The sequence below is a fragment of the Perca flavescens genome, chromosome 6, assembly GCF_004354835.1.
Source record: "Perca flavescens isolate YP-PL-M2 chromosome 6, PFLA_1.0, whole genome shotgun sequence".
Lineage (NCBI taxonomy): Eukaryota > Metazoa > Chordata > Actinopteri > Perciformes > Percidae > Perca > Perca flavescens.
The window spans coordinates 33,859,740-34,148,097 of record NC_041336.1 but is presented as its reverse complement, the minus strand read 5'-3'; the positions used below and the strand labels follow the sequence as shown (position 1 = coordinate 34,148,097).

The following is a 288,358-nucleotide window of genomic DNA, read 5'->3' as shown; positions in this document are numbered from 1 at the left end:
TCCAACCAGCTGAATGTGTACCTGAACAAGCAGATAGATTATTGTATTGGTAGTCCCGAACTGCATACTACAAAAATCTAACCGCGGTCTAAGCTACCACAAGCTAATTTTAGCTAACGTTAGTTAGCATGTCAAACGGGGCTATAGTCTTTAAACGGCTCTGGAGCTGGTACATCAGCACCTTGGAGAATGTCAAGTCGCACGTCAGCGTTAAAATAGCAAGGTGACCAGTAAAACTACAGCAGACGACTACCCTTGGCTAATTAAAAAAATAACTTACTTTAAGATGCTTCTTCAGGTTGGAGGTGGAGTAATTTGGACGCTGAAAGGAGGTTGGTTGCTGGCAAGCAGAGGCTGCACGGCACAGTTAGTTGTATTTCATTCTCCCTGTTCGTTCTTTAATGTGAAATGCTGTTTGAATTTCCAAGATAGAAACTTATTCCTGCCCTGGCTCTGTCGTGCCGGTTCCGACTCCATTGTGACTGATCACGCAAATAGCTATTTTTTCTATTTCATATCGGGCTTCTGGAAAATGGATTAAGTTGCCTTAATTTATTCAGAGTGAATAAACTCGTGAAACAGAAGTATCGTCATGTAATCCATTGATTTTAACAATGTAACTGTATTCAAAATACCAACTATTTAAATTGTAACTGTAACGGAATACAGTTACTCATAATTTGTATTCTGAATACGTAACGCCGTTACATGTATTCCGTTACTCCCCAACACTGAACGCATTTTAACAGACATTTAGGGGTGTTTTGTTTTTCAAGAACAACACCGCAAAACATATCGGCAAAGAAAAAAAGACTGCTTTAATATTATTTCCTGTAGCTGGAGTCTATGGTTAAGATGACTGCAGAGACAGATACATTTGTGAGATTGAAATTATTTTCAGGAGTTATTACTCTGCGTTGAAGCGAACTGTAAAGCAACTGTTCCTGTGGTCAGAGCCAGAACCAGAGATGGTACGGACATCTGTGTCCCAGTCTATGGTCCCAACAGGTAATGGTACGTCAGCGCGGACAGCCGTGTGTTCGAGCAGTTTTTAAACATGTTGGGAATTAATGTTTAGGTTTGCTACATGTAGTATCATTACATTTTATCAGCGATGGAAAGTAACTATACTGTACTTCAATACAATTGTAAGGTAGCCTACTTTTTAATTATTTTCATTTTCTCCTACTTTATACCTCTACTTCACCACAATTCACTATTTATTTTATAGCTTAAGTTACTTTGCATGAATAAACTAAGTTGCAATAAAGTGGATAAAGATGAGACTTAAGTGATCCCGCGGTGAAATTCACAAGCTAATGTTACTTGCCAAGTCATAGCCTACTTTCGCTGTTATTTTGGTGAAAGTAACTCAAAAGTAGTGTAAAGCATTACAATTCAGAGACAGTAATATTGTAATATAACTAAATACTGTCAAATTACAGTAACTAGTAACCAACACTGTCCATTACCAACCAGACACAGGCAGAAACTGTAATCACTTGCAGTGACCAGCAGCAGCAATGGACACCTGTGCTGAGTAAATGTCTTTTCAGACAGCCAGTATTTGTTATAAATCGACCTGTGATTAGGTATATATGACACCACAGTCAATTTATGTCATTCAGTTGTAGCAGGTATACAGTAGTGCACAAAAGTTCCATGGTTACAATGCATTGAGCACCTGCCGTTTACTTGTGGAGTGTTGTCTGCCGGTCTATTCACACGAGGAGTGCAGTGAGACCCCACGGATCCAAAGGAGTAGGCAGGCGAAGTGTCCCTTACAGAGTGAAAAGACCTTAAGTCATTATCAATTAATTGAGAAATTATTGATTGTTTGATTTTAATTGTTTTGGAGAAAAATGTCCAGGACAATTTCATAAAGCCCAAGGTTGTGTCTTCAAATGTCTTGTTTTAGCCAACCAACAATCCAAAACCCAAAGATAGGCAATGTATTAGAACGTAAGACGTTAAACCTCAAACATGGGATGCAGGAACGAGAGAATGTGTTGAATGTATGCAAGAAAAACTTAATTGAAAAAATTAATTGATCATCAGTAAATTTGTTGAATAATTTACTATGAATTGACTAAGTGATAATTTTTTTCAGCTCTAAAGTCTATAATGATGTCTTTATTAAAAAAAATAACAAATGTACTTCATGGTCAATTGCATACTGAGAAATCCAGAGAGAGTTGTGTGGAGCCGATAGTCTTAATTAGCTTTGTAGCAACTTATTTGGCAATGGCTTGAATGTAACGGACGATCATTATTATCAAAAAGTTACGCACTAAAGCTTTAAATAGCCTCGAATGTACCAATACAGCGTTTGTGGTGCGTGTGTGTGTTTAGCCTGGCTGTGCATATGCTATAAACCCAGAAGTCTTGAGTTTTTGCACTGTTCATTCTCCAGTGCTTAAATTGAGACCGAAACATTTTTGGATGGGGTCGAAGAATTGCACAGTATAATGTTTCAATATGAATTCATTAAAGTGAACTTGACTGGCAAAACAGTCAAAGTGCTTCCTGTATTTCACAATAAATAAAAGTCAAAATGATTTAGTAGTACAAAAAATGTTCATCTATATTGATTGAAAACCTTTTAGGCTTTTCAAATAGACGTTGTCTAAACACCGGGGCAAGGCCATGTGTGTTTAAATAGCTGGCATGCTGATTTGAAACAGACATCTTCGTCAAGGCAGTTTTGTCTGCAGATAGCTTTTCACACAGATCGACCAGTGGCTCAGCAATCGTGAACGACAAATCATGTTCCGCATTTTTTTATCATAAACACTGTTGGTCCTTGAAGGCACAGTGGTAGCCGGCGTTGCCAGGAACGTTCCTCAGTGTGCACAGTCCGAGGCTTTGTGATCTAAGTCATGATGAGAAAGTACTTTCTTACCGCTGCTTATACAGTATACGCTGCAGAAGCAAGCACCTGGCTCCCTCAAATTGGCGTCACCAAGTGCTTAGTCTATATCGACAGTGTTTCATTTCCGGGATTGTGGAGCCGGTGTGAATTCTGCCGGATGTCCCTCCTTTCAGCCGGATGTCCCTCACCTTCCTCTTTCTTTGTGTTGGCATTCTAAACTCCGGTGGATTTATGAGGACTATGGTTAACTGCGCTAGCGACCTCAGAGCTGTTTCTGGTTAAACAGAAAGGTCTTAAAGAGGTTTTAAATTTCTATCTCTGTAGGGATCCTTTCCATAATGTTGTCTTTACACTTAATCTGAACCTTTTAGTGGCAAAAACAGCCCTTTTAGTCGCCCAAATTGACGATGCACATTTGCTCCACATAGCAGCCCGGTCTGTGGCTGCCAGTTACAGCAGTCACGCTTAATACTGGACCAATTTCATCAATCACTTACACATAAAAACATGGGAAAATAGGGTCCAGGTTGAAAAAAACGGAAGTTACCATTTAAGTTTTTGTATGTGTCTAGTCCACTACACGTTCCACTTCCGGGATTGCTCCGTTAACTCATTTAGGCCGGAAGTCCGTTGCCTTGGATTTTCTTTGTGGTGGCGTTCTAAACTCCGGTGGATTTATGAGGACTATGGTTAACTGCTCCTCAGATCTCTGCAGGGTAAATCCAGAAGAAATGAGGAAAATATGCAATAACGTTGTTGAATATCGCGGTAACGATATTACTTGCGATAAATAAATGGATATTAGAGTGTTTAAGGTTCTGCATTTCTGCTAAAATACAACAAATTGCTTGTTCAATTTAAAACAAATGAAGAAAATAATTCCCAACATTCTGTTATAGTAGGGTGACCAAACATCCTCTTTTGCCCGGACACTTTTTACCTACTGTCCGGTGGCGTCCAGGTTTTTTTTTTTTATAAATTCCTGAAAATGTCCGGTTTTCACTGTTTTTCATGGGACCATTAAGCGTGAACTTAAATTGACTGGTGCTTTGCACACAATACTATGGTACTTTGTTGTGTGACGTAATTCCCGAGAGGCTGCTTTGTGGGCGGCTCTGTGACGAGCACATACAGGGACCAGAGCAGACAGGGACCAGAGCAGACAGACAGGGACCAGAGCAGACATACACAGGGACCAGAGCAGACAGACAGGGACCAGAGCAGACAGACAGGGACCAGAGCAGACATACACAGGGACCAGAACAGACAGGGACCAGAGCAGACATACAGGGACCAGAGCAGACAGGGACCAGAGCAGACATACACAGGGACCAGAGCAGACAGGGACCAGAGCAGACAGACAGGGACCAGAGCAGACATACACAGGGACCAGAGCAGACAGACAGGGACCAGAGCAGACAGACAGGGACCAGAGCAGACATACACAGGGACCAGAACAGACAGGGACCAGAGCAGACATACAGGGACCAGAGCAGACAGGGACCAGAGCAGACAGACACAGGGACCAGAGCAGACAGGGACCAGAGCAGACATACACAGGGACCAGAGCAGACAGACAGGGACCAGAGCAGACAGACAGGGACCAGAGCAGACATACACAGGGACCAGAACAGACAGGGACCAGAGCAGACATACAGGGACCAGAGCAGACAGGGACCAGAGCAGACATACACAGGGACCAGAGACTATCCACTGTCCAATCTGAATTGTCTGTTGCACGACTAAAACAACTTTTGAATGTACACGTTCCAACAAAACAAGTTCCTTCCCGAGGCTAATTTGCAGCAGCACCGTTGCTCCGTCCGGCACATAGCACCGCCCAAGACAATTGTAATTGGTTTAAAGAAATGCCAATAAACCAGAGCAAGTTTTTCTCCCATCCTATGTTGAATGTTGTGTGGACTAGCCAGACCTTCCTCCGCAGCGCTGTAGAGGAAGGTCTGGCAATGCGAGACTTCCATGTGGTGAACGGTTTCCCTTCTCTATCCTTTTTCCTCTATCCATGCCTAGCACCATTTGTTTTTTACTCCTTTCTCAACTAAAGCTGTATCTTCGCCAGATTTGATAAACTTTGCTTCCATTTTATGTGCACGTTGCTGGGATACCATGGTTACCACACCGCACTCATGTTTCCCACCTTACTTTGCCTCTGAAGGGCTAGAACGCGTTGGCCAGCCTCATACCATTGGTAGATGGAAGAACGATGATTGGTTAAACCCAGTGCATCAAAAACATCAATCCAAATGTGGACTTTTTATTAAATTAATTAATATTTAAAATAGTCATGCCAGAAATCCGGAAAGCCCTCATTCACTTTGGTATGGATTTTACTTGGTTCGTGGTGGTTTGGTCATTCATTCTCATATGGGGATGAGGTGGTTGCTCTGGATGTACCAATGATGAATTTATGTTTAAGATTTCTCCAAGGAAAAAAAATGGCAAGTGTCATGGAATCCCAAAACCATGACACACTTTATGCGTCGAATTTGTAATCTATCTGAAGGCTATAATATGGAAAAGGATTAGGGCCACATGTGAAAAATGTTTTTGAGTTGAGTCAGTATTGATTAATATCAATCTCAGAATTCAGAGGAAAAAGTAAAGTCAGAATAAAGTAAAAAAATAAATCAGAATTCTGATTTTAAACTCAGAACTGAAATACATGTTTCACTTTGGCGCTAATCAACTTCTGTACTGTACTGTTACTACTCTTTTACACTACAGTGTTTACAAAATCAGTCTGAAGGAGGAACGACTGTGTGTGCTGTGGGTTTATGGGATTCTGTGTCACTAGGGTCTGTTCACTAGCACAAACATGAAGCTGTTTAAATGCAGAAAGTGCATTCATGAGATCTTTGTGACTGCATTAAACATTATGAAATCAATGCTTCTTAATAGGTACTGATACCAAATCAGTAGAGTATTGAGTTGTGTATCGAGGTATAGATTACTGTGGTATTGATCTGGGTAGCTGTACCTGACAGGAGGCACTGCTCCAACAGCAGGAAACCCTCTCCTCTCTTGGCTCTTAAAGCTCACTGCTTTTTTTCTGTTCCAGCGAGTTCTGAAGTGGTCTTTCTTTTCCTCATTCTCTTTCCATCCTCTGCCTTCATTTTTATGCACTCCCACTAATCTGCAGGATTAACTTATTCTGCATCTACCTGAATTCTTTGATTATTTGCCGAAAGCCTGAGCACTGAAAAACGGGCTGGGATTATCTCCCAGCGGAGTGTTTGATGTTCCCCTCTTAATGAGGATGGCGCTTAAAACCTTCCCTTTTATGTTGATGTAATGTTGCAGCCATCTTAAACGCCCTTATTACAGAACCAAAGCATTCATTCAGGCATGTCCACTCCTGCATCAATTTAGGGTCACACACGGGTCAAATGGTCTTTGTGCTCAGCAGCATCACAAATAGTTTTGATAGCGTAAGGCAGTGCTGAATGTCAGAGAGGCGTTTTGAATTGCATACATCAAGTCAATGCAAGATAACATACCCTCACACACATACTGGCTCAGCACATATGGGAAATGTTTAGTGGATGATACACGGAGCTTAGTTTATCAACTGATTCCATTGTGCTGGTGTCTGGCTAAAAGACTAAAATGATCTTACAGAGGGACCCAAAAACTGGAAAACTTGCACTGATTTGTCACAGACATGAAGAATCAATTCTGTTTGAAGGTACTGTAAAATCATGTCAAATCTGCCTGTTAGTCTGACATTTGTGAGTAGCATAAATTGCACTTTTAGTTTTCCAAAAGACAAAATTAAGATATTTTAAAAATGGATCTGGATTATTCAGTTTCTTTAGGTTCATGTTTCTTGGCACAAAAACTAACATTGTGGTGCTAAATTAGAAAACATCATGTGGAGGACAATAGTAAACTGTTTTAATTTTGGCTCAGCTTCATCGACTATTACTGGAAAAATTAAGTGGTCAAATGTTGCCTTTATCTTTGATTAAAAGAACAATTGCATGACACCTCCAATCATTCCCATTCAATGCAAACAAAGCCAGAGAAGCCTGTCTATGGTGGATTAGAATGATTTGTAACGACAATAACCCATCAAATGGAAGTTTACACTACAGTTCCAGCACCAAACAGCAGGCAGACAGTTAGCAATTAGCGGGTGAGCATGGTGGAGCATTTAGCAGCAAAAGAGCAAGATATTCTTCTCAGGAGCTGGTGGATACAGAAGAGGATTAGGGCCACATGTGAAAAATTTATTGAGTTCTGACTTCTTTTTTTTTACTGTAAAAAAAAAATTTCTTTAGCTACCAGCTACCACGAGTTCCTTCCCGAGGCTATTTCGCTGCGGCACCATGCTCCGTCCGGCGCTTAGCAGCGCCCAAGACGATTGTAATTGTGTTAAAGAAATGCAAATAAACCAGAGCACGTTTTTAGTAAGTAATTAAAGTTTTGAGAAAGGCGATCATCAATGATGGAAATTTGCCAATGGCTTCACCACTACATCTTTCACATTACACATTATGAAAAACCATTCAATTCTATTCCCATTAAAATCTTGATTTCATCTTGTCTTAAATTTTATTTGCTCTGGGGATCATGGCTTAATGAGGGTTGTTGAAGGTGATGTTTGGAAATAATGGTATACTGCGGGGACATTACTGTGTGGTACATTTAAGTAATGTGCGATCATCATTATTGCAGGTGTGTTTTAAAATGATATCAGTTGCTGAAAACCAGCAGCTGCAGATCTTGAGAGCCTGATGGCTTCCTCCCTGAAAAGCGATCTAATCCAAGTCAGCCCAGCTGCTCTGGAAGGACCAATAAGTCACGGTTCACTAACTGACCCTCCAAAGGACCAGCCATGCAAGGCAGGGGAGTGTGTGAACGCCATGACATAAGTAAGCTGGAAGAACACTGTACATGCAAGCAGAGACCACTCACACGTTCTCCTCCCTCAAAGTTTCCGCTTCACTTCCCCTTCATGTCTTTTCAAACATGCAAAATAAAGCTTGAACATGAACTGCTGTTTTATGACATAGAAAATGAAAATTTGCTCTGGCGGAACCATACTAATGCAGGGCAGGACACTTTTTTCCCTTTCCATTTTTTTTTTGTGTTTAAATGCTTCTCTCATCAGATTCTAATGCCAAGTCGAGCACTCATCAAATCACCAATTTATTCCACTTTGATTACTTAAATGTGAATAAATTATGGCAGCAAGATTATTGTGGTCGATTCACATTTCTGGGCCTTACACAGCTGGCTTACCCTGTGGAAAAAAAAAAAAATAATCAAAAAAAAAAATAAAGCACTGGCAGGCAGAGTTCCCCCTTATTTTGGAGCAGTGATAGATCCTGTCATGTCTGAGTCGACGTCCAATAAACGTGTCTGCTAATTTATCACCTTTTGCGATGCTGAAAATCAAAACACATGTTGTGAGAAAAAGTGGCTCAGCCCTCTTCATAAAGCCCAGGAGTGACAGGAAATCCATTTCTGTCGCATGCAATTACCAGCATGCTGATTCGGGGAAAACATTCCTGCTTTATATTTCATCAAGGCCATAGAGGAGCTGAGGTGGCGCTCAATACTGGCCTCTAAAGCAGCACGCACACACGCACGCACACACGCACGCACACACGCACGCACGCACACACACACACACACACACACACACACACACACACACACACACACACACACACACACACACACATACAGTATAGATCACTATGCTAAATGTACGGACATGCGTAGAAATGCTGTACAAGGCTAAAAGTTAAAATGAACATCCAAGTGTAGTCAGGTCAATTTCATTTATATAGTAAGTATATAATAAGTTCAAGAATGGGAACGTTTCAGTGTTTTTTGGTGACACCTGTGTTGCTTGTTACATGTTACATTTTCCATCGGCAGTCTAGAATGTTCTTGTTACACCAAAATAAAAAGACTCAACATCTAAAATGTGACGTTGCACTTCAGCTTTATGTGACTTAAGTGAAATTGTGATACATAAAGTAAATAATATGGCCCAATTTGATCCTACAGTGTTGCACTTGCTTTTTGATTATTACAAATAATCAAAAAGCAAAATGATCATCTTAAAATAGAAGATATACTGCCTCTCACATCACATCAATTATGAACAGGTAGGTAAGTGGTCTTGAAGAGGATTCTTTTTTTTCTGTCTCAGTCTTGACTGACTTGAACCGGACTTGAACCTCTTTGGACTTGGTCTTGACTCAGTCTCGACTAGTCCTGGTCTTGTCTTGGACTCGACAAAGGTGAACTTGACTACAGCCTTGTTCAAAAGCCCAGTCCACAAGTCAATGGGTAACAGACATACATCACTACATAGGCTTTATCCCAGCAATGTGCAAGGTAATGTAGTTGAGCCAGACTAGGGACTCACAGACCTCGTCTTCAATCCTGGACAGCATCCTGGAGGACCTGATGTCGTGTGAGCTCCGTGAGATGGCTCAGTTTGAGAGCCTAGATCTTCTAGAGTTTATCAGAATATAGCATAGAAAATCTGCTTAGAAATATAGGAGAGATTGGATAGGCTAGAACAACACAATGCAATTCTGCTAAATAAAACATCACATTCATTATTAGTTTCACTTATTTTCCTTTTAAACAAATTGTATATCTGAATACAATACACATTTTCTATTCTATAGGCTCAGTCTGCAAAGTTCTTTTTAAAAACAATTCCAGTTCTGGTTGCATGGTGTTAGAATTTTGGATATTCGTCATGGAAACATGAATTGGTCATGTCATGTCATGGTCAATCATATTTCAGGAGGGGCCTGTGCCACCCCTCCCCCACTTTACAGCCCCGCCCCTGTCAGGTCTGCCTCCTGTGAACACGAGAGAAGAAACGAGAAGAGACTTGAGTTTCTTTTTATTATTATTATAATGTATTAGCCTCAGTGGTGGGATTTGTGAATACTTGAGATCACACAATCTCTAACAATCAACTGTGCTTAAGGACAGTAGTGGTCGACTCCTGTCTAATTCTCTCCAGATGAGGTGTGTGCTTCCATTTTTTAATCATTCCAGTAATCCCAATTAACAGTTAAAAGGGCTTTGTAAAATATTTTCTAAGTCAATCATAAATGTATAAAATAACAAGTGAAACATTTAAAGTAGCTGAGAATGTTTTTCCCAAAACCGTGGTTGTGTCTAAATGATCACCCATAAAGAAGTCAGTTTGTTGTGTAATGCAGAACTCACTGTGACATGCTGCACAACTTTCTGAAAGAATGTAGGCGTGTACATACTGCTGCCATGTTTTGAGTCTAACTGTCAAACAAGTAACTAAAGTAACAAGTAAAAAGTAAAAAGAAAAGTACCTCAGTATAATACGTTTTATTATTGTGTATCAAATGCAAATTCTAGAGATTGCCCAAACCTTATAGACCTGTAAACATAGTTGATGGGATTCTAGTTCTAATTATTGATTTGTTAGATTAGAATTTTTTTTTTTAAAGTTTAGTTTATTTTGGCCATTTGCAATTAACAAGATTCAATGCACTGGTAATAAACAAAAAATAAACATAACATTAATGAATGAAATAGAGCTTCCTCCACAGCGCTGTGGAGGAGGGTCTGGCTAGGCCTCACAGCATTCTGGGATGGGAGAGAAACGTGCTCTGGTTTATTGGCATTCCTTTAAACCAATCACAATTGTCTTGGGCGGTGCTAAGTGCCGGACAGAGCCATGGTGCCTCTGCTAAATAACTTCGAGAAGGAACTTCCAGCTGCTATTTACTAACCAAACCAACAACAACCCTGCTGGCTGTGTTGACAGAGAGAGAGACATAGAGAGAGAGAAAACTGCATCTCCAGCACTCTGAAGTAAGAAGAGGAGTGCAATCAGGAAGAGTGGACTCAGGTGTGGCTCATCTTTCTGCCACTCGGACTGCCTTCTCCACAGATCACAGGGAAGAATACAACAGTTTTATCTAGATTCAAGATTTTTATTTGCCATTTGTGCATACGCCAAACAGTCCAGGCACATAGGAATTATTGTGCTAACTCTTTGAGTCAAGTAAAAACAGTAAAAAGAGTTAAAGAGTTACCAATATCTGAATGAAATCATGAGAGTCTTTCTGGAGTCGGGCCGTGCTCGTTTGGTGTAAGGTGGTCCTAAAACTCAGTCCCGGTCAGTCTTTTTCACGTCTGGACGTTCAGACAAAATCAAACGTGTTTGATATTATTGGAAGTTTTAAGACTTGACAGTTAAATCATGTGAAAGTTGTCAACAACCAATGGGTGCGCTTCCTCCAGCACCGAAAAAGGAAGCAGCCAACGCTGGAGCAGTGTTGTTTATGGTTGCTATGGCGCCGTGCTAAGCTAAACGCTAAATAGGGAAAGTTGCTGTTTTCTACCCTTCTGAAGCGAGTCCAACAGGAGTTTTACCGGCAGATAAACACAGACCTCCGGGTACTGGAGACATTCATCTGCACGTACAGCAGAACAGAAAATCGGCAAACTTTCCCTTAAGTTACCAGCTAACGCTAGCGGTAGCTAGCTAGCTTGGTAGAATATTTCAAAACAAATCTAGTTGTAGCCAATGGCAATGTGTGACCCTGCAAGATCCCCAGTCTTTACTTATTATTATTCTGACTTTGACATTAGATTTGAGATGACTGTCTTTAGATGAGTGAGATGGTGTCAGACACTAGTGTTTTCAAAGTCTGTTCAAAGTCATCCAGCACGTCAGGGGTTGATAAGTTTTTGTCACGAGGGTCCAACGAGTCTACAAATAAATACATATATTGTGCAGCCCTATTTCACTATAGTTTATTCTGGTCTGAAAGGGTTTTATGTTGAAATGTTAACTTTATGTTAGTGCCCAACTTGTATACCTTGTATTTATCTGTTCTTTTGTTGAATTGTAAATGTTACACTTGTACCCTTTATGTACATACTGTATTTAGTTTTGTGTTTATTTAAAATGTGTCTGAATAATCCTATAATGGATAAGCCGTGTAAGCGGCCAGACACGAAAACAAACAATTAAGTAATAAATCATTCACTGATTCATATATTCATTCACCAAGAGCCACCCAAAGAGTGGGAGGGGTCATCACACCATCAACGTCATTGATCCATCTTTAAATCCACAATCCTGTTCAAATTTCAGTGCGGAACTGAAGTGTGGAATTCTTCATCTTTTTCTCGTAGTCTTCATCAAACTGTTGACTCTGGGCCACAGTGAAATGGTTCTTCCAGTCACCAACCTTCCCTGCAGAACCACAGACACAATCCCACAGCTATTTTAGCAAAAAGAGATCCGAGTTTGTTTTTCTTGTTACACACATTTAACTTTTAATTATTCATTAAGTTACCTTTTCTCATAAATGGAGAACTTCTGTCATCACATGGCTATGTGTCACACTGTAAAGCGAATGAATGCCCCTTGAAGCTAAAAAAGTGTAGACTTGTATGCATTATACAGCTTCTTGATCATCCTAATGGCCAATTTATGAAGATGGATATGTTCTATGCAAGTGTTTTTATCCACTTAGTGTTTTTTGGCTTAACTTTAGAGCTTTTTACATAATGTCGTTGGATTCTACTGAGACGCATTCATGGGCAGTCGGAATTTTGAGAATCCGACAAACAATTCAGGGTTTTTCAGTATCTTTCAAGGCTAAGTGTTTTTTCTTTGGCGATCTTATAAACAAAACATGCTTTTTCAATCCCGCCGGCAGGTTTTGGGGTTAGGAGGGTTAAGTTACCTTTTCTCATGAATGGAGAAATTTTTAAATCCATAGCACAGTGCGTAGAATAGTTGGTTGTGTCGTCATTTTTCATTTTATCAAACTGCACTCCACTTGCAACTAGTTTCTTCTCCTCGTCCGAACGGGACAAACCGAGAAAAGAGCAGAGGTTGTCTATTTCCCGTCCAGTATCCTGGAAACACAGCCGTCTCAATTAATGCATTATTACCAAGCTAAAGGAGAAAAGTACCTAGAGTAGAAAGAGACCCACGGTAACTAAATTACCTCACTCAGATCTTCGTAGAACATGTAATGGAGTTTGGAGTAAGTCTGTTTCTTCTTCCACCATCCGTTCACATGGTCATACCAGGATCCAAACACCACTGAAGCAACAGAACAACGTTACATAACATATACCCTGCAAATCATCTGGTTGCTAGATTTGCCGACATTTACTCTTCTGTACATTTTGTAAACAGAATATTGAGACAATTTCTCACATTTATTTTTTTTTATTGTGAAATATCCAAAAGATTTTAGACAGATTTGGAGTCTTACTTTTTTGAACCCACTCACTTTAGCCCTATTCGCACGGGACTAGTATGACCTGGTGATCGCTAGTCATTTGTAATAATTAAGGAGGTTGTCTGTGATCTTAATCCCATGCCAATTGGCCATGTCTCCCCAAATGACCTGCCACATTTCGTTGAACACCGAGGTCCTGTGATAATATTAGTCTTGAATCGACATGTCTGTGATTTGGCGGGGTCCATCATTTTTCAAGGTTTTTGTTTCCTATGCGTCTTTTTAATGTTGTTGTATGCTTCAGCGCAGTCAGGACAATGCGGATATGCAGATATGTCAGTTAATTTGAATAAAAGCTGGCTTCGCTTATCCCAGATGATACTAATCCCGTGCAAACAGGGCTTATGTCTGCTCTTCTAACCTTAAAGACATTATCTGTTTTTATTGATAATTCGGAAAATGGCGTTCTTGAATTTTTCATTAATTTCATTATTCTAGATGCCAAATTTTATATTCACAAGCAGAAATTAACTCACTTCCTAATTGTTTACCTATTTTCATAGAACCAAAATCTCTACTTGAGTCACTTAGATTGTTGAACAACAACAAAAGTATTAAACTATAGAGCTTTTTCCCTGAAACCTCTGACTAAATGTGATATATCCTATTGTATGTTATTTTATATTTTTTTATTATTTCATTTTTATATATATTTGTAAGAATTAGTCTTGATGTTTATGTGCTGTTGCTGTTTACCTGATTCTTTGTATGATGCATTTTGTTAATACAAAAAAACACAAGCGAGCACTTAGTGTTCACTTCAGCTATGCAACAATAAAAATACTTGTATTATTAGAGTTTTTCATACATACTCTTTCCCTCCATGAATCTGTGGAAGTAGCTACTCCATTCTCCAGGCTCTGGCTGAGTCCTGATCATGCGGTCAAAATGAAAATAAGACACCATGTTGTCTTTGGCATTGCGGGCCACGTAGACTATCTACAGAAAAAGAAAACACTTAAATGATCTGAAGACCAATGTTACATGAGACATAATCAGTGGGGTACATCCAGTACTGTACTTAAGTCCAAATGTTGAGGTACTTCAACTCCGCTACATTTCAGAGATAACGATTGTACCTTTTTCTCCACTAGATTCATCTGACAGCTTTAGTTACTAGTTACTTTACACATTAAGATTGCTGCACACAAGACACATGTAGTTTATAAAATCTGATGTTTGATTCTAAATTAAACTAGCCAACAATATAACGGCTACAAGTCCAGCTGAAATGATTAGACCATTAAACACACAACTGTTTGGATCCTTTACACTTTCTAAAATAGGAGGATTTTTCTGCATTGAGTACTTGTGAAATAGTATTATGTAAGGGTGTGACGAGATCTCGTTTTACAAGATCTCGCGAGATCTCGCGTGACGAGATAGTAGAGAGCTGTGGTGGTGCTGTAAGTGTTTTTGCATAGTGCTCGTGTTAGCCGCGGTATACGGCATTTTTTCTTACAATGTTTACATATTGTGTTCGTCTTGTCGGTCACTCTTTCGCTGTTTATTATTTCCGCAGGAAAACCAAAATGTTGCCACACAAATGATTTAAAAGTGGCAGGGGGATCTTCAATAGTAATTCCACGCTCCATCACGCTGACATCACATCGCCTCACGAGACAACTTTTCACCTCGACGAGAAATCTCGTCTCGTTCTCGTGAACCCAATCTCGTGATGTGTCTCGTCTTGTGGAGTAAGCGTCTCGTCACACCCCTAGCTTGTAACCTTGGTTCTCTGAGTAAAGACTATTTGTCCCAGTCATATTTCTTAACTGAAGTTTTCTTTAAATTAGTGTTAAGATCGCGTCTCGTTCTCGTGACCCCAATCTCGTGTCTCGTCTTGTCTCGTGAGCGAGTGTCTCGTCACACCCCTAGTATTATGATATGATCTGCTCGTGCGCTTTCACTTCATGCACGAGCAGATCAGTTTCTTCTCCTGAAAATCTCTCCTTTCTGCTCAGCAAATCCTCCATCAAAATAGCAATGTGCCAAGCTACAAACGCGCCTTGGCTTTTAAAGGGAATGGGAGATGACATTCTGATTGGTTTATTGCATGTTACGCCCAAAACACACCTATGATTAATTAAGACACTAAGGTCAACCCCTTTGAATCAATGGCCTGGCGCACTGCCCCTTTTTTCTGTTTCACATTCTTTTTGATCTTTCTTCTTTTATAATAAGTTTTTGAGCATGCTAGGTGTGCGTATGTGGTGTATGAGCCTGTGAGCATGTGTGGAATGATCATGTACCTTCTCAGGAAAACTAACAGAAAATGTTGTTTTTGCTGTTTTTTGTTTTTTTACTGCATTATAATGTGAGAGTTGTGTGTGCTTTTTCACATATGAATTGTGCACCTCCCTTCCAATATTACAATTAATACGACTTAGAGTTCTGCCCTTTGCACATGATAAAAGTGGCATATGGCAACAGTCTCAGGAGGCAGGTTTGGATTTGTTCTAATACCGGCGCTAAAACAATACTTTTAATTGTGCCTAATTGCAAAAGGGTTCTCAACTGTTGTACAAAGAAGTGGCTGATCTTTAATGCAATATCTACATTGCCCATTATCAGCAACCATTCATCCAATGTTCCAAAAGGCACATTCTGTTTACTAACCTGATATCATTTTAAAAGGCTAACTGAGAAAACAATGGAGAACCCTTTTGCAATTATGTAAGAACATTATGGAATCTGAAAACTGCTGCCCTGGTTAAAAAAAAAAACAATGCAACTGATCTCAGCTGGTATTCTGTCTATAATGGAATGGAAATTTCTAAGTGACCCCAAACTTTTGACCGGTAGTGTATATATAGCCTATATACTGTATTTAAAAAAAGAAAAGGCACAAAATTATTTTTTTAACAATTATTGCTAAGGGCATATGGTCAAAATGTAATTATTTATTAAAAATGTAATCACAATTTATAACAATAATTATATTGTATATATAATATTTATATAATATTTCATCAGTAAATTGCTGGCAAACGACAAAAACAACCACTAGATGGGAAAAATGTATTTTACCATAATGCACCACGAGGCTGGCGAGGCGAGTTTCAAGTAAACATACCGCCGGTGTTATTTTTCCGACAGCGGCAGCTGCAGACTGTTGTACGTCTCGGTGTTGGAATCCTTTACAGTGAAATACAGTCACAATTTTACACTGTTTAGTCAGCATTTTAACTGTTAGCTAACGGTAGGCTAACGCTACCTGCTGCCAAGTGCTTCTGTTGCCTGTGACAACTGTTTCAGAGCATCAGAGAGCAGTGAAGGCCTTTCACTGAAACCAAAATGAGGCACCTAAATCTGTGTTGCTATTCGGTCCGGTAGATACCGGTCGTTAAGGCACAGGTGCTGTAATAGCACCGGGTCTCGGTACCCAACTCTTGTCAGGTGAGGCTCAGGGAAAAGGGGGAGCCCAAAAGGGGCTTACTTCTAGTTGATATAATGCAAATACATAATACTGACCCTGGAGTTTTGCTCCCAAAAGGACTTTGGCACAAACTGGACTGGCAAGTGAGTTTTAATGAGTCGAGGAGAGGTGGGGAGGTTGTCCGCCAAGTCTTTTCCTGTATGAAAAGGTAAATACAGAGTAAGTAAAGTGTCACATGGCAGAAGTAATGGGTTCATTTGTTGTTTTTTTTAAATATTTGTTTGCTGTGGTTTTTTATGTTCCATGATTTTATGTATTGTGTTTTATTATTCTGATCGGCTGTTTGGAGCTCACTCAAATCCAAACCCCTTTCTCCACTTACACAAGCCCTGATCTTGTAAAGTGCTTGGTTTAATAATAAACTAATACAAGGCATACAAACCTTTTAAGTACAATGTTAATGTTTAATGAAAGGTAGAACATTACCACACAGTATACTGAAGGTAACTAAAGGGCAACTACCGTTTTTTTTTCAACCCGTTATTTCAACCTTTTGGCTGATGGGAACAACAGTCTTTGACATCGGTCCATTATTAAGCGAGATCGCTGCAGTCAGCAGCGGCGAAACAAGCTGCAATGTGAGTTAATAGGGCAATTGTGCAGCTTCTATTTACGTTCACAAAAGTGCTTGTTTGCCGCTGACAGGCTCAGATTAATATTCTAAGTGTTTGACAACATTATGGAAAGGATATTTAAGGAGCTCGACATTTCTGTTAAAGAGTAAGATCCTTTTTTAAAACAAAAACATCCGCGAAATTGCGTTTGCTAAAGCCACCAGACTTTATGTAAATAAACAGTCATTTTAGCATCATAAAATACACTTCATTGCAAGTCGACAAACAATATAAAAACTATGAAAAGCTGTTTTAGGTCGTCTTTCCACTTTTCCAACAATCACAACTCTAGTTTTGGTTGAAATACACACATAGTTTACCGATTTATATGTGACAATATGTTGGCTGTATACACGCTAAAAGTAAAGTTTTTTTTTTTTTTTTTTGGAGTCTGGTGGGTTTAGAGCTAGAGACCTCAGAGCTGTTTCTGGTTAAACAGAAAGGTCTTAAAGAGGTTTTAAAGGTCTATCTCTGAATGGATCCTTTCCATAATGTTGTCAGACACTTAGTGGCAAAAACCGAACTTTTAGTGGACCAAATTGACGATGCACATTTGCCCCATAGTGTCACATAGCAGCCCGATCTGTGGCTGCCGGTTACAGTGGTCATGCTTAATACTGGACCAATTTCATCAATCACTTACACACAAAAACATGGGAAAATAGGGTCCAGGGTGAAAAAAACGGAAGTTACCATTTAAGTGTTTGTATGTGCGTAGTCTATATCCACAACATTCCACTTCTGGGATTACTCCGTTTTACTGGATTTCACTCATTTCATCAACTCATTTTCATCTGAGTTTTCTGTTGCACAACTAAAACTACTGGGGTCCATTCCAGGTAGGAGGTTTAACAAACTCTGAGTCCAACCCTGATGTCTGAGTTGATTTACCCTGAGATGGGAAACTCAGAGTTTTCGGTTCCAGAACAGCTGATATGAGTTGGTTCAATCAACTCGGAGTAGATTCACTCAGGGTTACGCGCGTGCACAAAAGGCAGTATGAATGGAGCCATGATTCTATGATTCACCATGGTAACAACCACAAACAAACGGGTTGGCGCACAAACAGCGAGTTTGAACATGTATTTCGTTAAAAAAGCAAGACAGCGGCTATGTCAATGGGCTGATGCTGCAAAAGAGAATTTGTGTGGGAGAAAATTACTGCTTGAGTCAATGCGTACGCATTAACAGTGTATTAATTTCATATTTAATCACTGTAAACTTATAATATTACTGGTGAAAACTGGAATTGTATTATAATTTCATTCAGGTGCAATCCTGTGGGCGAAACAGTAAACTATACTAATCCCATTCTGAGGCTGCAGCACCATGATCATTAACAGAACTATAATGTATAATCATTTATTTCTTTTTAATGGCTCTCACTGGTTTGTGTCCAGGGAACACTACAAAGACGTTTAAAAAACTTTTCAGAGCGAGTCACACTTTTCTGACGCCTCTACAGTGGCTTTACTTTAGGCTACAGTATGATCCGCTACACTGTTATAAAGAAAACTGCCGTTTGCAAAAAACGTAATGGACACAAAGAATCTGCTGGGATGTTAAAGCCTGTCCACGATGGTTGATGTTAGTGATATGAGGACGGATAAGGTATCTACATATCTAATGGACTGTGATAAAAAATACCTCTCAAATCGGTTATGTGGAAATGAAAATACATCTATAGTCGGGACTCAATACCCACGTAAACTCTCTGTGAATTAATACAGCTTTTTCATCAACGGGATCGTCAACAAAAGGACATGACACGTTTTATAGTCTGCCTAATATAAACCAATAGGCTACGTCTTTTTATTCATGCAGATAACAAACTGCATTAAAATGCGCCTGATAGGCCTACAGACTGAATGAATGAATGAGGAAATGAATTCCTCTGAGAGGGAGGAGAATGAGAGAAACTCAAGTTTTTTTTCCCTGTTTCTTGAAGAAAACCTGCTCCCGACCAGGTTAGGTTCACAGGCTCAGTTACCATAATAACTGACTCCGAGGTTAAGTTACCTCTCTTTCTGGAACGGAAAACCCAGAGTTTCCCTCATCTCAGGGTTAACCAACTCTGAGTTTTCACTAAACCTGCCTTCTGGAACGGGCCTCTGAACGTACGCATGTTCCACCTAAACAAAAGACGATTGTGATTGGTTTAAATAAATGCCAATAAACCAGAGCACGTTTTTCTCCCATCCCAGAATGTTGTGTGGCCAGTCCTGCCTCCGCAGGGCAGTGGAGGAAGGTCTGGCAATGCGAGTCTAATATGTGTGTGATGCAGGTATGTAACATCTGGCGAGTATGTTTGATTGTTAAACCTGGACCCAAAGGCGAGATGGTGCTCTCCAAGAAAGCCACTCTATCAAAGATTGGGGTGGATGTCTGACGCTCTGTCTGACCAAAATACAGCAGGTCGAGGATGTAGGAGACCCATGTGGTTCCTGAAAGACAGACAGAAGTTGCGTTTCAATAGTGGTTCAAACATAGAGCTGTAATCGGGCCTTAAAAGTTCGGCCCGAAAACGACAGAGCCTAACATTATTCGGCCCGAGCCCGACAAGTACATTTTGATTGACAGCTTTTTAAAAGCCCGAACCCGTTTACCCGACTGTACAAAAGGCAGTCTGTCAGCAGTACACCGGCCGGAGCCAGTGTAAAATGATAGAAATTAAGACCTGTTGGGTTTGGGCAAAGATCTTCAGCTCTAGTTCAACAGCCCTCGTTCACTTTCCCCTCAGCACTTTCTAAGGATCACAAATAATCTACCACTGCTGCTGATCACCCATTTGACTTGAAAAAGGTGGACTTGAGTACAGCCCTGCATTTTAATCCCCCACTCCTGCCCCGCCCACTATCACTCTGCTCTCCAAGTGGCCTCCCCGCAACATATGCTGGAGGAAGTGAATGGGGGCATGTTGAACCATTAATGAAACACAGCAAGAGAAGGAAAGAGAGGAATATGAAAATGATCCCAACCCTTACCTCTATACACACATTAACACTGGCTGTTAATGTTACCTGCTTTGGGGTATGTTGCAATAAGTATATCATCTGGCCTGGCCTGAAAGTTTTGGACGTTCTCCCAGTTGTCTGTGTAAAAGTGAGTCATTGAGACGCCATGGAAATCAAACAGTTCTGCTCGAGAGATCTTTTTAAAAAGAAGAAGAAAAAAAAGAAAAGGATTCATGACATACAAAGCATATGATCATCATGTGAGAGTAATTAAATGGCAAATACTTGATTGTGTGAAAAAGATTGCAATTTCAGTTTCAAGTTCATTGTCAGTTGCAGACACAAAAAGCAGAAGGTTTTTTAAAAGTAGCTAAGTTTCCATCCACTTGTCAATCGAATTATCTGAAGTTCGGTAAAAAAAACTCATGCAAATAAAGCTGCTGAAAAAAAACATCAAAAACATGGCCAAAGGTGACACAAACTTGTTAAAAGAAAAGTGACAAAACAATAGCAGAAAAAGACCACCTTTTCCGTTACATTAAAGGACATTTGTGTTAATATGAAGGCTGATTTGTGCCGCTAACGGAGCACCGGGGTCGGACCAGCTGATCAGACTGATGTCATCAAGTGGCGTACGTACGACGCGACAATTCGTACGCCATTATTGGCGTGTTATCGAGACGCATAATCCCTTTTTAGCGTGTTTTATCAACGCCGTTCGGCCTCCGTTGACTTGGGTCACACGGGCCAAATCCGGCGGCAGATTTAGACACACACACACACACACACACACACACACACACACACAGTACTCTAAAGTACCCCTAGGGGGACACATACCCCCATTGGAGAACCACTGACGTAGACTCCACCACTGCTAGCTGGCCTCCAGCGTTTCCTTCTCTCATATTTTTTTCGGTCTCTATGTTTCCATCTTGCCCGAATAAAAACGAATAAAAACCTATGCGTAATGACATCACATGCTGTTTTGCGATTAAATTGGTATATCGAATTGATTTGAGACATTTTAAGGTGTTTCCATTCATTTTTTGCACTGAATCGCACAAGATTCAAGCGAACTTTTTTGAACAAAGTTTTGCTAGACAGAAGTAGTTGTTGTTGTTGTTAATATTAGAAGCCAAGCTATAAGCTCCGATGGGCCTTTGGCTGAGGATCTGATCCAGCTCATCAAAAAGGTGGAACTTGCCTTATATTTTGCCTCCGGCACCGCTGCGAGACAACTCTCTTTTTTGAGCCGTGTATCGCTGGACGTCCCACAGCTTGTCGTAAGGGACATTCTAAAACGCTTAACGTGAAAAAGCTTAAAGTGGTTTAATATCTAAACAACGATCAATCATCACCAGATGTATCATGGTCATATTTTGTCATAGCCTGTCAAAAAAAAACTAAATCGAAATTCAAAGATTATAAAAGTTATCTTACGTTAATGTGTCAGATAACATCCATAATATTTGGACATTGGGTTAGATTTGACCGTTTTAAGTGGTTATGATGAGCAATATAGAAGAGGATATTTTTGGTGATGATTGATCGTTGTTTAGGTACATTGAACCACGTTAAGCTTTTTCACATTAGGAATTATAAAGCCAATGAGAACCGTGGAGAGTCAACCCCCAGCCGCTCTGCCCTGAAGCAGAAACGCTTTATGTCGATAACGTCCATAATAATTGGACATTGGGTTAGATTATTTGACAGTTTTCCATGGTTATGATGGGTAATAAGAGAAATTTGGTGATGATTGATCATTGTTATTAAATTAAACCACGTTAAGCTTTTTGCTCGCCATACGGCCACTGATGAAGAAAACTCATTTTCTTTGAGTCGATATTCATGAAATTCAATCGGATTTTACTGAGGCATTTTTCATTTGATATCACTTAATTCGGAAAAAAACGGGTCGATGGAAACATAACTAGTACCTTCCACACATCATCTTAAAAGGAGAGAAACTAAAAGTAGTTTACCAAAAGGACAATTTTGTGCTCAAAGATTGAGTATAAGGTTGTATTCTCTATTCTTTGTTCCTAAGCATTAGGCTACATGCTTAAGAAGAAATGAGTAAAGCACAATGTAACTATTTAAAAAAAATTAATTAAGAGACATACCTTGTGCGGATCAAATGACATGATAAATGCTGCTGGTTTCTCTCCTGTAGTTTTTCTCACACAAGCAAACCGGTTCTGTTTTATACAATGTAATTGGAGACTCAGTCAGAAGTACTATACTCCAGCCACTCCCCTTTTCCAGATGTCCTGGGCATTAACATTTTATTCCCCTGTTTGCTCAGAAATAGAGATATATGTTACTGTATACTTATTGGTCAAGAATCAACTTTTTGGGGGTATGTTTAAAAACATGCAGGGGCATCAAGAATTTGAACAGGAAAATACAAAGACTTAGCAATCCCATATAATACTTAAAACAGGTTTAACTACCATGTTTCATACCATGATGTGTTCTTTTTAACCATTACAAAGTCAAAATAGTCTTCTTCTTTTTTTCAAAAGCTTTGGGCTTTAACATACGCACATTTAAAAAAAATGTCAGCCACTTGGGAATTATCTCCACAGTGTGAATGAGTTCAACTCAAAACACATTGCAGTCCTTTGGGGAAAAGTTAAAGAGCCTTAATTTAGATGGTTATTACATGTTAAAATTAGGAGTACATGTTAAAATAGAGCTTAGTAACAACCCAGGTCTGGCACGAGCAGCTTTCTTCCAGTGAGCTTGGGGAAGAAGTAAAAAAAAAAACTTATGTAACTGGCAGGTAAAGTCCACCTTTGCAAATCCTTATGTAACTGGCAGGTAAAGTCCACCTTTGCAAATCCTTATGTAACTGGCAGGTAAAGTCCACCTTTGCTACTCCTTATGTGACTGGCAGGTAAAGTCCACCTTTGCTACTCCTTATGTGAATGGCAGCTCCATGACGCTGAGCAGCAGTTGCTAGTTGTTTTAGCCGCTACAGAGCTTTGTGAAGCTGGCTACGGTGTTCCGCATGGTGTTCCGTATGGTGCTCCGCATGGTGTTCCGCATGGTGCTCCGCATGGTGCTCCGTATCAGTGGCAGCTGGTGGTTCAGTTAGCCGGGACAGTACATGGACAACTGTTGCTTGATTATCAATAATGTTTACTAAACCTTCTCTGGTCAAAACATGCACACAGCGGGTATCGTACTACTTCTGCGACTAACAACTTACTACATTACTGCGCATGACCGCAGACAGTCACTCTACACGGCACTGCCCACACACTGGTGTTATACACAGTACACACTGTAAACACTACAGTGGTCTTTGCCCAGTTGGTAATCCTGCCTACAGTAACAGTATGACAACAAGGCTAATCAAGAACACATCCAGCCCATCTGTTATGTCAACCATACAACGGCAGGTTTACTAGTAGTATTACTGGAATGTTCCATGTTGCAAGCTCTTTACATGCAATCTTTCTAAGTTAAAGTTGATAATCATCAGCAAAGTGTTTGGTGTATACTGCTCAGTGTCCATAAAATACTGACGGTAGGGTTATAATCTTACACACATTCAAATTAAATATACAAGCTGTCATAGTTTGCTTTAACATCATCAGACTGGTTAGACAGGATTTACTATAGTTTCATATGGAGTTTTATTAGTGAAGACTCGTTGACACTACAGTATTAATGCTTGCCTGAGGCTACAGCCAATGAATCTTTTAAAGTGCAAAACTCCTCTAAACTCTGCTCCGAGCATTTGATGTGCACCCTGTATTGCTTGTCAAACCTGCTAATACATTGTCAGACACTGTTAGAGCTCACTGCCTGAACCAGGTTGACAGTTATTCGGAGGTGAGACATTTTCCTCTGCTGTGTCATCCAACATCTATTTTTTAACCCCTGTAAACGGTGCTGTTAGGAAATGGCTCTCACAGGGCTGCAGAAGCCATTAATTAGCACCGCTGTAACTGTGACTGCAGCTTGTGCAGTCTGGCTCCAGGTTACAATGATGCATGTGTTTATCATCTTTAAAGGGGCTGTACTGACAATTTTTCTTTGACTGGGATTGCTTCCACACGGCTCTCACAGTCGTTCCCCAACTCGTGAAATATGCACGCGTGTGTAAGAAAACAAAGAACAGAGAAGCTTGGATTACAAGACAGATGGAGAGATTGTATCTTCAACTATATCTTTACACAGCAAATAGTTGAACTTCTCTGTATTCATGTTGTGAAGGTACAGAAGCGTTAGGACAAAATCTATAGATCTGGTTTCCATGTTTCATGGTTATTAATTCTTCTACTTGCCATTTCCCAGAAGTGTATGTTTGTGTACTCTGTTTAAGTGTTCTGCCCCTTTAAAATATGTGCGTGGTTGTTTTTAAGTGAACGACGCACGTTACGTTTTTCCCTGTGCATATTATTTTGAGAATTTGTTAATTTTTCTATTATTATATTCTATTATTCATTATATTGATGTACGTATTTTGTATGTACCTAGAGGAGGTTGACTATGGGCAAAGATCAAGTGCAATTGTCGATTTACATGTTCATTTCTGTTCTAAGAACGACATGTAGGCTATGTTGCTAGCTAAATTAGCCACCTACTAGAGATGGGGACTCCAGTCTGAGACTTGGACTCGAGTCGCACTTAAGTCGCACAAACTGCATACAAATAGTTGTATCCATATGATGTGACAGACTTAGATTAATATTTCACCTGGTCCGAGGGCTATAGGGATGTGTTAAGTAGACCCCATAAAGTTATCCTACAACTGATTTTGATACTGTACTGTATGGATGGTAGCTACAGGACATGCTTTGAATTCTTAAGATTTAACAATACAGTGTTAGTGTTGTTACACAGCATTCCTGGATGGGAGAAAAACGTACTCTGGTTTATTGGCATTTCTTTAAACCAATCACAATCGTCTTGGGCAATGCTAAGTGCCGGGCACATGTTGGTGGAACATGTGTATGTTCAAAGGTTGTTTTAGTCGTGCAACAGAAAACTCAGATTGGACAGATAAGTCTAGCTAGCTGTCTGGATTTACCCTGCAGAGATCTGAGGAGCAGTTAACCATAGTCCTCAGAAATCTACCAGAGTTTAGAACGCCAACACAAAGACAGAGGAAGATGGCGGACATCCGGTGGAACTTCCGGCGGCATCTGAACAATCCCAGAAATGAAACGTTGTGGCTATTGACTAGTTTTGCATAGAGGTAATGGACATCCGGCCGAAAACAGCGGAATTTCTGGCGGCACCGTCGCAATCCCGGAAGTGGAACGACGTGGCTATAGACTATGGTGTGTGTGACATCACGGTGAGGCAACTGTTTTTTCAAAACAACAATGGCGGCTCCTAACGTAGCCTAGTGTAAAACAGAAGCGGGGAGTATTTAATCATTGTAAAAAGAGCAAAACATGGCACTGAAGGCTTTCATTAATGGAAAGTATGTTTTCACTCTTCTCCCGACTGGCTAGTTTGAGAGACAGATGGTTTATCCAATCACCTGCCAAGTGTTTTTTGAAAGTGCTCTTTTCCAATTTCTCCGATGGTTCTGTGTAACAAACCACCTAGCGTCCGGTTAACGAAGCACCTTCTCCCGCAACATATCGTATCCACTGCTGCAACCTCTACACCTTTACTTTTTGCATGCCATAAATGCTACTTCCTTCACTGGCACTGAACATTAGCCAGTGGCCATAAATTGTGACTCGGCAAGTACTTTGCAATTTCTTAAAAGAATGCTGACATCATTAAGAAACTGGACAGGAGGAAATTAGATTTAATTAATTAATTAACTTTTAAAAATGCAAATGGTTTAGTCTGTGGTAGTAAGGGTGCCAGCAGTAACACTGTGATTTACCTGATTGTACCGCTTAAGGGATCTGTGTGTGTGTGTGTGTGTGTGTGTGTGTGTGTGTGTGTGTGTGTGTGTGTGTGTGTGTGTGTGTGTGTGAAAATGACCAATACTTGGGGGTCTGGCCATCCTGTAGAGATAGCTTGGAGCAGACAGAGCCACGATAAGAGCACTACTAACTGTGTTCCTGTAGGAGTGTGATAATGGATGAGGACCAAGGAAAGGAGAAGCTGGAATATCTTGCTAGGGCACGAGGTGATGTGGCAAAAATATAGTGTGTGTGTGTGTGTGTGTGTGTGTGTGTGTGTGTGTGTGTGTACAGGGCATGTGCGCGTGTGTTTGGCTGTGTGTATGCACATGTGAGTTAAATGTGAGTGTGGGAGATGTAGTGGAAAAGGTGAACGTCTGCATGCATATGTGCATAAGTGCTTTTGTCTGTGTTTTAATGTGGAGGTGCCTTGTGCTTTGAATTGTTTTAAATAGGGAACTCTGTCTTGATTAATAATGAAGAAGCTCCTGCTTTTCAAACTTTTGTTAAATGTACAAAAATGAAAACTTTATGAGTGTTTCAGGCATGAGAAGCCTGCTAATAATAAATAAGTTAAATGTGAACGTCATGTGGCCTGTTGTTTTACTCCTGTCTAAGAGAAGAAACTTCTTAAACAAAGCGAGTGGTTATCCTAATGTCTGGAAGCAGTGGTTCCTCCAGGTTTTTCCACTCGAGTGGAAAAAAAGCTGCACTAATATTTTTATAAAATTACTAGATACTTATACTGTACACAACCTCGATGTAATAAATGGCACACAGACAAAGTTAGCTGGTTAACATTGTAGAACACTTAGCAACTAAAGGGCCAGATCCAGTGAAAGCTCAGAGAAGTGTTAAGTGTTAACTTACATTTGTCAGGCAGAGATACAAGTCTCAAATTGCCAGACCTATCTCTACAGCACTGTGGAGTAAGGCCTGGCGATACCACAGGTAAAAAACGCTGTGGGTTATTTGCATTTCTTTAAGTCAATCACAATTGTCTTGGGTGTTGAGACACACGTCATTCTTGGCACATAGATTGCAGTGTGCCACTAGATTGGTATCATTGGGGTGCACGGCAATTCACCTAGATACCAAACCAGCACAGTCGGGGAAATACAGTCATTCATATATCACTCAGAGTCTGATTTATACAACATTTTATACCTAAAAATGGGGCGAAAATAGATTTTTTTTTATGGCTGTTGACAGTATTTTCTGATTAATGGAGTGTTAAAAAGAGATATCCAAAATCACCTCTGTAAAAAGCTTTGACTCTAATATGTCAACAAAATTAAACAACAATTTTGAATCTGGCTTGTTCAGATTTCTCTTCTGGAAATATATGGAAATTAGCGCATATTTAATAGATAATACCTTATTTGCATATTTAAAAATAACAATTCTAAAAACTTGTAATACAAAAGATATTGTCTTAATGTCAGTAATCAACTGGGGTTTTATGCTGGTATCGATAAGTCATTTTCTTTTCCTGTTCACCTGGGGTGTCTCCCCTTACATGAACAAATGCTCTTAGGTTTATGTGTATATTGTATTCAAGCAAATGAAAAAGTGTTAATTTTGAAAAATGTGCATTTTGATCATTGGTTGTGAGTTTTGTGTCTAGTGTTTTGAAAAATGACATCAAGGTTCTGAAATTAGTGCCAAAGTGATTGTAAAAAAAAATATATACATAAAGTATAAGAAATAGAAAAAAATTGAATAAGTTATTAGAATAATAATAGTAATAATACAAACACAATAAACACCCTTATATAAACAGACAGTATAGATATACAGATGAGTAATGTGCGGATGAATAGAAATGACATATTGCACAGTTGGAGGTAACACAGAGTAATAAATAAATAAATATGCGTAGTGCAGAATATTGTCCAGTGATGGCTCATATTGTAGAAACAGCTAGCAGTGCTACATTATGATGTTGAATTAAAGAGTCTGACTGCTGCTGGAATGAAGGACCTACGGTAGCACTGAGGGTGCAGCAGTCTGCTGCTGAAGGAGCTGCTCAGCGAACTCACTACATATACATACGTGCACACAAACACAGAGTCAGAGATGAACCCATATTAGGAGACAGCTTTGAGCAAAAAATTCGGTAACACTTTACTTGAAGGTATCTACATAAGAGTGACATGACACTGTCATGACACAGTCATGACACATGAACCCTAACCCTAACCAAAACTTGTCATGACAAAAACCAAATGACACTTACTAAAAGAAGCATTATGTCATAAACATTCATGACTTGTTTATAATGTTTGGTCTCATGTCACTCTTATGTAGATACCTTCAAGTAAAGTGTAACCAAAACTTCTAATATGAACAGCATAAACCCAGTGTAATCCAATCAGCTGTGTTCTTCGCACTGTTGATCTGCATGGCTCTGTTTAGTCCCATCTTTGCCACTCAACACATTGCAGTTTACCTCCAGAACAGCAACAATGAACTGAATTACCATGAGGTCGTGGCCTTTTTAGTGGTTGTTGCAGTAATGTTAAGCCGAGAAAGGTTGGCTGTCAGCCATGTACAGAGCTCTGCAAGGTTGTGGTCTTTTTAGTGGTTGTTGTTGTTACGTTTAGCTGATAAAAGGTGACTGTCAGCTGGGTACAAAGCTCCGCAAAAACATGGGCTTTTATGACTGTCAACATAGCCAGCATCTAGCTACTCCACTGCACTGTGGAGTAATGTCTGGCAATGTAATGTTAGATAGACTAGCATCTATCTAACAATGACATTGTGGGACATTGGGTTTAGCGTTCTCAACATAGCAACCCATGTGAACTTCAAGTCCGGGGAAGCCTGAATTTGGACTGCAGTAACCATTTTTAAACGTAAGCTGTCAGTATTACATATTGGACCTCTAAGTTGTAAAAATTCAGTTTGATCGTATTATAAACCACTGTAGAAACTCTGAAGTATTCCTTCTTCTCAGCTGTGTTAGCAAGTATCTCACTATTCTGGTGACCTTTCTGTAAGTATGCTGCCATTATTGAGCATGATGACATTGGTCAGCCAATGAGAACCAAGAGAGACCATGATGCAGTAGCATGAGAGCCTCCCTTTTTTATCTCTTTATCATTATCGAGTTTGTTTGATTGTTGGAGCGGTGGATTTGGTGAGTTTTATTTATTTTCTGTCCCAATAAATGAAGTGTTTTATGATGAGTTAACAAGGCTCATCTTGTCTTGGTTCGGTGAGAGAGAGACAAACTTGATTTTGAATTTTGCTGTTTAGGTATAAGAATATTTCCTTTCTTGACATTTTATAATGAATAAGTTTATAACGCAATCCATCCTGGTATATCACTCATAGTGCCAGATGTATTAAAGGCATTTTACATACATACACACAAGATGAGTGCCGTGGATTTTTTCTTGATGCTCACTGGATGATTCTTGATGATGTTCTTCTCATTTGGCCTGTTCCAAAAGCTTTGGAAAGTGGAGCAGTATGTCCTGTAGGTAAAAAAATAAAAAGGAATAAGGAGCACTGCTCTAAAGGGAATGATGAAGTATCAAAAAGGTGTTCATTGGATTTCAGAGAATGCATATGGTAGAAAAGATTAAGAAGGATTACCTGTAGGTCATATTTGAAACCTCCAGGGTTTTTTTTCTTTCTCCAAAAAGCATGCACAGATGACTTCAGCTCACACACTGTTATTATTGCCCTGTAGCTTGAAATTTAGGTCATTAAGTTGAAATGTAAAATCAGCCAACAATGCAACAGCTTCAGCCTTTTCTTCATTTTGCGTGAATTCTACGAAATGAATCCTAATGATCCAAAAACGCTCCAGGAATTTGCCTTTGCTCAGCCATCTGAAAATGTTGTGCACGAGCAAATCATCTTAAGTTGCATTGACCTCTGTCAGTAGTGTGGGCAGCGAGCGATGCTGCGGTGTAGATGATGCTGTCAAAATGTTTGATTCTCATCACTGTTGCCATGATTTTAGGGAGTTTTCACACCTATAGTTTGTTTGCATTGGTCCAAATCAGTTGAGGAGTTTATATACTTGGAGCGGTTTTCCCTTGGTTCAGCTTTGTTTCACAACTTTGCTTATTGTTTACTTGTTGTCTGGGGGGGGGAGCAAGAAAGTAAATATAGGAAGAAGGTCCTGTGTTCTGGACTAGTGCATATCAAACAGGTCTTGGTACGCTTGTTTGGTCCACTTTTGCGCGTCCGAATGCGATTGCTGCATTCCCACCTGCCCACACAAACCGCACCAAGGGGGGAAACAAACTTTAGTGCGAGACAACCGACCATTTTGCCCTTGGGTCATTCCTCTTGACTATATACAATCTTTGTTTCATCCGCAATGCCGCACGTCAGCCCAGCCTTCCATTGGTTGAAAAGACGTAAACAAGCTTTTGATTGGTCGGAATTCTCTTCCAGAGCATCATGGGAAAGTAAAATGGTGTTTAGCATCAAAGCTAGTTTTGGATTTATTGCACAAAGACCTCGAAAAACACCAGAGACATCAGTGGAACAGTGCCAGTATTACCTTTTAGCTACAGAAAACAGTATGTTTCTACTCTTTATAGTTTTAAAATGATTAAGTCATTTTTTGTAGTATACAACAAGCTCAGGCTCAGAGAGTTAAGGCAGGTGTCAAAGCCCCTTTACAGTACACTTCTCCAAGACTTGAAAAAAAGGTCAGACTGTGGATTATACAGTAATATGTCAGGTCTGAGTGGTGATCTTTCAGGCGCTGAATCAGTCCTCTCTCTCTCTCCCTAGCACTGCTGGAGCTCTATGAGTAACAATTTACACCACTTTCTTTAAATCTATCCCTTATATATCAAGCAATAGTATTGGTTCATAAATGTCTGTGTGTAGCGAGTGAATCACGACTAAAACAGGTTTACTGAGGATAGTCAAGCCCAACACATGTTCAACAAACTTTCTGTTTGCCTCATTATAAAACCTCACAAATACCAGCATCAGAGCATTGTCAGTGGTGTCAGCGGACTCATCCACAGCTGATAAAATGCACTGTGCATTTTTTGATTCCAGCTGTATATACATAAATGTATATACAGTAGCCAGTATTTCAGTTCTTCTGGTTGCTGTGGAATCTGAGAGGGGGGGATTTGCTTGTCTTTTTGTTTGCCTTCAAATAATGGTCTCATCACTACATTCTTTTATTATTTCTGTGTCAGAGAATGGCTTCTTGTGTTCACCCAATGCCCATGCCACTGTGAGTAAGGACTCTGTTGCTTTTTCTCGTTGTGACATACGTAGATGCAACAAGAATCTTGCTTGCGGCTCGATATGATGATTTCATCCCATAGCCTTTTGTGGTTCTTAGCTCTGAATTGTGAGGAAAGGTCGCTTCAAAATGACCATTTGGTTTCATAGTGGCATTTCAAATTGCCGCCCTAGGCACATCCGTGGCCGTATATACGCAGGTTATTAGAGGTGGGTAGGGTAGCCAAAAATTGTTCTCAAGTAAAAGTACTGTTACTTCAGAATAATATGACTCAAGTAAAAGTCAAAAGTAGTCATCCAAATAATTACTTGAGTAAGAGTAAAAAAGTGCCTGGTGAAAAAACTACTCAAGTACTGAGTAACTGTTGAGTAACGTCTGATTTAGTTTTTTTAACACAAGCATTCAATCAGTCAGACAAAAATACAAAATAATCATCTTTAGGCAAATTATAGTTCATCCAAACAATTCAATAAATTAAAATTAATTAATTAATTACAAAATTGCTTGAATTAAAAATAATCCAGGTAAATTCAAGTTCTTAAAAAATGAAATCAATAAAATAATAATAAATTAAAAAAAAATAAGCACAAGTAACACAAATGTCCAAACCTTTATACTTTTTTACCAGGCTCTGCAGGCAGAACTAGAACAAGGTAATGGAGCTGCTGTTTCCAACTTTTACTAAGGTAACCATGCTTTCAATATGAGGCCGGGGTGTTCCTCCTCATCTGTGTCTGCATTGCCGACGGTTGATTCTGACATTTTTGTTTTGCTATGACTATAAAGCTAACGCGTCCCGCCTCTGAGATTGAGTATGGTCACGTGACGAGACTGCACAACTGCGTTTGATTGGTAAAACACAGTCACATGGTAGAGCCTTTAGCGGAAGTCTCTCTCTCTGTCAAAATAAAACTTTAAAATGAGGCATACACGGGAGGATAAAAACAATGACACATAGAATACCAAAGAGGTAAAAAGAAAAGTAACAAGCTCATTTTAGCCTAATGTAGCGGAGTAAAAGTACAGTTTCTTCTTCACAAATCTACTCAAGTAAAAGTAAAAAGTACAGTGATTTAAAACTACTCCTAGAAGTATAATTTTTTCAAAAACGTACTCAAGTAAATGTAACTCGTTACTAACCACCTCTGCAGGTTATTAGAAATTCCGAGGTTTAAAAACTAGCCTACTAGTGAGGTTCAGGGGCATTTCCCTGATCTAAATATGTGCATTTTAAAATTTTTGCAGAGCAACACTTTGACATAGACATATCAGCGGGCATGCTAATAAATAAGAATTAGGTTAAATGTTGCAATGAATAATCAACACTACAATCCGGTGTCATAACCCTGGCTCTATGCCACGACAAAAAGTGGGAAGAGACACAAAATGCCCATATTGTATTTATTACCACAATAGAATACCCTGTAACACCCCTTGTTGTAAAATTACAACATTACCTTTAGCCATCCTTAAAAACAATCTGTTATATATATTTATATATATTTGTCATATATTTGTTGCGATTATACAACACTGGGGGAGTGTGGTAGTCAAAATAGCAGGCTTGTTGCAGTGGGCTCAAACAGGTTGTATTCCCTCCACTACACCACTGCCTGAAACAGAGTATTTTCTTTACACATGGAGAGAGTATACATTCTACCCTTGTGTTGTGTTCTGGTCAAATTTTACTGATTTAAAAGTTTTATCTCTAAAAAATTTAGTTAATTTGATGAGACTGACCTAAAATTCCAGAGGATATCAACAGACAATTCAGTTCTGGGAAAGGTGAAAATGTTCCTGAATGTGGGGTGTGGATGTAAGTGGGGGTATGCATGTTTTCCTTTTAGTATGATAATTAGAGAGCATAACAAGCAGTATTGTTATGTCAAGGCAGTATTGTGTGACTAAATGGCTGGTGATTGGGATGCATGTTTCATTTAGCATGATAAGTAGAGAGCATAGGCTAAGCCATTTACATTTAGGGCATTTAGCAGACGCTTTTGTCCAAAGCAACTTACAATAAGCAGACAGTATTGTCTGCCTGGAAAACATTTCTACCCAGAGCCCTTAGTCCACCACCCTATCTATTCCTTCAGGTTATGTACTACAATATAAAAAGCATATTTATACATGTTAATTAATTGATATTTTATTTTCAGAATGCCACCAGCAAGGAGAGAGCAGCAATACAGTGTGCAGGATGTGATTGATATCATCCAAAATGGTGAGAGGGAAGTTGAGATGGAACTCAATGACACTGATGAGAGTGATGAAGACTCAGATGAAGATGTCTGTCAACAAGTGGACAAAGAAAACCAACCACCCATGGACTGTGTCAAAGATTGAATCAGTCCCAACACTGATTTTTTCGGGTCTGGATATCACAGGAGATGACATTTCCCTCCACACACCATTGGAATACTTCCAGAAGTTTGTGTCCGAAGACATGATTGAGGCTCTGACGTAAAACACAAATGAGTACAGCTTTCAGACACATGGAACATCTGTAAACACCACTGCAAAGGAAATTGAAATTTTTTTTGGCATGTACCTGAAGATGGGCCTAGTACAAATGGCTGGAACCCGTATGTATTGGGAGACAGAGAAACAGTACTCCCCTGTTGCTGATGTGATGCCACGCAACAGATTCCAATCCCCGTTGACGTCATTACATTTTGTAAACAACATGACAGTATCTGAGAAGGAAAAGAGAGACAAACTATGGAAACTCAGACCATGGCTTGATTCATTCAGAGAGAAATCCTTGCAGGTGGTACCAGCACAACTCTGTGTGTGAGATGATGATTCCTTTCAAGGGGAAATTCAGCAGCATCAAGCTCTGTGGAGGCAAGCCAAGCCCATGGGGTTTCAAAGTGTGGGCGAGAACTGGAATCTCTGGCATGATGTGTGACTTTGATGTCTACCAAGGCAGTGTCAACGGAATACGAGCCAAATCTGAACTTGGAATGCCAGGTGATGTTGTGATGAAACTTCCACACTTCCAGAAGGTCAGAACTACAAAATGTATGCAGACAACTACTTCACCTGTGTTCCATTATTAGTGAAGCTCCTTGATCGGGGAATTCATTATGTGGGAACAGCCAGGCAGGTGTGCCTACCCTACTGTAACCTTGAAGACGAGAACAGCTTGAAGAAAAAGGGGAGAGGAAGCTATCACGTCAGAGTGGAGGGGAATCACAACATCTGTGCTATCAAATTTTATGACAACAGGGCCGTCGCACTAGTGTCATCCTTTGCTGGACCTGAACCTGTGCAGAAGATTTGACACTGGGACAAAGCCAACAGAACCTACATTGAAGTTGAGAGGCCTTACATTGTTGGTGCAATTTTTTCTTTTAAAACTCTTTAATTTCTGCATCAACATCTGAAAGGTAAATCTTTTTTTTTAGGTTTTTCTATATTTTGGTCTTACAGGATTAAACTAAATACAGGTATGAGGTGTGGAAATCAGTACTGGGCTTTTGATGTCGGCAGGGAGGAGAGAGAACGAAGTCCAGGAAGCTGGGGCTATTATTTTCCTGTGGATCACCGGGCCAAGGTGCTCCAAATTCAGGCGCCATCACCTTGAAAACAGTTTGGCATTAGTCTCCCATTGCCAGACCTATCTCTACAGTGATTTACTCTGCAGAGTTCTGATTTAAGAAAAATGATGGACTCTTCAGAAGAGGTAATTATCGTCACTTGAGTTTCTGCGCGCGTAAGTCGCCGGACGACATAGTTATAAGCCTCTTTCTGGCCAAGAGAGTTTTTGCATGTTTCCATTTCATTGTTTTCAAAGTGCTGTAATTAATGCCACTTTGACCCAGGTGGCATCAATCTCCCCTCGTTTGACGCTAATTATACTGAACGGTACTTTGAGAAGTACCGTTGAGTGATTACTCACATTTATCCATTTAAGAGGCATAATCAAAACATACATGTATTGTAAGTAAAGTCAATGAATGCATTCCCCTAACATTACTGCAGAAAAATTATCCACAGACACTTTAAAAGGGAGATGCAATCCTTATTCTTTATAGGGTCAGGCAGGTAAGGGAACAGCCCATTCTCACTCAAATACGCTTGGTCAGTGTCTGTCAGCGTCAGATACCGATGCCAAATCTCCCTTTAGCGTCTGTATGGAACGCACTGAGCCGAACAAAACAGGGACTGTGCCCTGGATACAGACGTACCCTTTTTAGCGGCTGTTGCAGTGACGTTGTGAAAAGGTGGCTGTCAGTCGGGCACAAAGCTCCACAAGGTGGCTGTCTTTTTAGCGGTGGTTGTTGTTACAGTTAGTCGATAAAAGGTGACTGTCAACCGGGCACAGAGCTCCGCGAGAGCACAGGCTTTTGTAACCGTCAACATAGCAGCATCTAGCAACTCCACTGCAATGTGGAGAAATGTCTGGCAATGCGAGACTAGCATCTAGCTAACATTGACATTGTGTGACGTTGGGTTTAGCGTTCTCAACACCTGGCAACTCCCGTGAACCTCAATGCTGGGGAGGAGGGGCCGAGGGAGACGACTCTTTTCAGTATTTTGAGTTTAGACTGCAGTAAGCATTTTAAACGCTAGCTATCAGTATTACATATTGGACCTTTGAACGTACATTTTTTAGGTAATATTCATGTAATTGATTACTGCAAGAGGACATAATGACTCCCATCAGACTGGAGACTCCTGTTGGGTTATATTCAAAAGAGAACTCTTCATTCTAGCAAAGGACTGACTTTACATAACACCTCTCATCCCAAAAAAGCATGTAAGTGCTGCTGAAGGAATGTGACTCAGTCCAAGGTTGCCTGATGTTACAATCTGCGACTTTACCAGCTGTAACTTCTCTCTCACTCTGTCCTCCTGTTTTAAATGCCACTTGCAAATGCTTCACAGGGTGACTTAAAAATCCATTCCCCACTTCACATCTTTGTTCGCAGTCCATTCGTCTTGCCAGGATTCCTGTGTTTTCTGTATCGATTTGCTGCCAGCTGTTATGCTCCAGACTAGAGCAGACCTTGAGAGGAGGGGAGGCCAGTAATGGAGTCGTATCCACCTTGTTATCCCCGTTGTCTGAGTGGGACAGGAAGCAGCCGGGAGTCCTATCTGACCTTGACCTTCTCCCCAAAAATAAGAGATGGCGGGCCTTCCTATTGGCCAACCATGAAAATTAACTGTAGAGTGGAGGGACATGTGCTTTGTTCTCTGTTTACTTCCACCTTTCTCGCATTGCCAGACCCATTACCAAAGCGCTGTGGAGTAAGGTTTGGCTACACCACACACACATTCTGGGATAGGAGAAAAAACGCTCTGGGTTGCATTTCTTTAAACCAATCACAATCGTCTTCGGCGGCGCTAAGCTCCAGATGCAGCCATGGTGGCTCCGCAAAATAGTTTCGGGAAGGAACTTGTTTTGGAAGAACATTTGCACCCCGCAAAAGAACACACCACATCCAATATTAAATTAACTGTTGACACAATAGTAAGTAATGTGTAGTAATAGTAATGTGAGCTATTTAAATTAGCTGGATACATGGTTAAACGTCATTAGCTCTGTGTGTACTTCCACAGCAATCCCACCAATCTGTCCCAAAACCTCCCAGTTAGAGAGGAAATGCCCTAACCATATTATTTGTAAATCTTTACAGTCATTCCCCGAAAGAACCAAGCAGGCCTGTCCTATTACCCAATCTAAAAAAATAATCTAAATTTGCTATTTTCTGCGTGTCCATTGCTTGCTCAAAGGCTGTTGTGGTTTCCCTTAGCAAAGGGATTTGATAACAGCAACACACAGAGAGCGGAAGGTAAGGGGCTTTATCCTGGAAATGTACTTCAGACTCCAGACTAACTTCCACCTGTCACTCTCTACTGACAGCTGTCTAATAAAGGCAAAATGTCATGGGAATAAAAAAGAACAGATGGAGGAGCATTGTCATACAGTTTATCAGAGAAGATAACATCAGTAGAGGCAAAATCATGATTCACTGTCAACACAAGACCTTTGAATCATAATTTTTAAGAGTTCCATTCTAGCTGCATTAAATATGAACTGAAGGCTACATGTGCTCCCATACACAAATTGACTGTGCCTGTACTATAAATTGCGAGCAGCACTATATAGACAAACTATGAATAAATAGAGTACGTCCATCAAATGACATTGCTGTGCTTTGATGGAGTATCTAAATCAACACTGTGAAACCTTTTTACTTTATAGCATTCATTCTGTAGAGTCGGAGGGATGTGAGTGCACCTTTCATTCACTCGATAATTCGGGTCTTATTAGGCTGACTGAGTGGTTCACTTAGCGCTTGGTTTACATTTCCCGTCTTGCACTGGTTCTCCAGATGTCTCCAGGATGATTACTGTGTGAGTGATTTCTCCAGTCGCTACCATCTGGGTAGGAGGACCCAGCCATCACACTGTTTGTCCGTCTGCAGCATATATATATATTGGAAAACATTTCGCCGTAATATACTGGCAGCAGCTTTGCCAGCAAACTACTATTTATTTACAGGAAGTACACTGTTTTTTTAATTTTAAAGTATTTTACTGTGCATAGACATACAGTTTTATTTGAATTTACAGTAATATACTGGCTGCAGTGTAATTCTCGCCTTTTCCTTTATTTTCCCAAGATGCATTGGTATTAACAGTCAATACCTGTAATCTCTATCATTCGCAGATAGTGCTGTAATATTATTATTTTCTCCCAGAATGCTTTGCCATTTATAGTATGATCCTGTATAACATTAAAACAGTAAGATACTGTGAGATTTCAGGTGTACATTTACATCAAAGGTTTACAGTGTACGAGCATGTTAAATACAGAGTGTTGGCATGCTATCAGACTTCAAAAGACACAATAGTAGTAATCTTTTTATTATTATTATTATTATATTATTATTAATGCTTGTCTGCATGCAAGGACACTTCTGTCCCAACCTGTTCTCATTCCCAACTCGTCAAAAACTGACGCTTGGTCAGGTCTGGGCGCTGCTCACGTTGCGACCTGCAGCAGGTCTGTTAGTGTCTCCAGCGTAGGTGGAACTATGGATTCTATGGATCTATCATGCGCAGAGTCTCCAACCTAAACCACGGCACCCGGTAAGGAGTTTCTGACGCAATGGGACGACCCAAACCGAGTGGACATGCATATGGATCCACTCCTTATTCAACATGTAAACACGGAGATCGCTAAGCCCAGGTCTCATGAATGGGATTTTAAAAAAGTTAGGCGACGAGGGAAAAGAGGAGATGCCCGTATGAGATTGAAATGTCAGAAACTGCAGCGCATCACGCTCCCCTCTATAATCCTCGCAAATGTTCAGTCTCTCAGACTGACGGGTTGCAGGCAAACACTAAGTATTTACACGAGTACAGAGATGCTTGCATTATGGTCTTCAGTGAGAAGTGGCTCACATCTACAGACTCAGACCAGGAAATGACAATCAGCAACTTTGGAGCGCCTTTCATTCTGGACAGGGATATGAATGCCATGGGAAAATCTCAAGGAGGCAGAGTCTGTTTATATATAAATCAGCAGTGGTGCAATAATGTTACAATCAGGGAGTCCATATGCAAATCTGACATCGAATTATTATCTGTCTTTGTCCATCCATTTTATCTCCCTAGGGAGTTCCCCCAGTTGTTTGTGACAGTTGTGTATATACACCCAAAAGCAAGTGCACAAATTGCTGATGAGGCTCCAGTCCCTTTCACCTGATGCCCCGTGTTAAGTAATGGGGTATTTTAACAATTGTAAACTGAGCAAATCCTTGAATGTTTACCAGTACATCACAAAGACACACAAAAAATAAGACTCTGGACTTGTGTTACGGTTATATAAAAGAAGCATATAAGACCTAGTTTAGGCCCCCACTTGGTTCCTCTGACCACAGCACAGATTTTTTAACATGTAGGTCTCAGAGGGTTAGGGTGAATGGTTCTCTGTCGGAACGGTGCTCCTCTTCCACTGGCTCTCCTCAGGGCTGTGTCCTGTCCCCGTTGCTATACATTCTTTACACCTATGACTGTAGAAGCCAGCATGGGGACAGGCACATCCTGAAATTAGCTGATGACAAAGTCATCATCAGCCTGCAACGTACAGATGAATCTGAGCATGGGACAATGGTAGATGAGTTTGTCCAATGGTGTGATAGGGCCTTTCTCCAATGAATCGCCACAAAGCCGAAGGATATTGACATTGATTTTAGGAAATCATATCTCCTGCCATCTCAGACTTTCATTAAAGAAACTGGAATTGAGTTTGTGGAAAACTATCTGGGAATAGTCATCGATAAAAACTTGAAGTTTGATGCCAATTGTGATGCGGTCTGTTAGAAGGGATAGTAACGTTTGTACTTCCTCAGAAAGTTAAATACTTTTAATGTAGATAGGAAAAGTATGTCTGTATTATAAGTCCTTTATTTAATCTGTTCTTACTTTTGCATGATGGCTTGGTATGGTAACCTAAATATCAGGGTCAAAAACCACCTAAACCATATTGTACAGGTGGCTGGCAAGGTGATAAGAATCCCACAATCCCACTTGATGTCCATCTTTGACCTGCAAGTACTCCGCAAGGCCCGGTCTATATTAGATTGCACAAACCACCCCTTCGCTCTGAGTTTGTAACTCCCCTGTCAGGCCGTAGATTTAGAGTACCCGAGTAAAAAGTCCTTTGTTCCATGTGCAATACCTCGGCTTGATCTGCACATGTACCGTACAATTTTAGAGATTGCTCCTGTGGTGTAAAATTGTGTTGTGTATATATAGGCTATTGTACGCACAGGAAACATTTTTGTACTTCATGTCTTTGTATTGTTGTTTTTCGGTTATGTACATTGTTTGTATCTGTTTTTTATCTTGAACTCCTGACTGCAGATCAAATTTATAAAGTGACTGAAATGAACTGAACTGGCTCTCAGCGTCAGATACCGAAAAGGCACCATTAAGCGTCTGTATTACGGAGGCAGGTTGGGGTGGTTGATGGGTCAAACAACACAGGAGTTTCACCCAGGAGACCGGGGTTCATTACCCGTTCTTGTCCCGCGTGTCACTTAAATGTACATTTTGTAACCCCACCCACAATGTTTTGTTAACTGTAATTGTCCCGTTTTTGTCCTGCGTGTCAGTTAAACATAATTTATTTAACCCCAACCACGATCTTTCTTTAACCCTAACTAAGTTGTTCTACCCTGCACACCAAGGGGTCCCGAACCCAGAGCGTCAAAAACTGATGCCATTGAAAAATTATGCCAAAGGGGTATGCAGAGCTTCAAATATGGCTGCAGATGGGCTTACATTGGAATAAGTTGAAAGCTCCCTGCATCTGGCTGAGACGCTAAAGGAGACTTTTGGGGTCAATAATTCCAAAGGCCCATTCAGTCGGTTTTTGACGCGCTGGGAGTGAGACTGTTTGCGTTAACTGTTAATCAGACCACAAATCAGCAAGAATTAGCTTGCTAGTGCAGCCAGCGATCTCTCTGCCTCACTCCCCGCTGCAGATTACTTTGCTGCAAGGAGCGTGGAAAACAGATTCAGAAAAGTAGTCTCCTAGCGGTGGGGATTAAGCCACTGAGCTCAGTTTCTGTAACCAGTGTAACATGAAAGGATGGTGGAATTAGCAGGCTAGTTAACTTGCTAGTTAGCTGGCTTGCTAACTCCGCCATGCTTTCAAGTTATAATGATTAACGTTGACGACCGTTAACGTAACGTGTAAAGACTGTGACATGTAACATGTATAAACTGTATAAAAATATAAATTTATTTAACTTTTTCAGCAACCCTTAAGTCATAAGCCTGCCTTTTTAACGCTGTTAAAAGACAAAGAAAATGCCCAAAATATCAGCCACATTTAGCTTTTAAATATCTGATTATTACCATAGTGACACAGAAGTGAAATGTACTGTATGTGGATAACAACAGTCCTGCTGGGAATACTGATGCATGCTTCATGTTTGCCCTTAAATCAGCCAATTTCACGAGGATGAACAGTGCAGCAGAGTGAAGCGAATGGCACAGTTAACCTGAGGGATTGTGTTGGTTATAGACGCAGTGGGCTGATAAACTATAGATTAGTGTTAGTAAAGTGAGCTGTGTATGTATGTGTGTGTGTTGACACTGAGGAGGCCTGACAGACTTGTCCTCTGTCAGCAGATGGAGGCATGCATAATTCAATCTGGAGGCAGTTTCATGCTGTTTCTCTTCCTGTCTCATCACTGTTCCCAAAGACAGACAAAGCAGGATTTGGCTACAGACGAATGGGCTACAAGTTGTCTTCACTTACTGCCACCCAAACTGATATCCCTCGAATTCACCTACAACTAGAACAGATGTAGGGAGGACGCCAACTCTACGGTGCTACACTCAGCCCTCTCCCACCTTGACACAACACCTTTGTGAGAATAATGTTCATCTCAAAACTCAGTGACCTGGGCATCAACCCTGTAACTGGATTCTGGACATTCTAAGAAACATACCCCACACACCTACTCAACCCTAACCCTGAACACAGGTATCCCATAGGGCTGTGTACTCCGCTGTACTCCCTCTTCCCCTATGGGTGAACACCGGTGCACGGTTCCAATTTATACAACAAGCAGATTCAACCGGCAATCTGAATGGTCAACTAGAAATTTAGCACACCCAGAGCCATTTGAGCACACCATGCTCATCATTAAAACTTTTTTACACGATTAAGCTAACACAGCAGTGCGGTATGTATTCAGTTTGGGAAATCCTACAATCTCTACAAAGCTAACATTAGCTCAAGTTGGCAGGCTAACTAAATATGGACCATAAATCGTCTCTGTTGCTCGAAGTTTGCAGACATATATCTGCTAAATCTATCTATGGAAAACAAACGATTTTCAGCATATATCTTAGTTACAACACGATCGAGCTAAGCGGTTTTGTATTTGTGCGGTATTTATTCAGTTTGGAAAATCCCACAATCTCTAGAAAACTAACGTTGGCTCAAATTGGCTGGCTGACTAAACAGGGACGGACTAGAGATTTTCTCTGTTTTTTATTTTGAAAGTGAATCGCTCCACAATTTGAATTCAGTTTGATTATAACTTTTACTTTGTTGGTAACTTACGTTGTATAATCGCAATATTACAAGTGAGGGTGGGATTTGACGTCATTATTGGCACAACCAGTAGCGTTTTTTTGCAAGGGGGTCAGCTTCTCCTCGGGAAGGCATAGATCCTAAGGCGCCATTTTGATTCTAACAAGCCATCACCTCCCGTTAGCATTCCATTGACTGTCATTCATTTTGGCACCACTTTGACAGTGAATAACTTTACATTTGAAGTGTTTAAAGACTCTATTTGTCCATTGTTTATTTCTAAAGAAATGTATAAAAGGCTCCATTACCTTGTACCTCACGTTATGGCTCCGTAGTAGACATTTTTGTAAAAATAGGCTAACGATTGTGTCATAACAACGCGATTTACTGTCGCACAGTAGAGAAATTATCGTACAGTACAGGAGAAGCTCGCAGGCAGTTTCGACTCACATTAAGTGTTTAAGTTTAATTACTAATGTTAACTAGCATTTTAGTTAGCAATAATTAGCCTGTGCCCATGTTATCTCCTTACATATACCTACACTCTCCGTCTCTGCAAGATTGGGAATGATTGAGATTTCTCTTGGCACAGCTACCAGAAGACTTACAACTTTCAGACACGTTGCTCACGTCACATCTACGTCTACGAGCTCAGTTGGAGGCTGCGCAGTAATGCTCAGCCATCACCGGAAAAGTGCTTCTAATATCCTTCACTGGTCTCAGTCCAGAGCAAAGGGATCTGTTGGTCCATTTTATATATGTCAATGGGTTTTTGGAAGGGGCGAAGTGGACAGCCGCCCGGCGCGGCATTTTGTCATGACACATGGGGGGCGGCACGAGTACTTCTCTAATCCAATCTAATCTAATCCTCAAAGCAGTTTTCTACTTTATTATCTATCATTTCACCATGTGGGGAATTGGCAAATTGGCGCCCCTGATTGCTGAGAAGGTACTGTGCACACTGCACAGAGAAGCTGTGAGAAGGGGAAAGGGGAGGGGGGAAGGGGGAGGGGGGAGCGGGGGACAGTTCACCTCTGGGTCGAACGGGTTGCTGGGCATAGGCGCCGATACCGTTGGTGCTCCACTAATAGTTAACACCCACAAAGCTGATCGCGGTTATGTGTCAGTTAAACTTTTCATCTCCATTCCTATCCTGAGTTGAAAGAGCGTACTTTACGGCTTTATTATCGAGTGTGTTTGTGTTGGTCGTCTGAAATGCAAACATTTTTTGAAGGGCGTGCGCCTGTGAGCACCCACGGAGGAAAACATAAATCGGCGCATATGTTGCTTGGTCTCCCAAATGGAACAGTCCGGAAAAGGGGGGGAACGGGGGATGATAAGGATCTATCGGAGATCTACCCCAACTTTTGGAATGCTCTCAGGATTGCACTTACTCTGCCAGTCACTGTGGCTCAAGCAGAGAGGAGCTTTTCAAAACGCCCGGGGTGTAATTCAATGTAGAAACGCCACTGGGTACAACAGTGATGCGGCCGAGGTCCGTAAGTATCACTGAACTAATTAATCATTAGTCTTACATCATTATCAAGTTCACAGACGCCCCAACAATGATTGGCCTCATTAACAACAATAATGAGTCGGCCTACAGGAATGAGGTCCAGTACCTGATGGTGGGTACGCCTAAAACAACCTGGTCTTGGACCAAGAAGTGTAAAGAGCTCATTGTAGACTTCAGAAAGACCCGAGGCAGCACACAGACCCTCCATCTATATCAACATGATGGAGATTGAGCAATGTTTACATCTCCAACTCTAAATCACACACACAATGATCAAGGGGTACGGAGTGCTCAATTTTAATTTGAACAGTTGTTTGTTTCAGAACCTTTTCCTTCATTCCTCCTTCCTGGAGCTTCTTGGCTGCCCTGTGCAGTACTGAACTGTAGTAATGTCTGAAGCATCTGTCCGGTTAAATGTCCGTCTGTTCATGTCTGTGCTGCCACTCCCCGCCGCTGCTCCTCTCTGCTCATGCACTTTGTGTTTGGCATATGCTGCCATGATTCTCCACAGTTCTGCTTTCCACCTTAAATAACTGTAGTTTGTTTGAGTATTGACCCTGTTCGGCTGTCTTTCTACAAATGCCTATTACTTATTTTTATGTGATGTCTTTTCAGGCTCACTGGACTGTATAAATTCCTTTATATGTGTTGTTGTCTTTAAGGTAAGGCTTGCATGGGAAGTTTACAATTACTCAGTCTGGATACTATGGAAAGACGCTGTTGCCCAGGAGGAGTGGCTGCTGCATGAATGCACTCCTAAACACATTTAAAAGCATACATGCTTTCTCCGCACAAACACGCAGATCCACATGTATCTCCCCATTAGAGATGTTTGTTCAGTAGAAAGTGCTTATATTCAAAACATTTTTGAATAGGTTTTGTGGATAATCCTGAGTTAACATAGATATTGTTTCTGGAACGTCAAGTCAAGCCAATTTTATTTATATATCACAAACTTTTCTCAGGGGGCTTTAAAATCTGTACAGAATACCACACCCTCTGTCCTTTGACCCTCGCTTTGGATGAGGAAAAATGGGGAAAAAAGCTCAGGAAGAGCAACTGATGAGGGATCTGTCTTTCAGGACAGACATATGTGCAATAGATGTTGTGGGTGCAGAATAAACGATCATAATAAAATTACAATACAGACGATCAATATGACAAAATGATACATAGAATGTGAACAGTTTATAAAAAAGGTTTCAGGAGGACGTAAAGCAATTTTTCAATTACTCTGAGTTAATAAGTTGCTACTTTATTGCTTATTCAGAAACGTTATGACTGCATAGCATGATTGTACAGAGAGAATAAAAAAAGGAGTGTTCCTGGTTTTGAGATCAGTCAGAGGCTGACAGAAAATTACAAAAATGAAGACTGAAAAAAGGAGATTAAAAAAAATCTCAAATCTCATTTTAAATCTCATTGAAAAACACATCAGAATGCAAAAAAAAAAAAAAAAAAAATACACTGATGACAAAAAGTGTGAAATTCAAAATAAACATGTCCCAAAATCTTAGAATTACAGTCACAGGCCAAAGTGTTTTAAGGCGGAGTGGGGCAGCTTGTTCCACACATTGACAGCATGAAGATTGAGTAAAGAGAAGAGAATTGTCCATCATCACAGACACGTACGGTGTAACACTGACTGGCTGAGATCCAAAGGATGTCATTAACAGCTCGATTACTAGATGCATCAGTCTGACTGTGGACAGGACAGCTGGCCACAGTCTCTGCAGTTTTTCTTGCCATATGCACCATACTGATCAGAGAGCGGTATGGTGTGAAGGTCACTGTGGTGTCAGTGAGGCAGATGTCTCTATGGACACCATACCCTTGGAGAGATCCCAGTTTGTGGTCAGAGCAGGGTTCAACTGCACAAAACAAAACAGAGCAGCACGGACCTGAGCGGAATTTTAATATCAGAGTTAAACCAGACAGAAGCTTCCGCTTAAACATTTCAAAGTACATCTTTGAGGAAATACTAGGACTCTGTCATGAATAGAAAAAAAACCACCCCAAAATATCTGCAACAAACAGGCTCAAACCTAAGTTTAAGTCCAAAGGACTAATGTTTTGAAGCCAGGAGTTTCTATTCCAGGAGAAGCCATTTTGGACGTTGCAATCTTGGTATTTTTGAGAAATAAGTGACCATATTTGGACAAAATGGCAGAGCTGGGGAGGATGTCGCATCTAAGCCAATGTTGTGTATGATTCAAATGGCCCTGCGCTAAGCTAAATTCTAAAGGTGTTTTTCTTCTGACTTGAGGCATCCATCAGAGTTTTACTGTCAGGTAAATGCAGACCTCGGGTACTGCCGACATTCATCTGCATGGTCAGCAGTACACAGAACTGGTTGAAAATCGTCAGACTTTCTCTTAAGTTACCAGCTAACGCTAGCTAGCTAGCTTGGTTGGTTGGTTGGCAGAACGCTGAACAAGACATTTTTAGGCTTAAAATGATCCAGTTTACTTTGATGAAGTGAAAACACACAGCGAAAGGATCAAAGTTTAAGACAAAAGACATGGACAACACCCAAAAACAAGTTCAGGTCTATTTTAATTAAACACAGTGACATGGTTAGCATTGCTAAGCCGCCGTCCTGATTGACAAGTCCGCGTGTAGCCATGCCCTAAAGCATCCCCTGCTTTATCGTCTATTTAACAATAAATGGGACCACAATTTACAAAATGAACATCCTCCTGTATTGAGACCATTTATTACATGCATATATGCTCCGTATAAATAGGGGGGGTAAAGTCAGGTGTTACGGATACATAAAGGCAAATAATGTCAATAAAAAAATATTTCACAATCAGATTTTCGCAATATAATTATGATATGTGAATATACATAATATTTAGTCCACATCATGCAGGACACTCATATCCAAAAAGAGACAAGCTTCTCCCGGAACTAATATGAATTTGTCTTTCCTAAATAAGTCTTATTTTATTGGTTTAAATTATTGAAATTCAGAATCAGGGATTATATTTGTTCCCTAATTTTAATTTACCACCAGGCAGCTTCAACACTGTAGTCATCTTATCTTAATCCTTACATCTGTTCACATCACATCAGTTTATGCTGATACTCAGTCAAGACCCTGAGTATTTTCACTTAGTATTTTACACAGTAACATATCTGTAATAGACTCATTCAGGTGATGCTGTAGCAAATGGTTTTGCATGTTTGATTTTTTTTTTTTAAATAGTAACCTGCCACCTCTGCTGAAAGCGGATACATGATCAAAGCAGCTGAAGTCAGGAGGGTTCCACACATGCATTATTATTTACAATGTACATTATTTGATTTGATTGCATGAAAAAAAAAAAAAAACTACAACATGATTCTGATGGGTAAGACAGTTGCTCTAAACCAGGCAGGGTAAAAAAGGGAGTGGCTCCGATCTGGAATGAGACTGGTCAGATTTGGCTCAGACCTGCTGTCCAGCTGGGCTCACTGTCAGTCTTAAGCTCCAGTGTCTGTGCCCAGTGGTGTGGTCTTAAGCCAAACTGGCCTTTTTTGCATTTGCACCCCTACACCACTTCTGTTGTCTGCAAACGTGTAATAATAATAATAATAATAATAATAATAATAATAATAATGTATGAGGTGCTACATGGTCTGGGTGGAGAGGGCAGACAAATTAAACCATTCACATAAAACTATAAAATATATGTGTATTGTTAAATATGCAGCTACAAACAAGCACAGCACAAGGCAAAACACATGATATACTGTATGTGCTGTCATGAAAAACACTGCCTAATGTTGAATATTCTAAATGGTGTGTCTCCCCCATGGCTTAGTGCTTTTATAAAGCAGAAAAGATCAAACGGGGTGCTGTATATTCCCTCTTTCAGCCAATCTTGCTATTTAATATAAAAATACATACATTTCAAGACAATTTATATTGAATTAATATTACATTATTTTGTCATTCCTCCACTTTTTTTCACACATTACATTACATTTAATGACATTTTATTAAAATATCTTGAATTATTGGTCAATGATCCCTAGATCTAAGCTATATTTCAGGAATTAATACCTCACTTACTTTCAGGGATTTTTTTAACCACCATAAAGGGTCTTAGAAAAAAGATTCCATAATTTCCACCCCCTCAACTACAAATCCCAGAGATCCTTGCAAGGGCCTAATGTGGTCATATGACCCGGCAGCGGGAGCAGGTGGTTCTTGGTCACATGATGTTGTTAGCCGAGGCTGAGGAGCAGCAACATCTAAGCTGAATCACAGCCCACATCACTCCCTACATTGAAAGGTAAAGCTGGAGGAATCCCTTCTTTTCACTGTGTGATTATCTGCCTTTAGCGATGGATGCTGCCATCTCATCCAGAAACAGAGGAGGAAGAAGAGGAGGAGGAGAGAGGGGAGTAGATGGGAGGCAGGGATGAGGGGGAGGGGAGGCCATCAGGGATGGCTCTCCGTTGCTCCTTTTAGACACCAAGGAAGCACAGATGTGTGTAGTGTGTAAATATATCTGCTGTTCACATATTGAGCCTTAGGTTGTGCATGGGAAGTGTGTGTCTTTAGAAGGTTGTCATATTGTTGACAACGTGCAGAAATAGGACAGAAGGGATGGCTATGTGAGTTTGTTGCAACCAGTTCCTCTTTAAACATGAGAGCTATCTTTTGTTCTTCTGGCAGAAAGCCAACTAAGAATTTTATTCCCCTTCTCCTTTTCATTCCAAATAGATAGATAGATAGTTTATTGTCATTGCATATCAACAAAATTAAGATGACATCAATCAATCACTTAGCAGCATAAAGATAGAAAGATAAAAAGTGACAGTGTCAGCAACAATAAATAGATAAAAATGGAGTAAAGTATTAAAACCAGAATAAGAAAACCAGTGCATTATCAACACAGTATGGTTCAAGTCCATCTTAGCTTAGCCTTTCAGCAGTTCATTTATGGCCGTGGGAAAAAATGCTATTTCTCATGCGGTTTGTCCACGTCCTCATGACCCTAAGCCTGCCTGAGGGTAGGGTGTCAAAAAGGATATGGCCAGGGTGTGTAGGGTCCGCTCTGATGCTTGCTGCTATATGTCCTCAAGGCTTGGTAGAGGGGCACTAATGATTCTCTGGGCTGTTTTAATTACCCGCTGCAGGTCTTTCCTCTCCTCAGTGGTGTAGCTGGAGAAGCACACTGTACAGCTGTATGCCAGCACACTCTCTATTGTGCACCTGTAAAAATTAGTGAGGAGTTCCTGCGGGAGCCCTGTGCATCTAAAAGGCGCTGACACACTAACCCGATAATCGGCCGTTGGACAGTCTGGCGAGGTCAGTGACTCGAGTCTGTTCCGTGTGTCCCGTGCCGTCATCCGTCGGCGTTCATTTTGGCCGACCTGACCTGTTCAGTCGCCGGCAGGGCCGTCGGGACTCACCCGGAAATGGCGAGCGGAATGAGGTGACTAGAGTCTCTCAAAATCTGACGAAAATCTTTTAAACTGACCTTTGTTGAGCTGAAATGAAGACAGATTCAGCAACTGCGTGGCCTATTTCTCGCTTAAAATGTTTTCAGAAACATGTTTCAGTGAACTATTTTAGTACAATATGAGATCGTATTCTGAACGAGCCGCCATGACAGTCTGGCTTTGAATTTCCGGAGAAAACAAACCCACGTGACGCGTTCGTCCAATCAGCTGCCGGTTTTCATTTTTGGGCAACAATACAGATTAGCGCCGCCTGCTGTTATGGAGACGTATTACATCTCGTCTCTTCGGTGTGTTCTGAGGCACTTTTTGGTCCAACTCGGGGAGACTGATCAGTCCGACTGGCTTTTCTGCCGACGGTTGGCCGTCTGGTTGGTGTGTAACCGTCTTCAGGATTTGCAGGAAAAAGAGTCTCTGCTGAGGCTTTATCCCTATCTCCTTAGTGTTCACTCCCCAGGTCAGATCCTCCGCTAGATGCACACATAGCTATCTGAAGCTTGGGACCTGTTCCACCTCCTCTCCATGTATCACAAGACTGTTGTGGCTTTTGTTTTTCCGTTTCCTAAAGTCAATTATGATTTCTTTTGTTTTCTTTGTGTTGAGGATTAAGTTGTTTGTGCTGCACCATGATACCAATTAAGTCTAAATCTAAATTTGGTTAATGTTTTTAGAACCACTATTTTTCTAATGCCAGTTTAGTATCTTTTTATGAAAGGTTTAAAAACCAGGTAGGCCTTTTAATTGATGCAAACATGTCATTGAAGGGAGGGCCGGGAGGATTTCTATTGACATTTAAGTTGGGTATGTGATACCTAAACTTAAAACCATAAAACATATTACCATAATAATAGATGTTAAAACATGTTCAGCACGGAATTTCTTAATTTGTAAGACCAATATTATCATGGTCTTTCAAAAGTAGGATACATTGCACAGTAAGTGGCATCCCCATCTTGTTACTCTAGTACCACTGTTTTCAGCAAATAACCATTGCTATACCCATTAATAATTAAGGGACACAGGGGAGACTGACTGATCACCGCTGGCGCTAGAGCTAACTAGCCATGTTAAGCTACTGTCAGACTCTCGCTGCGTCTCTGCTGGAAAGACAGCGGGTCTGGTGGAGTTTTAACGGTAACTGGCAGCACATTTGTGAGCTTCAAAAGAGTCATTGGCTTTGCCAAAATTCCTTACTAACATGCTATATAGCAGCAAAAACAGTATGTGAGATTTGTTAGTATGTCCGAAACCTTCGTATGAAACCAATATTGTATACTATTTCCGGTAAAATATTACAGTATGCAGTAGACCTTTTTCACGGCAGACATGTTGACATGTCATAGTAGGAAAAGCACACGTGTATTCAAAACCATTATATACCATACCTGATGGCTGCATTCCACTTAGGAGAGGCCCTGGTATTGTGCATGCTGACTCACTGAAATAGCTCACTGGGACACTTGATGGAATTGAGCCATCGTTAAGGTTATCAATTTCAGCTGTGATTTTCCTACTATGACAAGTCAAAATGTCTGCTGTGAAAAAGGTCCATACTGGACACTACGCCGGCATAAATATCCCACAATGCAATGCAGTAGTAATGACAACGTTCATAACAGACAAACGGATAGAAACTTCGGAGCTCTGTAACGCCAAAACGCTCTAATTTACATTTCTACATATTTAAACGACTGTTGGTCTAGTTATTGACCTCTCTCAGTTATTTAAGTGCTATCTGGCGATGCCACTAGATCTCCAGCCAATCTGAGCAGACTGGGCTTGAATAGCCCATCAAATTGTAAGGAGTGCGCTAAGTAGTTGTTGCTGAGGGTGGAGTAGTGTATATAAATGTACAGCTAGGGGTCGGCTGACATGGCTGGTTGTATCATACAAACACAATTCTTAACATAATAAGGTCACTTTAGACTGAGACTTTAAATGTTCTTCAGTGACAATAATTCCTCATGTAGGCCTATGGAAATAGTTACACATGCGTCATGTTTGCATGATCCTTGATTTCTGTAGGGAAATAATACAACATAAAATCACCAGAATACAGCAAGCACAGAAGGACAAACTACAACAAAAAGATGAAATTGAATAAATCAGTTTTCTGAGTATAAACTAAGAAGCTGAAATCTATACAGAGGGCTATTTAGTGTAGGTGTACAGTTTGGTGTTGCATATAAGACTCACCTTGTTCCATATAACGTAACTTAGAAAAGTCAGAGAAGCGGATGAGTGTTCGCTTAAGTTTATTTATATAATCTGAACTCTCCATATTTTCTGGCATGTAAAATTAATTCTTCCTCCGTGGTATGTTAGCCAGAGAATATGTAACAGGATGTTGAATGGTGGGTGTTCTCTGCATGACTCATTGCTCATCTAGCTGATCTGGACAGCAGATTATTACCACTTAGTTTTTCTTTTGTCTTCCTATTTGCTATTCTAGTTACTATTTGAGTATGTGCTGTTTGTCATGATTATTCAGTGATGATTCAGTGTACCACAGTATGAGTGAACACACTTATATAATAGACAATAGTTTGGGGAGTTGGGACCTAATGTGTTTTTCTGTCTCACACCGTTCGTTTAATGACGTATAAGAGAAGCCATTTAAAAATCAGTAACAGGTATTTTAGTGTGCAGGTAGAACTGTCCCAGCCTTAGAACTCCCCTCATGCTCCAGAATTTATTCAATACTGAAAGTGACAACAATTTGAAAAAACAATCAACAATTAGGGTCAGGAAGATTTCGGCATTAAAATGGGGTCACGGACCACAAAATGTTTTGCTAAAATGTGTTAATTCTTTCATTGTTCAAGTTCCATAGCAAGAGGTGGCTCGATACCACTTTTTCATACCCGATACGGATGCCGATAATTCAACTTTGAATACCTGGTGATACCGATACCTGTCCAATACACTCATTTTCCCTCTCTTAAAGGAACACGCCGACTTATTGGGAATTTAGCTTATTCACCGTAACCCCCAGAGTAAGACAAGTCGATACATACCCTTCTCATCTCCGTGCGTGCTGTAACGCTGTCTGACGGCTCCAGCATTAGCTTAGCCTAGCACAGATCCTGCAGGTAACTGGTTCCAACTAGCCTACTGCTCCAAATTGTGACAAAAGTGACAAAATAACGCCAACATGTTCATATTTACATGTTGTGATTTGTAGAGTCACAGCGTGTATAAAAAACAACGTAACATGAGACACAGCCGTCTTCTAACTGTAAACAAACCGGGAACTATATTCTCAGACAGGCTTGCTGCGAGCATATCACTCCGCCCAAGTACTATATTCTTCCGCCTGAGAATATAGTTCCCAGTTTGTTTACAGTTAGAAGACGGCTGTGTCTCATGTTACGTTGTTTTTTGTACACGCTGTGACTCTATAAATCACAACATGTAAATAGGAACATGTTGGCGTTATTTTGTCACTTATTGGGAGCAGTAGGATTACTGGAACCATTCACCTGCATGTTCTGTGCTTGCCTGATGCCGCTGGAGCCGTCAGACAGCGTTACAGCACACACGGAGATGAGAAGGGTATGTATCGACTTGTCTAACTCTGGGGGTTACGGTGAATAAGCTAAAGTCCCAATAAATCGGCGTGTTCCTTTAAACAGCTAAGCTTTTAATAATAGATTTGTATGGATGCTCAAACTTTGATACCAATATTCTACTTACCTAGAGGAAAAAATACATAGTCCACAACGTGACTCAGTTATGCAATATTGCTGCTTCTTTTTATATTTACTTTTTCACAAAACATTTAGCAGCATTTCATTGTTCAGCCCCATTCAAAACATTGAAAGTGAAATTTAAAGTGCAACTTTGTGCAAAGGTTTAAATCTGAGTGTTTAGAATAACACAGTGCAGCTTGTACTTCCATGGCATAGTAAAGACAATTGCAATGTGGACCATAACTTAAGTAACGTAAAAATAATAGCATCACAAGTATATCATGTGCAGTGTAACACAGTACGGTAGACATGGCATCTTAAGGCATATGAAAGCACGCACCGCCAGACTAACAAACAGCTTTTTCCCCTGGGCCATACGTTCACTGAACAAACTATAACCCTGTGCAATAATTGCCACCCCAACCCATCTCCCATCCCCTGCCATGACGAACCACACTACCTCTGGACATTCTCTCATCTGTGAACTTTCTTCTTATGCTGAAACCTGCTGCTATCTTATACATAGTATGTGTGCGGGAGGGTGTGTGTTGTCTGGGAGGGATGAGAGGGTGTCAGTCAATAGCCTGTATCCCAAAATACATGTGCGGTATATGTGAGTGGGTGAGTGTGTGTGGGAGAGAGAAAAGAGAGAGTGAAATATATGTAGGGGATATTTTACATATTTTATTATTTATCTTTTTAAAAGCACTGATCTGGAGCGGCACCTTAAATTTTGTTTTTTTAATAGACTGTATTCACGCAATAACAAATAAAGCTTGATTGAGCACTCTGTTTCTGTCTGAAATAATATATCTAAGGATAGAAACAGTGCACAAACAGTTGGTGGGGACTGCGTTGTCATTCCTAAAAGATATTTTTTTGGCCGATTGTGGGCATTTTGGGTTTGTAATAATGCAGTATGGGCTTCACCAAATGGTGGGTCGCTAGGGAAAACAACAATGTCAGAGATTTGAGAGAGAAGACATCATAGAGAGCAACTGACCTGCTACTTTGTGGCTACATCTCTACCGTGGCTCCGTGCCCTAATATCTCGCAATGCCTTGTGTTGCTCACTCCTGTTAACTTTATCGTTGCTCATAAGACGTGACAAAGCAGTTGGGTTGGGAACTGGAGGGTTGCTGGTTCAAGTCCCCATACGGACCAAAGTATGGTGGTGGACTGGTAGCTGGAGAGGTGCCAGTTCACCTCCCAGGAGCCCAGGCACCAAACCCACAACTGCTCGGGGCGCCTGTCCATGGGCAGCTCCCTCACTCGGACATTTCTCCATTAGTGTATGTATAGGTACTGAGCATGTGTGTGTAATTCAGGCCTTTGTGTAATGTGTATAATAATAATAACAACAGAGTGAAAACATTATAATTTCCCCTCGCGGAATTAATAAAGTATATATTTTATTATTATTACTATTTTGTTTTAACATGCAGATAGGCCAGGGCAAGGAAAGCAAGATTTGCTAACGTTTGCCAACGTGTTTTATAAAAAAAATCCACATTTGAATAGTAATTTCAGCATTTGATTACTATTGCTTTTTTTATTACTGTTAGAGTTAAATTCGACTTCTGGGAATTCCTTCTAACAGCCCTAAAAAGTGCAGACCTGTACACACTGGTGGCTGTCACTAATGGCTCTTATGATCATGTGTACTTTAGCATATGTGATAGAATGTAAGCTACAAACTTGAAAATGCCCCTCACATTGTGTTACAGCTTGTATTGCTTTGCTCAAACTATGTAATAAACCTCGAACCTCAACAGCAGATAGTATACTCAGGTTTTTCAAACTTCTTGAGCCTCTGACACCTTTTTAACGGTTCCCAAATTGGTGTTTGTCTGGTTGGTGTGGTATTGAAATCTCCACAGAGACAGTGGACTCAGTTGTTCTCATGGAGATAACTCAGTTATCATCACGTAATTCAAGTATGAGTGTCTAAGTAGAGGCATCCCCATGACAACTACAGTATGTAAACTCCATTCGCAGAGGAAGACTGTTAGATGCAGACAATCTCATAAGTGAATGTTGAGGTAAGATTATCTTTTTTAAACTGCACATTGTCATTGTCATGTGTATACCTTTTCATGTACTAAGGATAGCCTACCTGGCCTAACCTGTTGCCACAGACATCCAGACGTGGATAAGTGTATCGTCATATTCCCCTTCTAAAATGTCAGTCAATCTGAACCTTTTTCACATTTGACTTATCTAAAAGACTGGATACATATTCTGTGTGAAATGTAGACACACTGAGGTGTTGTGGAATGTCTGTACTGAATGTGTATACAACAATGATGTTGGCAGGCCAGTTTGACCTGGATGCTTTCATGTTCATAAACAGTTGCAGAGACGCTAAGTAAAAAGGCGTCTGATGATGCTAATCTTTCACTTTCTGGGGTCTTATTATGATGATTATTTTCTTGTTGGTGACTGTATTTAAACAATCTAGGTCACTTTGACACTTGACATAATGCATATATTCTTTTTCCAACATGATTGTGTTGGAATTTCCAGAAACACCATGTTGTGGTATGATGAGACTAAAGGAAAGCCTAGACAACATCAGGTCATTCATAAGTCACAGGTCAGGGGATGAGAATATTCGGTCTTTAATAACCAAACCTGTTCATGTATAATTATTGTGGCCCAATGGTTAGCACTGTGGCCTCACAGCAAGAAGGTTCTGTGTTCGAATCCAGGTCGTTCCGGGCCTTTCTGTGTGGAGTTTGCATGTTCTCCCCATGTTTGCGTTGGTTTCCTCCAGGTGCTCCAGTTTCCCCCACCGTCAAAAACATGGACTAGGTTCTCCAGTCAGTGCCCTTGATCTAGGCACTGGCTCAGATCTGGAGTTGGTCCCCGGGCGCTGTCATTGGCTGCCCACTGCTCCCTTGAGGGATGGGTTAAATGCAGAGAATGAATTTCGCTACATGTACGTGTATGTGACAAATAAAGTACCTTTACCTTTTATGTTTGTCTCTCAACAGATTCAAGGAGTGTAGACAGCTGGATGATAAGGGAGTGTTTTGTTTAAGGACTGTCTCCTTTTGGAGGTCGGTGGGCCAGCCACACTTCCCAGAGAGTGAGAGAGAGCCTCAACTAGGCTTTAGCATCTGTTTAGGCGCCTGCAATTACTGATGGTCAAATGAAGCTTCGCGGACCACTGTCTTTATTTTCTGAGCTCACTAGATGGCGCTCTCTGTTCAACAAAGGGTTGAAAACACACTGAATTGCCAGTTTAAATACACCCTTCAGGGGGATAGGAACAGCAAAGAGTTGGGATGGCACTAGTCTCGCATTGACAGACCTTCCTCCACAGCGCTGCAAAGGAAGGTCCCCCTAGTCCACACAGCATTCTGGGATGGGAGTAAAACGTGCTCTGGTTTATTGGCATTTCTTTAAACCAATCACAATTGTTATGGGCGAGGCTAAGTGCCGGACGGAGCAACGGTTCCTCTGCAAAAAAGCCTCGGGAAGGGACTTGTTTTGGTGGAACGTGTATGTTCAAAAGTTGTTTTAGTCGTGTAACCAAAAACTGGATTTACCCTGCAGAGATCTGAGGAGCAGTTAACCATAGTTCTCATAAATACACTGCAGTTTAGAACGCCAACACAAAGAAAGCGGAAGGTAATGGACAGCCGGCCGAAAAGAGTGAAATCTGGCAGAATTTCCGACTGCACCGGAGCAATCCCAAAAGTGGAACGTCATGAATATAGACAAGGACGGCACTGCACAATAACACATCATGGTTAATCCGTACTGCCTGCTTAATTGTCTCCTCAATTGAGTGTTCATTAAATGCTCCTGTGGAAATACATCAAAATGTAATGACTGTTCATGCTTTGTGAATTGAAAGAATTTAGTGAACACAATTAAGGAGCATAGACCTATTTTAGACACTCCATGAGTTTACTTCTAAGTCCAAAATATCTCAGAGATTGCCATGAAACTTCTGGAGCAAATTCAGTCTTGTAATGTTACGAAGTACAAATACTTATTTACTGTACTTAGGTAGAATCTTCACGCATATGTACTTTATTTCGTTATTTATATTATTGGAAACATTCAGTTTTACTCCACTACATTTCCTCTCAGTGTCTACTTCTAATAGTTAACTTAACTTACTTTTGATACTCAAGTACAGTAAATATGAGATACTTGACTTTAACTTCTACCAAAGTCATTTTCTGGTAAGATACTTGTACTTTTACTCAAGTATTGCTTTCAAGTACTTTATACAAGACTGATCAAATTCATGTTAGCTGTAAAATAAAGCCTTCTCTAATGGCCTTTCCTGCAGCACCAGCATGTTGTTCTTTATGTAAAACACTTATATTGCATGGTTTAATACATATTGTAGCCTCTAGCAGGGCTTTACATCTTTATTCTTGTTATGACACAAAAGATGCTATGGAAATGCATTTTTCTTCATCATTTTCTTCCTGCATATCAGATGATTATGCTGAAAATGAGTATTGTAGCTCAGCGAATAGCTTATGTTAGTGACTTAAATGCTGGATGACAACTGAGACCCTTTTATTCAGAACATTTTTCTGGATTAAATATGTGGATTCAGGAAAACCTTGCTACCGGAGATAACAAGGCCCGGCTCTGTGATGTGTGAATAATGGCCGGACAGAGGTTTAGACATCATTAGAATAATAGTCCTGACATGGCCTGAGATGCACGTCAATACAGGGGAGGCCTACTGATTTTTGATAGTACACTAATTAAGAATCTGCTGGTTTTCTTCTTTGACAACGCAGAGTAGTACTGTGGTCCAACCTCTGCTGGAGCGTTTTGTTGAATATGTGTCTGCCCATTAGACTTCATTCATCTTTTAGTTCTGTATTCATTAGACTTCCATTTTTTCCTGTGTGGCTTGTGCTCTTCCAGGGTTTAATCCTTTATTCTCCCTGTGCATGCTTCTCTCCCTGGTTTTTTAATTAGTCTATTTAAGTGTATGCTTTCTCACTGTTTTGCGGATGATAAGCAGTTATATCTTTTAAATTAAATGACCTCCGTAAACGATCTACCTAACAGGAGCTATCAAGTACTGGATGTCAGATAACTTCCTCCAACTTAACCCCGACAAAACAGAAGCTCTCATCAGAGCATTTCTGATAAAATACAGCAGCATGTTGGTCCCTTTGCAGTAAATGTTAAGCGAGCCTCAAAGAGTTTTCTTTGACCAACATATGAACTTTGAGTGATATATTGACAAAGAAAGTGGTCCAATCTTGTTTCTTCCACCAAAAAAAAAATCATTCACGTCTTAGTTTCGTCCAGTCTTGATTATTGTAATTTACCTAATTAACCTATTTGCTCTGTCTGAGCTCCAGTTGGTTCAAAATGCAACCGCTAGACTTTTAACTATTACTCGATGTAGGGAACACTGGCCACACTTTTTTCTGAATTATTTGGCCACTGTGAGGTCACTGAGATCTACTGACCAAGGTCTAGATGGAAAACCAAAGGTAGTCTATATCCACGGCGTTCCACTTCCGGGATTGCTCTGGTGCCGCCGGAAATTCCGCCGGATGTCCCTCTTTTCGGTCGGATGTCTGTTACCTTCCGCTTTCTTTGTGTTGGAATTTTAAACTCCGGTGGATTTATGAGGACTATGGTTAACTGCTCCTCAGATCTCTGCAGTGTAAATCTAGTGTCCAGAGGTTTCTGTTGCACGACTAAAACAACTTTTGAACGTACACATGTTCCACTAAAACAAGTTCTTTACCGAGGCTTTGCAGCGGCGCCGTGGCTCCGTCCGGTGCTTAGCGGCACCCAAGATGATTTTGATTGGTTTTAAAAAATTACAATAAACCAGAACACGTTTTTCTCCCATCAGGTCTGGCAATGACAGACTAAACCAAAGGTGACTGCATCTTTGAGTGGTGACTCCCACCCTCTGGAAATGTCTTCACCTAGGCTTAGTTATAAAAAATGCAGAGTCAGTCGATGGCTTTAAGAAGATGAAGATGGCTTTTTGTAGTTTTTGTTTGTGTTTTTATATTCTACTTTTATTCAATGTTGCATTGTTCTTTACCTTGTAACCCTGGTAGGCATTTTATAATATTATTTACTTATATTTGGTGGTTCTCTGTTAGACAGTTTTGCTGTTTGAAAACAGCAAAACCTAAAATGATGAGGTTTCATCATAAGGATGATGCAAAACAGTTGAGCTTCTGGGAACACTTTAGCTGAAGCTCATAGCTACTGAAGAGGTTTCAGCATGTTTGAGGTTTTCTCGTATTCCGCTACTCATCGTGCTGTCTCCTGGATTAGAAACCCCATTGATCATATCAGATTGGTTAAGTAATTGATTGTTACTGGTTATTAACCTCCCAGAACTTTGGACCTGCTTGCCAGCCACTGAGAACAGCCTGTAATCAGTCACAAATGGCAGCCGCTAATGAAATTAGTTCCTGGTTCTGCCTCACAACTTTGTTTGTTCCATGAAGTATTGGCAAGGGCATAGTAATGCCATGGTTTACTCTCCCCAGAGAATGGAGTGATAGAACAACAGAATGCAGATAATGAGCTGCTGTGTCTGTGGTGTCTCTTTGTAATTACTCATGTGTCTGACCGAAATATTAAGATGGGGACATGAAAACTTCTACTTGCAACAGTTTGTGTAATGTCCACAGTGTCACTATGGATACGAGGCCTGGAAATTTGACCCAGTTTTATCTCTATCTTCGGATCCATCTAATTTTTCTCACCATATTAGCAAAAAGTGGTTGGTAGAACTCTTCAAGCATGGGACATGTACTTTTGGGCTGTTTTACCCATAGTCGGAATAAACTGTTAGGGGCTGTTAGGATAAAAGTTGCTTTTAGGCCCCACTTGCACAAATTACCAATAATAATAATAATAATAATAATAATAATAATAACAATAATAATAATAATAATAATAATAATAATAATAATGAAGGTCTAAAAATAACCCACAACCAAGGACATGCTGTAACAACCCGTTCTCACTCCCAACTCTCTCGCAACTCGTAAAATACGGACGCTTGGTCAGTGACTCTCAACTCCTAATTTCCACTGGTTGTTGAACGGCTGCGGCCATGACTGACAGCTGAAGTCATGGGGACCCATGAGATCTCTCAAATTCACGTAGAATAGAACCACAAAACCAACAGTTTGTTTCCATCCAGAGGAGTAGAGAGGAAACAACTCAGTGCTGTGTTTTCAAGGTGTAGTGCAGGGAAATATGATGCGCCGTGAGCATGGTGTATTTAATTTAGAAAATTAACCGGATATTGTGCTGAATTGCTGCGGAGCTCTCCAGCGTCCGGCAGAAATAGAAGCTAATAGAAGGGAGATTTTTTGCGTCAATAACAAATGCCAAAAGCACCTGACCAGGCGTTGCTTTTTGACGCAGTAGGAGTGAGAATGTGTTGGCTGTGAACCTTTTGGCTTTTGGGCCCAGCTGAGGACTGGGGCATTAGTCCTTTTTGCCTAGTTGGTTATCCAGCCTTGGTTTTCCCCAGAGCCAGATGAGCTGATCAATAATATTGTCATCTCTATATTGTCAGCTCCTTTGCTTTGTATGATATACACTGTATGTGGTCTGTTTTTGTTCTCTGGCATCCTCAACGGATACATGGCATGTGGTGAACTTTGAACCTGAGCTGCAGAGCTGACCTTTGTTAGTGCAGGCAATGGATGAAGCCTCAAAGATGGAGGATAATTTGTTCAGAGCGACATAAGCACTGTGTGAAAAAACTCAATCCTGTCATTTATTTCAGTAAGGCCAGTGCATTGGTATGGCAGGTGTGCTGATGATACCAAAGTATGGTCATCTGGCAAAAGAGTCAAACCTGGCTCAACTATGGCTGCAATGCAATGCGATGTTTGCCAATTAAATAAGCATTCCTGGTAGATGAGATTGTAAATTGATCAGGTTAATTCTTTGTTTGAAACAGAGCATAAAGCCCAATACAACTGGTCTGCATATAGCTGCCTTTGTAATTGTGATTACAGTTCTTCAAAGTTCTCTCTCATCTGTGCTTTCCACCATTTTGTCCACCTGCCTGTATACCTCATCTGCCACGCTCTGCGGAGCCAATTTGATTACAATTCAATCAATTGTGTTTGCTTTCAAAGAATTCCACAGATTAGCTTGAGTTTATCAGTCAGCCAAGGCAGCCCGATTGTTTCCCAAAGCATGACCAGATGACTGCTCGGCATTGTGTTTGGTAATGCCTCTGATTATCTTGTCATAATCAGAGGTTGAAATCAATTAACTCAAGAGTCAGCTTTTGTTGAAGCTTGACTGAGTAGCATCTTATCATCTAGGACCAACGATTCGGCTTCATGACATGTGAAATCTGAATATTAAGGAATATGAGGAATATAAGAGAAAGTAACAGTGTTCCAGCATTACCAGTATGTTAGGCTGATAAAATAATATCCAACAGTGGCTTCGGAGTGCCTTACATGTGGGGATTTAGGGCTTGAAGAGGTTTTTAATACTTGGGTGTATGCGTGCATGTTTGTGCACACTGAGGTTTGTTCCCCACAACTGGGATTGTGTAGCCACGGTGATGGCTGTGAGGGACTGTGAGAAAGCAATCTCCAGGAAGTCATAGCCGCGGGATGAAGCATATGTGGCATGAGGATGGCACCAGAAGGCCGCGTCGTGGATGTCCATTTGGCCATCTGTTGTGGAGTTGCAGCCCGAGCCAGGAAGCAAACCCCCCCCTCCGCCCCCCCCGCAACCACACAGAAAGAACGGCATTTTCAAATGCCAGGGCCCGGGACAGCGCTCGTTTCCCCTGGGAGCTCCTCGGGCACATCCCAGACACTGAGCTTCAGATGCTCTCACTGGGATGTCCAGAAAACATCCTCAACCGGAGCGATGACTCCGTGCGGTGCATTTGTTTGGTGTGCAGCATGAGACTGCTAGAGTGAAAGCGGCCACAGTATGGCTCACTCATCGGCCAAAGATCATTACTCTTCCTTATCTCGGGCCAAGTCCTCGGGCCACTCCACTCCGCTCCAAACAGGGAGCCCATTACCAGGCTGCTCACTGGAGGCCTGTCCACACGGCCTGAGGAGACCTATTGGTATTCCACGGCTGGTTAGGGACAATATCTGTACTTCCGTTAGCCCTACTGTACTGTCAACCGAATGAAATGCTCAGTGCACTGTTGGATTTCTTACAACATGGAAATCATTTTATCGAAATTATTATTGGTGATTTATTTAATTAAAACTCTTTGTGTTAATATTTTGTTAAAGCACCAATAGACCTTTTTCACGGCAGACATGTTGACATTGTCATAGTAGGAAAAGCACAGGTGCATTCACAACCCTTACTGATGGCTGTATTCCACTTAGGAGAGACCCTGGTATTGTGCATGCTGACTCACTGAAATAGCTTATAACTTGATGGAACTGAGCCATCATTAAGGTTATCAATTTCAGCTGTGCTTTTTCTACTATGACAAGTCAAAATTTCGGCTGTGAAAAAGGTCTATAGTCGACCCTGCAATATCGCCATTGATGTATTCGGTCAAAAGTATCATGATATTTGATTTTTTTTTTTTCATATCACCCAGCTCTAGAAGTGTATATACAACAGGACAGCAGGCTTCCCATTATACTAGGGTGCAGGATGAATAAAAAATGAATTCAGAATACCTTTGAGACAATAATTATGTGTGGTTATTTAATTTGTTCTTGTAAATGGCTAAACTGCTATTGCTATTCATATTTCTCTCTTCTCTTTAATATTTACAAACCAGGGAGGTCAAATATAATAGCCTATTTATTCACCAAAATGCGTCCATTTTAAAATCCCCACCTCTCTTCTTCAATTGTTCAGTTGTTGTTTATGACTTTGAGCTTGGAAAATCCGACTTCTGAGTACAAATGGAATGCACTGCAATGTTATTTCGGAGTACAGTGGTTCTGGAGATAGCTACAAGCAGCAATGCAGGAGGCCAAGCAATCGGTGTAAACATTTGAACTGAGAAACACATTTGCCCAAATCTTTAAAAAAATATAATTTTTTCTTCCAGTACAATCAATTTTCACTGGATACAGTTTTTTAGGGTGGTAATGCCACAGCTCTGAAAACATGCAGTTTAAGGAGGAAAAATGCAGTTGTTGTGAAATAGCTTCACATGCTGTGTCTGAGGTCTTTGTGCTTTGGTTGAACCAAAAATATGTCCTTCTGACATATGGGCTGTGTTGTTATGTCCAGCCTTTCACTTTAATTCAACATGTGCCTTCTGGTTATTTTTTCCTTTGCTTTTTTCTCTCTCTTTCAAGGGCCGCCATTCTAAAAATACAATCAGCTGAGATAGCCTGACTTAAGATATTACTGTAGGTATGTGGGTGCGTGTCACACAACCCCGAAGTAACACAATAGCTATTTTTTTTCAAAGGTCAGATGAAAAGAAGGCCAGATACAGTGTGCGGCACGCTCCACTGTCCTTTAGAGAAAGGCCACAAACCAGAATGTGTGAGAGAGAGAGAGAGAGAGAGAGAGAGAAAGCTGAGGAAAAGAGAGCAGAGCAGTTCTTATGCACAGATTATTGCGGGGAGTTGGTTGAATAATGAACAGTCTCCCCCTCAGGATCATCACCTGCTCCACGCCACATTCGTATGCATGCAAGGCAGTGGCGTGCGGCAGAAAACTCATCCTGCCATTGACAATCCAATCAAATAAGTGCAGAGAGGACAACCTTTTTTGGTCCTTTCAAACAAATGAAAGCAGCATAGCGTTTTAGACCTCTGACTCAAGGGCACCTTTCACCAAAGCATTCCTGTCTCGCTGTGGGACATGTAGGCTCACCGTCTGTACACTGATATTGATAATTGTCTGGCTGAAGTGTTTGTGTTGTGCCCGGACACCTGCCTCACTAATAAAGATACAGCAGGTTCCTTTCAGACACCACAGCGTATGGATTGTTTTAATAGAGCTTAACAGTGTGGTTCTGGAAGTACAAATGCCATTCGTTTTCTCCATAAGGATTTTGATTACTACCTAACTGTTCCTTCCTGAGGCTATTTTGCAGCGGCACCGTGGCTCCGTCCGGCGCTTGGCCTTGGATTTTTCCTACCCGTGATAATTATATTGTAGTCACCAAGCTAATGGCTGTGATCTGGGAGCATGACAACATGCTAAAAACCATTCTGACAGGCCATGAAACACAAGCAGTCAGACATGTTAACAAATCCCCACGCTATTGTGGCAAGGTTCCAAAGTGTGAGGCGTTTAGATGTTAAAAGTCTGGCACTAAAACACAATACAGGAGGACAATGTCAACAAAAAGTTAAAAGATTCACCTCGGTGTTCTGTGAAATATGGCAGGTCATTTAGGGGAGAATTTTTACTTTACAAATTACAGACATGACCGATTGGCATGGGATTAAGATCACAGACAACCTCCGTAATTATTACAAATGACTAGAGATCACCAGGTAATAGTCCATATCCCGTGCGAATAGGGCTAAAGACCGCTTTTTGCATTGCCTCTCCTACCAACAATGAATGAATGAATGATTGAATGAATTTGTTTGTTGTCGTAACCAAAGGGTAGGGTCAGAAGCTTCAGCTTATATAAAGCCCCCCCCCTTTCTCACATTTTGTAAGAGTGACAAACAAATTGGCAAGGAAAAATTTACAAGACAAAAAAGTTAAAAAAATTAGAACATATTTACCCAGATAACTTTCTACATACATACAGTGTGTTTGCATATACATGCATACAGTTACACACACATATATATATATATATATACACATATATACACATCCATCCATACATACATTCACGCCTACATATACCCATAAAGGTCAGTACTTATATACAGCACATTGCCACCATATGTTGAATAATTATGACAACCATTATGACAATAATGATCTTCATCATCATCATCACCATTATCAACATTCTCACAGAATAATACTAATCCAGATCAATCAGTATATTTTAACCACAACAATTTCCCTAACCTGAACCATGTGGTTATACATATATAATCTTACCCACAGAGGTAGTAGACCAGAAAATCTACAGTCATTTGTAATAGTTTTAAAAGGCACTGACAAACAATGTTGACCAATTTATTTCCAACATGCTTAATTATCTTTTTTTTATTTCTTTTTTTTAAACTCCATCTTTGGTTTCGAGGCACTTCTTGCACCTGTACTTTCCTCCTGGATCAGATTATATGACAAACGTCAAACTATGCAATATCAGTCTGACATAATTGCCCTCCCAGCCCCATGCAGTCATGCTATGCAGATGGCATTTATCTCTGCACCCGTTTTTTCTGCACCGAGTTTTGTTATATTCCATTGCCTCTGCAGTTTCTTCTAGTGAAAGTTTTACACACCCTCCTTCCATACACAAGGAAGGAGGCTGTTTTCTAGTATGTGCCATATAAGTTGAACCATTTTGACATTCTGAATTCTTTAAATTGATATTACTTTAATCTCTGACTGTTCCGAGTGACTGTGTGCCTCAAGTGCCTCCGGCAATCATAGACAAAATGATTATTGTCTCTTTTTTTTCAGTCCACCTTTCTCTTTTGGAACATGGGAAGATTTCTTCTGTTCTAAAAACAGTTTTGGTTCTTTGATTGCCAGAGTAAAGGCAATTTTTGGAGATATTTTCTTTAATCATGTCCTAGTATATGCAGGTGGCATGGATTGTGCCTGGTTTGGAGTTTAATCATATGGCAACCAGCAGGCTAAAATACAGCTGATGCACTTCTGCACAAAGTCTAATGTTTTTTAGTGACATCACTTCAAGACCCTAATAGATGGACGACAATATCTCAATCACTAGTAGATGTTCAGATCAGTGCATAGCGCCCTCATGAGACCTCTTAATACAAACATGTCTCCCCTTTGGGTACTGATATTCAGTGGTGGAATAATTACTCAGATAATTTACTTACTATATGTTTAATTCAATTTCATTCATAGCATCAACTCATAACAAGTTATCTAAAGACATTTTACAGATAGAGTAGGTCTAGACCACACTATATAATTTACAAAGACCCAACAATTTCAACAACCCCCCAAGAGCAAGCATTTAGTGCAAAAGTGGTGAAGAAAACTTCCTTTTAGGCAGAAACCTCGGACAGACCCAGGCTCTTGGTGGGCAGCCATCTGCCGATGCTGGTTGGGACACAGAGACACTGATATACAGAAATATGATTAATAATAATTAAAGCCGTTGGTATGATGAACAATGGCAATTATACTAACAATAAAGAACTATGACTAGAAATAATAGTTGTAGAAGTTCAAGGAATAGCAGGGCGTAGAGCAGGACCACGGCGGCCGCTGGAACCATGATTTAGGTGCAACCCCAATGAAAAACAGCCCAAAAAGGAAAACTATAAGACGAGAAAACATAAGGACTCCGGGGAAATGTTTGCTTATAACACCCAGAAATCTGAAACATTGTTGGGTCTCCGTAAATTATAGTGTGACCTAGACATACTCTATCTGTAAAGTTTTTTTTTTTTTTTGAACATGTCACTGCTTGTATGTTAGAGGACACAAAATGGTAGGGAACTACTGGTTGAATCTTTTAACAATGTGCTATATTTTATAAGCTCATCATATGTTTTAATATAGAATTTTCAGAGGTGGAAAGAGTAAAGAAATATACTATACTATATACTATTTATTTGATGAACCATTACTTACCTTACAAGTAAAATTACTGGTATAAAAATGTACTCAAGTAAATGTAAAAAGTAGCTACAAGTTATTTAGTGACTTTTTAACAGCGGGGGGAGATATACTTTTTATATTCATACTTATTTCATCTTATTTATACTTATTATATTAATTTAATTAAATTGCAGTCTTTTGTGATTTGATAAGGGCACAAAGCTGTTTTTGATTTGAGTTTGTTGACAGATACAAAACAATGTTGGAGAGCCTTTTAATTTACTTTGTTTACTCAGTAACATATTTGATTTAAAATGTAGCAAAGTACAATGCTTCAAACAAAAACATACTTTAGTAAAAGTTAAAGTACAGATTTCAGTCCCTCCAGAAAAACGTGATTATGCGATCGCATAATTCAATGCATAATCAGCCAAAGTCCGCATATTTATGCGGGGGCTGCATTTCTTTCAAATACGCCGCACTTTTGCCGCATAAATTGCAGATTTCCACGCAAAATATGCATAATATAATTTTTTGTTGCAAAAAAGTCACATATATCTTAGCAGAAACTTGAAAAATGTTGCGTTTACTTCACACAAGAGCAGCCATTTTCCCCTGTTGCCATGGGAACGTTATGAAGTGACGTAATTACTCGACGTGAACCTCATCAAAAAGCAGGGTGTTGGGGGAATCACTTTTTTTCCTCTTTTTCATCACACCGCAGTTCCCGCAATTTTTGCAAGTTTCTGTAATTTTTGCAAGTTCCCGCAATTTCATTGCATAAAATTGCATAAATAGGCCGCATATTCCATCGCATTTCTTAAGAAAACGTGCCGCATAATCAAGGATTTTTGCCCGCAACAATCACAAAAAACTCAGCAAAAAACAACAAAAAAACGACTCAATTACAGTTACATAATAATATATAATTTTAATTCGTCACTTTCCAACTCTGACAATTTTAATCTAAAAAGTAACTGTAGCTGCTATGAATTTAGTGGAGCGAATGACGACACATGAAGTAAACCTTTACATAGAGGCGTTCTTTCCTGCTGCAACCAAAATACAGCATGTTTTTGTTTTTTCCATTTAGCCTTTTCAGGGGATATAGCTGTTCAGTTTTTTTTTTTTTTACTTGGAAACAGTCCAAAGTCAAGGTGGGTCAATACCAAAAAAATTAAACCCATAAAGCCTTAACTTGACCATCTATTACTTGCAACTGCACATAGATGGGCACTGAATTGATCCACTACTGCCACATGGAACAAAATAATCCTTCTCTCCACAGTCCAAGTTGAGTTTTACTCAATGATGAAACTGCTGTTTTGATACATCTTGCTTGCTGTCACTTTCTTTTAGACTTGTGGTATTGACCGGCTGTAGCACAGGAATGTGTGGGAGGGCAAGGCAGCTTTATTTGTATAGCACATTTCAGCAGTGTTGGGCAAGTTACTTCCAAAATGTAATACATTCTAGATTACTAGTTACTGTCATTTGAGAGTAATAGTTATGTTACAATATTACTGTCTCTCAATTGTAATGCTTTACACTACTTTTGTGTTACATTTGAGTTACTTTCATCGAAATAACCGTGAAAGTATGACTTAGCAGGTAGCTTGTGACTTCACCACGGGATCGACAAAGTCTCATCTTTATCCATCATTTTTTCACATTATTTTGTATAATTAATCTGAATCACTAAGTGTCTGGGAATTTATTCCAGGTATGTGGTGCATAAAAAACTGAACGCTGCTCCTCCATGTTTAGTTCTGACTGTGGGGTTTAGAAAAGCAGAGTTTTTGTTGATGCAACACTCCCATGTCAGTCACACACGCTTCAGTTCTTTCTAACGGCTGAGGCATCTCAGTCACTGCAAAGGCCACCTCACTCAGCGTCATCTCCTCGAAGGTGTCTCTCTCAGCTTATCAGCTCCCAGATGGAGCAGCCGTCTCCATGGTTTCCACACCCAATTAAAGAGGTTGTTCCAATTAGTGAGAGGTAGGAGCATGAAGACACTGGCCTCAGCCAGTGCTAGCAACAACCTCCAGTCACTAAACTGTCAGAGTCATCCACTTTTGTCTCTTACTTCATAATAGTCTAGACAGTCATTTTAACAGCAGAGGCTGTGGTATGAGTTTAACAGTGTTTCATTCTGCCCACATGTTGGAGTTGCTGCCAAATTGGCATTGCAGAGGTGCAGACAGTGTCAGAAAAATGTGACAAATGCTTGTAGTTGTTTATGGGTGTTTTATAGTGGTGACAGTCTCGTATTGCCAGACCTTCCTCCACAGCGCTGCGGAGGAGGGTCTGGCAAGTCCACACAGCATTCCGGGATGAGAGAAAACCGTGCTCTGGTTATTGTGCTTTAAACCAATCACTATCGTCTTGGGTGCGGACGGAGCAACAGTGCAGCTGCAAAATAGTCTCGGGAAGAAACTTGTTTTGGTGGAACATGTGCACTTTCAAAAGTTGTTTTAGTCGTCCAACAGAAAACTCAGATTGGACAGATAGTCTAGCTAGCTGTCTGGATTAGAGCTCAACAATATATCTTTTTTTTTTTTTTTTTTTATCGTCATTGCGATATCAACTGCCGCGAAAAACATTGAGGTTTTTTTGTTAGTTAAAAGAAAAAATCTGTAGAAAACTTGGGTGACCATATTTTGATTTCCAAAAAAAAAAGGACACTCGGCCCGGCCTTGAGACACAAATTCCGACAGGCTTCTCAGAGGTTAATGAACATGCTTTATTATGCCTCAATTGTGCAAAAATAACTTCTGTAATAAAATAAAATAGAATCTGTAACAACCAATAATAACTCTCTTTTAAAATAAATAAATAATATGATAATATTTTCTAAATATGACCTCTAACTGTGTTAAAATCCAGCTTCAACAAAATATCTCTTAATACCTTTTCAATGTAATAAGATAAATAATAAAGACACTGAAACATATGTGCCAGCTTTGCACATGGTGCATTCCGCCTCCCACTTGTGGGACACTTTTTTTGCAGTTCAACTGTGAAGCTGCACTAGTCTTGTTTTATGGTTCTGCGGAGGCTCCACGCAGAGCTTTCGCTGTAGCAGGCATGTGTGTGTGTGTGTGTGGGGAGTGGGTGATATAACAGAGCGAGGGAGAAAGAGTGATGGTGATTATCTTCAGAGTGAGTAGTGACGGCGAGCGAGTACGACTCTAGAGTCACAGTGAGAGAAACAAAGCGTCTCCCCTGTGTTTTCTGACCACGGTGGGAAATCTGGAGCAGGAAACAATTCGGCATTTTGTGTGCATTGCTGCTCCGCTGTCGGCTCTGGTCCCTGTGTATGTCTGCTCTGGTCCCTGTGTATGTCTGCTCTGGTCCCTGTCTGTCTGCTCTGGTCCCTGTCTGTCTGCTCTGGTCCCTGTGTATGTCTGCTCTGGTCCCTGTCTGTCTGCTCTGGTCCCTGTCTGTCTGCTCTGGTCCCTGTGTATGTCTGCTCTGGTCCCTGTCTGTCTGCTCTGGTCCCTGTCTGCTCTGGTCCCTGTGTATGTCTGCTCTGGTCCCTGTCTGCTCTGGTCCCTGTATGTCTGCTCTGGTCCCTGTCTGTTCTGGTCCCTGTGTATGTCTGCTCTGGTCCCTGTCTGTCTGCTCTGGTCCCTGTCTGTCTGCTCTGGTCCCTGTGTATGTCTGCTCTGGTCCCTGTCTGCTCTGGTCCCTGTGTCTGTCTGCTCTGGTCCCTGTCTGCTCTGGTCCCTGTATGTCTGCTCTGGTCCCTGTCTGTTCTGGTCCCTGTGTATGTCTGCTCTGGTCCCTGTCTGTCTGCTCTGGTCCCTGTCTGTCTGCTCTGGTCCCTGTGTATGTCTGCTCTGGTCCCTGTCTGTCTGCTCTGGTCCCTGTCTGCTCTGGTCCCTGTGTATGTCTGCTCTGGTCCCTGTATGTCTGCTCTGGTCCCTGTCTGTTCTGGTCCCTGTGTATGTCTGCTCTGGTCCCTGTCTGTCTGCTCTGGTCCCTGTCTGTCTGCTCTGGTCCCTGTGTATGTCTGCTCTGGTCCCTGTCTGTCTGCTCTGGTCCCTGTCTGCTCTGGTCCCTGTGTATGTCTGCTCTGGTCCCTGTCTGCTCTGGTCCCTGTATGTGCTCGTCACAGAGCCGCCCACAAAGCAGCCTCTCGGGAATTACGTCACACAACAAAGTACCATAGTATTGTGTGCAAAGCACCAGTCAATTTAAGTTCACGCTTAATGGTCCCATGAAAAACAGTGAAAACCGGACATTTTCAGGAATTTATAAAAAAAAAAAAAAAAAAAAAAAAAACTGACGCCACCGGACAGTAGGTAAAAAGTGTCCGGGCAAAAGAGGATGTTTGGTCACCCTACTATAACAGAATGTTGGGAATTATTTTCTTCATTTGTTTTAAATTGAACAAGCAATTTGTTGTATTTTAGCAGAAATGCAGAACCTTAAACACTCTAATATCCATTTATTTATCGCAAGTAATATCGTTACCGCGATATTCAACAACGTTATTGCATATTTTCCTCATTTCTTCTGGATTTACCCTGCAGAGATCTGAGGAGCAGTTAACCATAGTCCTCATAAATCCACCGGAGTTTAGAACACCAACACAAAGACAGAGGAAGGTAACGGACATCCGGCGGAACTATCCCAGAAATGAAACGTTGTCGATATAGACTATTGTGGTGGTGATGGCATGACAATGTTACATGTATTAATTTTACTAATACCCGGGCTGAAATCCAAATGCAATCAATATAACATCAGTAACAAATCCTCATAGAAGCTCCCATCAACATGTGTGAGCTAATGAAAGTGGAGCAGTGTGTCCCACGTCTCTCCTTACACACTCATATGTATTGAGCCAGACTGCTGCTAGTGTTTCCTAGGGCCAAAGCTGTGACAGAGAACAAACACAGATAACACATCCTTTGTTTTCAATCAAACCCACGCCTCGGAAGGCGCTGACACACCAACCCGATTAGTGGCCGTCAGACAGTCTGGTGAGGTCAGTGGCTCGAGTCTGTTCGGTGTGTTCCGTGCCGTCGTCAGTCGGAGGAGCCGTCGGCATCCATTTGGGCCGATTTGACTTGTTGAATCGGACTCAATGACCAATCTAATTGGTGGAGTGCTAACCCGGAAATGACGAGCGGTATGAGCGTGACGAACGCCTCTCAAAATCTGCCGAAAATCTTTTTAACTGACCTTTGTCGATGTGAAAACAAGACAGATTCAGCAACTGCACGGCCGATTTCTCGCAGAAAATGTTTTCAGAAACAGGTTTCGATGAACTATTTTTCGTAAAATACGAGATTGTATTTTGAACGAGCCGCCATTAAGGTCGGTTTTGAAATCCGGGAGAAACCAGACCCACGTGACGCGTTCGTCCAATCAGCTGCCGGTTTACATTTTTTTTTGGCCGACAATACAGATTAGCGCCACCTGCTCTTATGGAGACGTATTACGTCTTGCGCACGAGAATATTCTGTCGGCAACTTTGGCCGCGAGGTGCTAAAGTAGGTAACCCTTACCGACACTGATAGACGTTCAGTGATAGAGATCGTTTTCTCTTATTTATCCCATGTCAATGAATTAAAAACTTTTCAAACGTTCATGTTTGTACTTTGTAGTTGTCATAACACTTACCGGTAAGGAGAATTGCATTAATTAATCTAATTTACATTAAGCTTACAGTAGCTAACAGTTTACATTAGCTAGCTTGTAGTTTACTGCATGTATGGAACATTAGCTCATTGTCCAGTATCTTCTAGCTTTCAAACAAAAGCAGTGCAAAATATGATCAGCAACTACAACAAGGTAAACGCTACCAGCTAATGCAGGTTGCCAAAGACAGTATGATATGCAGTAAACTGCAAGTGAGAAAGGTTAAATAGTACTGTAAACGCACAATCTAAAATGCTACAACCAACATGTTGTTAAGTGTGTTAAATGGTCAACAGTTGCCAGTTAAGACCATGATGAATAAACTACACCACTACACAGTTAGTGAAGTACCTTAATGTTACAGTATGCTTAAATATACTTGTGATATAATTCTAATCTTACCAGGACAGGTTGGATAACTACTGGACTAACCTAAAGCTTTCTCCTTCTGTCTGCAGTCTGAAAGCAACCCCATCATCGGCAGCTGAGTCTGATCGTTGCTTCATGTTAAATATACTTGTGTACAGTATATAGCTAGTCATGTTTGAATACATGTTATAATAAAGATACATGTTTGGTTAATGTCATTTAAAAGCTTGTATACCTAACTAGTTATTAAAACCGGTAGCATCTGAGTATAATTATTCAGATGGAAGTTTCCTGTCTCCAGGTCACAATTTGATGGAAAGATAGACATTGAAAAACTGTTTACAATATATATATATATATGCCCAAAAACGTAATATATGGCCGAGTAAACAGAGCAGGCAACAGAATGAATGCATGGCTGCAGTTGTGACACCTGCAGCACTAACTGTTTAAAACAAGACTGTAAAATATTTACTGTCTCGTTTTAAACAGTTAGTGTTTTAGCTTTTGGCCTTACCTGTTCAATGACATTTTTTCGTATAGATCACTCAGCCAAACCAAACCAACCAGAGGCAGTACTGAATCCTCCTGGCAGACAGAGTTTCAGTCCGGAGAGTACATGTGATATCTCAGCCTGGATGGCAGGTGCCACGGGAAGGCAGAGTTTAGTTTTGGAATAGAATGGGGTGATTTATCTCAATAATGACTCCTTTTTGTGTGACAAGGCAATTTCACTGCCCAGAGGTGTTTTTTCTCTCCTCCCCGAGGCTGAAGGTTGTTTTCAAAGGGAAGCAGTGCTGATGGAATGGCCTGAGATCAGACTGGGGATTGGGTAGGAGGCTTTAGTAAACACGCATGGAGCAATTCCTAAGTTTGGCTGTGTCAGCTGGAGAGGTGACAATAAAGAGAGGGGATGACGCCGAGCCACTCTCCCATTGGAGAGAAAGATGCTGGTTTTGAGTTCATCTTTCTTTTCTTTTTTGAAGAGGTTACTGTCGAGGGCTGAGCCTCAAAACACACAGCCTTTTGATTTGCATGCTTCCCTTTGATCCTGTCGTACAAATCTGCCATGTGGCTGTGCATCTGTATGTCTGAGAATGCACATCAAAAAGCCTGCAATCAAACCAGCAGTAACTTGGTTCTCTTTGGAAAACATCCTTTCACTTTAATCTCAAATTACAAGCAGGCATGTGGCTTACATATAATGTGTAGCTATCAGACTTTTGGAATCAATGTCACAGAAAGCTACACTCAGGGTATTTTAGGCAGATATGTTCATAATATGCCACATCTGGAGGATACTAGTGTTATTAATGTGCTACTTGTGGAGCAAACTTTGATGTTGGACTACAAAATCTACAAGGAGCAATCAAAGAAGGGGGTAAAATTCTAGGACAAACTGAATTGGGATTGGGTAGTTGAATTACAGGAGGAGACATTAGCAAAAATGGGGAACAAAATATAAAGCCGAATGATTTTTAAAATAACGAATAATAGTGATACTGTATGCTGAATATACAAGAGGAAATATCAGCCCACTGACACTCACCCACAGATGGTGATCGGTTAGTCTATATCCACAACGTCCCACTCACGGGATTGCTCTTGTTCTGCCGGATATTCTGCCGGATTTCACTCTTTTCGGATGTCTGTTTTCAGATTACCCGTTTCCTTCCACTTTCTTTGTGTTGTAATTTTAAACTCTGGTGGATTTATGAGGACTATGTTTAACTGCTCCTCAGATCTCTGCAGGGTAAATCCAGACAGCTAGCTAGACTATCTGTCCAATCTGAGTTTTCTGTTGCACGACTAAAACTACTTTTACACGTTCCACCAAAACAAGTTCTTTCCCGAGGCTATTTAGCAGCGGCACCGTGGCTCAGCTTGGCGCTTAGCACCGCCCAAGATGATTGTGATTGGTTTAAAGAAATGGCAATATAAAGTGTGAGACTAGTGATCGGTTGAAAGCTCTGCCCCTCTCTTCACCCGAGTGTCCTTAACATGCGGCCTCAGATCAGACGATACCATTACAAAATCAATCATCGACCTTTGGCTTAGGGTGCTCTGGTACCAGGTACAGCTATTTTTTTTAAAGAATATGTTTTGGGCATTTTGGCCTTTAATTGATAGCACAGTTGTAGATAGTGCTGGGCTGTATGAACAAAAATTTGTGTCACGCTACTTTTTAAGATTCTGGCGGTTTCACGTTATATCACGGTATTTTCTTTCTTTTGCTTGACTGGGTCTTTATATAGGTTTATTGGCTTATTTTACTGTAAGTATTCAGTACTGTCAGAATATAAAAATAAATGTTTCAATGTCATCATGTTTACTAAAAGTTTTGATTACTAAAGGGTTTGCTTGGCTCCACAACGTTATATAATGATGTTATATGAAGGAGAATGCATGAAACAATTAAAGTGATGGTTCGGAGTAATTTACCCTAGGGTCCTTTGCACCGTGACCTCGAGCCAAACACCCCCCAGAAGCTTTTTTCACCTGGGTCTAACATTGGGCGAGTTAGCGTAGAGTAGCGTTAGCAGCTGAATAGCTTAGCGCAGGGGCTAATGGACCCACGTTTGTATCTCGTAAATGACCCCACTAATAATTCCCGAAATGATACCAAACTTCTACACTAGTACATATAGGTTATGTACTCATAAAACGATGGATTGGAAAGTTTGTAAGTACACCAGAAGTTTATGAACACTTGCCTCCTCTCTTCTGCTCTCTGTTGCTGCTGCTGCCTGCAGTTAGACGAGTGCTTAGGGCCGTCTACAAATTACTACACCAAAAAGAGATACAACAAAAATATTTATTAATTTAATGATTAAATAAGGTAATGTCTCCAAACTTACCTCAATTATTACTTGTCTCCTGCTAGTTATATTACAGCACTTACTTTAAAAAAAAAAGTTAAATTAAAAAATATTTTTGTTGCAACTCTTTTCGGTGTTGTAATTTGTAGACGGCCCTAAGCACTGGTCTCACAGCAGCAACAACAACCGCAGAGAGCAGAAGCCAGCAGGCAAGTGTTATTTACATAAACTTCTGGTGTACTTACAAACTTTATAATCCATCGTTTTATGATTACATAACCTATATGTACTAGTGTAGACCTTTGGTATCATTTCGGGCATTATTAGGGTAAATTACTCCAAACCATCACTTTAACAGAATCTAAACTATTTTTTTATTGTGCAAAATACAAATTAGTAAAATAAACTTAAATACACATACCAACAACTTTAACATGCTTCCTTTTCAAAACAAAATAGTTGTAAGATTGCTGTTTAAACACAACCTTGACCACAGGTAACATTAGGTTGCTGTAGAAAAGTGGGTGTTTCTCCGCCGTTGGCTTGCTTTGGTGTTGTTTGAATAACGTTAGTGGTTTGGTGGAAGTATTTTGAGGCAAGACATCTTAAATCCAGTGTTTTAATCATTGCTCTGAACCTGTCTTTCTCAATGGTCTGTAGTGGGACCATAGGATTGTTATTGCGTTCATAATGTTGCTCCGCTGCATGCTTGAGTCGACGGATCTTAACGTTAGCGCAACGAATACAGTTTTTTTATTTCATATTTTTTTAAAACCAAAAAACCTCCAAACAACAGACACGGCTTCTATTTTTGGCACAAGTTCTTCTGTGTCATCATGTTCTACTAGTTTTGAAGCTTCAATTTCATAACTTTCAACGTCTATCCTATCCATCTTCACCGTAACGTAACACCAGAGCACTACGGTTTACCCTCACCATGCCTCCAGTCGCACCATGCGTGTTTAGAAGCGCTACATTGAAAAGGGTCCCGTCTGAAACAGTGCCACGCAGCGTAGCGTTCCAAACATTGTGTAATCAAATATACTGGTATGGCGGTATATTAAAAATTCATATCATAATGAAAATATACACCGGTATTCAGTGTGAACCGGTATACCGCCCAGCACTAGTTGTAGACAGGAAAGGGTGTTGAGTAGGGTTTAATCCCAGGAAACGGGAAATAAAATAAAAAAGGAGTGCGTGTCTATTGTTCTCATACGGTAACATTGATGCAGGCGACGGTAGTTACGGTAATACAGGCTCCCTAAATCATAACACAGGCTCAAGACATTCATTCATTAAAGATAGGCCTGTCTTTTTGCAGTGCACACTGCACGCCATTGTACATTTCTGAGGATCATTTTCTTTAATTTTGTTTGGCCCTGCCCTAATAAAGAAATATTTGGTTAAGTTCGAGTGATTATTCCCGTTTGCAGCCGTTTACACATCCTCAACAGCCACAGAATGGATTTCGATAACTTAATGGTTTAAGAATCATTCAGTGGTTTACTTAACCATATTTCGTTAGTTTTTATAATAGATTTCTATAAAACATTGATTATATAAGGGTTGCCTAGATTTTCAGAAGACAAGTCCCAGACATTCCACCTAGCATTTTATAATTAGCGCTGCAGCAGATGTCACGCTGCAGCGCGCAGCTCACTTGATCACGCAGCAGAATTGATCATTGCAAACTATGTTGATGATGGACATAAACTGTGTTCTTTAGTCCTAAAAATGATACAAATAATATAAAAAATGTCAGTTTGGGATTATGGGAACGCATATTTGAATGTTATCAATACATTACTTGGGCTAAAAACAAATCAAAAAAACACAGCCATTTCCCGGGATTCCCGGAATCTGGGCTGTCTATTTCCCGGGATCTGATTAATCTCATTTTCGGGAAAAATATTAAACCCTAGTGTTGAGAGAGGGGGGAAGACATGCAGCAAAGCATCAAAACCTGGCCTACGGCAGTAAGGACTGAGCACACGCTCTACCAGGTGAGTTGTTGTAACTTTAGCCCTATTGCTTAATCATAGCATAACACAGACACACAATTAATATTTTGCCGTGCATCTGCTGAATAAATAGGATGAATTTCAGGTTGATCAAAAGAAAGTCTGGTGAGTTTTATTCACTTCAAATGTAACAACGCAGCTATCTTATTTTGTCTGAAGTTTTAACAAAAGTTACTCACTTTAAGTCATAAACTTTGAAACGGTTCTGCAGTTGCTTCACTTCCTGTGGAGTCACATTTACACGTTTGCATATTTATTGTAGCAGTTATGTGTCGTGAGAAGACACTATTTTGAAAACTTGAAATGTGTCAAAATCACAGGTTTCAGAATTACTGGCTACAGAACAGCAACTTTTGGAAGGGTTTTACAGTAGAAAAAACAGATTGTATGAAAATGGAAGAGGTCAGGTTGGAGAAGTACATAAGAAGCAGTTCATTCCTAAAATATTTCACTTGAGAAGAACTGCAAAAATGATGAACTCATAATTGGATAAACTTGACACAACATGACCCTGTCAATTTCTATGCAAGTATAATTTCCAGGTTTTCTTTGAAACAGGGTAATTATCAAATGTGCCAACTGTTCTTTTTTCACTGTAATTACAGCATGATGTCTCATTTCTCTGCAGGAAACTTGAAAAATACCAAAATATTCTCAAGCTATTTCCTGTCTTGGAAATGATAGGAAACTGATGCACCTGCAAGTTGATTTTCTTTGCATAATAAATGCATAGAAACCAACGGCTGCCAGTAGGGATGCTAATCATCTAAATGCTACAGTATTCTTTGGAGAATTGTCAGCAATATTGTAAAGCATGTGCAATTAATAGGTCATCTATAGGACAAAAACTAAATAAAAACATAAAGTACACCTAAAGATCGTTTAAGTATGGTTCCTCCGGTGAGCAGCCATGTAATCGCACAGGATGTGCTGTGTCTTGTTTGCTGTGGGATTGACCTTTCTCTCTGCTGACTCTGCAGGTGGATTGTTGGCGTAACCTGGAACCTGCAATACTCGCCAATTATATTGTTTCTACAATACTTTGCAGAGCAATCACGTATTTATTAGCTAGCATCTACCTTCCACTTCAAGCACTCCTGCAGTTAAACTCCATGCCTCACTTGAAAATAGACTTGGCGCGTATCTTTGGCGGAGCAGAGAGCAGCTTCAAGCACACACTATGAATAATATATTTTATTTACATTAAGACAATAAGTTTTTATATTACAATTCTTCTGAACTTTTACTTGAATTATGCAAATTAGATATCTTCAGGGCTCTCAAGTTTTGAACAGAGTTCAGAGTGAGATTTTGGCGGCAGGGGTTTGGGTGGGGACGGAGTCTGATCTGATAAATGACATAAATGTAGGCCTGTGTTCGATTGAAGAAATTCATAGTCGACTAACACTCATTCAATTGTATCGACTAATCGATTAGTTGATTTAATCGACAGATCTGTAAATCTGAGTTTCTCTGCAAAGAGTCATGCAAAATGATGCATATATTGAATAAGATAACGCCTCCTTTGCATATTTAAACACAACATTTCAGAAAACGTGTAATACAACAAAAAATTGCCTTAATGAAAGTAATCAAAGTAGGTTTCACGGTGATATCTCTTAGGTAAAATGTCAACCCTTAATTCTTGTGTTTACTAGAGATGTGCTCGTACGTTTCTTGGAAATAAGTCATTCAGCATGAAAAAAGCATCAAACATGACTAATGGACTAAAGAGATCTAAGTTGACTAAGACCAAAACCACTGATTAGTCGACTAATCCACTATGAGGGAGCAGCCCTACATAAATTCGTACAAATAATATTTTCTTAATTCAGTATGTCTTTGTGTTTGTGTGTGTGTGTGTGTGTGTGTGTGTGTGTGTGTGTGTGTGTGTGTGTGTGTGTGTGTGTGTGTGTGTGTGCGTGCGCAATAATTAATACTATCAATTGTCTGGATACAATATAATGAAATAGCCTAGGCCAAAGGTTTTCACAATGGAGCCCGGGAGGTTGTGCAGTAAAAATAAAAGGAAAGAAAAAAGTAAAAATATTCCAAATTATTATGGGTACTGTTATAAAAGTATTATTGGTAGGCCTAAAATGGGTATTTTTATAAAAATATAAAACTGTCAGAGTAGCCATGCAGCCGATTCAACATGTAGCTATAATAATAATAATAATAATAATAATAATAAAAGCTACCTAGTGTTTCCTCTATGTTGATTTCTGCCGCCACAGTATCAGAAATAGGGCAGACACACAACAGGGTTTCCTGTTCCTATGTACATGTAGTATATAAAGTCATAATTCCACGACTCTACAAAGCCGTGTGCTCTACTGAACTCAAGCCAACTGTCATCCGCTCTCTCTCCCCTTAACTGGAACAAAGGGGGTAAGCTTCGCTTCAGAACTCGAGCCATCTATGGCGCCATTTTGTTGCTAACTGGCCATCACCTCCTGTTAGCATTACACTGACCGCCATTTTTTTTTTACGTCACTTGACTGCGAATAACTTTACATCAGAAATGTTTGAAGACTCTATTTGTCCGTTGTTTAGTTCCAAAGAAACACGACAATGTATAAAAGGCTCCATTACCTTGTACCTCACGTTATGGTTCCGTAGCAGACGTTTTTGTAAAAATAGGCTAACGATTGTGTCATAACCAAGCGACTTACTGTCGCATAGTAGAGGAATTACTGTATAATACAGGAGAAGCTTGCAGGCAGTTTCGACTTACGTTAGCTGTTTAGGTTTAATTACTAATGTTAACTAGCATGTTAGTTAGCAATAATTAGCCTGTGCCCATGTTATCTCCTTACATACACCTACAGTCTCCGTATCTGTAAGATTGGGAATGATTGAGATTTCTCTCGGCACAGCTACCAGAAGACTTCCAACTTTCAGACACGTTGCTCACGTCTCAGTTGGAGGCTGCGCAGTAAAGCTGGCCATCACCGGAAAAGTGCTTCTAATAGCCTTCACTGGTCTCCGTCCAGAGCAACGGGGTCTATTGGTCCATTATATACTGTCTATGACTGGAACAGTGACAGGACGTCATCACCCGCCAAGTCATGGCAACCAGATAAACAACAGGGCGAGTACACCGAGTACACTTGTCACTCAATCTCAGGCAAAGTCACAAACAGCGACGAAAGCCGCAACTTGAAATCCGCACTCACTCAGCTTGTGCGTGGCAGGCACTAGCGGCGCCAGGATTTTGATTGTAGGTGGGCCTCCAGAAAACTGGACGGGCCAATTAAAATAAGCCAAATGATTTCAGATTCCCCCTTCATTCAGACAGCCACACACTAATAACGTTAAGACACTACTTGCCTTGCTGGTGTGACGGTGTGGCTACGGGAGGACTTGATGGGGAGAGGGCGGCCGAGCAGGATGGTAAATCGTCACTTGTAACCGCGATCCTTAAAATGTTTTAAGTAACGCCATTAATTAAAATTAATTAATGTATGATTTACATGAATAAGTGCCACATGCACATTTAAAGAGATTTAGCCTACTTCCCCAACAAAAGATGCAAAAGAGGAGGGAAGAGTAATTTGTTGACTCAGAGAGAGGACGCTAAATTAGAAAAAGTTCGTCTACTAGACTAGAGAATAGTTGAAAGTAATAAAGAATGCCTGAGGGCCGTATTTTTCTATATTTTCAATTGTTTCCAGCATAGGTTAAATCGATGTAAAAAAGGGTAGAAATAGGTAAAATAAAAATCAAGTGGGGGGGAATACTGGGAATCTTTGGGTAACTATTGTGCATCTCTAACCTCTGTGCATCTCTAAATAATTCATTAAATGTTTCATAAAATGGACGCATGGGCACAGAGGACGAGGGCCAAACATTCCTGGGCCTCGGCACAAAAAAAGTTTGAGAAAGGCTGTGATATGACACATGCACAAAATGAGCCATGATGTGTCTTTTGTCTTGCTGTTGGTATTTTTCAGTCTATTTTCTGCCGGACCTTGTGGTGGGGAAAGACCTTGATTGAAGAATGAATTTCCCTCCCTGCCTAATCTAATGAGATTTGGTCTTTGGCCACCAGTCCCCCTGGTGTCCAAAACATTGTTATTTCTATTTATTTAGTTTTAAAGGATTAGAATGTATGTAAATCAGTGGTTTTCAGTCTTTAGAATTTCAGTGGTCCTAGTAGATCCCTTTGGTAGACCAATGTTAATTTAACTTTGGGTCCCTGGTGCCTACACTGAGAACCACTAGAGTGTGTGTGTGTGTGTGTTGTAGTAGTACTAGTAATGAGAGCGAATGGGAGAAAGAAGTTTGTGTGAGGTTAGGTTATATTTGGCGGTCCAAATCAGCGAACAGAGGGAGTGGTTGAGAACGATGATGTTGAGGATGTCTGCTAGAAAGAGGCCAGCAAAGCCATTCGGTCCGTTGTGGCAACGCTGCCGAATATCCAGAAGTTAAAGCCTGAGCAAGAACAATATTTGCTGAATTGAATTGATGTTGGGAAAAGTTAGATTTTCCAGCTCACTCTGTTAGTGGTGAAGGAGTTGGCTAAAGCTAGCGATGCTAATGCTAATTATAAGCCGATAGTTGTCGGTCTCCTATCTTGTTGCACATGCGCATGACATACATCGCGACCAAACGTTAGCGATTGGTTATGGCAGATCCAGAGTGGCTCTGGGCAGATCCAATAGTTTTAAACTTCAACAGAGTACCCGCCTTCAAGTTAACACTTGTCAATGGAGAGTGGCCAGACAAATGAAATGTACAGAGTCTGGTAGGACCAGGCTACAGCAGAACTGCTTGCACCTGACAAAGTGAAATTGTTCCAAAGCGTGAGTTTATCGCGAAGAACTGTAGCCGATCGGATTACAGATATGGCAGTGGATATTGCTAGCCTGTGATGAAACAACAGACATTACAAATATTTCCCAATTAACCATTTTTGTGTGTGGGATTACTTCGTAGTTCGATACAACGGAGGACTTGCTTTCACTGCAAGCCGTGCATGGCACTACTAAAAGTGAGGATTTGTTTGGGCAAGTTATGTCAGCTATGAACCAGTTTGAACTTCCATTTGAAAAGTTAAGTAACTTTGCGACGGATGGAACCCCAGCCATGGTCGGTGGTCAAAGCGGATTAACCGCATTTATCCGAAGAGAATTGAGCCGTCAAAATATTGATCCGATTGAGTTAATTGTGTGCCACTGTATCATACATCAAGATAATTTGTGTGCACATTACCTGAATCTCAGTAATGTAATGTTGACCGTCGTTTCCACAATCAGTTTTATCAAAAGTATTGGGCTGAATAGCCGCCAGTTCAAGAAACTTTTGAGTGAGCTTGGGTCGGAATATCGAGATCTGGTGTACCATTGTGAGGTTTGATGGCTGAGTTGTGGAGAGATGGTCGCACGGTTTCACAAATTGAGGGAAGAAGTAAAACAATGAATGGATATGAAGGGCAAGCCTGTTAAGGAACTCAGTGATGGCAAGTGGCTTTGTGATTTGGCATTCATTGTGGACATTACCAAACACATTTCTGAGCTGAATGTCAAGCTCCAAGGTCCCAACCAGCTAGTCAGCGCTCTGGTCTCCAATGTGAAATCATTTGAAGCTAAATTAAAACTGTGGCAAATGCAACTGGTAAATGGCAACAGCGTGCATTTTCCTACTTTGCAAGAACAGAAGCCTGCTGTAACATCTGAATATGCAGCTGAGTGCGCCAAACTCCGTCATGCTTTCGGTGAGAGGTTTCAGGACATTAAAATTAAGGTAAAGGAACTCAACATTTTCGCAACGCCATTTAATGTGGAACCAGCTGACGTGCCTGACAACCTGCAACACGAAATCATTGAGCTGCAAAGCAATGACCAGCTCAAAGCAAAGTACAACAACCTCCCTCTGCTTGAGTTTTATAAACTGTATGTGCGTGCTGAAGAATGTCCTGGTCTCAGGAGACATGAACTGAGATTTTAGTATTGAATAAAGACAATATTAATGGTTACTTCCGTCTAGAAATATTGAATTCAGCCTTCAAAAAATACATATTAGTTGACACCGCCCACACGCAGTCCCGCCACAGGTTGGCCCCTTGCTTGTTTGTGATAAATGCAGCATTTGTGTTCAGGCTATAGGCTTATTTCTGCTCAGCTGCTTGCTCTGGCTAAGCTAAGCCCTGTGTTGCTGATAATGACAGCTGTGAAAGGAGTGGTGGACTGAATGAAAACCAGTGGGGGTGCGGAGTAGCTGTGGTTTCAGTCACTTTGCCCTGCCAAGCCTGTATTCACAAGCGTTCTGTGTCCCACAGGGGTGCACACCGCTCCACCTCGCTTCTACTCTGTTTACCAGTGTAAGGGCCTTTTTTCCTCTAGAAGTTTTTTTTGGTGTGCTGTAAAATGTAAGCTTCAACTCCATTCTGACAGTTGGCCATCTTTTGGCTTTTTAGGAGCTGTAGCAAGCACAGATTTGGAGATATTCTTAACATATACAGATATTCTGATTACCAGTGTCGAAAAAGCCTCCTATACAACCTAAAATGCTGGTATCGGTATCAGAAAGTACTGGTGTTTATGCACCAATCCAATACCACATAATTTAGCCCAGATGAAAATCTACGTTTAAATAGTTTATTTATGTTCTTTTGGCCGTCATGACTCACTGTCAAATTGGATAATAAAAGAAAGATGGCGTTCATTATTTGTTTGTTTATGTTTCACAAAGAGTTTAACCTAACCACAAATATATAAATCATATCTCATCCATACAGGGATAGTAGTATACAGCTGTTAAATCATAATAAAATATATGACACACTGGTATCGGATCAGTACTCGGTATTAGCCAATACACAAGTTCAGGTATCGGAATCGGTATCGGGAATCAAAAAATTATATGATCTAAAGAATCCACTGCTACCAACCGTGTTGTATAGCTTGTCGGGAAGGTAGCTTAAAAAATAATCCAAAGTTAGTCAAAATGTTGGCGAGGGAAAAACTAGCATGGACTTTTTCAGTGGTGTGTGACGGCCGCAATTGCTTGCTCAAAACAAAAGCGGAGGGCGTGATAGACGATGGTTCATCCAATCACTAGATTTAATTTGTTTCTGATGAATTGACGAGTCTTTTCATTTCAAAAAGTTCATTTATTAATGACATTTTTATTATTATTATACTTGTAAATTTTTCTCATATTTTTCTTGTCATTCTGACATTATTTTGTCTGTGAAGGTTGTGGCTGCAGATGTAGTTGATGTGCTGGTTGTGGGTATTATAATAACACCATCTGTGTAGTATTGTTTGACATTTTCTGAGAAACATGCTAAAGAAGGGTGTCTTGCCCTTAATGTCTGTGTGGCAATACAAAATTGTGCTGTCCAAATTACCTTTTTATATATTATCCAATCATCTGCCAGGTATATTTTTGAAAGTCCAATGACTGCTTGTCAGATAGTTCTGTGTGACAAACTGTCTGGCTCGTCAGGTCAGTTAAGACTAAAACAGTGACTTCCAGCAGACCTTTTGGTCTAGCACACCTGTCTATTTCATTGTTCATTTATCGTGTAAATCTTACAACATTTCACCATGTAAAAAGCAGTCATGTGTTTAAACATGAAACATGGAAAATAAGCAATACATATCAAAATCACTGCATTAAAACCGCGTTAACATGTAGGCTAGATATAACCCGCTAATGGGTAAATGCTAGATCGGATCTGCTGGATGTGGTTAGGTTTAGCCATGAGGAGTGGGGATTGGTTAGGGTAAGAATAGTGTCGCTTTGCCAGACCTTCCTCCACAGTGCTGAAGAGGAGGGTCTGGCTAGTCCACACAACATTCCGGGATGGAAGAAAAACATGCTCTGGTTTATTGGCATTTCTTTAAACCAATCCCAATCCTCATGGCCGGTGCTAAGCTCCGCATGGAGCCACTGCAAAATAGCATCGGGAAGGAACTTGTTTTGGTGAAAGTGTACTTTCAAAAGTTGTTTTAGTCGTGCAACAGAAAACTCAGATTGGACAGATAGTCTAGCTAGCTGTCTGGATTTACCCTGCAGAGATCTGAGGAGCAGTTAACCATAGTCCTCAGAAATCCACCGGAGTTTAAAATTCCAACACAAAGAAAGCCGAAGGAAACCGACATCGGCAAAAAAGACATGCATCTGGCGGAATATCCTGCGACACCGGAGCATTCCCGGAAGTGGAACATCGTGGATATAGACTAGGTTTAGTAGGTTAGTCAGAGGCAGAACAAGGCGGGACTTTTTTATGTTTCTTATGTTTCATCACCCTTAAATGACCTAAGTGAACAAACAGGGACATTTATAATTCTGCACAGTGGTGAAGGGTAAGGTTATCCGTGTGCGCGTGTGTGTGTGTGTGTGTGTGTGTGTGTGTGTGTGTGTGTGTGTGTGTGTGTGTGTGTGTGTGTGTGTGTGTGTGTGTGTGTGTGCGCGCGTGTGCGCAGACTTGTGCATCCATGGGTGTTCGTCTTGTATGCAGATGGCGGCGGTGCGTGTCCACACTTCAGAAGGATGTGAGGTGCGGTCACTGGGCTTGAATTTAAGCAGAGGGAAGATTGTTTATGGACTGCCAAAAGTAATTAGTCTCTCCTCTCCAGAAAAATTAATCGGATTAAACCTTCTCGTGGCCCAGTGAATCTGTCCCCCCTGTAATGGGTGGACGCTGAATCTCTGGCTGCTCCTCTGTCCCGCTTCTTACCCATAATGCCAGTCCTATGGGCCAGATTCACTGGCTTCACCACAACAATGGGCTGTACAATGACTCTGGAGTGTAATCACATTCTCCTGCTTGTCTGAATGCTTGTCTTTCACGGTTGGGAAAGAGCATTGGCCACTTGACCACTTACATATTTTGTCCTTTAATAGAGATGCTGAAGCGCTGAGAGCGGTTTGTTGATTAGAGTTTCATCTGTGTGTCTCTGGCCGCGGGTGAAACACATGTTCACATGATGATTTGACCTTTTCGGCAGTATTCAGATGGGTGTTCTGTATCCTCCTTGCCTCTCCTCATGTAAGTGGGTTATGGGTTAACATCCTAAAGAGGATGACTCCGAAATATGGTCACTGGTTACTTTAGCTCCTGCATGCTTGATGCCTCCAACCAAGGCTGCAGTCAAGTCTGCCTTTGTTGAATCCAAGACCAGGACTAGTCAAGACTGAGTCAAGACCGAGTCCAAATGAGAGACAGTCAAGACTGAGACAGAAAAAAAAAGAATCCTCTTCAAGACCACTTACCTACCTGTTCATAATTTATGTGATGTGAGAGACAGTATATCTTCTATTTTAAGATGATTATTTTGCTTTTTTATTATTTGTGATAATCAAAAAGCAAGTGCAACACTGTAGGATCAAATTGGGCCATATTATTTACCTTAAGTATAACCATTTCATTTAAGTCACATAAAGCTTAAGGGCAACTTCACATTTTAGATGTCTTTTTATTCTGCTATAACAAGAACTTCTAGACTTCAGATGGAAAATGTAACAAATAATAGGCAACACAGGTGTCACTGAAAACATGGACATTCCCATTCTTGAACTTATCACTTGTCTTGAAGAACCCATAGTACAAAGTGCTCACTGAGATTATATTTGTCTTCAAAATGAAAATGATTGATGCTTGATGATTGACGCAGCTAGGCATATACCAGGTGACCAATGTCAACGCCTGTTCTAGATGGATTATGAATTAAACCAATATCTATTTTCTGAACAAGCGCACTTCATCAATGGTTTTGTTTTGTTATTTTAGAAAAAAAGCATATAGTGCTGGACTCGGTTAATACCAACTAGAATATTTGGTGAGTCCGTGACAAGTCAGAGTCCAAATGCCGAGTCCAAGACAAGTCAGAGACAACAGAAAAACGTAGTAAGTACTACAGCCCTGCCTCCAACCGTTTCAATGTGTTTCTTCTACTGACACATCCACGCACACCTCGAGTACATAACCGTGCCTTCCCAGAAATACAACTATGTGTTAGATTGTAAGACTTTGACATTGCTCCTAATACATTTGTCATGTCTAATTCTGCCCTAGTCATGCTCAACCCTTTAAAATTACTACAAGTTTAGGCCCCTGTAGCACTGCCTACACCGAATGGGTGGCGCATGTAGCATGTTATCAGAGCAGCAGTTTCAGACCATTAGTGTCTACACAGGATGCATCCAGTTACATCATATAAATAAAGTAAAAGAAAGTTACCTCAAATAGTCAAAATGCACCCTGGCTTTCAAAGAACCAAGTTAGCTTCATGAGAAGAAACTGGATTATTTTAACCTGATAACAGGATGTTAGCCTGCATTAGTTCAACCAAAATTGAAGAACAGGGCCCCAGAAACAGGCAGGTAAAAGATGACTCAGCTTACAGATACACCACTATCATATCAGCTGCATATAATAGGTCCTGCACACCCAATGGTACACCCACGCCTTCTTTTGGCAGATTAGACCTAGTCTCCGGGCTGTGTGTGTGTGTGTGTGTGTGTGTGTGTGTGTGTGTGTACAGACTGGGCTTGTTCAACATCTCCCTCACTCTCCTGTTAGTTTTGTTGCACTTGCTAGGACAAATTACAAATGTATTTGTCTAACTGGTAAATTGAGTCAATTGGTAGAGATGAAGACAGGTCTACAGTTTTTATAGTGCCCATATTATGCTCATTTTCAGGTTCATAATTGTATTTAAAGGTTGTACCAGAATAGGTTTACATGGTTTAATTTTCAAAAAACACCATATATTTGTTGTACTACACATTGCTGCAGCTCCTCTTTTCACCCTGTTTGTTGAGCTCTCTGTTTTAGCTACAGAGTGAGGCATCACTTCTATTCCATCTTTGTTGGGAGTCGCACATGCGCAGTAGCTAGGTAAGGACAACTACCCCGTCAGAAGCAGAAGTATGAGGGAGTGCCACACTAATGGCTAGGCGAGCATTAGCATTAGCATTAGCAAGCGTTTGCCAATTGTATCGGGGACATTGCCTTCAAAAATGTATTCAACCCATGCCGCTCTTCTGTCCTCTGCGGCTGGGACACGATGGAGTGTTTTGTGCTCATCTTTACAGCCAACAACAGAACACTTTCCGTGGTGCTTCAACATGGTGTCTCCTAAACCGGTGCTTGTACCTGGTGGGTGGAGACATAGACACTGTACGTTTGCTCTGATGGGAGGGGGAGGTGGGTGGTAATATTCAAATGTTTTGACCAGTTCACCCGGAGACGGAAGGCAGGATACATTCAGAAACCTGTATCTCACTCAAAACAGCATGGATGTTGTTTTTTTTTTTCTTCAAGTTTGTATGCGTGTGGAAGCAACAGAGACACAAAATAACAACCCAAATCCCAGAAAAAGTGTTCTTTTCATAATATGGGCACTTTAAAATAAGTTTTACTGTAGGACATTATTGTATTAGTTAATTGTGTTATGTGTAGGTATGTAGATCTTTTAAAAGACATGTTTATGTTGAAATAAATAGTATTATACAAATAATTATGTACCTTGTATGTTTGCCCTCTCATGGGCATAATGTGCAAAAATAGATATTCCAATAGTTTTAACCGAAGGAACATTTAAACTGCATTTTGGCCAGTTTTGACAGCCCCTATCTTGTATTAGATCCGTCAGATGAGATGAAGATGAAAATGGAGAAGAACCTACGGTGTGGGCCCTTAGTCTGGCATTGCCAGCTCTACCTCCACAGCGCTGTAGAGTAAGGTCTGGCTACAGCACAGATACATTCTGGGATAGGAGAAAAAACGCTTTGGGTTGTTTGCATTCATTCACAATGATTTGTTCGCAATTGACCAATCACAATCGTCTTGGGCGGCGTTAAACTCCAGACGCAGCAACGGTGGATCTGCAGAATAGTCTCGGGAAGGAACTTGTTTTGGTGGAACATTTCCAACCCGCAAAAGAAAACGCCTCATACAATATTAAATTAACTGTTGACACAATTCTGCAACGTGACCGATTTTAAATCAGCTGGATACATGGTTAAACGTCATTACTCTTACCAGTGTATCGGCGTGTGTATTTTGTCCATAGCAAACAAAAAATCCCAATCAATCCCAAAACGTCCCAGTTAGAGAGGAAATGCCATATACCTATTCTTTGTAAATCTTTACAGTCATTTCATGAAAAAAACACAAGCAGGTCTGCCTTGTTGCCCAATCCAAATTTTCAGCGTCTAGATGGCTTAAGCTGAACAGCCAATCAGAGTGATCCAACGGCCGTTCTGAAAAGAGAGCTTGATGTGTCAGCACCTTTTTATAGATGCTAACTCAAACAACCCTGGATTGAATTGAAGTCTACTGAAATATTATTATTTCTATTTTTCAAAATATGATACACTGGCTTAAGGTTTATGTGCTCTGTCTCTCTGCGATTTTTACAGTCATCGTTTTAAAGGCTTAAAGAGAAGTATATTTTGTGGCATGTTTGCTTGTTTTTCACCAAATAAAAGTTGTGGTGGCTGCTCCTAAAAATATCTTTAGCTAGAAATTCAAGCTACCCAGATTTAAGCGTTGGGTGATATTATAGATTTTACATACATATATTTTGGCATGCTGCAATTGGTAACAAGTGGACCAACCCTCCTCTATTAATGCTATCTGTACAGGGATTATGTCTACAAAGGCATTGCACGAATCACACTTACTTTCTTCACTTAGTTCAGTGCTGTGAGTGCATTCATTTTAAGATGGAGCAAAGTGGAAATAAATAGTTTTGTTGATTGGATTCTTGTTATTGTTCCTTCTCTAGGCGCCTACAGCTGACACGCCACCAACCATCAGGCAGAATGTCGTATGGGTCCATTGACGGAGGTTCTTTTGGCAGTCGCAACCCATTTGGAGGTCCTACGAGGCAGGGCTACCAGCCAGTAGGTAAGGACAAATATTGATTCCTTTATGATTTCATGAAAATGTCATTTTATGATGCCTTTTAAAAAGATCCTACATGCAAAATGTTACAACAATCAAAGGTTATCACTTTTAAATGAAAGACCTTGGCCTATTAACTATAAAAAAAAAAATAAGACATTTGCCAAGATGATTTTTCTTTACCACCCTCTACAGTGCATTCAGTTGTGGTGTAAGGTTTACATACACTTGTGAGGGAGAATCATGGCAGTTTAGGGGTTTTAATATCTGCAACTGCTCTTTTTTTGTAACAGAATGATTTGGACACATTTATTTAGTTTCTTTAAAACATTTGTTAAGTTGTCTTCTGAAATATGAAAAGAGCTAATGGGTCAAAAATATTTTTTATTTATATGTATAATTGTTGGGTCTGTGTAAATTATAGTATAGAGCATGGTCTAGACCTACTCTATCTGTAAAGTGTCCCGAGATAAGATCTGTTATGATTTGACACTACAAATAAAATTGAATTGAATTAAATATTGGGGGCATAGAAAGTCATAAAAAGTAATTTAACTTTATAAGATTACCTCTTAATTTCCTGTCAGTGATTATCGCCAATGGTGGTAACTTCTCAGTGTAGATTTCTTTTGGTACAATGTACTGGGAACAGTGCTTTCTGCCAAGGTCTGGAATAAAACCGAAAATGTCAAACTCTGCTGAGAATCTATTGGTCATGACAGTCCAAAAATCACCAGAAACAGCCATGATTTAGAAGCTACTGGAACACGAGTCTGTCTTCAGTTAAGTGAGTTCTACATCGCTATGGGATGAAGGGTAGCCTCCCGTTCAACAAAGTTTATAGTGTACTAGGGGTGGTACGGTTCACAAAACCCACGGTTCGGTTCGTATCACGGTTTTAGGGTCACGGTTTTCGGTTCTGTACGGTTCTTGTTATTTTTTCTTTTAATCTTTAACACTCCAGAAATATACTTCAGCATACGGTATATAGCTTAATTATCCACAATGTAGGATACAGTATTAAATAATGATATAGTTATATCATGTAGCCTAATCATGCACAAACTGAATTTGACTTGACTTTAAGCACATTATTAAGACCATCTCTGAGGAAAGCTAGCTGAGATTTTGATACAGCAAGAGGGAATACATTGTCGTGATTTCAACAAGCTTTTCGTTTATTTGGCAAAAAAAAGGAGAATGTGTATTGCCATCTACAGGAACTTATGTGCCTTTTTTTTTTTGCACATGAAGATTGAAATATTACAGAATATCAATTGAAATAACTTGCATTTATCAAACTGCCAACTTCAGTGTAGCTCTTACAAAAATGTATCCTTTAAAAGAAAAAGAGAGGAACTCTTAAAGCTTCGTCTTTGAATAAATATGTTAAACATAAAAACAGTTTACATTGTTAGTTCATTTCCTATCCTGGGCTGGGACACACATACGGTTTGATAAAGTACTTAATGGACTTATCATGGCACTTACAATAACGACCGTAGCTATAAGGCCTACGTATATGTAGGCTACGTCTCCTCTCCGTTTTTTCCTGCATCCACCGTGTGTGTTTGTGTGTATGCGCGCGTCAGTTGCGGGGAGAACTAAGCAGCCCCGCCTGCTGCAGAGACCCGACAGGATCTAAACTGCAGCCGCTTCAGCGAGTGAAAAAACGTTACAGTGTACATTGATGTTAAAATGTTTACAGATTGGCATGACGGCCTGAAATGTTTTGCACGGTCTTGCGCTGTACGTTTTTGTTCACACCTCTTCTTTCGCGCGAAAGGGAAACACACTGAGGTCACATACGGAGCACATGACGGGCACGAGGCCACATTGCGCATGTGTCAAACCGTGCGGCACACACACGTTCCGACCGAGACAAGCGGACCGAACGGTTCGGATGTTTTTTCATGAACCGTACCACCCCAAAGTGTACAGAAACTGGATCAAAACATTCTTATTCCCATCCCGTCCAAAAGCGACGCTTGGTCAGGTGCCTTTTAGCATTTGTTATTGATGCAAAAAGTCTCCTTTAGAGTCATATTTAGACACGCTTGTTTGGGACTCTTGGCGTCACTTTTTGACGCACAAGAATAGGACAGTTAGGTTTAGGAAAAGATGGTGGGTGGGGTTATAAAATGTACGTTTCAGTGACATGCGGGACAAGAATGGGACATGAACCCCGGTGTCCTGGGTGAAAGTCCTGTGTTGTTTGACCCATCCACCCCCCCCAACCTGCCTCCTCACAAGGATTATCGGTCTTTCATAATACACGCTACCGTTGTCACCCTTATTACTACGTCATCTTACAGCCCAGTGTGTTCCATACAGACGCTAAAGAGGGATTTTTCCATTTATATCTGATGCTGAGAGCCACTGACCAAGGATTTGGCAGGATATCTGAATAAAATGCAACCCGTAGCTCCCACCTCACTGATGACATATTCTCCGTAACAATAACAACAGTGTTACCAGCTATCATTTTAAAGTAAAAGAAATGTTGGTACTTTCTTATAACAATTCGAAAAGCGTGATGAATGCACTTGAATCTCGTTCTTGTACAGCTTGTGTTTTTCTTGACAGTAGTACAATCTGAGGCATATTTTTGTTAAGTAACTGTTTATAACAGGCATTTGCCCGACATGCTCTGCATTTGCAAATGCAGGATCTGGGCAGGGTGCATCAAAATCACCCTTCATGCTAGAGAATGTGTAAATCACACTTTGAGGGAGAGTGCAGATAAGACATATTAGAAATTCATTAGTTAAAGAATAAAAAGGAAATATTAGAGGAAAGAAACATTTTGTATTGAACTTTTGCTAGAGCTTCAAATAATCACTGTAAATAACAGAAGCACTCAAGTGCTTTAAATAATATCAGTTGCATGTCAACACGGCAGTTCTATGAAAGCTTGCATGAATTTGAGTAGTCACCCACGTACCTACTTATCAGCAGTTCATCAGAGTCAAATGTTCCAGTCATCACAACACATTTATCATTCATACATGACTATTCAAGCAATCGTCACTACATGCACATAGAAATACACACAAATACAACAATTACATGGAAAGAAAAGCACAAATAAGTGCTCTACAAACATCTGTTTGTTCATCTTCACGTTTATGAACTCACCGTTTCCTACCATTATATAAAATGACCTTGTGTGTGTGTGTGTGTGTGTGTGTGTGTGTGTGTGTGTGTGTGTGTGTGTGTGTGTGTGTGTGCGCGCTCTTGTCACAGGTTTTCATAAGGGTTAAGCAGTGTAAAAAGACGCTTTATTGAATTTGATCCTGTCACTGCTTTCATTAGCCTAGTAATGGGGTAGGAGCAAGACAGCCCTGAGGCAAAACTTGTTCCCAGCCAAAAACTGGAGATGTGTGTGTGTGTGTGTGTGTGTGTGTGTGTGTGTGTGTGTGTGTGTGTGTGTGTGTGTGTGTGTGTTTGAGAGAGAAAGATTGACAGATGGGGAGAGACTCAGTACGTGGATTTTGAGATGAATAGATTACAAGGACAAGTCTTGCATGTCCAGACCTTCCTCCACAGCGCTGCAAAGGAGGGTCTGGATAGTCCGCACAGCATTCCGTGATGGGAGAAATACGTGTTCTGGTTTATTGGCATGTCTTTAAACCAATCACCATCGTCTCAGGTGGTGCTAAGCACCGGACAAAGCAACGGTGCCGCTGCAAAATAGCCTCGGAAGGAACTTGTTTTGGTGAAGTTGTTTTAGTCGTGCAACAGAAAACTCCGATTGGACAGATAGTCTAGCTAGGTGTCTAGACTGAAGTTTTCAATTTGCCCAATACCTTTGTGTATGACTGAATAACTACAAAACTGACATTTCATCAGCCTCAGCTGAACTTTGTGTTTATTTCAATTTCGCAAATGTTAGTATGCTAACACGCTAAATTAAGTCAGTGAACATGGCGAACATTATACCTGCTTAACATCATTATGTTAGCATTGCCGTTGTGAGCATGTTAGTGTGCTAATGTTAGTATTTAGCTCAACCCCCCACTGTGCCTACACGAACAGCCCACAAAGCTGCTAGCATGACTTAAAATTCAGGGTGTATTCCTCTTTATGTTTAGGATTTGAATATTTCCAACTTTGGTGGTCTATTCTATCGATCTATTTTTCTACAAATAAACAATGCCATCAGAAACAATGCAAAATGAAACTGTTATAAAATCTACACATGCATGCTTCAGTGCAGTTTAATGAAAAGATTCCTATGGTTATTGTAACATGAGGTTTATTGTTGTTCCAGCTAGAATGCAGTTTCCATGTTAGTTTGAAAGCAAAATTGCCCTCCCTCGCCCTTACTGTAACTACTAATGCATAATCATTGTTAACTATGTAAAACTTGATTAACATGTTGATTTTTATTCTGTGTCTGAGAGTATTACTGAGAGTTACACTCTCAGTCAATTTGTGAAAAAGCTCAAATTACCAAGAATAAAATTTAGTGCAATCCACTGCTGTTAGTGATGAGCTTCATAAATAAAGCCTCAGGTCCCATACATATAGTAGGTCCTACTTCGGCACCCCGCCCAGGTAGATTGAGACCTGCCCAGGTAGATAAAATCCGAATTACTTTTTTTTCCAAATCAGAAACCTCTAGCCCCTCTTGCTCGTGAAGTCACGCGTTGCATGCATGACAGCGTCAACGTTGCACTTCAGGCTCAGAGGCTATCGTTAGTAGTAGCATGCTGCTGGTGGTCTTGCTGTGGGATTAACTGTACTAATAAAACCGTAGAAACGCCGCGGCCACACCGCTGCGAAAGATCCCCGAACGTCATTTATCAGATTCTGATTGTTACCCCTCTCCGCTACAGTCTTCTCCACGAGCGTATCTTATAACAGAGCTAACCGGAGGTCCCGGTGACCTGAAGAACAAAACAAGGGTTAATACAGCACCTTAGTGCTTGTTTGTACAGCATCTTGGTCAGCTTAAACTGTGTTTAAATGTGCTCTAGAAATGTGCTCTTACTTACTTAACAAGAAACAGGGTTTAGAGAGCAATTCTCAACAAAGTAAATGGAAGTACATAACCCTTGTTTTGTCCTTTGGGTCACTGGGACCCAAAGGACAACACACTCTATTGATACGTGTTCACGGAGACGTTTTTCTCGTTTTTTACGTGTAAATGTCACGTTATTTTTCTCGTGTTCACGGAGACGTTTTTCTAATTTTTTACGTGTCAATGTCACGTTATTTTTCTCGTTTTTTACGTGTAAATGTCACGTTATTTTTCTCGTTTTTTACGTGTAAATGTCACGTTATTTTCTCGGGGAAAGGACGCCGAGAGGCGGCCGAAAAGGATGCTCCATAAGCCGGGAGGTGCCCGTGAGGCGGCCCGCTGGGGACGCGCTGGATGAGGCGGCCGAAAAGGACGCTCCATAAGCCGGGAGGCACCCGTGAGGCGGCCCGCTGGGGACGAGCCACAATAACGGGATGGCGGAGGTTGAGTTTAGGAAAAACCTTATGGGGAAAGGGCGCCTTAAATTCCGGGAGACGCGCCACAGTGACACACGGGACAAAACGCCAAACAAAGCACCACACGCGGGACGCGATCCCTGCTCGCCCCGGGTGAAAGTCCTGTGTTGTTTGACCCATCCACCACCCCGACCAACCTCCCTACGCGGATTTTCGGCTTTTTATATTACTCCCTACCATTTTCTTCCCATTGAAATACATTACTTCACATTTTCGTGTTGTCCGCCACGTAAAAACCGACAAAAACGTCTCCGTGAACACCTATCAATAGATTACAATAACGTCACATTTACACGAACTGCCATGAGACCGGGCTGAAATGAGACATAAGACACTGGTAATGGACAATTCCGCTTACAACCTGTAGGGGAACCAAAGAGGAAAAGTGCTTTGGTGTTGCTTTAATGAGTGCAACAGGGCATGTATAGTACAAAACAGTAGTGAAGGCCAAATTAAGCTTCATGAAGCATTTTCTTTATTTTCTGAGCCCACTAGATAGATAAGGGTTGAGAATACACTGAATTGCAATGCCTTAGGCCTTTCTCTTAAAACCAAGAGTGCCATCTAGTGGGCTCAGAAATAAAGAAAATTGTTCACAAAGCTTCATTTGGCCATCACTACACAGCATGTTTAGGATCCCCAAAACACAGATTAAAACCCTTAAAAAAATGAACAATGATCTAACCAACAAAATGAACAAGAATTTACTTTAGATAGCCCTAGTATACATATAACATTTGGGCTCCAGGTAATCCGGTATTTTATCTGCTGAACCATTAACATTTGGCAAAAATCATCATGGCTACACTTTCCTTTCATTTGTTTAAAATTCAACAAGCAATTTGTTGTATTTTAGCAGAATACTGAAAGCCGCAGAAAGGCAAGGCAGCTTTATTTGTATAGCACATTTCAGCAACAAGGCAATTCAAAGTGCTTTACATGAAATATGAAACATTAAAAACAGTTAGAAAACAATTAAAAACAATTTCAAAGCATTAAAACAATTAACAATTTAAGATCATTAAAAGACAAGAATAAAATGCACAGTGCAGCATAAGAATTTTAAAGAAAGAGCAGTTAAAAATAGGTTATTTAAAGAAAGGCAACATTAAAAAGATATGTCTTCAGCCTGGATTTAAAAGAACTGAGAGTTGCAGCGGACCTGCAGTTTTCTGAGAGTTTGTTCCAGATATGTGGAGCATTAAAACTGAACGCTGCTTCCCCCTGTTTAGTTCTGACTCTGGGAACAACAAGTAGACCTGTCCCAGACGACCTGAGAGGTCTGGGTGGGTCATAGTGTAGTAGCAGATCAGAAATGTATTTTGGCCCTAAACCATTTAGTAATTTGTAAACCAGCAAAAGTATTTTAAAATCAATTCTTTGAGGCACTGGAAGCCAGTGTAAAGACTTCAGTACTGAAGTGATGTGATCCACTTTCTTGGTCTGCAGTTGTCTGATTGATTTTTTAGGGAGATTTGTAAAGACACCGTTACAGTAGTCAAGTCTACTGAAGATAAAAGCATGGACAAGTTTTTCCAAATCCTGCTGAGACATAAGTCTTTTAACCCTTGATATATTTTTAAGGTGATAATAGGCTGATTTTGTAATTGTCTTAATGTGACTTTTAAAATTCAGGTCTGAGTCCATGACTACACCAACATTTCTGGCTTTGTCTGTTGTTTTTAACATTGTCGTTTGAAGCTGAGTGCTGACCTTTAATCGTTCCTCTTTTGCTCCAAAAACAACCACCTCAGTTTTTTCTTCATTTAATTTAAGAAAGTTATGGCACATCCAGTCGTTAATTTGTTCAATGCACATATTCAGTTGTTGTATTGGGCTATAATTCCCTGGCGATAAGGTTATGTAAATTTGTGTGTCATCCGCATAACTATGGTAACTTATTTTGTTGTTTTCCATAATCTGAGCCAGTGGAAGCATGTAGATGTTGAACAGAAGAGGCCCCAGAACTGAGCCTTGGGGAACTCCGCATGTCATATTTGTATGCTCAGATGTATAATTACCTATAGACACAAAGTAGTCCCTATTCTTTAAATAGGATTCAAACCACTTTAGTACTGAGCCAGAAAGACCAACCCAGTTTTCTAATTGGTCAAGTAATATGTTGTGGTCGACTGTATCAAATGCAGCACTGAGATCAAGTAAGTAATTTTGCCACTATCTGTGTTTAAGTGGATGTCATTAAAGACTTTGACAAGAGCCGTCTCAGTGCTGTGGTGTGGTTGAAAACCTGACTGGAAGGCATCAAAACTATTGTTGAGTGATAAGAAAAGGTTGAGTTGTTGAAAAAAACGCTTTTTCTATGATTTTGCTTAAAAATAGAAGGTTTGATATTGGCCTATAGTTGCTCATTAGTGACGTGTCTAGATTGTTCTTTTTTAGGAGTGGCTTGATGACTGCAATTTTTAGGGCCTGTGGAAAGATACCTGAGAGCAGAGATGTATTTACAATATTTAGAAGATCAGAAGCCAAACAATTCAAAACACTTTTTAAAACACCCGTTGGTAGAATATCAAGGCAGCAGGAGGAGGTTTTCAGATGTTGTATAATGTCTTCCAGGTTGTCATGGCTGATCGCATGAAATTGTGTCATATTTGATTTTGTTTTGTGTGAACACTGTGACAACACATATCCTGTACTTGATATGGAAGCACTGACTTTTTGTCTAATTTTCTGAATTTTGTCTGTGAAGAAGGTGGCAAAGTCATTGCAAGCCTTGGTAGACAACAGTTCAGATGCTACTGGTACTGGAGGGTTGGTTAATCTATCGACAGTAGCAAACAAAGCACGTGAATTATTATTGTTTCTGGCGATAATGTCAGAAAAAAAAGGACCGCCTTGCATTCCTTAGTTCCAAATTATAAATGCGAAGTCTCTCTTTATAGATGTTATAGTGGACCTGGAGATTAGATTTTCGGCAACTACGTTCAGCTTTTCGACACTCTCTTTTTTTCTGTTCTCACCACTATAAAATTTCTCCATGGAGATCTTTTCTTACCAGAGACAGCTTTGACCTTAGTGGGAGCAATAGCATCAATAACATTCGTAATTTTACAGTTGAAATTATCTACAAGCTCAGTGACTGAGACCCCTGAGAGGGTGGGTGTAGAGGAGAAAAGCTGAATGAATGATTCACTTGTGTTTTCAGTGAAATACCGTTTTCTGATTAAATTAGTTTGAACACTTTTGGGCACTGAGATAGTGCCGTTAAAGAAAACACAGGAATGATCAGAGAGAGCAACATCAGTCACCACAACCTTGGAAATGTTTAGACCCTTGGAGATAATCGAGGGGGGCTGACTCAATGAGAACAGCAGCACTGTTATTATGGTCCAACCAGGTTTCAGTTAAAAACATAAAATCAAGATTGTGCTTAATAATAAAATTATTGATTAAAAATGATTTTCCTACCAAGGACCTGACATTTAGTAGGCCTAGTGATAGTGTGTTTTCATTTTTTGTGACTGACTGTGGCTGACGAGGAATGGATGCTAAGTTTGCAAAGTTTGCCGTTAAGTGCTTATTCGTTATTCTTTTTCTATTACCTATCACAACATAAATTGTGGAAGAATCTGATACGCAGGGCCCAGGCTGGTCTTGGAAAGAGTCATGAGTGCTACTAGGCATGCAGCCTGGACCTGGTCCATATCAGTTAACGGTTGCTGCATTTTGCAAACAAGCATCGTTATCAGTTTGGGGAAAATGAGTTAGCTGCCGCTCTTGAGGGGGCAGACGTGCCTGGCATTTTACTTTTGGCCGGGGGCGAACGATGGGAGAAGGAAGGGGGGCATACTTGGTTCCAGCATTCACCAGCTGCTTCATCTGGTCAGTGAACTCCAACATGGGGATGGGGGAAAGAGGAGAGAGCGACTCATCCTCAAAGACGTCCTCAAAGGCGTCATGGTTGTTAAAGGAGTTTGAGTAGTGTTGGACGGGTGAGAATGGGGAAGGGAGATTTCTCATCTCCGCTCTTTGGTCTCCTATGGAATGGGGAGGGCGATGAGTTCTCGTCGGGTTTGGTAAGGGGGTTTGAGGAGGGTTGGATAGGTGAACAGGGGAGTTGAGATTTCTTGTCCCCGCTCTGTAGTCTCCCATGGTCAAATCCTTGCTCAGGTGGGGGCTGTGGTGGATCACTGCCGCACTTTGTTGTGTCTTCCTCTTGTTTTGTTTGTGTTGATGTATCTTGTCTCGTGCCCTTGGCCAAGGGGGCAGATGGGTGGTGCATAGAGTAAAGTAGGCTAGAGGTGAACAGCTTTACTCCTGACTTGTTAAGTAGGAGTCTGTCTGCTTTAAAAAGATGTCTGTGGTCCCAGAAAATGTTAAAAAAAATTTCAGCCAGAAAGGCAGAACTGAGTGCATTTTGATATCGGTTTATTTATTGGAAATACTATTGAGATATCCAACAACGTTATGGCATATGGCATATTTTCCTTATTGTGCAGCACTAATAACTACCCTGAAATTGTATCTGATGCAGAATAGTGTCTCAATAATTTTATCTGTATCATTAAGTCTAATTTGTTTAATATGTTAATAGGTATTATTTCTAAATTATTGTAATGTAGTCATTGTTTTAAAGAAATAGTTCATAAACCTTCCTTGACTAGGTTATTACTGAACCCAGCCATCATGTGCCGCGCCGTCACATCCTGTACATAGACTGTTAATATTAGTGGACAGAGCATGTGTGACGTCACCCATTGGTTTGTGGAGAGCTTGAGTTTGCGTTTATGGGCGCAGCCATCGTGGTTGCGGATGTGACGTTTTTAGACGAGAAGGAGGAGTGAGGGAGGAGTCAGAGACAGTTGGGCGGTATCTGACTGTATTTCTTTTTTTTTTTGAGTTAGCAACGCTGCTTACACCCTTCGTTACGTTCAAGGGGGTAAGCTTCGCTTCAGAACTCGAGCCATCATGGCGCCATTTTGTTGCTAACTGGCCATCACCTCCTGTTAGCATTCCGCTGACCGCCATTTTTTTTTTACGTCACTTGACTGCGAATAACTTTACATCTGAAGCGTTTAAAGACTCTATTTGTCTGTTGTTTAGTTCCAAAGAAACACGACAATGTATAAAAAGCTTCATTACCTTGTACCTCACGTTATGGCTCCGTAGCAGACGTTTTTGTAAAAATAAGCTAACGATTGTGTCATAACCAAGTGACTTTCTGTCGCATAGTAGAGGAATTACCGTATAGTACAGGAGAAGCTCGCAGGCAGTTTCGACTTACATGAAATGTTTAGGTTTAATTACTAATGTTAACTAGCATGTTAGTGATCAATAATTAGCCTGTGCCCATGTTATCTCCTTACATACACCTACAGTCGCCGTATCTGTAAGATTGGGAATGATTGAGATTTCTCTTGGCACAGCTACCAGAAGACTTACAACTTTCAGACACGTTGCTCACGTCACATTCTCTCAGTTGGAGGCTGCGCAGTAAAGCTGGCCATCACCGGAAAAGTGCTTCTAATAGCCTTCACTGGTCTCCGTCCAGAGCAACGGGGTCTATTGGTCCATTATATACTGTCTATGGTTACGTTACACACGTTCACTGGCAATCTGGATGCAACTTCTGCTGAAAGCTAGCATACATAATTCAAGGTAAGATTTAGCTTTGCTAGGTTTTAAATATATCTTTGTCCCATAGTCATATAAGAGGAGTCACATTGTAAAGTAAATGTATCTGATGTTACCATGTAAATTGTCTGTAACGTTAGCTAGCCACTTATTGTAAAACATGCTAACGTTAATTTTCTGCAAATTGAAGTTTAGCTACGTTTTTCTAATTTAAACGTAGTGTCAGCGAAATGCAAAACGGTGATTGTCAATGCTTATCATTATCTAACGCTAACTATAAGCAAATGTTTAACCAAGTTTCTTAGAACGTTTGGCTAACCGTAATAACCATAAAGCACCGATAAAGTCTTGCTACTGTTAGCAAGTATCATCAGTCTATGGTTGGCGCATTTAGCCTTTACATGCTTTTAAGAGCTGACGTTAGCAGAAATAAGATCATTTAACTGACTTAAAGTTACACTAAAGAACAATACACTGTTGTTAATTCATCTGTATTCTCCTAGATAATTAATGAAGTACAGTTACATGCTAGTGTGCATATATATTTAACTATGAGGGGCTCAAATGGAAATTGATGACTCTTTTTCTTTCTTTCAGAAATAGGAGTGTGGAGAGCCACGATGGCATGTGCACCCAACCCAATTCCTCAGAATTAAGTAATAGTTACTTTTCTTTTTCCACTGCGCATTACAGACAACCAACAGACTGTCACACTATACTCACTGTAATTGTAAAGGCAGCTTTTATTTCTTTACCCAGGCATTTGGACTTGACTGAACAGTGCTTTAAGCTTTATATGTTAAGCTATATTTTTATATTGTGGTTTGTAATGTCAACCATTTCTACTGTAATTAACAATGTGGCACTAGTGATTCAACTACCTCTTTTTATTATGCAAAATTCACTTGTGACAGTGAAGTTTGCTTTTACCTTGACCCACAGCAGTGATTTATGTGTGGAATTTACACTGGATTGTAAAAGATGAACTACATTATTTAATTCATCACTTAAACATAATGTTAAAAATATTGCCAGTGTTTGTGGTTTATGTAGTTTTTGAAGTTAATGCCCATTTCAATGTGAAATAAAGGTCTTTCTAAATCTACATTTGTTGTTTTTCTGAAGTAACTATAGGAACATATAGTATTGTAGTCATACAAGACATTGGTAATTTGATAGAATTTATAATTGATTAGAAGTGTGTATTTGGGCTTTAATCAACATAAATGATTTCTTAAATGTTACCATACTTACTTGAATGTTGACAAAGGATCAGCAAAATTTAGTTTGTGCTTTTGTGTGTTTTTATGTACTTGTCAATTTTAATCACAATGAAAACACTTGAAACAAGTGTTTAGTAGGTAATTGAAAATGCACTAAGTGCTGTTTAATCTGTGTAGGGTTATTGTAAATTCATTATAACAAAAGTATGATCACAAATTGCAAAGAAAAAATAAACATCTTATTCAATGTAATAATTAAATCAATGTACCTTATATTTACTGCACTGACATTTTTAAAGTATGAAAACTAAAAACCATACAAGGACATGCAATGTCAATATCTAATTCTAACAGTTTAATCCTATACATAAAATATCTCAATTATATGCCTTATACATATTTCTTAAGTGCTAACTTTTAGGTTTGAATGGTGAACAGAACGCAGAGCCAGGAGTGTGAATTAACAGGTTTTATTTAAAGTATCGAGTCCAGGTTTCTGAGGGGGGAAAAGCACGTCAAAGTTTCCAGGATGGAGAACGGGTCGGTGGTTTCTGGGAAGGAGCGGGTCCGTCAGAGGAAGATAGTAGGCCGGCTAGTGGTGGGGTCCAGTGGTGGTGGGTGTCTGCTCCGGTGGATGGCAGGAGTGAAGCGGTAGCAGGAGTCAGGTTCCAATGGCAGCTGAGGCACAAGAGAAAGGATAAGGACAGGCAAATGTTTGTAATAGACAAACATGTAGTTAAGGCATGGTAGATCACAATGAATTATATTAATATATGCGCTTGTACATGAATCTATGCTTCAGTTGAGGACATGCAGTATTAAGGAAACATACTGCTACATGTCAAATTTATCTTAGACAATGTGTATTGTACGCAACACTTTTTTAATGATATGTAAATTTTGGTAATAAACAGCACTTGTAAATTTAGATTGTAACATTTATGTGACTCAACTTAAAAATGAAGTGGAAGAAAGACATCAGTGTAACAGCATCAACGCATATTCTGGCCCACTGCCCCGCCCGGAGACCTCCGTCTCCGAGTCTTCGCGTTCCCCCCGCGGCTTTGTCCGAGGGTGAGGGTGACGGTGATGCTGTGTGGGTGCCGCCGCGGCGGGGATGATATTATGTGCCTGTCCTTCGGGCACCTCTGGGTAACGTTGCCCAACTCTCGGGCAGGAACATATATTTCAGTATATTCAAGTAAAAGCAGTCTCTGCTTGTCCTGTGCGAATGCGCAACACGAAACTCAGATGTGAGGGGGTAATTTCTAAATCACACGCAGTCCCAAAATTATTCTAATCCCGTGCAAATATAGGGTTTAATATGATTTTGCATCATAGCATTAACTATATCAGGCTTTGATTTTAAGCTAACATTAGCTACCATTACATGTAATGGTAGTGTTAGGGGTTAGGGAGGCATGCGCATCGATTAGCAATAACACCAGATAGGGTTAAAAATAGATCACCGGCGAGACCGTTGTGCATACCTACTGTATATGACTGTAACGTTAAATATATATTTGAATCCGTTTATACGGTCTGCGTAATGTTAGCCCGCAAGCTTGGTTAGCAAGGTGCAGTCTAGCTAGAAAACTGATATTAATTGGGATGCTAACGTTCGCTAACGAAAAACAATATTTAAAAAAAATGTAACGTTACTTACCAGAAAAACTGAACTGCTGACTCCTTTGAGTGTCTTGTCGTCCAACCGAACGCTGAACAAGACATTATTAGGCAACCAACGTGTCACAGTCACTACAAAGAAAGCTGGTCAAACTCCAAAATGAAGTGGACGTGCCTTGGCTAAGCTTTGCTAAACCTCTTGTCATGATTGACAGGCCGCGAACTGTCAATCACATCATAGCCACGCCCTAAAACACCCTCTGCTTTATCGCTGATTTTAAAATCAACGAGACCATAATTCAAAAAATGAACATCATTTTGTGTTGCAGAAGACTTAAAACTAGCGACTGAGACCATAAACTCATTATGAAGAGGTTTACTGAGGTAATAAATCAAGTGAGAAGTGGGTCACTTTCTCATAGACTTCTACAGAAACCGACCTCCTTTTGCAACCGCATGTGTCGCCCCCTGCTGGAATTCAGATAGAATGCAGGTTTAAGGCACTTCCGCATTTGCAGCACTTTGCGAAACCGGATGAGCTGTCCACTAATAATATACAGTCTATGATCCTGCACCACCCACCACCACAAGTAAATTCTCAACCTGTGTGGAACACCAAATGAATAGGCCCCTTATCTGTCTGCTTTGTACTGTGCATTTATAGCAGTGTATACAGAATCTATGTTCATACCAATCCCTTTTGACCGTTTTGGGAGTTGCTGGCACAAGCCATTATGCTGCAATACAGATACACAGTGAAGGAGGATGGGAGGATGTGTCAGAGGGAAAAATAAACATCACATATGCTATTTGTCTGTGGACTCCAACATACTGTACTCATATGTGTGCCCTGAAATACTCCCTTTCACTCAGCCTGACAGCAGCCACCTTCTCTCTCCCAGTCTTCTCTATTGTGGGCCGACAGATGGGAGCCTCAGCCACCAGAAAGGGGGGTCTTTGATCACAGTGAAGCCTGGGTACAGTATGAAGGATATGGGTGGTGGGGATGGGGATGGGGATTGGGGGGTAGAGCAGGAGCCTGTCAGATTTGCTGTCTGTTGCTCAGGCTGATCTAAAGGGGAGCTCAGGAAATGATCAAAGCCCAGGTTAAGTCTCTAATAGAGCTGTCTTTTAGGCTAATCTCTCTCCTCCTTCCCCTGGCAAAAAACTCTCAACCCTCCACTCTGAGAGGCGGGGTGTCATTTCCCGCACAGTGGAGTGTCTCATTCAGGATGACAGCACAACACAGCTTTAATATCAACACATATTGATGCGCCATATGCTGTTTTTAATAAATGCTGTATTGAACATGAAAGGATGCAAAAGCTCACTATTTCATGCTTGACAGTTTACACTAGCGGCCACAGTTGTCATAGTATGATCGTATTACCATATGTGCAGTGCTCGAAGTGGGCCAGTACTCACAGTACCGGCACTTCTACATTTTACTCTTAAGCGTACCTGCACATTTTCTTACGTACCGCTACTTCTCGCACGTAGCCGGTACTCTATCACTGACAGAGAAAGCGTCAGAGAGACGTTAACGTTACCTTAGTCAATGACACCGATGTCAACAATAACGTGAGTAACAACACATGGATGGCCAGACTATTGGTCAAGGGACCAAATTATGTATTTTTGCTCCACAAACAGCTGGCTCGCTGACAAACTCACACACACACACACACACACACAACTTGTTTAAATAAATACATACATTTATGTTGTTAATAAATAACAATAAATTGTTGTTGTACCAGCAATATCTCCAAGTTTTGTTTTTCACTGTAGAAATCTCAAATATAATGATTTGCCAATGCAAGAGAGTACCGGCACCTTTTTTTTTTTTCCACTTCAAGCACTGCATATGTGTATATATTTTTGTATGTTTTTAAACTTTAGAACCTTCGTTACATACATGAGATACACCGCCTTGCTTTTGGCACCCAATTATTCAAATCCAATAATTCCCCCCTAGCTTGACAAGTCAATTTTATTTATATAGCCTAATATCGCAAATCACAAAAATTTCCTCTAAGGGTTTTTTGGAGCGTGAAGTACTGTAGATGTTCTGAAACTCAACAGTAAAGTGTGTTGAGTTTTTCAAACAGTAAGTTATGAGAATGAGTTGTATTTGTTTGGCAGTTGAGTTCAAAAATCAAGAATCTTTGCACAGAATCGCTTCCTGCAACTTCAACCCTTGTGTTGTCTTCCCATCGACAATGAAGTTTTTTTTGCGCATTTTCCTAAAGTTTTTAAATGTTTATAGTGTTTTTTTTTTTAAAAAGCAGAAATTATAAATAATTTCGACTATTAGTTAAGATTTGAGGATGTTGAGTGGATCACAGACTGTCAAATTTTAGTCAGGATACGGTTTTGAAACCATTTAAACATTTTTGTGAATGCTATGAAATTGAATAAAACACCCAAAATTGTATGGAAATAATCATAATCTTTTTTTAAATGTTGTATGGGTTCCATACAACGTACTTCCATATTATTTTTGGGCAATTTGGTTGAAAGAAACCCAGGGCAGTGGTTGAAAGAAACCCTTGTCTTGCCCAGGGCAAGATGATAACATTAACTTGAGCCCCACCTGGTTCTCTGAGAAGAGTGTTGGACCTGGCCCATGATGCGTCCATATTAGTTCCCTGTGAGGAGCTCCGTTAAGACATAGCCCTGCTTATTAATTTCAAATGAAGCAAGACAATGGATTGGGTGTGACAGGGCTGTGATGAGCGCTTGATCAGTAATGTGGATATAATGACTAAGTGGGTAAAGGCAAATAATAGAACAGCTAGAACAGTCTGAGTTCAAAAAATTAAACCACTTTACTGTAATGCAGCCTTTAACACTTGGTTCATATCATGATAGTAGGATATCCAAAATTGAAAGCGCCCATATTATGCTCATTTTCAGGTTCATAACTGTATTTTAAGGTTGTACCAGAATAGGTTTACATGGTTTAATTTTCAAAAAACACCATATTTTTGTTATACTGCACAGCTCTCTCTCACTGATGCAGCTCCTCTTTTCACCTGGTTTCTGTTTTAGCTACAGAGTGAGACCTCTTTTATTCTTCTTCTTCTGTACTATCTTTGATTGCACTCGCACATGAGATCAGATGTAGATCATGTCAGTTAGCTAGCTCCATAGACAGTAAAAGAAAGGCTGTTTCTCCGACTTCGGTCAGTTACAAGGCAGGATTAGCTGGGAGACTTCTAAATGAGGGCACACATGTAAGTAGTTCTTTTGTAGATTATGGTGAATTTGTGTGTGTTGTAGTAGTGCTTTGCTATTGAGAACGAGGTAGTATGCTAGCATTAGCATTAGCGTTAGCATGCTAACGCTACGAGCTAACGGTTGCGGTTAGCCAGCTCGTTTCGGCTTGCGACATCACAAGCCGTGCCGATTTTGAACAGCTCACCCGGAGACTGAAGGCAGGACACATTCAGAAACCGTATCTCACTCTAAACAGCATGGATGGATTTTTTTCAAAGTTTGTATGTGTGTGGAAGCACCAGAGACACAAAAGAACACCCCAAATTCCAGAAAAAGTGTTTTTTTCATAATATGGGCACTTTAAGACAACATCTAGCGTATCAATATCGATCTATTATCAATATATTGTCCAGCCCTAGTTTCAGCCCTACTTGACAACAGCCAACCCATCCCTCTCACGCCTTCACAGTTTAAAGGAACACCCGACTTATTGAGACTATAGCTTATTAACCGTAACCCCCAGAGTTAGACAAGTCCATACATACCCTTCTCATCTCCGTGCGTGTCGTAACTCTGTCTGGTGCACCCACCGCTACCCTAGCTTAGCACAGGTCCTGGAGGTAACTGGCTCCAACTAGCCTACTGCTCCCAATAAGTGACCAAATAACGCCAGCATGATCCTATTTACGTGTTGTGATTTGTATAGTCACAGCGTGTACAAATAACAAGGTCACGAGACACAGCCATCTTCTAATCGTATACAAACTGGGAACGATATTTTCTGGGCTAAACTAGGCTAGCGGTGGGTGCGCCAGAAAGAGTTAGGACACGCACAGAGATGAGAAGGGTATGTATGGACTCGTCTAACTCTGGGGGATACGGTAAATAAGCTAAAGTCACAATAAGACAGCGTGTTCCTTTAAGGAGTCCCACCTGACGGCAGAGTGCACGGTGTAGGACCTGACCCATGATGTGTCCACATTAGTTCCCTGTGAGGAGCTCCATAAGACATAGCCCTGCTTATTAAGCTTGATTGAAGCAAGATGGTGGACTGGGTGTGACAGGGCTGTGATGAGCACTTGCTTCTGCAGCTCCATGCACTGCTGATGGGCAGTAAGCAGCCAAAGTGGGACATGTGTGAGACAGCCACGCACGGATTGATGGACCAACTGGAGACGGCATTGATCTCAAGTCCAGCCTTATATGAGCACTTTTATTGACTTTGGCTTCACTGTGCCCTCTGCACCTTCTCTCTGAATGGCTCTGGAAACTATTAATACCACTAGGTGGCAGCACACGTAATGCTTTGTAAAGCTGATCTTTGGTGGATTTTGATTGTAAAATTGTTAAATTGTTGGCAGTGAAAATCTAACCTTCTGTTACTCACAGTAAACGCAAGAAAGTGTGGATTCCTGGAAATCTGAAATGAATGTTTTTATTCAACTTTGAGAATACCTGTCTCTGGAAAACACCTGTAATCAATATTCTACAACATAGAGTTGCACCATTGTATTGGATTAGAAGACAACAAAAGCACAAGGCTTTTCTATGCAGGTCCTTTCTTGAATTTCTATATGCAAAGGTGATCACATCATGGAATTACAGTGGGATGTTTGATGTGTTACAAAAAAAATTTATCATGAATTTACTGCATGGTGCATATAACAAGAAACAAAAAATAGCACTTGAAAGTGCAAAGTTTTAATGAATACAGTTATGCATGTCATGGTATTGTGGGATTCAGTCAGATTTAGAGATTCTGCTGAAAAACTGACACTATAAAATGAATTGCAAAATAAAGACAATGTTCAAAGTACTGTTTACATTTGATGGTAACATTTGATGAAACGTTTTGTGAACATTTTTACAGTGGCAACGATTGGTTAATGAATTGGAATTTGACAAAAGACCAACCACAAGCAAATGAATGAAAGGAGATATTAAACAATATACGTGCACCGTAGCCCAGGTCTCCGCCTAATAAGAGTCTCTAAGTTAAGCACTAGACTGTCTTAATGTAGTATATGTATATGATGTCACATTGTAATGGAAAATCTATTTTATTCAGTTTGTGTGTCACATCGAGGAATTGACATCATCTAGTTTTTAGAAGGCCAGTAAAAAAGTCATTGTCAAAGCTGCTCACCGTTTGAATTTACACATTAAAACATGGAATCTGAATAACTAATGTGAATCAGACCAGGTTAAATGTTCCCTATAGATACAGCATATTGATTTATTTAGCCAATTAGCCAATCTACAATATGTTCTGTCAAACTGGGGTTGGACCACACTAACAACAACACTTGCAGTATGCATTGGTGGAAGTAACTACGTATTTACTCAAGTACTGTACTTAAGTATAGATTTGAGGTACTTGTTCTTCACTTCACTCTCTACTTCTACTCCACTATATTTCAGAGAGAAATATTGTACTTTTTACTCCACTACATTCATCTGACAGCTTTAGTTACTAGTTACTTTACACATTAAGATTATTAATTAAGATTACACACAAGACACATGTAGTTTATAAAATCTGATGTTTTATTATAAATGAAAATAGCCAACAATATAACGGCCTACAAGTTCAGCTGAAATGATTAGAACATTAAACACACAACTGTCTGATGCATGCCCAAAAGAAAAGGAGAAACACACTTACTTTCAAACATTATGAAAGACAGGTCTTTTAAAAGGGCAAAAACCGGAATATGTGCACGTAAACGTAGTCATTGAGGGAGATAGATGTGTTTCCAGTCCCTTGTTTAGAGTTTAGCTTTTACGTTTTATGTAGGAATACTATATTAAAAGAAATATGAATCATAACTATTTTTTTTTACAGAGGCTACTTCCCTGAAATCTGAGATGCAAACATATTGCGGGCAAGCTTGATTAGGTACTTTACTAATGCATAAACCAATCACAGTCTAATATGGGAAACACTATTCGTTGAGGGGAATCTTCGAACTAAAACCGGCAAAGAAACCTGAAACCTCCAGCGCAGAACGGACTGTCAATACAGAGAGCAAAAACACACTCGTCATTGTCCCCGGGTACAAGCTAACAAGCAGCAGCAAAGCAAAAAAAGCTGCGTATAGGCAGATTAGGCAACAGCCTTGACCGGCACTTTGGCAAGGCAGCAAAATGTGGGCTTATAAACACTGAAAACACTGTCTGGTTGTGAGTAGTCTCGCATTGCCAGACCTTCCTTCACAGCGCTGTGGAGGAGGGTCTGGCTAGTTCACACAGCATTCCGGGATGGGAGAAAAACGTGCTCTGGTTTATTAGCATTTCCGCATAGTTTTTTACTTTTTATGTAGGAAAACTATATTAAACAAAATATGAATCTTTTTTACACAGTCTACTTCCCTGAAGTCTGAGATACAAACGTATTGCGGGCAAGCTTGATTAGGTACTTTACTTTTTTTGAAACTTGTCTTTAAGATTTAATTAGATGAAACAAATCAATAATACAAAAATATGAGTGACAGTTAGATCATTAAATTGAAATTCATAATCTAATTTGATGGGTCTTGATCTGTAGCATAATTAGCAGTTTAAATTGAAATTTCAACTTTGGTCTTCATGTTTCTCTTTACTTTCTGTCAGATTATCCTGAGCTGCCTTCTGCACCAGAAATGAAAGTTCAGTTCCATTAAAACTGTGAGAAACTTTTTGTACGTTTCAACTGAGCTACTCCTTGATGAAGATGAGTAAAATTGAAAAGAACGAACCACATAAAAATCCAGATTTGGCGACAAAGTGCTCTCCCGCTTTTGCTTGATTTAGTTGCTGATGTTAAAGAATGTATTATATCAAATGTATTTTATCTTTTTCTCATGAAAGCCCTCATTTATTTGACCCTCATGCAGCTACAGAAAAAGAAGAAGAACAAGAAAAAGATTTGTGAAAAGGTCATGTTTTGCATCAAATTATGCACTGGACAGTATTTTTAGATCCATTAAAGATGACGATTATAAAAGTAATTGCACTGAGCTGCCAGCATAATGACGAGGATCAGGTTTAGACCGAAAGAAAATGTCAGTGAAAATATTTATTTTTCTCTGTACGTGGCCCATTTAATTCCTTTCTCTTTCTGTTTATCATTTAGAGTCTAAATTTGCATTAAGAATGACAAGAAAGTTAAAATCAAAGTTTGTGCTCAACTAACCTTTTTTTTTGTTGTTTTTTTTTTTTTTAAATTGGACTCACGTAATTGATGCGTTTCTTTAAATGTTCAAGCTAGATCAATTTGGTGACTTAAGGTTTGTTATCTTTGCAAACCGTCCCTCGCACTTTGCAATTGTTTGTCTCCCACTGAGCAGAGGAGTGAGACAAAATTACGAGGAAGCTTTCATCAAAGGAACAAAAATATTCACCCAAATTGCAGCATATGAACAGCACGGTGTTCAGTCAGACCAGAACAAAGCTCTTTGTGGTGATGATTTAATGTTGGTCTGCATGTTCTGGCCATGAGCGACATGGTAACACAGACAGAGCAGAACGCCCCTATAAGGCTGCATGTGGGGTCGATGCTGTACTGTGTGTGTGTGTGTGTGTGTGTGTGTGTGTGTGTGTGTGTGTGTGTGTGTGTGTGTGTGTGTGTGTGTGTGTGTGTGTGTATGTGTGTGTGAGGGTGGGGTGTATGCACGCCTCCTTCCAGTGATGTCAAGGTGAATCTTTTATGTATTCCTGTGGTTTCCTGTGTTCTCCAAGCTTGATTCCGTCATTGCTTAAAATAACCCTGTTTGTCCATAATGATGTTGCTGTACCAGTTTCTGTACATCACTGATGTATGAAATTAGAAACTTGATGTATATTCACATCTGAATTTAAGCAAAATATATAGCTTCACTTATAGCATATCAACAGTGTGACAGCCTTCTTGAAGCTGTATTGGCAGTGGCGTTCAGTATTTTGGCGGCCAGGTGGGCTTTACCTCGGACGCACCTGCATATAAATAGCGATGAGACCGAACAATCAGTTCCCAAAATAACAGCTTTTTCTTTAGCCTTTAAAGGAGCCAGTGAAGCTGGCCATCTAATCCATCGCTAGTGGGATAACACTTCATCACTGAGTGTTATATAAGACTCGTATACATCACAATAATGCACTAAGTTCAATTCAATTCAATTTTATTTATAGTATCAAATGCAACTTGCACAAACATAGGTTTTACTTACACATTTATAAATACTATTTAAGTAGGTGTACATCTTTATTTTCCACTTGTTTAAACGTTTGTACATTCTTTCCTTTGTATTTTTGTATCTTTATTTTTGAATAGTTTTTGTATATTCTGTATGTGTGCTGTGTGTCTGATATTTCGCTGCTGTAGCACTGACATTTCACAATTTGGGATCAATAAAGTATGTCTAAATCTAATCTAATCTAATTTGTTTGGGTCTTGAGTTCCAATATCAATCTTTCTCCAGAATCGCAGACTCCGCCTCTGTGCTGTGCAAGAGATTTTCTGTTTTGGCCATCATTTTCAAAATTGAGGTTGTAATGTCAGTGTTATTCCTTTTATGTTATCCAGAAAATAACTGAAAAGGTTAAAATACTTTCAATAAAATAGGTATTCAATGTATGTCAATTTTCTCTGATCTACTACAAAGGAGTTTAGTTTACAGACTGGATATGTGTATTGGTCAAAAACTACTGAGAACAAAAACCAAACCTCCTCAGCTCCACCTGCAGAGCCGGCATTTGGGATCAGGCCAGGTTCTCGTTCCCCCAGTCAGCTGTTCATTGGCTAAATTGCAGATTTTTGGGAAGAGCAAAATCTGTCCCTCATCACTGAATAGAGACAGCTGCTGACCTCAGGCATAATGAGACAGGAGCTCTTGATTAAGTCCCTCTCTGATTTGAGAGTATAATTGAACATGTTGCAGATACCACATTTGTGCTATCGACAAGCTACTCCGTGAAGGCATGATGGTAATTTATCCCTGGCATGCTCAGGACTCACACTCATTACAGTTGGAGAAATAGGGGCACTTGGTATTGATTATTCAATGCTTAAAAAGGAGAAAAAGCTAATCAACCACACTGCCAAAGTGATCATCATCTAGCTACAATCAGCTCACTGGAGTTCATCATTAGCAACTGGGAATATGCAAAGTGCCTTAAAACTTTATTTTCCCTCATTCCCCTTCAGACACTAGTCGGTAATACTTTACTTGAAGGTATCTACATAAGAGTGACATGACACTGTCATGAACACATGACACTGTCATGACACAGTCATGACACATGAACCCTAACCCTAACTATAACCCTAACTCTAACTTGTCATGACAAAAACCAAATGACACTTACTAAAAGAAGTGTTATGTCAAACGTTTGACTTGTTTATAATGTTTATGACACATTCATGACAGTGTCATGTCACTCTTATGTAGATACCTTCAAGTAAAGTGTAACCCACTAGTCTCTTATTTTGACATCTACGATACTGTATGTAGAACAAATACTGAAAATGTAATCCCATAAAGAACATATCAAGCAAAGCAAATATTGTCTCTGCATTTCCATGATTCTGAATGACAAGTGGAAACTAAAAAGATCTGAAAAATCAAAAAAAGTGAAATCGAACATTAATCAACTGATTTGATACATCTTTACAAAATAATGATGGTTATTATTTTGGTAGCACTTTATTTGAAGGGGTGTGCATAAAACTGACATGACACTGTCATAACCATGTCATGACACTGTTTATGAATCTGTATGACTGTTTTCATTACTGCGCAAAGTTAGCACTGTTTACGATGTTTGTGTTATGACAACTTGACATTAAGCAAAACAACATGACCTGTCAATATCTTTGTTATGACATGTTGACAATAAGCAAGACAACATAACCTGTCAAATATGTTATGGCAGGCCTAATTATCAAACTTAAAGAAACTTTTTAGCTTTAGTTGTTAACATTACATTAAACTGTCATAAGTGATTGGTTTCTACATTGGCTGTCATGAGAACTTCATGATTGTGTTATGGATATTTTTCCTTGACCTCAAGTAAAGTGAAACAATTTGGACTTGTGTCATGAATTTTGATCACACTGTCAAATGCTTGTAAAACAGTGTCATGAATAATTCACTTGACCTCAAGTGAAGGGGAATCATTTGAAATTGTCATTGAGATGTCATAAAAGTTATTATACCAGTTTGTCGCCGCAAATACAGCACCCAGGTGATTTAGGAGTTTAAGTCCAGGGTGTCCCCCAGAAAAGATTTTAAGCCCGGTGGCAAGTGTCTTTTTTGACAAGGGCCCGGCTCGGACCAGTCACAGACTGATGGCAGCATTAATGTAGAGCCAAATCTTTTCTGTGATAATAACAGAATCATGGACAGAATTGCAAAATTGAGAAAAAAGAAAAGCTAAACAAAGATTCCTTAGGGCCCTACATTAAGGTAGTGCTAAAAGCTAACTTGAGTTTTGAAGTTACGCTATGGCTAAGTTTCCAACCGAGCTGCCCAAGTGTAACTGTAGTTTAAAAAAACATCTTAAAAATAAATTAAAACATATTTCCCAGATACTTAGGCCTGATAGGCACACGTTCTGTTGTAGTCAGGTTAAGTTAGGTAAAGTGCAGAAAGACTGAGGAGAGAAGGCAGGTCTTCCCGTGCCTGCAATGGTCTAATGGCTTTGACGGGCATTTTGAGAAAGTTCTTCATCCCCAAGCTGTTGTGTTATCGACCGAAAGGGGACACTATACCTGCTAAACATCAGCATGTGGATACGTACGTAGGTACGTGGAGATACATTGTATTTGTTAAGTCCAATTTATGCTTCTGCGTTAAATGGACGCCGTGGATACCTACGTAGATACGTGGAGATACATTGTATTTGTATAGTCCAATGTATGCTTCTGTGTTAAATGGATGCCGTGGATACGTACGTAGGTATGTGGAGATACGGACCCTATGCCAAACCCTACGGCGTAGCCTGATGTGAACCTTTTAAAAGAAATGTAACTACACGTCGTGGTAGCATCGCATTTCCCCCCCGACTCATTTGCGGATTCTCCGTCTCCATAAACAACATGAAATGAAGGAGAGGGTTAACTTTTCCTGCTAACGATTTCCCACCGTTGTCAGAAAGCACAGCACTTTGTTTTTCCCACTATGCCTCAAGAGTCTGTACTCGCTCCGAAGCTTATCACTGTCACTCTCTCACTCGCTCTATCACACTCTCCACACACACACACACACACATGCCGACACACATGCTGTTCTCTTAAAGTGATGGACGCACACACCAACGCACAACTTCAGGCCACTTACGTAGGCTACAGCGAAAGCTCTGCATGGAGCCATATATCCCGCTTAAGCATGGTAGGATGTTGGCATTAGAATTTAGCATTCTGTGATGTCTACTAACTACAGGGACAAAGAGCTGTTATTACTCTTGGTCATAACGTTTTATTATATCATTTCTTACACCCTTCATAAGCATTTCAGAAATTCCTCTGCATGGATATAATATAGGACAAAATCTAAGTTATGACTGAATCAGACACATTGCTTAAACCACAGAGAGACAGAATGTATCCAAGAGTGATTTTGTAAAGGCTGTGCATATCAGCAGAGCTTTGAAGTGGCAAGCTGATGCTGAGTGACATGTTAATGTGAGGGAGAAGTTTAAAGTGTTAAAAGCTACTGAAACAAGCCAAACCATTTACCAAACACGGATGGAACACATGGATCCCTCAACATACCAGAGAACAAAGCGTCAGTGCAGTTTGTGAAATGAGCATGAAATCATAATTGCAGATTATTTGTTGTAGGCTCTAATGTGAAAATGATGTTACTCCCTTGTGAAAGGATTGTGCAACAATAACATGAACTGGGCACACAGTTTTCACACATTTGACAAAAGGATAAAAGGTAAAACAGGGTATATTTGGTTAAAGTTAGACATAAAGTCAGTAGATTGTAAATACGTTTGGTTTTAACTAATGCATTTTTCTCCTACTCTTTTATCAAACAAGCACAGCAGTTGACGAGATACATTTTCCATAGATATTTCACATACTAACTTTTTAGTAAAGTTTTCCGAAAGTGTATTCTGTGAAGAAGGCAAGAGTGGGTAAGAGTAGAAGTATCGTAGCACTGCAAGAGATCACTGGAGATGTGACTGTGCCTTTGGGAATGTTGGGTGTACGAGCGCTGGAGTCTCATGCAAAAAGTGAGCAACATCTAACTGCTGTGAACGGTCTCCAGCAAACGACAGCCATCAGCCAGTTCTGGCGAGTATCTAGCCCCGGCACCAGCACTACCTCCACACTGCCTAGGCCAGACCCACACAGCACCTCCGCAACTCCGTGTCGCTTTTGGATCAGAGCCAACACTATGGTTGCTTTCACCTTGTTTGGTCTGTTCAAAACCAACTATGGAGCGTTTGGTCGGATAGTCCGGTTCGTTTGGGCTGATGTGAAAGCTCATTTAAACTCTGATGCGGACCAAACAAACTCTGGTCCGCTTAAAAACAGGGGTCTCGGTTCGCTTCCAAGTGCTCTAGAGTTTGGTTCACTTTAGGTGAGAACGTGATCCGACCAAAATATAGGAAGTGAACCAAATACCGAGCATTTACTAGCCTGCAGTTTCAATCTTGCACACAATCTACAAACTTCTTTATGATTTAAGTGATGATAACTTTTAGATCCATAAGCTGTTCTCATTATACGAGTTGGGAGTGAGAACGGGTTATTCAGAAACATTTGACTGAAAAAAGGAACTTGATTGACAATATTCTCCAGATACCATTTAGGGGCAACAGTAGCTCAGTCTGTAGGGACTTGGGTTGAGATGGAGTGTGGACTGGTGCTCCATTTGTGCATGTACAGTATAAAGCCCTGTTTGTGCATGTGTGTGTGTGTGTGTGTGTGTGTGTTTCAGACCTATGTGTAATAGTCTCGCATTTCCAGACCTATCTCCAAAGCACTGAGGAGGAAGGTCTGGCTAGTCCACACAATATTTCATGAAATGAGAGACATCCAGTGGAATTTCTGGCGGCACCTGAACAATACCAGAAATGAAACGTCATTGATACTAGACTAAATATGAGACATAACGTAATGTATTTTTGAAGTATGTCTTCATCTTCTTCTTTGCAAGATGCTAAATTTAAGGATTTTTTTCACACTTGGCCTGGTTCAACTTTATAACGCTAGAACCGCCAGACTCTTCAGGGGTACAGCCGCCCAAGTCCGAGTCTGTCTGTATTCCTATGTTCACGCTGATGGGCCATTAACTCGCCATCACTCTCCATCTCTATAGCAAGTACACACACATACGCAGCCCCAAACCATACACAGAAAGTGTAGCTAACAGCTTGAACCCACACAAAAAGGTATATATTATTAACATTCCATTATGGTCTGTCATGAAATTAGCCAGTTAACCCTCACCCAGTATCTGCAATATATTCAGAGACATATAGATATGCTGTACAGATACAGTTACTTCATGGAAAAGGGAGACTTAGTGTTGTGATGTGTTGAATATATATTTTTATATCCATTGGTTTGTGCTGAGTAGGAGTATGGGACCCTAGTACTGAACATATATGCAAAAAAAATATACGTTGGTCCTGTAATGTGCCAGGCCACTTCCGCTGTAGCATGCACACTGGATATCCATCCATCACGCTAAATGAAAGGTGGACAAAGTGTGTGTTAAAGATGTGTGTGTGCTGAGATAACATAAAAAATGCACTAAAGGTCTCCCAGTTGAAAAATTACCCATTTCCAAATGTATCACAATCTTGTAATGCTGCTCGACTGACCGCATGCAATCATGTTATTACCTGGACGATTTGTCAGTATAACTCGGTGAATAGAGTTAATGACTTGTGATGTACATTGGAGATCTCAGTTCTTCCTCCAGCCTGCGCTGTGAATATCAGTTTCAGTGTCCAGCTCTGCTTTGTCTCTGCCTTCACTGTCTCTCTTTTCATGCCAATATTTAATCCACCTCTCCGAAATACAGACTTTTGGGGTTTTTCAACCTTTACATTTTATCTATAACCTTACAGGCCGTGTCTGAAAAAACTGCAGTAATTGCAGTAATTTCCGGGTGCAGTTTTTGACAAAAGGGTGGGTGAGATGGCTTGTGTGCGCAGCTTGTACAGGTTGTGATGTTGATCTCAGCCCGCTCAGTAATGGCTCCAGGCCATTAACCCTCCCTGTCATTTTCAATGACATGTGCGTTTGAAAAAGGAAAATGGTGCTGCCCACATGACTTGTACAGTAGACTCACCACTCCTGCTGCCAGGCTGTGGCTTAGTGCCATGCCATTTTCCCCATTCACTCTATCATAATCACGGCAGTTACATTCCGCATTAGAGGCTCCGGCAGCCTTTGATGTCCATTCAATTTCCACATGTATTAGTTATAATAAAGATGCAAAGTATTTCAATACAATTACGGTAAATGTCAATTCTTCTACTATATTATCTCCTACCACTAATTAATGTAGATGTGGCAGTTCTTTCAAGTCTTTACATTTATTTTATAAAAGTCCCCTTTTCAGCTCAGTCTGATGTAAATGTGGGCATATTGAATGAGCAGCACTAGTCACCATGACTGAGATATCAAATAAAATGGTGCCACTCATGCCCAGGTTTTTCCTCCACAGAGGATATAATGGCAGCAGTGTTGCTTAAATTACATGCTGCCACTATCAAAACCTCACTTGCCAGAGATTGGATGAATAGAAAACAATTGAGTTGAATTTTGTGAACAAAAAATGTGAACAAATCTATTTCTTTCATTCAAAACACAAGACATAATAAGCACTTACTTGAAAAATGTAATTGGGAAAAAAAATATTTGTTTTTCTCAATTATATTGTTTTTGTGATCGTTAAGAGCCAAAATCAAAATCTATAGTTTAGTTTAGTTTAGTATAATTTTATTTCTGTGTCATGCCAAACATTTGGCCCATCCCACATGGGATTACAAGACACCACAAATTTATTTGACAAACATCTTCCGGTCGCAAATACAAATCATCTGGAGAAATACTGTACATGAATACAATATTATATATATATATATATATATATATATATATATATATACACACATATATACATACACATACATACATACATAACTGGCTAATTTATATTTATATGTTTCACGTGAACAGCCATCTCAATCTTTGAGCATCATCCATATTTACCAAATCAATATCTGCTATTATCTTGCTAAACAAAGAGTTATGCCGCTCACAATAAAAAGGATGGTAGAAAACTAAATGGAACTCATTTTCTATTTTCTATCATTCAAACATCATATGAGACGGATCCTTTTTTTCCTCCTCTACATCAACATATCATCCTGTTTCAATAGTCAAAGGTAACACGCCAGATCTCAACTGAGCACATAGAGATCTTTGCCTTTTAGACAGATTATATACATAATTCTCTGTGCCATATTCAGGTTTTATCATCATAAAAATACGCAATTTTGGCTTAGCCCATATATTGTCGGTCCACTGCTCTTTGTCTTTAGCAAACATAGATTCTTTAAACAAACCAATATTCAGCTTTTCATCTATATTTGATGACTATCAAAATGTATCACAGCCCTAATTAATGCAGGCATAACACATGTGGGAATTACTATGTAAACCCACTGTTTCGATAAAAGAAAGTGCTGAGGCAGTTGTCTCACATGCCGTTACTGTGTGATCCGCTCTCAGTTTCATGCTCCACTGGGCCGAGAAGTGTTTGCTGATATCATGTTTTCTCCAAAGCCACACAGGTCAGCCCCTCAGAACTGCAAGATGTGTTTCAGGAGACCTCCTCCAATATCTTCCAGATCAACGCCAACGGTAAAAAGATCACTCATCTCTAAAACTGTCTGTGTGTGTGTGTGTGTGTGTGTGTGTGTGTGTGTGTGTGTGTGTGTGTGTGTGTGTGTGTGTGTGTGTGTGTGTGTGTGTGTGTGTGTGTGTGTGTGTTTGTGTGCGCGCGCTTACATGCGTACGTGCGTCCATTTGTCCTTGTGCTCCAGGGGCATATTGGCCTTGGTCTTCCTCTCTTCAAAGTTATTAAGATTTGGATCTGGCTTTAGGGATGAAAGTAGGTGAGAGTTCAGGTAGATTAGGGTTTTGGATTTTGCTATAAAAGGATTAAAACTTTAGTTTTGGGATGAGATTAGAAGTAGAGCTGTAACAATTCCAAATTTTGCTGTACAATTAATTGTGTCAGAAATAATTGCGATTACCGATATAATTGTCTCTTTCAGTCAAATTTTAAAATATTTATTTAGTTATTACTTTTTCAGACAAATTAAAGTTTGGAGTGAATTCCAGGATAAATCTTTTGGTTATATATCATTGTCATGTGACCCAGATAATGTAGTAACACACGTTTACAGCCTATAAAGTTAACCATGCCTCTTTATTATCATAAAAAAGAATGTCTAACTGTATCTCCCCCTTGCTATGAACGTGTATAGGGCCAAGTGCCAACAACTAGCATAGCTTTAGCTCAACAGTCCATATGACCATATACTTATAGAATTCTAATTTGGCATATCTAAACAAAATCAACAGTCACACCCTTTAGCAACTTAGCTAATGTGAGCAATTAATTGTGGTTAAACAAAGTAAAATAATTGACAGTTAGATAATTATGTAATAATTGTTACAGGCCTAATTAGAAGTAGTTATTTCTTTACATCCGGGTTAAATCTGGTTTAGGTTTTGGGTTGATGGTTATGATTGTGCTAATGCAGAATTAGGTCTATGGTTATAGGTATATGGTTAAGATGAGAAGAAGTACTCTGTTTAAAGTTATAGTGCGGTAGAACAATTTTATATTATTGAACGTTTTTTAGTACTAGGTTTAAATCAGGATTATATAGATCTGTTTATGGATTAGGACATATTCAGCAGTTCTAAACCTTATCTCTGTCTTTTGTGTCCCATCATGTCTGTCTTTTCTCTTTACCTCTATTCATCCTTTTCACAAAGGATGACACGTGACTTAAATTTGTGTAAGGTTATAGAATGAATGGAAGGCTTTCGGGATATATAATGTGTGTGTGTGTGTGCGTGCATGCGTGCATGAGTGAGTCTCATACACACTCATTGTTTGTATTGCTCCTCCAGTTGTCACACTAGAGAAGAATCTTCAATCACTGGGAACATCTAGAGATACAGCAGAGCTACGACAGAGTCTGTGAGTAACACACACACACACACACACACACACACACACACACACACACACACACACACACACACACACACACACACACACACACACACACACACACACACACACACACACGTTCCTCTGCAAGAAGCAAGACTCTTGAGTTTTGTGAAATAAAAGCAAGTCTTGTTTGTGCCCGTGGTTTGAATGGTAACCCGCCATCTGCCTGGCTGTCTTCTTGCTGAAAACCCTCAAATCTCACGGTTAATAGAATTTGACCCGCCCCTGTAATCGTGGAAATGCACACGGCAAAACGTCTAAGTAGATTAATGGCCGGCACCCCCTGAGTGTCATTGTCTTTGTTAGCGCATTAGGCATTCACTGGTGTGCAGAGGACACAGGGCTGTGTTTGGAGGAGAGCGCCCCCGACTGACTGACCGCCTCTTTGCAGACGCAGCATGCTACAGCACATCATAATGCCAAACAGACTCGAGAGGAAGAAGGAAAGTTAAACAAGAGCAAGTAAAACATAAATGCTGTGGCAAATACTTACTTGAATTATTCTTTTTCACATGGTGGAAAGTAACAACGTACCGCACTTAAATACAGTTTTGAGGTATGTGAACCTAAAGTGCTCATATTATTTTGTTGTACTGCACATTGCTGCATCTCCTCTTTTCACCCTGCATGTTGAGCTCTCTGTTTTAGCTACAGAGTGAGGCATCGCACTTCTATTCCATCTTTGTTGGGAGTCGCACATGCGCAGTAGCTAGGTAAGGACTACTAGCCAGTCAGAAGCAGAGTATGAGGGCGTGCCACGCTAGCAGCTAGGGGAGCATTATAATGTGTGTTACAAAGTGATCAATTTGTGAACAGAGTATAAAGGAATAAAGGAAAGGGGAAAAGCCAAAAAGCATAATATGAGCACTTTAACTTAAGTATTTAAATTTTTGGCTACATTTTCCCTCTACTGTAATATTGTAATAAATAAATATTGTACTTTTTACTCATTTAATTGATTAGGAAAATTATTTTATAAAAACATTTTCACACTGCAAAAATCTCAATCTTACCAATAATTTATTTAATTAATATAATAATAATTTATTTGTCTATTGAGTCTTTTTAAAACAAGTGAAATAGCAGTCTCTTATTCTGTCTTAAGATTACTTTGAATAATTACTTAGAATGATGGATATTTTTTGATCAAATATGCTGCTTACAGTACATGTTAAAGGTTCAGTAGGTAACTCTATAACAACCTCTTTATGATAATTATAATTCAACAAGTCCTCCAAACCATACTACAATATCTGTTGTTTGTTCCCTATAATACCACACACAGGAGCGTATCATAAAGTAGCGCCCCTAGCGGTGGCGGAAATACAACCTCATATCTAAACCAGAGAATGTCGGTCGCCGTTTTGATGTTGTGAAATGGTAGTTTGGTTATGCTTAGGCACCAAAACTACCTAGTTAAGTTTAAAAAAAGATCATGGTTTGGGTTAAAATTAGTTACTTCACTTCCAGTTACGAACGTGACGCTGAACGGGACATTCGTTAAGTTAAAAAAACTTTCCATGGTGGCAATTTGGTTAACTATAGACACAAAAACTACTTAGTGTGATGGTTGTGTATGTGTTTCGGTTTCTTGTTTTATTTTGTAGTCTGTTTTTCTCCCTTGTCATGTCTTGTTTTACTTCCTGCCTTGTGTTTTCCTGCCTTTGGGATTGTCTGCCCCACCCTGATGTGTTTCACTTATTCCTGAGTTCTCGTGTCACCTGTTCCTTGTTTTCACCCTTGTTAGTCTCTGTGTTGTCTTTGTCTAGTGTAAAATCATTGTTCTATATTGGATTGTGTGTGTGTAGTCTACCCCTTTGTCTCGGTGTTCCTGTTTCTTGCGATTCCTGTTTTTTGACTTCCACTACATTTTGGAATACTTTTGCCTGCTGTATTCAGGACTCTTTTTGTTTGTATGGATTTATTTGTATTAAATCCTCAAGCTCACCACTGCCTGCTGTCTTCTGCATTTGGGTCCGGCCTTCTCTGAATCCCATAACAATTAGTTATGTTTATGCACAAAAACTAATAAGTTAAGTTTAGAACAGATCCGGGTTTGGGTTAAACGTTATTTCACTTCGTGAAGGTTGTGCACGTGATGCTGAACATGACATTCCTTAAGTAAAAAAAACAAACTTGAGCCCCGGTCTCCTGGGTGAAAGTCCTGTGTTTGTTTGACCCATCCACTGCCCCAAACGGCTTCCTTACCAGGACATGTCCATCTATCTTCGTCCGCTTATCCGGTGTCGGGTCGCGGGGGGAGCAGCTCCAGCAGGGGACCCCAAACTTCCCTTTCCCGAGCAACATTAACCAGCTCCGACTGGGGGATCCCGAGGCGTTCCCAGGCCAGGTTGGAGATATAATCCCTCCACCTAGTCCTGGGTCTTCCCCGAGGCCTCCTCCCAGCTGGACGTGCCTGGAACACCTCCCTAGGGAGGCGCCCATGGGGCATCCTTACCAGATGCCCGAACCACCTCAACTGGCTCCTTTCGACGCAAAGGAGCAGCGGCTCTACTCCGAGCTCCTCACGGATGACTGAGCTTCTCACCCTATCTCTAAGGGAGACGCCAGCCACCCTCCTGAGGAAACCCATTTCGCCGCTTGTACCCTGGATCTCGTTCTTTCGGTCATGACCCAGCCTTCATGACCATAGGTGAGGGTAGGAACGAAAACTGACCGGTAGATCGAGAGCTTTGCCTTCTGGCTCAGCTCTCTTTTCGTCCCACAACGGTGCGATAGATTGAATGCAATACCGCACCCGCTGCGCCCGATTCTCCGACCAATCTCCCGCTCCATTGTCCCCTCACTTTCGCGAACAAAACCCCAAGGTACTTGAACTCCTTCACTTGGGGTAAGGACTCATTCCCTACCTGGAGAAGGCATTCCATCGGTTTCCTGCTGAGAACCATGGCCTCAGATTTAGAGGTGCTGATCCTCATCCCAACCGCTTCACACTCGGTTGCGAACCGATCCAGTGAGTGCTGAAGGTCGCAGGCCGATGATGCCATCAGGACCACATCATCTGCAAAGAGCAGCGATGAGATCCCCAGCCCACCAAACTGCAACCCCTCCCCACCCCGACTCGCCTCGATATCCTGTCCATAAATATTACAAACAGGATTGGTGACAAAGCGCAGCCCTGGCGGAGGCCAACCCTCACCTGAAACGAGTCCGACTTACTACCGAGAACCCGGACACAGCTCTCACTTTGGTCATACAGAGATTGGATGGCCCTGAGTAGAGACCCCCTCACCCCATACTCCCAGCACCTCCCACAGTATCTCCCGGGGGACCCGGTCATACGCCTTCTCCAAATCCACAAAACACATGTAGACCCGGTTGGGCATACTCCCAGGCTCCCTCCAGGATCCTTGCGAGAGAAGAGCTGGTCCGTTGTTCCACGACCAGGACGGAATCCGCATTGTTCCTCCTCAACCCGAGGTTCGACTATCGGCCGAACCCTCCTTTCCAGCACCTTGGAGTAGACTTTACCAGGGAGGCTGAGAAGTGTGATACCCCTGTAATTGGCACACACCCTCTGGTCCCCCTTTTTAAAAAGGGGAACCACCACCCCAGTCTGCCACTCCTTTGGCACCGTCCCAGACTTCCACGCAATGTTGAAGAGGCGTGTCAACCAGGACAGCCCCTCCACACCCAGAGGACATGTGGTTCTCTTATAATGTCACCTTGATTCATGCTTTGCTCCTGTCATAATTAATACAGCCACAATAGGCACAAATTGGAGATTCCTTTAGAGAACATACCTAGTCAACCGTTTCCATACGTTTCCCAGTGCGACACTAGAGGCCTCAAAGAACTGGTAATCACTGCACTGTGTAATCATATGACAACTGTGCAACATGGTGGCCCAATTGCTAGCACTGTGGCCTTGCAGCAAGAAGGTTATGGGTTCAAATCCAGGTCGTTCCAGGCCTTTCAGTGTTTCTGTATGTTCTCGCCATGTTTGTGTTGGTTTCCTCCGGGTGCTCTGGTTTCCCCCACCATCAAAAAACATGTAATAGGTTCTTCAGTCAGTGCCCTTGATCAAGGCACTGGCTCAGATCTGGAGTTGGTCCCCAGGCGCTGTAAATGGCTGCCCACTGCTCCCTTGAGGGATGGGTTAAAGGCAGAGAATGAATTCTGCTACATTATGTCTATGTGACAATAAAGTACCTTTACCTTAGTGCATTCCTAGAAAGTAGAGAAATCAACATTCCTCACAAACATGGCTGGGCACATGCAGGAAACAGGTATAAATGTCACAGCCATCTTTTCAGACTCAGATGCACCTCTCCACCTCATCCTCCTCCACTCTTACACAACAAGCAGACATCACTCTGCCTTTCAAACCCACGTTAAAGCACCACTTTCATACAGCCATGTGTACGTGTGAACGAACAGTAGGTGTATTCTGTTGGAGATGCACATTTAAATGTCAGATGGATTTCATAACTGCAGCTGTGTGTGGTCATATGGGTATAATTGTACAGACTTTGGTCTGGGAATTGGACAATAATTCCCTATTGCTCTCATTGAAAGTATCTAAATAAGCATTTAAAATACATCCCTATCAATGTACAGTACAGGCCAAAATTTGGACACACCTTCTCATTCAATGCATTTTCTTTATTTTCATGACTATTTACATTGTAGATTCTCACTGAAGGCATCAGAACTATGAATGAACACATATGGAATTATGTAAATTTTTTTGTTAAGTACATAATTCCACATGTGTTCATTCATAGTTTTGATGCCTTCAGTGAGAATACGTTCACCTTCTTTCTTACCTAAATACATTGAGTGTATCCTTGAGGCCTAACACAGATGTTGAGTGCATTTCCTTGTTGTGGGAACAATATTTTTTGAAGAGAATCTAAGCTCAAAGGTCCACTTACTTATGACTAGAGGCTTTTAACAGCATCTCAATGTCAATGTTCACATCAGCGATCCGTCTTCTTCTTCCCTGTCTATCCCTTACATGTGTTTTCGTGTCCTGGCTATCACCTGACGATCAGAGGTATAGCTTGAGCCAGAGGATCATCGTAGTCCTGCTTTTTTTCACCATGTTACTAGGTGGTGTGAGGTGCATGGTGGAGCAGCTAATGAGACCTGTGTTAGAAACCATTCCTTCTTTTATCTATTATTCCCATCACTATAACTGAGACTGAAATTAGATTTCAGACTCTTACAAATCCACATTTTGCATCATCACTGACAGGAGTAGTGTCAGATAACTGCAAAACATACTGTATATTCTTTTTAGCAAAACGCAATTGACATGCTGTGTCAATTGCGACAACACTTTTTTTTTCTCATCTATTGTGGAAATATTTGATCATACCCTGCAGTGCCTCAGAATTCAGAGAATTTTGGCACTCAAATAAAAGTTTGGAAAGTGCTGCTCTTGGTAGTGGACCGTCCTGTCATAGCACTGCAGGCTTTTCTAACTAGATTACAAAATAACAACTTATAACTAATCAATCTCCATCCGCTGACCTGAGATGTGGTTGAAAGCTCAGAAAGTACAAATCTGTATCGTCACTGAAAAGGACACAACTACTGAGGAGTACCATTATTATATGCTCAAATATACAGTAGTCTATATGATCAATTCATTAAAAATGAAAGATTTGTAATGACTTATTGACATTTATTTATAAATGGCTTATTGGAAAGCCATTAGTGAAGGATTGTGAGTTTCTCACTTCATAATAAGCCGTCAGGTCTATTGGTATTTAGATGCATTAGTGTGTTACAAATAAAGGGTTATTCCACTACAATAGTAATTGTTTTTTGAGAGGGAGGTAACTATTTCTGGCACTTTTCGTGTGTACAATCTAGTGTAACAATATTAAATCCTTTCAAGAGCAGATTTTTCAGAAAATGTCTGCAGTGTCCTCCATATTTATGGACTACCACGTCTCCCCCCCTCTATATGACATTACTCCACATTCCTGTGTGACCGTTCAGAACAGCATAAGCCATCAGCACTTTTGCCCTCCGAGGGTGTTAAACATGACGTTGTAAAAACGAGTTACTTTATAGCATAACCCAGACGTAAGCCCCTCCTCACAGACCTTACAACAAGCTAACACATCCCAGACCAGTCCACTGAATGCACAGAGATGAAACTAATGTCAACCCTTGCTCAAACTGCAAGTACTTATCTAACCCAGGGGTTGGCAAACCTTTTTCAAATGAAGTGCCATTTTAAAATGTTCTTGTTAATCAGTGTGCCATATTAGCAGAATTAAGTCTGCCATGATCGACCACGCCTGCTCAGAGTTTTTTTTTGTGATTATTGCGGGCAAAATACTTGATTATGCAGCACGTTTTCTTAAAAAATACGATGGAATATGCGGGATATTTATTCAATTTTATGCAATGAAATTGTGGGAATTTGCAAAAATTGCGGGAATTTGCAAAAACTGCGGTTTGATGAAAAAGAGAAAAAAAAGTGATTCCCCCAACACCCTGCTTTACGATGATGTTCACGTCGCGTAATTACGTCACTTCATAACGTTGCTATGGCAACAGGGGAAAATGGCTGCTCTTGTGTGAAGTAAACGCAACATTTTTCAACTTTCTGCTAAGATATATGTGACTTTTTTGCAACAAAAATGCGGGGATTATGAAATCATGCAAGCCCCGAATATTTTGCGCGGAAATCGGCAATTTATTTGGTTGACTTTGGCTGATTATACATTGAATTATGCGATTGCGTTTTTCTGGAGGGACTGATTAGGTCAAGAAGGCAATGAGTATTAGCCAATCAGAGCCTAGTAAGGTGGGTCTTCACGGAATGCAGATGGGAAAAAGTCAATCAAACTACCCTAAATACCAGGCAGTGCTCCTGCCAATGGCTGTGAACGAGGTCTTTTGGCATGCAGATTGGGACATTTCCAAAAAAGTCTCTTGCACACTTATTGCTAGTGTGCCATTGTTTGGGCTATCTCGTGCCAATGGTGGCAGACATGCCTAGGGTTGTAGACCCCTGACCTAACCCAAAACTAGTCAGTACAGTGATTGTGTCGGGCTGTCAACACATCTGAGCCCATATCAATACTGCGGTTGAAGACATCCTGTGTAGACCCTGATGGAGGACCGGAGCAGCTACTACGCTCTCTTCCCCATGTGGTCAGTGTGAACAAGGTAACATCATAGCGCACCGGTGCATTTTGGACTTCAGTCGGTGCTGAGTTTTACAAATGTTCTGCTTTGTCATCTGAGCTAGCGACAGGTCAGCAGCAACTACAGTTGGTGGTTTAATCCTTATCAGAGCGTAGTATAAGCGCCACTCTATCCTGTAAGCCCTCAAACTATGATTGCAGTCAGAACAGCACCCCCCACACCCTACCCCCTCCCTCCTTCACACCTCCCCCTGCAGCCAGCTGCTCCCAGACTACTCGGTTATCCTCCACTAGGGCCAGCCAGACCTCAAAGGAATACCAAACACCAAGCAGGCAGGAGAAACACACAACAGAGGTGACTGATTGAAATTCACAGTGTGAGAAATTCCAATCTTTTGCATGCTGTTTCTCGCTGCCTGGCTCTCGAGCTTGTTGTGGGGGAAGAGTGTGACTAACAGATGTATCACTGTGTAGCTACACTGCATAGGTCTTCTTGGGGGTCCTCCGTAGTGGGCGAGCTGATTGTTTGGTAACAGCGTAGCAGTGGTGGGCAGGGCATCCACTGACTCATAGATAATCCATCAGAGCTCATCAGCACTCAAGCACAGCTCCGATTGTATTTTTTAGACTGCAAGTTTTAAAGGATTCCTTATACGTGCCTCTACTTCTACCTGTCAAATGAATACAATTGTCCATCTGTTATAGAAAGTTGCTGTTGATTGAGTCACTTAAAAGTATTGTCAGTGAGCAGAAATTGGCCTCAGATGACAACTGCACCTTTTTATGCCTACCTTAGATCACCACTGTCGCAGACTAATTTCCAATATCAGAATGAAATCATGAGTCTTTCTAGAGTTGGGGCGCGCTCCAGTCGTCTCAATCATTTGGTGTAAGGTGGTCATAAAACTCAGTCAGTCTTTTCCCGCCTTGACGTTTCGACAAAATCAAACGGGTTTGATATTATTGTAAGTTTTAAGTCTTGGTAGTGAAGTTATATCATGTGACCATTGTCAACAACCAATGGGTGCTCTCCAAGGGGGTAAGCTTCGCTTCAGAACTCGAACCTCCTATGGTGCCATTTTGATGCTACAAAGAGATCACTTCCCGTTAGCATTCCACTAGCATTCATTTTGACGTCACTTGACAGAGAATAACTTTACATCTGAAGCGTTTAAAGACTATTTGTCCATTGTTTATTTCTAAAGAAACACGACAATGTATAAAAGGCTCCATTACCTTGTACCTCACGTTATGGTTCCGTAGCAGACGTTTTTGTAAAAATAGGCTAACGATTGTGTCACATAGTAGAGGAATTACCGTATAGTACAGGAGAAGCTCGCAGGCAGATTCAACTTACATTAGCTGTTTAAGTTTAATTACTATTGTTAACTAGCATTTTAGTTAGCAATAATTATCCTGTGCCAATGTTATCTCCTTACATATACCTACGCTCTCCGTCTCTGTTTGGGAATGATTCAGATTTCTCTTGGCACAGCTACCAGAAGACATTTTACGTCACATTTACGTTGTCTCTCTCAGTTGGAGGCTGCGCAGTAAAGCAAGAGATCACCGGAAAAGTGCTTTTAATAGCCTTCACTGGTCTCCGTCCAGAGCAAAGGGATCTGTTGGTCCATTCTATGGTGCTCTCCCTCCAGCACCAAACAGGAACCAGCAAATGGCTGGAGCAAGTGTTGTTCATGGTTGCTATGGTGCCGTGCTAAGCTAAATGCTAAAGAGAGAAAGTTGCAGATTTTCAACCCTTCTGAAGCGCGTCATCCAACAGGAGTTTTACCGGCAGATCAACACAGACCTCTGGGTACTGGAGACATTGATCTGCATGTACGGCTGAACAGAAAATCTGCAAACTTTCTCTTAAGTTACCAGCTAACTCTAGGAGTAGCTAGCTAGCTTGGTTAAATTTTTCAAAACGGATCTAGTTGTAGTGTTGCAATGTATGACCCTGCAAGATCCCCAGTCTTTACATATTATGACAGTCTTTAACGTTAGCTGTGAGATGATTGTCTTTAGATGTGAGATGGTGTCAGACTTTCGTCTTTTCAGAGTCTTCTTGTGTATGGTAGGCATTAACTGAATTTCCCCCCAAAAAAGCAATGATGGTTGGTTATTTGGTCAGTCTGTCATAATTCTGTACATAGTATATCAAAACCTACTGGCTACACAATTTGGTATACCTGCACCAACACTTGTTAACCCCTTCACCTTTGGTCTAGCTCCAACATTAAGCCATGATTAAGATACAGTGAGAAGTTTTACAGTAAGTATTACAGTAACGTTATAGAGCTCAACTTTTGAATGTCTCTGTTTCCTGAAGTGATTTTCCCCATTCAATAGTTCCATTGATGTTTCAGAAAACACATATATGAACAGTTCTAAGCCTGGAACCAAGTCAACTAGCGAGAAGATAATAGTGAACCTAATACATTTGATTTGGCTCTAAAAAACATTTAGAAATCTAAAGTCTTTGAAAGCATATATTCATTTAACAGAAGGTGGCTAAAATGAAAAATGCTGCTGAGTTGTATCATGGGGAATTTTAGGATCCAGTGTTTTTGGAGCTTGATTTATGCTAGGTAGTAAAGTTGTATCCCGGCCTCTGCTCCAAATATTTTAACCATTATTATAATTTTGAGTGCCCCTGTAAATGGTTTGCAGCAATCAGACCAGGGCAACATGTTTATCACTTATTGGTGAGTGGGGTTCTGTTATTTGCGAGGGCAACTATTTGCATGTTGTAGATTGTTTGATGCATGAAATTGTGTTCCTAAAATAAAACTCTCCTCTTTTCCATTGTGCATTGAAAATGCCCATTCATACAGACTTTTATTTGTCATTCCTCCAGATCCCTAATTCAGAGTGCCAGCCTTACAGGCTATACTCTGCTGTGTAATTTTGGTGGGTAACATGATGGAGCATAAGTTAAATAGGATATCAAAATATGTTATGAAGACATATGATGAGTCATAGTTTAGCTCGACAGCTAAACGACGACTCATCTGAGGTCTAGGCTTAGGTTTAGCAATTGTTAATCTTACTGTTGTGTTGTTGTGTGTGTGTGTGTGTGTGTGTGTGTGTGTGTGTGTGTGTGTGTGTGTGTGTGTGTGTGTGTGTGTGTGTGTGTGTGTGCACCCATATTGTGGCTGAGACCAGCGTGTGTCAAATGCAGAATGCATTCCTAATCATAAGGCATATATATACTGTAATGGCTAATCATATTTATATAGTACTTAGCCTTGGACAAGTTAGCCATGTAAGTAAGAGGAAACTTTTTTATATTATCGCTCATACACTATACTGCTAAACAATACTCCATTCTTTGGAATATTCAATTTATATTATCATACCAAGTGATCTCAAGCATATACAGATTTACTCATTCTTTACAGCAACGCTATAAGACAGCATTCTGGCCATGTAAGGCCTTAGATCCTGATTACATTATAAGTGTAAAACTTCTTCTCTGGCTGCAGTCCAATTTAATTATTTCCTTACAGTACAATTTTATTTCTCGCAACACAATTAACTTCCACCCTGTCTAACTCCCTGACCCCTCAACTCTCTTTAACCCTGCTCTGCAAAGATGTGATGGGAGATGTTTTTCAGGTATTTTCTCATTGTGATAATTTGACACAGAGTTATAGTTACATGCTCCTTCTAGCTGCAATGTACTATGGTGCATCTGCTCGTCCTGCCACCATCTACAGGTCAGAGATGTGTTTCTGTAGCTGCCTATCTCTGTGGGGCAGCCCGATATAGTGTCAAGTCTGGAGGATGTGAGTTGGCCTCTGGGGGAAGCAAGGCTGCTGACGAGGGGGGGTTAAGCCCAGGATGACCTGGACAACATTGATATTTATTAACTGACTTAACCCGGTCTTCCAGCGGACGTGCTGGAGAGTCATGAATATGGCTGCACCTTTAACCTTTCCCCCCTGCCAAAGCTTCCCTGTAAAAATGTGAAGGTGCAGAGAGGATTTGTCTGCGTTACACTGTTCGATCTCAGTCACTCTTCTGGTCAAATGCAATCTCAACCATACATACTGTATCTGAAAGTGAGCTAGCTCAGCAAGTCCTGCAAGGGTTAGTTCAAGAGTTTTTTTTTTTTTTTTTATTAAGTTTGCAATTTGCTTTGTGGAAAAGCAGCTTTTCCAGTGATTTCTTAACACGTTCAGGCATGAATTATAAAAACCTCAGTCAGGATTATTTTCCCCTAAGCGTTTTTATGTTGTGTTGAACTTCATTTTGTTTAAACATGTCCACTCAGGTGGACTACATTTATTTAAGATATTGAAAATTTGAAATATGTATTTAACAAACCAATGAATACAATGATATATTATGTGAAAACTATAAAATAATATCTTTATAATGGTGTTAAAGTAATGTTTTCACATATAACATGTCCTAATACCATTCAATGCAATGCAAAAACGTTTTTGTTACAGAAACGACAAGTTACATTCCAATAACATAAAGTAATTGATTTTCTGTTACTGCAGATAAATTATTTTCATGAAAACAAATTCACTGTAATAGTATGAATTGTAGTTGAAACATAGCTGGCAACGCATGACATCCAATTTAGAGGACAGATGATTAATCATTTGGAAAATTTCACAACTGTATTACTCCTTAGTTGTTACTTGATGTTAAAACATTTTTTTACTTGCAATGTTCTCTTACTATAGAAGGATTGGCAGGATTGTTGAACGACATTTTTCCTCGGAACGGTGTAAAATGGTGGGCTTTGAGTTATGTTTTCTCTCGTTTGGTGGGCGTGTCTCTCGTTTAGTGGCTGTGTCAAAAGTGATAACCAGTCAGTAGTGACGTGTATGTTAACTTGTGGGAAGAAAAAGGCAGTGCGCTTGCGCACACAACAGGGTGTTCAACGCACCCCCGTTTCAGTTTAAAGGTGCTCTAAGCGATGTTGGGTGACGGCACTTCTTGTTGACGTTCGAAGTATTTTCAAACAAAACGAGGCTAGCTCGTCCCTCCCTCCTCCTCATCCCGTCCCCTCTCCCTCACTTGCGTGCTTCCGCGCACTAACCCCCCCACCCACAAATCCTTCTAGTCGGTTATTGGCTGGAACGCTGTAAGATTGTTTGTTATGTTATGTGGTGCAGGTTGATTTTGTTGCCGTTTGCGTTTTTTCTACAGAGACCTTGTTTTTGTACAGTGTGTTCAGGGGTGAGGCAGCTAGCGGATAGTGAGGAGATGTTTGCTGTATGTGACAAAAAATGTTATAGCCTAAAACACGTGTGACATCGCTTGGAGCACCTTTAAATAAATGGTTTGCTACGTTGGCCAGCTTGGATTTGTAAAATTTGTGTGGCACTTCCAGCACCTGGCCAGTGGTTGGCAGTGTATAGAATGACAGACCAGTGTCCACTGTGGTGGCTGATGTGCGATTAAACTATCAAAACCCATGCATATGCACGGAAATGGCGTTTGAATAGCTGTCCTCTGTAGTGACCACTATGCGTGAAAGGGTAAAGATCCAATTAGGGGTATTAAGCAAGCTTTATGTCTAACTAAAAGTCAAGGTTAAGTTCGAAAATAAATAGTTTGGCGTTTATAGCCACACTGGAAGGCAGGATGACAAGTTGGCCATCATAGAGAGGGGGGAGACATGATATTGTGGCTGCGAAAGTCATATTGTCGCATTCTGAAAGTTGCTGAAATGGTTGAACACAATACCATGTCAGAATGGATAGGGGGATCAATCAATCAGTTCTGATGGAGTATATTGGTACCTGAAATAGTTGGGCTTTCTCATAATACAACTGCAGGTTGTAACTTGAGGCTGCAACTACATTGCGTTCTGGTCCAATAAGCAACCCTTTCTCCTAAAAGATACATTTATACACAGCTAAATGTTTTTTAGTCCAGTAAGTTATATGTTCCTGTACAGTACAGATCTTTATCTTGTAGGAGTATGGATACATTGTGGCTGTACAAAGTCTTGCCAAATTAGACATGAAGTTGCCCAATCAAAGCTTTAAACCTGCTCATTTATCATGAAAGTAGCAAAAGTTTTTCCATTTCCAATTAGGAGAAGGTTTCTACGGAAGAGGAAAAGGGCCAGAATGTATTTGAGTACTGAGTTTAAAGTCATTTATTCTGAGAATGAAGTCAGAATTCTGAGAATAAAGTCTTTTTGAGAATTCTGACTTTATTCTCAGAATTCTGGCTTTAAACTCAGAACTCAAATAAATTTTTCACATGTGGCCCTAATCCTCTTCCATAGCTTGTTTTTTGTTGTGCATGAATATATACAGTACTGAGAAATTCTACTTTTTTTTTAAGTCTGTAGTGGGATGTGCATACACACAGCTTGGTTGCAAATACAAAAGTAACAACAAAAATTGAGGTAACATTTTAACTGCAGAAGAGAAGTTCTTGTCGGTGGACACCTACAGTAAACCGCTCAAATGGTTAAAAAAAAAAAAGTGGCACAAAAAACTATTTTTACCCGTACAATCAAATAATAAGTAGCCCACTGGATTTGAAAGCTGTTGTGCTGTTTTAAAGGCTAGAAGATTCCAAAGGGATACTGCAGTGGTAACATTCAAAACTATGCTAGCCCATTGGCAGGGTGATGTGTTAAAGAAAAACAAGTGTTGAATGTTCAATATGAGTCTAAATGCCTTGTTAACAGTTTTAGACGGAATTATTTTCTCTAAACAGGTTTTTCAGAATTTCAATTGGGAATTTTACCATCCATAATGGTCTTAAATCCCTGATGTCAATCCACTGACAGTTTGTCCTTCCCGACTTGAAAATGGTCACTCCTAGGTTAGTCTCGCATTACCAGACCTTCCTCCACAGCGCTGCAAAGGAAAGTCTGGCTAGTCCACACAGCATTCTGGGATAGGAGAAAAAGCATGCTCTGGTTTATTGGCATTTCTTTAAACCAATCACAATTGTCTTGGGTGGTGCCAAGCGCTGGACGGAGCCACGGTGCCGCTGCAAAACAGCTTCGGGGAGGAACTTGTTTTGGTGGAACGTGTATGTTCAAAGGTTGTTTTAGTTGTGCAACAGAAAACTCAGATTGGACAGATAGTCTAGCTAGCTGTCTGGATTTACCCTGCAGAGATCTGAGGAGCAGTTAACCATAGTCCTCAGAAATCCAAAAGAGTTTAGAATGCCAACACAAAGAAAGAGGAAGGTACTGGACATCCAGCCAAAAGTGAGAGACATCCGGCGGAACCTCTGGCGGCACCGGAACAATCCTGGAAATTAAACATTGTCAATATAGACTATTCTTAGGTATAATGTATAAAATATAAGTAAAGTATTACTAAGTAGCTGTTGGCAACTTTTTTATACAATTATTGGCATATTGGCAAGTGCCATTTAGTGTAAAGTAATTCAGTGAATTCTCTCTCTCTCTCTCTCTCTCTCTCTTTCACCAGACACTCCATTCAGCAGCAAACCAACAAAGTCATCACCAGCACAAGCCAACTCATCAAACAGCTCTCTGATATAATCAGTGGCTCTTCACGGGTATTTCATGCTCAACTTCTTCCCTAATTCACTGTCATTTTTGACGACCAAACAGTGGATTAAACAACCTTTGAGTTAATTGAGGCTAATCTTGTGTTGTTGCACAGCAAGACCGTCTGCACCTGACCAGACTAAAGACTGAACTCTCAGAGTCTGTGCAGCGCTATGGAGATCTGCAGAAGGTATCCTCCACATATAGCATATCTTCATTTGCTTTTATAAATGCACTCATTTGCCAATGAATTCCTTGTAATAACAGTAATACAATAACTATATATGGAGCTGCTCCATTGACAGAAAGTGGTACATATACAAGCAAAACTGTCTTTCACCCTGTCTCTTTATTTCCTCCTTTTTCAGAAAATTGCAGAGCGTTCAAGGGCCTTGCTCCCTCCAGCGCAAACAGACAAGAATAAGGTGAGCTGCTATGCAGGTTGATAAACTGCGCTTTGTTTCACTGTCATTCAAAAAAGAGCAGGGTGATGAGATGCCATTTTTTTGGGCTCAATTGCACCACTCCTTTGAAGCTGCGTCTAGTCTCTTCCACTCTGTTAGAGTATATTACGGTGGACTTCAACACCTCCAACTCTTATGCTACATAGGCAGAAATCGTGTGGGTCAGGCGGGGTCAGGACTAGTGACGGTCAAATGAAGTTTCTCAAACCACTGTCGCTCTCTGTTCAACAAAGGGTTGAAAACACACTGAATTGCCATTCCTTTAACCTTTTTCTTTGAACCGAGAGCACCATCTAGTGAGCTCAGAAAATAAAGATGGTTCGCAAAGCTTCATTTGATCATCACTAGTCAGGACCCACCCCATGTGAGGGTCTTCCCCTCCTAAAAAAGTGAACAAAAAACATCCTGTGTATTGTAAATAATAATAATATATAATTGAAATAATTGTGTAAGTAGTAAAACAATACAAATAGGGCAAAAGGGGCGTTGCCAAGCATGCATTTGAAAATCTCACTGCACGCAATTGGATAACACTACGACCAATCACAACAATACACCCAAAGCCCCATGCGCTTAGCTACCAGCGGAGCTAACTGGTAGATTAAACTCTTGCCATATCCGGTTGGCAAAACAGCAAAAACGTCCTTCTTGCAAAGGAATGATTCGAGCGCTGTCTTCTGTTCCTCTTTTAGATAAAAGAGTCCAAAGTCTAACTTGTTCATTCTAGTGGCCAAAGCCGTTTCAAACAACTGGTGTTCATCCGTAACCATCTTGCAATGTTTACTAATGACTTGGACGTCGCAGTGCTGTCATCATCTGTTTAGCTCGCCTCTGGCCCGCCTATATCAGATACACCGATGTGATTGGTGCAGCTCGGCTACAAGGTCATAGTTAATGAGCATCATTACTGAATGCCAGAGTGACTCGCTGAGCAAATTCAAATTGTGCTCTCGCGAGAACTCTGGATTTCCAGGGTACGGCGCTGGGTGGGAGAGAACAAAGTTTAAATTACTTCAGTAACATTAGTTGTGGAACTCCAGTAAGTAGATAAGGCTATTTTATTCACTTTAAATATTGGATAAAGTGATTTTTTTTCTCTATCACAGATGATACTGTGTCATTTTAAAGGTCTTATGACATGCTGCTTTTTGGATGCTTTTATATAGGCCTTAGTGGTCCCCTAATACTGTATCTGAAGTCTCTTTTATATAGACCTTAGTGGTCCCCTAATACTGTATCTGAAGTCTCTTTTATATAGACCTTAGTGGTCCCCTAATACTGTATCTGAAGTCTCTTTTATATAGGCTTTAGTGGTCCCCTAATACTGTATCTAATTCAATTCAATTTTATTTATAGTATCAAATCATAACACAAGTTATCTCGAGACACTTTACAGATAGAGTAGGTCTAGACCACACTCTATAATTTACAAAGCCCCAACAATTACAGTAATTCCCTCAAGAGCAAGCAGTGCGACAGTGGCGAGGAAAAACTCCCTCTTGGGAAGAAACCTCGGACAGACCCAGGCTCTTGGTAGGCGGTGTCTGATGGTGCTGGTTGGGGATGCAATGATGAACAGTGGCAGTAATAGTCACATTAATAATGGAACAGTGACTTCAAATGGTAGTCATAGTAGTTCATGTCATATCAGGGCGCTGCAGGGCGTTACAGGATGTAGCGTGGCCCAGCAGAGCATGGATGGACGTAACAGGAAGCAGCAGGGTCCAGCAGGAAGCAGCATGACATTGCAGGGCACCGCTGAGCTTAGCAGGGAGTGCAGCAGGACCACGGCGACAGCTGCAACCAGGATCTTGGTGCCAACGTTCTCCAAGGAAATACGCTGGGGGAAAAAACATAAGGACTCCCCAGAAGCTAGTAGACTCCCCAGAAGCTAGTAAACTCCCCAGAAGCTAGGATTAATAACAAGCATTTCTGGGATGGGATGCACACAAATGGTAATAGAAAGGGAGAGGAGAGAGCAGCTCAGTGTGTCAAAGGAAGGAAGGAAGTCCCCCGGCAGTCTAGAACTATAACAGCGTAACTAAGAGAGACAGGTCATAAGGAGAGGTAGCCTGTTTGGGCTTGAAACTCTCCCCTGCCGGATCGGGCTGTACTGGCCTGCCTCCCTCTACTTTTGTTATATTATTAATCTAACGACTATGAAGAGAAGCATGTGGGCCTGGGTAGGCGGACGCTGCAACTCCTCACTCCCTAACTATAAGCTTTATCAAATAGGAGAATTTTAAGTTCATTCTTAAATGCAGTGACAGTTTCTGCCCCCCGAACCCAGATCGGGAGCTGGTTTCATAGGAGAGGAGCCTGATAACTGAAGGCTCTGGCTCCCATTCTACTTTTAGAGACTCTAGGTACCACAATTAACTCTGCATTCTGGGAGCGCAGTGCTCTAGTGGGACAATAAGGTATTAGGAGCTCTTCTAGATATGATGGTGCTTGACCATTTAAAGCTTTGTAGGTCAGGAGAAGGATTTTAAATTCAATCCTGGATTTTACAGGAAGCCAATGCAGAGCAGCTAATACAGGTTGAAATATGATCTCTTTTCTTAGTTCTTGTGAAAACACGCGCTGCAGCATTCTGGATCAGCTGGAGAGTCTTAAGGGACTTATTTGAGCAACCTGACAGTAGGGAATTACAATAGTCCAGCCTGAAAGTAACAAATGCATGGACTAGTTTTTCAGCATCGAAGTCTCTTTCCCAAAATTCTGCCTTGGTGCAGAATTACAGCCACTAGAGCCAGTCCCACAATGAGCTTTCCTTAGTATTTTCCATTTCTTTGTCACATACTAAGCTTTAAATGCTATTGAGGAGGAGAGAGGGGGGGCAAGGTGGAGGGTGGGGGTGTGGCCTTGACCAACCGACACTTTGCTTGTTTGAAAGCCATGATGTCTCTCTCTCATGGGTGGGCCAAATTCTCTGTGTGGACAAAGCAGAGAAAGGGGAGGTAACCTTGCTCCTTATGACCTCATAAGGAGAAGATTCCAGATCGGCCCATCTGAGCTTTTCATTTATTTATTTTTTACTTATTTAACTGTCTAGTGTGTAATTGTGTGTTGTTCATACTATACAATGATTATTTTTTTTTTTTTTTTGGAATAATACAGAAGACAAAGAGCTTAAAAAAATAATCTAATATCGAATCGCAATCGCAATATTTGGGTAAAAAATCATAATAATTGCTAGGGGGGTTCAGTTCTCAGTTCAGCATCATCTGTATCAGAGAAAAGAATCACTTCATGCGATGTTTAAAGTGAATAAAATCTAACTAACTGGAGTTCCACAACTACACATATAGTCTACAACTGTACAATTTTGGCCGGTTTTGTTTGTGTGCCCTTCAACAATTGCTTTTGAGAAATGTTATGTGCGTTCCCCCTCCAACTGTTAGATTAAATGTACGCCCATGCTTATGCACTGTGACTTTTTCCTGAATCTAAATTGGTTACTGGCAAGAGTTATTCTCACCATGTAACCCTGTCAAAGCTGATGCTGGTAGTTAGTAATTGTGTTAAACAAATGAAAGTCAATCGATATCACAGACCGACTGGGTGTGAATGAAATCCTTTTTTTGATTACTAAAACAAAATAATCTAAAATAAAACATATTGATCGCTGTGTGTATATGGGGTGTTTGCAGCAGCCAAAGTAATAAATACAGCAGGAAGAAATTGCAAAAGATCTATGAAGTTAGAATATACTGTAAGTCTGTACAGAAGAATGGACACTGACAGCGTGTGGACTAATGACATGTATGGATTTAATTTCAGTTTCACTTTCTCACCTGCTTTAGGTACATTATATACTTTGCAATAACACTGTATTTTCAGTGGTTCTCGAAAATAGAGATATGAAATATGAATATTACTTTGGAATAGCAAAATACAGGACGTTCAGTGTAGAAATGAGAGAATGCATATCCACTGTAAGTCTACCATTATTTTTAGTATGTGTCGAGCTAAAGTAGATAGTTGAGTAGTTAATCAGTGAAAATAATTATACATTTAGTTGACAAAATGACCAAATTTGATCTCTTTTTCCTTTTATGTTACATATCGTTTTGAATGTGCTAATTTTCTAAAGAAGTTGCATTGCATTGACTCTTGGCCACTGTAATGACGGCTTTCAAAAACAGACATTAAAACTGATTGATAGAAATTACACTAAAATTAACCACCAGTTCTCATTGTCACATTGAAAGCGACAGGAAACAATGGCTTCAGTGATTTTCAACACATACGACTATGCAGAAGGCAGAACATTTTGTGTTAGCATGTATCTGTTAGCTTGGTCCGCTAAATGATCTGTGTGGGTGAGAGAGCAGTGTGAGTGATAGCCTGTGAGGACAATTTTTTTATCCCACTGATAGATTATAAATAATGACCGATCTACGTGTTTTCATGTCTGTTTCTGCACAGTTGTTTCTGCCTAAGTGCTAAAGTGCAGATGTGTATGGTGGTCATGAAAGCTCAACGCACTGCAACACAATGGACACAACACAAGCAAATGAAGAAAACATTTTCCCCATGAAAAAAACCATGAACCATTAGTTCAAAAGTCTAAAAAAGTTACACACTGTCATTCTCTTCCCGGGGAAAACAAAAAACTGTACCCAGCTCAAAGTCCACCATTCTCAGGTTAACTGAACCACCAACTCCTGCTGATACAACGGAGCAGCACCATGCGGAGCACCAAGGGAGCACCATGCAGAGCACCTTAGCCAGCGTCGCAGAAATCTGTAGCAACTTAAACAACTAGCAACTGCTGCTCAGTTGTAGCCTGCCGGCATCATGTGACCAGCCTGCGGTCTAGTAGAATATCTTAAGTTTTGGTGTGCATACATTTTCAAGCAATAAAATACGGTTCATGAGAATGCATTGCGAAAAACACACTGCAAACTATAAAAAACAACAAAAGAAATTGAAACACAGACAACCCAACTACCATCCCATCCATCCATCTTCGTCCGCTTATCCGGTGTCGGGTCGCGGGGGGAGCAGTTCCAGCAGGGGACCCCAAACTTCCCTTTCCCGAGCAACATTAACCAGCTCCGACTGGGGGATCCCGAGGCGTTCCCAGGCCAGGTTGGAGATATAATCCCTCCACCTAGTCCTGGGTCTTCCCCGAGGCCTCCTCCCAGCTGGACGTGCCTGGAACACCTCCCTAGGGAGGCGCCCAGGGGGCATCCTTACCAGATGCCTGAACCACCTCAACTGGCTCCTTTCGACGCAAAGGAGCAGCGGCTCTACTCCGAGCTCCTCACGGATGACTGAGCTTTTCACCCTATCTCTAAGGGAGACGCCAGCCACCCTCCTGAGGAAACCCATTTCAGCCGCTTGTACCCTGGATCTCGTTCTTTCGGTCATGACCCAGCCTTCATGACCATAGGTGAGGGTAGGAACGAAAACTGACCGGTAGATCGAGAGCTTTGCCTTCTGGCTAAGCTCTCTTTTCGTCCACAACGGTGCGATAGATTGAATGCAATACCGCACCCGCTGCGCCGATTCTCCGACCAATCTCCCGCTCCATTGTCCCCTCACTCGCGAACACAACCCCAAGGTACTTGAACTCCTTCACTTGGGGTAAGGACTCATTCCCTACCTGGAGAAGGCATTCCATCGGTTTCCTGCTGAGAACCATGGCCTCAGATTTAGAGGTGCTGATCCTCATCCCAACCGCTTCACACTCGGTTGCGAACCGATCCAGTGAGTGCTGAAGGTCGCAGGCCGATGATGCCATCAGGACCACATCGTCTGCAAAGAGCAGCGATGAGATCCCCAGCCCACCAAACTGCAACCCCTCCCCACCCCGACTACGCCTCGATATCCTGTCCATAAATACTACAAACAGGATTGGTGACAAAGCGCAGCCCTGGCGGAGGCCAACCCTCACCTGAAACGAGTCCGACTTACTACCGAGAACCCGGACACAGCTCTCGCTTTGGTTGTACAGAGATTGGATGGCCCTGAGAAGAGACCCCCTCACCCCATACTCCCGCAGCACCTCCCACAGTATCTCCCGGGGACCCGGTCATACGCCTTCTCCAAATCCACAAAACACATGTAGACCGGTTGGGCATACTCCCAGGCTCCCTCCAGGATCCTTGCGAGTGAAGAGCTGGTCCGTTGTTCCACGACCAGGACGGAATCCGCATTGTTCCTCCTCAACCCGAGGTTCGACTATCGGCCGAACCCTCCTTTCCAGCACCTTGGAGTAGACTTTACCAGGGAGGCTGAGAAGTGTGATACCCCTAAAATTGGCACACACCCTCTGGTCCCCCTTTTTAAAAAGGGAACCACCACCCCAGTCTGCCACTCCTTTGGCACCGTCCCAGACTTCCACGCAATGTTGAAAAGGCGTGTCAACCAGGACAGCCCCTCCACACCCAGAGCCTTGAGCATTTCTGGACGGATCTCATCAATCCCGGGGCTTTGCCACTGTGTAGTTGTTTGACTACATCAGTGACTTCCGCCTGGGAAATCGACGACAATCCCCCATTATCCTCCAGCTCTGCCTCTAACATAGAGGGCGTATTAGTCGGATTCAGGAGTTCCTCAAAGTGCTCCTTCCACCGCCCTATTACCTCCTCAGTTGAGGTCAACAGTGTCCCATCCTTACTGTACACAGCTTGGATGGTTCCCCCCCCCCTGAGGTGGCGAACAGTTTTCCAGAAGCACTTTGGTGCCGACCGAAAGTCCTTCTCCATGTCTTCTCCAAACTTCTCCCACACCCGCTGCTTTGCCTCTTTCACGGCAGAGGCTGCAGCCCTTCGGGCCCTTCGGTACCCCGCAACTGCCTCCGAGTCCTCCGGGATAACATATCCCGGAAAGACTCCTTCTTCAGTCGGACGGCTTCCCTGACCACCGGTGTCCACCACGGTGTTCGTGGGTTACCGCCCCCTTGAGGCACCTAAGACCCTAAGACCACAGCTCCTCGCCGCAGCTTCAGCAATGGAAACTTTGAACATTGTCCACTCGGGTTCAATGCCCCCAGCCTCCACAGGGATGCACGAAAAGCTCCGCCCGGAGGTGTGAGTTGAAAGTCTGTTGGACAGGGGCCTCCTCCAGATGTTCCCAATTTACCCGCACTACACGTTTGGGCTTACCAGGTCTGTCCAGAGTCTTCCCCACCCTCTGACCCAACTCATCACCAGATGGTGATCGGTTGACAGCTCTGCCCCTCTCTTCACCCGAGTGTCCAAAACATACGGCCTCAGATCAGATGAAACGATTATGAAATCGATCATTGACCTTGACCCTAGGGTGCTCTGGTACCAGGTACACTTATGAGCATCCCTATGTTCGAACATGGTGTTCGTTATAGACAATCCATGACTAGCACAGAAGTCCAACAACAAACACCCACTCTGGTTTAGATCAGGAGGCCGTTCCTCCCAATCACGCCTCTCAGGTGTCTCCATCATTGCCCACGTGTGCGTTGAAGTCCCCCAGCAGAACAATGGAGTCCCCCACTGGAGCCCCATGCAGGACTCCAGTCAAGGTCTCCAAGAAGGCCGAATACTCCGAACTCCTGTTTGGTGCATATGCACAAACAACAGTCAGAGTTTTCCCCCACAACCCGCAGGTGTAGGGAGGCGACCCTCTCGTCCACCGGGTAAACTCCAACACAGCGGCGCTCAGCCGGGGCTTGTGAGTATCCCCACACCCGCCCGGCGCCTCACACCCTGGGCAACTCTGGAGAAGAAAAGAGTCCACCCCTATCCAGGAGTATGGTTCCAGAACCAAGACTGTGCGTGAGGTAAGCCCCACCAGATCTAACCGGTAGCGCTCCACCTCCCGCACCAGTTCCAGCTCCTTCCCCCACAGAGAGGTGACGTTCACGTCCCCAGAGCCAGCGTCTGCCGCCCGGGTCTGGTCCGTCGAGGCCCCTGACCTTCACTGCCACCCATGTGGCATCGCACCCGACCCCAACGGTTCCTCCCACAGGTGGTGGGCCCATGGGATGGAGAGGGAGTTGCCACGTAGCTTGTTCGGGCTGTGCCCGGCGGGCTCCGTGGCAAACCCGCCACCAGGCGCTTCGCCGACGAGCCCCGCGTCTGGGCCTGGCTCCAGAGGGGCCCCGGCTTCCTCGGGCAGGGTCACTCCATCTCTGCTTAGCTTTTGCATTCGGGTTTTTGAACCATTCTTTGTCTGGCCCCTCACCTGAGACCACTTTGCCTTGGGAGACCCTACCAGGAGCACAAAGCTCCAGACAACACAGCCCTCAGGTTCACAGAGACACACAAACCTCTCCACCACGATAAGGTGATGGTTCACGGAGAGGCAACCCAACTACATTTTTTTTTTTTTTTTTTTTTTATATCAACCCAACTACATACAGAAAAATTGCTTTATGGTTTGGTCCTAACCTAGAAATAGTAGGGTATGGACATAACCCCTACCCCCACAAAAAGCACGGATTTGTCATTTTACACTTTCTTTTACAATGAAAAAAACAAGATACAATGGGCCAGATCTACGTACATTTGCGAATGTAGCGTTATCAGCGCCGTGGCCATCCCGCAGATGGTACAAAAGATAAGTACAAAACACAAACTCAACAATAGATACATACATTAGAACTTAACAATAATATACAGACAAAACATTACAAGACACACACAGCTGTAGCTTCATATTTAGCATACAGACATGAGAGTGGTATAAATCTTCTCATCTAACTCTTGGCAAGAAAAAAGTGATTTCCCACAAAAAGGAAGAAGAATTATGACCAAAAAAGTCATAAAAAATCATGTTCAGGCACACAAGGTTACAAAAGTGATAAAAAGGCCTTTAATGCATAGGGCAAGACATGAGACATTTTCTTTTAGGTTATTAGTAGTTGTATATAAACCAAGTATGAACCCCTGTATCACTAAGGAGAAAGTTATGGGTTCAGTTCAGCTACAGAACAGCACTACTGTCTCACTCGACAGTACTTTAGTGGGGTGGAGGTTTAACCTCTTTTGATTGAAGGATCCTTCTTGAACACCACGTTGCTGCTGTACTGAATGGAAAATCATTTACCGCTTCAACTCTTCAACTGGTTGGACCGTAACAATTCTGTGAACGTTTTGCCCACAAAGAGACTCTAAAATCCATCTTTTGTACAGAGGTGAGAGTCGTATGTAGGGCATATAATCAAGGTCTTCAAGGGAACAGGGTTTATGCCAGACATAAAATTAGAGAGTAGCTACACAGATGGCAGTGAATTCAGTCTAGAGATATTCTGCTGTGATATTATCCAAATTGGCTATTCTAAATAAACAGTAGACAATTAAGCAATATTATTTGATTGAATATTTGAAAGTAGCATACATTGCTGGCATGAAAAAACATAATTATTTATTAATAATATATAAGAGGTGTTCATACTAACAGAATGGCAACAGGATGTTATGGGGTTGTTTATCAGCTCAAAATACATCAGTCTGGCCATCCATGTGTTTCGTTACTCACGTCATTGTTGACGTCGGTGTCATTGACTAAGGTAACGTTAAGGTTGGTAGCTGCAGACTTGCTCACATCAACGTTAACGTTAGTTTGAAGCTCATGAATTGTACCTGATGTTTCTGGTTGGACTTGGACCTCTGTTGACGTGTCTGGCTCTGGCACACACGTTCTTTTAGTACCTTTATGGAGCCAGGCTAACACGACTTACAAACTCCACAAAGATTTTTCACTGCTGAAAACCTAGAAACTAAAAAGAACTGTTACAGTCAGGCCGCAGGCATCAGACAGCTTTTTCGAACTAGCGTCCGTGGAGAAGCAAACTTCTGATAGGGTGGACCGACTGCTTGCCGTTACGTGATTCGTCAAGATCTGAGGTAAGTCACGTCGTGCCCTCTGGGTAGTGTAGTTTATGTAACGTTAGGGTCATTACCAATCTCTCTGACACTTTCTCTGTCAGTGGTAGATTACCGGCTACATGAGAGAAGTGCCGGTACTGCATACCGGTGAGTTACGGCCCACTTCGAGCACATTGGGTGGTACGTTATATAAAGCTGACTAGCCTCAACGCATAGCAGCAAGTTCACTAATCAGTGAGTACATTGTGGAAGAACAGATAACTACATGCTGCTATATCACGTATGAGCAGTGGCAGTAGGAGCAGAGTCTGTATTTTCTGCTGTAGAAAAAGTGGATGGCTTTTTCAGTTCATGGATAGCAACTGGTGAGAGGCGTCCTGACGTTCGAAATTCCATACATATGCATTAAGACAAACATTTAGCAGATTCATGCAAATGTTAATAACTGCTTTCCACCCACATCTTTAGATTCACGTCACCAGAGTCGACTGGAACCAACAGCAGGAAACTCGAAAACTGTGTGAACTTTTTCGCAGCATGTGAACTTCTGCAAATAAGGTGTCAGAATGATTGTCTTGAGAGTCTTTCCCATCTGTGTTTGTACTAATATATTCTAGAGCTTTTGCGGTGGGTATTTTGTGGAGGAGTGAGCACGATGTTGCAGGGTTTGTTGAGGAGTGGTGAGTCAGATCATGGCCAGTAGACAGAGCGCGTGACACAGCCGGGTTGGTCCCTGTGCTCTGACCCACACTGACTCCTCTTCCATGAATTAGCTGTGCAGTCAGCCACACAAAGGTGGAACACATTAGTAATGCAAAAAGGCAAGCAGGCTTTCTCTGTCTATAGGTTTCTTCCTTTTCCTCTGCTTTGTTTCGACATGTAACAAAGATTGCAATATGCAGAGTGTACCGATGTTCATGGATTAACAGCCTCAGTCTCAGAAAACCAGCCAACATGCAATGTTCAGATAGCAGTAACTGCCTAAAGCAAATGGACATTGAATAGAAATGTCATTTCGGTTTGATCTTTCAATTGTGTTAAACAAAAGCTCTGCACTGAGATATGATGGAAATGTGGACTTTTTCTGTCACTACTATGGTGACTACAGCTATCTCCTACAAGAAATAGAAAACAAGAGGAACTTTTAGAAGAACATTGATTAGAGAAAGGGCCATTGTAAGTATTTCCCTGTGGACGTGGAGGTATGAAGTCCCTAAATGCTTCTGGAGGTGGAAGAAGTATGTAGGGGCTTGTTTCGCAAAAGCAATTTGCAAGCACTACACGCAAATGACCACTCCAGTGAAGTTAAAGTCCAAAGCAGCACAAAATGGAAATACTCAAGATGTGGATGCAGTTTGACTGAATATGATTAAGGAGATAATCAACATTATATGAAGTAAAAAGAAAACTGCCTGCAAATGACCAGTCATTTAGCCTATGGAATTAAATTTACATATATTACAAAAATCCAGTCCATTGCTTGCTAGTAGAACAAGTCTTTGTTCCTATCCGTGACCTGGGAGATGGCCGCCCACCAAGGGCCAGGTTCTCTCCGAGGTTTCTGCCTGTTAAAAGGAAGTTTTTCCTTGCTGCTGCCGCTGCAATAAGTGCAATTGCTCTTGGGGAATAGTTGGGTCTCTGTAAATTATAGAGTGTGGTCTACACCTACACTATCTGTAAAGTGTCCTGAGATATTGTCTGTAACGATTTGACACTATAAAAAAAATTGAAATTCAAACTTGAAGCCAGAGTTAAAGGTTCCATGGCATGAAAATTTCACTTTGAGGTTTTTGAACATTAATATGATTTCCCCCAGCATGCCTTTGGTCCCCCAGTGGCTAGAAATGGCGATAGGTGTAAACCGAGCCCTGGGTATCCTGCTCTGCCTTTGAGAAAATGAAAGCTCAGATGGGCCAATCTGGAATCTTGCACCTTATGAGGTCATAAGGAGCAAGGTTACCTCCCCTTTCTCTGCTTTGCCTGCCGAGAAAATTTGGCCCGCCTATGAGAAAGAGAGAGACATCATGGCTTTCAAACAAGCAAAGTCGCAGTTGGTCAAGGCCACACCCCAACCTTCCACCTTGCCTCCCCCTCTCTCCTCCTCAATAGCATTTAAAGCTACAGACACAGAAATGGCACATACTGAGAGAAGCTCAATGTGGGTCTGGCTCTAGTGGGTGTAATTCTGCACCAAGGCTGAATTTCGGGAAAGAGACTTCAGATACAGTATTAGGGGACCACTAAGGCATCCAAAAGCATCCAAAAAGCAGCATGCCATGGGACCTTTAACCTAAGCCCAGTGCTATAAAATTCACACTGCACTTGCAGCCCTGGTTAAATGTCTGTGGAGCCCCGTTTCACACTGGCAATTTTTTAGCTCTGTGTTGTGTTGATTTTCAGGGGTAACCCCACAAACTTGGGGCTAACCGAGCAGGGATAGCAAACCCTAGACTTAAGCCGAGGTTAGCCCGTTTTGGATTGTGCCAGTGTGAAAGATTTCTTAGCTCCTGTGAACTGTTCTTTACTTTTACTGCTGATGCTACCATTGCTGCTGCTCAATCATCTGCAGCTGTTAGTACTGTACTGTATTTCTACTAGCGCTGCACGATATAAGGAAAATATCTAATTGTGATTATTGTGACTGATATTGCAATTGCGATATGATTCACAATACTTGAGGGAATGATCATTTTTGTATCATTATTCTATTTTAATTAAAGATATTCACATTAAAATTATTAGAGTGTGATTTTTTTCTGTAGGATACGATTTGTAGGCAGGGACGTCTCTGGAGCACCACAGTACTTAATTCAGAATGGTTTCAAACATATTTTGTCTCGTATATTGCACAGTGGATATTGCACTAGTCCATATTGCGATTTCGATACATTTGCGATTAATTGTGCAGCCCTAATTTCTAGTTGTAATAGTGCTGTTTCTACAACATTGTTGCGGCTATTCTGTTAAGGTACAGCAGTTGCTGCTGCTGCAGCGCCAAGGAGAGAGAGGGCCCTCAGGATGTTGTGCTGTTATTTGCCACCTGCCCTGAGTTGATGTTGGTTGAACGTTTTCCAACTTGCTGCCCCAGCTCGACATGCGACCATAACAAACACAGACACCACACCCAGGAAACTAATGCAGAAGCTAAATTTACTGGGTATCTGAATTCTCTGAATTATCACCCCTTTTACCAAAAACACTTAGTTCCAAAGCTTATTATCCAGTCTGGGCCAATAAACGTTTAAAATGTTTATCTGTAAGCGTGTCCCTAACATACAATGTCTGTGACAAATAATTTCCCCTTGGGAAAAATAATGTATTAAGTCTAAAGTTATGATGCAAGTTATCTACAGTATATACATATAGCTAACCATTTCCTCTACCTTAACTCTCCACCTTTTTTAATACCATCACATAACTTGTTGATGGTGTGTGTACAAAAGCACATCAATCATCACTTTTATCGTAAGCTTCGCAGTTTTAAAGTCAACACCACTTTTATGAAGATGTTTTATTCCCGTTTTAACAAATCTGTTCTTACCTTTTCGTTTATCTGCTGGCCCGGGTCACTTTCTTTCAAACAGAAAAATCGCTTGCGAGGCATTGTCAAGGTGTGCAGCAAAATTGCTGGACCACCGTTGAACAACCTTCATTACCTTTATCAGGACAGATCCTTAAGGAAAGCCAAGTTGGTCTTGGCCGATCTGAGCCATCCACTGGAGTGAGAATGTATGTTGCTACCTTCAGGGAGCAGATAAAATCTTCCGCGATGCAGAATGAATAGTTTCAAAAGGTCATTCGTTCCTGCTTCCATTAGCATTGTGAATGATTTTCTTAAAACTTAAATTTTGTAATTATTTTGTTGTGTTTTTTGTTGTGCTTGCTGTCTATGTAGCCTACTACTGGCTGTAATCCGAATTGCTGCCACCCTTTCAAAATAAAGAACACTAACGTTAGCAGGCATCAATCAGAGTAGTAACCACTCACTGTCAGAAAGTACCTGACTGTTGTCGCTATATCTACTACCATTGTAACTACAGTGTATAATATAATCTAATGTTTTTGTGTGTTCTCCTACAAGAGTCCTCAGACCCCATCCACTGAGCAGATGGAGGAGGGTCCACTGTTTGGAGAAGCAGTAGGCTCCGAGGGAGGGGCTCAGGCTTTCCTGTCAGAGATCAGTGAGGAGGACGTGGAGGCGCTTCGCCAAAGAGAGGAGGCCCTGCTACACATTGAAGTAAGAACTCTGACTGATCGGTTTCAGAATTGTATCTTTTGAACATTTCATGTCATTTGAACAACTGTATTGATCCTACACAGAGGCACTATAGCTGTTTTTGGCCACTGTAGGCAGCTGTTTTCAGAGAAGAAGCTGTAAAAAGCCACTGGACATTACCTGCTTTGCAGCAAACGGCAACAGTCAGAGACTAGCTGGTGAAAATAGCGGAGCATTTAGCAGCTAAAGAGAGAGATACTTCTCTCAGGAGTTGGTGGAGACCAAACCAGAGCTAATAGAGAGTGAATATCCTACTTACATTCATCACATGGACACACACACAACTCCAAATGAATGCTCATGTTGCTCTGTAACTGCTGGACGTGTAAATAAGCAATTGTTTGCTAAGAAGTTCACCATATCAATGTATATGTCAGTGTTGGGTTCACAACTTGTTTCCACTGCCCCCAAGCGGCCAAGAAAAACAATCAGTTCAGTCAGACGACTCAAATGGAATAGATAATTATGCAAATGTAGAATATATACAGCTTTAACGTTTGGCAGTCGGTTAGCCCTGTCACCTCACAGCAGAATGGTTTGCACCCCCCACCATGTGAGTGTGTGTTTTTCCGGGTCCTCCAACTTCCGCCCAGAGTCCAAAGACATGGGTGTAAATGTGAGCGTGATTATTTATCAGTCTTTATGTTTTTGCCCTCTGATTGACTGGCAACATGTCCAGAGTGTACCCTGATCCAATCAGCTGGGATCGGTTCAGGCCCCCCCGCTAAGGATAATCTGTTATAGATAATGGATAATTGGATGGATTAATGTTTGGCATCTAGGCTGTGACCTCATCACTCATAGTCAGACAACAGGGCTGACCCCATCAGCAATCTGAAATTCTATCGGTGTCAAATTAGAGATATTTTAGAAATATTTTTACGGTATTTGACAGAGCGATTGCGGTCTTTCATTCCAACTTCAAAAGTTAAGTCTGGAAACATTATGATTCCATTCACACTTTACCCAGGTAAAGGAACAAACAAGTCTATATAAGCACTTTATAATTGGGAAGCATTCAATATCCTGCAGCACCATGGGGATACTGTGACAAAATACTAATAAGCTTTTAGAGGTGGGCGAAGAAGACAGAGCCTGTCTGAGTTTCTAGTTACTAAATTGGCAGTGCTGGCCTTCTGGGAGGCAATATTTGAAGAAAACAAATACCTAGATTGTTTTTCCTCTTTTGGCTTCTGAATTGTTTTTGGAGAGCGTTTTAAATGCATGGTAAACGGCCAGGGCTTCTTATGTATAAGAGTGTAGGCCATGCACATGAAAACACAGATTCTCATTTGACACGAGGTGCAAGCAGCTTAGTAAGTGGGGTCCTTAGAGAAAATTGGTAAACCAGCTTAATAATCCCAAGGTTGCTGGTTCGGAATTTGTAGGCTGGCTGGGAATACATGAGTGGGGAAAGTGAACAGCATGACTTCTGGGACATGTGTGAAATATATCTGCAGAGGGACAACATTTTATGGTAAATGCAACTCAAGAAAACTTTATTATTAACAGCAAGATAATAATGTTGTCGGGCTTGTGGGCTCACACACTGAGGCCCAAGGGATTGGGCTGCCTTTGTGTGAACTATGTTTGACTGTTATTAAAGGATAAGGCAGAGGAGTTTAGGAGTAGGAGTTTCAAAATCAAAATAATGAAAAGAACAAAACCAACAATGGGTTAGTCCGTCTCACAATACTTTTTGATTTCCCTACGCTGCGTGGTTCCCAAGCCCATTGCTACTACTGAAGACATTAACGCTGGAATACAAAGATGTGTCTCCCCCCTATGGTAGCGAGTGTAATGACACAAACACTGTCGAGGTGCTTAGGAAAGCAGTGGGATTCATAATAATGCTGGGTCGTAATGTTTTTTTCACAAATTCCTGCACACTTCTAAAACTACATTTTACAACTTGTTCATTTACCAGTTTAAAAAAGAAAGTACAATCATACAATAATTCTACTTAAGATACGATTGTAGCTGAACTTCCGAATTCTGAATACAAAAAAGTCACATGACTTGAAAAATACTAATTACATTTGTTTAAACTGAAACAATATTAGAGGATTCCAAAATCATCTGTGTCTAAAAATACCCTCAGACCCCAGAGGGGGAGTGGGGGGTGGATCCAATTCCCTTTTTTGTAGGTTTAATGTGTATGGTCTCCACAGCACTCCTGATGTCTGGGGTTTATTGAACATGCCTCTCCACTTGTGCAACATCTACTGAAACTTTTGAAGACATTAGATTAGATATTGTAAAACTTCATCACCCATCTCACCATATAATCCATTTATTTAATTTATTTATGCATTTTAATCTTTTTAGCTGTGGGCATCTCAGGTTAGTTTCCAAACAATGTCACGTTGTATTTGTGTACAATGACAAATAAAGTATCTCATCTTATCTTATCTTATATGGCTGAATGAAAGCAGATAGAAGACACCCACATAGTGCTGCAGTCTGCTTTTTAAAATGAACATGGCTGTCCAGTTTTTGCCATCCAGACGTTTGAAGACTAATGCTAATGTTATAGGAGCACTTTACAGCATAATGAAGATGTATCTCTGTGCCCAGTTGGAGCTGTCTGAACTTCATCAACGTTTCAAATCAACTAATCCCACTGCAGGAGCTCAATAGGAGTGAAAAAAAAGGAAGAGCATCAATCTCTCCCAGCAGAGTGACACGCAGTGAAAGAGCCGCGGCAGGAATGACAGCTTCATTTCGGCTCAGCCGCCAAGATGAGCCAGTCAGATGTTTGGTGTTCAGACAGGGTCGTCTGGTCTGTGCTTTAGTCATAGCTGCATGGATAAATGTCATAGTCAGCGCTCAGGCAGGTGCTGAGGGCTTTGACTTTGTTCCTTTGGGGAGAGTGATAGTATCTGACAATGTGCTTTTTCACCTTCATACCACCCTCCTCGCTTCCCTTCGTTCATGCAATCCACGCATCCCACCGATACCACTACATCAGCGTTTGCTGTGAGTCCCGACTAGGGCTGCATGATATCAGGGCTCAAAGCTAACTTTTTTCCCAAGGACCACATGTGCTCCTAAGTAGAACAATTTAGGATTGCACAAAGAATTTTAGGGGCGCAATGGAAATGTATCAAATTATGTGTTTTTCTTTCATAAAAGGAATACGAGGAGACATTTACAAGCAAAGGGATTTCATTTATTTGAAAAGAACAAGTAGCCTAAACTAGGTTTTTGATTATTTGTGCTTCAAACTGTATTTATTTAATATGTATGTAATACAGTAATTCATACTTTAAACTGTACATGGTCCAAGGTTCATTTTTTGAGTCCCTGGTCTTTTGGATTTCTCAACATTTTTGGAACTATTTTGCCTGCTTCTTCAGGGCTCTTTTTGTTGTACCCTTTTGCTTATTAAATCTTTGAACTCGACACTGCTCTGTCGTCTCTGCATTTGGGTCCGCCATTTGTAATATAATTTTGTTAATTGAAAGAAGAAAAAAAACAGACCCATTGCAATACCAGCTATGACAGCTGGGCTTCAATATATCGAGCAAAGCACAAAATATAGTCAGCTGAAAGTGTTGTTATCAAACAAATGAACTAGAGAATATGGTATTTAATTAGGACCTTCTTATTGAAAACACTAAAATGGTTCCCTTAGCTTTGAATTTAATACTCAAATAAAAAAAAGAAATACAAAAAAACTAGAAAAACTAACTGGGTAACATCATGTCTGGCTGTATTAATTAAACCGAGTTTAGAAAAGAGGGCCCTGAGGGGAGTTCATTTTTGTAATTTAATTTGTGGACATCCTTGAGTATAGTTATGTTATTCCACAAGAAATATTCAGAATATTAGTATCCAGCCTCCGCAGCACTTTCTGCACATTCCAACCCCCCCCCGTTAGACTGTCACCTCCCAGCTGCACTTTATAGGCTTTGGCACGGGAGATCATTTAATCAAAAATGAATTCATAAAAAAAAAAAAAAAAAAAAAAAAAAAAAAACTCAGGGCATAACAGAGGACAGCTTTCAAGGGGAATCTGAATAAAACACCTGGCCCAGTCGAAAGAGGGGAAAAAAAGGCCCACGGCAAAGCGTGCCTGTCCTACCAATGCATCTTCGGGACAATCTCTCAACAGAGTTTACCCTTGAGTGAAGACAGGTACAGTGGGAAACACCAGCAGATAAATCATCCCAGTAGACAAACACTACAACGTTTACACTCTCAGTAGAAAGGATCTCAGAGAAAGTGGTTTATTAGCACAATAATTTGTTATTAACCCTGGCAATCAAAACCATATTGATTTCCCTTAAAGCTAACAGTTTGATGGCACATCACGTACTGCTCCCTCAAGATAATGAGAATATCAGCCTTCTGTCAAATCCAAATGCTGATATTCCTCTCCACTTGATTATTGACTAATGAATGCTTTCAAGGTGCAATGTGTGGGGATTTCTCCCATCTAGCGTTGAAATCATATATCGCAATCAACTCAACCAGATCTACTGGTGGGGCATTGGGTCATCGGCAGGGGGGCACTGCAGTTGTGAGAAATATTTGTGAGCAACATAGTCCAACACAACAGAAATGTTGATCAAAAAGGAAATACGTTTTTCTTTATTATTAATTATTAGTGAATTTTTTTTTTTTTTTTTTTAATTTCCATATCATGCCACCACGTAGCAGATCTATGTAACTTTACTTACTCCACTTAATTGGGAACACACCGTGCGCAAGAGAGAGACAAAGAGTCATTGTGTATCTCCTTTTTAATATACAGTAAGAAACTTTTTAATTTAAATCCAGCAGTGCTGTATTGTACTTGTACTGAGTGATAATTGTTCCATAAACACCTTGTAAAATCCAAACAAAAATTTTTAATAAACGCGCAAGAGGAGGAGATGGCCTGACTGCATGGAATACAGGATAGCATCAAATACCCTACCATTAGATAACTGCAGAACACAGTGTAAATAATATCTGTCTTTAATAGAGATGCACCGATAGACCGGCCGGTGATCGGAATTGGCCGGTTTTCACGTGCTCGGCCATGACCGGCGACCGGCAGGTCAGTCTGACATATGCCAATTTCATGCCGGTCAATGCTACAATAACTAAATTTGTGTATGCTGTAAAGTGGTTAGAAAACATTTAATCGGAATCGGCTAAAATCGGTATTGACAGGCCTAACTCAATGAAAATCGGAATCGGCCTAGAAAGTTGAAATCTCTAGTCTTTAATATTGTGCATATATCATCAAATGTCAAAATACAGCCGTTAAGCTCTCACGCAATTGCTCTTGCGCAATCGGTACACTTATTGTCCTCATTATCGGTCCTAACTTTAATACTGTTTGTGACTAAACCTGCATGAAGAAACGTGTGTTTGCCTATTAGACTTTCATCTTCAAATTGTATCTCGGGGTGGGGGATACCACTAGTTGATGCTGTGATTTTGGCATGGTGTTAACAATCATAATAGGTTGTAAAATTCTGCGGTGAACCCTTGTGTAATGCTGCATGATGGCACTGCTGGTCCTGGACTACGGACTACGCTAATGGAAGAATCAGGAGAGAAAAATAATTCAGGGACCATGACGATGACTGGCTGAAATGCCGATTTAAATTCCCTAAAGCTGTGCTCTTGGATCTATGTACTGAATTGGGTCCAGTAGAGAGGGCAACGCGCCGGAACCGTGCCATCCCGGTCCATCCCGGTCCAAATACAGGTCCTCGCCACTCTGGGGGCAACCGGCTGTTTCCAGAGGGGAATGTCAGACAGCTACAATGAGGAAAATAAGTATTTGAACACCCTGCTATTTTGCAAGTTCTCCCACTTGGAAATCATGGAGGGGCCTGAAATTGTCATCGTAGGTGCATGTCCACTGTGAGAGACATAATCTAAAAAAAAAAAAATCCAGAAATCACAATATATGATTTTTTAACTATTTATTTGTATGATACAGCTGCAAATAAGTATTTGACCACCTGTCTATCAGCTAGAATTCTGACCCTCAAAGACCTGTTAGTCTGCCTTTAAAATGTCCACCTCCACTCCATTTATTATCCTAAATTAGATGCACCTGTTTGAGGTCGTTAGCTGCATAAAGACACCTGTCCACCTCATACAATCAGTAAGAATCCAACTACTAACATGGCCAAGACCAAAGAGCTGTCCAAAGACACTAGAGACAAAATTGTACACCTCCACAAGGCTGGAAAGTGCTACGGGGAAATTGCCAAGCAGCTTGGTGAAAAAAGGTCCACTGTTGGAGCAATCATTAGAAAATGGAAGAAGCTAAACATGACTGTCAATCTCCCTCGGACTGGGGCTCCATGCAAGATCTCACCTCGTGGGGTCTCAATGATCCTAAGAAAGGTGAGAAATCAGCCCATAACTACACGGGAGGAGCTGGTCAATGACCTGAAAAGAGCTGGGACCACCGTTTCCAAGGTTACTGTTGGTAATACACCAAGACGTCATGGTTTGAAATCATGCATGGCACGGAAGGTTCCCCTGCTTAAACCAGCACATGTCAAGGCCCGTCTTAAGTTTGCCAATGACCATTTGGATGATCCACAGGAGTCATGGGAGAAAGTCATGTGGTCAGATGAGACCAAAATAGAAATTTTTGGTCATAATTCCACTAACCGTGTTTGGAGGAAGAAGAATGATGAGTACCATCCCAAGAACACCATCCCTACTGTGAAGCATGGGGGTGGTAGCATCATGCTTTGGGGGTGTTTCTCTGCACATGGGACAGGGCGACTGCACTGTATTAAGGAGAGGATGACCGGGGCCATGTATTGCGAGATTTTGGGGAACAACCTCCTTCCCTCAGTTAGAGCATTGAAGATGGGTCAAGGCTGGGTCTTCCAACATGACAATGACCCGAAGCACACAGCCAGGATAACCAAGGAGTGGCTCTGTAAGAAGCCTATCAAGGTTCTGGCGTGGCCTAGCCAGTCTCCAGACCTAAACCCAATAGAGAATCTTTGGAGGGAGCTCAAACTCCGTGTTTCTCAGCGACAGCCCAGAAACCTGACTGATCTAGAGAAGATCTGTGTGGAGGAGTGGGCCAAAATCCCTCCTGCAGTGTGTGCAAACCTGGTGAAAAACTACAGGAAACGTTTGACCTCTGTACTTGCAAACAAAGGCTACTGTACCAAATATTAACATTGATTTTCTCAGGTGTTCAAATACTTATTTGCAGCTGCATCATACAAATAAATAGTTAAAAAAATCATACATTGTGATTTCTGGATTTTTTTTTTTTTTTTAGATTATGTCTCTCTCAGTGGACATGCACCTACGATGACAATTTCAGACCCCTCCATGATTTCTAAGTGGGAGAACTTGCAAAATAGCAGGATGTTCAAATACTCATTTTCCTCAGTGTGTTTTTTTTATATATATATATAAATAGTATATATATATAATCTTCACCTTTATCACTAAGGCTTGTCTGGATAGCCTATAATATATAATTCTGTTAAATCTTATCATATAGGTCTGGTATATCGAAGCTGTCCCTGAGTGCCGTAATGCCTGCTGTTTTGGAAGGTATTATTAATATAGGTTGTCTATAGATCAGGTTTCCCTACACTGTTCGAGAACAGGCCGAATGTTTTATTCAATTTGCAGCAATTCACCAGTGTCTGAGAAGGTTTTTTGCTTTTTCCCCCACCAGTCGTCATGAGGATATTTTTTGCCACCCCATGGCCTGTGGTAGGAGGGGCATCAGTGACCGATAGGGGGGGCACGGCCCTCTAATGCCCCACCATAGCGCCAATACCGGCCGGGGCCAGGAAGCTACGATACCCATTAACAGCATTAGCAGCACCTGTGAGTTTATCATGTGACAGCGAAAACGCGAAAGTATGTAGAGTATGTCCTGTATGTCCCTTACCGGCTAACGTATTTCAAGATGGCGCATGAGTCTACTCCAGTTCATGCGATTGTAAAATTTTAAGCCAAAAGGAATACTTGGAATTGATGGTGGTGGTCAATATTCATGAAAAAGGACAAGTTTGTGAACTGGCAACACAGATTTTGATAATGAGCAGCTAAACACGTGACACACTGGACCTTTAAGTTCCTACTAATCAGTGACACTCTTCACACTGTATTTGTTTTCTCTCAGGCTTTGTCATTACCACAAAAGTAAGACAATAGTAAAGAAAATAATCGGCACTGCACGTAAATTATTTCTCATTTTTAATATTTCTAACAGTGTTTAAGTATCCTGCAAAACAAGCTCTGACACTTTGCTGAAATTGTATTGAAGTAAAGGAATTGTTGTAAAATACTTTAATGAAAGATAACTCAGTTACAGGTGTTAATTCAAGAACATTATTATGTTGTTTTTTTTTTACGTGCTGCGTTAAAATCTTTAATTAAAATATAATAACATGAAAATGGAAACAAAGAGACTTCTCTCTTATTCTGCCTGACGGATGCCACTACTAAATACACCACAATTATTTCACTCACACAACACCAGACCACTGTTTGTTTCCTGTTTCCAACTTAAAGTGATGGTTCAGAGTAATTTCACCCTAGGGTCCTTTGCACCATGACCTCGAGCCAAACACCCCCCAGAAGCTTTTTTCACCTGGGTCTAACATTGGGAGAGTTAGCGTAGAGTAGTGTTATCAGCTGAATAGCTTATTAGCGCAGGGGCTAATGGACCCACGTTTGTATCTCGTAAATGACCCCACTAATAATGCCTGAAATTATACCAAACTTCTACACTAGTACATATAGGTTTTGTACTCATAAAACGATGGATTGGAAAGTTTGTAAGTACACCAGAAGTTTATGAACACTTGTCTGCTGGCTTCTGCCCTCTGTTGCTTCTGCTGTTGCTGCTGCTACCTGCAGTTAGACGAGTGCTTAGGGCCGTCTACAGATTACTAGACCGAAAAGAGATACAACAAAAATATTTATTAATTTAATGATTAAATAAGATAATGTCTCCAAACTTACCTCAGTTATTACTTGTCTCATGCTAGTTATACTACAGAACTTAGTTTAAAAAAAAAGTTAAATTAAAAAATATTTTTGTTGTATCTCTTTTCGGTGTTGTAATTTGTAGACGGCCCTAAGCACTCGTCTTACTGCTGGCAGCAGCAACAACAGCAGAGAGCAGAAGAGAGCAGGCAAGTGTTCATAAACTTCTGGTGTACTTACAAACTTTCCAATCCATCGTTTTATGAGTACATAACCTATATGTACTACTGTAGACGTTTGGTATCATTTCGGGCATTATTAGTGGGGTCATTTACCAGATACAAACGTGGGTCCATTAGCCCCTGCGCTAAGCTATTCAGCGGATAACGCTACTCTACGCTAACTCTCCCAATGTTAGACCCAGCTGAAAAAAGCTTCTGGGGGGGTGTTTGGCTCGAGGTCATGGTGCAAAGGACTCTAGGGTGAAATTACTCCAAATCATCACTTTAAAGTCAACTTTTTTTCATTTTTTTTTTTTTATTTTCATTTTTTATTAAAAAGCATGACCATGTCTTTATTATTGCAACCCTTAACCTTAATGAATTAGTCATTGTTACACAAAACGCAATATTTCCCTAACCTTCCTAACCAAAGTGCTTATTTGAACCCAAACCATGATTCTTCTGTAAACCTAATCAATTGTTTTTTGTGTCACATCATAAAACTGATTTATTTTCCATCAGTGATTTGTAGCAGTTTTGGGAGGCACAGATAAATTATGTCATCCTGCTGACCGGGGCATCAGATCAGAAAACACTTCTATTGGAGGTTCTAGTTGGTGGCCAGTGCCCCCTTCATATTTCTGTCGCATAGTAGACAAATTACCGTATAGTCAGGAGAAGCTCACAGGCAGTTTGGATTTACATTAGCTGTTTAAGTTGAATTACTAATGTTAACTAGCATTTTAGTTAGCAATAATTAGCCTGTGCCTATGTTATCTCCTTACATATACCTACGCTCTCCATCTCTGCAAGATTGGGAATGATGAGAGGATGAGATTTCTCTTGGCACCGCTACCAGAAGACTTACAACTTTCAGACAGGTTGCTCACGTCACATCTACGTCGTCAAGCTCAGTTTGAGGCTGCGCAGTAACGCTCAGCCATCACCGGAAAAGTGCTTCTAATAGACTTCACTGGTCTCCGTGGAAGTTTACGGCATCGCTTTGTCCATTAATTTTACCGTCTATGTCTAGAACTGCCACTGTCTGTGCTCTCAGGGGCTTGGACAAACTACGCATTTTGTCATTTCATTTTGGAGGACTTGTTGGGCTGGTCATATGGACAGACCCTTAGGCACAAAGTACAAATGCACAAATGTTATTTACTGACAGTAACAGGAGTAAATGTAATTTGTTGCCTCCCTGCTTGTTATTTAGAAATCACAGAAGAGGAAGCAAATGTAACCTCTGTCTGTAATATTTTCAGCTCTGTCTCCTCGCTGCCCTTCAGGCCCTGCTGCTGGCATCGCGTTATCATATTCAGGGGTGTTAGGTCCTTGGGCTACCGCCACTAAGGAAACACGATTTTACATTTATAAACTGTTTACTCAGTAAGGGCAAAAAAGAGATGTCTCTCATGCAGTTGGTGTGGGAAAAATGTCATCGTTTTTTTTCCTCCACCCTTTTCTCACCAGTAAGCATGCAAGCAAATCTGCTTAACGGTTTTTCTGCTGTGGCAGTGACACTGTGTCCTGTCGCCCAATGCCTTTGGGCTTGGGTGGGAGATGTGCGGAGAATTTCATATCAGCATTAAGCGCACTTATCAAGGAGAGTGCGAATGGGTTTGGGTTTGGGGTGGGGGGGCGAATGACTGCGCATGACAAAGAACAGCAGAGAAACATTTGTCCTTTATCCAAGCCACTTTGATCATCCATATCTTTATATAGCTATGTTTCTTATAATCTGTGACATGAATACAATGTATTTTTGGTTTCATTCCTTTACTCAGACATCAATATGAACCCTTCCTATACTTCACTGGACAAAAATACCGCTTACTAGGCTATCATTGGTCTTTGATTTTCAAACTACAACCCTGCAGGCATTCTTTGTCTCCGATTTCCAATTTGTTAAATTCCTTAAGCTTTTTCCAAGAAGTCAGATTTTGAATAGAATTGAAGGGAAGACAATGTATTTACAGAATGTTTATTATTATTATTATTATTATTATTATTAATTCATATCATATCATTAGTCTAATGTGAAGATAAGTAATGATTGTTCTTAAATACCGATCAACAAACAGTCATCATCCAAACACTCCCCACAGTTTCCTGATTGGTCTGGCCTCCAGCTGCTGAGCTAAATTAGTTCTCAGAGAAAGTATTCCCAGACTAAACTGTCATAGCAATGTGACATAGCAATGTGACATAAAAACTAACGTTAACAGACGCATAACAGAATTAAAGAAAAAATACGGCGCAAAATGAACCTAGGGGTTAATAACACGTGTACCGAGTCGACCGCTCTCTGGGATATGTTTTCATGCTAATCAAATGTGACCAGTTTTAGCGCAAAGCGCTAATTAGCTTATAACGCTAGTCGTTGGGGCACGGGTAAAGTAAAAAGAAATCACTATTTCATACCATTAACAAGGCTCAAAATAGCACCACACTTCAACGGTAGCATAACGAGGGTACCTACATGCAAACCGAAGCATTGAGAACTTTGTAAGTACTCAAGCACAGCATTCGTTGTTCGATTGCAATTACATGTCAGTGCGGTCATGCTGTTTTCCTGACTAAATGGAAAGGCATTAGCAAACTGCATTTGCATTTTTAAGTTCTAGCAACTGGTCTCTCACACTGGGAAGGCGGGACTACATACACTGGTTTTATACATTGACCAAAAGTAACATTGTTTATTTGACTGGGGCGAAATGGCAGCTGCTAGGCTGGCGCAAGCCAATGTAAATTTAGCTAATCAGTTTGATAATAGCCTGATTAACCGACAGACGCTCATGACATCATAGAGGAAGCTTTGAGTTTGTTTTTCCGAACTAAAGAACGGTTATTGAGATTCTCTCACACACATGGTCATCAGGTTAGATCTTTTGACATCCTTTTTAATTATAAAGACATACCTGTCTATCACATATGATTTCATATCAAACAAACACAGGACTTTCACTCAGGTTTGTGTGAAACCAAAAGTCAGCAGTCAGTTTTTTAAATTAACCAACTTTTATGGACCTAAGTCCATTACATAGAAACATCCACAACATTAACTACTAAAACTGTGACCGTTCTGTTGTAGAACGGTCACATAATTAAAACTGCCACGGCTGTCACATGTTAAACTCACGCATTTGAACTGGCCACCATGCATCGTATCAGGCATTAAATAAAACTGTCATATATGTCATTTTGGGAGTCATTGGCAATCACCCTATTCGGTCGTTTAGCTATGAGGACATATGGCTTTAGCCTGATTCATAGTTTTTGTCTGTTAGTAGTTTGAGGTACTTGGTACTTGATTGTACGTGAATAAGTTTAAATTTAAAGTTGATATTTTAAATAGAAAATAGGGGAGGGGGGGGTCTTAAATTGTGTGGTTGTCTGTATATTGTTTGTTGAGCCTTTTGTCTGAAGACAATTTTCTACCCACTGTGGGGATAGACAATAAAGCTTTTGAATTGAATTCATTCAGATAGAAGAAGACATCGTTATATGGAAGTAAAGAACATTATGAGACATAACAGAGGCTAGAGGTCTGCCCATGTGTCAGTTTGCAGAATGATTACCCAGCACCTGCAGTATAGAACACAATTAAGTATGTGGACTTCCACTGAAACATGTTAACAAAAAATGTTTTCATGTTTCTCTTTAAATTAAATAGCAACGGCAGAAGGTATGTCTTCTCACTGAAGCATAGAAATACCACATAGGGAGTGTAATTATGTAATTAAATGCTTAAGGTGCAGGAGAGTTGAGGTAACCTTTAAATGTAATATGATGGAGGGATTTTATAACACATCATGTGATGCCAAGTAAAGAAAAGCTACATTATGGACCCACATGGGTACGTCATGTGTAGTGGGGTGTAGTTGGGTGTAGAGGGGTGTAGAGGGGCATATAGTGGTGGAGGTGATGAAGAGGCCAATCTCTCTCAGGAGGGGGCATCACTTGCTATTATAAAGGGCACAGTCTTTTGTTTTGACTCAACACAGAGGATGTCTTGCCAGTTACCATCTGAATTCAAGAATAGTGTGCTGATATGTATCTACATCTACTGTAAATAACGTTTTCATTCACATAATATTCCAGTTTTTGCCCTTATTCCAAAAAAGACAATATTCCAACTAAGCTGTTTCCATGGCTAATGAAAGTGAATATTCCCGTTTACATGCAACCATGTAAAATAGGACTTTTTTAATGTTTTCCAGCGGTGGCGGACTTGTTGGACTGTGCGAACACAGCCTCCCTCTTTCATTCCTTCAACCACCTTCTTAAAGGTCAGCGTTGCGATGTTTGTGCATATCCAAAAATCTGTTGAAGTCTTTCATAATGTTTAAAAGTAGCTGTGTTTCTCCTTTTTTTCATTTGACCATGCATCTCTAGCCTGGTTGACATCAGACCCTTCTCAGTTGTAACTCTGAGTGGGTCTGGGGAAGGTTCATTCACATCTTATTTCCAAAGGGGCGTCACCAACAGACGCCGCTCAAATGCCTCTGGGCGGAATTAGATAGTCCTTCAACCAATCAGATCAACGATCCGGGTGACTTGGCAGCGACAGCAGCATCAACGGGTTTCTGCACTTCGGTGGCCGTCATGTTGAATGTAGACAGAAAGCTGCTTGCCGTCGCTGCGTTATCGTCATCGTGTAAAGCCCACTTCAACGGTTGTGACTGGTGCCTCGATTTGGAAAAATTGGGAATGGGCTCTTGGCCAGATTGAATTGCAGAGCAAATCTCAAATTTACCGGAAGTTCGTCAGTTTTCCCAGGCTAATGCATCTCTACTGCAGCCCTACAAACTGTTGGCTGGTTGGTTTGTGTCCAGCCACCATAGCAACGCACAGAGCTGACCGTAAGCCGTAAACAGGCAAGAGGCCGCAAAAAACACCCAATTTAGACGCACTTTCCGAATGTGCTGTATACAAGAAAATGCTTCTAAAACCTGAATAAAACCAGCATATCATACATGTCTTAGTCGGAAAATGGGGAATTAAAAAAAGGCTTTGAGAATATATAAACAGAATATGCTTTGCATAAAAATCTTGCTTTGCTCAACTTGAGTTTATGTAAGGCTGCAGACTGATCTATATACACTGAACAAAATTATAAACGCAACACTTTGGTTTTTGTCCCCATTTTTCATGAGCTGAACTCAAAGATCTAAGACTGTTTTCTATGTACGCAAACGGTCTATTTCTCTCTAAATCTGTGTTAGTGAGCACATGTCCTTTGCCGAGAAAATCCATCCACCTCATCAGGTTGTTGATTGTGGCCTGTGGAATGTTGCTCCACTCCTCTTCAATGGCTGTGCGAAGCTGTTGGATATTAGCACGACCTGGAACATGCTGTCGTATACACCGATCCAGAATATCCCAAACATGCTCAATGGGTGACATGTCCGGTGAGTATGCTGGCCATGCAAGAACTGGGATGTTTTCAGCTTCCAGGTATTGTGTACAGATCCTTGCAACATGTGGCTGTGCATTATCATGCTGCAACATGAGGTGATGGTCGTGGATGAATGGCACAACAATGGGCCTCAGGATCTCGTCACGGTATCTCTGTGCATTCAAAATGCCATAAATAAAATGCACCTGTGTTCGTTGTTCATACCATACGCCTGCCCATACCATAACCCCACCGCCACCATGGGCCACTCAATCCACAACGTTAACACAACATTTTGTTCAGTATATATTCGGGGTTGATTGGAACACAGTTCCACTGAGCTGCTCAGCACATAGTGAAAAAATACTTCCTCCATGGTGGGCTATGGATTTGCCAGTATGCATTGGAAACAGGACTTGAAATGACAAGTGTTGACAGCGAATGATGACTAATGTGCCTTAGAAGAGTGGATACGTCACTGAGCACAGTCAAATACAGTTGACATGGCAGTCAAGTGATGTGCTCCCTAAACCATCTACACCTGAGATACACAACAATGTACCGTCCAAAACACAATACAGCACATGTTCCACTGTTCTCATCTGTTTGCACAGCACTGGCATGATGATGTCAAACTTTTACTCTATTACACTACGTCAGTGTGGAGCAAAGATAATGCCATAAAGACTGTGGTAGCACATTTTAGCTCAGTAATTACAAGGTAATAGGGTGGTTATATGGTGGAAACAAGTGGGTAATACAATGGTAATTATTAGTGATGGTCAAATGAAGCTTCGCGAACCACTGTCTTTATTTTCTGGGCTCACTAGATGGCGCTCTCTGTTCAACAAAGGGTTGAAAACACACTGAATTGCCATTCCTTTAACCTTTTTCGTTGAACAGAGAGCGCCATCTAGTAAGCTCAGAAAATAAAGACAGTGGTTCGCGAAGCCTCATTTGACCATTACTAGTAATTATAAAGGCAACAACCAGGTTATATCTAATAATAACAATGGCAATGTCTAAAGGGTAACAGAATAGTAATAATGATAATAAGCAAACTAAGGTAATGTATCAGGGTCATGTTTTCATCTTATCAAACAAAAATCTGAAAAGTAAAGACAATCCAGGAAATCCCCATCAGTGATTGCCATAACATACAATACACCTTTATTGGTTACCTATATCTACAGCAAGGTAATGTGGTTGTTGCAACAGTACAAGGATAGTTTTGAGTGTTTTACGAAACTAAATGTTTACTTTAATGGAGTCTGGTGAGTTTGGTGATGGTGATTTTGGGGCTGTTTCATGTTAAACAAAAATAATCTTACTCTGTAACAAAAAGGTCTATCTCTGTAGGGATCTTTTCCATAATGTTGTCAGACACTTAGAATAATAATCTGAGCCTGTCAGTGGCAAAAACAGCACTACAGTGGATAGAAACTGAAGGTGCACAATTGCCCATCAACATTACATTGTAGCTTGTTTTCGCTGCTGCCAGCGTTCTTGCTTAATACTGGACCAATGTCAAAGATTGTTGTTCTCATCAGTCACTTAGACACAAAAAACATAGGTAATATGGTCCAGATAAAAAAAAAACTGAAGTTACCCTTTGAAGAAATGGAGGGAAAAACACTTTAACTGCTTGGTTCATTAAAATGTTCAGGACCTTAAAATAGGGCCATAGCCAGGAGAAGATTGAGATATCCTGTCAGCACCCAGAACTCTTAATTTATGTGAATGAATGTAGTCACATGAACAGACAGCGTATGATGGCAAGTGCTTTCTGTAGTTTGATCACAGTCAGATCACGTTCAGAGTCCAGAGGAGGTGTCAATTTGGTTCGGAAATGTACTGAGAGACTTCTCTCTCATTGAGGTCTCGCTCTGATTGCTGTGCTCTCATTTGGCCAAAAGAAGCAAACTACGTGGGAGAGAGCACGTCAGAGTTCAAAGTAACTTCTACCAGCGAACAAGGTGTGAAAAATCTCCCACACACCTCTTTAGGGTCGTGTTGTCTATCAGCGCTTTTCCTCTCTGTGGCTGACTTGCATACTTAATCAGCTCTTATTATTGACACTGGTTCACCGGGAAGAGGCTGATAGGAGGCTCTGCTGTGCCACACTTCCCTCTGCAGGCACAAGAGGAGATCTCCATGCATGCCCGTTTGTCTCATCACCACTCTGCACTATAAGACTGAATCACATATTAGCATGCATGCTTCTGGCCTCTATAAACCGCAATCTTTGCATGAAACTCTTGCTGGGAGAATCATGCTCTGTATATGGCACTTTCTCTAATCCCTGCCGCTCGCCGTCATGTCTTGGATTGTTAATCCTCTTCATTGTGCTGATACCTTGTAAGGCATCAAACTGTGCACAGCAAATTTGGCTTTAAATGAAGAATGTATGCTTTCCAAGACACAAGCAGAATAAAGTAATCACACAGAAGATTGTCATTGTGTTTGCAACTGATGAATCGGACAGTCTTAAGGTAACATGAGCGTGAAAACTACAGGAAAGAGAAGTCACTTTTCCATTTTTTGCCCATCATCTATCAGACGATTTGCAGGTTGCAAAGCTTTGGATTGAGCTGCAGTCTCTCCCACAAGTGTTCATAGCAGCCAGTATCAGACAGATCCTTATGAGTGGAGAAATGCGAGGCTTGCAGCGTTGGTGACTGAGGTGCCAATCAGATGCTGCCACTTGTGCGTGTGATTTTTTTTTCTTCTTCTTTTTTTCTTAAATCTTGGCCTCGAGTTTAATTGTGTTTTTGCTGTCTCTGCAGTCCAGTGTCAGATGGAACAGATGTCTGAATCGCTGTCTGACATTTTAGTCTCATGAAAATATACAAACCCTTGGAGCCATTCTTTTTTTTTTCCTTCAAGTGTGTTCTTTTCATCAGTCACACACAATAACAACAGCAGCAGGATTGTCAGGAGGCATCAGAGGACCAGCAGTGGGGAGCGTCAGCACTAAGAATATGTTTGACTTATTATGATTTGTGGAACGCAACAAACGTGCTGTGGCACTTTATTGTTCCCCGAACAGGAAGTTCATTGTTTGCATGCAGTTCAGGGCCAGCTGTAGAGCACTGACCCTTGGAGCTGTGGCAGGCTCTGGGTGAATCAGTCACAGATAATGTCATTTTACCTTTTCTTGCCAATTTTCCATGACTAAGATGAAAAACATCATGTGCTGAAGGAAAGATGTGGCGGAGAATTCCTTACAGTGCTGAGAAAATTCAGCTATCACTAATGCTGCATTCATGCCAAACAAGTCGATATAGGTTGTTTGTTCCTAACCTCTAAAGCGTATCATAAAGTGGTGGCGGATATACGACCTCATATCTAAACCAGAGAACTGGTCGGGGTTTTGAACATAAGGTCGCAAGTTTAAACGTCGTTGTTAACGTTGTGAAATGGTCACTGTTTGGTTATGTTAAGGCACCAAATCTACTTAGTTAAGTTTAGGAAAAGTGTGTGTCATGGTTGCGTATGTTTCAGTTTCCTGTTTTATTTTGTAGTGTGTTTTTCTCCTTTGTCATGTCATGGTTTGTTTACATGATGCTGGGTTCGTCCGCCTCCTTCACACAAATAACCGGCGCATCTACTGACGCAACAGTGTTTTCAGTGAGTGTCTGAAATCTCAATCCCTATATAGTTCACTATTTGACAAACACTATGTAGGGAATAGTGAGTGAGTGAATGAGGGAACAGTTTTTCAACACCGCTACTGTGTAGGGTCAGTGCTAAAATGGAAAGTGCATTTGAAAGTGTATGTCTCTGTTTCCTGTTTTATTTTGTAGTCTGTTTTCTCCCATGTCATGTCTTGTTTTACTTCCTGCCTTGTTTTTCCCGCCTTTGGAATTGTCTGCCCCAACCTGATCTGTTTCACCTGTTCCTCAACCCTCGTGTCACCTGTTCCTTGTTTCACCTCGTTACCTTGTGTATTTAGTCTCTTTGTTGTCTTTGTCTGTTGTCAGATCATTGTATTGTATTTTGAGTGTGCGTAGCCTACCCCGTTTTTGTCTTGGTGTTCCTGTTTTTTTGTGATTCCTGTTTTTGACGTCCTTGACGTTTGGAACTATTTTGCCTGTTGTCTTCAGGACTCCTTCTGTTGTATGGACTTTATTGTATTAAATACTCAAGCTCACCACTGCCTGTTGCTGCTGCTGCTGTCTCTGCATTTGGGTCTGCCATTTTCTCTGAATCCTGTTACAGTTTGTGGTTTGGATTCAAATTAAACGTTACTTCACTTCTAGTTACGTTGAACGTGACGTTTGTAAAGTAAAAAAAATAATGAATTGGACAATGGGAAAAACACGTTCATTCATTATTCTGATATGGCTTCCCTGCTGCTAGTATTGAAAATGAATCTTAAATTAGCAGATTTTTATATCATGTTCAATATTTGTAAAAGACACAAATGTGCAGCTCCTATCAAATTACCTGAATCAATTGTATTTGTGTTAACATTTTATTTAGATGTATGCATTTTTAGAAGCACTTCTAAACTCCTTTTGATGACACTTCTGTACTTCTGTAGTTCTTTAAACCAAGTGGGCGATACTGTAGTTGCAGAACTTCCTGGTATCTCCAAATGACATTGAGAGTCTGACGCAAATGGTTTCCCCCACTGCTGCTTGTATTTACTGTGTGTACAATGTGATGTGACATTATTGACAATGATAATGTAAGTCGGAAACACACACATTGTAAGTTGTCTATAGCTGGAGCCAGGAATAATGGAACAATATTTTTCAGTTTCCCCCCATAAAGGATTGTCCTATTTCCTTGGCTTGAAAATAGGAAATGGCATGACCTTTTCGCCTTTAGATAACTTCACCAGCTCTATTATGGTCACCAATTTAGCTCACCTCACTTAGTAATGAGCCTTCCTTATGAAGAAATCAACGCATTAAAGATCCCATGGCATGAAAATTTCACTTTTTATGAGGTTTTTTAACATCAATATGCGTTCCCCCAGCCTGCCTATGGTCCCCCAGTGGCTATAAATGGTGATAGGTGTAAACCGAGCCCTGGGTATCCTGCTCTGTCTTTGAGAAAATGAAAGCTCAGATGGGCCGATCTGGAATCATGCTCCTTATGAGGTCATAAGGAGCAAGGTTACCTCCCCTTTCTCTGCTTTGCCCACCCAGAGAATTTGGCCCGCCCATGAGAGAGAGACATCATGGCTTTCAAACGAGCAAAGTGGCAGTTGGTCAAGGCCACACCCCCACCCTGCACAATATTACTCCGCCATTGCTTGCTAAATGTGGGCCTAAAAATCTGTTGATGGAAAAAAAAATTTCAGCAGATTAACTTACAACAACATTGAGATAGCAAAGCAGTTTTGTGTTTATATATGCCGTAGTTATTCAGTTTGGGAAATCCTATGATCTGTACAAAGCTAACATTGGCTTAACCCTTGTGTTGACTTCGGGTCACATTGACCCGTTTTCAATTTCTGTTTTATATCAGAAAATATGGGACATAGAAATAAGCGCTGAAAATGTGTAGAAGAAAAAATTAACAATTTATAACGTTGGAAAAATCTAAAACAAACTGAAAAAAAGACGTCAAAAACATTGAAACAAGTGTTTTTTTCAAGGTGGACGGGAAGACAACACAAGGGTTAAGTTGGCTGGCTGGCTGGCTGACAGGGAGCGACTAGAAATCATCTCTGTTGCTTTTTGTTTTACCCTGATTTTATAGCATCAAATAACCAATAAAAAACAATCTTATCAGAAAAATGAACACTTGAACAAACATCAGCGTGATCAAAACAACCTAAAATGGAATAAACCATCTTTGAAAAAAGTTATTTGAGGTGTTACTTTTTAGTTTGGCCCATGTCCCATCCACTAATATGGAGGGGGGCATACAGTCTCTGCATCAGACTCTGGCTGTTACTGCAAGTTAAGCTTCACAGAAACAAAGGAAAATGTCTTTTAGATTGATTGCTTGTTTTTGTTGTCCACAACGACACCATTTCCCAGCTTTAAGTAGCTCCTCTGGCTCTGCATTGCATTGTGGGAAAATTCTATCCGTCAACAGCGCACTCGAAGATCGGCCATATTTATAATGCATACTGTCTGTGTTGAATAAAGTTTATTTTGTCACTTTGGTGACATGTGGTATGGATTTGGGACATGGCATGTGTGAAGTAGGGATCAACCGATACTGTTATTTAAAGGCTAATACCGATTATTACAGTAGTAGTTAATAAAACCGATAACCGATATTTGGACCCGCTATGCATTTACAGTGAAAATTAAAATATTTAAGTCAAAATTTAGATTTTGGAATGTTACAAACTGCAACACAAAACTTTGTTTAAACGCTTTAAGCAATTATTTTATAAATTAGAAACTTTAAACATAATAAACAGTGAAAGAGAGTCAGGTAGTGTTGTGGCGGGACATTAAGTCAGACTCAGTGGTGAGTGAAACCAAAGCAGAGGGACAGACACAGAGCTGTAGCCGAGCCAAAGTAGACCACTTATTGGTTATCAGGAAAATCAAACGCAGATACAGATAGTCTTCAAACTGCCAAAAAACGGGCAGAGAATCGTCCAGAGACGATAATCATTGTATCCCTAGTGTGAAGACTAAACAGAGTGAAATGACAGGCCACTGAACTCTTTTTTTTTTAGTCCGGACCAAGTGGAACAAACTAAAGGTGTGAAAGCAACCCTTGACTCTGACTACCTTCCCTGCACCTGATCAGGTCCCCACAGGAACTGAAGCAGAAACTATCTCCAAGCAGTGGTAATATACTTGCCCTGGTTGATAAGAAAATCTCCTGTAGTAAACCTGTTGTTCGAAATGTGATAGAACAATCTCCGGTCCTGGTTCCCAGCCCAGTGCCAGTATCCAGTGGGTGCTAGATGAGCAGAATTTAAAGCCCATGAAATATGGAAAAGGGCACAGTCTTGGCCTGAAGCCTGGCCACCCACTCAGCCCTCAGGCAGGGGACCCAACCTATCACATCTCTGCCTTCTCCCTGTGTGTGTCTCTCTTGCTGCTATTCACTTCCACACACTATTTGCTAAATTGGTTACACACTGTTCATGTCGTTATGATGAAATGAGCCCTGATTGCCCAATACTTTGCCAGGTAAAATACATTTGTTATTCTATTACAGCATGATAGACAGGGTTGCCCAAAGATAAATACAAAAAAGTCTTTAGCATCACAAGGTTTGCCAGGGGCCATTTTTGGCTTGAATCAAATGGTTTTTGCCAAGTGGCAGGATGGCTGCCAGTTTCCACAGCAATCTCTGCCACCTGTGATGAATGGCCCAGTGGGTTAGGCTACACAAACGCAGCTGTGATTGCATGGAGCCATAATGGAGGAAAGCGGGGACCTGTGAGCACGAGATAGACAGGAGTTTTATAAGCTTTCATATTGCTTGAGCTGAAACACTAAGAGCAGATACAAAGCTTGGGGACTGCGGCAAATTTGCCGTGGTTAACCATAGCTGCACTAGTTTGCTCTGTGCCCTTACAGAGAAATAACTTCCCTCTGCTTTTTTTTACGCTAAGTCAAGCCAAGCACACACCATATAGGATAAAACCCAAGTCCAAATTTTTCAATTATACAGGGACAGGGAACTTGATTTCGATTTTTACAAATCAATGCATGTGCACATCTGAGGTCTTGTAATAAGCATCTAAAGTTGCACAAGACATCAAATAACAATCAAAAGTGTAGTTTAATAAGGGAAATCTATTAGATGCCACTATTATTGAGCAGACGACCATAATTGTCTTTTCATGAACAAATAGCAAAGGTTCTTCGTCATCCACCAAGAGTAAACTGAATATCAATGGATTTTGGACTATTGATCAGAAAAAAACAAGACATTTGGGTTCTGTGAAACTGTGGTGGGCATTTTTCAATATTTACTGACAATTAATAGACGAACAATTAACTGATTGATCAAGAATACAATCGGCAAAATAACTGATAATGTAAACAATTCCCAACTCAGAAAGGTAATTCACCATTTTTTTTGGTCCATGGCCTCAGAGTTGTAGCTGCCTGATTCTCATCTCTATCAGCTCACACACGGCAAACCAAACCAATCTTGTGGTCACCAAACACGACATTCAGCAATGGAAGCGTTGTGTCCATCAAAATTACAAACAAAGTCACTAGCCAATTTCATCGCAAAACAGGATGTGACACAATAGGTTTTTATTTGCTTTAAAGCTGTTGGAACACTTTCACCGGCTTTATGGCATGAATGTTTTTAGCGAACTTCAGATAATTCGATTGACGTGGATTTGGATAGCTACTGACAAGGCAAAACAACAGAGGACACACTTTACACTTCTCTAGTAAACAAATTCAGCTGGTTGCAATTTTCTGTTATAGTTTTTCCTGTTTTATTGTGTTAAATTATTCCCCGTTTCCTTGTTGATTACTGTCTCTTGAGTTGTCTCTCTGTTGCGTTTTACCCTGTTTTCATCCTTGTGTATGTTTTGTGTCAGTTTCCTGTTTTATTTTTTAGTGTGTTTTTCTCCTGTGTCATGTCTTGTTTTACTTCCTGCCTTGTGTTTTCCCACCTTTGTGATTGTCTGCCCCACCTTGATGTGTTTCACCTGTTCCTGAGCCCTCGTGTCACCTGTCCCTTGTTTCACCCTCTTTACCTTGTGTATTTAGTCTTTGTTGTCTTTGTCTGTTGTCAGATAATTGTGTGTGTGTAAGTTTAATCCCCTTTGTCTCAGTGTGCCAGTTTATTTTGGATGCCTGGTCTTTTGGTTCTTCAATGGTTTTTGGTACCATTTTTGCCTGCTTTCTTCAGGACCCCTTTTTGTTGTATCACTTTTTATTTTATTAAATCCTCAAGCACACCACTGCCCTGTTGTCTGCATTTTTGGGTCTACCATTCCCCTAATCATAACAGTCATGTAATAATTCTAATGGTGGTATTGTTCAACATCGTAAAGAATTCAGTAGGTAAATTCTGAAGGTGTGTTCAGACATTTTCGCAAAGCAATTTTGCTGTTGGTGAAGTCTGTGTATTTGCCCCAAACAGCCAATACTGTCTGTACATGCAGATTTTATGTGCAGACTGCAGTGGTGGAAGAAGTATTCACATCCTAAAAGTACTAATACCACTCTGTAAAATACAACTACAAGTAAAAGTCCAGCATTAAAAATGTTACTTAGATAAAAGTATGTAAGTATCATCAGGAAAATGTAGGCTACTTAAAGTATTAAAAGTAAAATACTCCTCCCATTTTAGAAAGTGTAAAGGAACCAAACAGTTGTGTGTTTAATGGTCTAATCATTTCAGCTGGGCTTGTAGGCAGTTATATTGTTGGCTAGTTTCATTTAGAATAAAACATCAGATTTTATAAACTTTTGTTTGTGGTTTTTTTTTTATCTTAATTTTTAAAGTAACTAAAGTTGTCAGATGAATGTAGTGGAGTAAAAAGTACAATATTTCTCTGTGAAATGTAGCGGAGTAGAAGTAGAAAGTGGCATGAAAAGAAAAGACTCCAGTAAAGTACAAATGCCTCAACCTTTGTACTTAAGTACAGTACTTGAGTAAATGTACTTAGTTACATTCCACCACTGTCAGAGTGTGGCCTCAGACTCCAACTAATCTCAGAATTAATAAAGAGCTCCAGCTCTTTGTTATTTTGTGTTTGTATGTTATGCTACATAGGGCTAGAAAGGCCCCTGTATTAATGACTTTTGTTGCTCAGAGGATGCATCTTTGTCTTAGTTCAGGCAACCTTGGGTGTTTTTTTATGACTATTTGCACCCACTTGAGACTGTCAACATTCAAGTTGCATTGTGGGTATTGCAGGCTAGGTTTTGACAATAAGAAATAATGCATGGAATAAAAAATATATATATCTCTGGTTCAGCTGCACCAACTTTGATTTTGTTTTAAATTGTCCATTGTGATTCTGACAATATCAACCATTAACCATTTTACCAAGTCAGGAGTTTTTGGGTTTCCTGTATCTATTATGTGTTCTCAGCCAATCAGTGCCAGTACTGATGTAAGACACTGAGTTGAATAGCGGTGTAACATGAGTATATACTCTGTGTTTTCTCCACAGAGAGACATGCTGGACGTCAGTCAAATCATGAAGGATCTGGCCAGTATGGTCCATGAACAAGGAGACGCCATAGGTAAGGTGTGTGTGTGTGTGTGTGTGTGTGTGTGTGTGTGTGTGTGTGTGTGTGTGTGTGTGTGTGTGTGTGTGTGTGTGTGTGTGTGTGTGTGTGTGTGTGAGATTTAAATCTTGTTCACATTGTTGTCCCTGACTTAATTAGCAAAGATAACCTTTGTGGCCATGTTTCAATTTGATATGCCTGATTAATAACAACATGAGCTTGAAAATTCTGCTGGGCAAAAGTAACTTTGTAACCTCTACTCCGCAAAATGCTCTGGGTGTATATAAACATTGGACTGTTAGAGAAAATCCATTTAGACACCCTGATATCTTTAAACTGCTCTCCGCACCCTGCAGTGATTTAGACTTAGACCAAAAAAAACAACTAAACGTAGTGCACAAATATAGGGCAGATAGAGGTTTTGCTATCAGCTGTGTCTGGCTCCATCATGAACATTCTCAAGAGAATTGTTACTTACAAATGTCAACCAACCATTAATACCTGAAAAATATTGTTATGGATCGATTCTGAGTAGAATTCAAGGGTCTGAAAGGCAGGTGACTTTCCAAATTGAGGTGATTGTCACAAGCTGTTCAGTGTTGCAAAACACTTTCACCTGTGGCTGGAGAAGAGTCAGTTCATTTACATTTGTTTTTTGGCTAAGTTAACCAAATCATTAAGTGGGAGGCTAATTTAACTTTTTAGGCGTAAAGGCAGAGATCTTCAACAGGGGATGCTGAGTTATGCCGGGGGGGGAGGGGGGACGACAAGTTCTAAAGTTAATATGTCTGAGAATATACATAAACATAAGTCCAACATATTAGCAAAGGTAAATATAAATAAAGACAAATATATAAAATATACAAAACATTGATGCTTATCGGCCTGTACTTAGGTAGCCATCCACAGATACAGTTAAGCTTAAGGATTCACTGTGCTTTATTTATGTTTAACATTAAAACTAATTATTGACATATACATATGTCAATATGTACTTTCTTCCGAAAGTTCTTCCCAACTCTGTTGCAGAAGTTCCCATAAATGTGTGGCACTGTGGCAGGTTGCTTTGCTTTCTTTTCTGTCCAGTTCATCCCAAACCAGCTCAATGGGGTTTAAGTCTGGTGACTGTGCTGGCCACTCCATGTTTTTAAGCTTACCATCTTGTTCTTTTTTCCTAAGGTAGTTCTGGCATAGCTTGGACTTATGTTTGGGGTCATTATCTTGCTGTAGGATGAACCTCTGATCAACTAGGCACATACCACAGGGTACTGCATGGCTCTGCAAAATGCTGTGGTGGTAGCCGTTTTGGTTCAGGGTGCCTTTCACTCTGTACAAATCACCGACCCTGGATCCAGCAAAACAACCCCAGACCATCATGCTTCTTACTCCATGTTTGACAGTTGATGTCACACACTGAGGAACAATCCTTTCGCCTACTCGATGGCGTACAAAATTCCTGCGTGATGAACCGAAGATTTCAAATTTTGATTAATCAGTCCATAACACCTTCTTCCAGTCTTCAGTAGTCCATTGACGATGTTTCTTGGCCCAGGCAAGCCTATTTTTCTTATTCTGATGTCTTAGCAATGGCTTTCTTGCTGCAACTCAACCTATCAAACCTGAAGCTCCAAGTCTTCTCTTTACAGTTGAAACTGAGACTTGCTTATTACGACCACTATTAAGCTGTGCTTGAAGCTGTTGTCCTGTGAGCCGCATATCACGCAAGCTGTTGACTCTCAGAAACTCGTCTTCTGATTCTGTTGTGGCTTTGGGTCTGCCAGACCTCTTCCTGTCAGAGTTTCCCCCAGTTTCTAAGTGCCTTTTGATGGTGAAGAATACTGTATTCACTGACACCTTGACTTTCTTTGCAATTTCTCTGTAGGAAAGACCAACATTCTTAAGTGTTATGATGGTCTGTCTCTCTTCCATTGTTAATTTCCTTTTTCCTGCCATTTTTATAGCAAGACACAAATTTCTGCAGTACAATACTGTTCAACTGCTCACGAGGGTATAATGGTACCACAGTGTGTTCCAACAATAGGCTCGTTCGAGATGAACTGCTCCTCGCCTGTAAAGCGGAAGAGAGCAGGCGGCAGCAGCCGGGGGCGTTGACAAAAGTCTGCTCTCAAGTCGGACAGTTTTCCAGCTGATTTCAGCAGCATTCAGGCTGAATAGGAAGTGACAGAAACACTGTGGTCCGATTCCGATTTAATAAAATGTTATCAGACCCATATATCAGCTCCTACACAGTCTCCAGTTGTTACCGAGTTGTTGTTGAGTAGCTGTCAAAATTCTCTACATGTGATCTGTTGCTGATTTTAATTACCAACAGACTGTAGATGATCCGTAATCTGAACAGATTTAGTCTCTCTGACTTCTAAACGTAACTATCAGCCTCACAACAGGTGTTCTGTACCAAATAAGCCTTTAAATTAGACAAATAGCAGTTAAAATCCCTCCGATTAAAAATCAAATAAAAAAGTTTATATAAAACGTCATCATGTTGAGTCGATTCTGAACCAATCAGCTGTTCAATCAGCTGAGAGGCCGGCGTTTCCCAGCATGCACTGGGTCCGCCTGCGTCCGCCTGGCTCTTGCAGTTGGTGAAAAGCAACTGCGCTACCTGCGGCTCAGAACTGCGGCCGCCTTGGTCTCGTGAGATTATCGTTGCCCACGTGTGCATGACGTCAGAGCAAGTCGGGATCAAGTCGGACAAGAATCTAACTGGCATGCATTGGGCGGCGATCGCCGGTGATCGATTCTGCGCAGATCTGGCTCATCTCAAACGAGCCTACCACTTTTATACAAACAGATGGGGTTTTAAGTAATCCAGACAAGTTGGAACACCTGTGGGAATTGGTAACACCAACTTTCAAAGCTTGATCAACCTCCATTGCTGCAGAACAGCTTTACGTTGTTTACCCATTTCTTGTTCCCCAAATAACGCAGGACTTTCACCCAGGAGACCGGGGTTTATGTCCCATTCTTGTCCCGCGTGTCACTGAAACGTACATTTTGTAACCCCACCCACCATCTTTTCCTAAACCTAGTTGGCCCGTTCTTGTGCCGCATGTCAGTTAAATGTAAGTCCTGACCCAGGGACGCGAGAGTCCCGTCCAAGCGAGTCTAAATGTGACACTGATGGGACACAGCCAGCAAACACAGCCAAGCAACGCTGACATTTTCTTGAAACATGCAAACATTCAGAGCAATAGGCAACGAAACAAAACAAAAAAAAACAATCATGATGGAGATCTTGATGGAATATTAAAAGTGGCGGTGCAAGTTAATAAAATGTTGAAATACTTAAAGTACAAGTGAATATTTGTAGACATACCCAGGCCATGCAGAGCTGACTGTATCTGACGCAAGAAGGGCAAGACATAAGAGACAATAGCAAAGAGCTAGGTTTAATAAACACTGTATACAAATTAAGGCTGAGCAATTTTATCGATTCTGCGATATAAATCGATATTTTATTCCCCAAGAAAGTATCGATTTTTATGCCGCGAGTATCGATACATAAGTCCCATTCAAATCCCCCGTGTTTACCCCCGTTCACGTTGCAGGAAGAGCGATTTGGTCAGCCAGCCGCTAGTGTCGCTGTAGAGCAGCCAACGTCAACTGGCGGCCCGCCGCCAAAGCTTTTAGTCTGGCCGGGATTCTCTACAGCGATGACCGAGCTCCACACACACAGCTGAGCCGAGATGTGTGTGCATTAAAACACACACACCGCTGAGCCGAGATGTGTGTGCGTTAAAGGTTAAAACACGCAGCACCTAACTGGGAACGATACAGAGTTACCAACGGCCGCTGGGGCAGATTAACTCAAGCTGGTCTCTTTTCTGTAAATAGGCTACAATTAAACCTTCGTGAGTAGAAAGTCAATACTTATCAATGCACTCACCTGTGTAGACCGGCATAAACATGCAGAAAGCGATATTTCAATCTGCTCAGTCCACCGCGCTGTTTTACACAAACACAGCTCTACTCTGCAAATAGCGAATTTTTACAAACAAGCTAAAACAAAAGCTGTCGGTTTGTAGTCTAACTGTTTATCTTAGGTTGCCGGGAATCTGGAAATTTTGACAAATTCTTGTAAACCTCACTGCTGGCTGAACAAAGCAAACCCTCCGCTAGAGCCGACAATCTGGAGCTACTTAATATGCACGTGAATGACGCGATCGTTATGTTCAGTGATGATGATGATGATGATGATGGTTGTATTTTTTTGCAACATCGTTTCATTGCAAATGAGGCATACATGACGAGTGCATAGCCTGCTTATCAGTCCATTCATCATTAAAGCTGGGCTTTTGGCTTTTCCACCTCAACTTTTTGCTTCAGCGTCTTTGACAGTGACATGTTTACCTGACAACAGCCTTTCTGCAAGCATTTTCCACCAATCAGGATGCTGCATACTACAATAATGTTTCCATAATCACAGACTTTAACCATCACTCCTCAGTGAACTGCCTCCTAGTCTGAGATCTTTTTCTAGTTAAAGAGCCAGTTATCATTAGGGAGTTTCCATGTTTTTTAGGAGTTTGCTCACACTAATACATGTACAAAAAAATAAATAAATAGCATTAATTCAGTAAGAAAGGGAAAAGAATAGGTGTATTAGGTATAAATTCATTTTATTTGAAAGTCCGACCGCCGGAGTGCTTAGAAAAATTCTGAAAATTGTAGTTGAGAGACATATTGTGTAATTGATGTTTTCAGTTCAATTAATTAAATCCAAGTAAATGGAACACTCACAAGATGTCACCAAAATCTTTTTGTCCCCTTTAAATCTTTCAGAAAATGAAATAAGTGTATTGAATCGTATCGTTGGCTGAATATCGTGATATATATGGTATAGTGAGCTGAATATTGTGTATCGTATCGTGAGATTAGTGTATCGCTACAGCCCTAATATAAATAGTGCTGGTACAAATGCTTAATGCACACTTTATTCAGATTTATGGTGTGTGTGTGTGTGTGGGGGGGGTGTTGTAGGTGTGGGTGATTAGCTTTTTTGGAAGGAATGGGACCCAATAACTTTTGCTAATTGCTGCCTTTTTGTTGTAGTGTCCTTTTGTCTGCAGCCTTCAATCAGGCTAATGTAGATGGCCTTTAAATACCCTTTAGAGTTGGGCTGACTCACCACAGTTCTACAAGAATGGAATACCTGTATTTTTTTCCCTTTTTTAAAGTTTTTCCCCAATGCACTGTTCTTAATTATTATGGTTGACCTTTAGACAACGGATGGTGCACACAATGGAGAAGTGGTGGGTTTCTTTTTGTTTTTCAAAAGGGTTTTTTAGGTGGCCCATATTGAACCATAACACTAACACACCTCACACATCATCCATCCATCCATCCATAATTAGCACACAACAAAAGACTAATCCAAGACTGTTGGAAGTCTTCACACTAGCTGAACTTCTTTTATGCTTTTATTGTGCATTACCAGAAAGAGAGTCTTCAGGCCAAATTATGAAAAGTGGTAATATGTCATGTTTGTGTGTGTGGAATGACAGTCAGAAACATAAAGCAGCAGTAAGTGGGCTTCTCACATATATTTGTCCATTTGTAAATATGGATGATGCTCAAAGACTGAGATGGCTGTTCACATGTGAAGGATATAAATTAGCCAATTATGTTGAGAAAGCCTGGTAGAAGAGGAAAGAAGCTCTTTACCGAGATGATGCGTAGATATTTGTTTGTATATACGGTTTTGGTCTTTTCTCATATTTTTTTGTTTTTGTTCTTTGTTTTCTGTTATTCATATATTACTCCTCATGATTTGTATATGCAAGACCAGAATATGTCTGTTAAACAGGCTGGTGGTGTCTTGTAATCCCATATGGGATGGGCCACATGTTTGGCATGACAGAGAAATCAAATAAAAAAAATAAAAAAAAAACTATAGTAATTGCAAATTGAAATCTGATCAAGTACAAACTAAAGGGCCCTATTTTAAGGATCGGAAACGCAAGTATCAAACGTGAAACGCAAGTAGCTTTGTGGGTCAGATCTCGGCCGCTGTTGCTATTATACCGGCGGGATAAATGAGTCTTGTGCCCGACGCAAATCTAAAATGGGTTGGTCTGAAGTAGCTAGGTGTAGTTTGGGCATAACGTGAAAATAACCAATCAGAGCGTCATCTCACATTCCCTTTAAGAGCAGGCGCGCTTGTTACGTGGCAGATTGCTATTATAACGGTGGATTTCTCTCAGGCGCATCTCCACAGTAGCCTATGGAGAGGATTGCTGCAGCCATGGAGCGTGGGCCTCCAAACGCACCACCTGCACTGTTGTGCCCCTTCCTCCTCCCCCCACTCCACCATTGCCACTCCTGGACCAGATCCCGCTGAAGTGTCCAATCCCGCCGTAGTTCAACATCACGTCTCCTTAAGTCCTCTAATATTTCCTCATTTATGTCATCAACACATCCATGATTCATGGAAAACACAACAAGCCACAAAGAATGCTGTGACTTTTTGAGGACTGTACTGTAAAGTGCCTCCTGACCTATCCAAACACCTGAAGTGCATTTTCAGTAATATTTTTCCTTGTAATTATGTATCAGGGCTTGACATTAACTTGAGGCACTTGTCCTTCGGACAAGTACATTTACGTTTCACTTGTCCGGGTAAAGATTAATCATTTTATAATTTTTTTTATGTTTTGCTAATGCAGAATTTGAAGAAACCACTGAAAGCATACAAACACTATAAACATTAATACAATTCAGTTTAAACAGTAGAAACAAATGTGTCCCAAGAATAGATTTCCCCTTCAACAAGAAAAAAGGATCTCCAGACTCATAATACAAAGTTATACTTTGCACGCCGGTGTGCAGAAGTTAATATATTGAGATTCTAAGTGAATATTTTAAAGTTTCTCATTACTTTCAGATTCCTAGTCAATATTCTAAGTTACTATGTCAATTGAGATATTTTGAGATACTGAACCAATATGTTGAGTTACTAAGTCAATATTACAATACTAAGCCAATATATTGAGATTAAGTCAATATTTTATAGTTTCTCATTACTTTGATATTCTTTGTTTATATTCTGAGATACGGAGTCAATATATTGAGATACTAATTCAATATTTTGACCAGAGGTAGTGGTGACTTGAACTTATACTATATCTAAAATAATTTTGTAGACATAACAATGGATTTTGCCACTAAATGTTGGTGTCAACGTGTTTTTTTTTTTTTTTTTTTTCTACAATTTCACTTACCAAGGGATCTTTTAAAAAGGTGTAGCTACTTTACAGTTGATTATTACCTGATATTTAATCCGCTACAAACGAGTAGCGGAGCAGCTAGTAACGTTACGAGGCAGAGAGCCAGCCGTCAAGAGTCAAATTAACTTCATGCTTCATCCGCACAAAGCACACTTCTATCGCCACGAGTGACAGCTTTATTCGGCTCGTTTTCTGTGAACGATGTGGGGACGGGGTAACGTTAAAGCGTAGTTAGCATGCTAACGTTAGCTAACTAACACCGGCTGCCTGGCTTGCTGGTTCCGCGGTGCTTTCATGCTGTATCGCTTACAGAGAAGGAGCTGAACAGTGGGCTGGGTCTAACGTCAGCGGTCCGCTCTCCCGCTGCTGCTGGGTCTAACGTTAGTTAATGTATTGGTTTCAAATCGGTAAAGTAAAATCTGTAACATAAACGGAATGAGTGGCACATAACGTATATAATGCTTCATCCACACAAAGCACATTGCTATCGCCACGAGTGACTTCTGTTTTCAGCTTGTTTTCTGTGAACGATGTGGCAAGGAGGTAACGTTAAGGTGGAGTTAGCAAGCTAACACCGGCTAGCTCGCCGTGCTTTCATGCTGCTTTGCTTTCGGAGAATGCGCTGAACAGCGGGCTGGGTCTAACGTTAGCGGCCCGCCGACCCGCTGCCCGGGATTGTGGGGTAAAATATGTTTGTTTCAATTCTGTAACATTGACAAAATATGTGGCATTTTGTTTTGTTTGAGTTTTAACTTGTCCAGTGGGGCAAGTAAATTTCTCTTCCACTTGTCCAACAACAAACCCACTTGTCCCGGACAAGCAGACAAGCCTTAATGTCGAGCCCTGATGTATGGTTTGCAAAAATGGGAACTGCTGCGTCCGTGTAGATGAGAGAAGCAAAGTGTATGCGCGTTGTGCACACGCTACATTATGGCATCTGAATAAGGCGCCACTGACTTTAGACCAGGTTTTTCCTGGTCTGTGGCGAAATTTTTTTGTGAAACTGCAAAATTGCACTGGGGAACGTTTGCGCCTGAACACGCCTCCTCTTTCCGCTGAACCGCCCCCAGGAGCGCAAATACATTCCCTAATTTACCGACGTGCGTCTGTGGAGGGAAAAGTCCGCTGTGTGTCGGGTGTAAAATAAGAATGATACATGCGTCGGTGTACAAAGGCAAGATAGCGCCCTAAGTCAAATATAGTTAAACAGTGTTGGTATACTGCTCTTAAGCTTTCAAATGTTTTTTTTCAAACCTTTATTATTTAAGCAAAATACAATAACACAAGGAATACAGTAAATACTGAAGGACAGACATAAACAAAAAGGGGTTTATAAACTTTACATTTAAGAATTTGTAAGGCATTGTAGATGTTTATAGAGTCCGGTTGGCGTTCCTATTTGGCAGTCCTTATAAAATTTCAAAATATAATTTAATGTAATTTTTAAATTGGCCAATATTTTGTTTTTCTTTCAGACCATTTACATTCATGGATATACTGTAACATTTACTGAATAGAATTGAAAGATTCAAAATAAAACCATGGCATTTATCCAAATAATTTCCTTTGTAGTAAAAAATAATATGTACAGTATCTCAAAAAAGTGAGTACACCCCTCACATTTTTGTAAATATTTCATTATATATTTTAATGGGACAACACTGAAGAAATTACACTTTGCTACAATGTAAAGTATTAAGTGTACAGCTTGTATAACAGTGTAAATGTGCTGTCCCCTCAAAATAAGTCAACACACAGCCATTAATGTCTAAACCGCTGGCAACAAAAGTCAGTACACCCCTAAGTGAAAATGTCAACCTGTAAAGCTTTGGTGAACTCCATGCCCAAGAGGGTTAAGGCAGTGCTGGAAAATAATGGTGGCCACACAAAATATTAACTCTTTGGGCCCAATTTGGCTTTAGTGCGTAACTTTTTTTAATTAAAAAGGACATCTGCTACATTCAAGCCATTGCCAAATGAGTAGCTAGAAAGCTAGTTAAGACTATCAGCTCCACAAAACTCTGTAGTTCTCAGTATGACTATGTTTAGAAAATGGTATCTTAATCCTCCGTGTCCTCCTTGGCTTCTAGCAACTGCATGGAGGAGGGGTGGGGGTGGTGCGAGATCACGGAAGGCTTGTATCATGTGTACGCACTGACAGTTTTGTTGTCATTACTTAGAATTCCTCATGGGGGAGACAGAAACTACGCACTATAGCTTTAAAATTGCAAATGAAAAATTATGACATAACTTTTTCTAAGTGTGAAAAAACTGCACGTAATTTTTACATATAAAGTATTTCTCACCAATACATTGTTTGAATCCTGAAGTTCTAACAAATGTGATGAATACATTTGTTTCCCCATACATTATTTGCAAAACCTGCGTTGTTTACATCCATGTAGTCTCGCATTGCAGTGCTGCGGAGGAGGGTCAGGCTAGTCCACATAGCATTCTGGGATAGGAAAAATCCGGCCGAAAATGAGGGACAACTGGCCGAAAATAAATAATAAATTAATCGTCGTTGATACAGACTAACATCCATGCTACTTGCTGGCTACTTTCTGCCTTTGTTGGTGCATTAACGCAACCTGTTGACGGAATAGTGTAACACCATTGGCAGGGCTTTGGATTGCGTCACCCACATGCACGTTCACGCTCATGTGTGCCCTCGTGCACAAGACAAATAGCTCCATAGCACTACACAAGGTCGAGCAATCCACAAGATACCTTTAAAAGAAATTCAAGATGTCAAAACATTCCATTGAGTAATGTAAACTTTGATGATGGTGATACATTTAATTAAAACAAGAAAATAAATGTTACTGTAGTTAAAGTATCTTAAAAAAATCTAATATATTGACATTATGCTTTTTATGCTGCTTAATATTTACAAAAATAACATTTAATACCTTGAGTAAAATAAATGGGGTAGTAAAAGAGTTTATGAAATATTTGAACACATGTTAAATGTGTAATTAAAATAATTAATATAAGTCATTTTTCTGTGCAGCCATTATTAAGAACTGTTTCTAGACATTACTCGGAAACAAAAACTACAGAGCCCCAAAGCACATGGGGCATTTTATTTTCTTGTGTACATGAGAAACATTTTTCTGCTAACACGAGCAAATTAACATCGGAACAGATCAGAGAATTAGAAGGCAACTTGCAAAAATGATGAAATACACTTAACAAAAATGTCTATTTAAATAAAAGCCTGATTCTCTCTGCAGTTGATGTATGAAAAATAAAGGTCCTTAACAGTATTAAAGAATTGACAGTATTTGTATGGTGTTTGAAATGAAACCTAAAAATGTCAAGAACAAAATGGACCATAACTACGTGAACCACCACACTTGAACAATCCACATGCTTTCCAATGAAATTAATATAAAACAGCACACACTATGGTGGCCCTGAGAGCTAAACATGCGGCTCCTTAAGGAAACACATAGAAATAGACGAAACACAAGCAAATGAAGAAAACAGCTTCAGTTTCCTTAGGTACATTATGTTCTCGGGGTCACAGCAACAAATTGAGCTTTTAGAACATACCTTTGCAGCTTGAAGCTTAACAGAGAATAAAGAAAACGTTGAATCAAAGACTAAGGGAACTACTACTGAGAGTTGAACGAGATGAAACGTTAAGCACTTAAACACATTCCACCCTTTCTCCGTCACACTCGGTTCTTTCTTCTAGTTGTGAATTCTGCTACATCTTGTGCTTGTACAGCATAATCAGACATGCATGAACTGCACTGAGTTTTTCAGCCATTTTGTCATTTGCATGTGAACGAAATGGCGTTTTGGACATGGGTAGAGGAACACAGTGTGCTCCCACCCAGATGGGTGAACGTGGAGATAGAAGACTGCAGAGTTCATGGCATTATACCACAGCAGAAGTCCAATCTGATCATTACAGAGCCATGCGATAATGGACCTTATCCCCATTAAAAGAAATGCGCTGAAATTGCCTTTGGTCTTTTTTGAAGGGTTTCTTGCTGTAGTGGCGGATATGAATAATATGTGATTGTGCTGTGGAGGCGTTTGTAGCAAAAGCAGCAGGTAATACAAAGAAATGAATAGGCTCAAGAAGGAAGGATTTGTGCTTTTATGGCCTCTTGTGCTGCTTAAGGGCACACTGTATTAAAGCCTGAGTCGAGATAGGCAATCAATAAGGTTGGCTCAGCAGGCAGACACAAACTCTGACATACTTAAACAAAAGCGGTGTTAAAAATATATTCATTTGTACATTTCAAAAGAGTGCATTGTTTTTGTTTTACAGGGTGATTAACATTCTGGGATTGGATGGGAGCTTATTTCTATTGGATTACAATGTACTACAGATCTGGTACTTTACTGTATTTATTTTGGTATTTGCAATGTTTGAATGAATTTGTCCAAAATGTGGCACTGAAAATCTTATAGCGTCCTAAAAGGGTTTCTTCCCTTTGGGGCTTGAATGAATCAAAATCAGACCCATACAAACAATTATGAGGATGAGAAATCATTGGTACAACAATAACAGTGTGGACTTAAGGTGTCACTAGAATAAAGCTCATGGAGGGAATGGGTTCATCCTCTTGAGAGCATGAATTTCATTTTCACAAACGTTTCATGGAAATTTGTGTATGAGATTTAGATAGTTCTGTGTACGAATGCAAATAGTTCCTGATTAGGCCTTAGGGTGTGTACGAATCCACTTTTGCTAGTTTAACAGCGAAAAAAGTGTGCGTGCGCCAGGCCATTGGTTCAAAAGGATTGTGTCTTAGTGTTTTAATTAATCATAGGTGAGTTTTAGGCAAAGCATGCAATAAACCAATCAGAGTGTCATCTCCCATTCCCTTTAAAAGCCAGGCGCGTTTGTACCTTGGAGCATTTTGCTGAGCAGGAAGGAGAGATTTTCAGGAGAAGAAACTGATCTGCTCATGCGTGAAGTAGCGCTTTGACTCCGAACTTCGTTATTCGAATATAAAAAAAATAAATAATATTTGAACGAATATTAAGCACGTCTTAATATTCGAACCTATTATTTTTTGTAACTGTTTGCTTGTAAATGTTTTCAATTCAGATTCTGAGGCTTTTTCATGCATTTCAAAATGTAACTATAGGTCGCGGCGACGCATGTCCCTCGGCCGTGGCTTGGTAGCGTTGCATTTCCCCCGACTCATTTCCTGGTTCTCCTTCTCCATAAACAACATGAAATCAATGAGAGAGTTAACTTTTCCTGCTACACATGTCTCACCATGGTCAGAAAACACAGGGGAGACGCTTTGTTCCTCTCACTATGACTCTAGAGTCGCTATTCGCTCTGAAGCTACCAGTAGTCACCGTCACTCTCTCACCACACACACACGCGCCGCCTCAACGCACACACCAGCGCATAAATATAAACATCAGACCACTTACGTAGGCTATGGTGAAAGCTCCGAACTTCCTGTCAAAAGCATACTGTTTGTGTTTAATCCAGGGTTTGACTTTTAATAATGTTTTTCTTCTGAAAACATTGTCTGCTTATTGACATTGACTGATACACTGCCCTCTGGTGGGCAGAACATATACAACTTAAGTTTGATAAAAATATTACTGAAGGCATTTAATGGTCAAAATATTATTAATAAATACTCGAATATATTTGCATATTAATAAACAAATGAACTTCGAATATGTTTTTGAATTTCTGGGCAAAAGTCAAAGCCCTAGCGTGAAGTGAAAGAGCGTGAGCAGATTATATAATACTATTTCACATTGTAATATTTGTATTTTTAATCTTCTGCATGTGTGTGTGCTGTTGCGCATCCCTGTGTGTGTAACAAGCATAGTGTGTGTGCGCTATGCACGAGCCTAGGCGCATTAGCTGTTAAAATAACAATGAAATGCTGAGTTATAGATTTTAGACCAGGTTTTTGTTGGTCAATGGCGCAAACACTTTCCGCTGCCTCAAGATAGCAATACACCAAGAATACACCTGAACACACCTCCCTGTAAGACCAGCACGCCCATGGGTGCATAGATGGGCGCAGGTGCATTTGCTATTTAAACAACATCGACGCTGGACAGGAAATTGACAACTGCATCGGTCTTAAACTAGCAAAGACACTTGCGTCGGACTTTGTGCTGCGCCGGGTTCAAGATAGGGCCCGAGGAATCATTGTCTGGGGACCATTAATATCCACAGAAATTCTAGCCCAACAGCCAAATAAACATATTTTAATTTTTTATTAAAGCTTCATTTAGTAGCCAGATTATCATTGAAAAGATGTGCTGTGCTATGTTTGATAGCTGCTAATGTTCTTAAATTCCAGGTAAAGCAAAATGAATGAGTTCTTTCTAAAAACATTACAGCAAATACTACTGTGTACTTCTTAATTTTGGAGTCAGACCGTTGAAATATTTTTCACCATTTGAGTCTTTGACAGCCATCATTAACATAACCCTTTCCCTACTATATAAAAACGATGTTACCACTAACTTTAGAGCGCATAGCATCAGTGTTGTTTCCTTCAACCCGTGTGTAAGCGGCGCAAGTTTGATACATTCTTCAAGCTCTCTTAGCTCTTTCAGTCCAAAAAAAATGCCACGATCATATAAACACAAGCAGAAGAGTGGTCACTAACGCAAAAAAATAAATAAATAAAATAAAATAAAAGTCGGCTACCCGGCCCGCCGGCAGTTACTGCTCACTGGGTGTGTTCTTTGTGCTGGCTGTCGCCGTGAAGCGACACCTTTTGACTCCTGATGTGTGTGCTGTCCTACCATAGACTGTGTGTGCTAGCTAGTGCTAATGAAAGTCTGATGCCGCGGAGTGGCACTCATTATTCTAATGGCTGCAGCTCATTCTTTCGTTTAGCGCCTTCAGAGGATGCATGCCCTGTGCCTCAGGGCGGGGAATACTGCTTTTTTTTTCACAAAACCTAATTTTATATACTTTTTCAAATCATTTAGATTTGGTTGGGTGGTTAATAAGACATTTTCCTATGTTGTGACAGTCTCAGAACACATAATTATTGTTGCTTTACCTGTCACGATTTCAGCAGGTGGACCCAAATGCAAGACTCTTCCAGTCAGGAGTGCAGAACAAAACACACTTTGTGTCAAAACAACTACAAACTCATAACTACAGACGAACAGAGAGAGACGAACCGACAAGAGATAAAAGGAACACAGGGCCGTAGAAATACACAGACCAATAAACAGAAAGACAGGGGATTGGACAAGACAGTAACGAGCAACAGGTGAGAGTGAAAACGGAGGGACACTAACGAGACAATTGGGAACAGGTGAGAACAGAACTGGAGGGAAACTAACAAGAGAGGAAGTGCAGACCATATACGGGGAAGGGCGGAGACAAAGACAGATGACAGATAGGTAACAGAACACAGCAACAATCACAGATAACAAAATACACAAAAAGGCCACAAGAGTGGCACAAAGGCAAGCAGTCTCAGCCAGATCCTGACAATACCCCCCCCTCGACGGACGCCTCCTGGCGTCCATCAAAAGACCAACCCGGGTGGGCGGAGGGGGTCCCAATGGCGTTACTCGAACAGACAGGCAGGAACGGAGAGGCAGACCCCGGCAGGGCACAAGCAGACGGACTCTGGGCAGACACAGACACGACAGACTCAGACACGAGCTTAGGGGCAGTGGACAGGATAGGAACCGGGTGGTCGGGGGCACAGTTACTGGGATGGTGACTCGGACAGTAATGGGAACGGTGACTAGGATAATAACAGGGATGGTGACTGGAACAATAACTGGCACAGGGACGGGACAGAGAAGAGAGACAAAGACAGGCACAGATACAGGGACAGAGACTGGCACGGTGACGGGGACAGAGACGGGCACGGTGACGGGGACAGAGACGGGCACGGTGACAGAAGTAGGGTCAGGCAGGAACGTACGTTCACAAACAGGGGTAGACGGACACACAGACTCAGAAACACAGGCAGACAAACACTCAGGTACTGGGGTAGACAAGGGTGAAGACAGACAGGCAGAAACAGAGGTTGAGGGACCCGACTCAGGCAGAGGCGGGGCCGACTCGGGCGACTGGGCTGCAGGCGTAGCGTCGGGCGACTGGGCTGCAGGCGTAGCGTCGGGCAACTGGGCTGCAGGCATAGCGTCGGGCGTAGCATCGGGCGACTGGGCTGCAGGCATAGCGTCGGGCGTAGCATCGGGCGACTGGGCTGCAGGCATAGCGTCGGGCGTAGCTTCGGGCGACTGGGCTGCAGGCATAGCGTCGGGCAACTGGGCTGCAGGCGTAGCATCGGATGACTGGGCTGCAGGCGTAGCTGCAGGCGTGGCATCGGGCGACTGGGCTGCAGGCGTAGCTGAAGGCGTGGCGTCGGGCAACTGGGCTGCAGGCACAGAAACGGACTCCGCTGCGGGCACAGGAGCGGAGCACAGGATTAAACAGAGGACTTTGCTGTTTCTTAGACCGTCGCCGCTTTCCGTCTGGCTTGAAAGCCAACCGTGTACCCCAGAATGGAGACTCCTGTGAGTCCTGGACAGTGGTAGGACCAGAAGACAGGAACTCAGCAGGCTGGGAGTCAGGACTAGGAATGGCTGGCTGGAGGTGAAGCAGACCCACCCTAAGCCCCTGGCACACAGGCCTGAAGCCAGTAGATGCAGGGACAGGGTCAGGCTGGAGGCTAGCAGCCTCACAAACAGAGTCACTGGAATGATTAGTTAAAGATTCAGAATGTTTAACTAATCATTCCTTAATGATTAACCACCACTCAGTACCAATGGTAGTGAATGCTTAACTAATCATTCCTTAATGATTAACCACTCAGTATGATATCTCACTTTATCTCCAGGTACACACAATGCTTCAGTAATGGTAAATAATTGTTAGTTAATCATTCGTTAATAAGTAGTAGCTAAGGGTCAATCCTTCTTTGGTCTTTAACTACCGCTCAATAGCACAAAACCCAGGGTGGCAGGATTAAAGCATGCCCTGCAGCAGCATACAATTGCTTTTAAGCCTTCAACAGTTTCAAAGCTACAGAATATACCTTGTTTGTCAATGTAAATGTTTTGTGAATATCATTATTAAAATTATGAGAATCATCCTGTATCATGTCTATTCTTTTTATTACCATAAATCCCATGTACAGATTTCCTAATGATTCATTAATACAGTAACACACACACAATCTGTTTATCAGTAGCTAATCATTAGTGCTTGAGTCCGTCATTCAGTAACTAATCATAAACTAACCAGTAGTTTCTCATTTGTTACTAATTCATTTAACAGTAACTAATCATTAGTGCTTGACTCGCAGTCAATCAGTAACTACTCATTAACTATCCATTCGTTACTCATTCATTTAACAGTAACTACCAGTCTGTTTAACAGTAACTAATCATTAGTGCTTGTATCACAGTCAACCAGTAACTACTCATTAACTAACCATTCGTTACTCATTCATTCCTCATTCGTTAATCATTAACAACCTACTTTTTGTGTTACCAGAGATATTTCTGATGGGACTATCAGCATGAAATGTTTACCAGATGTCAGTAACAACCCAAGTAAACCACACATAGAAAAGATATCAAAACAAATAAGTCCATAAATTAAGTTGTGTATAATGAAGTGAAATGACACAGGGAAAAAGTATTGAACACACTTGCTTTAATACTTCACCTAAAGGATTATTAGGAACACCTGTTAAATTTCATGTTAATGAAAGTATCTAATCAGCCAATCACATTGCAGCTGCCTTAATGCATTTAGGGGTGTGGTCCAGGTCTAGACAATCTCCTGAACTCCAAACTGAATGTCAGAATGGGAAAGAAAGGTGATCTAAGCAACTTTGAGCGTGGCATGGTTGTTGGTGCCAGATGGGCTGGTCTGGGTATTTCACAATCTGCTCAGTAACTGGGATTTTCATGCACAACCATTTCTAGGGTTTACAAAGAATGGTTTGAAAAGGGAAAAAACATCCAGTATGCGGCAATCCTGGGGGGCGAAAATGCCTCGTTGATGCTAGAGGTCAGAGGAGAATGGGCCGACTGATTCAAGCTGATAAAAAATCAACTTGACTCAAATAACCACTCATTACAACCGAGGCATGCAAAGCATTTGTGAAGCCACAACACGCACAACCTTGAGGCGGATGGGCTACACCAGCAAAGACCCCACCGGGTACCACTGATCTCCACTAAAAATAGCAAAATGAGGCTACAATTTGAACGAGCTCACCAAAATTGGACAGTGGAAGACTGGTCAAATGTTGCCTGGTCTGATGAGTCTCGATTTCTGTTGAGACATTCAGATGGTAGAGTCAGAATTTGACGTAAAAAGAATGAGAACATGGATTCGTCATGCCTTGTTACCACTGGGCAGGCTGCTGGTGGTGGTGGTGTAATGGTGTGGGGGATCCCTTTTGTCTTCAGAGCTGCCTTAATTCTTTTTGTCATTGATTCAACAAGGTGCTGGAAGCATTCTTTAGAAATGTTGGCCCATATTGATAGGATAGGGTTAAACACTGTATTAGTATGGTGTTCCTAATAACCCTTTAGGTGAGTGTAGTAGAAAAGCCTTTGTTGGTAATGACAGCTTCAAGACGCCTCCTTTATGAAGAAACTAGTCACACACATTGCTCAGCTGTGATTTTTGCCCATTCTTCCAAACAAACTGTCTTCAAATCTTCCGGGGGCATCTTCTATGAACTCTGATCTTCAGTTCTTTCCAGAGTTTTTCAATTGGATTTAAGTCAGGTGATTGACTGGGCTAGTCTAACAGCTTGATTTTTTTTCTCTGAAACCAATTGAGTTTCCTTGGCTGTGTGTTTGGGATCATTGTCTTGCTGAAATGTCCACCCTTGTTTCATCTTCAGCATCCTGGTGGATGGCAGCAGATTCTTATCAAGAATGTCACGGAACATTTCTCCATTCATCCTTCCTTCAATTATATGTTGTCTGCCAGTGCCATATGCTGAAAAAACAGCCCCACACCATGATGCTCCCACCTCCAAACTTCACTGTTGGTATGGTGTTTTTAGGGTGAAACATGGTGTATGCTATGACAGCCAAAGAGTTTGATTTTGGTCTCATCTGACCAGTTTATATTCTCCCAGGATGTCATTCGCTTGTCCAGATGTTGTGCAGCAAACTTTAAGCAAGCTTCCACATGCCTTTTTCTTGAGAAGTGGTGTCTTGCAGTGTGTGCGTGCATAGAGGCCATGGTGGTTGAATGCATTACTAATTGTTTTCTTTGAAACAACTGTACCTGCTTCTTCCGCGTCTTTCTGAAGATCTCCGCGAGTGGTCCTTGGTTCTTCGGCAACTCTTCTAAGTATTCTATGGACTCCTCTGTCAGAAATCTTGCGAGGAGCACCTGGTCGTGGCCGGTTAATGGGGAAATGATGTTCTTTCCACTTCCGGATAACGGCCCCAACAGTGCTCACTGGAACTTTCAGAAGTTTAGATATTTGTCTGTAACCATTGCCATCCGTATTTTTTTCTACAATAAGCTTGCGAAGGTCTTGGGACAGCTCTTTGCTTTTACCCATCATTAAATGCTTCTTGAGTGGTACCTTGGTAATAAGAAACCTTTTTATAGGCCATCAATTAGGACTAATCCAGCTAATATTAATTTGCACTAATTGGGGACAAGATTGCTTCCTAAATACTGACAGATTTCATCTGGTTTATTGGCTTCCCATGCCTTTTTACACCCCTTTTTCTTCATGTGTTCAATATTCAATTCGCATTATCCCATTATCATTCCACTTTATTACACATAACTTTTGTCATGGACATACAGTACATGTTTTGATATCTTTGTATGTGTGGATTACGTGGGTTGTTACTGATATCTGGTGAAAATTTCCTTCCAATAGCCCCATCAGAAATATATTTAATGGGAAAAATGTTGACGCTGTAGATGCACTTGGTCTGGATTCTTGGCGTCACTTTTTGACCCTCTGGGTCAGGACTCTTGACGTGACTATTTGAGGCACTCGGGATTCACATCTAGCCCTTTAGCATCATATTTAGATGCGCTTGGCAGGGACTCATGGCGTTATTTTTTGACGCTATGGGTCGGGACGTACGTTTAACTGATATGCGGCACAAGAACGGGACAGTTAGGTTCAGGAAAAGATTTTGGGTGGTTACAAAATGTACATATCAGTGACACGTGGGACAAGAACGGGACATGAAACCCAGTCTCCTGCATGAAAGTCCTGTGTTGTTTGACCCATCCACCACCCCTCCAACCAACCTTTTCCAACCAACCTTTTTACGCGGATTTTCGGTCTTTCATACTACTCTCTACCGTTGTCTCTCTTAATAGTACGTCGTCTTACAGCACTGTGGTCGAGCTGCTGCTCTGCCCGGAGCGTTCCATACAGACGCTAAATTGTGATTTTTGCATCGGTATCTGACGCTGACAGACACTGGCCAAGCATCAGTATTTTACAAGTTAGGAGTGAGAACGGGTTGATCTCGACATGTCTTCAACTCACCAAAGGAGTAAGTGTGTTTAGTCAATCAGCACAATTCATTCACCTCCTGTTCAGTTCAAAAGGTAATTCTCAACACGCTTAAGTGGTGCAGTAATTATTAGAGGCCATCACAACATGAAACACTGAGTCTTTACCCACATCTCTGAACTGTTGTTTCACTCTCAACACCAAAACAATCAATAGCACTCTCACTGTTATAGGCCAGTTGTAAATATATGTGGGTAATTATGTGGTGATACCAAATATTTTGGACCATCCAGTTCATTAAACATGTTCTGTCTCATCCCATTAACTTCTGTGTAGTGACAGCCTTTAAAAGAGGCCCTGCTGTTGTACCAGTGTTAACTATTAGACCTGCAGTCCTTGGTAACACTGAGGGCTGGTGGGCTGTCACATAATGTGCTGTTGAGGCTGTGTGCATAGTAACAATATAACAAATGTCAGACCTTCCATTAAGCTCATAGGCGAAGATTTCGGGGAATGCAGGGGATATGTCCCTCGAATATTTAGAAGAAGTGGATTTGGGATTTCATGTCTGTCATGTAGATTTAAACTTTGGAGCTTCTGGCTTCAACAAGGTCTCATTTTCTAACAGAGTTGTTGTTGTAATGTACATGATTCCTAAAAAACAGCAAAGAGAAGGAGAATAATTATTTCCTTTACGTATATAAAGACGTTGCATAACAATTCACCAGAATGCAGGAAATGAAGTGTTTGACGCTCAACATTTTATCGGGGAGGACCCCTAACCCTCCGGTTTTAATGTGTTTTAATTTTTAATCAACACATTAATCAACATTTCCGTAAATGTGCCAGTGTTAGCCAGACATTTAATTTTCAACTGTTTGGCCAACTCCTTTGGCCAGATGTTTTGAGGCCAAAGAAACAGGAAACAGCAAGACATTAGTATGGGTTATAATTTAAAGACATTAGACAACAACATGCCATGAAGACAGATGACACACAAATGTATACTAGTTTATACTTTTTTTCAAGCAGTCATCTGGGCTTGGAGGCTACAGATGTACAACTCCAGAAACATAGAGTTAGAAAAATATGAGTGGTTATTTGGCAGGAGGTGTCCAATCAAAGACACAATTGAGTTGCATTATAAGAAGTGTAGGTTTTTGGAGCTTGACTAATACTAGAGACTAAAAGTCAGGATATCTGGGCCTCTGCTGCTTTGATTTAGCCATTTCTCTATAGTAGGGCTGGGCGATATGGCTGAAAACTGTATCACGATTTAAGTGTTTCATATCGATCGATATCGATAATTATTGATATTTTTTTATGACCCATTTAAAATAAGGAACAGGAGAAAAATATAATAAATTTAAACATTTTAATTTTAAACTTAAACCTTCCTCTGATTATAATCCCCTCAGTTATAAAAGCAGAAATGTCAACACAACCATGGAAAACACTCAAATAATTAAAATGTAAACATAAGTCTAAAATCACAATGAACACTTAACAATTATCTCTTAACATTAAGGTAAAATTAAAGAATAAGTAAGAAATGCTTAATAAAGTTAAATGAAATTGTTAAATATAAACCTGAAACCTAAGAAGAACTATTTTCTGTAAATTTAGTGCTAGGTTGGTAACCTGGCTTCTTGACAGTGCTCAGCATGTCTGCCTCCATTATTTCTTTGTATCGTTTAGTAAGGCGCTGATGTAGAGTACCTCTCCATGGTGGTCTGCTGCTTGTGCGGTGTTGCAGCTGCAGATGTTGTTGGACGTTGCTGGCGAATACGGCTGTGCTCCAAAGTGTGAGCGCGGCTAAGGTGGTAAAACAAGTTTGTGGTATTACCAGTGTTGGTGGGGACGGTGGTCTTGCATGATTTGCTGACGACATTGGTCTGACTACGGTCAGACTTATAAAATCCCCAAAACTGCCATACTGACTTTTCCTGTTTTATCAACAATTTACACCGCCGGTTCTGTTATTGTAGAATCCAACACGAGACAGCGATATAGCGCAACCAAACATGATACTGTTACATGATTGGCTGTTAGAGTGTCACTTCCTACGTTGCTAGGTTACCAGAGAGTGATTGCCTTTTTTCATGCAACCAAACTTGCTTCGCAACCTCTGGTTTCTTCCGACGAAGAAAAACAAGTTATCGAAAGTTTTATCAAACGCATTTTCTATTGATATTGATTACGTGTCTATCGCGAGACATATCGTAATCGTTTTATCGCCCAGCCCTACTCTATAGAATGCAATAAATGGGTGAATACAGGTATATTCAGACAGACACTATGATAAATAATGTGTTTTTTGAACATTAAAGCACGTAAACATGTTCTAGTAGAAACCCAAATTACAAGTATGACCCTGAAAATGAGTATGATAATTCAATCAAACTGAGCCAGCTAAAAAAGAAGTTTGGTGGAGTTTTTTGGAATACATACAATAGATGACAATAGACTTTTGTGTTTATTTTACCAATAAATAAATGGATAAATAAGCGTGTGCCTTTTTGAAGTGTGTGATATAACACACCACCTGACCACATTGTTGTAAATTGTTGGAATGAAAGTGACCCATTAACAATCAATCTGCTCTTTGTTTCCTCAGACAGCATTGAAGATTACATCCAGACTACATCATCCAACGTTGAATCAGCCAATCAGGAGCTTGCAAAAGCTAACCAATACCAGGTACAGTGGACCGCCCCGTACTGCAGCGTGCTCCACGCTTCGCATTCCCTTTGATCTGTTTTCATTTTGTGTACTTGACTGAGGTTTTGCTTTGTAATGCAGTCACAAGAAGCTTAGCTTGATCAGCCATGCAAAACGGGGACTTTGCTAACTAGATTACACAGCTTTATCACATCCCCCCACTAGCATAATAACAGAGATGATGTAATTTCAAGTCATACTTTACTAGCTTTTGCCGTCAGTTAAATTAATTGTTTGGAGAGACAAAAAACATGAAATACTAGCCTGGAGTCTTATAAAAACACAAAACCACATATGTAATTCCAATTCCATGAGCTAGTCTTACTTCTACTGAGATAATGGTTATACATTTGCAATTGTATCCTACAAGTGTATTGATTTAGAGAGGAAAATGCAATAATGGGAAACAACTGCAGCCAGAAATTTATTTTTTTTCTATGTGGTTTTTGGGGTATAGCTAGAATTTCCACTTCACAGCACATATTAGAGAGACATCTTATGAGATGCCCAAGGGTCTGCTTTTGCTCTTATATATATAAAATATGTGTCCTTTGCCATTCTGTCAGGGACTATCTCAGTAGGCCAGAGCTCCGTGTGGCTCTGTGCTGTGTAGGCCCCTGGCTATGGTAAATAATGTATTGACTTAAGTGTCACCGGGTTAATAACGGATCTACCTTTTTTACATGGGTTACTTAGCTTCAGAGCTCTATCTGAACTCTACTTGCAACACCTTTTAACAGCCATAGAAAATGTATCAGTAATATTTGTGTATTAAATAAAGTGGCAGTAAAAGGTAGACAGTCAGGTGGACAGTTCTGGAGAAACTGTAATCTGATACCAAAATTAAATTTTTATTTAAATCATATCTATGGCCAGGGAGCATGAAAACTTTTTCTGGGCACTTTTTCTCCCCCCATGCTGCTGTTCTACTAGTGAGCGAACAAATGAGCGGATGGCAACAGCTTTCACATTAATTGTCATTTCATTATCTCAACGAGAGCTGAGCCGTGACCAAGCTCACACTGAGCAATTTAGCTCTCCACCAATCCATATAGCTGCTGTCTTTGCAGAGGCAGAGCAGATGAATGGAAGAAAAACAACAAAGGAGAAGACAGACAGATAGACAGCATGATGTACCTGGAGAGAGGCAAGTCCGGATTCTACACAGTCCAATGTGTCCAGTGTCCAGATTCTACACAGTCCAAGCGTCATCATCAACCGGATCATTCTTTTCTGTGCAGAACACTGTAAAAGTTACATACTTTACACCGCTTCCCAGCATTGCACGCTATCGGGCTAGCCTCCAGCAGTTTTCAGTTTCTCTTTACTGACCACTGACAAGCAAAGAAAACAGGCTACACCCTCCTACAACCGCGAAGGCTGCACCTGATTGGACGAACGCTTCATGTGGTGCTGTCTGCTCCCGGATTTCAAAACGGATCATAATGGCGAGAAATAGGTTATGCAGTTGCATAGTGCAACTAGTTGCAAACTGTCTTCATTTCAGATCTACAACGGTCAGTTTAAAAGATTTCATGAGTTTTTGAGAGGCGTTGAGCCAGGCCGGCCGATCCTCATTTGCATAAAGTTGCCTGGATTCAACCTGCTTCTCCAAAGTCCCTTCAACGCTACCAGAATGCATTGAACCGCTGCTCCCATAGAAATGAATGGGAAGCGTGGAAATGACGCTTGGCAGTGGATACGTACTATTCCTTACTTACTTTCTTAAAAAACAAAAATAAAAAAAAAAATTAACTTTTAGAACTTCCACTTTAAAGGAACACGCCGACTTATTGGGAATTTAGCTTATTCACCGTAACCCCCAGAGTTAGACAAGTCGATACATACCCTTCTCATCTCCGTGCGTGCTGTAACGCTGTCTGACGGCTCCAGCATTAGCTTAGCCTAGCACAGATCCTGCAGGTAACTGGTTCCAACTAGCCTACTGCTCCCAATTGTGACAAAAGTTACAAAATAACGCCAACATGTTCCTATTTACATGTTGTGATTTCTATAGTCACAGCGTGTACAAAAAACACGTAACATGAGACACAGCCATGTTCTAACAGTAAACAAACTATATTCTCAGACAGGCTTGCTGCGAGCATATCACTCCGCCCAAGTACTATATTCTTCCGCCTGAGAATATAGTTCCAGGTTTGTTTACAGTTAGAAGATGGCTGTGTCTCATGTTACGTTCTTTTTTGTACACGCTGTGACTCTATAAATCACAACATGTAAATAGGAATATGTTAGCGTTATTTTGTCACTTATTCGGAGCAGTAGGATTACTGGAACCATTCACCTGCATGTTCTTTGCTGGCCTGATGCCTCTGGAGCCGTCAGACAGCCTTACGGCACGTACTGAGATGAGAAGGGTATGTATTGACTTGTCTAACTCTGGGGGTTACGGTGAATAAGCTAAATTCCCAATAAGTCGGCATGTTCCTTTAACTTAAATTCCATGTGCTTTCTGACTGACTGACTAACTTATGAAACTGCTTTCACCTGTTACTTATCAACTGCTTGCATCTTTGACTGGTGCCAAACAAACAATTAGATGTAAGTGCTCGACAGATGTCAGACTTAAGGCCCTATCTTGCACCCAGCGCAATTGCCTTTGTACACCGACGCATGTATCATTCCTATTTTGCATCCGATGCACAGCAACTTTTCCTTGCACAGACGCACGTTGGTAAATTAGGGAATGAACTTCCGCTCCCGGGGGCGGTTCAGCAAAAAGAGGAGCAGGCGCAAACGTTCCCTGGTGCTATTTTGCAGTTTCAGAAAACAGTTCCGCCACAGACCAGGAAAAACCTGGTCTAAAGTCAGTGGCACTAGTCTAAAGTCAGTGGTGCGTTATTCATATGCTATTTTAGGGGCGCATGCTTGGCCATAACCCTTTGCTTCTGTCAGCTACACGGACGCAGCAGTTCCCAAATGTATGGTTTTTTGCAAACCATACATAATTACAAGGAAAAATATTAGTGAAAATGCGCTTCAGGTGTTTGGATAGGTCAAGAGGCACTTTACAGTACAGTCCTCAAAAAGTCGCAGCATTCTTTGTGGCTGGTTGTGTTTTACACAACATTTCCATGAATCATGGATGTGTTGATGACATAAATGAGGAAATATTAGAGGACTTAAGAAGACGTGATGTTGAACTACTGCGGGATTGGACACTTGAGGGTCCGGGAGTGGCAATGCGCAATGCGCTCCTGGTGGAGCGGGTGGACGGAGATGGAGTGGGGGGAGAAGGAAGGGGCACAGCAGGAGCAGGTGGTGCGTTTGGAGGCCCACGATGGGCCCGAGAGGAGCAGCAACATCACCACCCGGTCAAGACATGAATTTATTACTTTGCCGCATCCCGGACAGCTCCCGCTGGCGTGCGCCAGGCAAATCCACCATAATAATAGCAATCCGCCATGGAACAAGCAAGCATGCTGTTAAAGGGAATGTGAGATGACGCTCTGATTGGTTTATTGCACGTTATGCCCAAACCACACCTAGCTACTTCAGACCAACCCATTTTAGATTTACGTTGGGCGCAAGATTCATTTATCCCGCCGGTATAATAGCAACAGCACCAGAGATCCGCCCACAAAGCTACTTGCGTTTCGCGTTTGATAGTTGCGTTTCAGATCATTAAAATAGGGCCCTTAATGTTTAAGACTTCAAACCATATCAGGAGTTCTTGGTGTAGTTTTGGACTCTAAGTAATGACAACAAAACTGTCAGCTCATCCACATGATACAAGCCTTCCGTGATCTTGCACCAACCCCCACCTCTCCTCCACACAGTTGCTGGTAGCCAAGGAGGACAAAAAGTCGCCGGACGACACAATCTTCTGAACATAGTCATACTGAGAAATACAGAGAGAGTAGAACCTCTACATCCCATTGACACCTCTTTCCTCTGCAAATCTCACAATTTGAAACTTCCTCTGAAAACGGGCAAATCTCAACAAGCCGCCTAGTTGACGTCAACTCGGCAGCTCCTCCTCATTTGGCTCTAGTCTGTGTTTGTCACGCCCCAACATTTGCATAGGCTACACAACTGACCTGAGATCAGTTAGTCTTCTGAATCTAGGTCGGGCAGATCTCAGAAATTGTATACATTGTTCATCTGCTATTTTACCATTTAATTCACTTCTGAGACTTTTTTATGCGAGAAATCAACTATGTAGAGGTCAAATATGGGCCGTTTTACGAAAATTGTCTGTCTAATTGCAATTTTTGTCCAACTGTGTGTCGGAGTTCAGCGGTCGGTGCTGCCTGTGTAGCTCCCTCGCCACCTGGCCTGCCTTCCTTCACAGAACTCGGCCTGCTGTGAGCTCAATTGAGCTCTGTCACGGCTGGCAGCCCAGGGCACTCCATACCCGCGCAAAGTCACCATTTTGTGGGGTAATGGACTACCAAACGCCGCCGCCTGGACAGAGCTCCAGGGCCTGCAGCTCCCCTCTTCCTGCTAGCTAAATGCCCGGTGTGTGTGAGTGAGAGCGCGGCCAGTGAGCTTGTTACGCCAGCAATCTGTTACCACAGTTTCCAGTTAATCTTATAATGTGTGTATTCATAATGTGTTGAGTTATTTAAACAAACGATTGGGGAAATAAACGCTTGTTGTCCGCGAATCTCATTGATAGAGCCCGCGGTGAGCTGGAGTCCATCAATGAGAGCTAGCTAGCCTCCTCCTAACGAGACCTCTGAAATTCACAAAAATGCATTAAAAAAGTGTTAGCTAAGCTTTATAAGACATTATGGGTAGATTTTATATAAGTGGCGTGACGAAATTCAAACTATTCAAAATATACTATAGTTATGCCGAAAGTGTAGCTAGCTAGCTGCAATCGTTTCCTATTGTATTGAATGGGACATATAGCTAGCTAGCTGCTCGTCCTAACAAGACGCTTCGCGTTCATAAAAATGCCTTAAAATCAAATCGGACACAACAGTTAGCTTTATAAGACATTGAGGTAGATTTTATATAAGTGGCGTGACGAAATTCAAACTGTAAATGTACTACAGTTATGCCAAAAGCGTAGCTAGCTAGCTGCAATCGTTTCCCATTGTATTGAATGGGACATATAGCTAGCTAGCTGCTCGTCCTAACAAGACGCCTCGCGTTCATAAAAATGCTTTAAAATCAAATCGGACACAACGGTTAGCTTTATAAGACATTGAGGTAGATGTTAAATAAGTAGCTTGACGAAATTCAAACCATAAATATATTATAGTTATGCCGGCAGCCGGCCGCGGAGCCCCGGTAGTGCAGTATCCACAAAGGGTGACTTTGCCCTGGGTATGGAGCCCAGCAGGCTGCCGCTTTCTCGTCAGACTGTGTGGAGCTCCTAAAGTCCGACACATCTTACCAAATTTGCAATTAGCCATTAATTTTCATAAAACTGCCCATATTTGAGCTTTATATAGTTGATTTCTCGCATAAAAAAGTCTCAGAAGTGAATTTGGTAATGAAACATTGCAGTGTCTGGAATATGAGATTCTGTCGTGTCGCTAATGTGTGTGTATTGGGGATTCGCTCAACCAATCAGTGTGCGTCTCTAATGTGTGTGTGTATGGCGATTCGCTCAACCAATCAGCGCGCAGCTCATCTAAATATTCATGAGCATACCATATTTGGAAGAAAAGCTCTTGTTACAAATAGGGCCAAAACACAGCCCAACCAATGTTACATACCCCATTAGGAGACCATAAGGAACAGTGTGAAATACCCTACATAATCATTCTATCACCCCTTTAAATTTCAAAACCCAGATCAACAGAATCGCAAAATCATCCTACTACAAACTTTAGTTTCTCAAAAATATAGCTAGACTTAAAGGACTCAACAAGTTCCTATGTCTTGCTTCTCAATAACGCAACAAAACAACAAAAGTGCCGCTGTAGCACGGGGAGAGCAGGAATCAGCTGGAAAACACTCACAAAAACTCTGACACAGAGAGAGGATACTAGAGTACGGGGAAGCCAGTCTACAGACCAATCAATTACAGATATCAGGAGACGTGGCTCACGTATGTGATAACGACAGGACGTCATTGTGTCATGTGTAGTTCTTAAGTGCTCTTGCTCTGTTAAAAATATTTGAAAAACAAATGTTTAAAAGATAGGTTTTATATTTTGATCAGACTGATCAGATATGTAGACTCTCTCTGATGCTGTCATGTCAAGACAAATTGATGCAGACCTCAGTGCCCTATTGATTTTAAGTCAGCGCCAATCTGGATATAAAGTAGACTAGATGTGTGAAAACAGGGTGCAATTTGCCAGGGGGATGCATTCCACCTTTCTGGTCTACATATCCCTGCCACTGCTGAATTATTTGTATCCCCGGTGGGGACAAAATGTATTCCCTCCTCAAAGTGACCAATGCCACTTCACCAATAGACCATATATTATATACCTAAAATAGTAGTATTTTAAGCTACGTAGAGCGCTGTAACTAGAACACAATATATCCGAGCAGCGGTTTCTGGTTGTATTTAGACATACAGAGCTCCGGGACATACAGAGCTTTTTTTACAAATCGCACCCTGTGTGAGAAACCCAGATCTGGTTCAGGCTTACTCAGGTGTTGGTTGTTTGAGGATTGGATCCGCCCTTAGACCTCTATATTAAAGAAAGAGATGGGGAAACGTTGCAGCAAGTAGCCTTGAATGCTCTTGATGCTGGTCTACATGCATCACTGCACATCTCCACCAATGGTCAATTAAGTGCGGATGTCATTTTCTTCTCGTGTCCCGCCTTGTCTACTCAGTTTACACTGAAAATAAATTGAATCTATAATCCATTATCCGGGGGCAGATTACTCTCCCCCCGCTGTAAGTTTCTCAGTTGGCATTGATGTTTTATCACCTCATCTGTGTTCAGTGGACCACAAACTTTGTGATTGTTGATTGCTGCACACGATGGTTTATAATTACCAAATAAAACACAGATGTTCTAGCAATTCAGTGAATAAAAGCTGTAGCCATTTCACACGTAGATAAGCGATTACAAAACAAAATAACTGAAGTCAGTTTGATTTGGCGGGGGTTCCATGCTGATGTCATTTTTTGTCATCCGTCTTCGGAGCAGAAATTGATCTCCTAGTGAGCAACTACATCCTTCTGAGTCTGGAAAAAAATCAATGTAACACAGTTTTCCTCCGGCTTAATTGAGGATAATATAGAGTGCTGGCTATTGTGACCGTGAAAGGAACAAAGGAAGAAGGAGGGGGTCAGGAAAAGAAGACAAAAAAATGAAGATGGCTTGTAACTGAATGGGTAGACAGATGATGGACCCATCCACACGCCTTTGTCAAATAAGATAATGAAAAAGAATAACATAATCACAGTGTTAAACCTCTGACTGATCACTGCACTCGGGCAGAGGGGATGGGCTAACGCTGACAAATTGTAAGGAAACTGGCTTACTGTTCAATCAGTTTTCCCACAGTCCCTCTAGATTCTTTATGCTACTTTGAAGGATATGGAGTGGAAATAACAACATTGGAAGTTACCCAAGTTGATGTCAGTGACACTCGTCTGGCTCTACCCCCCATCAGCCACAGCTGGACTGAGCATGTTGAAGAGGAAAGAGAAAAATGGACTGGAGAAATCTTATATTTAGCAACTTTTAATCAATAATCTTTGACTATATTAATAACGTTTAATTTACCACATTGGTCCAGTGCCGCTGGATGTCCCTCTTTTCGGCTGCATCGCCCTCATCTTCCTCTTTCTTTGTGTTGGCATTCTATACTCTGGTGGATTTATGAGGACTATGGTTAACTGCTCCTCAGATCTCTGCAGGGTAAATCCAGACAGCAACTTTTGACCGTAGACACGTTCCAACTTAGCGCCACCCAAGATGTATTGTGATTGGTTAAAAGAAATGCCAATAATGCACGATTTTCTCCCATCCTGGAATGTTGTGTGGACTAGCTAGACCTTCCTCTGCAGCGCTGTGGAGGAAACTCGAGTGAAGATAATGACCTCTTCTGAAGAGTCCATCGTGTTTTTTTAATCCTCCGTGTCTTCCCTGGCTACTAGCAACTGCATTGAGGAGGGGTGGGGATGGTGGGCGGTCACGGAAGGCTTGTATCATGTGGATGCGCCGACAGTGTTGTTGTCATTGAATTCCTCATGGGAGAGTACATTGTCCTGATTATTCTTATATACTTTTACTTGTAACAGAGTATTTTTACAGTTTGGTATTAGTACTTTCACTTAAGTAAAGTCTGGATACTTCTTCCACCACTGCATGTATGCTTCTGAATTGAAATGCATTATGTGGATAAGACCTGACCCCACCCCAACATTTCTACCTCAAACCCTGATTCTGGGCGCAAATGTCTACTGGGTTTAACTGCAGCAGAGTACAAAGCCAGGTTTGAACCACAGTGTGCGGCCTTCACCCTGTATGACTCAAACACGAGCACACACACACACACACACACACACACACACACACACACACACACACACACACACACACAACACTATAAAGCAATGTTTCCCCTATTGAATCCAGTGTGATTGTACAGACCACACTTTGCACTTTGAGATTAGCTCACCTCTCTTGTTGAAGGTTAACCCTCAATAGCAGCAATGAAGATGCCTTTGTTGATAAAAAAAAAATAGCTTCAGTCTGTCTGTCATTGTAGTATCAAAGAGCTTGAATGAATGAATCGCATCAAATACATGGCTTTATTGTCTCTTTAAACTGTGAGGTAATTGCTCAGCGGCGAGGCAGTTGTATGACTCTATACGTATTGATTTTGTAAAAGCTTGTTTTCTTCAGAGTAGTTGATTGATGCTGACATTCTAAAAGGAAATTACCAATAACCAATATTTGACTATTAATGTGCCTCAAATGTTTTAATTTGACCATTAGTGCACCGAAATTTTACATTTACATCAGACAAGCAGGACTGAAGATTTGAACTTTAAGTGGGTATGGTTGAAACTACCCTTATGAAAGAAAAATATATTTACCAATATATTACTTGAAATATATTTTAATATATTGCAATATATACATATATATTCATGTTCAGTATATAGCAATATATTGAAAGCAGCAATCATTTGTATATTTTGCAATAGATTGCAATATATTACATGAACAAAATAATATATACACCCTTTTTAAAAAGGGGGACCAGAGGGTGTATATATTATTTTGTTCATGTAATATATTGCAATCTATTGCAAAATATACAAATGATTGCTGCTTTCAATATATTGCTATATACTGAACATGAATATATATGTTTATATATTCCAAAATATATGCTAATTTATATTTATAAATATCCACCATAATGTATTCCCATTTATATGGGAAAACGTATTGGTAATATATGTAAAGATATAGTTTCACATCTGTTTAATATATGGTAGAATACATTTTAAATATATGTAAAATTATATGGAAACATATGTACAGATATGTGTTTAATATATGGTAGAATATATTTTAAATATATGTAAACTTATATGGAAACAGACATGAAATATATGTACAAATATGTTTAATATATGGTAGAATATATTTTTTATATATGGTAGAATACATTTTAAATATATGTAAAATTATATGGGAACATATATGTACAGATATGTGTTTAATATATGGTAGAATGTATTTTAAATATATGGCATACATAATTTTTGCCCAGTGTCTTAACCGACACACCTAAAAGAAGGGTACTAAACAACAGTCAGCAACATTAAAGAATGGTGTGTTTATTGCTAAGGCCATATGGTCAAAATTAAATGATTCAATAATAATGTAATAACTATAACAATGAGTTATTTCACTAGTAAATTGCTGTTGAATGAGAAAAACAACCAGCAGATGTGAAAAGGGCCTTTAACAACCATTTTGAATGCACCACGAGGCTGTAGGTTACCAGTGTCATTTAACGCACCATCTGTGTTTTTCCAACAACGGCAGCTGCAGATTGTATTCATGGTGTTGAATCCTCTACAGTGAAATACAGACAAACTTTACACTGTTTACACTGCATAGGCGGGAACACACAGGAAGCAGAACTAGACATGACAAGACAGAAAACAGACTATCACAATAAAATAGGAAACAGAACATAATACAAAACAAGACCAAAAATCACTCAATGACAAGGAGACAAAACCCACAGTACAGAAACAATCCATAGGGACATACATTAAACAGAAGTACACAAATAGGGAAACAGAACCTAATACAAAGAACAAGAAGACAGGATTACATGTAACAGGGAACAGAAATACCAAGCAAAACACCGAAACCATGACAAAATGTTCCAATTAACGATCTAGGCAGCACATTCTCATCTCCCTCCTTCATTTTACAGTCAAATGGTGGCTAGAACGGCTCTGGGTCAAAGTACAATATGGAATGGATTAATCTGCGTTATTTTCTTTCTTTTAATTAATTGATCGAAATGAACGCGTTATTTTGACAGCCCTAATATAAAGAGAAACTATTATGTAAAAATATAGTGCCCTTTTTGGTCTTGATTGCAATATATTTTTTATACGTAGGCTATCAGTATATAAACATATATGGTATATGCATATATGGCAATATATTGGAAAATATAAATATTAAATCACATACTGTATATGGGAATATATTGCCCAATATATCACATAATATTTTCCAATGTACTGCAATATATTTTGGTTTCATAAGGGTAGGGCTGCACAGTATTGGAAAAAACTGACATTGCGATATATGTTTTTCCTGCGATATATATTGAGATATGAAAAAAGACTTTTCATATAGCATGAAAGTTATTTTTACCAGATGACATAAATAGCTCCCTTTGGAAGTATTAAATCATTCTTGACTACTGGGGTGATTTTGTAGAGTGCATTTACATAAAAAATGAAAAAGGAACTTAGCTTAAGTCAATGATATTAAATAATGCATGCATGTAGCTCCCTCTACATTTCAGTTTGTGGTCGACTAGCAGGGCCTGCTTTGTTGTGTTTTGTTGTTTTTTTATAAATTGATCAACATTGATTGTGATTGGTGGTTCGCTGTGCATGCAGAGCCTTGCAACAAACTCCTTGTACCCAAGAGCACTTAAATCAGTGTAAATTACGTTATATCAGACACAGGCTGCTGTTGTAGATTAGTGTCATGTTTCTTCACAGCTAGCTTTTTCTTGCACGACAAACAATTTTTGAACGAGCACGTTCCACCAAAACAAGTTCCCTCCGGAGGCTATTTTACAGAGGCACCGTCATTGCGTCCGCTGCTTAGCGCCGCCCAAGACAATTGTGATTGGTTTAAAGAAATGCCAATAAACCAGCGCACGTTTTTCTCCCATCCCGGAATGTTGTGTGGACTAACCAGACCCTCCTCGGCAGTGCTGTGGAGGAAGGTCTGGCAGTGCGAGACTAAGTTGAAACCTAAGGTCATTAACAATATCGTTACATTTATTGAGATCCAATCTTTTTGTTGGGCTGTTGTTCACATAATGTTTGTATTCTGGTGCCAGTTTGTAGCCTAGTTCCAGATGTGTGAAGATCTTAAGATGATGACTGACAGATGAGCATCATGCTAGAACGTAGTTACTGGACATAACTGGCATACTGTGTTCAGCCCAATGCACAAGGCTCACCAAACTCACATCAAACTGTCCAACTAGGCTGTGCTGATCACATATGAATCCAGATAATGTTACCGTATTGCATATTTCTTGTCTCTAATGTTTTCAGAAAGACATTATAGACAGGCAAGGCAGCTTTATTTATTTATATATATATATATATATATATATATATATATATATATATATATATATATATATATTACATGGCTTGGTTGAATTCTAATGTAGAATGCAGTCTGTTATTTCTTGATAACAGACCGCTGCTAAGGATAACACACCGTTGCCATGGACGCAGTTCTGTTCACTCTGGAGGACAGCTATCAATCAATCCGCTGAAAGAAGTCCGGATAATTTAGCCTATCAGCTGTGGTAAAAAGTGGGGAAAAGTGGAGCAACTTCTGTCCTCCAATTCAAGCAATGACAGCAGATCTGATGAGCGTCTATCGCTAGTATCTTTCTATACCGTCTATGATCGATAGCTACGCAGTACCAGCCGTAGGGACAACAACGCTAATTTATTAGCTTACATTGCAACTTGTTTAACGTTAACTTACAGGTGTGTCAACATGCAGCGGCTCTGCAAAAAGGAAACGAGATGAATGAGGACATAAACGTCCACATAAATATTCCCAAAGAAGCCATTCACCGTGTCTCACTTCACCATCAACAGAAATGTTCAGTTTAATGTAAATTAGAGCAGCCGATAGCCCGCTAGCTCACTACAACACTTCAGCTAATGTTGTGTCAATTCCTGCAGTGATTAAAACAGCAGCTGGGTCATTTGTCCACCACGGCAGCACCCCATAAAATATACGGCTACTACCACAGCCCGTAAGGTGGTGTTGAGCAGCTAATAGACGAAGGATTGCATTACAGAGTTTTTACGTTGCTATGGACGCAGGATTCCAACCGTAGAGACGGAACGGACTATTTTCTCTAGTGGAAGCAATACAATCGTATTTAAATCAATAAACTCCCATTTAAATTAATATTCTGATCACCCTGTCGGGGTTGTAACAACCGCCTTGCTCTACATTATCCCTTACATATATATATATATATATATATATCAACAAGCCAATTCAAAGTGCTTTATATAAAACATTAAACAGCAGTTAGAGAGAATATAAAAGCAGCTAAACTAGAAGTATTAGAATGGTAGTGTACTGTTTAGCTGTAATTTGAGAAAGTTTGTGACCAGGTCACCATCATTTTTTTCCTGCTTCAAAACAGACCAAACATTGCCCCGATTTGAATGTGTCCCTCAGAACTACGATGATTCGTTGCTCTAAATGGTTGCAGATCAATACATTTGCCTATACCGTTGATAACGCCCCTTGGAAATAAAAAATGAACTAAGAGGTTCCAGACATTCAGTGCCAGGCTAATCTATTTCCACCGGTTGAAGAAATAATTGACCAATCGGAGCTTTGTAAAGCGGATTAAACAAAAAAAAAAGTGTGGATGAGATTGCTGCAGCCGTACAGGTTGTTTTAAGTCAGCTTACAGAAATAACTCTAAATTGGCAACATTTTTTGATTATTAAGAAAAACTAACTGCTCCTATCAACAGCTTCCTACTGCAACTGCAGCTTCTGTGTCAACTGAAAATGATGTTATGTGATTGGTATGTCACTTGCTACTGATTGGTAAGGGCAATACAAGGAATCTTATAGCATTAACATAATGCCAGGCTGAGTGAATTAGGTGAAGCAAAAAGCAAATTCACTTTGGTATCTGGCTGACATTTCTGAACAGTTTACGTGCTTCATCTCATCTGTGCCAAAGTGATCACAATCGTTTCTGCGGGTTCAAGCCCATAGTTTCTTTGAACGTAGCCCTCGGCCCACTGCACATCTTTTGTGCCAGCTGATTCGCCCTAGTGACTGCCAGCCCCTACTAAATATATTTCATACAATTGAGTTGCATATTAAACTGGGCCAAATGGATGAAAGTGAATGGAAATTAATATATTATTTATAGTTAATGTTTTAATGTTAAACATACATGTGGAAGACACAGTGAATCCTTAAGCTGAACTGTATGGCTACCTTACCTATAGTAAGTCGGACCCCCTATTAAAGATCTCTGCACTAAAGAATGAAAGTGCAGCAGTGTGTACAGATCTGTGGTTGCTGACAGTGTGTATAAATCCACAGAGGAGATGAGGCATACTAAGGTGTTTCAAGTTCACATTTCAACAAGGTTCATTTTGATACCGTCTGCTTCCAAACAGGTACAGGTTATGATTGGTCCCTTAAAGCTTTCAATGACTTGCCTCACTTGTGTAGCCGCGATTGTATATGCAAGATGGCCATTGTAGAATCATGGCTAATGTTGCGTTGGTTTGTAAGTCAGCAGGGTTCGACATGCCTGTTCAGTCTGAGTTTGCCAGTTTTCTGTATGTTGCTAAAGTCAGAGAAGAGCGTCTACCATGTCAAAGGTAGACATCATGACTGGCTATATGTTTTTTTTTAATAAAAGGCCAATCAATCTTTAACAAAAGTCCAAATATGCTGATGCTGGTAGGAGTTTTTGTTCCATTGTTGACAATGGTTGTCACGGTGCTTCCCCCAGGGAAGTCTGTGTTTATTTGCTGCTCTCTTTAAATATCATAATCAGGGTGACTGCATGGGACTCTGAGTTTTATGTAAATTGCATATAAGCCGATTACAAGTGAGGCAGTTCCGCTGTAAACATTATTTATTTTATGGACTTCCAATTTTTCCGACCAGAAGCGATAAAGGGAAAATAATATTATGGCCATTATCATTGCATTGCATTATTGTGGTATTAGGAGGATATTTCTCATGTCACACAAGGAAAGTAGTTTTTTTCCCAGAGACACAGCTCGTTTGTCCTCCATGTAAGGGAGGCAGAGATAAGATAGATAGTTGGTTTGTATGGCAGTCCTATCAGCTTTAATGGTTATAATGCAGTTTTTTGCATTCTCCATTGGAGAAATAAATGTTTTTAAAATGGTTTATGGTTGTTATGTCTCAGAGGACCTGAGAAATATTGAAAAATAGAAAGGTGAACAAGCCATTTATGCTCTCTTCTACTTTACTTCCTCTTTTCTTTCCCTCTTCCTTGCTCTTGACCAGCACTGCTGACCTCCATTTGAACATGGGATTTCTTAAAAGTGAAGCTGTTAAAAGCAAGACTTCTTTGTTAAACAAACAATGCACCAGAGAAGACCATGCTATCCTTCTAAACCAGGATGCCTACGCCTACCCTATTTTACCAAACATTCTGGTAATAACACTGCATGAAAAGTGGGATTTTCGTCAGTATGCAGCACTGTAGATTGTCGTGGAACTTCAGGTTTACAGCTGTACACAGCAATTTACAGGCAACACCAAAAAATGCCTTGCTTGGCAGTTGTCCCCCCATGACCCCCCCTCCCTCTAATTCTAGGCGAGGCCTTCACATGTAAATGAAAATGCTGTGAGCTATACAAATGCAAATCAGGGTAGCAGCAGGGGGAGTTTTACCCCAAGTGACATTTTTCTAAAAGGTATTAACTTAATTTTAAGAAAATCTCTTAAAATAGATCAGACTCAGTATAGCCTAATTGTAGACTCTTCAATTTTAGCTTTAGACGTTCTCTGGCCAGGCGCCTATTCATATTCTAATTAGATCCATTGACACCTCCGCAGGGGCTCTCCACATATGTCATGGTTCGTTTCCGACAATTTGTGGCACAGATGAACGTGACGTTCACAGCCTGTAAATTGTCGATAACTGCCGAAAATTAGGGGGATTTCCGGGCGTTTACGGGGACGGAAATCCCACTTTTCATGCAGTGTAACTTATAACTGAACCTCAAGTGTCTGAACAATAACGACAGAGCTAACTCCCAAAGCCTTTTTTTCTTTTTGTTCTGGTATCCTTTTGTAAAATATCAGACTGAATGGGGCTTTAGTAAATTCTGCCATGACCTTAAAAAGGTCAGGCTGTTAAAGACCTTAATATTCAAAACAGTTACAATGGCAGCAATGATCGCTTAGTCCAAATTTAAATTATTCATCTAAAAAGAGAAAAGTTCTTTATTCTTATCATGTGCGCAATAATTAAAGAGAAGCAGTTGTTGGCAATGCAAATCTCAGTCCTTTGGCACCCTGCAGCAATGCTCATTACATTAAATCTAAGACAACAAATAGTGCAAGTAAAAATATAGGGCTAAAATATAAACATTTATACAATATAAATTAAGTAATATACAACAGGAATGTTGTAAATACTGTATATGCAAAATTAGAAGTAATATATGTACACTGAGGTGTAAAAGTAAAGTATATAACGAGTGGTCACAGTACAATGGTAAAGTGGCACTTTACCACCGGGGTAACATTGGGGGCGGAAGCGCCATGTTAAGTCCGGCAAGCAGCCGCTTTACTGTTTCCACCAGAGCACAATTCTCTCGATCATCAAGCAATTCTACTCGTCTGCTGTCACACTAGAGCTAATCTCTAGTATGTGTGTGTGTGTGTGTGTGTGTGTGTGTGTGTGCCGTGTGTGTGTGTGTGTGTGTGTGTGTGTGTGTGTGTGTACATGCGTGCTGCCCGCTCGTCTCTCGCTCTCTGTTTAGACACAAATGTGTGGAACAGGTGCGTCATTTAAAAAATAAACCAATCACAAAAAGCAGTGACTTCGGCTATTTCTAAATAAATATACTGTAGACCTAGTGGATGGGCACATTTTGATATTTCATCATGTAAAATTCCAGGGAAATGAAACAGCAAGGAGAGGGGCAGGAGGCAGGGGATGCATAATTTATCATTTATCAGAATCAGATCATTTATGATACGTCTTCTCTGTTGTTTGTAATAGGTCATCAGTGTGTTTTCTTGTAAGATTCGTTCGTGTGCGCTGCATCCTGTGTGAACAGCACAATTGCTTAACGCAGTCGCCGAAACCAAGAGGTTAGCGATTCCCAGTGTTTTGCGACAAAACGCTGTGCTTCAGTGACTAATGTAAACCCGGTGTAATGTAAAGTAACAGTATAATGGTAGAGTGACAGGTGATGAGCTCAGGAGCTCGAGAGTTCAAACGCCTTATGGCCTGTGCCTGTGGGATGAAGCTGTCCCTGAGCCTGGTGGTGCGTAACTGCCATACCAGGCGGTGATGCAGCCGGTCAGGATGCTCTCGATGGTGCATCTGTAGAAGTTGTAAAGTATCCTGGAGTCCATGATGAACCTCCTCAGCCTACAAAGGAAGAATAGCTACTGTCATGCAGTCTTGGTGATTTATGAGGACTATGGTTAACTGCTCCTCAGATCTGTACTATGTTCCACCAAAACAAGTTCCTTCCCAAGCCTATTTTGCTGAGGCACCGTTGCTCCGTCCTTCTTTTAGCGCCGCCCAAGACAATTGTGATTGGTTTACAGAAATGGCAATAAACCAGAGCACATTTTTCTCCCATCCTGGAATGTTGTGTGGACTAGCCAGACCTTCCTCCATAGCACTGTGGAGATAGGTCTGGCAATGCAAGACTAGGACGTCACTGCTGTGAACCCCAAAGAACCTGAAGCTGCTGACTCTCTCTACTGTAGTCTCGTTGATGGAGATGGGGGTGTGTCCTTCTCACCATTGCTTCCTGTAGTCAACAATCAGCTCCTCTAGTTTTTTGACGTTGATATGAAGGTTGTTATCCGGGCACCAAGACATCAGGGTTTTGAACTCCTCTCTGTAGACCATCTCGTCACACTTGTTGATCAGGCCGATGTCGTCAGTCAGTCGTCAGTGAACTGGGAAGAGGGCTAAGCACAAAGTCAGGCTAGAGGATGCGCTGGTGCCTATCTGCACAGCCTGGGGTCTGCCCATCAAGAAGCTCAGGATCCAATCACAGAGGGTGGTGTTGAGTCCCAGCTCTTTGAGCTTGGTGACGAGCTTGGAGGGCACAATGGTGTTGAATGTTGAACTATAGTCTCCGAACAGCATTCTCACATATGTGTTCCTCTGGCAGTGTGGAGGGCTAGGGTGATGGCGTAGTCTGTGGATCTATTAGGCCTGCATGGAAACTGCAGTGGTTCCAGTGAGTCAGGGAAGGAGGGGGTGATAAAGGATTTGACTAACCGCTCAAAGCACTTCATGATTGTGGAAGTGAGTGCTCCTGGGTGGTAGTCATCACCGGCCTGCCATGGGTATTCCCCTTTGAAAAAGGAGGGGTTAGAGTTCAAACAGAGGAATAAATACACTGGCTTTATTTGTGTCAGGCACCTTGTTCAAGGTAGTGATAGAGGATTTGAGGGAATCATTCCCCCTCTCCCTGGCAGAGGTCACTGATATAGTTTAAAAGCACCACAGAGGCAAGGTGCCCAAGGTATACGAGTTTCACCCTAAGCGGCTGAAGGTTCGGGAATTTTTGCAATCTGTTATGGCTTACATGTTTCTTATGTATCCCGCTTAAGTTGAGGACAGTCCCCATGGGCCGAAAGATGGGCTCGTAGTTGCATTTACCAAGGGAACTTAAGGACGTGTTCTTTTTTCAAATTTCTAGGTGCCGTAGGTGAATGCAGGATAGATTCAGTTGGTACGCTGCAGAATCTGTCCAGAACAGTGGACTTGCTCTTTAACTTCACATAAATACTGAAGGGCTCATGGGTGTTTTATAGACCTAGAGAAAGCTTATGACCGTGTCTCCAGATTCTTTCTACGATCTTTAGCGGGGGTTGGACTTTGCCAAGGTTGCCCCTTCGTCCCCTTTTCTACCTCTTCTATAGATAATATGGTCTGTTTCAATTTCACTTTGTCACATTTCTGTTTTAGCGTTTAGTTTGGTTTCAGTGAAGATGTCATGTCACAGTTAGCGATCAGATCAGTACCACTGAGAGAAAAACGGCTTAAGTGTATTCTCCACTCTGACAAGAATTCTTCGTCTTTTTTCCCCATCAACATCATGATTTAAGATACTGACTATAGCCCATGTTGATTATATAATAAGGTGTGAGGACGATGCCGTCTTCTCCCTGAGGCCTTGCAGCACCCATAGGCCCTGAAGTGTTGGCACTAAGGATTAAGTCACTGGTGATAAGAGCATCCCTCCTCTATCCTCCTCTGTCTCTCCCTCTGCGAGTCTCTCTCTTCCCGCCTCTCAGCCTGCCCTGCAATCTAGAAAACTCTGGTTTAAAAATACTGCAACACTTCCTTTGTCATAGTAAGTCCTTTTTTGTTCCCCCCTCTACCTTATTTTGTTTCTTGTTCTCCCCAAATAACAGCAGTGCCGGGATGAGCGAGCTGTAGAAAAGGGGGAAATAGAAGGGAACGAGTGTTTGGAAGAGAGAGGGAGGGAGGGAATACAGTATATAGAGAGGGGGAGCGACTCAGCACTGTCAGAGCGAGCAGAGAGAACGAGAGGATGGCAGAGAAAGTTTATAAGGCATAGTTTAGGAGGAAACGCGTGAGAGAAGCTGGGGAATCTGTGGTGGCCAGCTGCAAGAGGGGAGATAGCGGAGAAAGGCTTTTAATTCTCAATCCCCACAGAGCCTTTGAAAATTACCAATCTTCTTATCACAGACGCCGGGCTGCTTATGCAAATTGTTGTGGAGTGGAACGTTTAAACGGAAAATTACTCGACAGCATTTTTTTTCTCCTTCTCTCCCTCTCTCCCGCTCTCTTCCACACAGAAAGGCTGTTTTGAGTCTCAGATAAGAATATGAATTGCTCTCTCCGTGCTTTGAAGCACGTCAGGATTTAAAGACTCCAGCCTCGGCTCTGGTCTAACGCCGCTGCTCTCGCTGCCTTTGTAGCAGAAAACAGGCTGGGGAAAAAAAGGGAGAAAAAGCATTTAAAACAAACATAGATTCTGTGCTCCAACACAGCATCACCGCCTGAGGAGACAAGGAAATGTAAATAACCCCCCAGTTCAGTCTATTTAATTAAATATTTTTGCTCAACACAGTCAACACTTTTTTCTGTTTTTTCCAGACATGGCAAGTAATTGACATGGATGAATAAGACTCATGTGATGTGTGGAGGAAATGTTTAAAAAACGTTTGAAATCTGAATTTGACCACAGGCAATATTAGAAATGAAACTAGTGTCGAAAACCATTCAAGAGCTATAAGCTCTTAAAATGAAAATAACAAATTGAATGCAAGTGACTATTAATGTTGTGCTTTTTTTCATGTATGCTGTTATGGTTGCGATTTTCTGTTATAGTTTTTCCTGTTTTATTGTGTTAAATTATTCCCCGTTTCCTTGTTGTTTACTCTCTCTTGTGTTCTCTGTTGCTTTTTACACTGTTGTCTTTGTCTGTTGTCAGATCATTGTGTGTGTGTGTGTGTGTGTGTGTGTGTGTGTGTGTCAGTCAGTCAGTCAGTCAGTCAGAGTGAGCGAGTGAGTGTGTGTGTGTGTGTGTGTGTGTGTGTGTGTGTGTGTGTGTGTGTGTCTCGGTGTGCCAGTTTATTTTGGTTAGGGTTGTGGTTCCTCAACGGTTTTTGGTACCATTTTTGCCGGCTTTCTTCAGGAGTCCTTTTGTTTTTCCTTTTTATTTTATTAAATCCTCAAACTTACCACTGCCCAGTTGTCTCTGCATGTTTTGGATCCGCCATTTCCCTAACCATAACATATGCTTCATATTGGCTGTTTCTTTAACATGACAGCCAGTGGTGGAATGTAACTAAGTACATTTATTCAAGTACTGTATTAAAGTCCAAATGTTGAGGTACTTGAGTATTTTCTTTTTACGCCACATGTGAGAAATATTGTACTTTTTACTCCACTTCATTCATCTGACAACTTTAGTTACTAGTTACTTTACACATTAAGATTACTGCACACAAAACACATGTAGTTTATAAAATCTGATGTTTTATTATGCAACTAGCCAACAATATAACGGCCTACAAGTCCAGCTGAAATGATTAGACCATTAAACACACAACTGTTCAGATCCTTTACACTTTCTAAAATGGCAAGAGAGTTCTTTACTTTTAATACTTTCAGTACATTTTCCTGATGGTGCTTTTACTTAACATTTTAAATGCAGGACTTTTACTTGTAACACAGTATTTTTACAGTGTGGTATTAGTACTTTTACTTAAAGGTGCAATATGTAATACTGACAGCTAGTGTTAAAATAGTTACTGCGGTACAAATTCAAAATACTGGAGAGAGTTGTCTCCCCCGCCCCCTCCTCCCCAGACTCAAAGTTCACGGAGGTTGCCAGGCTGAGACCGCAGCATCCACAGCAGTGTTGCTAGACGCTAGTCTCACATAGCCAGACATTACTCCACAGCACAGCGGAGTAGCTAACGTTAGATGCTAGTCTCACATAGCCAGACATTACTCCACAGCACAGCGGAGTAGCTAACGTTAGATGCTAGTCTCACATAGCCAGACATTACTCCACAGCACAGCGGAGTAGCTAACGTTAGATGCTAGTCTCACATAGCCAGACATTACTCCACAGCACAGCGGAGTAGCTAACGTTAGATGCTAGTCTCACATAGCCAGACATTACTCCACAGCACAGCGGAGTAGCTAACGTTAGATGCTAGTCTCACATAGCCAGACGTTACTCCACAGCACAGCGGTGTAGCTAATGTTAGCTGCTGGCTATATTGACATAGCCTCGTGAGACCGTCCTGATCTCGCGAGCTCCAGTTTTCCACTCGCAGATCAGTCTGGCATCTTGAGGCAGAGAAAATTTGGAGCCGTTAGCCAAACGACCGGGCCAATCAGCGTTGGTTTTGAGGTGGGTTAGGTGGTGATAGACCAATGGTTTATCCAATCAGCTAACCAGTATTATCAGACAGCGGTAGCCCTAATTCTGTTAGCCGCTCGCTAATGCTTTTTTTCTCTTGGATCCTTCTTTTGGAATATGGTCCGGGAACCTGAAATGGTGCCTTTTATTCCTAAATTCTCGTTACACAAATGGCAAATCTCCTTTACCGACATGTTGCTTGCATGCTGAGCTTACGAGCTATGCTTTGCCTGTAGCAGCAGGGGCGGGCTTGTGGTTGTATTTTCATACGCTTCGTGGATCTGATTGGTTGATTTGGCCCGTCTATCACCAACATAGGTGATAGACAGATGGTTCATCCAATCAAATAACCAGTATTCCGCCCCTTCCCAAAAGTTCTCCAACGGAAAGTTCCCAGATGGATATGCCGAGCAAATGCGAAGCAATCCATCTGGCGGAGTCAGGTTAATATTGACAGTCATAGAAGCCTGTGCTCACACAGATTTCTGTACCCAACTGACAGACACACTTCCTCGGCTTAGAATTACGGTAGGAACCGCTAAAAACGCAACAACCTTGCCGTACTCTGCCCCCGACTGAACATACTTTATTGGCTTAGAATTACGGCATACTGTATATTGAACTCATAAAGTGAAATTTAGATTCTGCCATAGTTAATTGTCCCCCTTAAGAAACTGCTTTTAGGCTTTATTGTCCATAATTACAAAGGTTTTTCATCAATAAAATTAAATGTACAATATACAACTATTATTATTATTATTATTATTATTATATGTAATTATTATTATATATACATGTGTATATAATGCGTACAGTAATTTTGAAGACATTACAATATTTATTGTATTCTGACAAACGTAATTGTGTAAAAAAGTAAATAAATATGTTGCAACAATCCAACCAGTCCCTCTGTGTCTTGAGATATGCAGTCATGGGAGTCTAAGTCTCATTTGCTAAAAGCATTCTTAAGAATAAAGCCCATCTTGAGGACATTCTGACAAGTTTGTGTTTTTGAAAAATCTGCTAACTAAAGATGCTCTTTGAAAAGATGGTAAGGAATGTTTTGTACCCACTCAAAGAGGACGGGAGTCTTTATAATGAGATGATAAACCTGCAGAAGTCACCATTTTCCCGCAGTTTTTCTCCATTTTTAACTTTTGAAGTTAAGCAATGACACAAGCACTAAAACGGCTAATTAAGCTGATAGCCCTGCATGGGCTGAATATGTAGAGGAAAATTATTTTATTTCGGTGATTTACATCTGCCAGTCTTTTCCCTCCCTCCTCTTTTTCCTCCTCTCAGTCATGTAAGGGTGCCATCACACAGACAAGAATAATGTGCAGCAGAGCTATCACAGGGATGACTGCACAGCATTTTGATGGAGGGAAGTGTGGGCCACCCCTGGACAGTCATCCCATTCAGTCAGTCCCTGCATTTGATCTGTTATTTGTCAGCGTGACCTTGAATCTTCTAGTTCCTCTACAACTGCATTCATCTTATCTGGTTGAAATGCCACTTTCCTTGTTTTGTTTTTTTTCTGTTCCCTTTCAAGATGTCTGTTCTTTGTTCTTTTTTTGTTCATGCAAATTGTGAGTGCATGTGAAGGTGTGCTGTGGGGCTGCATGAATTAGCTCAAAAACAACAAAATAGGGCAGTTGGGGGTGTTGTGGCTCTGCGGTTATTAAACTGGAACTTGACATTTACTGAGCTGCTAATGCACTATATACAAATATTAGAGCTGAATGTTTAGCTCTTATGAAAATCACTGCTTATATCACTGCGGTCTTATGTAAACCACCAGCAGAGAGTATAGGAGTGTCATTTGGCATTTTAGGCTTTTATTTTGATAGGACAGCTTAGACATGAAAGGGGAGAGAGAGGGAGAACGACATGCAGCAAAGGGCCGCAGGTCGGAATTCAACCCATGGCCGCTGCGAGGACTAAAGGCTGATCTAGGCTTCTGCATAACAACGACGCCGTGGCTGTGTGTGTTGGTACGTGGAGACACAGACCCTACACTGTAGCCTGGCGTGCACCTCTCTCAAAATGTACAGGCAATGACGTTAAAGCTGAGTGCATCGTTCGTTGCAGTATTCTCCCAAACACCAGAGGGCGTACAAACAAAATAATTTGTGAATAATCAAGAAGTAGTAGGGAAGAACAGAGTGGAAGTAAAGGAAAGCGGGCTGCCTGGCAACAGTAGTAAACACATTCATGAAAACACACATTTATCTACTCTAATTATAAACGTCAATCTTTATCTCCAAATCAAAGTGACTGTCTGCCTCTAACACTGTTTAGATCACTCTTTTCATGAGGCGATCCTGTGTTTTTCTACACTCTCCGGCAAAATGCTTTTTCTTCTCCTAGTTTGTGTCTCCCTCTGACCACATATTTAAGGCCGTTTGATTCCCTGTGGTCTGTATGTGAAGAATCAACACGGTCTCACGGCAGTTTGTGAAATTGTCACGTTATTTTTAATCTATTGATTTGTGTACAAGAACACGTTTTTCTCATCTATACGGAGGTTGGGTTTAGGAAAAGATTAACGGGGGAATTTCGCGGCATTTCATACTACTTGCTACTGTAGTCGTGCTGTGATCACGAAATATATTTCCCATTGAAATACATTAGTTTACATTTTTGTGCTGGCCACCACGGAAAAAACCCGAGAAAAACGTGCCCGTGTACACGAATCAATAGATTAAATAACGTGACCATTTCACGAACTGCCGTGAGACTGGGTTGGAAGAATCATACAGATGTTTGTAGAGGCGAGCCTGCTCTGCCAGTCTTCCCAGCCAACCGTGGTGAACTAAATGCGCAGTGTGCGTTGAGTTACAAATTCTGAGGTGCACAACCACGCAGAAACGACAGCCGTCGGCTACCATAAACCTAGCTCCCCCCAGTGTGCAGTGTCCAACAGGTATAGTGTCATGCTTGAACTCCACCTACCTACTGAATCCTTTCTCCCTACAGAGGCAGCTGAGGAAGAGGAAATGCTACCTGCTGGTGGCCGGAGGCATCGTTCTCATCGTCCTCATCATCATCATTGCTGTTTCAGCGAGGAAATGAGACCAGCCGGTCACTGAGGTAAGAAACAGTCATCCACAAAACAACACTGCAGTCATAATGGCTAATTTGATAGCCAGCCAAGTATCTTGTTTAGGTACAGAGTTGTAGACCGCCTTCCCAGTCTCCTTCATGTAACTGCTGCTGAGTTCCCCAACAATGGAGGTAGACTTGCTCACACTGTTGATACTTTGAAATTTGGAATCTGTTAAACTTTCTCTCTCTTTTAATTAAATTAAAATCAAGTGGCAACCGCAATGCTGAGATGTGAATACATATTTTTTAAAATGGGTTTAGTTTTTCTTTTGTGCTTTGGTGGGAGTTTGTCCCATTAAAAAGATAGGGACTTGAGGAGAAGTATTTTGGGGTCACCCCCTGCTTTAGTGTCAACACATTGACTCCCATCGCATCAAAATGCGACGCTTGTTCAGGTGCCTTTGGAGTTTGTTATTGATGCAAAAAGTCTCCTTAGAGTCATATTTAGACGCGTTTGGTCGGGACTCTTGCCATCACTATTCGAAGCTCTCAGGACTTGCTTCTAGCTCTTTGGCTTCATGTTTCAACATGTTTGGTCGGGACTCTTGGCGTCACTTTGATTGGTTGGGATGTACGTTTAACTGACATGCAGCACCAGAACGTTTAGGTTTTGGAAAAGATGGTGGGTTAGGGGTTACAAAATGTACATTTCAGTGACACGCGGGACAAGAACGGGATATGAACACCGGTCTCCTGGGTGAAAGTCCAGTGTTGTTTGACCCATCTGTAAGACGCGCGTGCTACAAGGCGTGAAGAAGTTGAAACCGGGCCCGACAACGCCACCTAGGTTTGGCTGAGGCCTAGGACCTCTTAAAACTACCAAGTTTCAAATTTGGGATAAAAGATTAACACAGGTCCTTTATAATCAGGGGAGAGCAGTTAAAACCAGTTAGAGGAATAACAAGTTTATTTAAAACTTAAAATTCCTTTAAAAATCTAAAAGCAAAAGCACAACCAACTAAAATCAAGCTAAAATAATGCAGCAGAATAGGAGTGGGTCTCCACTGGCAACCACCTTCTTCTTGCCTGGCTCCTCTCCTCGGGCATAGCCTGCAAAGGAGAACTTTGGGCCTGTCAAACGTCCTTTAAACTACCACACCTTTGTACGCTACACACTACAACAAACACCGGTCTTAAAAGAGACTTACGCGGAAGGGAGAAGTTTCACCTTCTCCCACTGTTGCCGCAAGCGGTCGGTGTTTGCGTTTTCCTCAGTGTACTCTCAGGCCTCCTCCAGACCAGGGACGATGCTGTTCTCACTGGAATCCCGGTCTCTGTGTCTCTCTGTCTGCTCCGTTCTGTCTGCTCCAATGTGCCGTTGTGTCTCTGTGTCCTCCGTCGTGTTCCCTGTTTCCTGCTCTCTTGTCTTGTTGCTGTTCTGCCCTTTTTATAGCTAAAAACAGTCAATCCATTCCAGGGTGGGAAATTAGCACCCGGGTACTTTTTCAAAGTGGTGGGTGACTTTGCCTTGTTTACCAGCCACATTGGCGGGGTGGGTTGTAACGGATTGGACAGAAGAATGCTGTTGCTAATGCTGCATTCCAGACACAGTTTTCAGCCCGTAAGTTACGACTTCAAGTCACGACTCACGAGTTGGTAGCGTTCCAGGCAAAGTCACCACAAACCCTTCTACCTAGCGGCTACCTAACGTTGACGTTAGCTATCTAGGTTACTTTACATTGCCTATTTATGTATATTTATTTCTACTTATCACTGTTAATAAACGGCGTCTGTACAGCATCAACGGGGGTCGCCATTGTTGTTTATGTGTGTGTGACGTCAAAAACTGTAACTGGGAGTACAACGATTTGGTACGAGTTCACGGGTAGTAAGTTACGGGTTTGACTGCCGTTCCAGGGCACTTTCACTGGTACAAGGTTGTGAAAACACGAGTTACGGGTTGCCTGGAACGCAGCATTAGTCACAATGCTTATAGGAGTCGCGTTCTGTTACTGCTAATGAATCTCCAACATTTCTGGATTTTGCTGCTTCATAATAAAAACATTTAAATACCAAAATAACGGAGGACTTTTATTGTGAAGAACTTATAGGAAATGAAACCGTTCACAGCCGGGGCTTTGACCACGCATATTTCAGTCAACTCCAGACTTTTGTCAAGTAGTTTTCAGCGCTAGTCCGTGACACCATGTAGCTGAACTGAGGTACAGACAAAAGGAAAATGATCGGTTAAAAAAAATGTGGCGACATATCCCCGGTGTTAGGAGTCAGCAGTAGCTATGACTGTACAAACTGTTGAGGGCAAAGTAAAGAAAAAGAGGAGGTACTTTTGGAACAAGTGGAGCATTGACAAAACAAACAGTGAAAGACTGTCCTGCAAACCTGTATTAAACTTCAATGTACGCTGTAACAATTTTTCAGTCGCTGAAAGCTGCTGCTCTTTTAATCCTGTCGGCTCTCTGCTGCTCAGTTCCCCCCGAGACTGACACACACACACACACACACACGCGGTGGATGTAGGAAAAACCGGAGATGAGACGTACAGGATGGCCTTAATTGAGGACAGCTACACTTGTAATTGTAAGTGAAATGATAACTAAGTTAAAGTCCTTTATCAAACTGTATGAATGTGTGTCCCAGGCCAGGTTAGGATATTAACTAACAATGTAAAGATCAACACGCCACTGACAGAAATGTTCAGATTTATTCATTCAATAAATTATAATTTTTTGTCTTAAATCCACCAGCCATTTTCATATTATACCAATATCTGCAGAATCCTGAGCCTTTTTGGAAAGGTTACTAGGAAAACTCAGCCCAGAGTAATTTTATTCTCTCCAAAATAAGTTTCCTTTTTATTTTTAAAGAACTATACAAAAAAGCAACTTTCACCATCTCTAGCAATTTCATTGCAACAAAAATACAAAAGGCATCGCAACTTTTATCGCAATTTTTTACAAAAGCACCCGCAAAATCAGGCATTATGGGCCGCAACAATCTCAGAAAAAGGCTGCAAAATCCTGGAGGGACTGTTTAATGCTATGTTACTGAGAGATGAGTCAATATTTTTTCTGTTCATTAAACAAGTAGGCCTACAATTACTGTAGATTATGATTGACCAAACACAATTTACCATGGTCTCACAGGCTTTTTTTTCACATCACTTTTTATTTGCCTATATTAACAACATATGTTTTAATAATAAAAAATAATGTATTGAAGCAATTCAAAATATGCTGGTGCACTTTTTATAAATTTGAATTCCGGAAAAAGTGGCTGGTAAAAAATATAAGTGGCTGGTAAAATTGGGCAAAAAAGTTAATTTCCCACCCTGATCCATTCTCTGGTCCCCAGGTGCAAGTCCTTAATCATAATTGCTAGCTACATGCCCGATGGCGGAAGTAAAACCAACATTTAAAAACACACACCACATATTTCAAAATAAAAGCATGCAATAACAGAAGATAAAAACACAGCAAATACTAAAAACACAGCAAATCCAAAGTCAAAGCATGCTTAAAAAAATCAACTTCCGCCCCGTGACACATCCACCCCCTCAACCCACCTCCTCATGCAGATTTTTGGTCCTTCATACTACTCTCTACCGTTGTCTCTCTCCATTATACGTCATCTTACAGCGTTGCGGTGGAGCTGCTGCTCTGCCCGGTGCGTTCCATACAGACGCTAAAGGGAGATTTTTGCGTCAGTATCTGACACTGAGACACCAAGCATCAGTATTTTATGAGTTGGGAGTGTGAAAATGCTTCCTTTCTCCCTTTTCACTAGGCCCTGTTCCGAAAATGAATACTGTTTTGTGTCTGCTTAATCCTTAATTTCAGTGTAATGTTGTAGGTTATTGTTTTAGTTTATTTTTTACTTTATTATTTGACATAGGCCTGTTCAGTAGGTTTTATGGGTTCATAGTGTTTTGCTGTGGTTCTGACTGTGATGGTGGGGGGTAGATCTGCTACTCACTAGCTTTATTGAGGAGAGTGCATGCAGGTTTGCCTCATTAGGTCCTTTCTGTAAGGAGGGGCTGGGCAATCCTAAAGTGTAGAGCAATAGGTAAAACCATTTTTGCAGCAATTGACTTTGATATTATGTTGGTGCTTGTGGTTGTGTAAGCACGTGTGTGTGTGTGTGTGTGTGTGTGTATATATATATATATATATACACATATATACGCACACATATATATGTATATATGTGTGGTATTTTCCATATTCAAGTGTCTTTTTTTTCTTCAATTTGGCTCACCCTCTAACCACAGGTACCGGTGGTAGGTGCCAATTGGGTGAGGCTGGGTTAAAAGGATTTAAGGAGAAGGTATGGGCAGCTTCCAGAGAGGTTGCTGGGTTTGTTTGAGGGTATTTTGCCCTAAAGTGAATTCTATTTTTTTGTATTTTGGTTTGAGTATGTTTTGGTGTCGTTTTGTTAATCAATACACAAACTGTGCACTTGAAAAGCCTCCTCTCCAGTCTTCAATCGTGACAGGGAGGGAGAATGGGTTGTGAGAAACGGTAATACAGGCTATCACAGTTAGCCTGTTGGTAGCCTACATGAGCCCATACAGAGCGTGTACGAGCAGTCAGTCATGAAACAGTCAACAACAATCACTGTGGACTCTGCCATCAGGAAGAAAACTCTGTCTGCCAAAGTCCAAATCAAATGGCTCAAAGCCATAGTTTGTTCCAGCCTCCATCAAGAGGCTGAACTCTAAGGCTAAAATCTTAGTGCAAAAAAATACACAAGCAATGAATAGTACTTCGCACTTTTACTTTTTTAATTCTTACAGGTTCTTTTTTAAGCTGCTGTGTTGTCATTGTCAAACGTATAGTCAAATGTCTCTAATGTTTTAAGATGCTTTCATGTTTTTCTGATGTCTTTATGTGAAGCAACTGAAGTGACTTCATCTGAGCCCAAGACAGATTTGCCCTTGGGGACAATCAAGTGTACTTTACTCTTCCTTTTACTCATACGTTAGACGACTACTCTCAGTCAACCAACTAACAGCAATCTAAATGTGCTCTTACTGGTGGCAAGTTGTCATTTATGAGTGATATGGTACTTCCGTCTTTCCTCCAATCTATTGATGTAATTAACTATCATGTATTCATTCATTCATGCTGGTGGTGAAAACTAAAGTTGGATTCTTTGTGCCTGTCAGCCACAGCCACATGTCCAACTCTCTGGTTACCTGGTTGGACTTCTCATTTTGAATTAGAACCAGTAAATAAGCTGAGAGATGGTTAACCCCTGAGGCTTAAATGGTGATCAGCTCAAATTAATTCTAAAAAGTTATATATTTTATTTCTCAAACAAGAATCCGCAGAAAGTACATTTAATTTTGATTGATGGGAGTTTATCCTCATCTATATTCCTGCCTAGTTTTTTTTTTTTTTTCCTTCTTTTGCTTGGCGTTCAATACAAGATGTCTCTGCTTGCGTAAAGTATTGATCCTCACCTATTTTCCGTTGTGGGGAGGAAAATGGAAATCCTGTGGAACTAGGCATTCTATTCATAAAACAGCGGGCTTAATCAATGCTCCCATAGCGTCAGGCCCACGGTGAGGCTCAGCATTTGGCGCTCAACGCTTAAGTGGCTAGACACTACAGTTTACCACAGCAAGACAGTCTCAGTGCTAAAAAAAGCAACGGGCCACTGGCGTACTGTTTCCACGGTGAAAGAAAGCTTCATTGATGTTCACCTGTGCTGTCACAAAGCAGCACCACAGTGCTGACAAGTGGGGTACATATTGTTGTCCGAATTAACTCTATGAAATTGAGGGGTTTTGTCTTATGTGTTCAAGTGCATGAAGCATCTAGATATCTAGAATCTAGATCCAACTTGTTTAATTCACAGTTGGCATTGCATTGAACTGTAGTTCACAGCAGCCTTCTATATCGGGTTTGACCGTGTCTTTATATCAAGCGACCCCCATATACTATATGTTTTATACTATATGTATCCTCTAACGGTGATTGTGCACAACATCCAGCTGCATTGCTTTCCGGTTGCACTCTACCTCGGTTTACAGTTGTTTTGCTCCCAGTTTTACAAGCATAACTACGTTTTCAGGTCATGTAGATTGTAACAGATGCTTTGTGGCTGTACTTGAATATGGCAACCTTTTTGTTTCTCTTATCTTTCTCAGCCACTCATTGTAAATGTAAGTAGAACCTGTATTTGTTTGGGGGGGGGGTTGTCTGGCGATGTTGTGATAGTAAAATTATGACAGCTTGTCAACCCATCGTGTTGTCATATTTCATTTTATATTTGTTTCGTTATCGGACAACAGAAACCGAAAAGTATGTACATTAGAACAACTATATTGTGACGTCAAATGTTAATAATGAGAGAGAATTTCACACTTCAGAGACGTGAAGTTCTCCGGAAACCAGCACGTAAAGATAGAGGAGTGAGGAAAAGTGCTGTATGTGATTTGTGAAGAAAGCAAAGGGGGGTGTTTTCTGATCATGCACAAAAAAACATGCTAGAATTAAATTCCTCTTCCAATACCATGGTGCCACTCAGCTAGGCATGCCAAAATACCTATGCACTTCAATAGCCAATGGAAAATAATCTCAAAATGAAATCAAATCCTTAAAGTGATGGTTCGGAGTAATTTCACCCTAGGGTCCTTTGCACCATGACCTCGAGCCAAACACCCCCCCATAAGCTTTTTTCACCTGGGTTGAACATTGGACGAGTTAGCGTTATCAGCTGAATAGCTTAGCGCAGGGGCTAATGGATCCGAAGTGTCTCTTAACATTACCCCACTAATAATGCCCGAAATTATACCAAACGTCTACAGTAGTACAAATAGGTTATGTACTCATAGAACGATGGATTGTAAAGTTTGTAAGTACACCAGAAGTTTATGTAAATAACACTTGCCTGCTGGCTTCTGCTCTCTGCTGTTGTTGTTGCTGCTGTAAGGCGAGTGCTTAGGGACATCTACAAATTACAACACCGAAAAGAGATGCAACAATTAGAACTTATTTTTTAAAGTAAGTGCTGTAGAATAACTAGCAGGAGACAAGTTATAATTGAGGTAAGTTTGGAGACATTACCTTATTTAATCATTAAATTAATAAATATTTTTGTTGCATCTCTTTTCGGTGTTGTAATTTGTAGATGGCCCTAAGCACTCTTACTGCCCGGTAGTAACAGCAGCAGCAGAGAGCAGAAGCCAGCAGGCAAGTGTTATTTACATAAACTTCTGGTGTACTTACAAACTTTACAATCCATCGTTTTATGAGTACATAACCTATTTGTACTAGTGTAGAAGTTTGGTATCATTTCGGGCATTATTAGTTGGGTAATGTTAAGAGACACTAAGGATCCATTAGCCCCTGCGCGCTATTCAGCTGATAACGCTAACTCGTCCAATGTTCGACCCAGGTAAAAAAAGCTTCTGGGGAGGTGTTTGGCTCGAGGTCATGGTGCAAAGGGCCCTAGGGTGAAATTACTCCGAACCATCACTTTAACCTAACCTAACCAAACGTTTGGAGGAATTTTTGTTAACAATGGTTCATACATTCATTTTCCCCTCTGTATGACCTGTAATAACTTTGGTGATCCCCAGACTTTATTGTCCAAAAGATTGATTTATGAGCAAAAAGTTCCCATAAGCCTCAGCTTTACTTTGACTTCAGTGCTAATTAACAAGCATGCTAATATGCTAAACTACGATCATCATTGTCATGCTAGTGTTGTCACTTGGAGCATGGTGGCATCTTGATGTTAGCATTTAGCTCAAAGCACCACTGTGCCTAACACAGCTGCTAGCTTGACTTTAGACTTGTATTCTTGCAATTTAGACTAACTGTAGTATTGAAGTTGCATAGATGATTGCATGACTGTTGTCTTAGTTATGATGTTTCTGAAATGTGAGGGGAGCCGCTAAATGGCTACATATCTTTTGGCAGTTAAGACTTTTTTTCTTGATGTGTTTTAACCTGTTATAATTTAGCATTACATTTAACTAGTGTAACAACATCAGATATACATGTTTATAATAATATCTGTGTTGTAGATTATTTTCTGCCACCGATGTATACAACGTAGAATGTACATTTCCAGCAGAAATGTCCCTTCGGTTTAATTTACTCAGAACTCACATTAGTAGCTCTTTGTGTGTGTGTGTGTGTGTGTGTGTGTGTTCCACAACTATCCCACTGGAGGGACATCATTTTATAGCCCACTATTTGAGTTTAGCAGAAGAGACTGGGTTTACTGCCACAGCAGAGCGGTCATAAGCCTGGCAAAGTCAACAAGTTATTTTTCCTAAAGATCCAAATGAACACAATTGGCTTCAGCCCCATCAACCATGTTGGTGTCTGCAGAAATAACTAAATTTTACTGCAATAACTCCCCAACCATTTTGTCATTATTTTTGTGATTTTTACACAAGGAATACAAATGTAAACCAACTTGCCCTCTTCTATAAAATCTACATGTACATTGGCACAGATCACTATTTTAATGTATGAATTATTTTAAAGTCCCCTAAAATCATTTTCCAAACAGTTGCAAGCATAACCGTGACAAACGGCCTCTGTCAATGTTCATTCAATTTCCTTTACCACCCACAGTAGTAACACAAAATGAACAGATGGAGAGGAAAAAAACAAGAAGAGTCACATAAGCTACACAGTAAACAGAGACAGATGACTTGTTGCTTTATTTTTTATTTAATAATGCCACACTCTGTTCCTCTGTCCCTCCTCTCCTGACACATTCTCATCCCATGAATCAAACCAATGCCATTTTCCATCCGTCCACCACATACCCTCAGACTTTCCCTCCTTCAATTATCACCTGACTGCCCCACCCATTCACACACCTGTCCCCACTTCCCTAGTCAGCTCTGCCTGCCTTCCCTGCCCCCTTCCTCATGTGCATCTCATACACTCATCAGCCATACTCATCGGTATTAGGGGTGGGAATCACCAGAGGCCTTACGATACAATATCATCACTGTACTTATGTCACAATACGATATTATTGCGATTTTAAACATATTGCAATATTCTGCAATATATTGCAATTCATTACATTTTTTCCAACTTCAAATTTTTCCCAATTTCAAATTATGTCCTCAAAAGGTAACTTTGTCAACATATATTTTATCTAAAAAGATCCATTTCTCTGTTTGTTCATCTCACTTCAATTGTATTGCTGCAAAATGGTCTGTGTATTGATACAGTATTGCCACAGAAAATATTGCGATACTATGCTGTATTGATTTTTTTTTCCCCCACCCCTAATGGCCATACACCCAGGGTTTTAGAAACACAGGTCCAAAAAATGAGCTTGCCAGGGGGTACACTATAGGTGTTTTCCCTGACCTAAATATTTGCATTTTAAGAAGTTTGGAGAGCAAAAAAATTGGATACCGAGATTTGAAACCATGAGTAGGCAGTGGCACACATGATCCGTCAATAAGTAACACATGAGAATCAGGTTACATGTTGCACTTAATGATCCACACTACAATCTGCAAATACCAATGTTGTATTACTGGAGATAGGTCTTTATCTTGAAAACCACTTTTTGAAGGTCTCTCAGAATCGGCTGCATTTTTACTCCGTCTTGTCTCAGTCTTGGGTAAAACAGGACTCTGGATATTATTTCAAAACCACAACTGCCTTTCTTTTAAATTATTTTAACAAGGCATTTCTCACCATACACTTATGGCAATAAAAGAGGTGAATGAAGAAGAATCTTAATTTCTTTTCTGTGGGTGTTTTTTCATGGGAATGTGGATCTTTCAGATCAATTTGAGGAGTGGTTATGGTTAGCATTTTCCACATTTTATCGTGGCATGCAGTACTGGACTCGCACTGGTCTGGTCTTGGTCTTGACTCGGTCTCAACCCCTCTAAGTCTTGGTCTTGACTTGGTCTCAATTCACTCTGGTCTTGATGATAACTTGGTCTCGGTTTGTGTGGTCTTAACTAAAACACTGGCAAATACAGAAGAGGCTAAAATGATCACAAATATGTCACACTTACTATGAGCAGTAGATAAGTTAGGACCAGGCTCTAGGTTCGGAGGAGCAGTTTGTAGCTAAGACCAAAGAGTAAGTTTAAATGCCGGCTTGTTTATATAAAGTAATAGAATTTAGAAGCAGGTAGAAATAATAAATGGTACCAATAACACAGTTCACATACACAATTTACATAACATAGATACCATCTTTGCATTTAAATGCGATCTACCATATTCAAGTTTTACCCTTTTCTTGGAATGAAAAGAAATGAAATACTATTTTTCTTTTCAGTTTGACTCAACCTATTTGGTTTCAAGAATAACTTCCAACTTAAATTCAATTAAAGTTTCCCTTTAATTTGCTATTTAGTTCATATTATCTTGAGTTAACTCTTTAAGTTCTAGTTCTAATCTTAGTTAGTCATAAGTTCTTATTTCAACTTAGCTAGGGCTATTTTAGAATCTCTGTTATTTCCCTATTAACCTGCTACACCACTGAGTTACTGAACTAAGTTTTTGCAATATCAAAACCCATTTGCCAGTTTGGCCAGTAGGCTACATGGAAAATAATAAAATAAAAGATAACATTCATAGTTCAACAAAATGAAAAGCGGTGAATTATATTCAACATACAGTTAAACCTTAATCAGTCTCTTTTTCAACAAGTGCAAAATCTTGCTAGCGACCACGTTGTGTAGTCCATAAAAATCCTGCGTGATGTGACGCAGAAGAAAAAAGCGTTGTCGGTTTACAGTGAGGGGTTGCGCAACTCGCAGATTGAACTTTTGACGCACGGAAAGAACACGCACTTTTGATAGCCCTAGTGATGGTGAACGTAAACTCCCATTCTATAAACAACTGCACCAAAGCATAGACGTATCAAAAAAATAAATGAATAAATCATCAGAGCCAGCCGCTCCATAATAATATAATATTCTGAAGTAGCCAAACTTACTGTACCTAGACTCCCTCCTGCAGCATTGGTCTCCATCTCTGTTGCTTCTGGTAATCCACATTCAGACCCACAGCACGCTTGTTGTTCTGTGTTGGTTAGTTCCATAGATTCGTTATCCATGTCTATCTCTTCATCCTCCTCTTGCTCGTTTTGTTCTTCCTCTTCCTCATATTCCTCACTGTCCTGTCTTTCTCCCTGGTGTGCTGGCTCAGATGTGTCGCTAACATGCTAGCAATATTAGCGCTAATGCTAGCTGAAGCTGCACTTGATTTTAAAAACAAATCAATCAGTTTGCAGCATTTTTCAACGTCAGCCAACAGTGCTCTCTTATATTTCTCTCTTTTCCTCTCCCCCCCCCGTGTTGCTTGATGCCTCGATAAATTTTTTTGTTAACAGTATAGCTTCCAACTTCCAACTTCCAACCACAGCTTCCAACTTCCAATTTTCAACTTCCAACAACCACGCTGACGCAGACCATAGACAGTGTATATATAAAGACGCAGACGCGGTTTACTTGATTCTGTCTTGAAATTCACAGAAGGCATTGCTTCATTTTAACTTTTGCAAACCAATATTCAAATAAAAGAAATGCAGGTAGAGTCAGCATAGAACGTGGCTTCAAGCATTCGAACATTCACACTTCTAACTTTCGGTCAGACTTGCTAAATAACAGCAAAATAAACCACAGTCTACCTGTGTAGACAGAATGTAACATAAAACACTTCAGAAAATAAAATTTAAAACACTGTTTGCTACTCTTGTTTCGCTCACTGGCTCAGTAACGTCTTTCTCCTAGCGTTCATCTCATGCACTCACTTTCTTCCTGCAACAGGAAGAGCTACAGCCATTCTGATTGGCTGATACAACAGCAGTAATTTAAAGTACCAGGACACTTTTTTTTTTAACATGACAAACTAATAGGATGCATTACTACCAAAACTTGGATATTCATTTTAATCTTATTTAACCTGGTTGAATCATGAACTTTATACCTAATATTATGAAATTTGTCTGCACATATTTTATTGTTATTTATTCAAATTAACATTAATCTGAGCTATTTTAATCGGGATTACAAATATCTGAAAATGAAGGTTGACCATGTTTAATTAAAGTGTTCACACTACTGATCTCTCTCACCCTCCCCTGTCCCTTTCTCTGGGACCAGTACTCTCTTTTAGCTCTGTTTTTTGGTCTATATCAACTCCTGAGAAAACAGTCCCTTTAGCTGTTAAATGCTTCACAATGTTCAACAGCTAGTTGCTAACTTTGTCTGTAAACTGTTTGGTGCTGAGCAGGTGTACAGAGGGCTTATCAAAGCTTTTTTTAATGAAAACAGCTGCCCGTTGAGGCTGGAAATGGGACTGATGAGAGAGCTGAGAGTGAATTAAAACAGTTGGGTGATAATTCTCTCTAGGTTCTTCACTACGAGTGACCCCTATTACATTACCCTCGTTCATTCATTCACTCACTCACTCACTATGGAAAGAAATGTAGGGTACATTGTATGGACTATATAGTGAATGACATCAAAAGTGGAGATTTTGAACACTGCGCCAAAATGGTGAAGATACTATATATATAGTACACTATTTCCGTGATAGGGAACAGTTTCAAACACAGCTATTGTCATTTGTTAATATAGAAATATTTATAAGTGCAGCATTAAGCTTTTCTCAAGTTCTTTATTTTTCTTTATTTTTGCTTACTTCTTTTAATGAAAGAAATTTTAATAGATGTTTAGACTATTCAAATTCAAAGTGATTTGATACTGACACAAGAGTCTTGAAGGTAGATCTGCTGAGCATCTTCAGGCAGACCTCCTTTTATTAGCTGCTAGTTAAAATGATTAACCCGATGTTCTCGCTCCTATTCATTATTAAGAGAATGGATGTCATCATGGAATCCATAACCCAGGCAGAGAATCTGCTACAATGAGAGACTGACTACTTTATAGCTCAATGAGCACTCAATTTTCACAACAGATAGGTTAGTAACAAGCAGTTCTGGGACAGGATGCATACAAAAGGAAACAAATGAAAACATTGATGAGAGGCTGTACTGGCCTGCCTCCCTCTACTCTCACTATATTATTGATTATATGATCAATAAATCTGATGACTACGAAGAGAAGCAGGTGGGCAGAAAAAAGGTATGATTTTAACACTTTGTTGAAAAAAAATATCAAATCTAACTGGAAATTTAATGGAAGTGACCAATCACAAACTGAAGGACACGCAGTACATCCTCAGGTTGTGTCAAGTAACAATTTAAAAATACATGGCAGGATTTTGAAATTGACCAAAACCTGGTCACACACATAACATGCTCTCCCTTTTAGACTCAACCAATACAAAATGATGTCAACATATCCATAAACAAGCAGGTTAGAATGTTGATGAATATGAAGAACACAAATATCTTTTTATAATCCAGTAGTGCATACTATAATGTGTCATGAGCTTAAACAAATGTAGGACCCAAATGCAGAGACCAGGCAGAATAGAGCTTGAATGTTTAATAAAGAGAATCTTACAACAAAAGGTGTCCTGAACACAGCAGGCAAAAATACAAAACAGGAACAGGCAGAATCCCCAAAACAGGAATAACAAAATATCAGGAACACCGAGACTGGTAGACTGAACACACAGACACTCCTAACAGAAACATAATGACCTGACAACAGGGACAGGTGATACAACAGAGGCCTGCACTACGAAGCAAGATCAACATGGCCTGGATTTCTTTCAGTTACCTGGCTTCACTAACCCTAACAACCGCGGTCCAGCATAACCTGTGTCACGACGGTGGATAACAACTATGGTGCGTTCTTTTTGTCTTGTAATCGCGACTAGTAGCTCGAGTGTGACATCACATCCATGTTGCGTTCTTTTTGTCACACAATACTACGAGTTTGAGAAAAGAGGGATTTTTGTAAAATTTTTAGTAACATTTAGGATTCTATTCACCCAGTTATTGACATATTACGCAAATATATTTCACAGTTTGATGCATGAAAATTATGTTTTGATGTTGACGTTAACGTTAGGCTACTGCTCTGCTTTCTGCTCCAGACTCGGCTTAAAGCCATTGTTGTCATATAGCAACCGAGCCTCTCTAGCCAATTTCAGCTGCACAAGCTACTAAATAACTAATTAGGCGGTATTTAACTCCTAATAAGACTGTAGAGACATGCCTATAGGTAGCAGTATACAGTGCTATGTGTACCACTTCTTCATTTGGTTACAACAAAGACAAAAGTGCTTAAAATTGTAGAAAACCACAATGTTTACTACGTGTGATGCACGACGTAGCCATCTTTGAAAGTGAACTCGGGGTCCTCTGAGTTCAGACGACTTGACGAGTCATATATATACGACCTCTGTGGCGTTCTTTTTGCAACTTCCGGTTCGTAACTCCGGAAAACGACTCGTAAATCGACTTCGGTGGACAAAAAGAACGCACCACTAGTTCAATCAACCCAGGGTTTCCCAATCCAGTGACGCGCGCGTTCACATAAAAGAGGCGGTGTTTGCACAGCACGACCAATCGCAAACTTTTATATAAGAAGAGCAAATTATAATTCTACATAAATATGAAGAACACATACTCGGTTTTACAGGGAAAACGCAATACAGTCGCTGCTTCCTAAAACTGGAAGGCTGGCATAAAAAAATAGCCTATAGCTTATCAATATCATTTCATCATCAGTCAGGCACAAGATCTGACAATAATTACACTTGTGCTTTTCCATAAACTGTCGTAGTTTTATCCTCTTATTTCAGTTGCAACCCTGGCAGTGGAAGCGATCGTGGGAGCAAATAAAATATATAAAAACATAATTCAAACCGATGTGCGCATTGGCGACACACGGCTCAAGAAGCCGACAAATAGCCGATATGTAATTCCCTCCCATTAAAATATATATATTTCATAAAAATACCCATCACGGAATGTTAACGGGGTTGTCGGTCTCTAAATGTTTTAACTTTTATGAGCGCGCCTCTCTCTCTCTCCCTCTCTCTCTCTCTCTGCGCACCGAGCTCCGCCTGATCTTCTAAGAACGGTGACGCCGTTATCAGTCGTGTAGTGATTGGTCAGTAGGCGGTGCTTTTACACTGGTTGATCTCTAATCTCCAACATAACCTGCTCCCGACCAGGTTAGGTGTTCAGCATAAGTTACCACGGCGATTGAACCCGGTAACAACTAATCCACCGTAGTGGTACAGAAAATCCTGGGTTGAACCTGAAGTTACCTCGTTAACGCCAAATCCTGCTTCGTAGTACAGGCCTCAGGTGAAACACATCAGGGCAGGGCAAAACAATCAAACAGGCGGGAAAACACAAGACAGGAAGTAAAACTAGACATGACCAGGGAGAAAAGACAGACTACAAAATAAAACAGGAAATAGAACATATACAGAACACTCACAAACGTGACATAGTGTTAAAGAAAAAACATTTTCTCTTAAGCTTTTTTAAACGTAATATATCAAAGTGAAACACAAGGCCAAGATGTCTTATTATTAACAAAACTCAAAGGAGTTGACTGAAGAATTGCCTATGATAATCTACCTAACAGTCACATAAGAACATGAAGTAATAACAGGATGCAAACATAAAAAGCACAGAGATGCAAAACAAATTAGTAGCCAAAGAATACTGTGTCATGCTGTAGAAGACATTACATGAACAAAAAACACCACTGCCACTGCCAAACTCCGTTCTCTTTGGAAAACTACACGCTACACTACAAGCTACACGTTGGAATTGTCAAGAAAAGTTTGATGGTGCAACAAGGCAGGCCTGCTTGGTTCTTTAGGGGAATGGTTGTAAATATTTACTAAGAATATGTTTGTGGCATTAAGTCTTTAACTGGGATGTTTTGGGACCGATTGGTGCAGTACACACGGCGATACAATGAGGTTTAACCATGTATCAGCTAATAAAAATAAATAGCTCACATTACTATATTATGTGAACAGTAACTTCATGTAATATTGTATGTGGCATTTCTTTTGCGGGGCGCAAATGTTCCACTAAAACAAGTTCATCCCGAGACTATTTTACAGAACCACCGTATTTGCGATCAGAAATAAGCACTGTCCAAGATAATTGTGATAGGTTTAAAGAAATGCAAACAACCCAGAGCATTTTTGTCGCTAAAGGAACTTAGCACAGCCAATGACGATTGTGATTTTTTTAAAGAAATGAAAACAACCCAAGTTTTTTTTTTCTTCTACTATAAATGCATGCGTAAAGGACTCAGACTGTAGCACTGTGGAGATATGTCTGGAAATGCAAGACTAATACAAAAAGAATCCCTCTCAAACACCACTTATGACCCACTAGAAGTTTGTAGTGGTGTCTATATCTGCAGAGACCCTGCCTTCTGCCTGGATTTTGTCTTTTCTTCTTATTTTTCTGTGTGCAAGACATTTATGGGTGTTAGTAAAGAGCCACTGGCCCCACATGGGTGTTTAACCCCCAGCCCATAATAGCATGCAGGGTGTGCAGCCTGTTCTTATTCCCAGGTACCACCCCTCGGCAACTGATACCGACGCACAATGCACACTTTGGCATCTGAATGATGCAAAGCGGCGGTATATGACGACAAACAGGATGTCTCTCCCCTTTGCTGTGTGCAAAGGGGAGTCTCGGTCGGTGTGTCTGTTTGACTGATTGACAGTGAGTACTTTTTAAGCGATTCCGCAGTCGCAGACACATTTCCAAAATCTGAATGAAATCCTAAGTCTTGCTAGAGTTGGAGCCATCCCGTCGTCTCAATCGTTTGGTGTAAGGTGGTCATAAAACTCAGTCCCAGTCAGTCTTTTTCCCGTCTTGATGTTTCAACAAAATCAATCGTGTTTTATATTATTGTAAGTTTTAAGTCTTGGTAGTGAAGTTAAAGAGGTAAAGTGGCAGATTTTCAACCCTTCTGAGGCGAGTAATCCAACGGGAGTTTTATCGGCAGATAAACGCAGACCTCCAGGTACTGGAGACATTCATCTGCATGTACAGCACAACAGAAAATCAGCAAACCTTCCCTTAAAGGACAATTCTGGCGCAAAATGAACCTAGGGGTTAATAACACATGGTTACCGAGTCGACCGTTCTCTGGGATATGTTTTCATGCTAATCGAATGTGACCAGTTTTAGCGTGAACCCATTTGTTATTAACCCCTAGGTTCATTTTGCGCCGGAATTGTCCTTTTACGTTACCAGCTAACGCTAGCAGTAGGTAGCTAGCTTGGTTAAAAACAAAAAAAAAAATCTAGTTGCAATTTGTGACCCTGCAAGATCCCCAGTCTTTACATATTATCAGCGTTAGATGTGAGATGATTGTCTTTAGATGTGGGATGGTGTCAGACTTCAGTCTTTTCAAAGTCTGTTAAAAGTCCTTTAGTGTATGGTAGGCATAAAGCAGCGCAAATATTCGCAGCCAGTGTGAACACATCAATAGTTATTGACTTGATATGAGGTGCTGCACTTAAACTGACACTGTGGTGTCATGTTGTTTCCTGGCAACATGTTCATTTTCAGCCTGATACACTTTTAAGAAACATCCTAATGCACGAGACAATCAGGTTGGCAGGTGTTATTAGATTGAAACTAAAAATCCTTAGAAAATGTGTTCATATGGTGTTATTTATGGCATGACAGTGGAAGGGCTCAAGGGACGGCAGTGTGGGTTGGTCAATCAGTTGATTGGTTGGTCTGTCCAACACTCCTGCCCAGAGTGAAATATCTCAACAATTATTGGATTGATTGGAAGATATTCCAAGGCCTCAGGTTAATTACTGGATTAATTGTAAGATATTCCAAGGCCTCAGGTTAATCCCGGCATGGTGATCCCAATTTTTCTTCTAGTGTAACCAGAGCGTCAGTGTTAAATTACCCAGTGAAATATCTCAACATCTACCAAATATACTGGAATACGATTTGACACAGACAATGTTCCTAGATGATGTATCTAAATACGGATGTTGATCCCTAGATGTTTTTATAGCACTATCGAGTTAAGATCATTATTCATTTGTCCAATACTTTAATGATCAAAATCTAATGCCATTCCTTTTAGCCTCAGATTTGTGTTTAATGATAATTAGCAAGCTAACATGTTAAACTAAAGATGGTGATGTCACGGCATACATTAGTTAGTTTATTTAAGGATCGCCATTATCTGTGCCCTTAAACACAGCTAGTCTTCTTGGGGTCCAAATTCAGTGTCGTCGCTAGATTTGTGGAAGTCCCCCCCTCTCCCCTCTTTCCTGTCTTCAAGCTATCCTATCCCGTCCGATGGTCTGCCAAAAATGCAGGGCTTTCTATTCATTTTTAATGGGGGTAGTGCGGTAAGACTGCGGAAAACAGTAACTGTGAAATATAAAGTGTAATTGTGCTTTGTTGGGGGGGTTTAGAACCCAACAGGATGTCACACAAATGGGCCGTTTCATTGACACTCCCCCCACTGCACCACCCTACGGAAAATCGCTGGATCGCTTTTTTGTGTGTGAATTCCCGTTAAATCCCATTAAAAAAACAAAAACAAGCTTAAAGACAAAAACTTGCTAAATAAGTCCACTGGGTACCAAATACAATCATTACATCTGAGAAAAGTCATAGTTACATTCATTGTCTTTGGTGGTGCAAAAAACAGCTTGGGTGCTGTGCCTAAGCATTATGATGGTAGGGAAAACCCTGAAATTACACCTGCTAAACATCAGCATGTTAGCTATAAACTCTTGCCTTGTGATTTCACGTGTTAACAGTAAGCTGTCCAGTAGCAAAGGGATAACAATTATTGTGAAAGATGGTTTATTTCACCAATGATCCAAACACAGTGAAATGGCTGTCAGTGGCAACAAGTGTGTTCCTTACAATCTTTTTTTTCTAAACAGACAAACAGCCAGACAAAGTGCATTAAAAAAGTGAGTAAAAGAGCGATGGAGAACAGGACCAAGAGAGGCAGAAAGGAGAATAGCAAGTGTCATACATCAGTTTAATGAGGGTGACGATGACAGAAATAACCGCTGAGCGGCTTCTGCTCTCAAATCAATAGCCTGGCTCTTTATGGCACTCTAAATAATGCAATAACTGCTTCATGACACTTATTCCTTGCCTTATACGAATTATGTTACTGGCACTGCTCTCACGTCTTGTTTACAAAGTCATTTGGGGAGTGAGATCTCTCTATATGAATGTCAGCGCCATGTGCTAAAACTACACTGCACTGTGCTGGGGTTCCTGTTCTCTTGAAGCCAAGGCAGATAAACAAAACAGGAATTTTCCACTCTAAAGGTTACAATAATCACATTTCACGATAGGTCCTTTATAATTGTGCTACTTTAGGTCACTTATTGATAGTTACAATGTAGAAATTTCCTTCAATTTCTCCAAACCCGAGTCATCCCAGATCGCTCCCGCCTCACCCCCCAGCTATTATAGACATGGCTGGGGCAAAGGAGACTTATAAAAGCCTATAATTATATATACAGTATACATTAAGGCTAAAATAACCAGCCAGTGGATGAAGAAATGTTAAATGAAAATGTATTCAAAGTCATGAATCAACTAAGGTGATGAATTTCAGTAGAATTCTGGTAAGGCTGAACTCTGACTTAGGCTACATTTACGTTTTTAAGCGGAGTTTTGAGCCAAAAGCGATCTCCATGCACCCAAGTGTTTTTAGCTCCAGTAGAAGAACTAATCTCCATTTACACTAACACACCTCATCAACATTGTTGTATAGTGGGCATAAACAGGAGGCAGCATGTAGACTGCGCCCGTTGCTGGTAGTTGCCATGGTAACATTAGCTTAGTCTCAGAGAACGAGATGTCATGACCCAGTCAGGCGGCGAAACGTTGGTGTCAGTGTCGGTGTTGCCAAAGGTCTCCGTATGCGGCCATTGAGACTGCAACACAAAGGGGAAAAATGCCAGAGCAGGGGAAAAGAGAGGGGGGGAACGCCAGAGCAGGGGGAATGCGAGGTGTAATTGTAGCAAAAGATATTCGTTTTTAAACCAAAATGTAGCAATGTATATGTAGCCTTAGAGCATGAGTAGAGGCTTTAAGGCTAGACTATGTAACTTTACTTTACTGAGAAATGGAAACCACAGCCTCTGCTGCCACAAGTGGTGATTACATGTTTGATTCTGTTGATATCTCAGCAATCTGAATCGCAAAGCCTTTATTGTCATTGCATAGGAATACAACGAAATTAGTGATGCATTTCAACAAGACAAATGACATTCAGGGGGATAAAAAAAATGTGATAAATAATTACATGAATATAAAAGTTTTAAAAGTGCAGCAAGTGCTTAGTGGAAGGGCAGTAGTACTTGATTTTTTTGTTTATTTAGTGTGCTGATGGCAGATATCTGAATGGTAAAGGGTGCCACAAAGGAGGGAACACGATTCGAAGGGGAGTCCACACTCCCAACAGAATAACACACAATAACAGAAAAAGTTCTGGCACTTTATTACCAGAACTTTCTCCTGCAATTAAAAACAGACATTTTGTGTGTATCTAGAGTTAAAATACAGAACATTTTCTGTTAAAGTTTTTCATACAAAGCTGCTCAGTTAGTAAACTTCTGAAAAAGAACTCAGTTCTAATTTTTTGTAACCCTTTTGACGCTATTTTGAATGCTTTTTTTTCAACTCTTCAAATACTTGTTTTGCCGCTTTTGACTCTCACTAATCCAAGTGTTGTTTAATATTTAAAGGTCCAGTGTGTAACGTGTTTAGTTATTCATTATCAAAATCTGTGTTGCCCGTTCACAAACTTGTCCTTTTTCATAAATATTTACCACCACCATCAATTCCTATTGGCTTGAAATTTTACATTTGCATCCGCATGAACTGGGGTAGACGCTCCATATTCGTGCGCCATCTTGAAATACCGGTAAGGGACATACAGGACATACTGCTCCGCCTTTCGCATTTTTGCTGTCACATGATAAACTCACAGGTGCTGCTAATGCTGCTAATGGCTACCGTAGCTTTCCGGCCCCAGCAAGTTTGAAGAAGGAAACATAGAGGACCACATGTATTCCAAATCCAAATTTCAGGTACAGGAGTCTTCTTCTTCGCCCAGAAAAAGAAAAAGGAGATTGAAAAGAGCAAGAGACCGGATTTTTGAAGCGTGAAGGCTACCGTAGCTGTAATACGTACTTTGAACTGCATGGCGCGAGAGAGCTGATTGCGATATATGATCTCAACACTAGATGGGAGAAATTCCCACACATTGGACCTTTAATGATAATGGTGTTAATGACTACGTTAGTTACAGATTAGTTACAGTTCAAGGTCCCATAATGCAATCCAAAATGTAAATAAGAAATACAACTGTAAATCATGTTCTATGGACAATATCTGTTAAAATATACAGTCAATACACAGATCTCTTAGAGTGCACTTCGACACTGTTAGGATAATTATTTATCAAAGAATGGACAAAATACTGGAGTTCTCTCAAAGTTCGTATACTTGCAGCAAGTTGAGTCAGTTTACAGCAGCATAAGTACAGAAAGTGACTGAAGGTTGTTCACAACAGTGTCTTTTTAAAGGAATAGGGAGTCAAGTTAGTTATTCGGTTCATGTGATCAGTAGCTTTTCTTCTTAGCTCTGGTCAGGCTCGGCATCTCCTCCACATTATGCGTTCTGCCCTCAGGGATACATCCTGTGCTCTTTGCAAGGTCACTCAGCTTTCATGATTAACACATGAAAGACAGAAATACTAAAACAGCAGTTTGGATGCAAATGGTTTAACAAAGAAACTGAAGCAAAACCGTTCTAAGCATAAATTTTCTAACAGACTGGGACAGAGAGGAAAGTAAACAGTCTTTACCGAGTTATCACTCTGCCTCTGTACCAAAACTCTTCAGAAATCTCTTCACTCCTCACCCAAAGTGATTTATTATAGTCAACCTCTTTTAGAAATAAAAGGCACAGGAGTGGAAAATAGTGTTTAAGCCTGATCACATTTTTATTTACCAATTACTTGGTTCAGTAAATACCAACTCATTGGTCTCCTTTTCTAGAAGCAATAAAGGGAAATATTATTAAAGCAACATGTATTAGACGACAGAGTTCATTTGATGTGTGGTCTTAATTTGGAGCACCAAAATACCAATGTCCTTGTGTGCTTAACAGTAAACTTACAATATCACAATTAATTAGCTTACAATACATGAATGTTAAACAAGACTAAAGCATTGTTGGAGGCCACAAGAGGTTCTAACGTTCATATTACGGCCCATAATACAGAAGTGTTAGAATAACCAACATCTTGACAATTTTATTATTTATAGAGCCTTACCAGTATTGGGGCTAAAAATGTGAAGTTTGGCCTGAGGGCGGCGCAAGAGAAAAGAATATAGGGCCATTCAAATTGAACGGGTTCATTCTCTTGGTTTCCTAGATGTTTTCACTTAATTTTGTGGCAATCTCCATATTAGATGACGGGAATTTTGTGTGGGCAAGTGAAACCTTTGGTCGAAATCATAACAAATTTGGGGAGCATGCACATCAATATCAAACTTCTAAGCAATCTAGAATGGTAAAAGAGTCTTGGTAAGGTTTTTGTTCCATCACACCTTCAGATCAACTCCAGTGCTCCTTGTCATAGATTCTCCCAGTGTGTGGAACTTTACAGGAGGCAGGAATATCATTTATCCAACAGATTTTCCCTTAAAGGAGAATTCCGGTAGATTTCTAGCTCTGTTGTTTGTAAATTAGGAGTGCTGTCAGTAGCGAGAAAAACGAAAACAATCGGTGCAGCCTACACCTAGTTATCCTCTTGCTAGATTTTGCACCCAACAGGCTTAAACAGGGCAAGTTTTAAATGTGTTTTAAGCCTCTAAACATGTTTGAAATGCCATTACAAGTGCTTAGCCATGTGCAGTTATTCCTTCAGAGAGAACACAGCGAATTTAACTGCAGTAGATGTGACAGAAAGGCATAAAAGTTGTGTTAATCCATACCTCTGTTGATTTCATGCTTTCCGGTGAAGTCAACACTAGTCAATTACCGATCTCATACAATCCAATATTCCAAAATGTATTTTTCCACACAAAAAAATTTGCAGAGGATCTCTCCATAGTAATAAGTATATTCCAAAATGTATTTTTCCACACAAAAAAATTTGCAGAGGATCTCTCCATAGTAATAAGTATATAGACAGTATATAATGGACCAATAGACCCCGTTGCTCTGGACGGAGACCAGTGAAGGCTATTAGAAGCACTTTTCCGGTGATCTCTTGCTTTACTGCGCAGCCTCCAACTGACAGAGACAACGTAAATGTGACGTGAGCAACGTGTCTGAAAGTTGTAAGTCTTCTGGTAGCTGTGCCAAGAGAAATCTCAATCATTTGTAATTCCTCTACTGTGCGACAGTAAGTCACTTGGTTATGACACAATCGTTAGCTTATTTTTACAAAAACGTCTGCTACGGAGCCATAACGTGAGGTACAAGGTAATGGAGCATTTTATACATTGTCGTGTTTCTTTATAAATAAACAACGGACAAATAGAGTCTTTAAACGCTTCAGATGTAAAGTTATTCGCAGTCAAGTGACGTAAAAAAAAATGGCGGTCAGTGTAATGCTAACAAGAGGTGATCGCTTTGTAGCAACAAAATGGCGCCATCGGAGGTTCGTGTTCTGAAGCGAAGCTTACCCCCTTGATATCAACAGGCTGTAACCTGACACCACAGTGGAGCGAGCGGAGCTGCAGTTCAAGAGTTCAACAGCTATCACACATGTGCATAGGTAACCTATAATAATAATAATAATAATAATAATAATAAATAAAATCACACATTGTAGCTTATTGGCCAGTTGCCTGCAGCTTGACTTTTCCAGACAGCGTGGGTGCTGCCGGAGTCGGGGATAACAGAGAAACAGCAGAACTGAAAAACCTCCTGCTTCGCTGAAGTTACCAGCGTGGCATACTTTTGCCTTCTCCTGAATTAAATAAACAAATAGCGAACATTAAAGCCTGTGAAGGCCTTCATGGTGTGTTCAGGTGCACCTCTGTAAACTCATGCTGCATTCATCGGTATCCTGTAAACGCTGAGAAACACATCTAGTGGTTCTTATTGTAGCAATGCCGTCACTGCTGGAATTCTTTTTTTTTAAATTGAATCGTGGATTTGGAGAATTGTTAAATCCCTAACGTTGAGAATTTCACCATTCAGTGATTGTTGTGTGTCCATCCATGGTTAAAGGTGCTGTAGGTATGATTGTGAACATCCAGGACTTAGTCAAAAAAATTGAACATCGACAACTTCTCAGCCCCTCCAACCTTTCCGCTAAAGCCCAAAATGGTCTCCTAAGCCCCTCCCCCCACAAGGGAGAATGAATGTGTGTGAATTGGACACCCCCCCCGGCACTGATTGGGGCATCTGAACAGGGAGCGGTGGCTGTAGGTGGTGCCAGAGGAGCCAGATTTTTTTTTTAAATTACCTGTTTCATGTAATTCTACTGGAACATAGGGTCAGTTTCAGCAAATATGACAGAAAATTAGTTTTATAAGTCTTACCTTCTGCACATTTAAAGTGTAGGAGAATTACAGGAACGGCTATTAGCTAATTCGACATGGCTTGACAAGAACAGGTCTCTTGTGTTCCAGAATTCAAAATTTTCCAAAACGAACATGTATAGTATCAGTGACATGCCATTTGATGGTATATCTGACACAACTTATCTTGAAGTAACAGTAATTAATAACATTACTAGCTAAGACTTGTAGTGACTATGCCATAAAACTGTGCAAAGACACCCTAGGGTTCCCCTGTTGGATCTCTGGACAGACCTTTCAGGTGTCTGGTGCGCTCCACTTCATAGCTCTTCTTACGCCACAACAGAATGAGACAAAAAACACTTTGATCAGTAGTTCAGTCTTCACTGAGCTGTCTGCCTTTAAATGCTCACAAGTCTGTGTATTACTCTATTTACCTTGTGACCCTAAAAAGAAATCAGCGAGTATGGGGAGTAGATGGATGGATGGATAGGTGGAACACAAAAGAATGTATAGTGATTTAGTGCCTTTAAAAACTCAGTGTGCATTGCTTTATCATTTTGTTCCCCAGTAGAGGTGGATTATACTGTGACTATGATGTGACACATCGCTGACCCGCCAAGGGAATAAACTGTTCACTTCTGATGTTGTATCATAACAGCCTATTGTCACTCTTGAGCAGCTATCATGCAAGTGGGAGTCAGGGCTCAGATTATATTAGATTGTAATTCACACTGTGGTTCAGTAACACAATGTGGACAGCGGTATACAAGATCGTTTTTTCCCAAAAGATATTGAAGGATTTGTGTTGTCCTGAAGGAGCAGTGTGCGTTCGTGCGTGTGCGTGTGTGTGTGTGTGTTAATCAAACTGTCAGAACTTGAGCAGAACTTGTGTATATTTTCGCTGTTTTGCTACTGAATTTTAAACACGGATGTAAGCCACATTTCAAGCACCTTTTTCCTGCTGATAAATATTAAAGAATTAATGCAGTGGATACATGTTATATTTAGACTCCAAAGCTGCTTTAGTAACTATGAAACACAGCACACACACTCGCACTAAAAGAGGCTTATTCAAATGATGTAAAAAGCTAAGTTGACAACACAGAGCGGGAATTCAGGAGCGCTGCCACATTGCGATGATATGACAAAAAAAAGAAGAAAAAAAACTGTGATTTAGGCAACAGAAAGGTAAGTGTTGGGGAATCATTTCAGTGATGTAAAAACAACCATCATACCTCGCTTTGTCTTTACTTTTTAAACAAGCATGATATGCTTGAGGACATGATTTTAATGGATGCTTAACAAACTGGCAGTGGACAAGTACTTGTATAAATTAAACAAATATGAGGGATTTTGCCGTGCATGTTGCAGACTGAATCTGAATCTCCGTCCCTCTGAAACAGAGATCTGAGCCAATGAAGGGGAACTTGTGAGCTGCTACCACAGTTAGTGGAGTTCTTTGGGCCTAGTATCGTTAATCCATGTCTATGAACAAGTGTGACAATAAGCTCTCTGTCTGAACAGCAATCCTCTTAGGCAAAGCTTTGTGGGTAAACTCGCCTCATGCAAATTCTAAACCCCATTAGCTTTGAGGGACTAGTCAGCTGCATTGAGATTAATGGCCAAGTGACTACTTGATTTAATAGGGTTATTTCACATCTTCCGGGGGGAAAATAAACAACAAAGTTAATGCAAGACATTTGTCACTGACGTCCTCAATCTCTCTTCTCTAAATGGGAGAAGTTTCTTGTGTGTATAGATGTGTTACTTACTCCTGGCACTGGTGAAATAGCTGGGAAGCTTAGTAGATGTTAAATGTCTGGAAGTAAGAAATCATTAATTTAAATAAGTTTCAGATGTTTGGACTGTATAACCCAAGGTGAACGTGTTTGTGCATTGTGGTTAATTACAGTATGGGAATATCTAAAACTGTATTGGAGATAAGTGTAGCCAGGAGAGAGTGCAATAAAGTTTTTCATTACAGGGTAAAAAATGAAAATCCTTATTTATCTTTTTCCATGCCGTCAGCTTACTCAAACTTTGCTGCAGAGGATTACTGGCTGGGTGGCTAAGGCTCTGTCACCGCAAAGTGGGAGACAACACACTGTGACAACGGTGATCTGAGAGCGCTGCCGACTCCTCCAACTCACAGCTGTGGAGGAATGATTAGCCAAAGTTGAGCAGGAGCGTTTAAATACTTCTTCATGACCTTTAATGCCCAATCAAATCAACATGCCACCCTTCCCTCCACTGCAAAACACAAGAAAAAGCTCCACTGCCTGTGTGCCTGCTCAGCTTCCAGCATGCACAGCTGACAGCTTTCCAGAGAATCTGAGATTACCTAAATCGGACTGATTACCTAAACAGGTGAAACGTGTGTACAGTTCCTTCCCGAGGTTATTTTGCAGAGGCACCATTGCTCTGTCTGCCCAATTGATTGGTTTAAAGAAATGCCAATAAACCAGAGCACATTTTTCTCCCATCCAGGAATGTTGTAACCTGACTCCGCCAGATGGATTGCTTCGCATTTGCTCAGCATATCCATCTGGGAACTTTCCGTTGGAGAACTTTTGGGAAGGGGCGGAAATACTGGTTAGCTGATTGGATGAACCATCTGTTTATCACCTATGTTGGTGATAGACGGGCCAAATCAACCAATCAGATCCGCGAAGCGTATGAAAATACAACCACAAGCCCGCCCCTGCTGCTGCAGGCAAAGCATAGCTCGTTAGCTTAGCATGCAAGCAACATGTCGGTAAAGGAGATTTGCCGTTTGTGTGTCGAGAATTTAGGAATAAAAGGCACCATTTTAGGTTCCCGAACCATATTCCAAAAGAAGGATCCAAGAGAAAAAAAGCATTAGCGAGCGGCTAAAGCTGTCTGAAAATACTGGTTAGCTGATTGGATAAACCATCAGTCTATCACCACCTAACCCACCTCAAAACCAACGCTGATTGGCCCGGTCGTTTGGCTAACGGCTCCAAATTTTCTCTATCTCAAGATGCCAGACTGATCTGCGACTGGAAAACTGGAACTCGCGAGATCAGGACGGCCTCACGAGGCTAGGAATGTTGTGTGGACTATTTTACAAACCCCTACAAAGTTGAGATCAACTTGAAGCTTGGTAACAGTACAATGAGGCTACAGCCATGCTAGCTATAGCCAACATGCTCACAATGACATGGTGAACATATTGATGTTTAGCAGGTAATGTACCACAGCCACCATCTTAGTTTAGAATGTGAAAAAAAAAATCCTAAAATTTGGTAATTAGCACTAAGCATGAAGTCCAGCTGAGGCCATGATTTCATTAGAATTTGGTCATTAACCAAAGTAGTGGGCAAAAAAAACTACTTTTGACCTGATGATGGCAACAGAGGAAAAGTGAGAGGTCCTAGTTAATAATTAATAATATTCAATAATGGTAATTAATACCTAAATATATAACAATAATTAATAAGTCCCAACAGGCTACACAAGTATGCATCATATACACAGGACTTGGTACAAAAGGTGAAGGAGAGTGACTCAAATTCAGCTATCAGAAACAATTAGTTTAGTTTTATATTAAATAGAATTTTGACTTACACTCTCTCTCTCATGTACACACTAAGCACTGAGCTGTTCCTTAAAGGAACACGCCGACTTATTGGGAATTTAGCTTATTCACCGTAACCCCCAGAGTCCATACATACCCTTCTCATCTCAGTGAGTGCTGTAAGGCTGTCTGACGCCGCCAGCGGCATTAGGCCAGCACAGAACATGCAGGTGAATGGTTCCAGTAATCCTACTGCTCCGAATTGTGACAATTATAGTGACAAAATAACGCCAACATGTTCCTATTTACATGTTGTGATTTGTAGAGTCAGACAGCCTTACAGCACGCACTGAGATGAGAAGGGTATGTATCGACTTGTCTAACTCTGGGGGTTACGGTGAATAAGCTAAATTCCCAATAAGTCGGCGTGTTCCTTTAAAGGAGCTTCCCCAGTCTTATAACACTAAGATAGCCTGCCAGAACTTAATGAATTTGGTCTAGATGCGAACCGGACCCTGGTTCAGCTTGACTACCTCTTTTGGTGGGACCAAATGAGGTCTGTTTTGCCTGGACCATGGTCAAGAGAAGGGTTCACAACTGTAATTTTGGTTTGGATCAAACTGAAAAGTCCAAAAATCTGGACCAAACGAAGTAGGTGTGAATAATATAAAAACTTGGTGAAATTGACCTGACATGAACAATGCCCTGCCCTGAGTTCCCAAGAATGAAAAAGTGAAAGCATGGTGTTCCACTATTGTTTGAATATGTTCTCGCTGTATTTGCTATTTCAGTTGAGTTTCAGTTTGTTTATGTAGAAAAGGAAAAGTACAAATATTAAGGGCTGGCTTAGTTAAAAGACTTTTCTTTACCACCACGTTCCTTTTCTTCAGACATCAAAGCCATTCACAGATGGATCATTATGGAACACAACAAATCACTAATACAAAATAATACAAAAGGAGATTAGCAATTATCAATAGAGAAACCCGTAAACGGCAAACAAAGAGGTGAGGGTCTATGAAGGGGCATTTGGGTGCTGGGTGGTGAAAATGCTGACAGTTAGTGGTTACAGTCCAGTCCTTCGATCTGTGTACTGGCTGTGATATGATAGAAGACATGTTTCCAAATCTTTTCTTTGATCAAATTGGTTTTAAATGCTCGTGCAACGTTGAGTGCTTGTTTGTCTTTTTGAGTTCTTTCTTGGTTATGGTAATGGTATCTTTGGAGCTGATGGCCATAACAAATCTTACACTTACTAGTAATATTCATTACTCATAGTTCAAAGATTTCCGAAGAAGCCCAGCTTTAAGTGAATTAAGTGATTAGGCGATCAAAAGACAGTTTTAAAATTGTTTACATCAACACATACATTCCTAAAAGAAAATAACTGATTAATTAATACACATTTTACTTAAGGAACTGCATTTAGATATAGCGCTTTTCTAGTCTTAACTACTATTCAGAGCTCTTTACACACTACAGCATATCAGCCAACACTCCCATTTTTCCCGGTTGTCTCCTGTTTTTTAGCCCTATCCCCCAGACCCCTCCCGGTTTGTTATTTCTACCGGGAAACTCCCGTAATTTGCATGGCCCACATTCCTTTATCAATAATCGGACCAATATGTTTTCTAATGTTGACCAGTTGCCAGATCTTGAATGTGTGAATAGGATGAAACTCATCCTATTCACACAATCCACACACCATATACAATTTTCAACCCGTTTGTCACCTCAAACTGGCAACCTATAACCCAGTAGCGCAGTTGATCTCTGCGCAAGCTTTGCGAAAAGTCCAGACCCAAAAGCGAGCCGATAGAAAAATGGCAGGTGAGGGCGGTGTTACCGAAAGAAATCGAAATATAGTTGTACATTTTAACAGTGTTGGGCTCAACAATTTACATGCATCTTACCTAGTCATATTGACAACCTCTCAATGCTTTTTGTAATGTGTGTCGCATTGATTTGAATGTAGCGCACGGTGGGAAAAATGACATTACCCAGCACTAGTGATGGTCAAATGAAGTGAAAACACACTGAATTGCCATTCCTTTAACATTTTTCTTTGAACAGAGTCTAGTGAGCTGAGAAATTAATGACAGTGGTTCGCGAAGCTTCATTTGACCATTACTCCCCAGCACATTAAAACACAGCGGGTCTTACAGTACACGTAACAGGATCTAACGGGACTTAACACATTTTTTAAAGTGTGCCGTTCCACATATGCACAGCAGAAGTTCTTTGTGCTGTTCCCAGAAAGGAATGGTTCACATCCATCGATTTGAAGGATGCTTATTTTCATGTTCCCATTGTGCCTCACCACAGGCATTATTTTCGTTTTGCCTTCCAAGGCCATCATTATCAGTTCAGGGTTCTCCTGTTTGGAGTCTCCCTCTTTCTACGGATATTCACCGTGTGCGTTGCGACGGGTGATTTATGCACCATTGCGTGTGTGTGTGTTTGTGTGTGTGTGTGTATGTGTAGGGCCTCAGTCCCGACATGGTGATTATAAATACTACAGTTTTAGCCCCGGGGCTCGTTTCATACTGAGTTTCAGAACCCATCCCTAAATAAAAGGATGTTCCTAATTCATCTAGTCTCAGGCAGTCTTTTGCAATGTGTTCATTGTGCATGTTCATATCGAGATGATGTTAAAAATACTATGAGCCAGAAATACTACAGATGAACATTTAATATCTATATTCACATTATTGACACCACCACTGACTATCCCTCTAACATTTTGGCCACAATTAAGCATATTGACCATACACGGTCCAGGCATATACCAGGTTTTGACCTAGTCCTGTTTCTTATGAATCACTAAATTGAGTGATGTTTAATCTCGCCATCAGCTGCTAGATCGGTATTCTACATAGCCATAGTGATGCTTTTAGCCCAATGCTAACATCGACATGCTAACATGCTCACAATGGCAATGCTAACATGCTAATGCTAGGAATTTTTTTTCTGTGTTCAGTTTAGCGTGTTAGCACAGTAACATTGCAGTAAACACAGTATGACGTTAGTAATGTTACTAATTTTTGCAGGTACAGTATTTAGTCACAAACCAAAGTATTGGCCAAAAACAGGTTTAGATCTGATGATCATGGTAAATTAAAGTTAATGGATGACCAAAGTTATTACAATTCATCTTGAGTGCCACATGAACCCAACAGGTGCTGTGACATTTCACTCAAAACCACAAATCATGGCATCCATCTGATAGTTGAGAGCGATATAGTTATAGAGAGATATCACAAATGGTTGTTCTTGAGGGTTTTTAGTTTTTCTCTGCACCCTACTATACTAGTTCTTCAGTATACTCAATGTGAGTGATTGACTATAAACATTGAGCAATAAAGCTTTCAGGACCTCTGGCCGTGTCACTCCTATCTACACAAACACTGTTGGCTTGGTCTCCACAACATTACAGAGATGCCATTCATCCTGCTGCTGACTGACAATCAATGGCAGTGCCATGGAACCCGTTTGGGCTGTGATTGATATGAGCTATTAGCTTCCTGCATCTGGACACTGTTCTGGAAATGGGGCAGGAAAGCATTGACCCACCCAATGAGTCTGAATTGATTTAGACAAGATTTAAACCTCTAAATCTCTCAAACACTCTACTTAAACACCTCACCCAGATATAGATCACAATGTTGTATAAGACTTTTTGATTTTTTTTTTTCTCATGTAGCCTATCGTGGGTCTTGACATAGTGGCAGACAGTGTTTGGATGATGATGTGACTCGCCACTTCTCAGAACGTTTTACTGTAAACCCCATTAAACTAGATATAGTGTTCTGCAAGTGTGTGCTAAATCCATTTACTATTTATTTACTTTATTTTAAAGAAAAAATGGGCCCCATTGAAGAACCACTGATAACAGAAACATATGTTGTTTAGTAGTATGTACTTGAGTGACCAAATTCAGCAATTTAGCTACAAACTACATTTTGCTCCATATTGCTAAATATCCCAAAATAAAAGATTCTAAGACAATTCAATCAATTCTAAGCCTATCAATAAATACAAAACAAACAGGAGAAAAGGAAATTTAATAAATTTGGCAACACTCCCAAAAGGGGCTTCCTGGCAATAAGTCAAAGGTAGTTAAGATAAAAAAAACAGGTAACTAACTTTAAAGAATTAATTAAATTAACCGAATCTAACAGCAAAATCTCTAACTTTCCTACCTATATCGTATATGTCAGTTCTTAATGAAAATAAGTGTTTCCACTTGAAATGAAAGTGGAGTATTTGAAATACACTGACAGGAATATGGCTGGATTTTGTATCAAAAGGAAAAGTGCCACTGTGTTGTTTCAGTCAATTAATACAAATAAAACGCATTATGTGCAGCATAACCCAAACTATACACAAAAAACACTATTATAGTGCGGCTCAAGTAACGTTATTTTAATTATATGCTGAAACCTGGCATCTTCTATGACTGCATATCTTTCTATATAAACCACCCAATGCTTTAGTTCTGAATCTGCATGGAGAGGCTGTTTACACACTGCAGGGAGAAGTTTAGTTTAGTTGTTTCACAGAACATAAAAACAAATTATATTGAAGAAATACAAAAATACACGTGAGGGTGTAGTAGAAAAACACAACTAATGTGCATACACTAATGTAGACGTACAAAATCCACGAACAAAATACATTTTAAGTGTTAGGACCCTATTTTAACGATCTGAAACGCAAGTGTCAAACGTGAAACGCAAGTAGCTTTGTGGGCGGATCTCGGTCGCTGTTGCTATTATATCGGCAGGATAAATGACTCTTGCACTGTTAAGAAATATCTCTAAAAGACATGTTTGTTCTGATTTCTGGAGGAAGGAGGAGAAGCTGGGGTCAAATTGAAAGTTAAGCAAAAGGTTTAATAAAACAACATGAAAACGACTCAAGTTTACAGAGTTTGCATTTCCTTTGTTCTAACCCAGACTTGGCACCAGGAGGTTGGAGACTCAAAGAGACGTTTCTCTTTATATGTTAATAGTTGGTTTTAACCTAATCTATCTGCAAGAAACAGGAAGAGAGGGGGAGAGAAATAGCCAGCTTTTTTTTACCTTAGTAGGCTAGTCATTCTAGATTCCATTCCTATTTTCATAACCTGACTGCAGCATACAATTTATTATTTAAAACATAAAACATAAGCATGGTTTTAACTTTTTACAACCTAACAGTCCACCCCTTCACACCTTAAAAAGGTGTGATTATCACTATAAAAGTTACTGAACAAAAATGTAGACATTAGCAAAGTTGTAAGAACTAAATCATAATTTATAAAAGAAATTCATGTCCTCTTCTGACCTCATCATCTGACTCCTCATCTTGTATCAAGAAGGTTATTTTCTCTTAACAAAATATGTTTTGCTGGTTTTACTCACAGTGATTAGTGACTTGCATTCCATTTGAAACAAAAACAGAAACACTTAATTAAATCAGAAGATATTAAAGCTGTTGACCAGGTAAAGACAATGGAAGGGAAAACATCTTAGAAATCAAAGAAAACAAAACCAAATTCAAGTTTCCACACTGCACTTAAAATACTGCACAAGTACTAACTTGTCTCAAATCTGTAATGCAATCAGGTGGGCTGAAATCTATTCTATGGCAGAAAATATCTTTTATCTGGCTCAAGGAAAAAATGCATTAGGTTTGATCTTAATCTCAAAGGAGCTAAAAACTGATACACACACACATCAATATATGCTGTCAGTTCAGATGGAGTGAGCACAAAGAAACAGTCTTTATCAATGTCCTTTCTGTAGTGAAAGATGCAGACTTGGGATAAAAGTCTGAAATCCAGATTTTGACAGTTCCTTGTTCAATATTGTCCAATCTGAAAATTTGGGACAAAATCTCAGATCGCTACTGGTTCATTCTCATGCACCCAGCGCCAGGCGGCAACGTCACCAAAAACGTTAGCAGGCTATGGCGCACTCTTGACGTCACATTTGCGCGCCTAGCTTGGCTGCAGCTGCTGTAAAAAAACAGCTCTTATCCTCCTGAGCATTCTGGCCCTTTAACCGTTGAAACATGAAGGTGACAGATCAGAGGGGAGCCCAGGGTCTCCTTGTGGATTTACTGCTGACCCAATTCTCCTCACTCCCCTTGTTGGCGTTGGTGTCCATCTTACTGTGCTGGCATTCAAGCGTTACATCCTGTAGAAAAAAGCCATCCTTAGCTTTTTTGGTGTGTCAGCAGGCCCAGGGTCAGGGGGCGGGATCCAGTCTCCTTGCTCTGTCAGGAAACCACCGCAGGAAGTCAGCAGCAGTGATGCTCCATGCTCTCCGTCAGCATCTGGTCAGATGAACTGGGTTCCTGTAGGCCCTCTGCTGGGCTTGAAGTTGAAGTGTGAACATGGATCCTTGTTAGAGGTCGACCGATATGGGTTTCCCTGGGCGATGCTGATGCCGATCTGGACCTGGACCCCTTAAACAGATGAAGTCATCAGGCTGAATGACTTCATCAGCAGGAATCTGGAGGCTGCTTTCATCTGTGAATAAAATGGCTGTGACAAGCCGACACACTGCCTTGCAAAAGGTCATATTATTGTTTTCATTGCTGGGCAATGTCTAGGTGTGAAAACAAGGAAGAAGAAAAAATGTGATAGTTTGTCCCTGATTTGTCCATTAATTTCTCATGGAGGAGAAATTTCCTTTGTCATCTGTGTTTTCCAAAGTCCTTAAGACAATGGGCAAAAAGCTTCTGTCCATAACACAATAAATGATCCCAAAAAGTCATGAGTCCATTGTAACATACAGTACAGATCATCAATTACAAAAACACAAAAAACAAAAAAAATAAAAACTCCACCATTTTCTTTCTCAATGGGGGAATGTGGGCTGCATCTTTTACTATTACTTCAAACATTTTTAACAAACTTGATCAGCAAATTGCTATTTTTTGAGCAAATCAATTTCTATATAAGTCCTGTGTCATTCTTTTGTGCCCCATTTAATACCCTGAGAAGAAGATTTGCATAGCACTCTGTGTGGCCAGCACAGGGAAACTTTACAAATCCTCTGATCTCCCCCCATTTTTTATTTATTTTTTAACAAAATATTTAAAACTAGGGAATAAAAATAATAAAAAATCAACAAACCATAAAGATATATCAATGGAAAAGCTACTACCTTGACTCTCTCAACCCAATGATTTCTCAGAGACATCATCAGAAACATGAAAAAGAATAAAAACCAACAAAACAAAAAATAGTGGAAGAAGATTAGCTACAGTAAGATCAGAATGCTTAAAAATACAATTAATTTATCTCCATGTGCCTGTTATCATTTTTAGTGAAAAACAAACCAATTTTGAGTCAAGATGCCCAAAATGCCAAATATGCATTTACTAAATTATCCATTGAAAACCCCCTAAGAATCTTAAATTATTTTTGTTACAATTGTAGCTAATGTTAAATTGCTTAAAGTAGCTCAATTTCTACATACTGCTGAATTTATCTCCACCCCCCATTGGACCCCCCTCACAGGTAAGATGGCGGAGTCGCATCGGTGAGAGTAACTAACAGCTGCTGTTTTGACTTGCAATGGGCTTATCAATCATTCAGACACAATCCTACTCAAGGCAAAAACCGAAAAGAAAAGAAAATAGATGATTAAAAATGAAATGCACTTATCTCAACTACCTGAACCATTGAGCAACAAACATTAATTCACAAAAACTCTGAGCAAACATTTTGCTCCCATTTTCAACTGCTGCTCATTCATGCATTCACTGAGAAACTCCACTGAAACTTTAAAATGTTCCACGTCTTTCATACTTTCAGGGTTGGCGCCCAACTCTTCAAAGACATTCATACAGATTAATCTATTTTCTCACTGCTTGAGCTTGCATGCTTTTTATTCACAAAATTCAAACCAATCATCCAATCAAAAATATACTGTACTGCATTCACACTGCAATCTCCTCAGAAGATAGATCTACCTAATGGAGACGCTGTTCGTTCTGCCACCCAGAGGATGGAATCCTCAATGCTATCAATTCAACACAAACGAATATCCACAACCAGACTGCGTCTGTAACCTCAACACGTCCACAAACCATTCTTATTTACAATGAAGTTATCACCACACAATTTCAACACATCTTATTTACAGTTTATCAAAACACAACTTTGCAAGTCGCTGCCGCGTACTCAAATCCCAACACCACAATTCTTTTAAAATGTATTTACAGTAGGCCTTTCTCTACAATTCCTAAGCGTTTTCACACAATTCGACTATACCTATTATTAAATTGATTTTCCTATTTCCATACTATGGGCACGAGAAAAAAACTGAAGAGTCTTCCAATGGCGCTTTATCCCCGCCGTCGCCGCGAGATCAGCATTACCAAGTCCTATCCTTCACAGTTGTTTACACTGGCTTTAAAAAAAAGTCTTAATGTTTTCTTCCGTGCCAGAAACAGAAACTAATTTTCTGTCGCCGTCCCCCGGTCTTTCTATCTAAAATTTCAAATGGACCTGTAATTTTGCACGCGACTCAAACGATTTCAACCTAATGTTGGTGCACCATAAATTTTTAATTTATTCGTTGGTTCTAACCCGGCCGATTCAAACGGACTCCTACTTGCACGCGGCTCAAACGCTACCTCGGGTCTCCCGTCCCAGTCGGTTCCTTGTGCATTTACTATACCATGGACCTTCTTTCAGGCTTTTTAAGCTTTAACCCATACAAATCACACACAATCACATACATTGCCTTTGACTTATCGCTCTCAACGCAGTTCTCAATTGGGCATTACTTTATCAATACTTGTACAGATTTTAATAGACTTACGAGTTTGACACTGCTGATCTCTCCCACCTAAATCTTTCTAAATTAACTATTGCAGATTTTCGATAAAAACAGGTTCTGGCTCACCTTTCAATTTCGGGCCCTGTGTGAGAGATCAGCAGTCACACTCCAGTTTTTCAATTCGCCTTTTTTTCTTTCATCCTCCAAAAATCCACGTCGCGGGGTCACCATCTGTTAAGAAATATCTCTAAAAGACGTGTTCGTTCTGATTTCTGGAGGAAGGAGGAGAAGCTGGGGTCGAATTGAAAGTTAAGCAAAAGGTTTAATAAAACAACATGAAAACAACAAAAAGTCAAACACAATCAAACATAAAACATAAACCACTGCCAGCATCAGACTGCAAACTATGCTTCCCCTGTCGGGTCACAGTCAGCAGCCATGCGACATGACAAACAAATGTTACACTGCAGCTGACAGCGGACTGAATCCATGCATCTCCTTGTGGAGTCACATCGAAACAGTCCTGAAACATTCCCCGGATCATACATTTATTCCCCTACATCTGGGTGGTTTCTCAAATGAAATCTTCCCCTATTTGTCAGATGTCTCTCAGGTTAAGGACACACCTCTGATTAGATTAACTCCAGGTCATAGACAAAACATAAAACATAAGCATGGTTTTAACTTTTAAAACTTTTGGCGCCCCCCCAACAAAAAAACATATAAATAAATAAGTGTGCCCCCCGTTCTGATATGTTTACTACGTCCCCGCTGTCAGACATAGGCTAATTGTTATATTTTCCATCTCTGTCTGCACAATTTTTTCCCCAAAAAGGAAACAGTGAATAGGTTGGTCAACAGAACTTCAAACCATAGTGGACATTTAGTTTTGTGTGGTCTAACTAATAGAACTCCTACCTGATGTCATCACTGGGCTCATCTCTAGCCATCACCGACCTCATGTCTGTCTCATTCACTCCTTGCCTCTGCTCTTCTCCACTAAGACATATTGTCAAACAAACATTATGTATTCGTTTTTCCATAATATTAAGAAATTAATCTGCTGAATGAAATGAACTCACGGTTAAATGTAGCAGCCTCAATTCAATTCTTAAATCAGCCTAGTGATGGCATTAGATAAGACAACTATTATGCAGTAAGGTTGTGCTGCTGTTTTTTTGGGATTTTAAAAAGTACAAATATGGAGAGCCACTTAGCACAGAGACATTTAAATAGAGAGAGAGAGAGAGAGAGAGAGAGAGAGAGAGATATATGTGACCCTGTAATTACAGCGTCACCCAACAAATGTACAGATGTATAGGCCTAGCCTGTATGTCTGACAGCTAATGGTAACACAAAATCTATTAATGATTCCATGGTAAACCAGAGTTATAGCATTAGTTATGTTTTCCAGATTCTTGTCATTTATTGTACATGCTACCTTATATTTTCCAGTTTTCAGCTCAGCAACCTCAATTCTGCATATTCTAAGCTAGCTGTAAACCCCCATTTGGCTGCTACATTCCCAGTGTTAGCTAACGCTAGCTGGTCTGTTAACATGAATATTTGGCTGCTACATTCCCAGTGTTAACTAACGCTAGCTGGTCTGTTAACATGAATATTTGGCTGCTACATTCCCAGTGTTAGCTAACGCTAGCTGGTCTGTTAACATGAATATTTGGCTGCTACATTCCCAGTGTTAGCTAACGCTAGCTAGTCTGTTAACATGAATATTTACAAGTCTCCAAGCACAGACGTCACACTTTAAATCCTACCTGTTGCCTTTCACTATCCCCGTATTTAACTGCTGTTGCATCCATTACCATGCTATCTCCTTTTCCCTCTTTCTTTTTCTATTTTTAGCCCCCGACAGCTTTTTTGCTTTATCCATCTTTTTCCACAGACGAAAACTCACTACTGTACCTGTTGGCTCAGCGCTCACGGCGCCCCCACTCGCGATATTACGAATCCTACTATGGCCACGCCAAGACCGGACCCGCCCTTCAATAGCCCGGGTCTTGGCGTGGCCATAGTAGGGAGAGCCCATTGACATATATAAACGGGAGCGCCCCCCCCCCGCTCCCTCTTCTCATCTATGATGGAATCTTATGAGACAGGGCGCCTACTCAAGCCTGTTAGTCCTCAACAATGTTATATAATAACATTGAGGAAATGCAGAAATGATTTAGAAACGCACAAAAGCAGCTACATATAAAAAACGCCAAAACAAATATTTGTAACTTTATTATTATTTTTTTTTTTACCATCGCTTTGGGAAGGGAATGTTTGTGCCTGAACACGCCTCCTCTTTCCGCTGAACCGCCCCCGGGAGCGCGAATACATTCCCTAATTTACCGACGTGCGTCTGTGGAGGGAAAAGTCCGCTGTGCGTCGGGTGCAAAATAGGAATGATACATGCGTCGGTGTACAATGGCAATTGCGCTGAGTAAAAGATAGGGCCCTTAGTGTGCAAAGAGTTCATAAAAATAATACTAATATTAATAATAAAAAAAGAAATGCATGTAGGGAAACAGAAATAAGTGCCATGTTTCCATCCATCCATCCATCTTCGTCCGCTTATCCGGTGTCGGGTCGCGGGGGGAGCAGCTCCAGCAGGGGACCCCAAACTTCCCTTTCCCGAGCAACATTAACCAGCTCCGACTGGGGGATCCCGAGGCGTTCCCAGGCCAGGTTGGAGATATAATCCCTCCACCTAGTCCTGGGTCTTCCCCGAGGCCTCCTCCCAGCTGGACGTGCCTGGAACACCTCCCTAGGGAGGCGCCCAGGGGGCATCCTTACCAGATGCCCGAACCACCTCAACTGGCTCCTTTCGACGCAAAGGAGCAGCGGCTCTACTCCGAGCTCCTCACGGATGAGTGAGCTTCTCACCCTATCTCTAAGGGAGACGCCAGCCACCCTCCTGAGGAAACCCATTTCAGCCGCTTGTACCCTGGATCTCGTTCTTTCGGTCATGACCCAGCCTTCATGACCATAGGTGAGGGTAGGAACGAAAACTGACCGGTAGATCGAGAGCTTTGCCTTAGATTGAATGCAATACCGCACCCGCTGCGCCGATTCTCCGACCAATCTCCCGCTCCATTGTCCCCTCACTCGCGAACACAACCCCAAGATACTTGAACTCCTTCACTTGGGGTAAGGACTCATTCCCTACCTGGAGAAGGCATTCCATCGGCTTCCTGCTGAGAACCATGGCCTCAGATTTAGAGGTGCTGATCCTCATCCCAACCGCTTCACACTCGGTTGCGAACCGATCCAGTGAGTGCTGAAGGTCGCAGGCCGATGATGCCATCAGGACCACATCATCTGCAAAGAGCAGCGATGAGATCCCCAGCCCACCAAACTGCAACCCCTCCCACCCCGACTACGCCTCGATATCCTGTCCATAAATACTACAAACAGGATTGGTGACAAAGCGCAGCCCTGGCGGAGGCCAACCCTCACCTGAAAAGAGTCCGACTTACTACCGAGAACCCGGACACAGCTCTCGCTTTGGTTGTACAGAGATTGGATGGCCCTGAGAAGAGACCCCCTCACCCCATACTCCCGCAGCAGCACCTCCCACAGTATCTCCCGGGGGACCCGGTCATACGCCTTCTCCAAATCCACAAAACACATGTAGACCGGTTGGGCATACTCCCAGGCTCCCTCCAGGATCCTTGCGAGAGTGAAGAGCTGGTCCGTTGTTCCACGACCAGGACGGAATCCGCATTGTTCCTCCTCAACCCGAGGTTCGACTATTGGCGAACCCTCCTTTCCAGCACCTTGGAGTAGACTTTACCAGGGAGGCTGAGAAGTGTGATACCCCTATAATTGGCACACACCCTCTGGTCCCCCTTTTTAAAAAGGGAACCACCACCCCAGTCTGCCACTCCTTTGGCACCGTCCCAGACTTCCACGCAAATGTTGAAAAGGCGTGTCAACCAGGACAGCCCCTCCACACCCAGAGCCTTGAGCATTTCTGGACGGATCTCATCAATCCCGGGGCTTTGCCACTGTGTAGTTGTTTGACTACATCAGTGACTTCCGCCTGGGAAATCGGCGACAATCCCCCATTATCCTCCAGCTCTGCCTCTAACATAGAGGGCGTATTAGTCGGATTCAGGAGTTCTGCAAAGTGCTCCTTCCACCGCCCTATTACCTCCTCAGTTGAGGTCAACAGTGTCCCATCCTTACTGTACACAGCTTGGATGGTTCCCCGCCCCCCTCCTGAGGTGGCGAACAGTTTTCCAGAAGCACTTTGGTGCCGACCGAAAGTCCTTCTCCATGTCTTCTCCAAACTTCTCCCACCCCGCTGCTTTGCCTCTTTCACGGCAGAGGCTGCAGCCCTTCGGCCCTTCGGTACCCTGCAACTGCCTCCGAGTCCTCCGGGATAACATATCCCGGAAAGACTCCTTCTTCAGTCGGACGGCTTCCCTGACCACCGTTGTCCACCACGGTGTTCGTGGGTTACCGCCCCTTGAGGCACCTAAGACCCTAAGACCACAGCTCCTCGCTGCAGCTTCAGCAATGGAAACTTTGAACATTGTCCACTCGGGTTCAATGCCCCCAGCCTCCACAGGGATGCACGAAAAGCTCCGCCCGGAGGTGTGAGTTGAAAGTCTGTTGGACAGGGGCCTCCTCCAGACGTTCCCAATTTACCCGCACTACACGTTTGGGCTTACCAGGTCTGTCCAGAGTCTTCCCCACCCTCTGACCCAACTCACCACCAGATGGTGATCGGTTGACAGCTCTGCCCCTCTCTTCACCCGAGTGTCCAAAACATACGGCCTCAGATCAGATGAAACGATTATGAAATCGATCATTGACCTTGGCCTAGGGTGCTCTGGTACCAGGTACACTTATGAGCATCCCTATGTTCGAACATGGTGTTCGTTATAGACAATCCATGACTAGCACAGAAGTCCAACAACAAACAACCACTCTGGTTTAGATCAGGGAGGCCGTTCCTCCCAATCACGCCTCTCAGGTGTCTCCATCATTGCCCACTTGTGCGTTGAAGTCCCCCAGCAGAACAATGGAGTCCCCACTGGAGCCCCATGCAGGACTCCAGTCAAGGTCTCAAGAAGGCCGAATACTCCGAACTCCTGTTTGGTGCATATGCACAAACAACAGTCAGAGTTTTCCCCCACAACCCGCAGGCGTGGGGAGGCGACCCTCTCGTCCACTGGGGTAAACTCCAACACAGCGGCGCCAGCCGGGGACTTGTGAGTATCCCCACACCCGCCCGGCGCCTCACACCCTGGGCAACTCCGGAAGAAAAAAGAGTCCAACCCCTATCCAGGAGTATGGTTCCAGAACCAAGACTGTGCGTGAGGTAAGCCCCACCAGATCTAACCGGTGGCGCTCCACCTCCCGCACCAGTTCCGGCTCCTTCCCCACAGAGGTGACGTTCCACGTCCCCAGAGCCAGCGTCTGCTGCCCGGGTCTGGTCCGTCGAGGCCCCTGACCTTCACTGCCACCCATGTGGCATCGCACCCGACCCCAACGGTTCCTCCCACAGGTGGTGGGCCCATGGGATGGAGAGGGAGTTGCCACGTAGCTTGTTCGGGCTGTGCCCGGCCGGCTCCGTGGCAAACCCGCCACCAGGCGCTCGCCCGACGAGCCCACCGTCTGGGCCTGGCTCCAGACGGGGCCCCGGGCTTCCTCCGGGCAGGGTCACTCCATCTCTGCTTAGCTTTTTCATTGGGGTTTTTGAACCATTCTTTGTCTGGCCCCTCACCTGAGACCACTTTGCCTTGGGAGACCCTACCAGGAGCACAAAGCTCCAGACAACACAGCCCTCAGGTTCACAGAGACACACAAACCTCTCCACCACGATAAGGTGATGGTTCACGGAGAGGCCATGTTTACAGCAAAAAAATAACAATTTTCTAATAGTTATATTTCCCCCCCCAAATCACACATTTTATACAGCAGCGCATTTCTAAGTCTATTTTTATACATAGAAAATGAAACAAAGGAATGCATTAAATGTAAATTTAAAATAACTGACAGCTGCACTTGACACCTCATTGATGCATACCATGCACCATTTACCATGGCGCAAGGCTAAAATGAACCAAAACAATACAGACACGAACAGTTCAGATATTTTTATTCAAACCCTTGTACTAAGCTAACGCCCCTCCAACATATGAAGTTGACTTCATAATTAATCTTTCAAGATCATCAGCAAAAGACTTCCACTAGCTCTGTCTGTCTGAAGATAAATCAGATAACAAAGTGGGCACATTGTTATTTTAGAGCTACCTTATCATTCATCTGGAGTCAATGTTTGTGTCCACCTGATGATTGCAAGTCCAATATTCACCGTTTCCAGTCTCTACCAACTCCTGAGGGAAATATCTGTCTATTTAGCTGCTAAATGTTCCACTATGTTCCCCAGTTTTTAGCAGTCCAGTGTGGCCGCTGACTAGCGTGATTTTCTTTGTCTTTTTTTAGATGAGTCGGGAACTTAGCAACACCTAAATTAACTTTTAATGTTATCAAACAAAAATAAATGTTCTCCCCCCGTCCTAAAATGGTCACATTTGTTGTGTTCTGGTGTCAGATAGATGGAGGAGAATAAGATTTTTAAAAAAGTGGCAAAGATTGAAAAATGTTGGAAAAGTGCTAAGAATGTATAGAAAAGCTTAAAAAAAAAACATATTTTCCTAAATTATGTAAAGATTTTTAGGCATTCTGTTATGAAATGGCTTGAAAAATTGTCCATATACCTGCCATAGATGGAGCATGCCCCCGGACTCTAGATTTGGGCTGAACCATGAATCTTTACAACGTCTGGCTCCACCCCTGCCCGGCAAGTTGAACCAGGCGCGCTGTATGTTTGACCAATCAGCCACGGTCATCCGCAAACATCACTCCAAAGGTTCCTGTAAGGTTCAGAAATTACTACCCTCCAATCAGGGACCTTGTCCCCAGAACTTAATTTAATTCCAAACACAATGGGTTTCTAGTTCCTGCGGTTGAAATGCAACTTGGGCTACATTTACATTGCTTACAAGAGTTTTGAGCCAAAAGCGATCTCCGTGCTTTATCTCCAGTAGAAGAACTAATGTCTGTCTAGACTAACATCCAAACCTCATATCTCATCAACATTCTGGTATACTGGGCATAAACAGGAGGCAGCGTGGAGACTCCGCCTGCTGCTGGTAGCTGCCATGGTAACGTTAGTAGCTTTAGTCTCAGAGAACGAGACGTCGTGACTGATAAGACCCAATCAGGAGGAGAAACGTTGGCGTCAGTGTCGGCGTTGCCAAAGGTCTCCGTTTGCTTCCATTGAGACTGCAACACAACCCCGCAGATTCCAAACCAAAAACGGGTCAGAAGAGTTTCCAAATGTCTCCGGTTTAGGCTCGGAAATGCCAGAGCAGGGGGAATGAGAGGGGAGTGGGGGAACGCCAGAACAGGGGGAATGAGAGGGGGGTGGGGGAACGCCAGAGCAGGGGGAATGAGAGGGGGAAACACCAGATATTAGTTTTTAAACCTAAATGTAGGAATGTAAATGTAGCCTTAATAGTGGTTAGTCTAGGACATTAGCCAGCTAGTGCTAGTGACTGCTCACGTTTCTACAAGTATAGTGTGTGTGTGTGTGTGTGTGTGTGTGTGTGTGTGTGTGTGTGTGTGTGTGTGTGTGTGTTTATTTGTTTGTTTGTGTGTGTTCCGGAAGCAGAAGGGGGGGCTCTCTGTGGTGGCAGGCAGGCAGGCAGAGCTTTGATGTGGCCATGGCTGGCAACGCTCTCTGACTGTGAGAGCCAAGCAGACACAGTCCCTCCATGGCCTCTGATCTCTACAAAGAACTATCTTTACATCCCTCTCCTCTCTCTCTCTCTCTCTCTCTCTCTCTCTCTCTCTCTCTCTCTCACACACACACACACAGACACACACGGGGGCAGCTTTGGCTCAGGTGGTAGAGCGGTTGCCTACCAATCAGAAGGTCGGTGGTTTGATCTCTGGCCCTGCAGTCTCATGTCAAAGCGTCCTTGGGCAAGACACTGAAGCCTGAGTTTCTCCCGATGCTGTGCCATCGGTGTGTCAATGTTTATCTGATGAGCAGGCTCTGTATGTAGGCTTGTACGGCAGCCTCGGCCATCAGTGTATGAATGTGTGAGAATGGTAAATGGTTCCTGTACTATGTAGAAAGCGCTTTGAGTACTCATTAAGACTAAGTCGATAACTGTTAAAAGTTGTAATTGCAATAAAAAATTCAATAAAAACTGTTCAAATAAGAGAAGGGAAGTGCTATATCAATACAGTGAATTTACATTTACAGTCCATTACACACACATACACACACACACTATCACCTCCTGTCCTCCTAAACTGGCATCCATCCAGTTGGTCAGGATTGGAACATTGTGCAGATGGGCACAAAATCCCCAATCTGACGGACGCCTCAGGTCTTTTCATGGACAGGCTCTGCAGTGTAGTCATGTTCATTCTCCTGTCAAACTTCATAGTCCTGTCATCACTCTTCCTCTCCCTACAGCTCTCTCTATTCTCTCCTTATCTCGCTCCATTCTGCCCTCCCCATGCTCTCCTTTCCTGCGTCACTCTCAGTGATCCCCTCTCATTCTGATGGTGGGTATTCATTTTCCTAACTTTATCCCTAACCGTCTCTGTCGATGATAGCTGCCGATGCAGTGGACGAAAGGCACGTGTCTGACATCTGAGAGGATTTTTGATATGATCCACCTGTCTGTTCGATTGTGCAGTTGCATTATGTCTGGTTGTATGGGAGCAGTTTGGGATGGGATCGGTCTTATTAGATATACAAATTTGTTTTTTTGTTGGCATTTTTGGCAGGAATATGCAAAGCTGAATCCACAATGTGGACTGTGGCTCTGCTCAACTAATACAATATTAAAGATTATTGTTTGGGGCATTTGTGCCTTTATTTGAGGGTTATGACATGCAACAAAGGTCCCAAGGCCGGAATCCAACCCAGGACATTACAGTTATATGACATTCATATTGAACACACAGCTACCAAGGTGCACCCCCTAATACAATTTTAATCGTTTCTTTATCACTTAAGTCCATCAGAAAACTGGGAAACCCTAATGTATCTTATCTTATTTACTAGTATTACCAGAGTGTCTAAACACAATTCAATAAAAATGGAAATTACTGCTGTACAAAAATATAGGCCTATTATTATGATAAGAAATACAATTTTTTTTTCTGTTCTTGAGTGTGTCTGGGTCTGTTTTTGCTGCACCCCTCTTGCTCTCTCTCACTTTAACTCTCTGTAAATGGACTGTGTGCGTATGCGTGTGCGTGTGTGTGTGCGTCTCCGTGTGCGTCTGTGTGTGCGTGTGTGTGTGCGTGTTTCAGCCCTCAGTAACAGATAAAAGATGAGACGTTGCTGCTGACGGCTCATTCAATGAGGCGTCTGATTGGAGGTTATAGGCTGAGAAATGTGTAAAACAAAGTACTGTATCAGACCATTTTAAGGTTGATTGGATACAGTAGATTTCTAGAGCTGTTTAGTGATGACCGTTGTATCTACGTAATCGTCCATGTGTCTTTGGTACGTCAGCTGCCGTGTAAGTGTTTCTGATTCCAAAGTTTCCAGAGAGAACAAATACGTCAGGCTGATATTTTGGGGAACTGTGTCTAAAATATACAGATGCATACTGTGTATCTGTATTCACAGATGTCATAGCTCATCTGTTAATAGTTCATTCTTATTTCCAACAGTTACACCCACTATCATCCAATCACATCCTTCTAAATAGTCTTGCATTACCAGCTCTATCTCCACAGTGCTATGGATTAATGTCTGGCTACACCACACATTGTTGGTTTTGTGCAATAAGTTAGTTAGTAGGCTATTTGGGTTGTGCATTGTGTCAGTGCACTGTGTCATTTTGTGCAATATGTACAAGGTTGTTCAATTAGAAAGTGCCAATGAAAGGAGGAGTTAATGTGCTTACTATATAGGTACCTGTCTAATGTATATGAAAGCAGGTTTTGTGCTGCATGAGAGTATGTGTTGAGAGATGCTTGTTTTCTGTATTTTGTGCTGTCCTTGTAAAGCTGCGGAACAGACAAAACAAATTTCCCTTCGGGGACAATAAAGTATATATTATCTTACATACATTCTGGGATAAGAGAAAAACAAACCTCTGGGTTGTTTGCATTTCTTTAAATAAATAAATACAATCTTCTTCTCTAAGCTCCAGATGCAGTGACGGTGGCTCTGCAAAATAGTCTCGGGAAGGAACTTTTCTTGGTGGAACATTTGCAGCCCGCAAAAGAAAACACCTCATACAATATTAAATGAAGTTAACTGTTGACACAATACAGATATATACACATAACGTGATCTATTTAAATTAGCTGGATACATGGTTAAACTTTATTGGCTCTTGCCAGTGTATCTCCGTGTGTACTTCGTCCACGGCAATCCCACCAATCGGTCCCAAAACCTCCCAGTTAGAGAGGAAATGCCCTAAACAAATCTTTACAGTCATTCCCCGAAAGAAACAAGCAGGTCTGTCTTGTTGTACCATTGAAATTGTATTTTCAGCGTGTAGCTTGCTAGCTTGAAGTTTGTTGTTGTTTCCGGAAGAGAAGGGATTTTGAAAACGGCAACACAGAGAGAGAGGTAGGTGAAGGACAAAGCTTGACATCGTAAGGGTTTATCCTGAAAATGTAAATCTGTTGATCCAATCTTCCTTCTTAATGACCTGTGCTGTGTTAAAGTGATGGTTCGGAGTAATTTCACCCTAGGGTCCTTTGCACCACGACCTCGAGCAGAACACCCCCCCAGAAGCTTTTTTCACCTGGGTCTAACGTTGGGCGAGTTAACGTAGAGTAGCGTTATCAGCTGAATAGCTTAGCGCAGGGGCTAATGGACCCACGTGACATACGTATGTGCATTAGAGCCACAAAGGGAGTGTTACAAAGTTCAACAAAATAGGATGGCAGTGAATGGTCAGTGGTTAGGACACCAAAAGGGTCCAACTAAACTAAAGTCGGTCTCAACTTTTCACTGCAGGCTGCTACGGTATTACTTTTTATGAAAGGAAAGGAGATAATGCCGTCCCACAATTCCTTGCGGTAGCAACGTATAAAGCGACACACCATTCAGCCGTTCATTACAAACTATTTACCTATCTCGCATGAATTTAAAAAGGATTTTCATATAACCTGTAAGCTATTTCATTGAGTTGTCTCTTAGCCAAATGCTCTGAGTGATGTTAAGTTCCCTCTGGTAAACAGCGATGCAGTGTATATGTTTATATGTTTTATGTTTATTGTGAAAGGTTAGAACAGAAGGAGTGAGGCTGTAATGCAATAAGGCAATAAAGAGTTTGTCATCTTGGTTCAGATTACAGAGGCTCCGTGTTATTCTTTTATTACCTTCATAAGTAGAGGCACAACTCATAGCCCTCGGCTACAAATCAAACTAATTGGGATTCATGTCGATAAATATGAGTGGACAGGAGGGTGAGCGTGAGCAACCATTCTCAATGTGACAACTAGGGCTGTAAAGAGATTCAAATATTATCTAATTAATTAAATGCCTTGTGATTAATTAATCAAAATGAATCGCATATATCAATATTTTCCATGAGAAGCCTTTTTGAAAAATTCAAATAATTTCTGGTAGATGAGTGAATCAATGAATAGACATTATTGCGGCTGGACCCAAATATTCAACTCCATTTACTCTCAATTTGAGAGTCACGTTTCTCCTTTGATCTCTGAACACACACACACACACACACACACACAAAAGTCCAGTTGTTTAATCAGTAGGCCTATGAACAGGGCTTATGGTCACTTTTTTCCCCCAAGGAGCATGTTTTACTCCCAAGTAAAAAATTATAGGATTGACTTACATAGGCTACTGCTTATACTGCTAATTTCTACAATAATACAATCATGTTATGGATACAAAACGTTATGAAGTGTAATGTTTTCTACATAATATTTATCAAAAGATGATGAGCCTACAGTGTAACGGACCACCACAGGTCATGCATACATGTGAACCGCAGATAAATTGCAGAGTTTAACCTTCATAGTGAAAAAGTGACACTAAGTGAATAGGGCACAGCAGAAAGACGGCTTGGAAAAACGCCGCTTGTTCAGAGTTTTCACGTGTACTCCCGTAGGCCTACTACACTTCGCATCAGGTGTTAAAACCAACTGTACCAAAACACAGAATTGGACTATTATTTAACGCGAGACGTTTTTAACCGGTCATGAAACTGTCTCAATTTAATAATGATAGACAGTCAGAGCTCTGGCGGAGCCCTGCGCCCTTTCTGGTCTACATATCCCTGCCTCTGCTGAATTATTTTTATCCCCGGTGGGGACAAAATGTATCTCCCCTCAAAATTATCAATGCTACTTCACCATTAGACCATTACAGTAAATAAAAATAGAAGTATTTTAAACTATAAAGCGCTATAACGTAAAACAGTCTATAGTGCCATAGAATGATAAAATCCAAGCAGCAGTTGCTGGTTGTATTTAGCTGCTACAGAGCTCCAGAACCCCGGCTACCAGCGGCAGTTGTTTAGGTCAGTAGGTGGCTGTGAGCCGGCTACAGGCACCACCAGATGATGGTCCTTTCAGGGGCCGTGGTAGTGGACTCAAAACGACTAGTTGAATTTAGGAGAAAGATGGTGGTTCCTGGGTGAAAGTATTTTGTTTTTGCCGTGAAGTGAACTCCACGTTGTGCTATTTAATTTTGAGATTATTTTATATTGTGTGTGTATATATATATATATATATATATATATATATAGTGTTTTGGCATGGCTGGCTCTATATCCATAGTGGTATTGAAATGGGGATTTAATTCTTGCATGTTTTGTTTTGTTGTGCATGATCAAACCCTTCACCTTCCCCTCCCCTCCCCTCCTCGTTTTTTTTTTTTTTTAAATCGCACCCTGATGGTAAGAACACACAGAAGTATCTAAGATGCACTTCTTTTGAGTCTATCTTCGGAACATTGTAGTTTCACCATGGCAGACCCATGTCAATAACATCCGCCGTTGCATAATTACTTGGCCCAGTGTAAGTGCAGTCGGATTCTCTTAGCTCGGAGGTTGAATTTCCTAAGTTCATATGAATTCTCCACATCTTTCCTTGACCTCTTGAGGTTTTCCATCGAGGTAAAGATAAAGTTGTTTGGAAAAGACATTTGTTTTACTATACCACACTAAATATATATTTTTATCAGATTCAACCTATGATCCTCAGAATCCTCTTTCCTCGCGGGGCTTAATTCACTCACATGTTTCCTGTTGGCCAACTATTAACTGTAATTCAGATAAAAGTGATGCCTTTTGGCCCTTTCGTGTACCGGCCTTGACTGCTAGTTGGTGATTAATGAACCACTTCCATCTCCAGCACTGTGAACTCTGGCCTGGACTTAATTAAAACTCCGCTGTTGACCACCAATCATAAATTACTTCCCGCAACCTGTGACACTTTCAGAATAAAAAAGAACAAATTGGTTTCTTACCAATTAATAATTCACAAATGAAAGGCAATAAGAAGCCAGAGGCAGCTGTTCCTGTAAGAGTTCTGCATCCTCCATGTGCTTTGTGAAGGCTGAGCATGCTGGGAATGGCAAAGCGTGAGGCGGTGGCGCCTGCTGGGTGATTGATGCCTCTTGTCTGCTCTGCTTGTGTTTTACAGGTAGCTGCTGTCATTACCGTGTCACCGCAGCGCTCCAGCCCGGTCTGATCCCTGACCCGAGCAGCTGGTTTCCAGTAGGAGGGAGTTGCCCTGCAACAATGTCTCTACTCCATCATCCCTGCCTCTGTTTACAACTGCATCAGCCTGGGGACAGAGGCCTTTCTCAGCTTACCAATTTGTCCAGAGTCCCGGTCGGAGACTCTCATGTAATCCTTTAATTTATTTATTTATTTATTCATTTTTCGTTGCTGTTACTGTTAGTGTGTCTCAATTCAGATACTTCCGTGAGTGCACTTACATGTAGTGTACTGTGAACACTTGTAAAGTGCATACATTTCGACAGGGAAGCGTTGTCTCAAATCGCGCACAGCCGTTAAGCACTGACCGGAAATTACTCTTCTTCTTCTTCTTCTTCTTCTTCTTCTTCTTCTTCTTCTTCATGATAGTCTCACATTGCCAGACCTTCTTCCACAGCGCTGCGGAGGAAGGTCCGGCTAGTCAACACAGCATTCCGAGATAAGAGAAAAAACGTGCTCTGATTTATTAGCATTTCTTTAAACCAATCACAATCGTCTTGGGCGACGCTAAGCGGAAGACGGAGCCACGGTGCCTCTGCAAAATAGCCTCGGGAAGGAACTTGTTTTGGTGGAACGTGTGCACATTCAAGAGTTTACAACGCCAACACAAAGGAAGAGGAAGGTATCGGATGTCCGCCTGAAAAGAGTGTGGAATCTCCGGCGGCACCGCACCAATCGCAGAAGTGGAACATCATGGATACAGACTAATTTTAATGTTTAATTGCAGCCGGGCGGAGTTTTAGCGCCACCTTTTCTCATCCACCCGGCTTGTTTTCTCACGAACTGCGACAATATAGTGGTACATATCGGAAAAACGCGTGTATATTACATTTGTATAGTTTGTGTTTCGCCGTTTCAATAACAACCGCTGCAGCATCCTCGCCCGCCACTTCCACAACTTTAAAAACACGTTGGTAGTGCCGTAGCGTCCGCTCCGTAGCAAAGATGGCATCTGTTGAGTGCAAGTAGTGTCCAGCGATCCACACTCAACATTTCTACCGCTTTTGAGTGCAGCATCCGGGTACTGGCATGCGGCACGTGTGCACTATATACTCAAAAAGAGCAAGTGCAAGTACAGAAGTGCGCGATTTGAGACACAGCATGAGACTCAAATGTTATCATCAAAGCTGAAGTGACACATGTGAATTTAGGGATTACATCAGAGGCACAAGCTGGGTTGTTTCCTGTCTTGGCTGTCTCCTGTGAAGGGTTAGTGTTGTATATGACAGACCTTCAGCTCCTAACTGTGCTGTTTTATCAGAAAACCCAGATGAAGGTGGAGCAGGAGTTTTAGGGTGAGACAAGGCAGCTTCACTGCTGTACTGTATGCTCTGTATCTTTTATGTATTTCTACTGAAACTGATTATTTATCAGCTTGTAGTGTAATTTATTCATTAATATATTGTAGCGTTTGTTGGTAAATATTGTTTGACCAAATACATCTTCCAGAATAAAAAGTCTTAAGTTCAACAGCAACAGAAAGTTCTGCATGTGTTTGTTGTTAAAATAGTATTGGACATCATGTTTACATTTGACTAACATAGCTACGGTTTCAAATGGGTTCAGCCCAACCAGAACTTTTTGTAAGGGTTTTAAATGTTCAGGTAACCCTCACCTATGGTCATGAAGGCTGGGTCATGACCGAAAGAACGAGATCCTGGTCTCCCTTAGGGCCGGGACACATCAGGCCGATTATCGGCCGTGGGACAGTCTGGCGAGGTCAGTGACTCGAATCCGTCGTCCGTCTGGGGGGCTGTCGGCGTTCATTTTGGCCGACCTGACATGTTCGGTCGGCGGCAGGGCCGTCGGGACTCACCCGGAAATGGGGAGCGGAATGAGGTCTCGTCTCCTCTCGTCTTTTTGGTCTGTTCTGTGGCAGTTTTTTGGACCTCGGGGACGCGACTGATCATATCGACGGGGTTTTCTGTCAACGGTCGCCCGTTGGATATATGTGTCTACTCCTTTAGAGATAGGGTGAGATGCTCAGTCATCCGTGAGGAGCTCGGAGTAGAGCTGCTTCTCCTTCGCGTCGAAAGGAGCCAGTTGAGGTGGTTCGGGCATCTGGTAAGGATGCCCCCTGGGCGCCTCCCTAGGGAGGTGTTCCAGGCAGTCAGAAGAACAGCCTGCTGCTGGATGTTCTCCTAAATCAGAAGATGTAGACGACACAGAACACACGTTTTAGTTATTCTGAACCAGAATCTCACGTATTGTATATTATATACACACTTGCAGTGCACATGTTGCAAATGAGCTGTTACAATTATATCCCCTGAGAGTACCTGGAACTTTATTTAACACCAACTCATGAGCAGAGCTGAAATTTAGGTTCAGGGACTCACCTCCACCTCGAAGGGACCAGTGCTGCATGTCACTCCCATCGCGTCAAAAAGCAACGTTTGGTTAGGTGCCTTTGGCGGTTTTTACTGACGCAAAAAGTCTCCTTCAGGGTGCCCGAATAGCTCAGTTGGTAGAAGGTGCACCTATATATACAGGTTTACTCCTTGATGTAGCAGGCCTGGGTTCGACTCTGACCTGTGGCCCTTTGCTGCATGTCATACCCCCCTCTCTCCCTTTTCATGTCTGCAGCTTTCCTGTTGAATAAAGGCCTAAAAATGGCCAAAAAATGATCTATGATGAAAAAGTCTCCTTCAGCATCTAGCCGTTTAGCGTCACTTTCTGGCACTCTGTGTCGAGACGTCCGTTTAACTGACATACGGCACAAGTACAGGACAGTTAGGTTTAGGAAAAGATGGTGGGTGGGGTTACAAAACGTACGTTTTAGTGACACGCATGACAAGAACGGGACATGAAACCCGTTATAATTTGTCCCGCCTAATGTTGAAACAAATGTTTCTGCTAGTTAGGTGTTGATCTCAACCCCCCCCCCCAACCAACCTCCTTATGAGGATTTTCTGTCCTTCATACTACTCTCTACTGTTGTCTCTCTTAATACTACGTCATCTTACAGTGCCGCGGTCAAGCTGCTGCTCGGTGCGTTCCATACTGATTTTTTGCTTGATTTTTTAAGATCATTCAAATTTTTAAAAAACATAACTACTTGAATAATAATTTCTCTCTGAGAGACACTGACCAAGCGTCAATATATGACGAGTTGGGAGTGAAAACGGGTTGGCATGTCATACCCCTTTCTCTCTATCCCCAATAAGTATTTAAGTAAATAGATCGTTAAGTTCCTGTCTACATAAATGCACACACATACATTCCCCCTCACTAAAGCAGGGAACATGTGACTCATATTACAGATTGTTGCTGTGTTAATCAACGGCAAACAGTTTTCATCAATGCCCCACATTTCTAACAGGAGGTCTTTTTTAGAGATGGTAACAGGCATAATTTGATCTGTAAGAGGGGTGATTATGTTGTTTGTTTGTTTCTCCAGGCTGTGTTATTTGCGAATCAGTAATATTTTCCTCAAACCATACTGACTCGCCGGAGCCTTTCATTTTTAAGACACAAAGGAAACAAAGAAATGAAAGAAAAGAGGGAAAGCATGTAGTTGTCCTTTTGTCTCAGGCATAATGTAACATAAAAAAACAGCAAATTCATTCTCTTTTGTGTCAGTTTTATGTTGAGAAAAGTCAGAGAAAAGTGTCTTTATAAAGGTTATATTCTCCTGCGTTTTTCAATTCATTAAATATGCAATTATAATAATAGGAAAACAGCAGCTCAAAAAGCTTTTCAAACATTTGAAAAAGCAATCAAAGTCAGGTTTTCCCAGCCTCCAGGCTCTAAATCTAGATTTAATTCTGTGCCGGTTGTTGGACCAACTTAACCATGGTCTTGATTGCTCACAGCGGTTTACTGTCTGATAGCCTGCTGCCTCTGTAAATACAGCATGAACAAGGGAATAAAACTCCCAGGAAATGTGGGCTGAGGGGAATTTCAATGGCAGGTGGCGCGCCTATCACCCCTGGTCAATGTCTGGAATGTTAATGAAGGCTTATTTCAAGAGAACAACCCAGAGGAAGAATGTGTCATTGCAACAGAGGACAGGCTCGCCTCCGGCATCATTACTGGACTATGTTGGTGTTGTTGAAAAAAAAGAGGTCCTCAGCTGCAGAAAGAGGAGTTGTCAATTGTATTCCACATGTGTGTATTTTACTATTATTCAGTTTTCTGGTGCATACCATATTTCCTGACTGATCCATACTATGCTGGTTGTCTGTGGAAAGCCCTCTGCTAGAACTCATTCCAAAGTAATCTTAATTTAAAGTCCACTCAATAGCTTTTTCCACAGCTTTCAGCAGCATTTCAGGGTGTTAATCTGTGGATGGAGTTTCATGCATGAAAAAGCATGAATGTAGTACTTCATACGTTATCGGAAAGTTTAATAAAAAATGAAGACACAGTTAACCCTACCCACAAACTAACTCTGAACAATGAGCCATGTGTCCATAGTAATAATGAGTGACACCTGCAGACAGCAAAGCAAGGCCCATTTGTGGTTTAACAATTTTGTGAAGCAAGCATTAAGAAAGGAAATTAGGTTTTAGACAGTTGGAAATATTGTTGTGTCAAATTGGTGAAGATCACCAATTGTGCATGAAAAAGCATGAATTCATTCATGAAAAAATGTAAAAGCATGAATTCATTCAATGTAGTATTTTTAATGACATTTTAGGTATATGATTTTATATATATATATATATATATATATATATATATATATATATATATATATATATATATATCTTTTTGACATTCATCACATTGTCATTTTTTGTCACTTCTTTTTGACATTTTTGTGGCTTTTTCCAACATTTTCGACTTTTGTCACATTTCTGTTGACATTAAGTCCTACAAAAGTCAGTAAAAAAGTTCCTTAGCCATGATAGAATTTACCAAAATTAGCAAAACAAAGATTACATTTTTAAAAGCACACAGCAATCCTATCAATCACTCCCAAAACCTCCCAGTTAGAGGGTCAATGCCGTAAACGTAATATTTGTAAATCTTTACAATCATTCCCGGAAAGAACCAAGCAGGCCTGTCTTGATGCATGATCCAAATTTTCTTTTAAAACTTTCCCTTTTCTGCGTGTAGCTTGCTAGCTCGGAGGTTCTGGTTGTGGTTTACCGAAGTGACCAGAGTTTAGAACAGCAACACACAGAAAGGGGAAGGTGAGGGACATCCAGCGAAACCTTTGGCAGCACCGGTAAATGAACCGTCGCCAATCCAGATTATGTCAGTCTTAAAGGTGCCGTAGGTAGGATTGTGAAGATCCAGGACTTAGCCAAACACATTCTCAGTCCCTCCCCCTTTTCCGCTAAAGCCCAAAACGGTCTCCTAAGCCCCTCCCCTCACAAGGGAGAATGAATGAGCAGTGATTGACACACAGTTGGCCCTGATTGGTGCATCTGAACAGGGAGCGTTGGATTTTTGCAAATCCTACTACAGACTGTAGGTGATGTCAGAGGAGCCAGTTTTTTTTTTAAATTTGTATTACCTGCTTCATGTAGTTCTACTGGAACATAGGGTCAGTTTCAGCAAATATGACAGAAAGTTAGTTTTATAAGTCTTACCTACTGCACCTACTGCAATCTATTGGTGTATTTTCCGCCCTCTTGCAACATGTTTACCCCAATATGTGACATACGGAGAACAGACATGCTCTGTTTTCAAGAGGGCTGGTCAACATGTCTTATTTATAGTGTAGTGGAGTATTTTGTGAGTGGAATGGACAAGTTGATCCTTTGAGAGAAGTGTTTTTCTCTGTTACTCAGGACTCTAAGCTAAGTCCCATTTTAGGCGGTAATTTGCTCACCCTGTTTCAAACCTCATGAATCTTAATCATGCAAAGCCTGCATGCAGGACTCAATCAGGTCATGCTGTTGCCTGAACAGAGTGTTCAGACCAGCAACAATACACTTCTGTTCATATTGAATTTAATGAACATAAGCTGCAATTTGGCCTTTGTGTGTGTGTGTGTGTGTGAGTGTGTGTACATACGAAATAACTCTTGGATTTCTGTAATTCTAGTTCTATAATGTTCAGAAAGTCTTAACAATATTTTGAATAAAATATTTACCTTCAGAAGACAATATTTCATCATAATAGGAAAATGTTTTTTCTCATACGTCAACTGCACAATGTCCTTTATTTCTGATTAAAGCTAAAGTCCTTAACTTTAAAGCTGCAGTAGGTAGTTTATTTTTCATAATAATCTTTCAGCATATAGTATTTCAAGTGGTCCGACAGAAAATTTCAAGCATTTCCTGCATTTCCTCCTTGGCCCTATTTTCAGGATTTAGAAAATCTAGCTGTCACAGGAGACTTTGACCAATCACAGATCACTTCAGAGTCAAAGAGAGCGTTCCTATTGGCTGTTCTGTGCGTGCACGTCCCTTCTGTGAAAGCTCTGTTTACCGTAGCCAAAAGCCCAGGGCTGCAGCTAAATCAAGGCTACACTATTAGATAATAAAGACTTTAATGTCATCTCTCTATGTACAGTACCATAGGCATAGATTTTGGGGGGGATGCAGAGGATATATCCCCACCCCCAATATTTAGAAGAGGTAGATTTGTCCCCCCCACAGCACGAAAATGGTAGGGAGTAATATAAAAAGCCAAAAATACGCTTAGGGAGGTTGGTCGGGGTGGTGGATGGGTCAAACAACACAGGACTTTCACCCGGGGCGAGCAGGGATCGCGTCCCGCGTGTGGTGCTTTGTTTGGCGTTTTGTCCCGCGTGTTACTGTGGCGCGTCTCCCGGCATTTAAGGCGCCCTTTCCCCGTAAGGTTTTTCCTAAACCCAACCTCCGCCATCCCATTTTTGTGGCGCCTCCCCAGCGGGCCGCCTCGCGGGCGCCTCCCGGCTTATGGAGTGTCCTTTCCCCGAGAAAATAACTTGACATTTACACGTAAAAAACGAGAAAAACGTCTCTGTGAACACGAGATAAATAACGTGACATTTACATGTAAAAAACAAGAAAAACGTCTCCGTGAACACGTATCAATAGATTAAGAATAACGTTGACATTTACACAAACTGCCGTGAGACCGGGTTGCACATTGCCAGACCTTCAATTCAATTCAATTCAATTCAATTTTATTTATAGTATCAAATCATAACAAAAGTTATCTCGAGACACTTTACAGATAGAGTAGGTCTAGACCACACTCTATAAATTCCAAAACCCCAACAATTACAGTAATTCCCTCAAGAGCAAGCATTAGCAGTGGCTATTGCGACAGTGGCAAGAAAAAACTCCCTTTTAGGAAGAAACCTCGGCAGACCCAGACTCTTGGTAGGCGGTGTCTGACGGGGCCGGTTGGGGGCGTGATGAACAGTGGTGATAACAGTCACATTAGAAGTCACAATGACTTCGAAGGTTATCGTGGAAGTTCATGTCGTAGCAGGACACATCGTGTCATACTGAGTAGTGCAGTCTCCTATACCGGATCCTGACTACTCTGTGCATAGGAACATCACAGCAGGGCGTTGCGGGATGTAACGTGGCGCTGCAGAGCACGGGTGGGTGCGGCGGGTGCAGCAGGACGCAGCAGGATGCAGCCGGGAAATGCAGAGAATCGCAGAGCTATGCTCTGCGATTCTCTGCATTTCCCGAAGAAACATAAGGACTCCGGGGAGTAAACTCCCCAGAGCTAGATTAGTAACAAGCATTTCTGGGACAGGATGCATACAAAAGTAACAAGTAGAGATGAGAGAGCAGCTCAGTGTGTCTTAGGAAGGAACAGCCTCCCCGGCAGTCTAGAGTTGTAATAGCATAACTTAAGAGAGGCAGGTTAAAGAGAGGTGCCTGGTCGGGCTAGAACTCTCCCCAACCGGATCGGGCTGTACTGGCCTGCCTCCCTCTACTCTCGCTAGATTATTAATTATACAGTATATAAAACTGATGACTACGAGGAGAAGCAGTGGGCCCGGTTAGGTGGACGCTGCAACTCCTCACTCCTTAACTATAAGCTTTATCAAAGAGGAGAGTTTTCAGTTTACTCTTAAATATGGTGACGGTGTCTGCTCCTCGAACCCCGACTGGGAGCTGGTTCCACAATACTGGAGCCTGATAGCTGAAGGCTCTGGCCCCCAGTCTACTTCCAGAGACTCTAGGAACCATAAGTAGCCCCGCATTCTGGGAGCGCAGTGCTCTAGTGGGACAATAAGGTACTATGAGCTCTTCTAAGTATGATGGTGCTTGACCATTTAGAGCTTTGTAAGTCAGGAGGAGGATTTTAAATTCGATCCTAGATTTAACTGGAAGCCAATGCAGAGAAGCTAATACAGGAGAAATATGATCTCTTCTCTTAGTTCTCGTCAGAACACGTGCTGCAGCATTCTGGATCAGCTGGAGAGTCTTAAGGGACTTATTTTGCCAACCTGACAATAAGGAATTGCAGTAATCTAGTCTAGAAGTAACGAATGCATGGACTAGTTTTTCAGCATCGTTTTGAGACAGGATATTTCTAATTTTGGCAATGTTACGAAGATGGAAAAAGGCTATTCTTGAGGTTTGTTTTAAGTGGGCGTTGAAGGATATATCCTGATCAAAAATAACTCCTAGATTTGTGACAGCAGTGCTGGAGGCCAGGGTAATACCATCCAGAGTAACTATATCTTTCGAAAACGAAGTTCGGCGGTGCGTTGGTCCTATCACAATAACTTCAGTTTTGTCTGAGTTTAACATCAGGAAATTGTGGGTCATCCAGGATTTTATATCCTCAATACACGTTTGAAGTCTTGCTAACTGACCACTTTCATCTGGCTTAATTGACAGATATAATTGGGTATCGTCTGCGTAACAGTGATAGTTAATTGAGTGTTTCCTAATAATATTACCTAGAGGAAGCATATATAAGGAAAATAGAATTGGTCCAAGCACTGAGCCTTGAGGAACGCCATGGCTAACTTTAGCGTGCTTGGAGGGTTTGTCATTAACATTAACAAATTGGGATCGTTCAGAGAAATAGGACTTAAACCAGCTTAGTGCGATTCCTTTAATGCCAACTAAGTGTTCCAGTCTCTGTATTCAATAGTGTCAAATGCAGCACTAAGATCTAGTAGAACAAGAATGGAGACAAATCCTTTGTCTGCAGCAGTTAGAAGGTCGTTAGTAATTTTCACCAGTGCCGTCTCTGTGCTATGATTCTTTATAAATCCTGATTGAAAATCATCAAATAGACTGTTGCTATGTAGAAAATCACATAACTGATTAGCAACCACCTTCTCAAGGATCTTGGATAGAAAGGGAAGGTTAGATATAGGTCTATAGTTTGCTAAGACCTCAGGATCTTGGGTGGGTTTTTTCAGAAGAGGTTTTATCACAGCAATTTTAAATGACCGCGGTACATAACCTGTTAGTAAGGACATATTGATCATATCTCATAATGGAGTGTTTACCACGGGTAACGCTTCTTTGAGTAGCCTCGTTGGGATGGGGTCTAAGAGACAGGTAGACGGCTTAGCTGAGGATATCTTTAACATTAATTGTTGAAGGTCTATAGGATAAAAGCAGTCCAAGTATATGTCGGGAGTCGTCGTTCTTTCTAGCGGTCCTGCATTTAAAGATGAACTGTTAGAAGTTAAGGGCAAAAGATGATGAATTTTATCTCTAATTGTTATAATTTTATCATTAAAGAAGCTCATGAAGTCATCACTACTCAGAGCTAGAGGAATAGATGGCTCAGTAGAGCTGTGACTATCTGTCAGCCTGGCTACAGTGCTGAAAAGAAACCTTGGGTTGTTCTTGTTTTCTTCTATTAATGCTGAGTAATAGTCTGATCTGGCCTTTCTTAGGGCCTTCCTATAGGTTTTCAGACTGTCTTGCCATTCCAAACGGGATTCCTCCACTTTGGTGGAGCGCCACTTACTTTCGATGTTTCGTGAGATTTGTTTTAATTTGCGAGTTTGGGAGTTATACCAAGGAGCTAATTTCCTTTGCTTTATTGTCTTCTTTTTGAGAGGAGCGACAGAGTCTAAGGTCGTCCGTAGGCAAGTTGTAGCACCGTCTACAAATGTATCAATTTGAGAGGGACTGAGGTTAACATAGAGGTCCTCTGTTATGTTAAGGCACGACATAGACTGGAATGCTGTAGGAATATTTTCCTTAAATTTAGCTATAGCACTGTCAGATAGGCATCTAGTGTAGAAGCTGCTATCTGGTTTAGTATGGTCAGGTAACAAGAATTCAAAAGTAATTAAAAAATGATCTGATAATACCAGATTCTGCGGAAATATTATTAAATCCTCAATTTCAATACCATATGCCAGCACAAGGTCGAGGGTGTGGTTAAAACAGTGCGTCGCCTTGTGCACACTCTGACTGAAACCGATTGAATCCAGTAATGAGTTGAAAGCAATAGTAAGGCTATTGCTGTCAACGTCCACATGGATATTAAAATCACCTACAATAAGTACTTTGTCTGATTTAAGGACTACACATGATAAAAACTCTGAGAATTCAGATAAAAATTCAGAATACAGACCTGGAGCTCGGTAGACAACAACAAATATAATTGGCTGTACTGATTTCCGTGTTGGATGTTGAAGATTAAGAACAAGGCTTTCGAAAGAGTTATAATTTAGTTTGGGTTTAGGGTTAATTAACAGGCTTGAATCAAATATGGCTGCAACTCCCCCTCCTCGGCCTGAGCCTCTAGGAATTTGAGTATTAATATGACTGGGAGGGGTGGCTTCATTTAGACTAACATATTCTTCATGGCCCAGCCAGGTTTCAGTAAGGCAAAATAGATCAATTTGATTATCAGATATCAATTCATTTACGAGTACTGCTTTAGAAGACAGAGATCTGATATTTAGTAATCCACATCTAATTTTCCTATCCTTTTCTATCATTGCAGTGATAGTTTTAATTCCAATTAGGTTGTTAAGTATTGCCCCTCTATTCACCACTTTGTGTGGTTTGTTGTTGATAATAACTGGAATATTACTAGTACTACACGTTACTGGAATAATACTAGTACTACATGTTATCCTACAGAAAACATTTTCAGATTCATCCACTTGTATAGTGCTATCAGGGTCGATACCTGGGGGACATGAATCTGTGATATTTTCAACATAATGTCAATACTTGCCTTCTGTCAGTGTGGTCGTTATGTTGTCAGATAGCAGCCTGGCTCCGTGTCGGTTTGGGTGGAGACCATCACGCTTCAGCAGGTTGGGCATCTCCCAGAACAGGTTGAAGTTGTCGACATAGGGAATGCTCAGGGAAGTGCAGAGTGGTTCCAGCCAGGTGTGGAGCCAGAACAGTCTGGACCATCTCTCCGCACCCTTCCTGTAAGTAGGTAGAGGCCCAGAGATGACAATCCGCTTACCTGTGCCCATCAGGGTGGTGATGAGAGTGGTGAAGTCTTCCTGGAGTGCTATCGACCGTCTCTCTCTGATGTCGTTTGTGCCCACATGCACGATGATGTTGTCGACCTTGGCGTGGCGGGCGAGGATGCCGGGAAGTTTGTGCTGGATGTCACGGACCTTGGCACCGGGGAAGCAGTAGACCTTGGAGGGACCGCTAGGTAAAGGGGGAATGTGGAGGTCCCTTACCATGGAGCTTCCGATGACCAGCGTGGAGATTGATGAGTCCGAGGTGGGAGAGTCCGCCCTCAATGGGCGCGTCGACTGTGTGGATGGACCAGGATGAGCTGCGTGGGGACGTGGCAGAGAAGGGAACTCCTCGTCGTTCATTAGAAGGCTGTAGCGGTTTTCTAGTGGTAGGGGTTGGGCTGGGGCTGAGCGCTGTCCTGACCGCCTGCTCTGGTGCTTGCTTACATGCCATGGCTCAGGCTGGTGGGGAGTGGAGCTGGTCAGCAGAGCTGGCTGGGTCCTCGGCAGAAGCCGAGGAGAGACAACAGGGACGGAGGTTGTATTAGTGCGTGGTGGGGTGAGAGTATTGCAGGGCACAGTGGAATCAAAACATCCGTCAGTGTGTGTGTGGGGGGAACTTCCAATGATAATGGAGTCGAGGAACTCTTCACTTGCCTTGATCTGGAGGAGAGTCGATATTCTGGCTTCAAGTTCCACTATCTTCTGGCTGAACAGGAGGCACGAGTCACAGCCAGGTGAACAGCTGAGGGGGGGCATCGTGTAGCTTGCTAGTTTAGCTAGTAGCAACGTTGATGGAGGCCTTCTCCTAAAACCTAAAAACCTTCACAAGTCGAAATACAATGCAAGTGCTCCTGCTTGTGTTTAGCAAGCTGTGGATAGCCCGTTACTGCTACCAAAATATAGAATAGATTTCCCAGGAGGCAAAATCCTGAGTGGTTCGCTTTAACTCCCGCTAGCGGGCAGGCTAACTAGCCGTTAGCACAACAAATACCTAGACGTTAGCTAACGGAGCGGAGGAAAGTTTTGCAAACAACAGAGAAACTGCGGCCAGACAGGTCCGGTTAAAATACAGCTAAACGGTGTAATTAGTGACTGTATTTCGTTGTGGAGGACTTTAAATCGCAAGACGTTAAGCGTCTGCCGTTGTCGTCTGCAACAAGAAACAGGAAGTCAGGCGGAAACGGAAGTGACGTTCACAATACTCACCTCTCCACAGAGCTGCGGAGAAGGGTCTGGCTAGTCCATACAGCAGTCTGGGATGGGAGAAAAACATGCTCTGGTTTATTGGCATTTCTTTAAACCAATCACAATCGTCTTGGGGCGGGCGCTAAGGGCCGGACTCAATGACATTGCCTCGGCAAAATAGCCTCCGGAAGAAACGACAGAAACAGAAAACTCAGACTGAACAGATAGTCTAGCTAGCTGTCTGGATTTACCCTGCAGAGATCTGAGGAGCAGTTAACCATAGTCCTCAGAAATCCACCGGAGTTTAGAACGCCAACACAAAGACAGAGGAAGGTAACGGACATCCGCCCGAAAATTAGGGATATCCAGTGGAATTTCAGGTGGCACCTGAACATCAACAATGAACGTCGTAGATAATAAGTAGTGTTTATGTAGCTAACTAGAGCCTTGAATCACATTATGTCATCTCAAAGGGCTTTGCAAAGAGAAAGGGATGGTCATTCTCATGTGGCTGCTATATAACGGCATGCCATCTGGATGAAATTAATGGTAAGTACTTGTAAATGTTACTTCACGAAGCCAGTGCATGCTTGTGCTTGTGTTATGGGAGGGGCTGCTCCTTTGAAAGAGGACAGGAGAATGTGCAAGTCGGTGTGTCTGGGACAAGGCTGGCAGGCTGGAATCACAGTGGCAAAACTGATGCTAATTTCTTACTTCCCTTTCCATATTTAAACCAGTGTTCAGACGGTGGTTTAAATCGCTGCAGTAGTACATCATTTGCTCCTCTCCAGGCTCGATGAGTTGCGGGAGAGGGAAATAAATCAACACTTTCTTGCTCCTAAGGGCTCCCTGGATCAGACTGAGCTCTGCAGTGAGAAATTAAAGGTTCCCCAATGGGCTGCACAGCTGAAACATATTACTGTATCTGGGAACACAATGGAGTCCTCTTATGTCCTCATATGGACAAACAAAAGCTTGGGTTCTGTGATACTTCACTGAGCCACACAGACAAATGTGGTGTCACCCTGTAACATCAAAACAGAGATCTAGTGGAGAATCAACGTGTGTGTGTGTGTGTTTGTGTTTGTGTGTCAGATACCACAGTTGAGGTAATGGAACTAAAATGTGAAGTGCCAATAGCATCTCCAAGAGGCTGCTGACAAAATGAGCAATTTTCTAATGATTTCCTTATTTTTGTAGCCTTGCGTGTGAGCTTACCCATGTCAGAATATTGGAAATCGTGTGTTGGTTATATTCTGTGGCTGTGGAAAGCTCTTGGATGTTTGTTTTTTTATAAATTTGAAAGGGTTCACTCTCTGGGGACCTTATGTCTTTCCATAAGGAATGTTGTTGATTGTTTGAAAGGGAAGATGAAGTTAGGGTTAATTATAATTAGGCACGCTCCGATCTTCCTCACCAGCTCCACCCTCTCGTCCAAAAAACCACCACGTCCGGTTTAAAAAGAAAAACAAGTTGCCGACGGCCAAATTGCCAATCTTGCGGCTTCAAAAACTGCGGCCCCAAACCAATGGGTCCATCACTGATGCTACATCTACTACTAAAGGCTATAGGGCTTTTCCCACGGGGAGCAAAACTGCAGGGTCTCACTGCGCTCCTCATGTGAACAGACAGGCGGACAACGCTCCACGAGTAAACGCCAGGCGATCAATCAAGTGGTAACCATGGAGATTCTGTGCACTACTGTATCCCCACCATACAACTGAATGAGATTAGCTGATTGTGGTATTATATATCCCTAATCCCAGGTCTATTCATAACAAATAGTGGCAATTCCTAACCACAATTAGGAATTATTGTTGATAGCTAAAGTTAGCTAAAATAACGGACGTTACCCGAGTCTTGTGCCTATGCTCCCCACTGTCTATGTCCTGATAACTGTTTAGAAAACAGTTTTATATTTTAGTGAACTCATAAACAGAAGAATCAGTCTCTTGTTCATTGATTTGCATGCCGCGTCTCTTGCGTTGAGAAAAGTTCAACCCAATGCGTGTGCATGAGACGAGCACGAACGTGACAGTTTCACGGGAATGCGCCCTTTCATGGTGTGTGTCCATTGTCAGCGTCATTTCCCATTCATTTCTATGGGAGCAGCCGTGCAATGCATTTTGGTAGTTTCGCTGGGACTTTGGAGAAGCGGGGCATTGAGTCGCCCGCTCCTCATCTGCATAAAGTTGAATCCAGCCAACTTTATGCAGACGAGGAGCGGCTGGCTCGGCTCGCCGCCTCTCAAAAGCGGATGAAAATCTTTTAATCTGACCTTTGTCGATCTGAAATGAAGACTCAGCTACTGCACGGCCTATACAAAGTAAAATATGTGAGTGTACAGAATGGCTAGTGCCACCAACAAAAACTCAAATGTATCAACACATTAACACAGCATTACAGAACTGATTATGGAGGCAAAGTAAAACTGAACCAAAGCAAGAAAATACATCTATATGAGACCTGTCTACATGTAGAAACATATGATGGATTGCCACTTAATTTAGCCATATCATTGCACATCAATCTACTGCACGGCCTATTTCTCTCTTAAAATGTTTTTAACGTTTCTGTGAACTACTTTTGTAAAATACGTGATCGTATTCCGAACGACCGTCATTATGGTCGGTTTTGAAATCATGGAACAGCCAACTCCACGTGACACTTTCGTCCCATCAGCTGTAGGAGGGTGTAGACACCCTAGCTCTCAGACAT

The 288,358-nt window shown here is 41.0% G+C and overlaps 2 protein-coding genes across 6 annotated transcripts; one reads left to right on the top strand and one right to left on the bottom strand.

The window, feature by feature from the left end:
• Window positions 1–11,785: 11,785 nt before the first annotated feature.
• LOC114557430 (cytosolic sulfotransferase 3) lies at window positions 11,786–22,443 on the bottom strand. The gene is made up of 8 exons (XM_028580875.1): window positions 22,316–22,443; window positions 20,256–20,385; window positions 19,557–19,679; window positions 16,657–16,757; window positions 13,995–14,121; window positions 12,883–12,980; window positions 12,616–12,790; window positions 11,786–12,119 (listed from the first exon to the last, which is right to left on the bottom strand). The coding sequence occupies exons 1-8, from the start codon at window positions 22,334–22,336 to the stop codon at window positions 12,007–12,009; spliced, it is 888 nt and encodes a 295-aa protein (XP_028436676.1). The 5' UTR covers window positions 22,337–22,443; the 3' UTR covers window positions 11,786–12,006.
• Window positions 22,444–48,096: 25,653 nt separating this feature from the next.
• tsnare1 (T-SNARE Domain Containing 1) lies at window positions 48,097–273,509 on the top strand. 5 transcript variants are annotated; one of them, XM_028581222.1, is made up of 12 exons: window positions 48,097–48,177; window positions 90,328–90,449; window positions 120,390–120,467; window positions 121,752–121,821; window positions 136,421–136,511; window positions 136,619–136,693; window positions 136,872–136,928; window positions 150,870–151,025; window positions 175,702–175,774; window positions 198,076–198,158; window positions 222,492–222,605; window positions 273,059–273,509. In XM_028581222.1, the coding sequence occupies exons 2-11, from the start codon at window positions 90,365–90,367 to the stop codon at window positions 222,585–222,587; spliced, it is 864 nt and encodes a 287-aa protein (XP_028437023.1). In that variant the 5' UTR covers window positions 48,097–48,177; window positions 90,328–90,364; the 3' UTR covers window positions 222,588–222,605; window positions 273,059–273,509. The 5 variants fall into 5 exon arrangements, with proteins under 5 accessions (XP_028437023.1, XP_028437020.1, XP_028437024.1 ...); XM_028581219.1 differs by lacking the exon at window positions 48,097–48,177 and adding an exon at window positions 55,030–55,085; XM_028581223.1 differs by lacking the exon at window positions 48,097–48,177 and adding an exon at window positions 77,439–77,560.
• Window positions 273,510–288,358: the final 14,849 nt, after the last annotated feature.

Coding starts and splice junctions, on each gene's coding strand:
- LOC114557430 (XM_028580875.1), bottom strand. CDS start 22,336: ATGTCATTTGATCCGCACAAG. Junction 19,680..20,255: donor TGCAACATACCCCAAAGCAG/GTAACATTAACA, acceptor TCTGTCTTTCAG/GAACCACATGGGTCTCCTAC. Junction 12,981..13,994: donor CAGATTCATGGAGGGAAAGA/GTATGTATGAAA, acceptor CTGTTGCTTCAG/TGGTGTTTGGATCCTGGTAT.
- tsnare1 (XM_028581218.1), top strand. CDS start 90,190: ATGTCTACAAAGGCATTGCACGAATCACACTTACTTTCTTCACTTAGT. Junction 136,512..136,618: donor TAATCAGTGGCTCTTCACGG/GTATTTCATGCT, acceptor GTTGTTGCACAG/CAAGACCGTCTGCACCTGAC. Junction 136,929..150,869: donor CGCAAACAGACAAGAATAAG/GTGAGCTGCTAT, acceptor TTCTCCTACAAG/AGTCCTCAGACCCCATCCAC.